Genomic DNA, 278,079 nt, shown 5'->3' with positions numbered 1-278,079 from the left:
CTTTAAAAAAAAAAAAAAAAAAAAAGAAAAGGTGTGAACAAGGGGCTAGGGAGCATTATCAGAAAATAGAGAAATTATCACATTCTTTAGGGAGAAGTCATTAGAAAAAACTTAAACTGCCCAAGAAATAACAATTTAAGTCCATTATTAGGACATGCAAAGATAAATATTAAAAGAACCAGCTCTACTTTTTAGTAGAAGTAGTTTCCTCTTGGGAAGGGAAAATAGGGAGGGACAAAGGAACTGCTGCAGCAATAAGGATTGTGTGACTCTTTAAATTTTTGCCTATGTAACTTTTATAAAAATTGTGGGATGGGGGGAGTGAAAGCAAATCAATTAGAGATGAATAAAGCTCTTGAAAAGTCAATGGATAGGATGACACATGTCCGTTTGCCAGAGACATTCCCAGTTTTCATCTATTAATAGTGCTTGTTTACTTACCAAATGTCTCAGTTTGGCTAACTTCATAATGGATGTGTCAGGCTGACACCTCTTATACCTTAACATTAACATTAGCATGACACATGGTGTCCTTCTCCTGTGATCCAATAGGGAATACATAGTACCACCTATGAAATATCCTTGCCAGAAAATAGAAACAGAAAAGAACTTGAATCTAATCAAGTCTCTCATCTGGGTTTCTCAAAATCCACATCTTGGAACACATAGTTCTTTGTCATGTGTGTAAGATGTTTAGCAACATCCCTGGCCTCTACCCACCACATGCTAATAGTATCACCCAGTTGTGACAACCAAAAAAGTCTCCACATATTGCCAAATGTCCTTGAGGTGAACGGGGGTGGGGGATCTCCCCCATGTCGAGAACCACTGCTCTACAGCTAAGTACCAATTCACAAGAAATGAGATGAAGAAATATGCTAAAGGATACCAGCAGGACACAATCTGCCAAATTCAGAATGTGGGAAACCCTAAAGGACAGATGACCCAGCTTTCTCAACACACATAAAGCATGGGGGATGTATGGGAAGAGGGACTATTTAACAGTTTAAAAACTTTTAAAAATCAACAAATGCAACGTGTGGACTTGTTTGGATCTTGATTTAAACTACAAAAAAAAAACCCCACGTTTTTGATACAACTGGAGAAAAGCACATGTTAAGTATTATGACACCAAGAAATATTGTTAATTTTGTGAGTGTGATAATAGTACTGCAGTTATATTATTTTTTAAAGCTTTGTTGGAGATACATATTGTTGTATTAATAGATAAAGTGGTATGAAGTCTGTCGTTGCAAAGGGGAAAGGTGGGGAATAGATCAAGCAAAGAATATCAGAACAGGGGTGCCTGGGTGGCTCAGTCAGTTAAGCATCTGTTTTTGGCTCAGGTCATGATCCTGGGATGAGCCCCCAGTCCAATCAGGCTCCCTGCTCAGCAGGGAGCCTGCTTTTCTCTCTCCCTCTGCCCCTCTCCACTCCCCCGCCCCACACTCTCTCTACTCTAATAAATAAAATCTTAAAAAAAAAAAAGAAGAAGAAGAAGGTCAGAACAAGGACAATTCTAGAAATCGAGTGGTGGGTACATGGGTATTCATGTATAGCAGTCCCCCCTTAACCAGCGGAAGATGTGTTAAGTCCCCCAGTGGAGGCCTAAAACTACAGATAGTACTCACCCTTAGTCATACATACCTATGATAAAACTTAATTTATAAAATAGACACAGTAAGAGATTAACAATAAAAACTAATAATGAAATAGAATAGTTATAACAATATACTGTAATAAAAGTTATGTGAATGTGGTCTCCTCTCAAAATATCTCACTATACTGCACTCACCCGAGTGCTTCTGACCATGTGAGAAGATGAAATTATCACATGATGGGGTGACAAGACCTCATGTGATGACGTGTGCCGTGGGAGACGGCAGATGACGTGGGTGACGACGTGCAAGACGTGAATGGCGCAGGCGCGTGGGTTAGTGCTAAGCTACTCCTATTGACCTAATGACTCATCAGGAAGACTATCTGCTTCCCGCTGTAGTTGACCGGAAGCACGTGGACTGGGAGTCCTGAGTTCCGGGTTGTATTCCCTGCTGCTCCGCTGACTAGTCTGGTCATTTTAAGCAGGGAGCTCATTTCTCTGGCCTGCAGATTAAAGTTTGTGAGCTAACCGATTTCCATGAACCCTTCCAGGTGAGGCTGTCAAGGATTCCACAACATGACTTGATGAGTGAGTTGAATAACAGGCCTGGAAGACTCAGCAGATTCAAAAGTCTGAATTCGTGGTGGAGACGCTGGTGGTGAGTTCTGGCCCAGGATTCCCAGATTCCCTCCAGGGCCCCTTGACTAGCTTGGAAGTAGCAAGATGAGTTGTGAGCTGCACTGGAACGTTCTGGATTTGAATGCGCCTGCTGAATGAGGCTTGCGTCAAACCCCTCTTTAAGCAGCTGTGGCTGCAGTTTGAGTAACTTGTCAGGGAAGTGTGAATTACAAGTCTGTATTACAAAAGGGTTTATTTTCAGCCTTTCCAAAAAACAGTGAGAAAGAGGGAAGCATGCATAATAAGGCAGCGGGCATCTGAGGCAGAAGCTGGCGTTTCTTTATCTTCTCCTTTCCCCTTCTAACTCCAGGTGTATTTCCTGCAAACCTGCACGAAGTCCTCTGTAGGTTTGGAAAGAAAGCAAACAGAAAGAGGGCAGGTGGAGAGGATGGGAGGAAACTGGTACCTACCACTGACTGGTGCTGGGGTTGCCCAGCTCAAGTAGCAAAAGAACAACTGAAGTCCTGTTCTCCCCGTGACCCCCACAAGGCCCTGCTGCAACGAAATGATTAGATTCACGTGGGACTGACTGCCCAATGCCGCAAAGGAAACTCTTATTAGAGAGAGCTCCCTGAAATGTCCTTGGAAATAGCATCCCAAAGATCTCTCTGCCCTTGCTTTGAAGAATGCAGAAAGCCTGCCCTGCCACCATCTGTAGAGCACCATTCATTGTGAAGGGAAGGGGGAATTCGCGCCAGTTCCCTCCACTGCACCCCATCCTGGGCCCCAATTAAAACCTCAGCTTATGGGGCTCCTGGGTGGCACAGCAGTTAATCGTCTGCCTTCGGCTCAGGGCGTGATCCCGGCGTTATGGGATCGAGCCCCGCATCAGGCTCCTCCGCTATGAGCCTGCTTCTTTCCTCTCCCACTCCCCCTGCTTGTGTTCCCTCTCTCGCTGGCTGTCTCTATCTCTGTCGAATAAATAAATAAAATCTTTAAAAAAAAAAAAACAACCACCTCAGCTTCTCTCCCTCAGCTATCACAAGGGCCTCCCAACAGTCTTCGGCCTCCAGGGTGGCCTTTCACAAATGCAAACCTGCCCAAACCACTGAGCCTCCTCTTTATTTCACAAGCCCCCATCGCTGTGGGGGGGAAATCCAGCGTGCAGGACCTCTCTTAGAAGCAATGAGTACTAATGATTTAAAAGCATCCTCAGAAATCTCAGGAGCTGCACGACCTCCCTGGATAAACCTAGAAGGAGCTTCTTTATAATATTCAGAGGCCGTGTGGAGGGGCAGAACATAGGAATCCCACCCAGACACTGGTGCCCTTTGCGTTAGGCCTCAATCTCCTGGCCTCTCCGACTCTGCCTCTCTCCAGGCTTCCTAGACCTCTTCTGTTACCCAGGGCCTGCACCTCCCCGCCCCCCCTCCCCCGCAGAGAATGCTGTGGGAAGGGCAGCCCCAGATAGTGGATCCCCCCGCCCGAGGCAGGGAGGAGATAGAGCAGCCCCAGGAGGGATGGGGGCGTATATTTCCAAAGTCTTGTCCACGCATGTCATCAGTAGAAACAGCTCAGCGCATAGTGCAGAGTCAGAGGCAAACAAGGCTCCTGAAAGGTAGACAGAGCCTCAGGTAGCCAGCAGAAGGGGAACCAGGTCAGTTCTGGAAACGAAGGATAAGTGCCTGAGGTAGCTTTACCAAAAAATAGGTTTAATTAACACAAGTAGCACAGGAATAAATTCTCCTGAGAAAATACTTAAACTGTTTCAGATTAAGCTACTGTATTAGTTTGGATGTATTTAATTGTAGCAGAATGCTTGGCTAACAGTGGTTCAAGCATTAAAGGCATTTTAATATCTCAGGTAACAAGCTTGGTGTAGAATCCTATCCGCCTTACAACAGCGAGACAATGTCAGGCTGCTGGACTGATGTCTCTACACTTGTCCTGGCCTTTCTCTCGTGGCCAGAAGATGATCGTCATAGCTCCAAGCGTCACATTTTCAAACAGTATCACCCAAGACAAACAGGAAGGGGAGAGGCAGAACTCTCCATCCACTACACTCTGTTATTAGAGCAAACAAATACTTCCTATAAGTCACCAGCAGCCTAAGTCACACACCTACCTGTAGGCAAATCATACGCAAAGAGGAGTGGCATAACTACACGCGGCTTAGATCATGATTCGATGCTGGGACCTTCCTTCCCCAGCAAATACTGCCCTTTGATACCCGAACAAGATTTGAATTCTTAGTATGGAAGAATTGGGAAGTAGGGGGGTGGGAAACAGCTGCTATGAGGCAACCAACAGTGTCTACCACTACTGAGGTCCTCTGTCTTCCCCAATTTGAACCTCCTCCCACCCCCCCCCAGTGCAAACCACTATCATTATTCCAGACTTTAGGAACATACACATAAACTTACGCACACCACACCATATTAGACAATGGACTTGGGGTATTTAATAGACTTACGGTAGTGTGTGTGTGTGTGTGTGTGTGTGTGTGACAAACATGCCATCCTACTTAGGCATCTTTCTACAATTTGCTTCAGCGTTCAACAGTATGTCTCAGTGATCCATCCATATTGATACTTATTGATCTATTTTTGCAGCTGCTGTATAGTGTTTCCTAGTGTGAACGTACCACAGTTAATTTACATACTTTCCCTAATTTAGATACTTCTTGGTTGTTTTTAGTGCAGCTTCAAAGCACTTCTGTGGGTAGATGCACTGAATATTCTCCATTTGCCCCCTCCAGATCCATCTTTCTCTGCTCTATGTTCAGTTTGCTGATCACTATAAATAGCAGGAGCTGGCTCTCTTGCTCTCTGGCGTCTGGTTGGGTGAAGCCTCTGCGAGTGGCAGGAAATAAGAGAATATAAGGGAGAGAAGTTGGAGTGTCATTCCCCCTCATTCACTTCCTGCCGAGCTGCAGGTTGGCAGAGGCTGTGTTTCTCTACCGAGGCCACAGCTCCTGTCCAGGGGATGCCCTACGGCTCAAGCTCTCGGGGTTCCAGTATCTGCTATTGTCCCTCTGCTGCTTCAGGCCCAAGGGTGGTAGCATTTCTCCCTGCTGTTGACAGTCCCTCTCCAGGTGCTGTTTCCGGGAATCTAACTGATTTAGCTAATTACATTCATTTAAAAGAGCTAGAACCGTGAAGACCCAAACTTCCATTCATGGCTCCATTTGTCCACTAATTTGCCTTACTTTTCCTCCCAGCATCGCCCCTTCCCAGCTTCTACTTTCATCTCCTCTTTATGTCTTGGTCTCTGTGTAAGCTCCCAGATGACCCCCACCCCGATCCACCTGGCCCCTGGTCTCTACTCTGCATGTTACCCTATGAGCACACTGTGTCCTCATACTTACTGATCTGTCCTCATGTGGGGAGCCCACAGTATCTTTAATAGGCTGCTGCTTAATGGGAGCCAGAAAACATTCTCCACTCTCACAAAGCAGGACCAGAAGTATGCATGTGGTCCCCAACCACAGGAATGTTCCCCCAGGGACAAGTACCCAAAGGCCCCCTCTCACCTGTCTGAACTCCCTTACACTTCACCTCATGCTTCCTCTTAAAAAAAAAAAAAAAGATTTATTTGTTTATATGAGAGAGAGAGTTGGGAGGAAGGGGCAGAGGGAGAGAATCTTCCAGCAGATTCCCCACTGAGTGTGGAGCCCAACACAGGGCTCCATCTCATGACCCATGAGATCATGACCTGAGCCGAAACCAAGAGTCAGATGCTTAACTAACTGAACCACCCAGGCGCCCCTTACCTCATGCTTCCTCTTAAACTCAACATGAAGTTCTCTACGTTAGGCCCTGAGATGAGTTTAGCAACCAGTGAACAAATTTCCAGAGCTCCTAGCAAAGTAGTTAAGAATATGTATTGTGAAGTCCAATAACTCAAGGCTCAAATTCTGACCACCCAACAGCTGAGAGACCTCATGCAAATTATTTAACTGTTCTTGCCTCCGTTTCCTCATTGTAAAGTTGAAATTGTAGTATTACATACCTCTTAGAGTTTTTTAAAGATACATTAGATATACCTAAATATATATCTCAAAGGTCTTAACATAAAGCCTAGTCCAGGGAGAGCCTTCCATACATGGTAATAGATATTATTCACTCAACACTATATAAGTTGCTGTGGAGGTAAAAGCCATGGCCCTACCCTCAGGGAGCCCACAATCTACCCTGCAAGATGAGAAGAACATTCTTGTAATAATGAACAACACAGGTGGCCCTATATTTTTGAGGAGCAAGTTATATGGTATAAGTTCCAGTGCAACAATATTGGGATGGTTCTTTCACATATCTGACCTGTCATGTTGCCTGACAGGTTCTTGAGAGTAAGCACCAGGCATTAATCCCCCTTGCAAGCCCAGGGCTTGGCACACAGTAGACATTCAAACAGTCTGTCTAAATACCCAAGGAATGCTTGGATCTCATGTTAGAACAAGCACCTCATTCTTTACAAAAGCACTTTGAAAGTGAAGCATCATTTCATTCCCATAACAACCCGTGAGATAATTACTATTGTTATCTGAATGTTCCAGAATAAGGAAACTGTGGCTCAAAAAGCTTAGCACTTTGGGGCACCTGGGTGGCACAGCAGTTAAGCGTCTGCCTTCGGCTCAGGGTGTGATCCCGGCATTATGGGATCGAGCCCCCACATCAGGCTCCTCTGCTATGAGCCTGCTTCTTCCTCTCCCACTCCCCCTGCTTGTGTTCCCTCTCTCGCTAGCTGTCTCTATCTCTGTCAAATAAATAAATAAAATCTTTAAAAAAAAAAAAAAAAAGCTTAGCACTTTAAGTCCCACAGTTGGTTTATAGTGGGGATGGTCTGAGACCCAAGGCCTTTGACCATAAATGTGGAGCCTACTCCTACAAGGGCCACAGAAACTCATAAGCCAAAAAAAGCCTATCTTCTGCCAAAAGTCTTATTCTGCCTCCAGTATGCTCTCTTTCTAAACGTTTCTGTGCTCTCTTGAGCTGATGCTGCTGGTTTCAGACTCTTCCTTTAGCTAAAGGGAATCCAATTCCTTAGGATTTATTTTCAGGGAGGCAGAGATTCTCCCATTCATCCAAGCCCCTATCAGACATATAAATGCATAATATAGTCATTAACCTCTGAAATACATGACACAGTCATAACCACATAGAGGCTGTTAAAAAGCTCATTATCTCCAGTGGGAGATACTCACCATGCTTACTACTCTTTCCTCACAGGGCCAGGACAGAATGTTGGCTCTCTAGTTAGGGGGAATGTTTTATTTTGCCCAGGAATCCTTCTAAAAGCAGTTGTATTATGGATAAATCCTAGCTTATTTGTATGCTTCTGAATGCATTGGAAGGCAATGTTTAAAAAAAAATTTTTTATCACAAAAAACACTGCACACCGTTTGGGGAAAAAATTAAGCAAAATGAAATGTGTAGGGGTGCCTGGGTGGCTCAATTGGTTAAGTGTCTCTTGATTCTAGCTCAGGTCATGATCAGGTCGTGAGATCAAGCCCCACATTGGGCTCTGCACTGAGCCTGGATCCTGCTTGAGATTCTCTCTCTCCCTCTCTCTTTGCCTCTTCACCCAGCTGCCCCCATCCCTGGCTCTTCACCCCACCCCTGATGCACATGCACACATACTCTCTCAAAAAAAAAAACAACAAAAAACTAAATGTGTAAAGTAAAAAGTGAAATTGCTCAAGAAAATGAGAAGACAAGCCACAGACTGGGAGAAAACTTTTGTGAAAGTCACACCTAATAAAGGACTGTTGTCCAAAATACACAAAGAATACTTACAACTCAACAATAAGAAAATGAACAACCTGATTTAGAATGGGCAAAACACCTGAACAGACACCTCACCAAAGAAGATATACAGATGGAAAATAGGCATATGTCATTAGGGAATTGCAAATTAAAACAGTAATGAGATATCACTACACACCTATTAGAATGGTCAGATCCAAAATGCTAACGGCACCAAATGCTGGCAGAGATCTGGAGCAATGGAAACTCTCATTTGTTGCTGGTAGGAATGCAAAATGCAAAGACTTTGGAAGACAGTCTGGCACCTTCCTACAAAACTATACTCTTACCATACAACCCAGCAATTGTGCTCCTTGGTATTTACCCAAATGAGTTGAAAACATGTCCACACAAAAACCTGCAGATGGATGTTTATAGCAGCTTTATTCAAAACTTGGAAGCAAACCAAGATATCCTTCCAATGTGAGTTCATTGACTGTAACGAATGGAGCACTCTGGTGGGGGATGTTGATGGTAGAGGAGACTGGAGTGGCATGGGGCTGGGGATATATGGGAAATCTCTGCACCTTCCCTGCAGTTTTGTTGTTAACCTAAAACTGCTCTAAAATTAAAGTCTACTTTTATCAAACTGAAAAGTTATTTTCCCTCAGCTTCCCATGCCCAGTCCCACTCCCTATACGTAATTGTTGTCAAATGTTTATTGTATTTTCTTCCAGTCTTTTTTCTCACACACACATAATGTATATGAATATTTAAGACCTTTTTTAAAGGTCAGCTCAGCTCTGTATATACAATAACAGTGTCTTGTTATAATAGTGGAAATACTTCAAAGTACCTAGTTGTTCAAAGTAAGGACTAGTTAAGTAAACTATAACATATTGTTAACTGAGCACTGCATAATGGAAACTACTTTGGACTGTAAGGTGTCTAAAAGAGGAGTGGTAGTGCTAACAGTAGTAGTGGTGGTGGTGGTAGTGGTAACAATAGCCGTAACAGTAGTCATAGCTGTAGTAGTAGCAGGAGTAGTAAGAATAAAGTAGTAGTAGTAGTAGTAGTAATAGTAGTAGTTAGACTAAGTAGTTGTGGAATAAATTAGTAGTAGTAGTAGTAGTAAGAATAAGTAGTGGTGGAGTAAATTAGTAGTAGTAGTAGTAGTATTAATAGTAGTAGTAAGAATAAGTAGTGGTGGAGTAAATTAGTAGTAGTAGTAGTAATAGTAGTAGTTAGACTAAGTAGTGGTGGAGTAAATTAGTAGTAGTAGTAGTTAGAATAAGTAGTGGTGGAGTAAATTAGCAGTAGTAGTAGTAGTAGTTAGAATAAGTAGTGGTGGAGTAAATTAGCAGTAGTAGTAGTAGTAGTTAGAATAAGTAGTGGTGGAGTAAATTAGTAGTAGTAGTAGTTAGAATAAGTAGTGGTGAAATAAATTAGCAGTAGCAGCAGCAGCAGCAGTAGTAACAGTGGTCATAGTCTTCGTAATAGTAGTCGTAGTAGAGTCAGACAGAACTGGATTTAAATTCTGTCTTGACAGTTAAACAATTACTGAGGACTTGCCAAACCTTAATTTTTCATCTGTACCACAAAAATACTAGTGCTTACCCAAAGGGTTACTAAACCAATTAAATGGAGAGACTGTATGTAAAGTCCTCAGCAAAATGTCTGGCACCTGACAGGTGCCCTATCAGCCACAGTCCCTTCTCAAGAGTAGGCCCTCTTCTTGGTGGTCAGGCCTGGCACAAAGTCAGCAGTAAAATAAATGCTGGCTGAGTTGAACTAGAATAGCACATTATAACTTTTTAAAATCCATATTTAGAGACATGGTGTGAGATCTGGGATTTCAAGCAAGACAAGGTTTAACAGAGGGAATGAGAGGCTGACACAACATTGAATGGTCTGTGGTAGCTGAAGTCAGGGAAGCCTATGCTCTCCTGCACAAAGTGGAAGGACCATCATAGGTGATCTCAGCTGATCTCAGTACCAAAGAGGTGATTCCCAAGGGGATGCCAGAAGCTGCGGCAAGACTGCCCATCTGCCTGTCATGGCTCTCTGTTGACTCATTGAGAGAGAGAAACCAAACCTGTGCAAAAAAAAAAAAAAAAGCAGAAAAGTGAGTTCTGATGGACGAGAAGGAAGGAGAAAGCTCATGGCTTAACCTATAGAATACTGTAGGAACATTTTTTAAAATGAAAAACAGGGGTGCCTGGGTGGCTCAGTCGGTTAAATGTCTGCCTTCAGCTTAGGTCATGATCCCGGGGTCCTGGGATAGAGCCCCGAGTGAGGCTCCCCGCTCACTGGGGAGTCTGCTTCTCCCTCTGCTCCCCTCCCCCGCTTATGCTTGCACTTGCTCTCTCTGAAATAAACAAAATCTTTAAATAAACAAACAAATGAGAAACAAGTTTAGTTGTATATTACAAATATGTGCCCATTTGTTGAGGAGAAAATCACCCACAATCTCACCAGCAAGAGAAAGCTCCTGTCAAAAACCTTGGTCTTACCTCCTTATGAATCTTTCTCTATGCTGCATACATATGTCATATGTATTTCATATGCATAAAATATATATGTATATATGTGTTTTCTATATATGGTATCTTCTTGTCATGTCAATAAACAGTCATCCATGACATCAGTTTTAATGGCTGAATAGAATTCCAGTGTCTGTCTAAACCATACTTTATGTAACCAATCATCCATTGTCAGACATTTGGGTCATTTCCAAAATCTTGCTATTATAAACAGAGCTGCCAGGAACTTCCTTAGAGCCATGCAGTGAACTTCTGATCCTCTTTCACAGAAGGATGAAAGAGAACAATGGGCTATTTGCGAAAGTTGACTTCAACTCCAAACCACCATCCCCTTTTCCCCACCCCTGGTGATACCCCAGCCCTCCGTCCAGCTGGAGGAATCCACGGTCAGGACCTTAGATTCCTGAGGATTTGCCCCACTCCCAGAAAGGGTATCTGAGCCTTTCTGAATGCATATAATTAGATGTGAGGGCCCTGAAATCAGGCCAGCCCTAGCCCAAACTGGGAAGCACATGAAAGAAGTCTTGGCTGACTTTCAACTCTCTCTTCACTGTTTCCTTTCCCTAGCACTGTCCAGTCCTCCCAAGAGGCAACTGCCCAGCACCCCAAACCCCTGGGTCCTACTCTCCCCATCTGATCAGCTAATCTCTACAGCTGTGACAGCATCCAGAATGGAAAGGGCCACACCTTCTGGTAATGTATACCCTCCAAGAAGCTCCCTTTAACATCTTGAGTCAAACAACATGCTTTGAACTAAACGCTGCAGGGAGGCCCAGGTAGGTAAGACATCATCCCTGCCCTCAGGTGGCTTATAGTCTATAGTCTACTTCAGTTTCCCAGGGCTGCTGTAACAAGTGACACAAACTGGGTGGCTTAAAACAACGGAAATGTATTGTCTCATAGTTCTGGAGGCTACCAGTCAGAAATCAAAGTGTCAGCAGGGCTGTGCTCCCTCTGATGGTTCCAGGGGAGATTCCTTTCTTGCCTCTTCCCCATGTCCTTGGTATTCCTTGGCTTGCACCTGCATCTCTGCGATCTCTGCCTCTGTCTACCTGTGGCCTTCTTCCCTGCATATCTGCATCTCTGTGTCCAAATTTCCTTCTTCTTACGGGACATCAGTCATACTGGATTTAGGGCCTACCCTAATTCTGTGTGACCTCATCTTGACTAATTACACCCTCAAAGACCCCAGTACCAAATATGGTCACATTCTGAGGTTCTGAGTGGACATGAATTTTGGGGGAACCCTACTCACCCCAGTTCATGTTCTGACAGAGACAATGATGAATATAAAAATTCAAAACTGCAGGCATCAAATTACTATGACAGCTTTTTTTCTTTTCAAGATTTTACTTATTTGAGAGAGTGAGTGAGAGAGAGCAGAGCAGAGGTAGGGGCAGAGGCAGAGGGAGAGGAAGGAGACTCCCTGCTGAGCAGGAAGCCCCATGTGGGGCTTGATCCCAGGACCCTGGGATCATGACCTGAGCTGAAGGCAGACACTTAACTGACTGAGCCACCCAGGCTCAGCCCCCACTCTTACAGCTTTAAATGGACCAAGAGGGCTACAATATGGGAATATGGGGTGGCCAGGGGTACCTCCCAGTCACCCTGTCTTGTACCTCCTAGTCTGGCTTTGCTGATGAGCCAGCCTTGCTGCGAGCCCCCAGGGGACCCTCTAAAACTGCCTGTGGACTAAGGGATACTTCTTGAATTCTCTCCAGCTCTGCTCTCAAGCTGTTTTTTTTTTCAGACCATAAATTCTGGAGACAGTTGTGGCAGGGAGAAGAAAAAATGTAATGAAGAACATACAAAGGCAAAACTATAACACCTTTTCCCCAAATTTGTGGTGCTTTTTGTGCATTTGCCTCCTTTTCCTCTGCTGTCTCTGGTTTAAAAAGTAGGAGAAGGCGCCTGAAGCAGCACTGGCCTCTCTGAATGCTGGAGCTTGCTCTGTCCTGTCTCTGCCGTGTACTAACACAGCAGGGCCGCACACTCAAAATGAGACGATTAGCCAAGACCCTGGGCAGCAGTCTCTGCATTTCCAAAGCCACCCATCACAACATCCCCTGTAGAGGCCATAGCGTTCTCTTCAGAGGCATTTGCCCTACAGCTAAATCCTCCCCTTGGACAACTTTAAGGGTGACTATGTTTCTCCACCAGCTCATATGGATGACAGGAATAACTCATAGCAAGCGTTATCATGGTCCATACTCCACCGACAGTCCCCACATCTTGTCCGGTGGGGACTCTGACCCTGTCTTCTGTGGGCACCTTTCACTCTTGGCCTGAGAGTTTTGTGTGGAAGTGCAGGAGAGGTCAGCCTTTGGGAGCAACCCTCAAGCAATGAGTAACAGGAGATGGTGAAAAATGCCCTGAATTTCTTGCCCTTGGGAGGAGGGGGAACAGCTCTGAGTTTTGCTTTCTGCTGTCTCCCAGAGGTCCTGGCAGGACTGAGCCCCAGTTGCCCATAGTGGTAACATGTTCCTTAAGGCATCGTGGATTATCTCTCTTCCACACTCCGCTCCCAGGGCTTCCTGGCATCTCTTCCCAAACAAACTACTTGCACTCAAATCCATGTTTCCAGGTTGGCTTCTGGGCACTCAAGACACACAGTTGCATTAGCGTGCATTTCTGTCGGTGCCACAGACAGGCACCAAATCTTATTCCTCTGAGCACTCTCCATTTGGTCCCTGCCAAATGTTTTATATACATTACCTCATTATTCCCATTTTACAAATTAGGAAAATAAAGCTCAGAGAGCTTAAGTCACTTGTCCAGGGTCATGCAGCCTAGAAGAAGGAGCTGGGTTTTGAACCAAGGTGCCCTCTCTATAGCCTATGCCATTAATGACTGTCATTAGCAATGGTATTCAATAAATGTTTGTGGAAGCAATAAAGATGCTAGCAAGCAAACCTGACAAGATTGGTACAAAGTGCTCATTATTTGGATGCCGGAGATAGGGCTCCAGACCACCTGATTTCTTGAACATATTTAAGATCCAGTAGAGATAGAGGCCATCAGAGTGTCCTTCCCCAAATCTTCACGAGTCTTTTTTCTATTCATTTATTGATTCAAAAAGAATTTATTGATTGCTACTGTATCCAAGACACTGGACTACGCCCTGTGCAGGGTGCAGAGAAATGTAAATTCAAGGAGCTTTTTTGTCCGACATCTTAGTGAGACTGCAATGAGAGCAGCTGCTCTCCGAGCTTCACTGTGCTGCAGGGACGACAAGAAACAAGATCCTGGAAAGTCGCCCAAGAAAGACAAAGACCCAGTGAACAAATCTGGGGGCAAGGCCAAAAAGAAGAAGTGGTCCAAAGGCAAAGTTCAGCCCAAGCTCAATGACCTGGTCTTGTTTGACAAAGTGACATATGACAAACTCTGTAAGGAAGTTCCCAACTAGAGACTGAAGATTTGGGGTTTCCTGGCCAGGGCAGCCCTTCAGGAGCTCCTCAGTAAAGGATTCATTGAAGCAGTTTCAAGGCATGAGCTCAAATCCCTTGAACCAGAAACACTAAGGATGGAGATGCCCCAGCTGCCGGGGAAGATGCACACACAGGTCCCACCAACTGTACGTTTTGAAAAACAAATTGCTATTAAATCAAAAATAAACACAGCAAATTCAAGGAGCTTACAGTCTGCTGGGGGTGAGGGAGACAAAGATAAGACAGAAGTAGCTGAAAAGATAAATGACAAGACTAGAGCTGCCATTAGGCAGAAGTTATGTATAGCTAAGTGAGTTGAACAAAAACGTGCTGGGTTTTCAAAGATGAGCTCTGGGAGCTGGAGCAGACAGACCACTGGGAGGAGGCAGGGCTTCAAGGACAGGTGCTGGATGGCTAGAAGCCGGGACAGGCAGGGAGAATGACATGGCAAAGACAGGTCAGCAAAGCCACAAAGCAAGAGGATTCCAGACAATTAGCTTCATCACTGTGCCCTGTCCCCTCCTCCAAATCAAAGCTAACTGGGGAAGAAAAGGTAATGTTTACCAGGAGCAAAACCAAGGTTTAAGAGACGAATGCTGAGGATTACAGATGCATGGCCATTCGCAACTGCTTTTCAAGCTAAGACATGCATAAAGGAATACAGATCACATGCTAAAGAGATCACCTTTCCTTCAGGTCTAAGGGCTGATTGAGTAAGTGTGACCGCCATGGCTCCTGCTCTGAAAACTTGGCACCAGAGGACACTGCATAACTGCCAGCTCTCTCTGTTGTGCTTGGATCACACTGCCTGGAGTCCAGGAGTCACACAGACTTTGGGGAGTGAAGATATTTCCCTGAAGGCTTGGTAACCAAGACCTCATTTACAGCTCCTGTTCTGGGAGAGGATTGCTTCTTTGCTCACCTTCAACTTCTCCCCAGTGAGGGAGTGGGCAGGCCAGATTGGCACACAGGAGAAATGGAAAGAGCCCAGCCAAGCACCCTGCACAATTTGGGAGAGATTAGGCATGGAAAGCCTGGAAGACTCTGGGCTACCATGGGCAGAACTGGCTCAAAAGGACCTCACCCTTGGTGGCTGTGCCCAGAGCTAAGAGCCCCCACTATCCTTCAACCACCACCAAATTAACATACTAAGTAAAGCAATGTCTGCTCTGCAAACATAGCTTCAAGACCTACTACCAAGCCCCAACCAGCAGCTGCCCTCAGCCTCTTCCAAACAGAAATTCTACAGCCACCACTCATGCCAGCTCACATGAGGCAACCAACTAGAGTTTCACAGCCACCGCTATAGGAAGAAAAAGGCTGGATCCAGGTCCTAGGAGTTTCCAGAGAGCTTTGCCCTTTACTCAGCAACAGTCTGAAACCCAACAAACACCAGCAGCTGTTGAAATGACACTGTGTAGCCAGTGGGCCCGTGTGGGGATCTTATCCACTGGCTTTCCCCACATTCTGCCGCAGACCAGGCCAGCGCATGGGTACTGATGCCCGTGGGGCTGCCCTTGCCCACTAGGGGGCTGAGAGCAGAAGCAGAAATGCGTCCCCATTTCCTCTTCCTCATCTCCCTATGTTCCTGAGATGCATTTCATAAAGCTTCTCAGAAGGTGGCCAGTTCAATAACACATCCTTTTATTGGCTCTTCCTCCTTCCCTGTTTCACTCTGAAATAAGACGACTCACAGAAGCATTCCTGTCAGGCTCTGCTTTCAGGAGAACACAGGCTCAAGCACTCAGAAACCTCAAAAGATAACACACTTGTTTTCTGAAAATGAGCCCAACAGAGCACAGCAATGAGGGTTTTCTCGATCTTTGCTTATGCTTATGTTGAATATGGAACCAGTCAAGCATGAACTCTGAGAAAGGTTCTTGATACGTCCAGCCCAAAGAAGGAGAAAACGATCCCTCTACCTACACGAGAGAGACATGGCAGGTGAAATCTTTTCACTGAGTCCTATTTCATTTTGTCAATTCACTAAAACCCATCCTGTGGGAGAGCCAGTGACTCACCATGTAAAAAACGGGAAGAACAGTTTCTTTGGAAGTGGGAGGTTTCACACACTGCTGTACATGCACACATCAGGACACAAAGTGAGGTGACGTGGCTTAGCTGATGTCTAAGTGCCCTCGACTTGATAGAGAGATTTTAACCAAATATAGCAAGGAGGCTTCCATTTGAGAACCTAGCTCCCTCTCCCAAAGCAGATGATGGGTAAGAATAAGGGAGGGGACTAGGGAGGTGGAGGAGAATGGAATTGGAGTTAAAATAAACCTGAGAGGAAAGAGCAGACTTCTAAGGAGGAGGGAAAGAAAAACCTCACTTGCACCTTCTCCTGTTCGCCTGCCGGTCTGACCATAATCGCTTTCACAGTGCCACACGAAACACCTAATAACGTACACATCGTCGGGGAAAAGGTGGACTTTTATTTGGGTGTGAGAACTAAGATTACAAGTAGTAAAAAAGAGTAGTGTCTAGTTTTTAGCACCTGTCATGAATCAAAAATCACGTTTTAAGCTTAAGACTTTAATTGTTATGATGATAACATCATTTTTCCTATATTAAAAAATGTGAAGACTAGAACAAAACCAATTACTTCTCAGTTTCTGAAAGGTTGTGAATCCAAAATACATATATACATTTTTTCTTCATGCGCTCACCCCCAAAAGGGGGGCTGTGAACACCTCTGAAGATCCAGCTCCTGAACACCTTGGAGCCTGGTTAAAAGCATGAGCTACCCAAGACCATTCCTAGGTATTTACCCAAGAGAAATGAAGACTTTAGTTCACACAAAAACCTGTACACAAATGTTTATGCACACTTACTCATAATGGCCCCAAACTGGGCCCCACCCAAATGCCCTTCAGTTAGCGGATGGAAACAAAGAGTGGTACATCCGTACAATGTAACAGGGCTGGTCCAGAAAAAGGAACAAACAACAGATGTACGCAGCAACAGCAGAAGAAATCGCACATGCATTTTGCTAAGTGAAAAGGCTCGAAAGGCTATATGATTCCATTTATAGGTCATTCTGGAAATGGCAAAACAGAAAACAGATCCCTGGATGCCCCGGGCTGCTGGTGAATGGAAGGAGAGGATTGGCTACAAAGAGGCACAAGGGAATTTTTGAGGATAATGGGGCTGCTGTGTCTTTTGACGTGGTGGTGGTCATACAGCTGTGTGCATTTGTCAGTGCTCATAGAATTGTACGCTACTAAAAAGAGTGAATTTTACTGTAAGTAAATTACACTTCAATTTTAAAAAATTAATTAATTAAGAGCTGTGGTGTCCCTGGCCTGGGAAAGAACTTCAGCTCTGCCACTTCTTTTTGTGTGACCTTGGACAAGTTACGTAAGCTTTCTGAGCCTTGGTTTCCTCCTCCGTACATGAGGATTTAATAGTGCCCACCTCACAGGTTTGTTGCAAGGATTCAACGAATAAGGCAGCGCCTGACCGGCAGTCAGCCGGAGATCACATTTTGACCCTCCAGCCAAGGGTCCCAGCATCAGGCCCCTCCCCACGTGGTCTTGATAGCTCTCTGCCCCACACCGCACCACCCTGGGCCTCCCTCCACCTGCCCTCTGTCCAGCCTGGATTCCTGGGGAGAAATTGATGCCACCCCTTGAGCACTCTGGGAAGCAATCTGGGCTAAGTTAGAGCTTGGTGTTACTGAAACCTGGCTTTGAGTCCCAACCAGTAAGCTGGCATGTCTGGGAGTTTTTAAATCTCCCTGCGGCCACCAACTGTGCCCCTCAGCCGAGCCAGTAAGTTCATAAATGCCACACCGGGTGAAAAATGTGTGCTCCCTCTCCCGTGCTCCTGTAGGGCTGTGGTGTATCCATTCTTTATTTCCTGGCACATAGTAGACAGCCAATAAACAAATAGGATGTACCATCCGAGGGCAACTAGCTTCTGGGCATTTTATTGGACTGTGCTAAACACTGTTTGATTACAGGTTCTAATTTCCTTAGGCATGCTCACGCGTGCGTATGTGTGCGTATACTTCTCCTAGCTAACACTTTCTCAGGCATACTAATGAAAACCTACTGGCCAACTGAAGCGTTTAAAGATCCCAAGCAGACTTTTCTATAGTTAGAAAGTTTTATGAAGTAACAAGTAAGTAACAAGATAAATCCCTTTCTAACACATTTTCATTGATTAGGAGGAAGTTCAAGGCGCGAACCATCCGTGCAGCCTGGGCTGGATTTAATTGCTCATCTGTTCATTAACAGAGGCAGTCATGCAACAAGTGTTTGCGGAGCCCCTCTCCTATGTTAGGGTCTATGCCGGGGGTGCTGGGGTTTGTCCTTCCCAGCGTCCGCGCCTGAGTCTGCACAGTGTCAGCATACAGACACCACACCTGTCGGGGCCTTAGTTTCCTCAGTGGTAATGCTTAAGGCCGTTTCAGATTCATTCCAGAACCAACAATCTGACTTGAGGTCGTATTGCAATTTCTGTTAGCAGAGACACATTTTACTGGAACTGATATGACGTAGCTGACCTGAAGAAGAGGAACAAGTTAAAGGAATGTCCCAGTGGTAGTGGCTAATTTACAAGTTTTTGTTTCTCTGACTGCTTTGAAGCTTCTTTTTTTTTTTTTTAAGATTTTATTTATTTATTTGACAGAGATAGAGACAGCCAGCGAGAGAGGGAACACAGGCAGGGGGAGTGGGAGAGGAAGTAGCAGGCTCACAGCAGAGGAGCCTGATGTGGGGCTAGATCCCACAACGCCTGGATCACGCCCTGAGCCGAAGGCAGATGCTTAACCGCTGTGCCACCCAGGCGCCCCTGCTTTGAAACTTCTTATGACAGAATGAAAGATGCACAGCCCCTCAGATGGGGTAGAGAAATGGAGAGTGAGCACACGAGGGTTTTCAACGGATATTTGTAATGTTTTATTCCTTAAAATTAAATAAAATTCAATAGGGCTAAATGTTAATTCGGGGTGTTAGGAGTTCATACCCCTGAATTACAATGTACTCTGCATTTTTTCATGTGTTTAAATATTTCTTTTTTTTTTTTAAGATTTTATTTATTTATTCGACAGAGATAGAGACAGCCATCGAGAGAGGGAACACAAGCAGGGGGAGTGGGAGAGGAAGAAGCAGGCCCATAGCGGAAGAGCCTGATGTGGGGCTCGATCCCATAACGCCGGGATCATGCCCTGAGCCGAAGGCAGACGCTTAACCGCTGTGCCACCCAGGCGCCCCTAAATATTTCTTGATCATTTTTTTTAAAGACACACTTCCTAAGTGACGAAAACTGTGGTGTGAGGCATTTTTTAAATCACAGAAAGGGTATTACTGTACTTACCCGAGTAATCAATCCTTCCTTGGAAATAACACCGGGCTGCCGACCCCCTCTCTGTGTCTCTCTGTCTCCCCTCTGGCGGCTCTCCGGGATGCCGCCTATCCGCTTGGATGAACAAACGGACTGACTACTGAAAGCGTGATAGCTAAAAGCCCCAGGACTTCAGTTCCTTTAAACCCTTCCTCCTGGCAGGTGAGTGGCGCCTCTGCACTCCTGCCCCTGCTGAGGCGCAGCTCTGAGCCTGCTTTGCTCTCAGACAGCGCAGGAAAAAACCAGGCACCCTGGCCAGGCTGGCAGCAAAAAGGACTCTCCATTTCAAAAGAATGGGGGAGGTGAGGGGTGGATCAGCCTCGCCTCAAAGGCTAAAAATAATCTGGTTTTGCAGACTTCTGAGTAGTCCTCAGAAAAGAGGAGGACAGGGTAGGTCGGATCTTTGCATGGGTCCTGCCGAACTTGTGCTGGTCAGGAAAGAGTTAAGCTGGGAGCCTCCGTCCCAGGTTCTGTCCCGAGTCAAATACCTAGAGCTTACCCTTCATCTCTTCCATAATAAAAATGTGATTAGTAGGAACTAGGTGGGGTTCTGTCCCTCTGTCCCTCTGTTAACAGGCAAGGCCCAGCAAGTGGAGATGCAAGGCAGCCTCCCTGAGCTTGTATTTTCGGCACACCTGAGCCTGGGCATTTGGCCGCTCTGGGCAGAGACCCATCTCTGGAAAGACTGTGGGGGCTGATTAAAAACCCCACCTCTTCCCCTAGATGGGTGCATAACAAAGAAGGTAATAGAAAGTGCCTTTAGCCTCCTTGAGAAAATCCCACTGATGTTCCAGGCTACTGACGGTCAGAAGACTGATTCCTGTCTGCCCTAGGTTTCCTTTCCTCCTGAACTGCAAATTCTCTCAGTAAGACAAGGACCCCTGACTGCACGGGTTGCTTCTCCTCCCCCACTCAGATCTGGGTGTTTGTAAACCTGTCTGAATTCTTTCTGCAGCAATGACTTCCTTCACAAAGGTTAGAGGCTCCAGGAAGCCCCACGCGCTGCCTGGCCTACAGCCTTGACAGAGATTCTTTGCTGGACCAAACTTCAGTCAGGCTCCTGAGCCTTCTCCTAGGCTCATCTGTCCACTTTCTTGTAAAACCCCGTTTTAGCAAAACCCCTGCTAAGTCAGTTTGACCAGAACCACACACACACACACACACACACACACACACACACACACACTCCTCAAAATCTGCTCACCTCCCTCAGGTTCCTCATCCTCCCCTGCCCCCAGGTGATGTCTGTCTCCCTGGCCTGCCTTCAGCAAGAATCTTGTGACCTGGGCTTAGCCAGAAGCCCCCTTACCCCTGATGCTTCCTCTCAGTAATATTCCATCCACTGACCTCACCCTCCTCCTTGGCTACAAATTCCCACTTGGCCATGCTGCATTCTGAGTCGAGCCCCATTCCCCCTACTGTGAAACCCCACTGCGGTGGGCTTGAATAAATTCTGCCTTACGGTTTTTAACAAGTGTCATTGAGTTTTTCTGCTTTTTCTTTAACAGCCTTCTCCTGGGTCCCTGGGCTGGGCATCCTTCTTGGGAGCAGTAAGCAAGGAGTGAGGTTCTGCTCCATTGGATCCGCGGAGTAAACAAGCCAGTTGCCGACGAGCTAGCTGCTCTTCAGTGAGAGGACTTGGGTGTGGAATGTGACCCCACTAATTCATCCTTCACCGTGGAAGTCTCGCTCAGCACGGCACACAGCTGTCACAGAGCCAATTTTTCTTTTCTTGGTGAATATGCACCACCGTCACATCCCCCCCTCCCCATTAGATTTAAAGGTATATTGAAGACCCTCTTATCTCAATCCAGGTGTTATTGCGAAGTATTTACCACCGGGCCCTCATACGCCGCAGAAACTTCAGCTTTTGCAGAGGGACAGATGGGAGTAAGGGCAGTCTCACACAGCTTCCAGACGAGGTAAGAAGGCCAAGAGGTGGACCTGAAAAATCGCTCAGGTTCTGCCCCCTAAAATCCTAAAATGCACTTCTTTGAATTACTTGTAAGAAGGAACATAAACAGCTAACATCTTTTAAGGCATTACTCTCTGCCGGGTCCTGTGCTCAGCCTTTAAGGAGATCATCTCGTTTCCTCCCTACATTTAAATACAGGGGCATGGCCTGAAGCTTTAACAGGGTCATGAAATGTTCCCCTGTCACACGGGTAAGAGGTGGAGCTGGGATTTGAACTCTGATCTGTCTCACTCCATGTGCAGAGCTCCTAAACCTGATTCTCTAGAAGGACCCTGTTGAGATACCCAGTGGTCTAGTGTGGCGAGCGCACGAGAATAGACATTGGAAGACACATTCCTGAGCCTCTTGGTCACCAGACTTTTCCAGCGATTGTGAGGAATAGTACAAACTCTCCGGGTGTCAGAGTTACAAAAAGGAAATAATGGTATGAGGTCGGCCTCCTTCGCAAAAGTGGTCGGACGGGTTTGACGGCTAATCTCTAGAGGGAGGCAGAAAGGAGATAAGCAAGCTCCCGGGAGGAAGTTACCAAGGTTCCTCAGGCTTGCCGCACTTCTTAGAAAGTATCCCTTCTCCCCGCTGAGCTCCCTTTCTAGCTGGTATCTGGAACCCAGACCCTGCCCCCAGCCCTCCTGGGTTTCAGTAGCTCCCAGGGAGTTCGGGAAAACAACAAACACAATTTGGGCCGCTTTTGGTGCCCAGGTCTCAAAGGCTTCATTTACATCTCATGTTTACGCAGGATGTTTCAGGGTCTGGCAACTTAGCCATTTGCGCTGAAACAGCCCCCAAAGCAGAAGAGAGGTAAATGTCTAAGGCAGATCCCGAAGAGGTTCCATAACAGGCATGAAACTTCTTTGAAGTTTATCTTCCGTCTCTCCCCTTATCTGCGGCTTGGGTTCCAGTTACTGCTGTCGGCTGTAGTCGGGAAGCAGATGGTCCTCCTTCTGACAGAGGCCAGCGCTGCACCGCATGCCCGCACCATCCCTCGCACTTCAGCTCACATGTAGGCAGTTTATCATCTGCCCTCATCACAAGAAGGGTGAGGACGGCACAGTAAGACACCGAGAGATAGACCACATTGACATAACTCTTATTAGAGTCTATTATTACAGTTGTCCTATTTTACCACTGTGAATCTCTTACTGTGCCTGATTTATAAATTAAACTTTATCGTAGCTATGTATGTATAGGAAAAATGGTGTATATGGGGCTCAAGACTGTCTGTGCTTTTCAAGCATCCACTGGGGGTCTTGAATAAGGATAGACTACTGTATTCTTTTTAAATATATGCAAAGTTTTCATTCTAGTCATATCCTGCTCATTTTTTTCTTTTTAAAATTTTTTATTTAAATTCAATTTAATTAACATATAGTGTATTATTAGTTTCAGAGGTAGAATTTAATGATTCCTCAGTCTTACATAACACCCAGTGCTCATTACATCCCGTGCCCTCCCTACTGTCCATCACCCGATTACCCTATCCTCCCACCAACCTCCCCTCCAGCCACCCTCAGTTTGTTTCCTAGAGTTCAGTGTCTCTATGGTTTGCCTCCCTCTCAACTTTCATCTTATTTTATTTTTCCTTCCCTTCCCCTATGTTCATCTGTTTTGCTTCTTAAATTCCACATATGAGTGAGATCAAGGGTATGTCTTTCTGTGACTTATTTCACTTAGCATAATACCCTCTAGTTTCGTCTACGTCACTGCACATGCATGCCCATTTATTTTAACAAAAAAATACTTTTGTTACTTAGTTGCACTACTTTCCTCCTAAAACCTCACATAATCAATTATAGTTACTTACTGAGCACAGCACTAGGATTACAGAACTTAACCTCACTAAGTACTCACAATCACCCTAATGAGCAGGTGCTGTGATCCCGCCCACTTTATAGACCGGTAACTATTCCTTCCTTCATTGCTGCCAGCACCATGGAGACATGTTTCACCTCGGGCTTCTCCCCACTTGGGTGTTCTAGATGACTGCCCTCCCTTAATTAAGGTCATATGAAAGAGTCTTTACCATTGTCATTCTTAAAAATATAAAACTATGTAGTAAATATGATGAACATAAATTCCTCAAACTACACACTTTTCTAAGGCTGAGGGCCCCCCCCACTTCTGAAAATGCCTAAAACAGATTTGTCTTGGGTGTTCCATTATTTCAGATAAAGACCAGTTCAATGTGGTGCTTAAGCTTCTTAGACTCAAAGCATGGGCTCAGGAGTTACAAATCCCCACTAAGTCATTTCCCCCTGATGTGATCTTGAGCTAATCATTGACTCTCTCAACTTCAGTTACCCATAAATTGGAGATAATACTAGGACCTACCCATAGGGTTGTTAGAAGGATTCAATGAGGAATACATATATAGAACCCGTCATAAAGTAAGCAATTGGTAAATGTCAAAAGCTTTTCTTGTTAAAGAGATTTGGGGTGGAGATTGCTTTAAGCAACACCTTTTATCCAACAATGCCTAAAACCACATTTCCAAGGTTGGGAAAATGTTTTCATTGATTGCAAATTCATCTTCAGATATCAGAGCAGGTATACTGACTTTGGGCTGTGAAAACGTGATCCCTGAGCAATGTCTTGGGTTCTGAGCAAGGGAGGGGGTGTGAGGTAAAGTCTACTGACTCTTGCAACGGAACTGAATTTCCTTAGGAGCCTGAAAGCCACTTGTGAGGGAAGAAAGAATCCATTAGGGGACCAGTTAGCTAACATGCACCCCATGTGCCCTGTCTGAGACCATGTCAGCACTGAGCCTTGCTGGCTGCAGATCTAATGAGATCACAGCCACCTTGCCCTGCGGGGAGGTAGCCCTAATCACCGTCAACTCCAGCTGAGCTGACAGTAGCTGCTCCAACACTGGGCTTCGCCTCCTCCAGCTCCCACTTTCTCATCTCTCTGCAGGATAAAGAGCTCATGAGAAGGGGGCCCTGCAGTCTTCATATCTATACATCCCTCCCTGGCACACAGTACATGTCCTGTAAGTCTCCCCAGAATGAATTCATGGGAGGCTGTAAAATCCTCTCCCCTCTTCTCTAGGGCATATCTGTGTAACCAGTGCCAGTCCTATGGCCTATATACATATATGTCAAAACACGTGCTTTCCAGCCCTTGCAACCTTCCCATGCCAGACTGGCAGGTATGGCTGATGTTCAGCTAAGTGTCACCTCAAAGAGTCAGGTCATTCAGGCAGATCTTTATATTCTTTTTTTTTTTTTTAAGATTTTATTTATTTATTTGACAGAGACAGCCAGCGAGAGAGGGAACACAAGCAGGGGGAGTGGGAGAGGAAGAAGCAGGCTCATAGCCGAGGAGCCGAGGAGCCGAGGAGCCGAGGAGCCTGATGTGGGGCTCGATCCTATAACGCCGGGATCACGCCCTGAGCCAAAGGCAGACGCTTAACCACTGTGCCACCCAGGCGCCCCAGATCTTTATATTCTTTATATTTTAACTGTGTAAGTACCTTGGTGTCCCTGGTATCATCTTTCCCAAACATTTCTTAAGCTGGACTACTTAGGCCAATGAAAAAGCTAATCTATTTTATGTTGATTCCATCAGCTTCGGTTTCTTGATCTAGTAACTAAATTGGGAGCAAAATGGGGAAGGGGGAACCTTTTATAGCCTTCCAAACCCCGCCTAAAGAGAGGACTTAGGAGCTGTGGCTCCTCTCCCTTGCTTGCCTTTCCGTGTGTGCTTATCTCCCCACCCCAATCCTATATATGAAGATGGCAGAGAAGGAACATACCTCGATAAACTTAATAAGAGTTTCTCTCCATGGACCTCATGGAGTCTGGATCCCCTACCCGTAAATAGATTAGTCTGATGCCCTGGCGAGGACCCTGGATTTGTAATCATTGGCCCTGTTTCTTGTTGGCTGTGACACTTTGGATAATCACTTAACCTCCTGAGGCCTCAATTTTTTATTTATAAAAGCAAGAGCAGCCTAGGATGTTTATAATGTTCTCTGTGACACTAAAGGCTAGATAGCACTATACAAACATGAGGAATAATTAGTGTCCCTGGAAAATGCCTTCCTTCCCCCACAACATGAGCTGGTGGAGGTTCTGAGAACAAGTGTCCCTCGGGAAAGAAAAACGAGTGCCAGCAGATCACATTCAGAACAAAAGAGAGGCTGCACAACCCCAGACATATTTTATTTAGGCAGAATATCTCCCAGAACCTTTGTGGAGACATGTGAATCTGAAAGTTGCCTTCCCATGGGAACGAATGGGAATTTTCCTGTAGATGTATCAATGGAAGCTTTGGCTTGAACTACTACTATATTAACTGATACATTACCTGGCCCTTTTAGAGGACAAATTATGTCAAGAATTGCCTAAAGAACTAATAGTACAACCTGTGCTCTATTGTCCGGGGCTATTTTGGGTCTTATAAACCATAAGCAATTAAAAAAAAAAATCAATGCTCTCAACAACTGAAAGTCAATCAAGTTACTTAAGATTTCCTCCAATATATAGCCACTGACCGACTGTCCAGGAGTCTGGCTACAGCACTTTGGGTCTTGTACAGACACCAAACTACTTAGCCAGCAGACAAAAATACAGGGAGTTCCAATCATCCAATCAAGAGACCATTAAAATATGGGTTGTAAATCTCTGGTTCTGCCACAGTTCACCAAAGACGTCTGGCAATCTTCCTGCCTTGCTAAAAGGTAACTCTGTGGAGCTGGGTCCTATTTTCTCCTCCTCTCTCTCTTAGTTGTATCCTAAGTTTAGGGTGCACAAGTATCCTCAGGGACCTTTGTTTTCTTACCTGAAAGGGACTCTCTTTGCCCCCAAAGGTATCTAGCATTTTACCAGTTTGGTGCTTCAACGTCAGCATTAACCCTGAGAATGTTTTATCTCCAGGCTCTCTCTGCCTTTGGCCATGATTAGGCTCCTGAAGGTGCCCTGTCGTCCAGCCAGCCCTTGCCCTCTGGAGCTGTGAATGTCAGAGGACAGAGGAGCAGTGGCTGCCCCTGGATCTGAACTCACTGAAGTTCCGTCCTGCTGCCAGGGCACTCCAGGGTCAAGTGGCGGGGCTCTGTTCTCCTCAGGAGATAACTGGCAGGATGCTCCAGTCCTGGCACCACTGGTGCTAAGGGGATTGAGAACGCAGTGCACATGACCCATTCCAGCACAACAATTGGAAAAGTCGCTGCAGACCCTCTGATCTCTAAACCAGGGTTTCCTCATCTGCAAAATGAGCTTATCTGGGAAGTAGAGTGCCCAGTACAGTGCCTGGCACACAGCAGGCCCTTACCGATGCTGCTGCTTTTTCCACCTGCATCTGAAATTCAACTGCTGAGGCCCATAAGAACCAACTGATTTTCTAACTCCAGAGGGGTATGATCTATCAACATCCAAACCTTGCTAGAGAGCTTTGATGAAGAATTCCTTTCAGCCTTTGTTAAGAAAAATTATCCAATACCCTTCTAACCTTGTACGAGAGCATTTCCAACAAGCCCACCTGAGAGATATCTGATGCCCTACTGTAGAGCTTCTCAACTTGTGGCGGCTGGACCAGCATCTGCTCTTGTTAGAAATGCAAATTCTTGGGGCCCAACCCAGACCTACTGATTCAGAAAGTCTGGAATTAAGTCTGGAATTGGGGCAGTGCAATCTGTTTTGCAAGCTGTCTGGGACTGACCCTCTGGTCTAAGGAAACATAACTTTATGCTCACAGAAGTGCCTGACTCAAAGTAAATGCTATAAAATGCTGGCTGTTATCATAAATTAACCTATGTAAACGTAAGAGTGGAATGATATAAGAGTTGGAGCAAAAGTCACAGTCAGAGAATTGGAGAACTCTGAGTGGAAGCCTCAGGGCACCAAGAACAGGGGCTGTCATCAAGCAGGCAGGCAAGCAAAAACCAGGAAGGCAGGGAGCAGCACCAACCATGTGTGGTTGACGAGCAGAGGAAAATAACAGGCAGGGTCTTGGAAGGACAGACCCGGCAGGGATGAGGTCTGAAGATCAAACCCAAGAAGGCTTCAAGAGGCCTGGGGACAACTTCGGCCTGTCAGTTAAGAAGACCTGGTCTCGGGGCGCCTGGGTGGCACAGCGGTTAAGCGTCTGCCTTTGGCTCAGGGCGTGATCCCAGCATTATGGGATCGAGCCCCACATCAGGCTCCTCTGCTATGAGCCTGCTTCTTCCTCTCCCACTCCCCCTGCTGTGTTCCCTCTCTCGCTGGCTGTCTCTCTCTCTGTCAAATGAATAAATAAAATCTTAAAAAAAAAAAAAAAGAAGAAGAAGAAGACCTGGTCTCCACTGGTCACCACTTAAGTCTTAAAGGTTCCAGACCCATGTGTCTATCCTGGTCTGTCTCTCCCATGTTATTGGCCGAGCCCCATTTCCCACAGCTCTCCAGGTGCCTCGTGACGGTGGCATAGTTATCTCCAGGGGTGTGGGCAGTCAGCCTAGAGCGGACGAGCCTGATCCTGGAGCCCATCCATCATCCTTCTCAGATTTACCTTCCTGGCTCCCACAGCTTCACAGGGTTAGGGTCACTTCCTTCTAGGTTCTGGAGCCAGAGACCTAAGAACTGAGTTTTCAGTCAGGGCCCTAAGTAAGAGATGACTGATTAAATGATTATCCCAGACGGTAAAAATACGAACATGAGGCTTGTTATTCATCTGCTAGTTTTTCATGTGGTAATATGCCAGGCACAAAAAATCTAGCCTGTTCACAAGTGGGTTGATCCATTTAAAAATTGCTGCCTAGGCAACAAAAGCTGAATTTGGGTCTCAACAATGAAATTAATTTCACAAATACTTGAATTCTATTTGAAACATAAGTTGGAAGAGAAATCACATTAATGCTATGAAAGTTTTCTGTTCATTATATTTCAAATAATTTCCAACAATACAGTAGTGTTACTTTTAATTGACTTTACTGTTTTGAACCACTGAAAAGCATTTTTAAATTTTTAATAATGTGTTTAAAGCACTGACTAGGGGCGCCTGGGTGGCTTAGTCAGTTAGGCGTCTGACTCTTGATTTCAGCTCAGGTTGTGATCTCAGGGTCTTGAGATCCAGCCTGTTGCGGGCTCCACACGCAGTGGGGAGTGTGTTCAAGATTCTCTCTCCCCCTCCCATTCTGCCCCTCCCCCTTAAAATAAATAAATAATCTTTTTAAAAAATTAAATTAAAAAAAAAAAACACTTATTAGACCAAGCTGGTAATGTGGAAATGTGTTCTAGTAGGTGAGAAAGGGAAGGAAAGAGACCAGAGGGGAGCAAGTTGAGAATTCAGGTACTACAGCTGGGTGCATCTGCTATGGCTGCCATACAGGGTGATTGAGGAATAGTTGGCAAAGCTGTGTGGGTTGGAGAATATCTGCACAAAGCATGCATGTTATCTATCTATCTATCGAGAGAGAGAGAAAGAGAGAGAGAGAGAGAGAACGAAATGATAGAGATACTATGGTAGAGGTAATCTAACCCCTCAATGCCTTAGTTTCCTTGCTGTAAAATAGGGAGAGTAAGAGGACAATTGAAAGGATTAAATTAATTAATCTGTGTAAGTCACTTTGAAGAAGCATACAGTAACCATTACATGTGTTCCTACTATTTTAAGTTTATTTAAATTTGGAGATCAACTTGAGAGGCTATTTCATTCATTTCTAGTCAACGGAGTGACAACATAATGAGAAAACAGAGAAGGGAAGGACATAGATTTGCAAGGTTATTTGGTCAATTTGTTGCCCTAGAAAAATACATTGATGTCTTAGGGGATCCTAGCACATCATTCCTTGGTGAGTCAGAAATTGGTCTTGGCGGACACCATTCACAAGCTTATGTTCTGGCATGCTGCCCACACCTTTGCCCCTTCATAGTCAACACCCCACAGAGCAGTGAATCAATGTCCTTATCCAGGCCAAACAAATCAGTTAGGAGCCATGTTAGGAATAATTTAAAAAACAAGAACAATCTGATAGAGGAGAGCTGCAAATAGAACTGTTAACCTTGACAGCCATCCAGAGTGAGTTCTGTGGCTGGAAGCCATCACTCCATCTGTATGAAAAGTCACTGAGAAAAGTTAACCATCTTCAGTTCCTTCAAGATGAATGCATATCAGCCCAAATGGCCCCAGATGTGTGCAGAAGCCCCAAGTCCCTGATGCCCCCTCTTGGCCAAGATGCCCCTTCTAAAAGTCATCTGAGGAAGTCACTTAACCGCTCAGTTTCCTTATCTTGGAAAAGAAGAGAACATTCAGTGCTTTAGTTCCTACATGTGTCCCTGGGGAGTCAATGGTAGCTGGGTAACTAAGAATCCTATCTAAAGTGTCCAGTGTTACAGAGACTAGCAAACTATGCCTGATTCATTCACTTTGGATTCATTGATATTTTGGGAATTTGAATAACTGGATAATGTGGAGGGTGGGCATTAGGTCTGGTCCTGCCTTTCATACCTCTGAGAATCTGGAGGTTTAAAAAAAAGAGAAAATCATGAGCATATCATTTCTGAAAGATGCTCTTCTCAAATATTACTACCATCTTCTCATTCATGGACCTATTTATTCATGGCATTTTCTTGCTCATATTCTGATATATTCCATTTAATCTACTCGTGCACAGTAAGTAGTGATGCTGCCACTGGAATCAGCCCTGCTGGGAAACTATTGTAAGTCAAATCTTTCAAATTGTGAAGTCTCCGGGTGTGTTAAGAGGCACCCACCAATGCCTCCTTTACCACTCCAGTCGGATGAGAGGTTAGCCAGAATGAGAGGATTAAAAGCAACCAAAATTAAAGCTAAAGAGGAAACAGAACAAGAATCGTCTTAGTGTCTGCTTTTTGGCTGTATTTACTTCCTGTTTGATCAAACAATGTTCAGGTTGACAGTGATTCTGACTTTGTCATGCATCAGAGTCACCTGGAGAGCTTGTTAAAATATGCATTGCCGGACCCACCCTCATAATTTTGAATTCAGTAGGACAAAGGAGGGGCCTGAAAATTGGCCTGTTTCCTGCAGATTCACGGAGGTGCTGATGCTGCTGGTCCAGGAATCACACTTAGAGAAACACTGTGTTGAAAGGTACATTCTTGCAGGTGAAAATCTTACGCTCTGTGTCTAGTTACGGTGAACAGCTGTCCTGATCTTCTTGGAATTGAAGGCTTTCCTCGGATGCAGGACTTTTCAGTGTTAAACTGGGATAGCCCTGAGCAAACCAGGGCAGTTGATCATCCTAAGAGTAGAAGAGATGGCAACATCCCTAATCTTTTTACAGTTTGGACTAATTCATCAGGCTACCTAGTTATGAATTTACTAAGTCCCAGAGGCTACATATTGGTACATTAAACACATTAAAACAAATTAAAAAGCACAGTTGCAGTTCTTGTCCTCAAGGAATTTCCAGTCTGAGTTAGTCCTTCAGTCATTTATTCATTTGTTGACTCAACTGCCTATCTATGCTAAGCATCGGGGGCGGGGGTGCATCAATGAATAAGACAGACGTGGACTGTGCCCTCGTGGAGCTGGCTGGCTAATTGGGAAGACCTTGAACCTGGGTGAACAAAAATGAAATGGAAATAATTCTAACCCCGAAGTGGAATATGAGACTCATTTGCATTAATGTCCAAAGACTTTTACAAAAGGAAACCGTATGTTACAATGATCATAATCACATTACCAGAATCTTCTGAAAAGTCCTGATTATGATCTCAGATTTCCTGGTTTTTGCATGTGGAGGGTAGGCCATGAAGCTACAGGCCAGGAGACTGAGGCTTAGCTCTCGTTTGGCTACTAACTTCTCTTTGACCTTGAAGGACTCATCAGTGTCTTTGTTCCTCATTTTCCTCACACTATCACTGTAAGGATCAACTGCGATATTACTATGGAAACACTTTCAATATCAGCAAACTGATTTATCCGGAAGACAATTTATACATAAAGAGACCACACAATTCTAATGCCACAAATTCCCTGCTGCAACTAAAGTGTTCAAATCAGAACAATTTCGTGACCTATAGTTCTTTTATGGAAACGTTTTGGAAATAAAAGCCTAGGTGAGTATGTTTCTCCTTTTAGAGGACAGAACTTCCATAATTTAGAAATTCCCAAGGACAGATGGAAAATTCTTTGAAGACCGGGGGTTTAAATTTGTGCCACTCCATTTGAATTCAAATTTCTAATACCAGAGATTCTAATGAATACCTAAGTAGCATTGGGGGAAAAAATACACATCTATTGTCGCCTCTATTTTTTCATCTTAAAAAAAAGAGTCCTCTTTATAAAGTTGAAAGATATTTAAAAAAAAATTTTTTTAAGTCTTCCCTTTTTTTACCCTGGGTATATGTATGTGCAGACATCCTAGGAACACAAGGTGTCTATCTCAGTCATGTCATCCCCCGCTTACCAACAATTTAGTCGTTCCCATAGCCCTTAGATTAAGGATCAAATAACGCGAGGCTAATAATTTTCAACCCTGCCTGCTTTACCTGAGGAACTTAAAAAACAAACAAACCTGTATATGGTCCCTCCTCCTCCAACTGAATCAGAATCTTTGTGAGTGGGGCCTAGGTACTAAATTTTGTAAAAGCCACATGGTCTGGTTGCCTCTGCAGTCTCATCAGCCTGTGCCCTCTCTTCCCTGGCTCTACTCAGCCTCACTGGCTATGGTCCAGGGCATTTGCACATGCTGTTGTTCCCCCTCTTAGCTTCAGCATTCCTCCCCTGACCTCCTGGACCTTATCAAATTGCTCCAATGTATAGTCTCCTAGCACCAGAGCCCGGCCTCCTTAGCATGTGTCACAGCTGCATTGTACATTAATTTGTAAGATCGTTGGATTAATGTCCGCCTCCCCCTGAGGGCTCTGAGTTCCTTGAGATCAGAGGCTGGTTGGTTTCCGTTACCGTTACCGTTGTGTCTTTCTCAGCTCCAGTGAAGGACCTGACAAACAAGAGGTACTCAATATTTATATTAAATGCAGGAAGCAAATGACAGGTTGGGACATGATCCAATATTTTGTGTCACAGGTTTTAAAAGATCAAAAAATATATGTTATAACAGATGTTGGCGAGGATGCAGAGAAAGGGGAACCCTCCTACACTGTTGGTAGGAATGCAAGCTGGTGCATCCACTCTGGAAAGCAGTATGGAAGTTCCTCAAAAAGCTAAAAATAGAGCTACCCTATAACCCAGCAATTGCACTACTAGATATTTATCCAAAGGATACAAACATACTGATTCGAAGGGGCACTTGCACCCCTTATAGCAGCAATGTCCACAACAGCCAAACTATGGAAAGAGCCCAGCTGCCCTTTGACCGATGAATGGATAAAGATGATGTGGTATATATACAATGGACTACTATTCGGCCATCAAAAAGAATGAAATCTTGCCATTTGCAACGATGTGAATGGAACTAGAGGGTATTATGCTAAGCAAAATAAATCAGTCAGAGAAGGACAATTATCATATGATTTCATTCATATGTAGAATTTAAGAAACAGAACAGATGAATGTAGGGGAAGGGAAGGAAAAATAAAACAAGATGAAATCAGAGAGGAAGACAAACCATAAGAAACTCTTAATCATAGGAAACAAACTAGACGGTCGCTGGAGGGTAGGGGGTTGGGCAGATGGAGAAATGGGTGATGGACATTAAAGAGAATGATGTAATGAGCACTGGGTATTATATGCAACTGATAAATCACTAAACTCTACCTCTGAAACTAATACTACATTATATTTTAATTGATTTTATTTTTTTATTTTTTATTTTTTTTAAGATTTTATTTATTTATTTGACAGAGAGAGAGATAGCCAGTGAGAGAGGGAACACAAGCAGGGGAAGTGGGANGCGGGGGTGGGGGTGGGAGGGAGAGGGAGAAGCAGATTCCCCTACTGAGCAGAGAGCCTGATGCAAGGCTCAGCCCCAATGTCCTGAGATCATGACCTAAGCTGAAGGCAGACGTTTAACCATCTGAGCCACCGAGGCGCCCCTAATTAATTGATTTTAAATAATATTTTTTAAAATTTTTTTAAAGTTTCTTAAACGTCCTGTGTAAATCTAAAGAAGCATTGTCACAAAACATTGAACCCCACTTAATCTTCGCTACAGCTCCCCCAGCCAAGCTTCAAAGACAAGCGTCATTTGGAAAATAAAATTACAGAACAATGTAACAAGCCATATCCTGTTGAGAGTTATTTTGGGAGGTGCCTACAAAAGGAGGGTTGTATGCTGCCTTTTCCACGCCTGGATGGGGGTGCACAGTCTGAGGCCTCCCCTCCAGAGAGGTATGTTCTGAAAGAACAGTTAGTCCACGTGGTAAGCGCACTGCAAAGCCTGGTTCTGCTCTCATCCCGCTTCCACGGAGGCCTGTCAGTCGGTCAGTCAGTTCATCCATAATATCTGTCCCTAAATCCAGAAATGCACATTGACCATGATTTGGGTTCACATATCTGTAGCTTGAAACATAAGAAAGCCTGAGTGTGCCACTGACATCCCTTTTTTAAGCCTCTGGGGGGGGGGGGAAGAAAGCCCAAACTGGTCATCTCCGGCAAAGAAGTTTCCAGATTAAGCTGAAATGCACAGGAGATAAATTTCATTTACAAAACAAAGAATGGTCTGTGTTGGGTGTGGTAGGGCTGTAGAGTCCAGATTACAGATACATATAAAGTGGTGCAGTCAGGATATTTGTATTTGAAAATTAAAAAAGGATATTTGTATTTGAAAGACTGGAGGCAAATAACGAAAGTAATGACAAATTTTGAAGTTATAAATTAACTCCAGTTCTCTTTTCTCTGTCCTCAACCAGTAAAATGTCCCTACTCAGGAGGTGGTCTGTGGCACAAAAGTGGGGATCACAGAGCACATTGCCATTTCCTCATCTTCCAGCCTGGCACAAAGGCCCCTGAGAAGTGGGGAGGTTCCGGGTACCCCAATTGTTATTATCACGGAGTGAAAAACCGGTGTGTTTCCTAGACCCAGAGCTACACAGAGCTATGATTGGCCCCAGCATCCTGCGGCTTCCTTCCAGAAAAGCCTCTCTGTCTTTCTAGCCAGCCACAAGAGTCCCAGGGTCTTATGCAGCCACTGGGAATACCCAGGGACCAAACTCAGGCTCCAACCTCTGGGAGCCCCATTTCAAACATTAAAGGGGCTAATTCTTACTCTGCAGGGATGTTTGGAGGGCTCTGAAAATGTGAAATCCCAATCGGTGCCCAATAAATGTTAATTTCGCGTGGGAAATGCTTCCTCTTCAATGTCAAAACTTCTGGTGTCTTGGGGTGCCTGGCTGGCTCAGTCAGTACAGCATGTGACCCTTGATATCAGGGTCATGAATTCAAGCCCCACGTTGGGGGTAGAGATTACTTAAAAAAAAAAAAATTCTGGTGTCTTGGTGACATTCTCTCAAGTGGACCAGAAATCATCTAAGAATCTAAATTACACAGTAGCATGAATGACTGAAAATGGATTCCCCTATCAGCTTCTAAGTGGGAATGGCTGCATTAAAAAACAAAAACAAAGGACAACGTTAAAGAAGTAAATTGGCTGTATGTTGTCTTATTAGTATAATGCGGTAAATACTGGCCAGGGCCCTGAGGCCAGATTTCACCTCTAATTACCAGTGAGAGACCTTAGGCAAGTCGGTGAACCCTTCTGCATCTAGTTTGTCTTATCCCTAAAAAGGGGTCGATTTAAATAGCACCATATCTCATAGGACGGTTGGTAGACTAAATAAATGAATACACGTGGCATACTTAGAACAGTGCCTGGCACACAATGAGTACTCTGTGAATACCAGTTATCGAGGCCGGCATTTCAAGCACAGCTGTAGACAAGGTGGCATTCCCAGGCGGTTGCTTTCTCTCAGGAGTCCAAGCCAAGTGCCCACTCACCAGGTGGCCTCCTGCTTACAGGGAGGAAGGACAGCTGCTTTGTTTGGAGTGATAGGAGCACCGCTCCAGATTGAATGAGATAGCCTTCTGCCTTTTAACAAGGGGAAAGTGTGTGCCAGGAGTAATGCATTTTCACTTGTGTTGTTGCTGCCAGAGAAAAGGAGAGGAGGGGGGATCCCATGACCTACGGGTGCCTTTCTCTTTCAGTCAAAGGGAATTTGAGAGGGACCTTGGAAACCACTTTCTGACCCTCATCACAACTTTGAGATCTAGCATTTGTATCCCACTTCATACAGAGCAGAGATCTTCTCTCTTCTTTCCTTCCTTTTGTTTGCTTTGAGCAGAGAAGCAATTCCACATAAAGGAGAGGTGGCTAAAAGGAAATGGGAGGCTGGGGTGCTCGTCCTAGCATTCTGTCCTCCTCCTCTGGGCTCAGTCTCCTCATCCGCAAAGTGCAGGAGATGGAGTAAATACTCTGAGATTCCTTCTAAGAACAAAAGAAAAAAAACCCTCTAAGACTGGAAAACTTGACAGAAAGGGAAATTAAGGCATTGCGGCCCAGAACAATGATACGGCTGGCAGAGCATTCAGTGACCTAGCCATCACAAACTTAGCAAGCCCCAGACACAACAGCCGACCCTCCTCCCACGCAAACCAGCTACAGCTACAGCCTTCCACGACCCCATCCGGTGCAGATTCGTCCTTCCAGTTGCTCTGTTTGAAAACCCTGGAGCCCCCACCCCCGATGTCTTTATTTCTCTCATACCTTTCATTCAATGCATCCGCAGAGCGTGCTGACCCTGCGTTCAAACTATTTCTGAATCCGAGTGCTGCCGGCCCCTCTGATCTCCTGTCTGTGAAATCGAGGAGCAAGGGGAGGCAGGAAGGCTCAGGCTGCCGCCTCTTGGTGCCCTGTTTGGCCCATCTAGAAAATGACCATAATTATCACCTTGTTTTCCTGTTGAGTTGCTGTCTTTTCCTTGTTGATTTTGTAGGAGTTCACGGTAAATTTTATTGATTTCTATGGTTTTTCTTTTTGCAGTTTTATTATATTTCCTCTTAATTGGCTTTTCAAAAATTTTAAGCAGTTTCCATGCTGGGCCCAAACTCACACCCTGAGACCGAGACTGGAACTGAGATCAAGAGTTGGACACTTAAGGGACTGAGCCACCCAGGCGCCCTGGCATTTTCTTTTTTTTAAAATGAAGTATAGTTGACACACAATGTTACATTAGTTTCAGGTGCACAACATAGTGATTTTGACAGTGATTTGACGTATGGTTACATTATGCTATAGTCACAAGAATAGCTACAATCACACAATGCTATTGCAATGCCATTGGCTATATTCCCTGTGCTGTATCTTTTATCTCCATGACTTACTCATTCCACTAGAAGCCTGTGCCTCCCACTCCTCTTCACCCATTTTTCCCATCCCCCCACATCCCTCCCCTCTGGAAGCCACCAGTTTATTCTCTCTGTTTATGGGTCTGTTACTGGTTTTTTCATTTGTTGGTTTGTTTTGTTTTTTAGATTTCACATTTAAGTGAAATCATATGGTCTTTGTCTGTCTTTGTCTGAATTATTTCACTTAGCATAATACCCTCTAGGTCCATTGATATATTTGCAAACGGCAAGATCTCATTCTTTTTTATGGTTGTGTAATTTTCCATTACACACACACACACACACACACACACACACTTCTTTATCCATTCATTTATCATGAACACATAGGTTGCTTCCATATCTTAACTATTGTAAATAATGCTGAAATGAACATAAGGGTACATGTTTCTTTTCAAATTAGTGTTTTTGTTTTCTTTGGGTAAATACCCAGTAGTAGAATTACTGAATCATATAGTAGTTCTATTTTTAATTTTTTGAGGAACCTCCATACTGTGTTCCACGGTGGCTGCACCAATTTACACTCCCACCAATAGTGCCTGAGGGTTCCTTTTCCTCCACATCCTTGCCAACACTTATTATTTCTTGTCTTTTTATTACTAGCCATTCTGACAGGCGTGAGGTCCTATCTCACTGTGGTTTTGATTTGCATTTCCCTGATGATGAGTGATGCTGAGCATCATTGTACATTTTAGATATCAATCCCTGATTTGTTTTAGACATTGCAAATTCTATCTTCTTCCATTCTGTCAGCTGTCTATTAATTTTGTCCATGGTACCCTTTTTGAACAGAAGTCCTCTATATTAAGGTAATAAAATTTATTGGGGATATTTCGTCTTAGGGCTTGTGTTGCTATGAGCCTGCTTCTTCCTCTCCCACTCCCCCTGCTTGTGTTCCCTCTCTCTCTGGCTGTCTCTATCTCTGTCGAATAAATAAATAAAATCTTTAAAAAAAAAAAAAGAAAGAAAGTCTTTCCAGGGGGCGCCTGGGTGGCACAGCGGTTAAGCGTCTGCCTTTGGCTCAGGGTGTGGTCCTGGCGTTATGGGATCGAGCCCCACATCAGGCTCCTCTGCTATGAGCCTGCTTCTTCCTCTCCCACTCCCCCTGCTTGTGTTCCCTCTCTCTCTGGCTGTCTCTATCTCTGTCGAATAAATAAATAAAATCTTTAAAAAAAAAAAAAGAAAGAAAGTCTTTCCAGGGGGCGCCTGGGTGGCACAGCGGTTAAGCGTCTGCCTTTGGCTCAGGGTGTGGTCCTGGCGTTATGGGATCGAGCCCCACATCAGGCTCCTCTGCTATGAGCCTGCTTCTTCCTCTCCCACTCCCCCTGCTTGTGTTCTGTCTCTCGCTGGCTGTCTCTATCTCTGTCAAATAAATAAATAAAATCTTTAAAAAAAAAAAAAAGTCTTTCCGGGGCACCTGCGTGGCTCAGTCGGTTGAATGGCTGACTCTTGATTTCGGCTCGGGTCATGATCCTGGGGTTGAGCCCTGCATCCGGCTCCCTGCTCTGCTGGAGAGTCTGCTTGCCCCTCTCCCTCTGCCTGCTGCTCTGCCTACTTGTGCTCTCTCTCTGTGTCAAATAAATAAAATCTCTAAAAAAAGAGAAAGAAAGACTTTCCTTGGGGCACTTGGGTGGCCTGGTCAGTTAAGCATCTGGCTCTTGATTTCAGCTCAGGTCACGATCTCAGGGTTGTGGGATCAAGACCCTCGTCAGACTCCATGCTCAGCGACGAGTCTGCTTGAGATTCTCTCTCTGTCCCCACCTCTCTCTCTCTCAAATAAATTAATCTTTAAAAGAAAAAGTCTTTCCTAAACTCTAGGTCATAGAATAGTCTTCTTACTTCCTATTAACCTAATTTTCTTCCATAAGGTGAGAACCCAATCTAGTAAATAATTCATTCTTTGTCTATTGATTTATGAATTACAGTATCTCATACATACATGGGATTGTCTCTGAACTCTCTGTTTCACTGGCCTATTTGCCTGTTTTTGCACCCAGACCAACACTGTTTTTATTAGTATAGGTTTAAAAAAATTTTTCCCAACAGCTTTATTGAAGAATAGGTGACCAAAAATATTCTATGTATTTAGGTGTACAACATGATGATTTGATATACATATGCATTGTGAAATGATTACCACAATCAAAGTAATTATTGCATTTATTACCTCATATAGTTCACTTTGTTCCCTTGTGATAAGAATGCTTGTGACCTCTCAGCAAATTTCAAGTATACATACAGTATTACTTATTAACTATAGTTATCATACTGTACATTAGATCCTCAGAATTTATCCATCTCATAATTGAATGTTTGTACATTTTGACCAATATCTCCATATTTCCCCTCATTTTCCTCCTATTCCCTAGCTCCTGGCACAACCGTTCTATTCTTACTATAGCTTTTTAGTAGGTTTAATATCTGGTAGGACAAAACCCCATATTTTATTTTTAAGCACCCTTAAATAATATACAGTATAAAATATGCTGATTTCAAATATGAAGTTTATTCAGCTGTTCATGGAACTTTATTTCTCCATTTAGAGTAGGTTTTTTTGTTTTTTTTTAAGTTCCTCAAAAGATCTCACTGGAATTTTGAATGGGATGGCATAGGATTCAAAGGTTAATTGGGGGAGTATTTGTATTTCTTTATTATTAAGGCAATCCATCCAACAGAGTGTGGATATGTATGTAGGTCATCTTCTATGTCCTGTATTAGAGTTTTTCTTTTCATTTTCAAAATTTTGATATAATCATAAATGTACAGAAAATGGGGATGGATAAAATAAGGAATTGTTTTCTTTCTGAGTCATTTGAGAGTAAGTTTCTGAACTGCTGCCCTTATCATGCCTTGATGATATGCCCTGCACTGTGTGCTGCTTACAAATAAGGACACCCTCCTACATAACCCTCACATACCATCAGAATCGGGAAATTTATACTGCTACATCTTCACCTTGTAATCCTGGGACTCCAGGTTTCATCAATTGTCCCAGTACCATTTTGTTTAGCAAAAGAATCCAGGGCAGAATCAAGCATTGCATTTGGTTGTCATGTCTCTTTGGTCTCCTTCTGTCTAGAATAGTTCTTCTGGCTTTCCATGATTTTCCTGGCCTCGGTTTACATCACCTTATTTTGTAGAATGTCCCTCAATGCGCTTTGATGTTTTCTTGGGATTAGATTCAGCGTATGTGTCAGGTCATGCACACTGCCACAGAGGTGATGCTCTGTTTTTCTCACTGCATCCTCTCAGGAGGTTCCTGGTGTCAACTTGTCCCATACTAATGATGTTCCCTTTGGTCAATGGTCTAAGGTGGGGCATGCTAGGCTTCTCTTCTGTGAAGTTACTGCTTTCCCTTTGGAATTAATCAGGATTTGGGGGGAGTATTTTGAAACCATATAAATATCTCATTTTTTCTCAAAGGTTCAAATTATTAACTTGTTTGTTTATATCTGTATTGAAAAGATTTTCTGTTTTACTCAAAGGGCTATAATCCATCATCATCATTATAATTTTGAGGTTGAATCTGTGCCCAGTTTCAGTGTGGCCAATGGGAGCTCCTTTAGTGAGAGTCCTTTTGATATATCCCCATCATTCTATGAGCACTTCCTTGATTTCTGGCACGATGGAATGTACCAGAATATATCTCTACATAGATACTTCCCTTATGCCACCCAATGTGGAATCTGAATCCCATGTTGGGTCACCACCTCTCCCTACACACACACACACACACACACACACTCACTTCGTACCAGATTTGACACCGGACACTTTGTTATTGGCTCCCGTCCTCCAACCACAGAAGTCCACCATGCTCTGCCCCTCCCTAATGGCTGAGGACCAAATGTGCAAGAAAGAGAAGAGCAAAAGGAAGAAGAAACTGGCTTAGAATTTTTGAAGTTCTATCAACAGAAATTTTGGGTATTCTTGCTGTATTAGTTTGCTAAGGTTGCCATAACAATGTACCACAGGATGGGTGGCTCAAACAACAGAAATTTATTTTCTTACAATTCTAGAAGTTAGAAGTCTAAGATCAAGGTGACCACAGGATTGGTTTTAATTCTGACATCTCTCTCCTAGGCTTATAGATGGCTGCCTTCTCCCTGTGTCTTCACATGGTCTTCCCCTTGTGCATGTGTATATCTTAATTTTGTCTTCTTATAAGGACACCAATCATATTGGATTAGGACCTACCCTAATGACCTCATTTTAACTTAATTGCCTTTTAAAGACCCTATCACCAAATATAGTCCATTCTGAGGTATTGGGGGTCTAGTGGCTTCAACCTATGAATTTGGGGGGATACCAGTCAGCCCATAAAACACGGTTAGCCAATTCCAAGATATTTTATGGGTTTTGATGATTTTATTAAATATTCTCTTCTATTTTAATTACATTTTAGATGATTATTGCTAGTATAGACAAATGTTTGATTTTAAAATGTTGACTAGCAACCCTTCTGGAACTTGGTTATTAAATCTAATTCTTTGGTGATTGTTCCCTTTACCATCAAACAATGATATATTTATCTCATTATCTGCCGTCCCCTTTCTCCAAGGGCTTTACTTCCCAGGGCTGCCATTTCCTGGAGGTGTCCTCTCACCTTCATTATTTAGATTCCCATAGATGACTCTGTATAGCACGTATCTCTACATACATAGTATGTATTCCTAGAGGAAGATACCAGGTCGAGAGTGGGATTTTTTTTTTTTTAAGATGGAACAGATTTAAATGGCTAAAGGGAAAAAAACCACTTGGTGAGAAAGAAATTGAAGATATATGAGAGGAAGGGGTGATTTGGTACACTGGAAATCTGGAATGGGATTTTAGTAGAGATAGGATTAGCTTTGGAGAAGAAAAGAGAGGGAAGTGAAGGTGGATGGAGATGTGGAAGAAATAGTAGATTGGAATGTAGAGACAAGTTGAAAAATCTCCTCTCTGATGGCTGTACCTTTAAAGACATCCGTTTTGAGACAGGGGTGTTAGGCAGCACCAGGAGGTTGGAGTTTGGATGGAAGATTGAAGGACAATTGTACAGGTTTGTTTTAATCACATTTTTTTTTCTTTATCCCACCATGATCTGCTATACATGTGTAACTTAGAGAGTAAACCGCTCCCTGTTCTTACCCCTATGAAAACTGAGAGCAAGAGCTCTTGGCCAAGAATTTAGTCTAATCCCTTCCAGAAATTTCAGGATGTAAAAGAACACCCATTAAGGGCTACATGGCTCCTTTCTTATTCCTAGTGGTTATACTGTCTCTGAGAATTCATGTTCGTCTTTCAGTATGTGTGCATATCTGGATCTAGCAGACCCAAAAATCACCACCTGGAATTATTGGGAGAATGACTATTCATCCTGGAGCTACACCAAAGGGAAAACCTCAAAGTCAACTCAGCTTAGTGAGACCGAGGCTGACACTTTTGAGTTACATAAGCAGTGGGTGTCTCTATTTTATCTGGTATTGAATTAAATATTAAATTGTATTGATTCACTTATTCATTCATTCACTCAAAAGATATCTAATGAGTACCTATTATGTTTTAGACACTGGGGACAAAAAGTGAAAAAGCAGGTGGAACTCCTTGCCCCATGGAGTTTCGAGTCCAGTACGTGAGATGCATTTGCTACAGGCTTATGTGGCTAGAGGAAATAGTTTTAGAATATCTTAACCTTGGTGCAGCCAGCTCACATGTGTTTAGCTACTACAACATGGGTTTTGAGCTATACATGTAACCCAATTAGTTCCCTTCTCTACTTCCCTTTTGAAAGGAGTAACTTGCCCTGAGTTCCTGCTATTTGACAAGCACTAACACTACATTATTTTTTAGTCATTACAAAATCTTTAGCGTGGTTAACAGTATTCCCATTATACACATGAGGAAACTAAGGTGAGAAAGCTGAAGTAATTTGTCCATAGTCACGCAGCTGGGAAAGACCTGGGATTTGAGTGAACAGATACAAAGCCCTGTCTTGATGAACCATACTGACTCCTCAAGTAAGCTTCTAGATTAAAAGAAAATATTCTTTAATGTCAGCTAACTTTCTGGTGCAATGAAAATGGTGGTTTCTGGGTATACTTCTATGACTTCGTCTTTTGCTACTAAATAAACTCATTTTTTTCTGATTCGTATTTCATGAGCATCTGTGGTTTAAACCAACTAGAAATTCTTCGATTGGCTGTAGATCTCAGAACATACAATCCTGGTTAGTTCTTCAAATTTCTTGCCCCAAATCTAATCCCAAACCCCACTCTAAAACAAAACAAAACACAGCAGAAAACAACTGTTTGCAGAATAACAATCTTAGAAGTCAACATAAATAATCAAAAGTTAAAGATGTTGGCTCTGCTGCCCAACTTTGGAACAATTTGAGCATTAAAAATAACGATAATAAAGGATTATAAGTGTGATATTGTGATTTATAGGAAACCAAATGCAAAAATGCAACATTTGATCCTTGATTGGATTGAGGGGGTGCTTTAAAATATATTTTTGGAACTGGAAAAATCTGGACCATATTTTAGATAATGCTATTTCACTAATGTTAAAGTTTGTGGGTGTGATAATGAGATTGCGTTACACAGGAAAATGTCCTTATTCTTAGGAAATGTGCAAGGAAGGATCTAGAGTGAAGCATCAAATTGTTTGTAACTTACTTTCAAAAGGTTCGTCATGTACGCATGTGTGTAGATAGATAGATATATTAGAAAATCTTGAAAGTGCAAGAGGAAAAAAAAGCTAGAGATAGAGAAAGCAAATGTTAATAATTGTTAATCTAGGTGAAGAATCCACAGATTTCATCACTTTTTCTTTCAACTTGATTGTACATTTGAATAAATTCAGGAAAAATAAATGAGGGAAGAAAAGCAAAAGATGTTGGAATAGATGATGTCTCCAATCCTTACCTTGCTGGCGTTTGGGAAACGCCAAGATCTGAAATAGCTCATCCTTAGAAGATGCAGTCCTGTCTGAAGCCTGGGTCAGGCCGACTGTTCTCACTGCAAACCCACATTGAGCATCTGGCCTTTATGTTTGGCACACTCAGGAGCTGACCAATGGGCCACTGGCTTTCCTGCTCCTTCCCCCAGTGTAGGACATTATGGTGATCACGTGAAGCTGGTTTTGATAGACCAGAGGATATGTGTGCATTGCTGAGAACAACTGAAGGGTGAGTCAGGAAAAGACTGGGAAGGAGATGAGGGGGCAGAGAGATGGGATGTTCGCAGCTGGGAAACAACTCAGGGAATGTGTGGGAAATGTGGAGGACGGGAGTTTGGGAGAGAGTGAAGGAGCAGGGGCTTATCTAAAAACGCTTTAATACAAAAACAACAGGGGAAGGCTTATTTGGTCTTGTTTATTTACCTGCCACAATCGCCCGCTGTGAAACAGGCAGGCGGCACCTGTCTCCTGCATTTCCTCATGCTGCAAGTGAACACAAACTTCCTTCATACTCTTTCATCGGAGCCCTCCTTTCCGCGCAAACAGCTGGTCTTCTTTAAGTTAATGTGCCCAAAGGAAGGAACGGCACCTTGTAGAGCTAGAATATGTGTGAAGTGAAATTGGAGGAGAGCAACGTTAGAAACAGGAAGACCAGTTTGGAAGATTTCGTCGTCGTCCCAGTGACCATGATGGTGGCCCAGACCAGGGGGTTACAGAAGAGACGGTGAGGTGGCAACCGATTCTGAATGCACCCAAAGACAGAAGCCAAGAGTGTTTTAACATTGCTGCCTGGCCTACAAACATCACTGGCCCTCCGATTTTCCTCAGCATTCCCTATCTCTGTGGGTTTTATTGTTTAATTGAAGGGCTTGGTTTCTTTGAGCCACTATGTAAGTTGGACTATTGACAAATGACAAATCCATCCCTGATCCTGGAAATGCTATTCAAAGGGCAAGCCCTCCCGATAAGATTGGTCAGCAATATTAAAGGAAGTTGGGTCCAGCTCTATGTTCCACCTTTTCTAGGAATTCTTACTTCACACAGTGTGATGTCTGTCTCCTATGAACTCAAGGGCAGTCTTATCTATTGTAATAATACCATACTGACACGGGTACAGTATTTTACAATTGTTTTATACTGTTTGGCGAGGTCTTGTGTGACCCCTAGACTAGATTATGCTCCCTGTTCTATGTTCTCACGGTATCTTGTTCTTCTCCTTTTGTAGATTCTTGTTTAATTATCTTTCTTGTTAGATGGAAAAACTTTCTGAGGAAAAGACGATGTCATACCCCTGGTTCCTAACACAGTGCCAGCTTCATTAAAGGTATTTGGTACATTCCTGCAACTGAATGAATCCGATGAAAAGTAACTCTTTAAATTTTAAAACAATTCTTACAAGATGAGTGTTATTGTCACTATTTTGTTGATAAGGGGAAGGAGCTGCTGAGATTATGGTCACAAAGCTAATTAGTGGGAGAACTAACTGGGAATGGTACCCAGACCTCAGCTCTTTCCACTGTGTTCTACCTGGAACCTAGAAGAAACATCCATTCATTTCAAGTGTCAACAGACACTTACTGATTATTTCCCCCATGTCAGGCTCTACTGTGGGGACATATGTTCGTGGGGGAGGGACATTCAAAAAAGAGTAAGATTTGTATTTAGATGCTGGAACCAAAAGCAGGGAAATTGACATGCAAATACATAATCGTGTTATAGTGTGGTAAGTGCCATAGGAGCTCCTAGAAGGAATGTCTTAACTGCCTGGGTGAAGGAGGGCTCAAATGGGTCCATTTGATATGAGTTTGATAAAAGGAAAAAAAAAAGTATTTTTCTAGGAATAGAGCAAGGAAGGTTGTTAAAGGATAAGACTGATGGCTGACACCTCCAAAGCTGGATAACTTTATATCCTGTTCTGTTGCTGACTCTCCCATCCCAGCCAAGCCCCAGCAGCTGGCTTCAGGAAAGAAAGGAATCAGTCCCAGGAACCCAGGCTTGCTTCACTCAAAATCAGTCAAAGCATTAGGAGGCCCACACTGCGGAGCCGAGGTGTATTGTAACAGCTCCTCTCCCTAGGCTACCATATACAGACTGAACTATCACCTGTATGAATACAGTTTGTTGGATCTGGGCAATGCAGCTCAGCTCTCCCTATCACACACAGTGGCCCCAACATGTCATTTCAATCAACATATAAGATCTATTTTTGCTATAAATGAAAGAACACTGGCAGTCATCTAACATGGAATAAAGTGAGAGCATTGGAGCAAGGGAAGACCACTAGTTTACTGGAGCCTGGAAGAAGTTGCCTCCTAACACCATAGCCAACTAGCCAGGACAGTCAACAGTCTTCTCACAGAGACGTGCAAAGAAGGGCAGCCAAGAGAGGAAGGTTATTGTCATACCATATTAGGAATTTGGGGAAGAAGAGATATTATCATAAGCAGTTAAAGTGACAGGAAATTTTTAAGTAGGAAGGTATGGTGATCATATTTCCATTTTAGAAAGATAATGGACAACAGTATGTATTTGAGGAACAGAGGACAGACACAGGGAGATTGTTTAGAGGGTTAATGAAAAAATACCAGTGAGAGATGATGAGGCATCTGTCTGGGTAATGAGAATGAAGAGGAGGAAATGGATTCAGAAACTATTTAGGAGATGGAGTCATCAAGACCTGGATGACTAATTGCATGTAGGGGGTGAGAAAATAGGAAGAGGAGAGGATGACTCCTGAGTTTCTGACTTGGGAAAGTGGTTGGATGGTGGTTGGAAGAAGAAAGAGAAAGAGAATATGTATGTGTATGTGTGCATGTGTGTCTGTCTGTCTGTCTGAAAAGAGAGTTCAGCCTTTGCAATTGCTGAAGTGACTGACCATAGGCACAAGTTGGATATGTAGTCTGCAATCAGCAATTCAGAAAATTCCAGGCTGGAGGTAGCAATTTGAGAGTCACCAGAGTTTAATGGTGAGTAGGAGTGAATGAGGTAATCCAAGGAGACTATAGGAGGGAGAAGAGGGCTGGGGACCCAAACTTAGGAACATTAACATTTAAAGTTAGTTGGAAACAGCTGTCCATGAAGAAGACTGAGGAGTCAAGCCACACAAACTCTAAACTCTAAACACCACTGGGAACCTTAGATGTTCTAGCTCAGTTGAAATTGCATTTGGCTGCATATAACAGAAATCTGACTACAGTGAATTAATCAACTTATCCAGAAGGCCATCCAGTCAGGTCTTAATGCAGTCAGCAAGATTCATGCTCCTTCTAGCTCCTTTCATCCTATGGTCATTAGATGGCTGTTCCATACCAGCCATTAAGCCCTCATTCTAAGCAGGAAGAAAGGCAAGGACAAGGAGCAAAAGGCATATGCCAAGCCTCCCCCTTTTTATCAGAAAAGCAGTAGTTTTCTGAGAAGCCCCATCTGTTAAACTAAAAACTGCAACTCATTGGCCAGGATGGGGGATATGAATATCTCACTGTGTGGGTACCTAGAGGAGATGGTGTTTTCTTTTTCTTTCTTTCTTTCTTTCTTTCTTTCTTTCTTTCTTTCTTTCTTTCTTTCTTTCTTCTTTCTTTCTTTCTCTCTCTCTCTCTCTTTCTTTCTTTCTTCTTTACGTTTTGTTTGGAAATAATCTCAAACTGACAGAAAACTTGCAAAAATAGTACAAAGAATTCCTGTTATAGTTTTCACCCCCAACTCCCAGATATTACCATTTACATTTACTTTATTGTTTTCTCTCTCTCCCATGCACATTTACTCCTACATATATCAGTGTATGTTTCCTGCAAGTAAGGATCTTCCCTTACATAACCATAATATAGTGATCAAAATCAGAATATTTATATTGATAAAATGCCATTATTTAATCTACAGCTTTTGCCAATTGTCTCACTAATGTCCTTTATTGTAAATAAATTCATTTTTTTCTTTTTTTTAGTCTAGGAACTAATTCAAGATCACACATTGCATTGCGTACTTTGCACACTGTTCTCATGATTTTTAAATCTGCTTTAATCTAGAAAGTTCTTCAAACTGTCTTTATGTCCCATGTCATTGACATTGTTGAAGAGCACAGGCCAATTACTTTGTAGGACATCATTTGTTTGGATTTATCTGATGTCTTCTCATGATTCAAGCGATGTCTTTTTAGCTAGAATAGTACAGAAGTAATATGATGTCCTTCTCAGGTCATCATATCACGGGGTACATAACTTGGTTTGTCCTATTACTAATGATAATTAGTAATTTTGATCACTTGGTTAAGGTGGTATGGTAGTATTGGTCGGATTTCCCTACTACAAAGTCACCATTTTACCCTTTGAAATTAAATTAATAAGAATCTGTGGGAGGTGCTGACAGACTATATAAATACCATGTTTCTCATCAAACTTTCAGTTTTAGCATCCATTGATGATATTGCCTGAAATAATATTATGGTGATTGCAAAACGGTGATGTTCTAATTCTGTCATTCATTCTATAATTTATTAGTTTGCTTTTACCATATAGAACTTTGTTTCCTCCTCCATTTGTTTGTTTGTTTGTTTCAGTATGGACTCACAATTCCTACTCTATTCAACGGGTTATAATTCACTGCTATCATTATTTTGATGCTCAAATGGGTACAGACTGGCCATTAGGAGCTCCTTTAAGCTGACTTCTGTGTCCTTTCGACTTATCTCCATCATTCTTTGAGCACTTTTCTTGAGATGATTAATTTTAATAGAGCACGTGACCTGCTTGATCAAATCGGGCTTCTGTTAGTAAGAAACATAAGGAGAAATGAAGATTGTGTGCACAACCAGTTGCTCTACCACACCTTGCTCTTCACCAGCCAAGAGCAGGTGGCTTGAATCCAGGCTTACAGCCTTGCTTTGTTCTAACAAAACAACATTGTGCCCACATTCCAAAAAGAGCCTCAAGGCCATGTAGTTCCATCCATGCCTTTCCTCACGGTAATCTTTTATCACCATCCAAAGAAAGTGAGTGCTCCTAGGGCCAAGTCCCCTGTGTTGCACAACTCATGGGAGTGCCATTCGTATAGTAGACTATGGATGATGTGCTAGAGGAGGGGCTGGCAAATTTTCTCTATAAAGAGCCAGATGGTCAATATTGTCAGCTGTGTGGGCCATTTGGTCTCTGTGGCCACTATTCAACTCTGCCACTGTAGTGTGAAAGCAGCCACAGATAAAACATAAATTAACTGGCATGGCCAGGATACAATAAAACTTTCTTTATGGATACTGACATTGAGCTTCACATTATTTTCATGTATCATGAAATAGTCTTACTTCCAATTTAAAAATATCATTTCAAAGTATAAAAACCATTCTTAGCTCATGGGCTTTTCAAAAATAGGCAGCTGGCTAGATATGACCATAGTTTCCCACTTACTGCCTTGCTCAGCCTGAGTTGTCATATATGGTGGCCCTGCCTCCAGCCAGGTCTCTTCTCCCTCCCCCTAATCTCCGGTCTGCCATCTTGCTCTGAGCTTTCTATCTTTTGCCCTCCTCTTTCTCAGGTCTTTTCTTTGTGCCTCAGAAACCCCAATCAATCGTAAACTTCCTTTCACCTTTAACCGCCTAGCTCCTTCCTTGCCTGATTTGCAAAGTAAATGTATTCCTTAAGGAACTTCCCTTGCTGAATTCTAGAAAGGATGCTACTTATTTTCTCATGCCCCATAACCATGGGCATGGGAAGTGGTGTTGACATCCTCCACATCCCTTATCCTATTTCTAAACCTTTACTCTTGCACCCTCTTGCAAAACCCCTTTCTCCTTTGAAGCTCTTATCATCAGGACTCTTTGAGCAATTAGCCAACACACATTAAGTGACATCCTCATAACCATTAGGAGATATGTACCATTCTTATCCCCATTTTGCAGAGAGGCACAGAGAGGTTGAAGTCACACAGCCAGTAAATGGCAGAGCCAGGATTCTAATGCAAGCAGTCTCTGCTTGTTACCAAGATGGTATATGGCCTTTTCTGTATGATTATGTACCATGTGGATAATTATTCTCCATCCTAGTTTCACTATCCATTATCAGTTAGGCACGTGGGCAGAAACATGCACCCTCAACTTGAGTCCTTTGGAGATGATTTAATGGATGAACCATTTATAAAGGTATAAGGTGGTCTTTCTCAACCGTTTTTCATTACCATCTACTCTAAGGAGGAAATTTAAATTAATTTACTAATTAATTTTATTAATTAAATTAATTTAAATTAATTAATAAGACATCCAGTTCACTCTGACCCAAACCCCTCTTCCAGCTGTAAGTGGAAGTCTTTCTAACTGCAAACAGTGGGTGCCTCTGGGACAGGGAACTGGATGGCTGGAGGCGGGCAGGAGGATGACCTTTCCAGCTTTTGAATGTTGTACAATATGCTTATATCATCTAATTTTAAAATAAAATGTAACTTTAAAAATTGACCTAAAATGCAAATATGGTCATTCCTTCCCATGCTCAAAACACTTCAGTAGCCCATCTGCCACCAAGTTAAAATCCAAATTTGTTCATATGTCACCCAAGGCCCCTAGCATGTTTCTTTAGCCTCATCTCCACCACTTCTCATCTCAAAGCCTGTGTCCAGACATGTGAATTACTGAGAAGTGAATGCATTCCCTAAGCAACAATCTTCCTTCGTGGCCAGTTTGCCTATAATGCCATTTTGTATCAGTTCCCTATTTTTGTACACCTGCAGTTTCTACATCCTAAAATGCGAAGCCTCTCCCTCCTCTCTTCTTCCTGGTGAATTCTTCATTCTTCAAGATTCAGTTAAAATAACTTCTCCAGATTCCTGTGAGATTCACAGCAGACCTTCTCTGTGCCATGACGGCACAGTGTAGTGATGAAGAGTACAGGCTGATATAAGACTGTGGATTTAAATCCTGGATTTGCTACCTAGCAGTTGGTGACTTTGGGCAAGTTATTTAACCTTCGTGCTTCCGTTTCCTTATTTGTAAAATGGAGATTAGAGGAGTTCCTATCTTACAAGGAGAGTATTCATTTACCAAATATTTACCATCTATTGTGTATCAAAACAGACAAAAATTCTTGCTCTGGCAGAATTTATATTGGCTCTGAGAGCAGGGATTGGCAAATGACAGCCCTTGTGACAAATTTAGCCATGTGTTTTGTAAATAAAGTTTTTTTTTAAAAAAGATTTTGTTTTATTTATTTGACAGAGACAGCCAGCGAGAGAGGGAACACAAGCAGGGGGAGTGGGAGAGGAAGAAGCAGGCTCACAGCAGAGGAGCCTGATGTGGGGCTCGATCCCATAATGCTGGGATCACGCCCTGAGCCAAAGGCAGACGCTTAATGACTGCTCCACCCAGGCGCCCCTGTAAATAAAGTTTTATTGGAGCATGGCCATGCCCATTTGTTTCTGGATTGTCTACAGCCACTTCCATGCTACAGTGGTTGAGTTGAGTGGCTGCAACATAGATCACAGAGCCTACAGAGCCTGCAGAGCCAAAGAGATTTACTTGAGGAAGATACTTACCTTTAAGGAAAAATTTGCTTGCCCCTGCTCTGGTAAGACTGAGCTCACACATGTAAAATGTTTAAAATTTTAAGACATTGCTTGATACTTGGTAAGCACTCAGTAGATGCCTGCTTTATGATTATGATGACATACCCTTAGGATAACACTTTATACTGGTACTCAGTAAAATTTTCTCTGAATAAATGAATAAGCAGAGGTAAAAAGGAACCAGAAGCTGGGGTTATGGAAGCCACTTGAGGAAGAGTTTTAAGAAGGTGGAAGTGGTCAGCTATGTTAGGTGACAAATCAATACTGAAGAAAGACTGTCATATTTGGCAATCAAATGAAGTGACCTAGCCAAGCAACAACTTGTGCGAAATGGTGAGGACAAAAGCTAGACTATGGTGGATTTAGGAGAGAATGGAAACGAGGAAGAAAGTAGATTATATATTATATTTATAATGTGATAGCTATGTGACAGCAAGTATTGAGATAAAAATGAACACATTTGGTCTGCCACTTGAATTTTTAAAAATCTGCTAACCCAAAATGTCAAGTTTATTGAAATATTGAGTTATCTGATGGATTTTCTGCTTATCTTTGGGCTGTTTAGTGTTGGGTAAAATGTCAATGGTTAGAATTCAAGTCCAGAACTAACAAACTTCAGGCTGAAATTTCAAGTCTAGATCCATTAAAAGATTTATGATGATGTTGATGATAAAGCAATGTTTGTTTCTTTTGTGATCTTAATCATTGGGTGATCTTAACTGGTTTGAAATGAAAATTTCCGTGCAAACAACAGTATAAATTTGCCTGCAAAACATTTATTACAACTGAAAAAAAAACCTATACAAGCATATTTTTTGTTCATTCCATAAGCTTTTGCATGCATTATACATTCTGATAGATATAGATATGGGTGTATAGAAAGAACTTGGTTCATTTGGTCATTGCTTTCCCCATCCCCTCCAGAAATTTAGGATTTAGTCGGTGAAGAAAGCTAGTTGAGCAAATAGGTTCAATATCTGTTATGGATGCTAAGGTAGAAGTTTGGATGGGTTACAGCACAGGCACAGAAGAATAAAATATTTTCTATGAAACTATTTTGCCATCTGTCACCTATTTGCCAACTTTTTTTATATCTATGAATGTGTACATTAAGACTAAAGACAATGTTATCAAATCATAGCTGCTTTCTAGAAAACATGTATGAGACATTTAGGACTCTGAACACATGCATATGATTACTGAGGATTTTTTAGGGGTTTACAAAAGAGTATGTTTAACATGATCTTATTTTTATAAAATATACACTGTATAGGGGCGCCTGGGTGGCTCAGTGGGTTAAGCATTCAACTCTTGATTTTGGATCAGGTCATGATCTCAGGGTTGTGAGATCAAGCCCAGCATCAGGCCCCGTGCTGGGTTTAGAGCCTGCTTAAGATTCTCTCTCTCCCTCTCCCTCTGCCCCCTCCCCTCACAGGTACATGAGCTCACTCACTCTCTCTTTCCCTCTCTCTTGAATAAATAAATAAAATAAAAAAATAAAAAATTATAAAATATACACTGTGTAATATTACATTAAAATATATACTACATAGAGAAAAAGTCTATAAAGATACACATTTAAAATATTAACAGGTTATATCTGGGTGATGGGATTACTAGGATATTATTTTCTTCACTATGCTTTTTTAGACTTGAAATGTTCGTACAATGAAGGGCTTACTTTTATAATCATGACTAACAGTGGAACAAAACCACTGAGCTTTAACCATCACATGTTATAAGCATACAACATTTGTACTTGCAAGCCTGCAGAGGCTAGAGGTTCTTATGTTTTTGTAAATTGTCCAATGTTTAGTTGTTACATGAATAGCAACAAAAATTTCTCAGTCTACAAATGTCAGCATATAACATCTCAAAGAGATGTGTCTAGAAGTCAACTCTATTGGTTAGTTCTCTTCTGCAAGATGGCAAACCAACCAAGTACCTGCCATTGAAATACTGGGATTTACTTAAAACAGGGCGAGTATACAGTGAGTGCATACTGCATGAATTACTTAGTTTGGCTTCAAGTAACAAGGCATTGGTGAAAAGTGGCTTAACCAATAAAGATTTACTGTGTCACATAACATGAAGTCCAGAAGTAGGTGGGTTCCAAATCTGGTTAACTTAGTAGCTCAGCAATCTCAGGATTCTGGGTCAGCTCTCCTTTGCCTTTGGTGGGTTTCTCCTTCTGGTTAGCACTGAATGTCACTGCCTCACACAAGAACTTCTGAAGGCGGGAATAGGTGGGCATTCCCCCCTCACCCCATCTCTCTTTTTTCCAGGGATTCAAATATTTCCCAGAATTAAATTTCCCAAGCAGAAATCTTCCTACATTTTACTGGCTACATTGTGACAATCCAGTGTAAGGAAAAATAGGGTAAAAAAAAAACTATATTTGAAAGAAAAAACCAGGGGCACCTGGGTGGCTCAGTTGTTAAGCGTCTGCCTTCAGCTCAGGGCGTGATCCTGGCTTTATGGGATCGAGCCCGACATCAGGCTCCTCCGCTGGGAGCCTGCTTCTTCCTCTCCCACTTCCCCTGCTTGTGTTCCCTCTCTCGCTGGCTGTCTCTCTCTGTCAAATAAATAAATAAATAAAATCTTAAAAAAAAAGAAAAACCAGAGCCACCCCTAAACTAAGAATGGAGAGAGGGATTTCCATTATTTCCCTAGACCAACAGTGTCCAGTAGAATTTAATGTGAGACACAATGTAAGATTATATATATACTATATAAATATATGTTAAAAAAATATATACATATATACATGAGTGTGTGTGTGTATATATATATATACGTTTTCATTCCTGTGAGTAGACTTTGGAAAGCTAAGAACAAGTCTTCATTTTCTCTTTCATGAATCTACAACATTGATAAGCAAAATTGCTTCCCATGAGCATAATTAGAAGTGCCAAGGGTACATCTGGTAGGATTCCAATAAAGGCGCCTTAGTTATGGAACTTGGACTTTGAGTTCCTGAGTTATGGTTTTAGATATGATCCTGACTATCTGTGTGGTCTTAATGAAGTCACTTGGCTTATCTGGACTTATCTATCCCAGCTTCCTCATCTTAAAACAGGTGGTTCTTTAAAATATCCTTTGAACTGTAGTACTACAGGGTTTTACACTGCTGTTCAACTGCCAACTTTCCCAGCCCCTTATCTGACACCAGCAAGTTGGGCCAGTGACACATGGAAAGTTATTCCGAAGGGTACTTTCTCTGATGCCACGGGGCAAAACATACTTTCAGAGGGAAAGAAAGAAGGCAAGCCATAGTGGCCTGTCATTCATTTACTCAGTAAGTATCACAGGACACCCACTATGTGCCATAGTGACTCTAGATTGAATAAGAGAGAATAAGTAGTCTCCGCTGTCAGTGAGTTTACCATCTAGTGGGAAGGTAATATAGCTAGTAGATACACAATTGCATAATGTGCAAAGAAGTCTAGGACAGGAAGATGAGGCCGTACGTTGGAATACTGAGCCCCACTGAGGGGAGGTGACGGATCCTCCGCGGGGGAAGGGATACCCAAGGGAGGCCAGGTGGGAAAGGACTTGGTTGGCCCTCCTGGTACTGTGGGAAATTGCCTGGCGTACAGGGAATCTCACCCTACAATGTATTCGCTTTTCTTCTTTTCTCTGACATAGCGTTTTTCTATTCCTTTCTTCAATGTATTTGCCCAGATGTGTGTATATCTGGGATCAGGTAAGAGGGTCACAGAGAAACTCTTGCAGCGAACTCCCAGATTCTATTTCCAATCTTTCCACCACCTCCACTGCCATCACCTCCAGCACTGCCACCACCACTTCTCCCTTCATCGTCCCTCTCACCACCTCCATCATCACCAGCAACAGCAGCTGCAGGACCACTTCTCAACACCTTCATCACCGTCACCATCATCATCACCTGCAGTACCATGAGCACACCTCTGCCACCATCAAAAAAGTATACAAGTAAGCCTTGCTTTAATAATCCCAAAGCTGTGTATGAAGTCTGATTTAATATAATAAACAAATTAGGGGATGGTTATTTGCTTTTCCAAATTACTCAATCTGTGGCAAACTTAGTTAAGTTTCCCTGGTAGTTTTTGGATGTGCTTTGGTTTACAAACATTTTAATTGCCCAGATCTCTTTAGGAATATACTTATATTAAGAGGCAAGGCATATCAGAGACAGGATTTTCATGCTGAGAAAGAAGGACAAGCATCGTAAGTTCATAAGTTCTCTTTGTTCATTAAATTATGGAGAAGAGTTTTATAGCATGCACAAATCTAAACATTAGCAACTTTAGTTACTTGGTCATAAATCAGTGGCTGGAAAGGTGGAAGTTAATTCTATCAAGAGTACTCCTATATATAAATAGTAACTTAGGGGCACTTGGGTGGCTTGGTCAGTTAAGTGTCTGTCTTCAGCTCAGGTCATGATCCCGGGGTCCTGGGATTGAACCCCATGTTGGGCTCCCTGTTCAGTGGGGAGTCTGCTTCTCCCTCTCCCTTTGCCCCTCCCCCTACTTGTGCTCTCTCTCGTTCAAATAAATAAAATCTTTTAAAAATTAAAAAAATAGTAACCTATATATAAATGATACTTACATAAAAATGTGATTCATATATTTATATACTTATACATGTATATTTTATATGTAGCATATATTTGTATGCACAAATATACAATATTAATAAATGTGATTAATATATATTATTATAAATATCCTAATATCCTTCCCTAATTGTGAAACTTGGGGTAGAGACCTAAGTAGGTTTAAAATTCTTACAAGTTCCTCTCATCCTTGTGTGCACATCCCTTACCATATGACTGTGCCACTCTTCTTATCAAGAAGGAGAGTCTAGGAGGCCCTAGTGGCTCAGTTGGTTAAGCATCCGACTCTTGGTTTCGGCTCAGGTCATGATTTTAGGGTCCTGAGATCAAGTCCCACATCAGCCTCTGTGCTGGGCCTGGAATCTGCTTAAGATTCTCTCCCTCTCCCTCTGCCCCTCCCTCTCTGCTTGCTTTCTCTCAAAAAAAAAAAAAAAAAAAAAGGAGTGTCTATTTCCCCACCCCTTGACTCTTGACTCTGGGTTAGCTGTGTGATTTCTTTGGCTAATGGGATATTAACAAATGTAACGCAAACAGAGGCTTGAAGAAGGCATGCACTTTGGGGTTTGCCCTCTCCTGCTGAATTGGGAACCCTGTTACCACTGCCATATGACCTAATCTGGGCTGGCCTGCTGGAGGATAACAGATCGTGGGGAGCAGAGATGAGCCAGTCCACCTCAGGCCCTAGTAGATCAACCAGCCCACCAATCACCAAGTATATTAGAGACCATTCTAGACCATCCAGCTCCAGCTGAGTGGGCCAAAGCCAAAAGAGCCACTGAGTCAACAGATCAGAGACTAGTGAGAAATAATAAAATGTTTATTGTTTTAAGCCACAAAATTTTGTGGTAGTTTGTTATACAACAAATCTAACTGATATAGGAACCATATATTACTGAGTTTTGTTTTTCTTCTTTTCTCTGTCTCTCTTTATCCATTCCAAAAAACTTGGTAATATGGTTTATTAGAGACAGAGTTGCCACAAACATACGATTTTTCATTTTCTTCCAATTCTAAAAGCTCTGATTTTTTTTAAAAAATTCTCTTTCATTATTAAACTTCCTTTCTCAGTTATGGTCTTCATAGAAGAAAGGGGGTGGAGAATAAAGGTAGGAAAAATGAGGCATGATGCTAAAAGTGAGGAAGCAGGAGATGTGAAAATTATGTGACAGTGGGATGGTGACATCAAAAAGAGAGGTCGCTACAATTCATACAGTGTTGATTAATTTCCTGGGTGAAGTTCATTCTATAAAATCAAAATCTCTATGAAACTCCCTGGCATTGACCCCAGATGTCCCTATGTTAAATTGCAAACACACATTCTAAAATTCCCCTTCTGTTCCATTCCTTAGTTCCTCGCAATCTTTTTCACTATCCAAAATATGACTTTCTATTTTGGTAGTTAGAATTTTTTTGGCTGTAAGTGACAGAAGCCCAATTTGATCTTAAAAGTCCAGATCATCCTCAAGCTCCAGGCAAGATTGAATCCAGTTGCTCAAATGATGTCCCCAGGGAACTGACTGTCTCTAGATTTTGCTCTCCTCTGTGCTGGCCTCACTGTACCCCTAAATCCTAGACCTATTTTGTAGGTCCCAAAGTTGAGTGGTGGCAACTGTCAGTGTGTCTCTCCATCTTGGGGGACCAAACACTCCTCCCCTTCCCCACCTGTTACCCTAATCACATTCAAGGCGCTAAGATTCATCTGATTTCCCAATACAGTCTTGGGGCAGGAGACTGGGAATTGGTATCTTTCCTCCCCAAGAGGCCCAAGGCTCCTCATGCAAACTGCTGTGCCCAGTGACAAGTTCTGCCTACCTGAGGTACGGCCATGATCCAGTCATAAAAGATTCTTTCATGTAGAGGTCAAAAACACAAATGCTTATAGGAGCCAGAAGCCTGACAGATAAGGCAGCGGCCACCCAAAACAATCAACACAAAGCAGGAATTTGGCGCTCACAGTTGCCACCTCTTTGGAGTTTTTTCAGGAGCCAAAAATCTTGATTTTTTTGGTGAAATATTCTGATTTTAAACTGTTAGCTTGATTTTTATTTATTTATTTTTTAAGCAGGCAAACAAAACTTGTCTGGGGCCTTATCTGGCCCGGGGGCTATCAGTTTGTGACTGTGGTTTTGTGCCCTAAATCCTAGAACAATGAATATCCACTCGCCCCACATTTGCATAACTATGGCGCCACCGCACAGAACTGGGACTGACAAAGATCAGCTGCGAACCAGCTACAAACGTTCCAAGACTTCAGCATAGTTTAGCATGACCTCTGTGGCCTCCGTGACCTGGCTCCTAGCCTTCTCTAGGGCTTGGCTTGTTACTCCCATACTCCCCCACACTGTTTCACACCTCAAGGCCTTTGTGTTCACTAGGCTATTTCAGAGGCCCCTACTCTCAGTTATCTGATCACCACTCTCACTCTCCTTCAAGATCCAGCTCAAACACCCCTTCCTCCAAAGCCTTCCTCTCCTGGAGCTCTGCGTTCTCTACCGCTTACTCCGTATTTTAGAGGGCTATCCCATTGCCCTAAAGTTTTCTTTACAGGCCTGTTGCCCCACCCGACCTAACCCCTAGAGGGCAGGACCCTGGGTTCATTCACCTCTGTATCCCCATTGCCTCACAGAGTACCCACACTTTGAGTGCAGATTGGAGGAATGGGCATACAATTTGAAAAATAATGAGCCTATTTATTGCCTTTCACACGCCAGAAACGTTGGCAAAGAACTGGTAATTTTTACTTTGAGAAAATCAGTTGAAACCTGTTTAAGAGAAGGGGGAAAACCCTCTGCATACTTTCATTTTTAAAATGACCACACACTTGGTGAAATATTTCTTGCAAGGAATAAGTTTTTATCCTTCCTCCGCTTTGGGCACAGCTGAGTCTTCTAAGAGTTCTAGAGCCAGAGAATGGCTAAACTGACTCGTTGCACTAACCTTTCTCCCGAACCTCAAAGGTCCCCAGGGCTCTTACAGTGGGGGCGTCAGAGGCCTCAGAGGGGAGAGGGAACCAGCTCTTCCGAATGAAACAGCACTTCTAAAGAGGCAGCGGCCTATGTAGGAGAGGGAGCAGCCAGCAGCCACAGTCGAAAGACCCTTTCAATAATCCGCTCTGAAATTGACTTGAGGCTGGTAGAGGTGCAAACTGAAACTCCAGAGGCTAACCCTAAGCGGTTACATTTTCTCGACCAGAAGGTTTCCCAACCCTGTCGCTCATTCCTGCTTTCTCCCCCACCCCAACGCGCGCGCACACACACACATTTTGGTGGACCGCTGCACTTGACATTGAGCCTGTCTCCTACCTGAAGTGGGGCACCTCAGAAAGCAGCGAGGTTGGCGTTTCATTCATAATATATGACCTCAAGGGAGGAGGGAGGCAGGGCCAAGAGCCTTCCATCTCCGCTACTTAAAATCCCAGCAGCGCAGCAGAAAGGGAAAATGAGCTGGGAGTGAGCTGCATCGGGGCATGAAGTATGGCACGATAACGGTACGAGCGAGCGCGTCAGCGGCGCGCCCTCCGGCTATTTATACCATGTAGATTATGCAATCTGGCTCCAGCCATTCATGCCCCGACTGGGACGCCCCGCGCCGGGGGAGGGGGGCGGGGGGGGCATCATTCCAGGGCTCCGGGTCAGTTTCTAAGTTTGCATCATCCCCTTTATTACGAGAGAGCTTGGGTTTCCATTCCTGCCGGCCGGTCTTGGGAGAGACAGCTGGGCTACTAACTCGGTTGGCACACACTGGCACACACGACCGCTTACTTAAACATAATAAAGGCACCGGGACGCCGAGGCGCTGCCGAGCGGCGCGCAGGGCTGGGCTCCGGGCAGACCGGAAGGAACTGATAACCGAGCGCTAATGATACCCGCTCCCTCCCCCGTCGGAAGTGTCCTCCGAGCGCCGGTCATTGAGAAATACCGAAGGGGCAGAATGGGGGTGAGGTGAGGACAGGCCTGGGCGCAGCTGCGCGCGCCTTGCGGGGTGGGGAGCGAGGGCGCCGCGGCAGTGAGGGATTTTGTCGGCCGGGCCGGGCCGGGCCTCACGAACCTTAGGGCACAGCTTAGTCCTCTCCAAATCACCCCCGCTTGGCGCGCGCCCCTGTGGAAGCTAGGGGGAGTGATTTATCAGATCCCACTCCCAACCGCACCCCGGGAAGATCTACACTCGCGGCCCCTACCGGACCCAAATGAGGTGAGAGGAAGCAGAGAAGGAGCGAAGGACACGAAAGAGCCGATTGCCGAGAAAGATAAAATGTCCGCTTCTCTCCGCGCCCGTGCGGGGCGGTAGGGAGCGGGGGCCGCGGCCGGCCTCCGAGTGAAACCAGACCTGCGGATCTACTGAGCATGCCCATTCCATGGCCGCCGAAGGTCGCTCCGGTTCCGCGCTCCGGGCTTTCCAGGCGGCCGGCGGAAGGACCCGGGTGGGGGTGCTTCCCCCGTCCGAGACTCCAGCTTGACGAGTAGGCGGGGGTCCTGCTGGGGGCTCCGCAGGGTGTGCGTGAAGTTGTGAGAAGATCGGCTCTACTTTTCAAGCTGTACGATCTCACTCTGAGTCGACACCCTTGAATCGATCGTTCAGAGCTGCCCGCCCCGTTTTACTGATTGTGGGGGAGAGACACGGATGTGGGTATTTAGCTCTTTCAGTAAGGTCATTAAATTAAAGCCTTAAATCCGTGATACCCGCTATTTTGCTAACAATTCAGTAGACTTTGATAACACCCTGATATTCAGATCAATAAACATATCCGAGTTATTCGCCCAATATCGCCATTTATTCTGTGGAGCTGCAGGAGTCGCAGTAATTGATGGGGAAGACCAAGTAGTGACCTGCTAAGAACATTTCCATTAAAAAGCCCCTTTAGGGTGATGAACGAGGCAGAAGAGAACTGGAAGGATTTCTTGAAAGGAACATGAAGGAACGTGCGTGAAGGAGGGTGGCATTTAGTAATACAATTGGCTAGAGAGGAGAAAGGGTTGCCATTCATCTATTTGCAGCGTGCTGCTTAACACAGTACGTTCTGTAGCCATTTATTCTTTCCAGCAGCCCTATGTTGTGGGTATTATCCTGACACTACAGGTGTTGTACCGAAGGCTCAGAGAACCTAAGGACCTGCTGGAATTTGACATCAGGACATCCAACGGCGGAGCTGGCGACTCCTGGACTTCAGAATGTTTTCCTTTGCTCCTCTGGCTGCCTGGTCTGCCATCTGGACCAGTCATTCACTGCTATTAGCAGGGAACTGGATGAATGAGTGGTGATGACACCGATTCACTTGCCTATCTGCAGAAACTAATAATCATCTCACCTGCCACCTTGCCATTTGGGCACTCTGAAACTGGAGGGTGGAGCCACAGAGATGCCCATTGGGTGGATAATTTTGACATGGACAAGTATCTGTTCCTAGAAGTTCAGGAATGACTGAGTGGGATCTCTTTCAGCACCTCCAGGAGAAAAGCAATGACCAAAGGTGAGAGCTGGATAGATGACTTAGTCTTATGGGGATTTAGAAAACAATGAGATGCCCCTTTGTTCATTGCTTTCTCATAGACTCTCAATGGCCTCAAAACCTGAGAAAGACAAGATTGTCCTTGTTATCCCTGTTTTATAAAGAAACTGAGCAATTGTTAAAAGTCTCACTCAAGGTCTCAAGGCCGCTAGGAAAAAAATAAACCCAGGTGTTCCTCCCTTGCCTAGTTCCCTTTTCAGCACTGCACACCAGCACTCAGCATCAAAGGTGGGTGAACCCCAATACATGTCCACAAAGATCATGGTTGAGATAGGCATGAAGCCTAGAGTAAATCACTAGTTTCTCGGTTCAAGGTGATACTATTACTATCTTTGGAACACTTGTGGCTCTCCAAATGCATACATATACCCTTTAGGTATACTACATTTGAGGCATATATTTAATCTCTTAATTTGTTCAATGGCTGCTATTTGGTTAAAATCTCAGCATGTACTCTTGGCACATTCAGTAGGGTGGAAAAGTGTACTGTGCTTGCAGAGCAGGAAGGCACAGGGACTGTACCTCTTGTTCTCTAGCAAGACCCCCTGAAGGAAATACTGAACAGCTATGTAATTTGTGGGAGCCACTGCAAAGGAAAAGTGTGGAGCCACTTGTTTCAACACTATAAAGAATCTCAAAACTGCAACAGCAGAATATCAAACCAAGTAAAGATCCCTGTGCAACTGCACAGGTTACATGCCAGGGAAGCCAGTCTTATCCATCACCCAGACAGTGCTGCTTTGGAGAGCACGGGCCCACTCAGCCCCGTTGTTCTGGGGCCAAGACAAGAAAAATCATTTAAAGACAAAGCGTAGGAGGAGGAGGGATCCAGAAGCTATCTCCTCATCCGTGCCAAAGCCCACTGGGCTGGTAACCTCTGGCCCAATAACTATGGCCTGGGACAAGGGCCATCCTACCAACATGCAAGAGGTTTACTAAATAATTTTTAAAATGTATTTGGGCTCACGTTTTAACCGTGAGAAGTCCATCATTTCTACTGAAATGCAAACGTTTCTGGGCTGTGTTGTTTTTTTTTATGTACAAATAATGATTCCTCAAAAATGCCCACTCCGCTACCAAGACAAAAAAAGATCACAAGATTCAGGAGAAATTGAAAAGCCTCTGCCATTCAGAACCTTGGCAATAACACCTGTGCAGTCGCCACCCTCCCGCTCCGCTGTGGAGGGTAGTTGGGTCCTCAGAGCCCAAGCACCTCTCTGGGCCTCCCCTCAACTCCGCGTCTCCGCCCCCGCCCCCCACCATTTTTAATCCAGGGGTTTGGACGGAGAGAGGGAACCAAACTGGAGCCAGATGTGTGCGAGTCCCCGGCTCCCGCCTCCTCCCTCCTCCCTCCTCTCGGGCTTCTTAAAACCCGGAGCGCTGGCGAAAAAGGATCCGGAGCCAGCCAGAAGCCTCGCAAACAACTCCACTCCGCGGCTCCTCCGGGAGTGGAAGCCGGGAGGGAGGGGGGGAAAGGAAGCCGGGCATGCTCCAGTAGGCGGGACAAAGTTTTTTTTTTTTTCTCTTTTTTTTTTTTTTCTTTCGGTCGCAAGTAGGAAGCTTTTTGCACTCCACCACCTCTGGCCGCTGGGAAGACGTCATCGCTTCCGCCCTACTTCCTCCTCCTGTTGGCGGCGGTGAGAATCCAATATGGAGTAAATCGGTGGAGTCGAGAGATGGGGCTCGGACGGGGCGCCCTGCACCGCCTCCCAGGCGCACCTCCCCCGGCCGCCGACCGCTCCCCGGAACCGTGATTGGCCCGGCCCCCGGGGGCGACCCCGGACCGAGCCCCCACCCGCGGCTGGCCCTGCTCTACTCCTCCTCTCAGCAGTCCCCGCCGCTCCACGGCGCGCTTGTTTTTCTCCTCCTCTCCCCCACCGCCGTCCCCTGCCCAAATCTCTCCCCCTCTGCTCGCTGCCGAGCCCCCGGAGCCCTTCCTGCCGAGCCCCGGGCTCTGCGGCGCTCACTCCTCCCGCAGCTTGTCTTTGCACCCCTTCCCGAAACCTCACCCCGCGCTCCTATCGCCCTGCTTCCCCTTCTGCCTTCTGCGGCGCCCCTTCATCTCTCGCCGCTCCCCCTCCCCAACCAAATCAGGCGATCTCCGGAGATGTGAAGAAGGGGGGTGAGCGGACAGGAAGATGAAGGGAGCAAAGCTGCCCGCCGCGGGACAGGCGTCTAGGTGAACAGGAAAATGACCGAAGAAACACACCCGGACGAGTAAGTTTGGCCGCGGGGTGGGACGAGGGTGCCCCGCGGGGGCAACGTGGGGGACGGGACTGAGGACGCAGGCGGAGACGCTGCTTGGGTGAACTTGGCGTGGGGTGAAGCTACTAGCCGGCCTGTGGGCTTTGGGATGCGAGATTTCCCCCCTTGTTGGTTGAAGTGAGGAGGGGGCAAAGACTGCTGAGGGCCGGCGGGGGCGCGACTTGAGTCGGCGGGCTGGTGGCCGCGGCGGGGGCCAAGGGCGCGCGGGTGACCTCGGGGCGGTCCCCGCTCCCTCTCCTGGGACTCACAAACACCCCCTCCCCCCCGAAATCTTCCGCGGCCGGAGCGATAGACCTGACACCCCCGCTCCGGCTTCCTGGGGTCGGTGGGTTTTCATGTAGTGACTTTGTGACTCCTGCCCCGCCGCTCGCCCCCCAATCCCTTAGGGAGCCAACTGGGGCCCAGGCTCCGCCATTTCGTTTTCTTGAATCGCTCTCATTTGCATACCACATTTTCATTCATAAAAAACAAGACGGAGCGAGGGGAGGACTGGGCGCGGGCTGCGCGGGGGTCTGCGTGAGCCCGGATCTCTAGGCAGGTCGCCGTGCGAGAGCCGCCGGAGGGGTCCCGCGGCGCTTGTGAGCGTGTGTGCACGCGCTTTTGGGCTCGGGATAGGCGCCCCGCGGGATCTGGGCCTCTCGGGGGCGGATCCGAGTCGTGTGCTGCGGGGGCGGGCGGGAGCGTGCGGGGCAATGTGCTGCGGGCCGTTGTGTGCATGTGAGTGTGTGCGTGTGTGTGTATGTGTGTGTGTGCGCGCGTGCACAGGCATGCGTGCCCGGCCCGCGGGCCCAAGGGGAACAATGCTCGGGGCGCTCCGCTGGAGGGGCTCCCGGGCTGACCCGCCGCCCTCCGCGGGATGCGTGCCGTTTTCCAGCCCCGGGCCAAGGTGAGGCTCCCTGCCGCCTCGCGGTCGCGGAATTGGGTTTGGCTTTCTCCCACCCCCGCCCGAGGCGTTTCCAATCCCGGGAGAAGCGGAGGCAGGGCTCCTGGGCCCGGCGCCTGAGGTCGTCGGCTTCGGGTCCGAGTGGTCACCGCACGGCGTCTGCCGCCGCTGCTCAGTGGCTGTGCCCGCCACCAGCCACTTTTTTTTTTTTTTTTTTTTGGTGAATAAGACGCTCTCCTTTATTGTCACATGATATCCCTCCCCTCCTCCCCTGCACATTCATAAATCCGGAGCCTGCCTCGGCTCCTTTCATTCAGAGCTGCCATTAGCTAAGGTAGCAGTGGCGCTGGCTTGGGCGCAAAGAGCCCGTCGGTAGCCGCGGGGACGCACCCTGGGGGAGGCCCAGAGAGTGTGTCTGCGGGGTGGTGGGGGCTGCAGGTATCTGCTCAAGAGGCCCGGGGTCTTTTGCCCCTGCGAGCATTGACAGCCAGTGCAGAGAGGGGAAGTGACTCAGGGCTGGGTGACGGGGAGGGCTTTTCTTGCAGCAGGTGACAGAATGCTACTCTTAAGAATCTACTTCACTTTTTTTTTTTTTTTAATGCCCCTTTATCCTTTGGCGTCTGCTGTTGCCAGGCTGGACGGGAGAGGGTGTTGAGAGGGTTGGTGTTTGGGAAAGGGAATTTCCTTCCTGTGGTCCCCGGGGATCTTTGACTGCAGTAACCCCTGGTCTGCCAGACACCCGCAGCTGGAGAGCATCTCGTCTGGTGTGCATGTCCCTGCGATCCCACCACCTGTGCTGGTCTTTTTAAACATTTTGCTTTGCCTTCATAGACTGAAACGGTAAAATGAAAAAAAAAAAAAGTTGCTCTTGTGGGGAAGAATTATGCTGCTGGGCCTTGCCCCCATTCGGACTTGACTGATAGACAAGTGTTTTTATAGATCCTTCTTTGTCCTTGCATACACAAATAGCAGTAATAGCAGGGAGGGATGGTTGCCTTGCTCTGGACTTAGGGATTCTTGTTGAAGATTGGTTCCACTTGCCCTGCCTTGGATTTCTTGGCTTCATCCCTTGGGAATACTGGCCTGTTCTCTTCCTTTCACCGAAGCATGTCAGCTTTGCATCCTACCCCATCTGATAGCGAAAGCAAAAGGATTTGGGGTGGGATCACCAGCAAGAAATGACTAGGTCTATGTCATGCTTTCAGAGCAGTTCAGCATGGAACAGGCCACCCCCACTGCTGTCAGAAGCCCCGTTGAGACAATAGGTATTTGAGGACAGGTTCTGGTTTCAGTTAGAGAATCAGAAAACTGTGGCGCCTTAACCCAGTGCAGAAATGGCCTTCCCGGGATTACTTTTAATGTAATGACCTTGGCATGAGACATGAAATGTAAGCCGGTAAGAACTCGGGCTGCATGGTCTGTAAACTGCCATTTGTGGACACTGTCCATTATATCGTTCAAGTTCTTATGTAATGACCTATCTGAAAAATTCCTTTTAAATGTTAGTGCCTGGAAGAAGGTTTCTCTCTAGGTTGTAGAGCTTGCTGTGATTGCCTTTTTGTTGTTGGGGGTTTTTTTTGCAACCGCTGTCTGGAAGCTCAGAGCTAAAAGTATTGCTTGATTACAGTAGTCATAGTTAGCCTAGGCCTTTGCTAGATTTATTTAGCCCTCCTCTAGTATGAATTTTGATCTTTTATTTTCTTTTCTAATGGCTTTATGTTCGAGGTCCTACAGATACCTTTTGGAAGTAGACAAGGTGTGTTACAAATAAAGTGATTTGGTGACCTCAAATTGGAGACCTATGGGAGAAATAGTTATGCCTTAGGTAAAATAGATTTTCTTTAGAGTCCATATATATTTAAGGTTTTTATTAAATGGTTCAGATATATAATAAATGTGTTTAGCATCAGAGTACAGTAAGAATCTTGTAACTGGCAAAATTGTGCCTAATTTAAAAAAAATAGTAAATGTTTTGTCTTCTCATGCTCTTTTCCATGTCTATTTAAAACTTCTCTAATAAATATATGATAGTTCAGGAAAGCTTGTCTGCTTTTTTTGCCAGCTGTCCTAAGAAAGCTTCCATACAGATAATACTCTGATACTTCTCCTCTGATCCCGCTCCAACTACAAATGCATGTTAAGATTTACAACTCTACAGGTTTTTTTAATAATTTAATAGTAAAAAGCATCAACAAGCTATTGAAAATGATCTTTTGTACAAAAGAGTGGAAAATTTTTTCTTTTTATTGTATGCATTTTGTCTGTATCTTTAAGCATTTGATTATGGTCATGAATGATTTGGAAATTTGTTGACAAAATGAAGAAACCCTTCTCAAGTGAGCTTAATGCAGGAGACATGGGCCTTCCATTTAGCTCTTCTGTTCCTCTCATAAACTCTTCTCTGCAACACATATCTTGCTGAGGATGGACTTGTAGCTTTGTCCTTAGTCATGTTTCTCCTAATGTTGAAATATCGTCCATTACAAAAAAACTTAAATATTTTTGCTGAACCATTTCAAAAACATTAGACATCAGAATGTCTTATATCTAAATACTTGAGCTTACTTCCCAAAAGATGAGGTTGCTCTTCCATGAAACCACAATACCATCATCACACTTTACAAAATTAAGAATCATTCCCTGTTTTCTTTAACATTCAGCCCAATTGACTGAAAAATGTCTTTTACAACTGTCATTTCAGCTAGGTGCCAATTAAAGATCCTGAGTTAAATGCATTTAACTTATACTTAAGACTCAAGGCTCAGCCATTTGCTCACTTTCTGATCTAAGGCAACTTACCTTTCACTTTGGTTTTTTCTGAGTGAATAAAATGGGAGTGAATGTTAACCAATTTCATGGAGTTGCTGTGAAAATTAAATGAGCTATCCTATGTAAAAGTTACTGTGAGCACCAAGCATAAATCAGGTGTCTGGTGTTGGCTCTTAGCAGGGCACTGGCATAGGTTCCTTATAGGCTCAGCTTCTTAATTTTCAAATAATCCTATGAAGAAGGAGTTACCCCCATTTATTTTACTGTTTTTTAAAGATTTTATTTATTTATTTATTTAGAGAGAGAGCGAGCGGGAGCACGCTGGCACAGGCAAGAGCAGTGGGGAGGGGCTGAGGGAGAGAATCTCAAGCAGGCTCCTCACAGAATGCAGAGCCCAGTGCCATGCGGGGCTGGATCCCACCGCCCTGAAGTCACGACCCTGAGATCATGACCTGAGTTGAAATCAAGAGTCAGAGGCTTAACTGACTGAGCCACCCAGGTGCCCCGGAGTTACCCCATTTAACTGATGAGGAAGCTTAAATAAAGTTGCTTGCCTAAGATAGCAAACATTTTTAAATAGTACTTTATTCATTTAGTCTTCTCAACAGTCCTCTGAGGTAGATAGGGTATTATTACCTCCGTTTATAGATGGGGAAACTGAGGCCCAGAGAAGATGAGTAACTTGTCCAAGGTCATATCATTAGTAAATGAAGGAGCTAGGATTTGACTCAGCGTGGCGCAGGAGGGACTGTTTTCAACCACTGTGAGGTACCCTCTTAAAAGAGGACAGGCAGGCCAGCCTTAGTCATTCTGACTTCCGAGCTCACACTGTTTCTGTCAGTCATGCTGTCCTTAATTCTAAATTGATGATAGTCTGTCATTGCCGTAATTTTTTCCACTTCCTTTATCTTCCCTGAAATTGCTATGAGGCACATACTGAATTAAAGTGAATTTAAATAAACTTGAGCTTGAGAATTCTATGATACACCTAAACATGATAGGAGTATGAATTCAGAGTTGGTTATTGGAGGTTAGCTGTACGTTTGTTGAAATAACGGTTTTTGGAAATGAGACCTGGTACAACAAATATTGATCCAGTTTCTTTGCATTAGCTGTAAAAAAGGGATGTTTCTACTCCACATGAATAGAATCCTTAAATGCATGGAGTTGGCTATGCATAATTGGAATCTTGGTCCATTCTGGAAAGCAAGACAAAACAAAACACTTGGAAAGACCTTAACAAAATTGTAAGCAAGGACTTTGTCATTGTATAAAGTTAAGCACCTCACTGCAAGGCCGTACATCTTTCTAGGCGGTGGGCTTGAACTTCTCTCCATCTGCTAGGTTTGTTTCCATGAGGATTTAGCAAGTGCTCCCTCCTTTCTAGCTATGGCTCATCCCATCTGCTTTCCACTTCCTTTAACCAAATAAAATATATAAAAGTGCATCAGTACAAATATCAAAACTACTCTGCCTCAACAGTCTGTTTACTCATGCTCTTTATTCTGGAATTTTCTCTCTTCCTTCCCTTCAACAAGTGAATTTCTGCTCATTCCCCCTCCCACCAGTTCTGCGGCCATTCCTTTTATGAGGTCCTAGTCTTTCCTCCCCTCTGCTCTTCACGTCAAAACTGAGAAGTGTTTATAGCATTTTTCCCCCATGCTGTATGGCATTTCTCATTGTTTAGAGTTGGGCTTATACCCAGCTAGATTCTTGACCAGAATATGAGCTTTTTGGATTTAGTATTACCTCTAATGCTTAATTTTCTAGTTGTTGGCCCAATACCATTGGGCACATTATGGATGCTTAATAAATGTTTGTTGAATTAAAAAGTGGATTTAATTATTTTAAAGCGCTCTGTCCCTACCAACGAACGCAATAATTACAGTCGTTGCATTTGGTTAACTTATAGTGTGTAAAAGCCCCCTCTGAGAAACTTCGCATTCACGTGAAGCCCTTGGCACATTTTGTGGAACTTGGGTGCAGAACTATCTGGTAGTGATGATCGGTGATTGACAACTCAAAACCATTTTGATTCCAGTCACTGTTGTGGGAGTTGGGAAGTGGAAGATCTTGAGTGCAATAAGCCAGGGCCTGTGTTTCTGCCTGTGCAGGAGAATCTCCGCGGAAATCATAATATTAACAATTTGCAGTAGCTGCGGGGTTCTGATGGAGTCTCAACACTCGAAGTTGGAGACAGCGTGCTGATGAACACCAGTATTGGCATAGTTCCTGTATTACCGGGCTGAACACAAATACACGATCTGATAGCAAAACCCTCAGAAACTGAACAAGATAATAATAGAGGCAGAGCAGGAAGTTTTGGTGTGTGGGTTTTTTGTTTTTGTTTTTGTTTTTGGCTTGCTTTCTCAAGCAAAGTGGGCTGGTTTCCTTTCTTTCTTTGTTTTGAGACCCAGTCATATTGATAAACTCTTGTAAATGCTCCTTTTTAATCGATATGTAAGGCTAGGACATTGGTGATTTTTTAAGGCATTTTCTAGGGCTTATCGTCACTGGAGTAGAAGGAATATTTTGCACTGACGCACACAGTGCCCTGTGGAACAAAAAGCATTTTTTGTGTGCTCGCCGTGGGTGGGCATGAAGCCTTGTTAACTGCGGCTTGATGTGTGTCTTATGTCAGGGGAAGGAAGGCAGGCCAGGATCTCAGTAAAATACTTGATAGTAACTGGCATAGGAGTTCACTAAATTAAGTAACAACTGTTTTATAACTAATTTCTCTGGTGAGCTTTGTTGGCATTATGTTCATGTGTGGCGTACTGCGCGCAAGATAGCAAATTGTGCGCGTTATTCATGCTACTCTCAAAGGGTAGTTTAATATTTATTTAAAAACAAAATACCTGCTTTTGCGCTCCCTCGGAGCTCAGAGGTGAAGAAGTGGATTTTGACTTCATCCTAGCATTTAGAGCTGGAGATTGAAGGGATTCGAACTAGGGCAGCTTCTGAAATGTATGGCTTTGGCTCCTCTGTGTACTGATATAATGATTTTTAGAATCTGGTTGTTTTCATCCTTAGATATATTCTCTGTGGTCCATTCGTAAGTGCTTAAACTTAATTACCAGGTTAAGTTTTTAATTGTCTTTCCTAGTTCATCTGGTAAGGACATCTTTGTCTCTCCGTTTTCATTACTTACTCCTGTTATTTTTCTCCTTGCATTGCTTTGGCTCTGGCTTCCAGTATTGATTTTTCAGATAATCACTACTTATTTTGTATTTGCATCCCACCCTGAGAATGCACAAAGAAGGTTAGCCCTATCTGCCCTTCTAGGTGTTAGGAATAATAGCTTGTTAAGCCTTATACTTGGAGTCTTGCAGAGTGCTGAGCCCATAGTAGGCTTTCTGCAAACGTTCATTGATTGGTTAAAGCAAATATTTGTTAATTGAAAAATAATTTTACCTTATATCAAAATATAAACTATTAGTCTTACTGTACCTACATCCAAAAAGACTTTGGGGTTGCCTTTTCAAAACGTCCAGGAGGGGCAGGCTGCTGTGATGGTAGCAGAGGAAATGTGGGTTTTGGGGTCATACCGTGCTTCTGTGCTCTACTCGCTAAGGGCCCCTGGCAGGTGTTTTAAGCCAGGAGCCCTGGGTTAATGTAAATGAAGCTTGCTCTGCTATCTAGTTCATAGGCTGTTAAAAAGTGGAAATGAAATTGTGAAGGTAAAGCATTGCAGCACAGTGCCTTATAAATTGGAAATTCAGTGGGACTTACCCACCTCCAGTGTCTCATATCATGTGGCAAGGTATGATTTATTTTCAGAATTGACAAGGTAGAGGATATCCATTCGTAATATTTTACCTTCACAGCAAGCTTTTGAGGCAAGGAACAATATTCTCACGTTATACCTGTGAGAGCTGAAGTGACTTGCTCAAGGGGGTTTCTAGGAGGAGAATTAGAGCCTAGAAGTCATGTTCTGCTTTTTATTTGGCTTTCTGGTGCTGTGCTGGTAGGACTGAGAGTAGCACTTTAGTTTTGGTGCTGTAGTATCAGTAATGCCCTGCTGACTGTTGGCCCTTTTACTCAGTAAGCCTAGTTGGCTGTCTTTTTGAGAGTTCATGTCTTATGGAAGCTGGCCTCCTCTCTTACCGTCAGTGTACTTACCTATAGTATTAGCATCCTTGGCTTTCTTGCCATTTCTGTCTGTGGTCCAGAAATCCTATCACCAATGTCATTCAGATTGTTTCTAAGAGTCAATAGGCTTGGTATGGGTTGGGTTGGTGGCGGAGGGCTGGCTGAAGTTTCACTTAGGAGTGAGTTGGCTTATGACTTGTTTTGTCTCTTGCATGCTGTGTTGGTGTTTATGTTTTATATTTTCAGCCAAGAAATAAAGTGAATGTTAGATCAGGAGTTTAACTTAATCATCAGCATCCCAGTAATTTTACTCATTTTTACAGATCTTTTAAAATTGCAAAGTGTGAATATAGTCTTAATACGGTAGTTAAATCTTTCTTCTTCACCTAATACGTTAAATTGAATCTGATTTTTCTCAGACTCAAAATTCCAGAGCAGGTCTGCTTTGCCAGGGTAGTATGTATTGGCTCAGTGTTACTTCTGGGCCTGAAGGCCTAATGGTTGCTTTTTCATTAATCTGTGTATAAACAGGTTTCAGATCCGGAGTCTGCTGTTTTTAAACTAGCTTTGAGGCCCTTTCCATCCATTCTTAGACGTCTTTTATACTAAGGAGACTTGGGGTACTAGATTACAGGTGTCCATTCAGAGCATAATAGACTTTGAATCTAAAGAACTTGACTTGAGAAGACACTTGGACCCTAGGGATGCTTGGGTGGCTCAGTCGTTTAAGCATCTGCCTTCGGCTCAGGTCATATTCTCAGGGCCCTGAGATCGAGCCCCACCTTGGGCTCCACGCTCAGTAGGAAATCTGCTTGTCCCTCTCCCTCAGCCTCTATTCCTACTCGTGATCTCTCTCTCTTTTCTCTCTCTCAAATAAATAAATAAAATCTTTAAAAAAAAAAAGCAGATATTTGGACTCTAATGCAAAGCCATGTATTAATTATTTTATCGGGTAAAATAAATAACCAGGGTGGTGAGGCTTGAGGAAAGGGAGCAACTAGCTGTTGAGTGCCAGTCACTTACTGCACCTAATGCACCAGACACCGGATCTGCCAGCAGTACCAGCACTGTGACTCAGAGAGAGTCTCTGGCCTTAGGGAGCTTGGGTTCTAGGGTGCTAGGCACTTGCATATGCCCTAGGGTTATGAGGACAGCATCATCCTGATGATTGACTCTCAGAGTTGTTTTTTCTTTCTTCTTGTTTCTGTAGGGTTCCTCTTAGGGCTGCAGGCATTGGGATTCCCAAATTCGGGGTCGGGGGGAGCTCTTCATCTGGAGCATTCTGCCCTTCCCAGAATCCCCTAACAAGCTCTTCAAGTTATTTTGGGTGTGTGTGTGTGTGTTGAATGTACACTCACTTGTGCACTCACACATGGATGGAATATGTCAGACAGGCAAGAAGATTCAGAGAGGTTAAGTATCTTGTCTGAGGTCACAGAGCAGAATTTGTTATTTTTAGTCCAGGTCCTTTAAACTTCAGATCCCATGTTTATAGAATATTAATGTGTCATAACTTTGTAGAGCTTTAGTTTTCTTATATAAGAAAATTGTGTTGTGCGTACAGCTTGATTTATATTACTGTTGAGCAAATGAAATTAGAACTCACTTTGAATCCTGAAAATACCTCAAAACTATGAGGTGACATTTCTTTCTGCATTCCTTTTCAGTAGGAAAGCAGTGCCCACAGAGGTGGCCTTTTCTATACTGATAGAAAGAGCAACTTTAGGGCGCCTGGGTGGCTCAGTCATTTGGGTGTCTGCCTTAGGCTTGACTGGAGATCCCGGGGTCCTGGGCTCCAGGCCCTCCCACCCCCTCCCAGTCTGGCTCCCTGCTCAGTGGGGAGTCTGCTTCTCCCTCCCCCTCCCCCTGCTCCTCTCTATCTCTCCTGCTCACTCTTTTTCTCTCAAATAAATAAATAAAATCTTTAAAAGAGAAAAAGAGCAACTTTACAGATACCTCTTGGGGAAAAAGAGCTAGCCACCATATCCTTGAAAGTCTGAATGAGCGGGATGGATAACATTGCACACTATTCTGGACCTGTGTTTTAGCCTAGCTATTTTGAGAGGAGGATCAGAACTTGAACTTGTATTGGGAGTCTTGCAAAGTGAGGATCCTGATTTAGTAAGGTCTCCGATTCTGCATTTTTAAAAAAAGATTTATTTATTTGAGGGGGAGAGAGAGAGAGACAACACAAGTGGGAGGGGCAGAGGGAGAGGGAGAAAGAATCTCAAGTGGACTCCACACAGAGCACAGAGTCCAACTCGGGGCTCAGTCCCAGGACCCTGAGATCATGACCTGAGCTGAAACCAAGAGTCGGACACTTAACCCACTGTACCACCCAGGTGCCCTTTAGATTCTGCATTTTTAATAAACTTTCAGGTGCTGCTGATCCATGGATGACTATTTATGAGTAGCAAGGACCTCTCTATGGTTGTGATGGTAGTAAGCTCATAGCTGTCAGGTTTTTGTCTTCAAAGTCAACTTCACATACTTGGCATTTGGAATCTGTTGAAGAAGCTCATCGGATGAGAACGTGGTGCTTATACATGGAGAGATATCAAGCAGCCGCTTCTCCATCCCTGGCAGGGTTTCCAGCATTGAGATACAGCTTGACTTTAGATGGGAATGTGCTGGAAGAATTTTTTCTTATGGCTTAAAGTTCTTGGTGAATGCCAGGAAGCCCAAGAAATCCATCATTTAAAAAGAAACACAAAGTCCCAGAACTTTGTCAAGTCTACAGTCAGCTGGCATTCTGCACCTTCCAGACAAATCAGTCTTGTATAGAAAGCCTGCCACCCTGGGAGGCAGGCGCACACAGCCCTAGAAGAAATCACAGGAAGTAATTAAACAGAGAAGGTCAGAGAAAGAGGAAGTGGTTGTGTTGTTTCTGATGCGAATAGCATTGTTGTTCCTGGGGATCCAGATGATGGTGTTTAAGTCCTCTGGAATGTGACTGCTTGGGGATTTGATTGTATTTAAATTGCAGCCCTTTCAGTTTATTCTTTTAGACAGCAATCTAGTTAGGAAATGAATTGCTTTTAGGTCTTATCAGGAATACCCACGTGCCTAAGCAGAAGTTTTAACCAGGGAGTTGCTTATAGCTTGGCAAATTGCACCTAAATGAAATGAATGTCAAGACTATTAGAGGTTAATTTTAGGTGTCTGGAGTTCTCCTTAATTCTCCTGATTAAACACTTTAACATAATAGTTTCCTTAATTGGAATAATGATGGCATATTAGCATGCATATTAAACCATTTACCCAAATTTGAATAGGGTTAAAATGCAAATTATCCATCACTTGTCAGTGCTTACTCTTTAGAGATGATTCCTGGTGAGAGATGGGGAGAAGACTGGAATATGAATCTGGATGGGGCTTTCCACTTGAAGCAGCAGCATTGCTAGGAAAACCAAGAATAGACCAGAGGACTGAAGTAAGTGAGAGACCCTTTGTTCCCCCAAAACAGTGGTACTAAAAATACCCCAACGTTTATGATAGTAAAACTGCAACATGGGGGCGGATGTGGTGGGAAATCTGAAATGAGCTGGTGACCCTCTGGTTGTGTCTTCACTAGCCCGTCATGTTTTTCTTTGACAGGAAGGTGATGAGAGACTAAAGACCCCCTCTTCCCTAGCATTTAGATACCCCATCTGAAGTCTCCCAACCGAGTGTCTGAGAACCCACAAACACTCCAAGTGTCTGTGAACCAAATACGTAATGTCACCCATTTGTATCTATTACCCTCTTTCAATGTACAGCTGCATTTATAGAATAATAAACCATGATCTCAATAAAATACTACACAATTCACAGTGGATGTTTGTTGTATATTTTTCTTAAATCACAGTTATTAAATAAAACTAATCTCTAGGGAGGGGATCTGGTATCCGAATTTTCTCCCTTTGAGTCTTTACACTTAGAAAATTGGGAATCCTTGTAGGCCTCATTCTGGATGTAAGGATGTAAGTGTGGTCATTCTGTAGGGGTACATACGCAGGAAGGTGCAGATTGGTTGGAAGGTCTGAGGAAAGTAGGGGCCGAGTTTAGTTGGAGGAGGAGGAGTTGAAAATGAGTCAGGACATCTCCCCTAGAGACTTGGCTTCATGTTGGGTCTTCTGTTTAAAGGAAGGAGTGCCGGGGGCATGAGTCTTCTGTGTCCTCAGTTCTTGCCCTTTTTAGCTCCCGCGGTCAGGGTTGTCCAGTACCTGTGCTGTGCAGCTCTTGAGTGGATACCAAGCAGCAGAGAAGATGGCTACCTGCTAACATGCGTACAGTGCCCTGGGAGTCCGGAAACTTAGAGTCGCATTTCCTTCTTTGCCACTAGCCTGCTATACGACCTAAGATGTCGCACTTCTCTGGACTCTGCTTTCTCAACTCTAAAATAAAGGGGTTGAATAACATAACAATATTGAAGGACTCTCCTAGTTCCCGATATTACAGGGAGTTAATGTTAAAAAAATTTATTCGTATTTATTTATAAGCATAATATTCTTTTTTTTTTAATTGAAGCATAGCTGACACACAATGTTTCGTTAGTTTCAGGTGTGCGACATAGTGATCAACAACTCTGTATCTATGCTCACCACGAGTGCAGCTACCATCTGCCACCATACAACACCAATACAATACCATTGTCTGTATTCCTTACGTTGTACCTTTCATCTCTGCGACTTACTCATTCTGTAACTGGAAGCCTGTACCTCCCATTCCTCTTCACCCTTTTGCCCATTCTCCCACCCCACCTCCTTCTGGCAACTACCATTTTGTTCTCTATGTTTATGGATCTATTTCTGATTTGTTTATTTTGTTTTTTAGATCCCGCATATGAGTGAAATCATTTGCTATTTGTCTTTCTCTGTCTGACTTATTTCTGTTAGCATAATATGCTCTGGGTCTGTCCATGCTATTGCAGATGGCAAAATCTTCCTTTTTATGGCTAATACTCCATGGGTGTGTGTGTGTGTGTACACACCACATATTCTTTATCTGTTCGTCTCTTGATGAACACTTGAGTTGCTTCTATATCTTGGCTATTGTAAATAATATTACAATGAATATAGGAGTGTATGTATCTTTTTGAATTAGAGTTTTGTTTTCTTTGAGTAAATACCCAGTAGTGAAATTACTAGATTGTGTGGTATTTCTGTTTTTAATTTTTATGAGGAAACTATACTGTTTTCTACATTAGTTGCACCAATTTACATTCCCCCAACAGTGCATGAGTGTTCCCTTTTTTCCACATCCTCGCTAATACTTGTTATTTCTTGGTTTTTTTTTTTTTTTATACTAACCATTCTGACAGATGTAAGGTGATATTGTTGTTTTAACTTGCCTGATGATTAGTGATGTTGAGCATCTTTTCATGTGTCTGTTGGCATAATATTCTTTTTTATTTATTTTTTATTTTTTAAAGACTTTATTTATTTATTTGACAGAGAGACAGCAAACAAGAGAGGGAACACAAGCAGGGGGAGTGGGTGAGGAAGAAGCGGGCTCCCCGCGGAGCAGGGAACCCGATGTGGGGCTCGATCCCAGGACCCTGGGATCACACCCTGAGCCCGAAGGTAGACACTTAACAACTGAGCCACCCAGGTGCCCCAGTATTCTTTTTTAAAACAGAGAAAAATACAAAGCAGAAATTAAAATACTTCTTGCTGCAGCAGTCAGGGAAGAGTTCACTTTCAGCAGGGTGGGTCTTGAATGTTAGAGGACTCAGATAAGGATAGTGGTGGTATTTTGTGGGGAGGCACAGGTCAAGCCATATAGGAAGGAGGGATCTCTTGTCCAGAGGTTTCTTCCACAGGTGGAAACTCCTCTAGGTTTATGCTGGGGGAGCTCAGAGAAAGCTGGTTGAGTTGGCTGAGGCTAACTTTGGGAGGCTGTTGAGCGCCAGGCTAGCAAAGTAGGTACTTGGACATTTGTTCTTCAGGTAGGACAGAGCTGTTTAAAGTTTTGAAGCAAAGATGGTGTGGTATGTTGTTAAATTTAAATTAGTTAGAGAGTGCGGGCTAGGCTGGAGTCAAGGAGGTTGCTAATAATTGCTTCCCTGCCATACCTGGGCAGGACTTTTCTCTCTAGCCTTAATTAAATGCAGTAGGCATTGCTGTAAAATGTTTTGTTCCAAGGGGGGTGTCGTTACGCTTATTGAAAGACGGTCAAGTGTGCTGTGAAATTCAGAACATTACTTTGTAGATCAAATTTACAGTTTGGGAATCACTCAAGTAAGTGTTCTTTTGTTTGTTTTTAGTATTGTTACTTCTGCAGAAACCCAGCACTGATCTGTTGAAATTGGCCTTGTGAAGCACAGGATACGTTGCCCTTCCTCAGTAGAGTAAAATGGTTGCAACTATATCATGAAATTATAGAACTGAAACGGCTCTTAGGAAAATACCATCTCAGCTCCCTTCTTGTACACATAAATTGCAGTCTGGAGAGGTCAAATGAGTATACTTGGGTCACCACGCTAGTCTGTGGTTTGGGATATGTCAGTGAGCAGATGTCATCTGGCTTTGGTTCCTTCCAGTCCTGTTTTGGGCATGATGTTAAACATTCATGATAGTTGCTATCCTCAAGTTGTGGAATCCCCAGGAGACAGGATAAAGATGGTGGAACAATCAGTTCGAGTTAACATGGTCCATGTAGACGGTGAACCATCAACATTGAACAGAGCGCTAGCCTTGGTCAGCTCTTGTGCAATAGGTTGCAGTAGATGGCCTTGCCACATGCTGTCTCTGTGTGGCTCACCTGCAGGTGGCAGGTAGGGGTCCTGAGGTCTGGCTTCCAGGTGTTGTGTTTCAGGGACAAAGGGGTTGGGAGTAGAGACAGAGGAGGGCCTCTTTCAGCTTGCCATTCTGGGAGAGAGGAGATGAGCCCTTAGATGAAAAATTGAAATACATGTGATGTTCCAAGTTTTCTGCACCTGGTCGCCAGCAAAAAAGTTTTGAAACATTACCTCTGCTTGTTCTTCCTCCCCAGCTCCAGTGCCTTCTGTTCTCCCCATGTGTTTGCTTTTGATGTTAACTGCCAAGGCTGTGTGGTCATAGACAGCAGGAAGTAATATTTGATATGCAGGTCTCGTGGGGTGGGGGTAGGTGGATGCCAGGATGGGAAGGGTGGCGGTTTTGGCACATTAGTGTGAGAACACTGCCCGCTTCTAAGCCAACAGGTGTTGCTAAGCTAAGGAGGGAAGGGAAGAGTTGACCACCTGGTCATAGAAGAGCATTTTATATGGTAGCTTTCTACTTCAAGTTTTCCTAAGCCCCATAGGTTGAACCCAGATAAAGTTGGGATTATCCTTTATACCAAACACAGGTAGTGTTGTAGCCAAGGGCTTGTAGAAACCTAGCCTTGAGGAAGAATGAAAATAATCTCCAAACCAAGACACTATCCCCAAGAGCCGAAGGTCCCACAGACAGGCTGGAAGGACACACCCTACTTCGCCACAGTGACGCTTGATCCATTTCCCATTCCTGCTTTGAAACTATAGTCTGAAGTCAGGACTCCCCCTGGGATAACAAGATTCCTCCTATCTGTGTAGGTTAGAAAACTTGTATTTTTAAAAACTTTCTTTCTCTTGGGCTTCTATCCACCCCTCCCTTTTGTTTTTCTTGTTAATCCGCATCAGCTGGGCCATTCTTCTCACTTATAAAGTAAAAGGGTCCCCTGTGAGCCTGAAGATCCCAGTGTGGAGTTTCAGGCTCCTAGTTCCAGTGCTTCTGGATCATCCAAATGATGTGGGTTGTTTGGATGTAAATGATGGGTCCCTCTTCCGCATTCCTCTTATTCCACAATGAGCAGCACAACAGTGACCAGGAGAATTAGACAGGTGTGGTCCACCCACCATCCCTGGCATGCAACCTGAAACAGACCCCCCTCCCCACAACTGTCCTGACAAGGATAATTTATCAGTATAACAAGAGGCCCTCAGGTGGAGCATATCTGCGGTTGGTTTGGGATGCTGTTTAGGGTGCAGTGCCCTTCCTACTTTACAGTCTTAACCTTTCTCATCTCTAGACAAATTGAATTAGAATTTCACCTCTACTCTGTGTGTCATTATTAAAGTAAATCGAGGAGGTTCTAATGTGCCTTAGACGAATCAGGATTTGTAAGAAGGGAAGAGGGGAATGCCCAACCAAACCTAGAGGCTCGTAACCAACTAAGATGGTATTTACTAGGGAAAATGTACTCTTTTTAAAGATCCTGGGTGACAGATGTTAACTAGATTTACTGTGGTGATCATTTCATTGTATATACAAATATTGAATCATGTCATACACCAGAAACTAACATAATGTTTTATGTCAATTATATCTAAAGAAAAAATGTAAAAGATCCTCTCCCACCTCCCCAGTTTGTTATTACTATTTATTTATCCTACTCTGCCAGTTTGGAGGCCACACACCTCCATATCTGTGAACGGGAATGGTCTGGGAAGTGTTCCTCCTTTTCCTGTGCTTCCCTCTTGGTTCCAACTCATTTAAGTTGGATAACAAATAATTACTAAGGGAGGAAGATACCAAATTGATGTTACACGTGAAGTGAGATCATAAGAGACAAAAAATAGATTCTAATTGTTGATCCAAGAGGTCTTTTATTTAATAAAAAAATTCTAAAGCATATGAAAAATCACCTACAGCTGCCCAAAATTATGATTTTTTTAAAATTATTTTTTAAAAAGGTGTTGCTAAAACTTTGAGAGCCCTTAACTTGGTGATGTAACAGTTGCTTGTAGGATACATATTTAGCTATTTTAATAGCTGAAGTAGTAAATACAGGTTTTTTGTTTTGTTTTCTTTAGTGCCAGTTATTTTGCAGGAAACAAGAATAGTTCTTGCGTTTGATTTTTGATAAGCCTTTGTTAATGTGAGACTGGTATTTGCTCAAATTTAAAGGAAAACAGAGTTATAGAATCATGCTTTTACCTAGAAATGCAAATACTTTGACTTAAAACAGATGTCTCTAACAAAAACTGATGCCAGGTTTTAAGATTGTAGCTTGTCAACCCAGAACTAGGAGAAAATGGGACACAGCAATGTAAATGTACTCAATGCCGCTGAGCCATACGCTTAAAAATGGTCAGAATGGTAAATTTTATGTTATGTGTATTTTGTCACAATTAAAAAAAAATCAAACCAAAAAAATGGGACTGAAGTCAACTTAGACTTAATAAGAACTCCAGAAAAACGGCAGCTTGTGCACCACTGTCTGGGCCTGTGCACCTCGGACTCCGAATCTCCTATTTAGAATCCTCCTTTGTAGATTTCCCGTTGCCTGTCGATCCCTTAGTCCCCTACCTCTCCTCTTCTGCTCCTCTTCTCAAAAACGCTCCCTTCACAGAAGTTTGAAGCAGATGGATTTGCGATTACTCCAGTGGCCCGCAGTCGTGTGGCTCCTCAGCTTCCTGCAGTGGACTGCGTACGTGCATTTCCTTCTGTACTAATGTGTCTTGACAAGAGCTTGGAACCTCTGAGAAAGGGCCAAAGGTCCAGACAGCTTTGCAGGAGCGCCACCACCACAGCTGGTCATGATTTTGGGTGGTGGGGCGATGAGCCCCTCCCAGCCAGGGACACCAGGGTTGAGGGACAGCTCATTCAGTAGTGACCAGCCAATACGGCCTTGGATAAGCGCTTCACATCCAGAGAGCCTTGGTGCTTCTCAGCTAGAACAAGAATGCTGATTCGGATGGTGCGACAGCCATGTGGGATAATAATGCAAAGAATTGTACTAACACATGTATAAAACCCAAACAAGCTAGTCCGCCCTTCCTCCTTTCCCCTATTTGCTAAACGGGCAGGTGAAGTTAAGAATCGCTTAATTCAAACATGTGAGAGTGAATGTGTGCGGTAGTGCACAGCTGTGAGAAAACAACCTGGTCCTTGAAAATGTCTGGCCCTTTTTTGGTGTTTTTAAGAGTCGATGTTTCTCTCTTTAAGCAGTTTTACTAGTAGCGTTTTGATGTAAATTAGATTGTTAGCATTTCTGAGGTGGGGTGCCTCCAGAACAGGAATATTGGCAACTTTTTATACAGATTTTGTGAATTTTTCAATAAACGACACAGTAATTCTTACCCACAAGTACTCACTCTTGATTGTTGAAAATTTATACTCATTCATAAACTGTTTATAGATTTGACACTTGCTGGCCTTGGGAATACTTAAGTCACCACATCACCACATTTGATACTTAATTTGGTAATCTCTGTGTCCACCAGAAAAAACAAATGTTATAATGAGCTGCTGTGATAAGCTCTTGGGGATAAGGTTATTCATGTTCGAGGGCACAGTTGTCCATATGAAAGCACCCCTCCCTTCCTCCCTCTCCCAGGATTGAAACACAGGATCCGAAGATCTTACCAGTTCAGGGAGCTGAGAAGTATGCCCTGTTCCACCATGCTGGATGGCCCTTCAGTTTCTACTTGGACACTTCCGTGATAAGGACCCCACGTGCACAGTGACTTGGGCATGCAGCTCTGATTGTCGGCAGATTCTTCTGTGGAACCACTGTCTACAGCAGCAACAACCGCTTCTCTTGTTCTGAGCGCCCTGCTGATACACGAAGGCAGTGCTTGCTCTCTTCTCCTGGCCAAGCATCATCCTGGTCTCCTTATCAGTGTTCAGGTTCAACCATCTCTCTCAAAATGGGGGCCCAGGACTGGAGGTACTTTTCCAGATGCAGCAGACTCTTAGATGTTGTGATAGTTGCCTCTCTTCGTGTAGTCTAGGGTGGCGGGGGGCCGTGGTCCCTATAAAGGCACCAGGCTGTTTACATCGAAAATGTGTGCGGCTCATGCTGAGCCTGCACCCTCGCTTCTTCTTTTAATGGATATGTTGGTCCCCTCAGCTGCTGTGGGCTGTAGAGGAGTAGACCTCTCTCCCTGTGACAGGGCAAAAAGGAGGCCCTCCTTGTGCCAGCCTGAGCACTTAGGTATCCGCTTGGCTTTTGGTGTGCTGGGCACAGATGGGGACGGGCATTCCCTCCTTTCCCAAAGAACTCTCCACTTCTAGGTGAAGTACTCTATTTTGTATTCCCTGGATTGTATTCTTTGGCACGGGTGCAGAAGGACAGGCAAGAAGGTGAATGCTCTGCTCATAGCATTGAAATCGGTGTTTCTCAAAGCTGGTCCTGGGCCACCTAGTCAGTCAATAGTCTGCAGGGCTTGTTAAGAATGCACAGGTCTGCAGCCCACCCAGACGTCCTGGATCAGCCTCTCTGAGGTATGGCCCAGGGAATCTGCATCTTTGAAAAGCTCCCCCAGGTGATTCCTCTGACTGCAAGCCAGGAGATCCACTTCCTAAACTGTAATTACATCCTTGATGTTCATTTTCGTAATTGTCCAACTGCTGAGTACTCAGGAATCTTAAAGGCCACCTTTGAGCCTCACTCCAGCCACCCAGTGCTTTTAATAGTTCCTGAGTATGTGTTTACACAATCTGCATTTTATGAAGTCCATAAAGACATATTTACCCAACAAGTCACCGGCACGCCAAAGGTCAGTTTTCCTCAACTTCTATGAAAGATTCTTAACTCAAAGTCAATTAACACCAAGATAGACGCCAATTAAGCCGAGGAAGTGAGCTGTTCATGCCAACATTCCATCCGTAACTTGTGTCCCCTGTTGTAGCTTTAGTTTTACAAGTCCTTTTATGCCAGTTACTTCATATAACCTGTACACGTGTGACCAGTTACAGCACACAGGTAAACGTGCCATTTGTCGTGTCATCGTGTGAGAGTGCTGTTTAAAAGCATGTAATTTAAGTAACTATGAAATGATGCCATGTTAGCACTTTTGCAGCTGACCGAATCGCCCTCCCCATCGCAAGTGCTCGGGAAGAAGGGCAGGGCCCCTCGGGCTCCTGTAGTGTTTTGCTTTCAGAGCCTGTGGTCGAATGAGTCTTGCCTGGGTCCAGAGCTGGGATTTCCTCAGAGAGTAATTCCTCAGAAGAATTGTGAGAAGGTTAGTTGAGATAATGTGGATCACGTGCTTTGCACAGTGGCTGGTACGTGGAAAGCAGTCCGTCCAGAAACGGGTATCTCCGGCAGCTGCTGCTGTTGATTGCAACAAATCGACAACCGGAGAGAGAACGAACCCCTCAAGTTAGCAGTTGCAGGAGGTCCAGAGCCTCCGTTGGCAGGTTTTTCCCAGTGAAGGCGCAGTGAAGCCTCAGGTCCTCCCGTGGCCGCTGGGACCCCATCCCGACGCCAGCAGGGCTCCCCGCACTGACAGCCGTTCCTCGGGGGAAAGGTAGGGAAGTGCGGCAGGCTCTTTCTGGTTTCACCGGAGACTCTGCGTGGTATCTTTCAACCTAATTTCTTACCCGTAAAAGCCTCTTCCTTAGGAGGAAAACGCTAGGTCCTCTTTTCATTTGATTTCGGAACGAGTTCTAGTTAGGTTAAGAACTGGGATGGGGGAGTACAAGCAGTGATGTGAAAAGTAACCTCTGCCTGAGAAGGGATACGAGATGCCCAAGAGCCCAGCATGGGCGGGGAGGAGGGACCGCCTGTGTAGGCTACTTGCAGGTTCTCTGGCATCAGCACATGAGTTAGGACCTTCCCCCCGCCCCCGCATTTAAAATTATTATTAGTTTTCATCAGGAAGCAAAATTCCCATTACTAGAAGTGAGGCTGTTTACTCTTTTTTTTAAATGATGACCAAGGTGCGAATTGCTCCGAGCTATGTTATAGGAAGGCAGTAGGGGCTTCTTGGTAAAAACCAGAGGGTTTAGACCAGTGCTGTCCAGTAGAAATACAACATGAGTCATGTAAGATGCTTTGGTGGCAGTTAAAAAAAAAACTAAAAAACAGGTGATTTTAATTTTAATTCAATTCATCTAAATTATTTCAACATGTAATCAGTATTAAAAATTATTACTGGCATATTCTGCATTCTTTTCTATCACATTTTTGAAATATAGCATTTTCCACTTGCAGCACATCTGTGGACGAGCTGTTTGCAGGGGTTCGTGGCCATGTGGGGCCAGTGCCTCCTGGGAGTTAGCGCACCTCTAGCCTAAAGCAGACCCAGGTGTGAACTCCACTCTTATTAGCCACGAGACCGGGGTAAAGTACCTGAACCTTTCAAAGCCTCACATGTAAAAAAGGGACCACAGTACCTACTTTTCTGGGCTGTTTTCAGTATTAATTCAAATGATGTATGTACATAAATCGATGGGTCCGTGAAGAGGTGCTCTGTGGGTAGCATCTATGAATTTTGAGATAACCAGTCTGTTGTGCAGGGTGTGGCTGAAAAGGGAAGGCTGATGATGAAAGGCAATACTAGGGCAGTATTTGTGGGCCGAAGAAGAATTTCAAAAAATCTGACCAGTTGCCGGGCCTCTGGCCTTGCGTCCTGTGCGCGAGCAGTGGCAGCGGTCTCTGGTTCTGGTCAGCGCAGTTGGCTTAGAGCTCTGTGTACAGGGAATTGCTGTGGCGTCATGAAAACAGTCCCCGCCTTCGAGGCGGGGGAGCTGGTTTCAGATTTTGACTGCCCCTTATATTGCATTTTTTGTATTTCCAAACTTGGGTGTTTTCATCTCTCCAATGGTACTGATGTATGAGGCTTGTGAGGGTTCAGTGAGACACAGCAGGTGACAGTCTGCTGCGGTGTCTGGCACCTCTGAGGCACCTAATACATGAATGTGACTGGCATCCAGCAAGCAGTTTCATCTTGTTGAGGGGGCCTGAGGGCTGAACAGAAGGGAAGGATCATGCCCCTCTGGTACGCAGCTCGAAAGATGGAACCAGCCAGAGAGGAGAGGAGCCCCTATGGCTGGTTTTGTGAGAGGCACTGATTAATCGTGTCTAAGCCAAGGAATGGGCGTGGGGGGATCTAGGACTCCTCATCCGTTTGGTTCATTGAATCCTGAGATCCTCCTAGGCTGTGCCAAGGATTTGTGACTATGCAGGCAGGGTTCCAGAGGGGACTCTGGCAAAGAAACAGGAAAGAGGGAGAAAGGGGGCATGGCCTTGGTGGGTGGCATACTGGGGACTTACCCTCAACACATGGGCTAGGTCATAAATATTTTGATAACATTTTTTTTTTCTGTCCCTTTTAGTCCTCCAGCTTCCTTGCCCGGCTTTCAGTAATTTTTTGTGTGTTCTGGAGAGGAAAGTGACTACTAGAGCATTGCACTTTCTTGAATTAGTAGTATTTTAAGACACTCCCAAGAGCGAGAGGGAGAAATATCCTCAAAATGGAATTCTGGGGTTACCTGTGCCCCTAAAGTGAAGCATGAGGGGGCACGGTGTCTTCAGAGGTACAAGGACAAGTGAGTCAGCCAGCCAGAGAGAATAAATACAAGTTCATCTTGTGATTTAAACAAACCAGACACCAAAATCTAGATTTGCAAAGCACATGAATGCGGGTGTGTGTGGCAGTCACCGTACACAGAGACTCAGCCTAAAATTGCTTTAAATAGGCAGCACCCCCGCCCCCAGCCTTGGGCTGAGAGACACTTTGCAGGCTATATATCCACCTTTTTGATTCACCAGCAGCTCTCTCGCATCTGTGGCCACATAGCAATAGATGAGAGCCCCCTCACACAGCGTCCTCACTTGGTGGCCCAAAGATTATCGTTTGATGGGTTTTCACTGCATACAGGGGTTTTCCTTGAATTCAGGTGTAGGTATTAATCATATTCTCTCCCCTATCACCACTGCTGCACACATACAGATGGGTAGCCACTTCAAGTTTCTATTCAGAAATTGTGATTTGTGAGTTTTCTCCTTGTTAGCACACATTAGCTGTGAGGTCCGAGACCTTCCGTGGTGAGACTTTTGAGCAGGAATAAAGGAGCTGAGTGCCCCATTTGAGAAAGAGACTTAACTTGCCACTGCCCCAAGTAGTGTCCGGTCACTTGGACTAGAAGCTGATGTGAGCTGCCCGGGCAGGTGGCTTCCTGGAGAGCCCTGCCTCACTTGTGGGCGTGAGCTCTCAGGAAAGGTGGATCTTATCTCTAAGGAAGTGGTGGCTCCCTTTATCAGACCATTCTGGCGGAACAGGTTTGATCCCGACAAAGGAGAATTTGATGTTAACTATTTCTGGCCTGTCTCTCACCTGCAGCAAGGGGGCTGATTTGCCTAGCCCAAAAAAGGTGAAATGACACACTCTGAAGTGTGTGTTGCTACCTGCCCCCAACTTTCCGTTCCCCCTTCCACAAGTCCTCCCCAGAGATTAAGAAGTCAGGACATTTCAGGTGTGGTTCACAGAGAGTATACTGCCCAGCTTCATTTCCACGACCATTTAGGCCCCTGTCACTGCCTCTCTAAAAGCTTCTTGTAGGCTTGGAGACAGACGGGTGTGCAGACAGAACATTGGGTCCCACCATCAAAACTAGGCTCTTGGATATAAGGGAAGCAGGAAGAGGGCACATGGCTGGTGACATTTCAATTTATTGTTCTTGACCACCCTGAAGAGAGAATAGTAAGAAGGGTGTACGAGGTTTGGAAAGTTTGTAGGTTTGGGTGGAGAGGACTAGGAAATCCTGTTTGATCACATTTTCTCTGGGGGTGCAAGTTCCGGGGTTTTCTGCCTCTGGGATGGTGTTTGTGACTCTGGCATTTTGCCCGGGGCTGAGGTGCTTGCTGTCCTGACTTCAGGACAGCATTAGCAGCTCCAGGGAATGTCCCATCAACTTTTCGGCAGGAAGCACTGTGTCACAGATGAGGATCTGAGGCTTGAGAGTTAAACCCAAGTCACGTGTCTGGTTGGCCTGGTGGTTTTCTCTTCCCACAGGGATCATGCAAATGAGTGCCTGGAAGAAAGAGTTGTGGGCCTGCTGTCCATTGCAGGGGTCAGCTGGGGAGATTTGGTAGGGAATTTGGAAGAGTTCCTGAAGGAAAGGGCAACAGTCACTCAGCAAAGAGGTCCTGGGTCTCCTCAAACAGAAATGCTCTTGGAGGGGGGGTGGGGAGGAGGGTGGATGAGCCTGAGGACTTGTGGAGGAGCTCAGATGTAGCTGCTTAAATTAGTTCAAAGTGAGAAATGTAATTACTATACTTGCTCCAACCAAATGTCTGAACATTGTTATAAAATGAGGTGTAATCACAGAAGAGAAGATTGCAGTGCGGCATCACTCCCACAAAATCGCCTTTTGTGTTCTCGGGAGCCCTGTGGTGCTGATTAATCTTTTGGGGATATGTTGAAGTCCCATTAAGTTTAGGTGTGTGTATTGGATGTAACTGGGGGAGGGGGGCTTTACGCCCTGCTCCTTTGGACAGTCATTCACAGTTTGCATTTGTGACAAGTTTGTGATGAAGGAAAAAAGAATCACCATTAAACATTTTAGTAGAGTATTTGAGGGCAGAATAAGATCTAAGCAAGAGGAAAAACTGAGGAAGATGTGTGGCACCTGGCCCTCGTTAACTGCTATTTGAATGATAAAAGGAAAGCTGGAATAGGTATTTTGGGTGACTCCCTGGACCAGTATTTTGTCCACCAAGCTGGAAGTACTGTAAGGAGGCAAACGGAGCCCCAATTCTGCCATTTGTTAGTCAGGTGACCTAAAGAAGCTGATAAACTCCAAGCCTTCTTAGTTTTCTCTTCTGGAGGATGGGCTGATGTATGTATGCACAGTGCATGAGATAACACCAGGCAAAGAGGGAAGCACAAAGGCTAAATATTAGCAAGCTGCCATTATTGTCATTCTTCTAATCATGTTTATAACATCTTGTTTCTGTCACATGTATAACCAAAGAAAGTGGGGAACGCCAGGTCTGTTAGGGAGCACATGACTGGAAGTAAGTGAGATTGGTCCAACAGAGGTTCCTGCAGAGGTTTCCTGGGCCAGTTGTTGGGGAGAGAGGGATTTGTTTGGCAGAAGGAGAGGGTGATGTCCAAGCTGGGAAGGTGGTGCGTGGGGTGACTGAGCTGTGTGCATATATGAGAAATGGGACACACAGTTTTGTAGACCCAAAATCCTGTACTCTTTGATACAGGTGGCTTCTCTGTGATGTTGTGTTCCCAAACTTGGGTCTGTTGACTCTTCAGCTCCCAGACACCCCAGGGTCCACTCTGTGCACAGTAGTTTTTATTTAGTTCTGGGGAGGTCAGGGCATTTGGTTGGTTCCTCGTGTGCCGTGCCCAGCATGATAGGAGCCCGGCAGCATCAGCCGAATGAACAAATAGGGGAACAGTATGAATGACTGTCTACAGTAAATTACACGTGCTCCTTGAGAAAACTCTCTGAGAAAATTGCCATTACTGAGGCCGTGTGGCCACCCAATAAAGAGAGGAGAAAGACTTTTATAAAATTTGGTTTGGTCATAGACAAGTTGTAGAGACTTGTTTTTATACCCATTCACCATGCAATTTATTAATATTCTTAATATATGTGATTAATTTTGCAAGTATATTTGATTACAGATTTTAACTTCATTTGACAGGGTTGCCTGCCTCCACACAGTCCTTAAAACAATTAAGGGGAGCACTAGTAGCATGAACATCCCTTTTTCAGAAACTGATCATGTGGTTTGCTTCTGAAGTCGCGTTGGTATCACCTGATGATCGCAGCGCCGAACCAGTGTGGGGACATCCAGGCCTTCTAGACCCGAGGCTTTGCTGTGTGTGCGTCACCCAGGGGTTTGCCGAAGCTTTGGGTTCCCAGTCAGCAGGTCTGGAGTGGAGGGGCTCAGGGTCTGTGTTTCTAGTAAGTTGTCCAGTGCCGTTCCTGCTGCTCTCTCAGGACCATGCTTTGAGTAGCAGGACTTCAATTTGTAGTATTTTGAGTTTTTTCTTTGTGTTCTAAAGATGTCTAGCATATCTTCTACACGTTGACTTTTCTAGACTTAATCTCTTCTGGAAATAGCTGTTTCCTTAGGAGGGCCGTTGTTTGGTTCGCCCATGGTTAATACAGGGCAGCCGAGTACAGCGGCTGCTAGAAGCTTGGATGTTGCAGGATTCCCTGTAAGCCTTTACTGAAGGCTGGTGCTTTATATTTGGCTTTGGAGAACGTATTTGGGCTTTTGGATGTAAATCAAATGTTACTTGTTTCAGTGTTGGCAAAAGGTATGAATTGTACTAATAAAGTTTGGGGGCAGAAGTGTAAAATGCCCCAAACATGGTAGATTCATTTCTGTTTCTCAGTTTTTGACCAAATGTGCTCATCATTGTCTAACCTTTTTTAGTTGATACCAAATCACACTTTCTGGAGTCTTGGAAAATAAAAACTTTAGTTACAATTCTTTGTGTAGCTGTACCATGCCTATTGATTTTAATAATTTCTGAATTTTTAGAGAATTTCTTCAGATGCAGCTACTTAGTGGGATTCCATTACTCTAATTCAGGAAATAATGTAGGTGTGAATTTCACTTCTAGTTTGTCTTAAGATGCTGTGATTGTATAGTGATCTATGATAGGAATTACTGTTCATTCACTACTAAGGTTTTCACCCTCTTCGGTGCTGGGGGCTCAAACGTGCCCCTTCTCCTTTTCTCTCTCTACAGGCTTGCCTGAGTGGTATCTAGTCCCATGGCTTTGCATACCGTCTGTGTGCAGATGACTCACAGATTGATTTCTTCAGTCTGGTCATTCCCAGAACTCCAGATGTGTCTAAGTATCACCACATGGATGTCTAGCATGCATCTAAACTTGAATGTCCAAAACAACTACTGATCCCTGAAGAGTGGGTAGCCCACTCACCCAACCTTCCCTGTCTTGACAAATGATACCACCCTTCCCTCAGTGGTCCAGGTACCAGATCTCATGGTATCTTTGATCCCACTTTCCTGTACTGCCTGTTCACATCTAATTCATCAACAGAGTGGTTGTTCCTTCATGACAAAATAAAATTGTCCTTTTTTCCTCTTTGCAGTTACCTCCCTTGGTCAGGCTACACCATCTCTCCCCTAAAGCATTTTTGGAGTCGTCTGGCACTCTACCTCCCTCTTGTCCCCTGTATAATAACGTTTCCTGCAGAGTAGTCAAATGATCTTTACAGAAACCACATTGTTTCATGTCTCTTGTTCCCTGGGAACTTGTGACCTGCTTTACTAATCCTCAGAATCTTGCATAGGCCTGGATTGGTCATTCTCCTCATCTGATACCATTCTCTTGGAAGCAGGGTCTTTTCCTGTCTTGGCCATTCCCTCTAACTAAAATGCTGTTCCTCCTGCCCTTCCCATCACTGGCTCCTTCCTCATAATTGTATCTGAGTTTAAATGTCAACTCCCCTGGGATGCCTTCCCTGCCTCTGGTCACCCAATTACATCATCAAGTTTTCAATCACTGTCTGTTGAGTTACATGTTCATGGTCTGTCTCCCTATCTGTGAGCAGGAATAGCCTTTGTCTTTTCTCTAGTGTACAATAATGCTTAGAAAGTGCCTCAGTCGAGGTGTCTGTGGCTCAGTCGTTAAGCGTCTGCCTTTGGCTCAGATCATGATCCCAGCATTCTAGGATGGAGCCCTGCGTTGGGCTCCCTGCTCAGCGGGAAGCCTGCTTCTCCCTCTCCCACTCTCTCCGCTTGTGTTCCCTCTCTCGCTGCCTCCCTCTCTGTCAAATAAATAAATAAAAATCTTAAAAAAAAAAAAAGTGCCTCAATATAGTAGAATCTTAAGTATTTGTTGACTTTATCTTGAATGCAAAGAACTTTAGAGTTCTACCAGCACTGGTGTTTATTTACTACTGTTGGGGCAAAATGTGAAATAGTAAAATAAACATAATCATTTCTAAAGATCTTTTTGCTTTGTTTTGTTGTAGTAAAAGAAATTTCCAGAGTATATCAGGAGGTAAGGTCTTGCAGCTACAGGTCTGCATAAGGCAACTGACCCTCCTAGTGATGTCTGAGTTCCTTGGAAACCAGTGTGCCTTTAGAATTACCTTGGGGAAAAATAAATTAACAGATGTTTGTGTGTTTTAATATTCTGAGTTGCAATTAATAATCTGTGGGTGAGGGGTGCCTGGGTGGCTCAGTTGGTTAGGCATCTGCCTTCAGCTCAGGTCATGATCCTGGGGTCCTGGGATCGAGCCCTGGGTTGGGCTCCCAGCTCTGTGGGGAGCCTGCGTCTCTCTCTCTCTCTCCCTCTGCCTGTCACTCCCCCTACTTGTGTGCTCTCTTTCTCTGTCAAATAAATAAAATCTTAAAAAAAAAAAAATCTGTGGGTGGTCTAAATGTTTGCATTTAGTTAATTAAAATATTTAATTGCCACTGTTTTTGGCAAATACTTCTTGAGCTCTTGCTACTTGTAAGTTTTTATATTTGATGCTAGAAGGGGAAAAAATGGTAGGAGACATGGTGACTGACCTTGTAATTCTGCTTGTAAACATTTAGTTGTTGACTTCTGGTTAAATGTAGTAAATTGAACAAGTGTATATATCTCTGCTTCCTCCCAAAGCTCTAATAAAATGACATAGGGAATAAAAACAGTATAAACCCAGAAACCTCCCAGAGAGATATCAGCCAAATTTTGCAAGATGGAATGCCACTGCGTGAATGCTGATTTAGCAGAGTGGAGAAGGCTGAAACCGAACTGCGTGCCTGGGTGGGTGGTGCAAAATTGGGGGTGGGATAGATGGAAGTTTTTCCTACAGAATCCTAAAGGCAGTGTTTCCAGATGCAGTCTGAACCAAAAACAGGGAGTAAAACATTGTGTCAGAGCAAGGGAGAACAAAAAAGAGAACACCATGAAATCGAGGGAATAGGGTCCAAGACAGAACAGAAACGAAGGAAAGAAGGCCCAGCAATGCCCCTACACATTTAGGCCCTAAGAGCAACCTATCTAGATGGTGGGGATGCAGGACAGCTGGTCCCGGAAGGGATGACACTAAGAGCAGAAATGCTTTTGATCCTATCAAGACAGTGTTCTCCAGCTCTGGACCAGTTTGCAGATGAAATAGTCCTTGATATATAGAAAACTAAGCAAAAGGCAGCCATTTTTCATGTAGGAATAAAAAGTTACAAAAAATATAACTATTGAATTTTATAAGGTCAGCTCTAAATATATAATTATACCAGTGTATCACCAAATACTGATTTAATTAAAATGTCCTATAACTATTCAAGAAGGCATGAGGAGGAGAATCGTGGAAGAACCAGGGTGACGGAAGAGTGCTAAGCCTGAGAAAGCCAGTAGGTAAGTGGTGTCATTGATGTCACAAGGGTTGTGCATCGGTGGCTTTGTTGGAAAAGTATTCACACCTGTACCCTCTACCATGTTGGGCATAGGCCTGTCGGGGCCTGTTCCTTAAGAGGAAGTAACATGTCTGTAGAAGTCTAGCTAAGACTCCTGCCTTCAAAAAGTTGGCAATCCAGTTAGAAAGGCCAGAGTCGGGGTGCCTGGGTGGCTAAGTTGGCTGAGCATGCGACTCTAGGTTTCTGCCCAGGTTGTGATTTCGGCGTTGTGAGGTCAGGCTCTGCCCAGTGCAGAATTTTGCTTGAGACTCTCTCTGCCCCTGCCCTACTTCCCCACCCCACCCCCAATCTGTGCTCACATGCTCTCTCTCAAATAATTAAATAAGTCTTTAAAAAAAAAAAAGGCCAGGCCAGAGTCTTTGAATGAAATACAATCACACGTTACCTTGTATTGGGAGCAAAGGGCCAAAAAAGGTGACAAAAACATAGGAATTTGATGGAGGGAAACGGAAGATTATCTTGGTTTAGGCAGTTCAGAGAAGCTTCACAGAAGAGAAAGGAATCGAGCTTTGCCTTGATGGATTGGTAGGATTTAGGTATGAAGGAAAAGAGGTAGATCCAAGCCCACTCTGGTTGCCAGTGAGAAAAGGTGACCTTGTCATTTGTCCAGTATGATGGTTGTGAGGGCTGGATTTATTGTTTGGCACTGTCATTGGCTGATTTCTGGCAGGACCGGGTCATCTTCAGGATTCTCATCAGTGTTGGGCTTCCGGCCAGGTCATAGAAGATCATATAAGCTGGTGATTGGGGGTGCCAAGATGTAATGTGCATCTGTTTCTCTATCAGAATTTTTCTACTTTGGTATTTCATTCAAAACAAAGAAAAGTCAAATCCTTTTCCTTTTTTCTTTTCTAATGGCCATGACTGAATTTTTCTTGCATGAACGGTTCTTGTGTTCTTATTTAAAAGAAGAATTTGGCATATGGCAGACCTCTTCAAGCTATCTTTAGTTGGTTGTGGGGTGTAAGTGATTAAGAATGCAGCTGTACTTGCTACCAACACATGCTTTTAAGGAGCGAACTGCTAAGCAGACAGGCCTGGTTAGAAGTTTAGAATAGCCTCTTGGGATCAAAGATCTAATTTTTCAAGTGCATGATATTCAGGATTCCCTCCCCTCATGACTGAAGCATTGAGGGCTGTTTGCGCCCAGAGGCAGCGTGACTTATTTGTTTAAAATGGCGGCCACTCTTGGCTCGGGAGAGGCAGCCATGCTTCACTTGGAGTAGACAGGAGGAGGCTGACTTCACTTTACTTTGTATAGTTTGGCTTCGGTGCTCCTTAGGAATAAAACATTCTTTACTTCTCTAGTATGTCCCAGGACAAATCCATCTCTGTCCTGTTGCTGGGTCCTTAGTCTTCAAAGCCTGGAACTCCCTCTTGCCTTTCCTCCAAAAATTTGTTCTTTCACTCGGCAAATATTTACCAACTTTCTGCCATATGCAGGACTGTGTGGAGAGCACAAAGATGAATCAGACATGGGGCCTGCCCATAAATGTTGCCAGTCAAATAGAGGACGTCTTGCAGTAGAGCGGCACATGGAAGCTTTTACCATGATATGCCCAGAATAGTGCCGTGTGCTATTTGGAAGGGGAAGGAGATTAGTTAGATGGGCGGGTTTCAAGTAAGCCCTCATGGAGAGGGTGACGTGTGATTTGAGCCTTGAAGAACAGACTTAGCTCTGCTGAGAGGAGGTGTTTTAGGCAGAGGTATATAACATGTGAGCTACAAAGCAGGAAGATGATGGAGAATTGGAAGAAAGAGTAATCGGTGCTTATTCAGCTCTCACGATACCCCAGGAGGCACTAGGCTGAGGTGTCATCCCGGTTATCCCATTTAATCGTCATGGCAGCTTTTTTCCTGCTACAAAAACAAAGGCCTGGAGCGTTTAAAAAACTTACCCAAGGAAACTCATAAGTAGGAAATGAGTGGGGATTTGAACCCAAGACAGTCTGATTCCAGATTTCAAACTGTCGTCTTCTAGGAGGGAGCAGGCATCAGCTTAAGCAAAAGATCTTTTGAGGGGAAAAGAAGTGGTTGGAAAGGTAAAGTTCAGAAAAAAGTGGCTTGGGGCAGATGGAAGAAAGAACCTTGAATGCTGAGCTAATTACTCTTTAAGCAGTGGGGAGCCATTGAAGGCATTTAATGGGGTGTGTCGTGGCCACAGCAGGGCTTCCAACTCTAAGGCAAAAAGATCTGAGTTCATCACTCTATGCCAGACACTATGCTGGGTGCCTGATACCCCTAGTGCCATTTAATGGTCCTGACAGCGCTATGATGCTGTGGGTGTCCCCTCCTACCCATAAGGAAACAGGGAAAGTGGAGAGTGGTTAAGTGACTTGCTAGCAGTGGAATAGAGCATGGTGTGTGAAGTAGACTTGAGGTCTGAGGCAGGGAGACTGGTCGGGCCACTACAGGAGCCCATGAGAGACAGAGGTGATGCAAGCAGGGGAGGGAGCTGTGGGGGTGATAGGAAGGGGGTGCAACTAAACGAAGTGAGAGTCAGCGTGGCAGGTTTCTACTTCAGGGGCACAGGTGCTGGAGAGAGCCCAAGGGCAGTGCGAGCAAAGGAGGGAGCACGTCACCTTCCTTTCCAACCCCGCAAAGGACGTGAAGGGTCAGGTTGGGACAGTCTGCGCACAAGTGGGGCAGAGACCTCTGAGGCCTGACTTAGCGATGCCTGAGGTCCACGGGGATTAAAGGTGAGAAGAGAAGAGTGTGGAGGATGGGGAGCTGGGGCTTCGAACTTGCAGTGCTGACACTTGGATCAGAGGCTGGAAAGAACCTGGGATGGAAGGACAGAAGTCAAGGCGGGGCACATGGATGGGCCGCCAAGGGGGATATCTCAGGAGGGGCTGGTAATAGAACTTGCTGACTGTGGCAAAGTCCTGGGCCTTGACATCTCTGTATTTTACACTTGCTGCTAGAGTCAACCCCAACGCAAAGCAGTCTCTCATCTTCTTGTTCAGAAAAGGAATAAAAATCCTATGATTGGTATAAACTTGCGTAAGAAAAAAACGTGGAAGTAGCATAATGTAAAAATGTAGTGCTTCAGAAATTATTTTTCAACTCCTATAAAGGGAAGAAACCCTGCTGGCTAGTACCTGACTGTTGTGTCCTTTGGATTCCACCTTCTCTGAATCTCCCTCAGAACGGGCTTGGTGTGCCAGAAAATTAAGATAATAAGCAAGATACCTCATGGCTCCTAGCCTTCCTAGTATCAGAAACAGACAGAAATGCACAGAGGTGTGGGACTGAGGTGCCCGCACGTAGGAAGGAGTTCTGTCCCCTTGAGTGTGTAGTACATGCCAGGAGAGGGGCAGAGGGGTGTGCTGCTCTCTTCCGGTGAGTCAGGTGAATGTTTGATTGCGTGTCTGTGAAACAGTGATAAGAAATCAGTCTTCAGATAGTGTGTGTTCTTCAGATTTGGCCTAGAGGCAGTTCTTGGTTTGGGGGCTTACTAAGGCTTCTTTGCAATAGAAGGTCCGATAAGCCCTTCTTCGTGTCCATTCATGACAGCCTCCAGGTTTCCATCAGACGAGGGGCCTGTGCAGGTGCCCACAACCACCCCGTATGTATGACCACTCTGTAAAAGTAGCACTCGCTGCCAGAAGCGTCTGTGTTTTAAAAGCAGGGATTTGTCTGTGGATTCATCTGTCCGAATGTGATGGTGTATAATTGCTTCGTTGTTGAACTGTGGTTGATCTGCTTCTAGGAGGAAATGAGAATTTAAATTGTTTGCTGGACTTTAAAATTTTTTTACATATGAGGAGACCTCTTTTCCATGGGTCCCTATGGCATAGGGAAAGCTTTGTTCCCAAGCAGCGGTCATTATTGATTGACATTCTACAATTTTCTTCCCTGAGTACTTTTCACACATGATAAGTAGTCGTAACAACAATTTTTTTCCTTGTGTGGTTTGAAACCCATTTTAGAGATGAAGAGCCTAGATTCAGAAGGTAAGGAGCTTGCTCAGGATTCCCGAGCTGGTAAATGCCAGAGCCGGGATTGGAACCCAGATTTCTCTGACTACACCCGGGCTTTCTGCTTTCCTTATCAGGAGTAGTCTGACAATTGGCAATGACAATTATTGAATGAATAAATGAATGAATTCTCCAAAAAAAATAGTCTATATGCCCTGTAGTATGAGAGAATATTTGAGATAGTTAGTTGGAGAAGTGGGCCACAGACCAGGAGACACCAAAAAAATTATCCTTCTGTCTGGTAAATCCCTTTATTATGTTTATGATTGCAAAGGGAAAGGAAAAAAAAACTGATTATTCAACCAACAGGGATAGGTAGAATTGCACTCTTTGGCTCTGGATTTGGGAAAGCAGGTAGGAGCCAGAGGAACAGGTTGGGGAGAGGTGCCACATTTCCCACATGTCCCCACAACAGTCCTGCGTCTTTTGTGCGTTTGGTGTAAGGTGGTGGAAGGCTTCGTTCAGCATTATTTTCGATATCGTGCTACCTTGTTTTTATCTCTGTAGCGATAACTTTGTGTAAGAAAAATAGCTAGTTCCAGGATCTTTTGCCTTTTGAAAAGGAGGTGAAGAGATGTGCTTTACACTCTTGGCAGGCCCCTCACTTTTCCTTATTTCCTGATATTTAGTGGCAGAAGTAGAATCTGTTGGCCATTGAGGTCTGGGGCCAGAAGTGCCTGAAGGACCCCAGTCCCATTCTGACTGCTTCCATCCTCCATCCTATCTGCTCAGCTCCCAGCAACTCACCAAAACACTTAGGAAGACTGGGTAGGGCCTGGGGTGGGAAAAGGATCGCGTGTCCCTGGCATGTTCTGGTTAATCCTGTTCATTGTCAAGTACAGCTTTTTAATGAGCTGATTCATTACTGAGAGTGGGTCTCATGCAAATCCCTGGTTTGTATCCTGCGGATTTAATTTCTTAACAATTTCCTCATTTCAACACAAGTCTATTGTACCATGGGTTTTATGATTTCCTTCAAATGTAGAGCCTCACCTCACATTTTATTTCAAAACTATGAGATAAATAGAAAAGAAAAAGCTTAAAAAAATAAACCAGACAAACACATTGGTGGATATTTAACTTCCCTCTAAAGGAAGGATTGCCCACACATAAATGTATTGGAAGGAATTACAGAAGAATCACTGATAAGTTTCCAAGCTTCTGTTTGTGTGATACCATAGATAAATTTAACAGACAAGTATGCACATGTGTGTGCGCGCACACACACACACACACGTTTGCTGCGGTTGTGATTTATGTAGTTAATACAAAACTGTGAAAAGTTTGGGAAGTGACCAAAAAAGACTCTAAGACAACCACTAGAAAAACAGACAACTTAATACTTTAAAAATGCCAAGCTAACTGGTTAAAAGAAAAAGGGAGTTAGCTAAACATGAAATAAAAAGTTAACCTCACACATTATTAAAGTAATGCAATGAAACGGTAACATTTTTCAATTGCTATTAACTATCAAATAGAAAAATTTTAAATGTTGATAGGGCTTTGGTGAGGGGACATTTTTCATATACTGCTATTGGGAGTAAAATTTATGGTACTTTTTTCTGGAAAGCAATTTGGTAATGTATATGTTTTTTTAAGTTCATCATCTTTACTCAGAATTTCTTCTAGAAATTTGAAGATCACAATCATATGAAAACACATTTATGGGCAGTGGTGTTTAAAGTTACAGGAGTTGAAACTGTTGATAAGAGAGCGTAGGGGAGTGGTTAAGCCACATAGATCATCCACATGACCAGATAGTGTGCAGCCTCAGTATGTCCAAGGAATTATTACTAATCAGCATTGGCTGAAAACAGCATACAGAACTCTATCTACATATCACCATCCAAATTTTGCCTAAAACATATGTGTCATGAAAGGACCAGAAGGAGCTACATCACACTCTTAGCACTGGTTGTGGTCATTTCTGAGCTGTGGCGTTACAGGCACTCTTGTGTTCTTTATTCTTTTATGTATATATTAAGGTGACCAGCTGTCCCACTTTGCCTGGCACTGCCCTGGTTTTAGCACCGAAAGTCCTACTGTGGAAGTTGGTCGCTCTATTGTACATGGATGCATATTGAGATGAGTTTGTGCCATTTGGCAGGAAGGGCCAAAGATAAAGTGACAAGTGACAAGCTGATGGGGCCTGCGTAGGAGTCAAGCAATAGATTTTCTGGTGATAAAATTCAGAAGGCTTATTTTAGAAAATCTAGGAAAAAGTAGATGTGCAAAAACTTAAACGGTGCTTACATGTGGCCAGTGTCGTTCTAAATGCTTTTGGTGGTTAACGTTCTTTAATCATTCCAGCCTGTAAAGTAAGTATCTTAACACATCCGCATTTACAGAGGCATAGAGAAATCGGGTAATTCACACAGGGTCCCACAGCTCTTGACAGAGTCTGGATCTGCCTCAGACAGTCTGGGCTATTACCCACCACCTACATCTCTACAGACCACACCCCCTACCCCCTGCTCCAGCCACTTCCATCACTGCCCCTCTTGACATTTGTGTTGTTCTGGCCCATATCAGGCCACTGAGTTGACCACACTCGACTTACTGCTGCTCTTCAATCCAGCCCCGGTCATGCCGGGACTGCCACTGACCTCAAACAGAGGAAACACCTTCCCTGTCCGGAGCTTGGGGTGGGGATTTCCATAGCAGAGTTGCTGGCCTCTGGTGATAGAGTTCTTTCAGTTTTGCCACATGATCCTGTGGCATAGGGCTGGGTCCAGGTGCAGCTTTAGTTATTTCTGGAAACACTTCTCCTTTTCCTTTACTTCGGTGAGTCTGGCTCTTCAGCTGTTCTCTTCTCTGATGGTGATTTCGGCTCCTCTGCCCAGACCATCAGACAGTTCTGTAGGTGCTTGAATCTTCCATGATGGTTCTGGACTCTGTGCACATTTCCAGATGAGTCTGAACATGGGGACAGGGTGAAGTATATTAGGATATCCATCCTCCCTTTTGCTCAGCTAAGACCCCAGTCACTGCATGTTGCTTTGTTAGCCATGGTGATCTCCGGGTGGTGGATCATAGGTCGTAGATTTTCTTTTTGCTTCTCTGTTTTAAACATTTCTTCGGCAAATTTGCTTCACCGTTCAGGTTTTTAAAATGTATTTCAGTTTTACGCCTGCAGAATTTCCAGGTCCTCCAATATGCGTGCATGGCAAAGAGCGTCCTAACCCTCATTCAAGTTAGAGCAACTCCATTTCTTTACCAAAAAGAAATACCTTCAGCTATTGTCTGAACTTGTACCTTGCTGAGAACTTCGCCAGAGTTTCTGCTTAATTGTTTGTTTTGTCACATTAATGGAACAATGAGAGGGTACTGGCATGCTTAACCCATGATGTGGAAGCACAAAATCACATTTCTTTTTAGGTGTGTGTGTGGGAGGGGCAGGGCAGGGAATGTTTTTTGCCTTTACATCTTAGAAATGTTATTTGACAAGTAATCAAGTTTTAGGTACTTCTTTATGGGGACTATGGTGTTTAGGCTAAAACAGAGTTTAAATTTGGAACTCATGCGTTGTGTTTTCAAAGAACCTGTGCGTTTCTTTCTACTCTTCTTTCCAAAAAGTTCAAAAGTATGAGTCACTCTCCTTCCCCTTAAGACATTTTTTTGGGAGAGAAGAGGGAACTAGTGTAGCAAAATTATCCTTTCTAAATTGTAAAAGTAGGGACGTCTGGGTGGCTCAGTCAGTTAAGCATCTGCCTTCGGGTTAGGTCGTGATCTCAGGGTCCTGGAATCGAGCCCCACGTAGGCTTCCTGCTCAGTGGGGAGTCTGCTTCGGCCTCTGCCCCTCGCATCTGCTCCTGCTTGCTCTCTCTCTCTCTCTCAAATAAATAAAATCTTAAAAAAATTATAAAAATAGAGTATCTTCAGAATTTTCAGTGTTCAAAGGAAAGACCATGCTTCCTAAGGCAAGATACTCCTTTAAAAAAGAGAGAGAGAGAGGGGCGCCTGGGTGGCACAGCGGTTAAGCGTCTGCCTTCGGCTCAGGGCGTGATCCCGGTGTTATGGGATTGAGCCCCCACATCAGGCTCCTCCGCTATGAGCCTTCTTCTTCCTCTCCCACTCCCCCTGCTTGTGTTCCCTCTCTCGCTGGCTGTCTCTATCTCTGTCAAATGAATAAATAAAATCTTAAAAAAAAAGAGAGAGAGAGAGAGACTCATATACCTTTGTATTGCCGGCTCTGAAAGGGTGATGAGGCATCTGCTGGGGTGAGAACGGGGGAGAATTACCAGGGGGATTCCTGACGCTGGGGTAGAGCCATAAAACAAAGGGCCTTTCATCCTCAAAGGGAAAAGGGATGGAGGCGTGAGAAGCTAGGGGGAAGGGGACAGGCTGGAACAGTCAAGTTTTCAGAGCCCCTGTGCCCACAGCTCCCTCCGCAGGGCCAGCATCTCCGAGGAGTTGTTAGAAATGCAGAATCAAGGAGGGCACATATTGCATGGAGCACTGGGTCTTACATGCAAATAATGAATCATGGAACACTACATCAAAAACTAAGGATATACTGTATGGTGACTAACATAGCATAATAAAAAATTATTATAAAAAAATGCAGAATCTCCCTTGCCCCCCATGAATCAGAATCCGCTCCCCCAGATGATTCACCAGCACTGCCTGTGGGTACTGGCTGAATTGGTGGCTTGTGTGGCTACCCAATAGAGCAGCTTACCTCTAAACCAAGGACAGTGGGGGGAAGGTGGGCTAGGAGCTAGACTGAGAGAGATCATTTAATTTATAATGTATTCTAATATATAATATTATACTGTAACATATAAACTTATGATACTGGACAACATGCTCAGGGTTTGGGTTTTGTTTGGGGTACCAGGAAAGGACCAAGAACACAATAGGAGTGTGTGTGTGTGTTTGGGGGATGAATTGTCTCCCTTTCCCCTGCTTTGGGGTTTTTTAGATCTTCAGGGTATTTGCTGAGTGCCTCACAGTCCAAGTATTTTTCTGTGATGTTAAAACCAGCTTCAACTTAAAAAAAAAAATTTTGCTCTTAACTGTATGTGGGCAATGTTCGCTGAGTGACGTGTGGCCGAGCAGACAGGACTCTACAGTGAAGGCTGTGAAGGATACTCTCATGCCCAGGACTTCTGAAACAAAGCGTTCTAAACAGACAGAATGACCGCTGATGGTCCAACCTGAAATGTCCTCCCTGAGACACCCTGAGCCTGTTACTTGGTTTCTCGTCTTCTTTTGACTGGGACCAATACTGGAAGGATGGAGATCATCTGTTTCTGATAAATCCGGGATTCCATTCAGACCTTACTAGGTTTGCAGCACCGTTCTGGGTCTTGGGTAATCAGAGGTGACCTGACATTTGTAAGGGGAAGCTGCACCCTAAGCAGTAAGAGAGAATGCAGTAAAAAAGAAAAGCGCAGACTGTCCGGACCCCTGCCAGCAGAGATGGGATGGAGAACAAGTGATCCAGCCCTACTCACGGACTCAGTAAACGGTGGCTGTTGCTATTGTTGTCGTTGGAACTGAATGGCCTGTGGGGGGAGGAATGTTCCTTGACTAAATTTGGGGGAGATCTTCTAATAGTAGAGAGCACAAAAAGTTAATGCCTGTGCTTTTTCTGATACGGTATCATCCCCCTCTTGGCCTCACTGTCTCCCATAAGCGTGATTAGTTGCCAATTGCTGGAAAAATCAACTTTGCCTGAATGTTTAGGAAGCTGTTTGGGATTTCCAATGTTTTTCTTCCTCTTCAAGAATAATAAAGGCTCGCATTTCAGGGGTGGTGGTAGTCATGGTTCATCTCTTCTGCTCCCTACCTCATTCTGCTGCTTTGCTCAGAAAGAACTTCTGGGCTCACCAGCCTTTTCCCTGAAGAGGTCATCATTTCAAGGGACATGAGATCTCATTTAAAGTTTCTAGGTAGGAAAATCCAAGGTTCTTGCCTTTCTGCTACTTCCCAGTGGCAGTTGTTAGGGAATGAGACATTGATCACCCTCTTCCTCTCAGCTCTGTCCACCCCTTTGTCAGGTGGAATAAGGCGAAAAGAAGGCAGTGCTGGCTCTCCTGTTTACCATCCTTCTTTCATGCCCCCCACAGTGCTGGCAGCGGCCAAGGAGGTGGTGAGATTTCTGCCACTGCGCCAGCTGGGCCACCTGTGAAGCCACTGCCAAAGTCAACATGTGCAGCCTTTGTGTCTGGCCAGCAGGTTTCATAATGGTGGTTAATGGGAGTTCCTGTTCAGATGCCCTCAAGCGCGTTGTGTAATTCTGTCTCTAGAGCGCCTGGGCATCTTCTCTTATGTAAAAGCAAGATCTTCAGGGAGCTTTAAAAATTTCTCCTAACTGATCACTTGGCAAGGTCCTAGGAGGCTCCGTGAGTGGCAATTAGAAGGAGAGAGAGCAGTAGTCCTCGTGGCCATTCAGTAGAAATTTATAGTAGTCCTCGTGTGTATACCAAGTTTTGTTCTGGAAAGGTGGGAAGGGAGGGCACACGAATGACTAAGCCGTGAACTCAGAGCCCTGGGACTGTTGGTCTAAGTCAGAGGTGCAGGAGAGACAGGTAAATAAATAACCATACTATAAATCAGGACCAGAGAGCTCAGGGGCGGGGGCGCGTGCATGGGTCACTTCGGATGGAGGCCAAGGAGGGGATTAAGGAGGGCACTTGCTGTGATGAGCACTGGCTGACTATGGAAGTGTTGAATCCCTACATTGTACACCTGAAATGAGCATTACACTATGTTAACTAACTGGAAGTTCAATAAAAACAAAAAGAGTTTGGAAGCCAATTTCCTTGTTTTGAAGTCGTCTTTGAGGGGAGGGATGAATTTCAGTGAGGGTGAAGAGAGGTGAGTAGGGTTCTTTTCAGGAGTGGTAGTGTCCTCTGCCTTCCGGGCTGGGTCACGAGGAGACCTGCAGAGGGGCCTGCCTGAGTTGTATAGCCTGAGGGCCTCACACTTCACCTTACACCAAGGGCCCCACCTTGCTTGGTTTAACGCTCTGCTGTTGCTGTCCTGAAATTCTTAATGTTTCTATTTTTGCTTTGGCAGTGGGCCCTGCGAATCATGTCGTCAGTCCTGCCTCTGGAGGTGGGGTTGGAAAGGTGGGTTGACCTAGACTCCCAAGAGCTCTGTCAAGCTCTAGGAGCAGTGGGAGCCATGCAAGGTATGGCAGCAGGGTTGTAGAGGAGAACCAGGGAGACTGGCAGTCCGCGGAGGGAGGCTGGCCACGTCGTGCTAGAACAGACGGGGCAGATACCAGCAGCTACAGTTCGCACATCTGGTGGAGACGGACCGCCTTCAGGCACTGGGGCCAAGAGTGGAGAGGGTTGTAGGAGATGGCTGAGGCGGCTCGCTGGGCTGGAGAGTCCACTGGCCAGCAGGAGTGCAGAGAAAGGGTTCCCTCGGCCAGTGGCAGCGAGGCAGATGCGTTGCGGAAGTGGGGTGAGGCCCTTTCCCAAAGACCCGGAAGTCTCTGGTGGGACAGCGTGTGGAAACATGCACCACAGCTGCTCAGCTGCAGCAGGTGACCTGCAGATCAAGGTTTGTGTCAGTATCAAGAGCTTCACTAGAACAAATATTCGTCCAAAAATAAACTTCCTGTTCTTCCTGTTTTTATAACTTGCCTATTTCCTCCAAGTTTGAGGCTGGTCTCCAGTTCCGTGGGTTATTAATCTTCAGAGGATCAAGACCTCTATAGAAGTATTTCCTGTACATGTTTATCTACCCAGCCCTAAATTATTTTCTCCAAATGATAAGAGAACTTTTCCATACTGGTGTGTCAGACTTTTCCTTTGAGAGATTTCAGTGAGGCACCACAGTGAGAAGGCCAAACCAGAAGGGTTTAACACAGCACATAGGAAAGCGGGGTGAGCGGCGGTGGGTGCCTGTGGGTGCCCTCCCTCGGCTCACCTCCAGATGACGGATGGCTCCTCTCTGGCCAGAGCCCTAGGAGATAGTGATTGCTGCAGAGGGCCTGATGGGAGGGAATTTTAAGAGCCCTACTGAATAACCACAGAGGAATAATAGCTCCAGAGATGCTTCTGCCCCTTTGAAGAATTTAAAATACCCGTCATTGGGCCATAATCTGTTCTTAAAACATCTTCCAGCTTTGCCCTTTGAAAGACAAGGGGATGAGAGTATATTTGGTGCTGATGGGTGTGCACGAAGAAGAAGAGAAAGGCCACGTAGAAGCGTAGGCCAAGTTCAGACCCAGTAGACAGACGGGCGTGGGTACGTAGGCGTGAGCGTTATCACTCACTGGCTCGGGAAGCCCACCTGCCTCTCTGGGAGAAGATCTTTGGTTTCCTACCGCTCTGTACTTACAGATCCCAGGCCAGCATGCTGGTGAGTATTTTTTTAAATGTAAGCCTTCTTGTGTGACTCTTGCAGAGAGGCTGTGGGGCCCGGGCTGCGTGGGTGGCGGCTTGTGCCGCAGCGGAACTTGGAGGAAAGCCAGCTGCCTTTTCCTGAGGCCTTCCGAGGTGGGGCAGGGATGTCCTATTTTGCACAGGGCACCGCCCCTCCCCCTTGGCGATCCAGGTGACTGGATTGAGAATTTCTGTGCCAGACCACGGCCCACTGCTCTCAGCCCACACTGTCCAACACTGTAACCCCTGGCCACCTGGGCTGTGGTACTCTGAATGAGGCTAGTGTGAACTGAGATGTGCCCTAAGTGTAAAATAACACATTGGATCTTGAAGACTTACTACAAGAAGAAGAATGTAATTTCTCATTAGTAAATCATTTTGATTACTTGTGGAAACGGAAATATTTTAGATACATCGCATTATGTCAACTATTCTAATTAGTTTTGTCCATTTATTACTTTTTAAATGTGACTACTAGAAAAATTGTAATTGCACAGTGGGCTCACATTACATTTTTTTTTTCAGATTTTATTTACTTATTTGACAGAGAGAAACAGCCAGCGAGAGAGGGAACACAAGCAGGGGGAGTGGGAGAGGAAGAAGCAGGCTCCTAGCAGAGAAGCCTGCTGTGGGGCTCGATCTCAGAACGCTGGGATCACGCCCTGAGCCGAAGGCAGACGCTTAATGACTGTGCCACCAGGCGCCCCTCACATTACATTTCTGTAGGACGGTGCTGCTAGTCTGTGTGGTGAGATCAGCTGCCAGTTGTGGCTTTGAAGGCAGTATATTCCCAGAGGCTGGGAGGGGAGGGGAGGCCCCTCTCCCTGGTGGCCTGGCTGAGGGGAGACCCAGCCCTAACCATAGACTGTCTAGGGCAGTGGGTGGGACAGCCTTCTTCTAAGCAAAGAGTTAATAACTTCATAGGCAGCAGCAGGAGTTTTTAAAAATCCTTTCAGATGCACCCCTCCTGGCTTCATTTTTTTTCTCATCCTGCTTTGCAGACAGCCTCCTTCCTGGAAGCTTCCTTTCCTTGCTGCTCCGCCACCCTCTCCAATTTAAAACTCCCCCTGTCAACATGGGACCTGCAGGGATGGTGTTGTCCATAGGATCTTACTGTTTTGTTTTATGCTCTTGTTTAGATTGTTACCTGTCCCCAGGTTGGGCTCCAGTAGCTGTCACCCCAGGAATGACCCAGTTAGGCCAGAGAAGCTGCTATTTCAGACCGATCCACCTTTGAAGTGGTGGATGTGAAGCTTAGGGAAGTCCTGCTCAGACAGGGGAAGCAGAACAGAACCACAGCTAACCTCCTAATGTCGGGGTGACATTTCAGGATAAGGGGGGGTGGAATCCCACTGGCATTTGAAAGCCCGAAATAATTCCCTGTTGCAGGGAGGAGTTTCACATTGACTTCAGAAGGCCAGGAACCTGTTGGATTGTACAGTTATCATTTACCAAAGGTTCTTCCATGATGAAATTTCTCTGCTTGGGCACCTGTGCCCAGGGAGGGGGGTTCTGTCCTCAGCCGTCACAGCAGCCCTGCACTAAGGGGCTCCATAGTCTTGACAAATTTTGTCCACACTTGAGACCAGCATTTCTTAAGTGCCTATTCTGTGCAGTGTCTTTATTACATGTACAGTAAATTGGCATCACAGATTCTAATAACTTACCCTAAAGTAGGAGCCATTGTTTCCCCTTTTGCAGCTGGAGAAACTGAATTTAGAAAGATGAGATAGGTTCCCTGAGATCTCATAGCTAGAAATCGATGGGGCAGGGAGTACAACTTGGGTTGTGGGACTCCAAGAGCTGAGGGCTTAACCAGAGGGCGTCACTCTGCGCTGCCCAGACCAGCCTGTGAATGCGTTGTTCCATTCTGCCCATGCATTTGTTTATCGACATGTGTGCTAGTGCAGGCTGGGACACGACACCAGGGAGGCTTTGATTCTGGGTGGTTACAAAAGCAGAGCTAAAAGTTGAGGAGTACTGTGAGTGCCTCAGAGCTTTGCTGTTTGGACACCCTCTCACATGGCTTTTAAAATGCTATGTGCCGGGGTGCCTGGGTGGTTAAGTTGGTTGGGTGTCTGCCTTCAGCTAGGGTCGTGGTCCCAGGATCCTGGGATCTAGCCCCATGTCTGACGCCCTGCTCAGCAGGGAGCCTGCTTCTCCCTCTGCCCCTCCCTCCACTCATGCTTGCTCTGTCTGTCTGTCTCTCTCTCTCAAATAAAGTCTTAAAAAAAATGCTGTGTGCTGCAGAACCTTCTCCCCACGTGGCCGTTGCCTCCAGTGGAGGTCCCGGGCTGCCTTGAAAGATGTTGCGTCAGTCTCTCCAAGGTACCTTGCAGTTTTATGTTAGTGCAGAAGGGCCACTCCATGGCTGGTTGGCCAATTTGGTGAGGTTTGGAAATAAGCAAAGGGGTTAAGAGCTGTATGCTCTGGAATCAGGCTGTTTTCTTCATCCTACCTCTCTATGGCTTCGTGGGTTGGGCTCTTTGCTCTCTGGGTGGCAGTCTCGTCAGTTGTAAAATGGGGATACTCGGTACCCGTCTCAGATAACTGCTGTGCAGATTAAAGAGGGCACACAAAGGCATAGTTACTTGGCACTTGAGGTAAATGTCAGTTAACATTTCACTATGATATGTTCATTAATGCCATTTAATGCTGCATGATGGGTTAGAATCCTATACAGAATGTACCAGAAAATATGATCATGTGGCCTGAGTTTTTTGCTGTTCTAAGGCAAACACATTAGAATTTATACCTTTGTATCTGAATATGTATCTTTGTACTTGAGTGTTGTATCTTTCAAAGCCATGACCTCATCTCAGGAAGCAACATGCATATCTTGATCTCCCAACTATTTGCTTGAAACATTTTCAGAAAGCTTTCCTTTTTGGAACTCTCAGATGAAAAAAAGATGGTTTATATTAAGAATTTAAATTGTGAAAGTAGGGGTACCTGGGTGGCTCAGTTAAGTGCCTTCAGCTCAGGTCATAATCTTAGGGTCCTGGGATGGAGCCCCACATCGGGCTCCCTGCTCAGCAGGAGACTGCCTCTCCCTCTGCTCCCCCCCCCCGACTCGTGCATGTGCGCTCTCACTCTCTCAAATAAATAAATAAAATCTCTTAAAAATAATTAAATTGTGAAAGGAGATTTTAAGTTCGAAAATGGCCTTAAGCTCATTAGAGCTAAGTTTGGTTAGTAAGTTGACAGTAAGCTTAGATGATAGATCTGCTGTAAGTTAAAAAATGGTGTTTTAACTAAAAAGTAAGGGTTGGGTTTGTTTTGTTTCACATTTTAGTGGTTGGCTCATTTATCTGGAAGGCAGCCCCAGAAGAAGGGTTCCAGGCAGCTCTTGACTTGGGACAGCATGTTTGGAACACTGGTAGAGGCTGCAGAGCAAAAGCCTTAGAGGCAGGGCTTTGGGAGTGAGTAAATGCCTTTGGGGCTTGTGTAGCTGCTAGTGGGGCCGGGAGCAGGAGGCTCCCTGCATCCAAGGAGTAAGAGACCAAAACCTGGCTTTGAATGTTGACTCGCCTTCCACATCTGTTTACCCTTTGTGGTACACAGAATTCAAATCTGAACGTGTCAGCATGTGTCAAGGGAAGGCCCTCAGGTTGGTGTCCTCCACCAGGACTTTAAAGCTGGGCGTGGGAGAAGCCTTCCTCTTTCTTCTGTATTGCCATGGATGGCTGAGTGGCCAGAAAGCACCACTGAGCTGGCACTCGCTGAGGGTGGAGGAAAATGCATGTCCCCATGGAAAATGATGGAAGAAAGTTCAAGAGTTTTGTATCTTGAGGCTCATGATCACTAGTAGGTTCATCCAGAAGGGCTGGGCCTCCAGGCAACCTTTGGATTATTTCCTACAGGTGGAAATGAGAGGTGCCATGTCCAGTATATACTAAAGTTTATCTTGGCTGTGGAAAGAGCACAGGGCTTTAGAATTTGACTGGTTGAACTCCAGTGCTGCTCTCTATTGCTGGGTTGCTTCTGGTGTCATAACTAGAATTGCCCAGGCTTCATTTCCCTCGTCTGGAAAATTGGAACCCAATTCCCCTTCAGGGGTGTTGTGAGAAGGGGTCATTAGAGTTGCATAGAGGAAGAGCCTCTGCAGATGCGGACCTTCCACCCTCCCAGGGCCTGGAGAACAACACCGGAGTTAACCCCATTGCCATGCAGAAGCCCACAGTCGTGTATCAGAATTATGTCACCTGCTGCAGGAAGATGTCCCCTGTCCTTGGTGAGGTGAGACTTGTACTCCTCAAAGGAGAATTGGCAGTTCCTCTCTGCTTTGAATAAGGCCAGCTGTTTCACACTCAGCAGCTGTAACAGATTAAGCTGCTTAAGACCCTTCCACCTCTTAAAACGAAAGCTGCTCTGTAGCTAACAGAGGCTAGCCTCAGCCAGATGCACACTGGCACTTAATGCTCAGGTAAGTAAAAGGAAACACCCGGTGGAATGCTAGACATGAACTTGATATTGATTACAGGTCATTTCTTCTTTGGATTTAAAGGAGACCCACCTTCAGGTTTTAATCTGTTTGCCAAGTCCCTAGTTTTTACTATAGTCCTAGTGTCGTCCCTTTTTTTGTTTTGTTTTAAGATTTTATTTATTTATTTGACAGAGCGAGAGAGGGAACACAAGCAGGGGGAGTGGGAGAGGAAGAAGCAGGCTCCCAGCGGAGCAGGGAGCCCGATGCGGGGCTCCATCCCAAGACCCTGGGATCAGGCCCTGAGCTGAAGGCAGACGCTTAACGACTGAGCCACCCAGGTGTCCCTCCTAGTGTCATCCTTGATTGCATTGATCATTCAGGGAAGCCTGGCCCAGATCCCTGATTTGGGGGCCCTGGTGAGACCGAGAACTAGGCCAGCAGGGTCACAGGCAGGCTCCCGCAGAGAGTGTGGTGGCCACTGACCTCTCACACTTAACCCCTGACTTTCCTTGAACCATCCTGTTAGGTTCCTGGAGCTCTGTTTCTCAATTTTTGCTGCCCATTAGAATTACCTGGGGAACTGCTGAAAATATGGAAATACAGGCTGTGCCCCCAAACAATTAAATTAGGTACCAGTATTTAAAAGCGGGGGGGGGGTGTCGGGACAAAACTCCCAAGTGGTTCCAGTGTGCAGCCAAGTTTGAAAGCAGTGCTTTAGGTGATGCGATGAAAAGTCTTAAGTACCATTCCCTCCTGAGGTGACTTGTTTTGGCGAGGTCATTAACTCTGTCTTCTACAAATTGTGTGGGGCCAGGGTGTCACCTCTAGGGGGTTGAACTGCCTGTTGCAGTCAGCAGGGAGGGAGGTCTCTGTGGCGTATAGCTATTGTAACAACCTGTTGTCTTAGGAAACGTTTTACACAAAGGTAAAGAGAATAATGTAGGGGATCCCATCCATACACTCATCACCCAGCAGCCATTCCTGTTTCCTTTGCCTCACCGCACACACTTTTTGGGGAGGTGGGGGGGGTTGGCTGGAGTATTTTCAAGCAAATTCCAGACATCATTTCATCCATAAATACTTCAGTGTGCATTTCTAAGAGATAACGGTATTGTGGTTATTTTTTTGAAGTCCTTATCACACCAAAGAAAATGAATAGTAATTCTTTAATCTCATGTAATAGCAAGTCCGTGTTCAGTTTTCTCCCTGTTTATCACAAAAATGTACTATACATTTGGTTTGTTCCAATAAGGGTCCAAACAAGTGTAATTCATTTTTAATAGTTTGACTTGCACGTGGGGTAATTAAACCGTCATTGTGCGCATACAGGTGGTGATGCATCCGCAGGTCTGGTAAAAGGTGTAAACGGCATTCGGCTCATCTGATGTTTACGGGGTGGTCTCTCTTTGCTCTTTACCTTCTTTAGCCCTTCTGGTGAGACCTTGACCTGTCAGGGAGGAAGTGCTCAGCCCTAGTCATGACCACTTCTGTGCTGTTCTGCTTCTGCCCGAAGGCATGGTCCCTTTGGTGAACTTAGAATAGAACCTCAGGCTGTTTGTAGAAAGAGAGTATGAGTCAACCCTGGAGAGTTTTGAATTTCCTGCTCCTTTGCTGAAGACAGTGACTGGCAAGGGCTGGAACTGTCCCTTGGGCTCCTCTCTGGGCTCTGCTGAAGGGGTCCTGCCGTGCTGGTTCTCTCAGATTCACCTGAGACTTGTGCTCTGATGCAGCGATCAGCCAACAGCTCAGCCCTGCTTTTTTAGGGTGCAGAAGGTTCTGTGAGGCTTCCCCTCCAGCTGGACTTCTGGGTTCAGGTTCAGATGATGACCAGGGGAGAAGAGGGTTACTTTCTGCCCTCTGAGGGCAGAAAGAAAGCTACCTCACCAGTCACTGTGTTGGCACAGTGTCTTCTCTTCTAAGGGCCAGAATGGTTAGAATTTCTTCAAGGGGCAGATGACTGGGTGGCCTCTGGGATGAATGGGTGGCAAGTTTTGGGGAGAGCGAGCAGGAGAAAGAAGGATGGAGAATGGGCAACCTAAATAATTGAACTCTGGCTCCTTCCACAAATACCTGTTTGTGTGCCCACTCCATATGCATCATATCAAATCAGAATCTCATATTTCTGTAACTGTATTTTTTGCTTTAGAAGGGCTTTGTCTTGATTTCAGGTGGATTTGCAGTTGCAAGGTTTTTATTCCTCCTTTCTCTGTACCATGGTCAGGTTAGTTACAGAGCAGTAAACAGGTGTCTTAATACATAAAGGCAGCTCTGATCTCTAAAGTTGTTCACCACAGGATTGTTTTCAAAAGCATAAGGTTCAGGAAAACCTAAATGTCCTTTAATAAGGGACTGGTTAAATCACAGTATATCTTTATGGTGGAATTTTTTTTTAAAGATTTTTAAAAGATTTTTTAATTTATTTATTCGACAGAGATAGAGACAGCCAGCGAGAGAGGGAACACAAGCAGGGGGAGTGGGAGAGGAAGAAGCAGGCTCATAGTGGAGGAGCCTGATGTGGGGCTCGATCCCATAACGCCGGGATCACGCCCTGAGCCGAAGGCATACACTTAACTGCTGTGCCACCCAGGCGCCCCTATGGTGGAATATTGTGCAGATGTAAAAAGGGAATGAATTAGTTCTGTGTTCGCATATGGAATGATCCCCAGGAGATAAAAAGCAAGGTCCAGAACATGTGAATAATATATTTGTATAAATCCTGGAAGGATGCACAGAAAACTTTTAAAAGATGGTTATTATTGGTTTGTTGGGTAGGAAAGGAGAAGGACCAGGGCAGGTGGGATGCGGTGGAAGTATACCTTTTTTTTTTTTTTTAAGATTTTATTTATTTATTTGAGAGAGAGAAAGAATGAGAACAAGTTGGGGGGAGGGAGGATGGGGAGGAGCAGAGAGAGAGAGAGAGAGAGAGAGAGAGAGAGGGAGAAGCAGCTTCTCCACCCCTGCTGAGCATGGAACCCGACACAGCTTTCCATTCCAGGACCCAGGATCATGACCTGAGCTGAAGGCAGGTGCTTAACTGACTGAGCCACTCAGGTGCCCCAAGGGAGTATACCTTTTTATAGTTTGATTTATGAATCATGAATGTGTTACCTATGCAGAACAATTAAATTTATATCCTGCAGATAACTTGATGGCTTATCATGCCCCAGCTAATCTTACACAAGCTTCTGACCACTCCTTACCTGTACTTAAACGCCTCAAGAATCTGGTGTGTTCTCAGATGGATCAGTGAGCCTATGACCAGCCCATGGAATGTGTGCCATATCTTTCCCATGATGCCCTGCTCAACAGCAGATTATAAATATTTGCTTCTTTTCTGAAGCCCATGGGCTTTCCTCTTCCTCACCCTGAAATATGAACTGAGCTGACATCTGAAATTTAACCAGAGAGAATAGGGAAGGTAGGCTGCTGTGTCCTCTAGCACGACTGGTTTGCCCTGTTAGGAGGAGTGAGGAGGAGGAGGTGGTGGTGGTGTTGTAGGAGAAGCTGTAGGCTGGGGTAGGGGGACTGGGATGGCTTCCCTTCCCATATCTTGTCTGTCTGCGCAGTCTTTTGTTTCTCCCTTGGCATCGCATGTGCCTTATTGTCTGTGTGTTTCTATTTATTTCCAGCTTCTACTGAGTGGTGGCAAAATCCCTTTGAGCTGAGCTGGTCCCACTGTGGTAGCTAGGAATATTCTAAGGTTAAGACTTGCTCTTCACATTTGGCACATTCTTAGTATTAGGGACATTTCCTCTAGGGCTCACAGGAAACAAACAAATGGAATGCATAGAACAGTTTTCTCCCTCTTGAGTGGAGAAAGAGGGGCAGAGAGAATCTTTGGGGGAGACTTGAAGCAAAGAACATGGTTGGAGTGAACTTTGTTTAAAAGTGTTCTGAAAGATGAAATTCAAGGACACTCAGGACCTATTCTTGGCTCTGCCACAAATGTACCTTCTGGGTTTTATTCCAGTTTGTGCATCTGGGGCTTACTCTTTGGTTTTGCGTCTATAAACTAGGTGGAACCTACATCCATTGTCCATTCTCATCACTATTTTGTTTTGGCATCTGGTCACTAATTTTAGTAAAACTTGAAGACCTTCTCTTCCTTGAATGAATACCACAGTGAGTGCTGTTCTAGGAGTGATTACTGATCAGGTTGGGGTTTGATCAGGGATTTGGTATCTCACATACAGGTCTTTTCCTCTTTCTAGTAGAGCTGTACACATGATGAAAATCGCATGTGGTCATGATTACCCTTGGCAGCTCTGTAGGAGGCCAAGCCTACAGCCTTTCCCGTCTTCCTCCAGTCTCGGGAAGGATCGCTGTATTTGTGATGGAGCACCAAATGAGGTAGTTGGCTAGCATTCAGTCTGTGTTGAAAGATGAGTGGGTGCTGCATCTTTAAATACCAGGGTCCTGTCAAGGGTAGCGACAGACCACACATGGACAATCGTTCCCCAAATCTTGACCAACCCTAGGGTGCAAGTGTTCATTGAGAAGAGCCTCTTCTGTCTTTAAATGTATGTAGACTCTGGCTTCTGTTCTCTTGTTCAGTTGGAAGGTTAACTGTGCATATATGAGCTTCCCCTAGAAGGCATTCACCTTTGCCACCACAGAGGGCCAGGTTCTTCTCTTGATGAGGTACTTTGGATTCTCCCCTTTCCTCTCAGCAAGTTTTATTATGACTACTCTTAGGGGTTCCTGAGAGGGGAAGATCCTTTGAACGGTGGTGCCAAAGTCAGTGATCTGTATGCCTATCTGATCACTTTGCACTCTGTTGACCAGTGAGCCCTAACTCAGATTCATTGGCCCATTTTAAAAATTTCTGTTAGAATTAAATCCCTCTGCCTGCCACTCCCCCTGCTTGTGCTTGCTCTCTCTCCCTCTCTAACAAATAAAATCCTTTTAAAAAAAAATGCTTATGGCAAAGTCTGAATCAGTTTTCAGAGTAATCAGTAGCTTTGTCTGCCCTTCCGGTGATTTATTTAGTCTGGCACCTGAGAATTGTAGTGCAGATAAATATTCTGGACACTGGCATCTACTTCTCTTGTCCTGGAATCATTTCTGATTTCCTTTCAGAAACCGAAAGTTAACAGTGTGACAAAATTGAGGGATGATTTTGGTTTTTGCTTGGGAGGTAACGTAGACTCAGAGTCAAAAGTCCCAAGCCCAGTTCTTGCGCCTACAGCTGAATTTGAACAAAACCTTGGAAGCTGACCTTAGTTTTCTCATATGTCAGGTGTGATTGGTCTAGAGCTAGTTCTAGTTCTAGAACTCTCTAAGGTTTGCTGAGGCTGCTCTTCTAGTTCTTTAGTTAATATCTAAGGTCCATAAGATGTGAAACCCATAAATTATTTGCCCCCCCCAGGTGCTGAATCAAAGAACTAAAAAAATCATATTAAGCCTATACACAATATCTTTTGTTTTTATCAGAAATGAATAAATAGAAAAATAGAATTATTTTTGTAATGGGGTTCAGACAGTGACAAAGAATGCATCAAATTGGTAAACATGTCTCACATCACTGTCGGTGCCTCTAATGCTCTTTCTACCACCTGGATGTCATTTCAGGCGAATGTTTTCCTTTGCATTTTCTAAGTATTCTACAGTGAACTTACTGCATTTAGTAATGAAGAAGAATAGACATTACAGAAGTTTGCTACTACTTTTCTGTCATTTCCTCCCATTTATATCTCCACCCCCTATTTAAGCCAATAGAGGTTCATCTGTGTTTGTTGAATGAAATGAAAGAAACTCTGGTCTACCAAGGGTTTACCATTTGTTAGACACTGAGTTACAAAAATGAAAAAACCCATCTTTTCTTAAGGGTCTCAAGTCCCATAGAAAAGGGGACATGCAAGTCACAACAAAAATGCTGTAATTATGGCACTGATTGCCATGAAGACAGAGAAGAGAATGTACTAGACTCCATTTGCTACCTCCGGTCTCTGTCTGGGATAAAAGTCATGTGAAATTGTAAGGCCCAGTGCTTGCATACGATACAGCCACAGCCAGTGTTGACATTAGCTGCTATTGTTGACCAATGTTGTTTGTAAGGAAAAGACAGTTCTAGCTTTGGGGTGAGATCCACATCCTTTGAAACTGGTGTGTTAGTTTAGGCTGGCCTCTTAGATCCAGGGTCAGAACATAGCTTTGCCCCCCAGTCTGTTGGTCTTGATCCACCAGCATTGCCAGCTTCTTTCCACTCCTTTCTCTTCTCTGTCCACTTGTATTAGTAGGCAGTTTTTTCACGTAGCTCTCAACAATCCATGCCTTGTAGAGTTCTTGGAGATTCAGGGGCGCCTGGGTGGCTCAGTCAGTAAAGCGTCCGCCTTCAGCTCAGGTCACGATCCCAGGGCCCTGGGAGCGAGCCCAGCATCGAGCTCCTTGCTTGGCAGGGAGTCTGCTTCTCCCTCTGCCTTTGCTGCTCCCCCTGCTTGTGTGCGCATGTTCTCCTCTCTGTCAAAATAAATAAGATCTTAAAAAAAAAAAAATTCTGGAGGTTCAAAGACTGGACTAATTTAAGCCCTACATTTTCCAGACAAAGGAATTGAGGCACCAAGAAAAGTGACTCTGCCCAGAGGCATGTAACTGGTGGTAAAACCAGGCCCAAGCTACTGCCTCCCAACAGAATGAACTTGCAGGATTTCTAACTCCAGCAGTGTGTGCTATTTACATAGGTGAATAATTGAAGAGCATTGTTGAGAGTTCTTAGAAGAGATTTCCATTTCCACAACTGAATATCTGTATAGCCATCTGACAGAAGTGGCTTCGGCAAGAAAGGTTTGTTGAGCTAGGAAGCTACCATTATCTTGGATAAGTTTTTTTTGTGACCAACATTATGGTAAGTGGTAGATTTAAGACTTCCTAGAATTACACAGCCTTTGAGCAGCTTCAGGTCTAATTCTGTCCTGAAGTTAGGAAAACAAAAGAGGGGGCTGGCTAGGCCGATGGCAGATTTGGGTCCGGCATGCTCAGTCCATGATCCTCACGGTGCGAGTGTGTCTTGAAGAATGAGCTATCCAACCTTAAGCAGATTTCAAACACAGACCTCACTGTTCAGCATGGCACATGTTAAATACACTCACTGGTCACCCATTGTCACCCATTGGGCATTCCCTATATTCCCTTTCCAGGTCTTGAGGCCCCTTCATCCCTTGAACTTAAAATTCCACACCCAGATGTAGGTTTGGTTTCTCTCTGCAGCCCATGTCTCTGAGGTCAGGCCTTCTTGCCTTGTTTGCTCTCCAGGCTCGAAGGGTTAATGTGGTCTTCTAATGGATACCTGGCCTCCAGCGTGGCCATATCCACAGAACCCTGGATGCTCTTACCTTTTCCTTGCTGATCAAGCCCTTGGCTCCTTTCCTGATTTCCCAGAGTGACTTTCTCATGTTTCTGATATAGTTTGGATTCCTTCTTCCACTTTTATCAGTCCTGCCATGTTTGTGTAACATCTTATGCTGGAGAAATTCAGACTCTCTAGACTAAATTGACCTAGTAGTTCAGCCCCTTGTTTTTACTCCACACAGGTCAGGCACAAAATTTGTGGGTGTGTTGATATAACCATATGGAATGCCCCATACCAAATGGGCACTGGGTGAATGTCAGTTCCCTTAACCTTTCCTTAAAGCAATCTTTGCAGATCCACGAGCCTAGCCCTAAAAGGTCCTCATATCATAGTATCTCTTATCTTTAAAAAAAAAAAAAAAACTGGGGTGCCTGGGTAGCTCAGTTGGTCAAGCACCCATCTCTTGGTTTCGGCTCAGGTAATGATCTCAGTGTTGTCAGCGGTGGGCTCTGTGCTTATCGGGGACTCTGCTTAAGATTCTCTCTTTCTCCCTTGGCTCCCCCCCGCCGCCCCTACTCTTGCACACGTGTGTGCGTGCACTCTTTTCTCTTTCAAAAAAAAAAAATCAGCTAAGTGTAATAGCTCACGTACATGTAATCAGTGCAGGTCTTCTGGCTCTGACCAAGCTCAACATCCCCAAAGTAACCATGAGCTTTGGAAAGAGCCTTGTTTACCCCTGTGCCAGCCAGTTACACTTTAAGGAACACGGCTGAAAACTGGTTTGGTCTCAAGTGAGACTTGTCATTATGTGTACGTCTCCGAAATCCTGCTCCCAGTAGGTGACAGTAGAAGTCATCTACCTCCTTCCGTTTCTTGAACAGCCCCAGCCCTTAGCATCCACGTTGGTATTTAACGTATGTAGTTTTCTTTTGGATCGACTTTGTAAAAATGTTCATATTTGCCAGTAAGGCAGCAAGTGGCCACCAGAAAGGCTGTGTATCTAAGTACACCTCAGATTTAATCTCTATCCAAACAGCTTGCTAAAACTTTTTTTTATATGTATATAAGAGAGCTAACTGAAGGCAGTTAGAATGGTTTCTTTTGTTCAGATTTCCTCTCCCAGAGACCAGTCCCAGGACTCCCTTCACCTGCATTATCCATTAATGCAATGGGTTCATTTTCCCCAAATAAACAAGTTTTCCTGCCAAAGAAAACAGGCAGCGTGATTGGGTGCAGGGACATGCCTCGGGACCTGCATCTAAGGCATATTCTTCATTTTTCTGGGTTGCCCTCAGTCCTTTACTGGACTCTTGTTGGCAATGATGATGTTATGGCAGCCCTCGTTTCTGAAGGTCCCTCAAGTTGTGTTAATCCCACCCGTGGCTGTCCGACCCTCTTGAAAGCATCCTTCGTTTCTGTTGCTCAGTTTCTTGAATGCATCTTCCAGATCATCTTTCACCTCTTGCTTCAAGCTCTGGGGACACATGTGGTTTTGACATAATGTACAGATGTGACTTGGGGGAGGGGAGGCATGGCTGTGGGCTCACACACATCAGCTGGGCTCTGAAACAGGGTGGTCTTCCTCTTTGAGTGGGCCAGTCAGGAAGGAGTGGAGGTGGAAAGGTCCACAGGCAGCCTCAGGCCCTCTAGATAGCCCTGCTGGCCCTGAGACGGAGCACTGTGGTATGTATGTGTTTTGCATTGTAAGGAAAGCATGAGCCCCAGCTCTCGTGGACCAGATCACCATAAATAACGCCTGTGTATCTGGTTTCTAAATTGAGACATTAAACAGAATAAAGGACCAATGACCAAAACTTCTATAGGGGAAAGACCCAGTTCTTTATCCGCTAAATTGTTGATGACCAGGGGTTGGCAAACTTTTTCTTTAAAGGTCTAGTTAGTAAATATTTTCGGCTTTGGGAACCATGGGGTTTCTGTCACAACTGCTCAGCTCTGCCTTTGTGGCTGTAAAGCAGCCCCGGACGATACATAAACAGACCTGTGTTTAGTGGCGGGCCCTAATTTGCCCACCCCTGCCAGTCTAAATTTATAAAACTTAGAAATATCCTCATCATTGTTTGCATAAATTAATGAGTGCTCTGTATGTGGCCAGGCCCTGTGCTAAGTACTAGTTGTGAGTGATCACATTTATCCCATTCAGAACAATTCTGTGAGGTTATCAATATTATACCCATTTTACCGATAAAGGAGCAGAAGCTTAGAGAATAAGGGCCAGGCTGGATTTTGAACCAAGACAGCTTGACTCCAATTTCCTGATCTTTTACCACTACACAATACAGCCTGTAGATTACATCTTAATATCCACATTTACCTTTGGACCTTGACGTTAGCCAGTATTTGGACTTCAGCCTCTCCCCATCCCACCTAAAAAGCCCAAAATATGCAGACAGATTATTGCTGAAAACTCTTGTACAAATTAATACATGGCAAAAATTTAAAATGAGTGCATTAGCAAGTTATAATAAATTGAAAGCCATGCTGTGCTATGCTTCCCAGTTAGTTTCGCTTCTTAGATACCCAAGGATCATGGGAGCTGAGTATATAAATGCCTGGGGCTCTCAGGCCAGAGGCATCCAGGCTGGTTTCCAGGTTCCAAGACGTAGTGCTCTGAAAATGTGGAGGTAGAGCTGGAGCAAGCTACTGCTCATTGGGGTGGCCTCACCCAGGGCCATTCGCCTCTTAACACCAGCACTGACATGAGCTCTTAACCCACTATACACATGGATGCAGGCTCCTCAGTTTCCCCTGATGGTGTGCCAGTCTAGTGTGGTCCAGGGAGACTGGATAGTGCATACAAGTTGTTTGCTGACCAGTGTTGGTCATTGGCATGCAAGTCTACCAAATAGAAATGTTCGTTAAAGATGGCAGATACCAACTTTGGATGCCTTTTGTTGTTAAAATAGATAAGGTGTGTTCTGAAGAAAGCTAAAAAGAGTAAAATGATCAGGGGGAAAAAATCCATATCCTGTCACCTACAGCAGTGTTTCCGGAAGTGCTGCTTCTGCTTGTAGGGATGGTAATGGGGGAGGAGGTTCCTGTGGTCAAATAAACTTATGAAATGCAAGACTAAACAAACAGTATTCTCAAGGATATAGTTTGTAGGTTTCCCAAAATGTTTGTTTGGTTGTTTTGTTTTGTTTTTGGATTCTCTTATAAAATTGTTTACAAGGAACACCCTTAATCTTAACCCAGAGGCCTTTCCTAATGTTGACATTTTGGTAAATTTCCTTTATGGGCCAAGATTTTTTTTTTTTTTTTTTTTAAGCGAGTGAGGTGGAAGCAGCAGCAACTATGGTGGTCACTAAATCTGAAACAAATCTTTTTTTAAAAAACAAAGGTTATGTATTTTCTTTCTTTTGTGAGTTTAACTTTATTTGAAGTATTTCATTGTCATAGATAAGTTGTAAGAATAGCATGAAGGACTCTTTTTTAATTTGTTACCTCTACTAGATGGGCAAAGTTTTTTTGTTTAAGATTTTATTTATTTGTTTATTTATTTATTTGAGAGAGAGAAAGAATGCGTGCGTGCCTGTGTATGCATGTGTGTGGTTGGGGAGGGGCAGAGGGAGAGAATCTTGAGCAGACTGTGCTAAGCATGGAACCCAACGTGGGGCTTGATCTCACAACCCTGAGATCATGACCTGAGTCGAAACCAGGAGATAGATGCTTAACTGACTGAGCCACCCAGGTGCCTCTGAGGGACTCTTCTATATCCAGTTCCCCATTTGTTAACATTTTACCATAATTGCCGTATTCTCATTCTGTGTGTGTGTGTGTGTGTGTGTGTGTGTGTGTGTGTGTATACACATTACTGCCATTACTTTTATATATTTTTAAAGATTTTATTTATTTGACAGAGAGAAAGCACAAGTGGGGGGAGCGGCAAGCAGAGGGGAGAGAGAGAAGCAGGCTTCCTGCTGAGCAGGGAGCCCCATGTGGGGCTCGATCCCAGGATCTTGGGATCACGACCTGAGCCCAAGGTAGACGCTTAACCGACTGAGCCACCAGGCACTCCTAGTTTTGTATTTTTGATTAAATTTGAGTTATGCGTTCTTTAATGAACTCTAAACTTATTTCTTGAAGATACTTGCAGAAATTCAAGTTAGGCTAGAAGTTTATGAATTCCCCCCATTTCTACCTGTTGCATTCAGGCAAATCATGCTCTGCAAGTGTGTGAAAGGTTTTCATTAAGTTGCAAGGGGACATTTTGATAAGCCTATAGTTTGCAGTCATTAAGAGGAAAGCATTTGTCAGAACCCAGGAAGACTTCAGCTCAGGCCCACACACAGTCCTAACCAGTTTGAATTTGTGAGGTTGTCACTTGATGTTCTGTGGGGACCATCACAACCATTTGCTGCATGTTTTCAGTCCACTTGGGCAGTACCCTTTGAGGTTTGGCCTTGACTGAGGTGGGAGCTGAGGTGGGAGTCTTGACTTGACACACCCTCCTATCGTTTAGTTTCAGAAAGAAAGGGAGCAGTCCAGAGGTCCTAGGTTTTCATAGGACATCTGTATTTTAAGTGTCCTGTGGTGACTTGTCACACTTTCAGAACATATCAATGAGGATAAATTTTTTCAACAACATCTAGTTTCAGTAGTGGTTTTGTTTAACATACATTGGAGCTTCCGTATCTGGGTTTTTTCCAGGCATGAAATCAAAGCTGTCTTCCTCCCTCAGATGGTTTAAGTAACCCAATTTGAGCATAAAGTGAGTTGAGCAAACACTGCTACCTTACAAAGAGATGTGTTGGTGTAAGGGGACTATGGATGTGACTTACATAACCTCTTATGGAGTGTTTCCAAAACCATATAAGGAAGCTGGAAATAGTAACCTCTCCCTTGTAATGTCAACATTGAGCTCACGAATGAGGCTGGGGCTTGTGTCCTCAAAGGAAACATGAGGAACAACCACCAGATAGTCTTGGGAGGAGAGAGCACCAGGCATTTGTTCATTGGGTGGATGCAGCCCTCGACAGTGGCCTTTGGACACGTGTGTCATACCTTCAGGCTGGAAACTCCCACACCCATGGTGACCAGGTTGCACTGTGTGAATGGTGCCCATTCACATGTACGATAGGTTCTTATCTAACTAGAAAAGTGCCTCGTTTGGGTACAAATTAGACTTGTAGGGACTGGAAAAAAATTTCTTTAATTTTTAAATTTTGTCATGAAAATCTTTGGATACGCAAGAGAGAATAATATAGCCAGTCCCCATATTACTTACCACACAGATACAGAAATGATCAAGATACCACATTTCCTTACCCTCCCCTTTGGTAAACTATTCATAACAAATCCCAGATATCACATCATTTCATCCCTAACGTACTTTCTCTAAGAAGTAGACATTTTTCAAATAGAGTGCCACCCTCCCACTTGACAGAATTAACCAAAATTTTGAGGTGTAGTTTTTACAAAGCTCCTGCAGCTAGGTTATCTTACAACCTAAGAATCAACAGGGTCCGTGCCTATACTAATTCACTGATATCTTAAAAGAGTGGCGGCGGGGGGCGGGGGTGGGTGGTCCTTGCTCTCAGCTCTGAATCAGATTGTTTGGATTGGAGATGGGGGCGGGTAAGCAATTTGCACTTGTGTTCTACCACTGTAATCTCAGGTATTGAGCTGTGCCATTTGCTTCCTGGGCATTTCATAGTATCATCAATGATTGATAATCATAACTTACAGGAATTTTTTTAAACAATATTTTAATTGGAAAAAGCATCTGTCAGCTGTCAGGCTTCCAGCTTCCACTTTTGAGAAGCAGGATGTTGAATGTGAGTAATGACACAACAGGCCTATAAAATGCGGACTAACCCTCAGATGACTCATCCAGTACGATGCAGTATATTTGTCAAGGAGACTGAATCATATATGGGGGAAACCACTTTTCAAGCAGCCAGCTGGTTCTCAGGTCCGCAAGAGACAATCCATTTTTATCGGAAGCTTTATAGTAGCAATAATGCTAATCTCCAGCACTTGGGCTCTACAATGTAGAGGAAATGGCATCACCGGGCAGGTATGTGCTTACTGTTTACATGAACTTTATTTTCTCCTTGTTCTCTTCTGCCTAACCTTTCTGATAATTTAATATTTTTTAAGGGAGAAAAAAATTATTCTAATTGGAAGGAACTGAAGTGTGTGCGTGCGTGTGTGTGTGTGTGTGTGTGTGTGGGCGCGTGCGCTCACATGCAAGGACAGATAGGTTACCACTGGTCTTTGGACGGACAGAGCTCTTGTCCACTCATCTCCCTTTCTGAAGACAAATTTCTCCTTAGATATTAAGGTAAACTCATCCCTTTTATTAAGCCCTGAGTTTAAAAGACACTGCCTAGGAAACCACTTTTGCAGAGATGGTATATCTTTTGATTGGGTAGCTTAAAACTTGAATAAATAGAAAAAGAAGGAAAGAAAGAGCAGAGGTGGGCTAAAAGATATGGTCTAATAATAACTATTGTATTTATTATGTTGGATTTATTTTCAATATTGTGATTTTTTCTTATCCCCCAAGATACACAACTTAATGCAAGAAAGCTTTAGTCCCCTACTGAGTGAATATGTCTAGTTTTTGCAAATCATAATTTGCTCATACTGAAATCATGCGTTAACTTTTCTAGGTGGGAGAAAGAGTAGTGGGGGTTTGGTAACAACATTTAATTATAGCTTTCACATGATCTGAAGGATTGTTCTGCATAATTGGGAAGCTGTGTCGCCTGTCTGACCTTCTCTCTTTCTTCACTCACTAAATTTAAACAATGCTGGACTCGTTGAAGGCACAGATCTTGTTTATTTGAGTATATTAAACATTCCTCTGTGTGTTGACAGTCCATTCGGTGTCTCCTCATATTTTTAAAAAATACTTTTTGTGTCCTACTTGTTAGGGACAGATGCTATAGTTAGTTTATAGGAGTACTATTTATGATTTTCTAGTCTGTCTGTCCAGAATGGCTGGGTCGGGACCTATAACACAACTGCCCACAAATTTGCCTAAGACTGAGCATTATTGGAGCAGCTCCATCTTTGGTGGTATATCGTGTTATCACTCAGAGAGCATTAAGCAGATCTAGGCTTACCGAGCTGGAAATTTGGGCAGTCTTTGTTTCTCTTCCCCTTTCTTGTAAAGCCCATAATCATGACTTGTTTTCCTTGAGGAACGTGTATTCTAAACTGTCCATAGATGTATCAAATTGACCTATTTAAATACATTCAGAAATTCCGAGAATACGGAAAGCCAGCATGAGGAGAGTTTGTTTCTGTTCTGTCGATGAAGAGGTACACTTTTTTTAGAATGGCCAGTTTGTTTTTGAAGACAGGACCATCTCCAAATTTCATTAATTTTGCATTCTATAAATGAAAGCCACCTGTTGTGCTGTAACATGCTAATTATGGTAGAGGACAATAATGAAGAAGAACAGTATTTGAAATATGTGGGGGTTTTGCTAAGAATTTTCCTGCCCCCATCTGTAGTGCTTATTTTTATATGTGTATGTGTACACATGCTTGTATAGTGCATATTTAATAATAGCATTTGGTGGTATTAAAAAATACTTCAGATTCAAAGTAAGGCTTTTATTCCTTCTCATTAACTTTTTTTAAGTTGTAGAAGAAAAGCTACTTTAAAAATGTTAGCTTGAACTAAAGCCGGAATTTGTGATCTTCTAGTAGACGGAGTTCTCTCGTTGCTTTGATGGACGCCATAGATTCAAATTTCACTTTGTCAGAAGTTATCAGAAAAATAATGTGACTTAAAGATGTGAATTAAAGGGGCGCCTGGGTGGCACAGCGGTTAAGCGTCTGCCTTCGGCTCAGGGCGTGATCCCGGCAATTATGGGATCGAGCCCCACATCAGGCTCCTCCGCTATGAGCCTGCTTCTTCCTCTCCCACTCCCCCTGCTTGTGTTCCCTCTCTCGCTGGCTGTCTCTATCTCTTTCGAATAAATAAAGTCTTAAAAAAAAAAAAAGATGTGAATTAAAGGCAGAATAGCTCGTTTGCTCTGATTTCACTGAAATCTTAGGTTCTGTTTTATCATATTTTTCCCCTTAGAGGCCTACAGAAAGTGGTTAAAGGCCCGTGTATAAAAACATTTCGTCTGAAGTTCTTGACGTATTGGCATTCTCACTGAAAATGTCTTGCTTTCCCTGTGATTTGTGTGGTTGAGACTCGGGTCCTGTCCAGATCATTTTAGGGCAGCATAGATTTTCGTTCAGCTTTGGTTTCATTACCCACTCAGCATCTTGATGACTGTAATTTGGCAGTGACAATCACCCCTGGCATTGTGGCCACTGCTCTCAGAGGCCCCTGTGCTGTTAAGCACCGTGAGCTGTTGGTCCAGAGTGACCACATGGTTTTTAGATTCTTTCTTTACCTTTTGAGGGAAAAGGAATACAGAGCCACGGCCAGTACCAAGGGTCTCGTATCATTCAACTTGGAAGCAATGAATAGGTATTGAGTGAGATGCTGCCTGTGTTCAGAGCTATGTGCTGGGTGGTGTTAAATTTTAAAAAATGCTTCTTATCTGGGCCCAGCCCTGTCCTTGCTTTCATTCCCTCTTCAGTGAGGATTCATCTTATTGGCAGTAGATTCCTCCTGGGTTTTCTTTTATTCATAGATTTGCTGGAGTCTATCATCTTGAGCGGCTAATTGTGTAGAAGCACCTTTTAGCTATTCCCTCCTGGTTCTTCAGAATCGAACACTTCTTAGATGGCTATCGAGAAAGAACTGGCCTACGAAAAAAATTCATTTGATAGTTTTAGAGGCCGTGTTTTTGGAGCCAAGTAGAGTGACAGCCTCAGACAAAGGATTTATTTCTTTATTTATTTTTGCTTTCTTCCTTGAGGAGAATGGCAGTCAGGGAGAGCATTTGAATCCTCAAAGCTTAGGGCATCTGGAATATTTTATTGGAACAGATTAGTAAACATCAAGGACATTTTTTTCCATATCTTTGAGAGTTGAAGACCCCTCCCCTCTTTAGCATCTATTAAAATTATACCTAAGGACTCAAAGCTATAATTAATTCAGTAACCATTTAATAAAAACATTGTTATTTAAAATCACCATAGATGGGGGCACTTGGCTGGCTCAGTCAGAAGAGCTTGGGACTCGTGATCTCAGTGACATGAGTTTGAGCCCCATGTTGGGTGTAGAGATTACTAAAAATACATAAATAAATAAAATCACTATAGATACTCACCATTTTAAAAACACTTGTTTGTGTTTAGAGAGACCTGTTCTTTGAGTTTATAATCTTTTCTTGCTGTACAGCTGGGTGATCTCTGGATGAGTGGTGATAGCTGCAGCCCCCAAGGGGAGAGCTGGACCTGTCCATTGCCTCTTGTCCACTGCCCACTGTTCTGCCGTTACACTGTCCTCCCCATGTCTGAGGTTGTAGGGAGGACATCCTGCCTGCATAGTGGGTGGGATTAATAGCACTTGTAGGTAGGTCTTATATCATTATCTGGAAATAACAGTTTTCTTGTTGTAGCTCAAAAAAGCCAGAGACAAGCACAGAATGGCCTTCTTAGGACATAAACCCCACTATTAAGGACACATAAATGGGATGAATGACCACTGTCTTATTCAAACCAGCATGAACTTTTCTTAATCCTGAGCATTCTTCCAGGTATAAATTTGTTGACGGCTTGTTTGCATTGACATCTGTGCCCAGATTGTCTTTAGGGTATATGTGGGACAATTATGAAAGCCATGCGCGTTCCCAGTTGGATTCTTTTTTTTTTTTTTTAAAGATTTTATTTATTTATTCGACAGAGATAGAGACAGCCAGCGAGAGAGGGAACACAAGCAGGGGGAGTGGGAGAGGAAGAGGCAGGCTCATAGTAGAGGAGCCTGATGTGGGGCTCGATCCCATAACACCGGGATCACGCCCTGAGCCGAAGGCAGACGCTTAACCGCTGTGCCACCCAGGCGCCCCCCCAGTTGGATTCTTAATGGCCAACATTTCTTTGTAATTAATGATCACCATAGACAAAGCGAATGCTTGGGAACCAGGCTGGCACTTCAGCCCTTCCTGAAAGAGCTTTTGGCTTACGTGACAGCTCTACCTTCCTTGCCTCACACTCTGAGAGCAGCACTGGAAGTTAGCTACACTGTCTTCATAGAGCTCCGTGTGCAAGGAACTGCAGCAAGATACTACCTCTTTCCAGATTTCAACCCGAGAGATGACTTTTAGTTTTCAGTGTTAATTCATGGCATCGTAAAGATTTTTCGCATTGGAGATGTCCAAGCTGGGTTTGGCCTTTCTTCGTGGCCTTTTTCTTTTAAACACATGTTCCTTGTACCCATCCAGTGAAAGAGATGGGTTGCCTGCCCTTGCTCTAGCCCCATGAGGCCTGCTATTTGACTGGGCCTCTTGAATTCCATGAAATGGAGCGCAGACAGCATGTGTCATCAAGGCTGCTTGGGAAGGGTGAAGAGCAAAATTAGTGCCTGTGGGTGGGCATGTGTTCTCATCACATCGCCAAAGAACTGCAATGTGCAAAATCTGGCAGGAACTTGTTCCAAAGAAAAATAAAACGGCCCCTTTTTTCCTGCTTTGAGAAATACTAAAAAACATCGCTAACCCTCATGTTGAAGAAATGGAACTGTTAGAAAATCTTTGTGATAGTGTGCGTGTGTTTTAATAAAAATCTTAGAAATAGAGGTTGGTAAAAAGGGACTAATCATATGAAATATTTTTAGGGATTCTGTCACTTATATTGTCAACATCATAAGCCTTCTATTTGCATATAATTGGTTAAGGTGAGGAGAATCTGTTAGAGCTAACAATTAGGGGAAAGACTATTATATTTAACTTTCTTCTGTCCTTTCATGTGATTTTGTAAGAAAAGCCATTTTTTTTATCTCAGTAAAACCAATTACAAAGGAGATGTTTGTGTTTTTCATATATGTGATTTGCCTTGTATCCCAAAGAACAAAGCATGGGCCACATTTACATTTATATTTGAGGCATGAGATCTTCCTTTTATAGTTACTTTCTGAAGGTCTTGCAAATGTGTTCATTGTTTCTCATAGCGTAGAAGAATATTTCATAGCTTAAAGCGTGCTCATGATGTACAGTTTGCACAATGGACATACGCTGACTTGATATTTGGGGGCGAGTTTTGTGGGTTGTTGATTTTGTTTTGTTTTTAAAGATTTTATTTTTCAGTTGTCTCTACACCCAACAGGGGGCTCAAACTTAACAACCCCGCCATCAAGAGTCACATGCTGTACTGACTGAGCCAGCCGGGTGCCCCTGTTTTGTTTTGTTTTTTTAAGTGGCAATGTTTACTTCTTAAAGATGACAGAAACTTCCTTAGCCAAAGCCCCATATTCCTGCATTTGGGGTCCTCCCCCTTGAGTATATTTATTTCAAGTGTCCTCTTTTTGTTTCTCAAATTTGTTGTCTTTTTTTTTAAATCATAGCCAAGTAAATTAATTAAATAGACCATCTTAGCCATTTTTGAGTGTATAGTACATTTGTGTTCATTAAATGCACATTGTTGTACAACCAATCTCCAGAATTTTTTCATCTTGCAAAACTGAAACTATAGCCATTAAATACTCCCCATTTCTCCCTGGTCTAGGATCACCATTCTGCTTCCTGTTTCTATGAATTTGACTAATTTAGAAAGTGGAATCACACAGTATTTGTAATTTTGTGACTGGCTTATTTCACTTAGTATAATGTCCTCATGGTTCAACCATGTTGTAGCAAATGGCAGGATTTCTCTCTCTCTCTCTTTTTGCTTTTAAACTTGAAATATATTGTATGTAGATATACTACATTTTCTTTATCCACTCATCCCTTGATAGACATTTAGGTTGCTTTCACTTCTTGGCTGTTGTGAGTAATGCTTCAGTGAACATAGATGTGAAATTAATTGCCTTTTGAGATAGGAATTGACTTTCAAGAAATGTTAGAGTTAATCCTCTAAATGCAAACACATAAGAAAAAGTGTCCTTGTGTCATATCACCTTATGTTTATCCAGGCTTTTCATTCTGCACAAGAGTTTCCATATGCCAAGTTACTCACTGTAGGAAATTGCTGGGTAGGTGGCAATTTTTGGATAGCGTACCCACAGTGCCTTCAGGGATCGTGACTCCTAGAGGTGAGCTTAGTCCTGGGAGGTGGCTGAAGCACACTGGTGAATGGGGAGTTCCTCTTGAATGACATTAAGACAGGGGGCCCTTTTCTTTTCCTTCCAATATTAAATGGCAGCCAACAGTGACAGCATGACTTCAGGGTAGTGTAATTACATCTGCTTGGCTCTCCAGGCTGCCACCGTGTCAGTAAAGCTTTCTGGGTGGTTGGCCGTGGTCAGTCGGTTGCCCTGCCTCAGGCAGTGGTCATTGGCCACCACTGGATGCATGACCTACCGCCTGGTTGGGCTCCCTGGAGCAAGCATGTTGGTAATGGTCAGGAAAGCCTCCAAAGGTCTCAATTATCTGTGAAGGTTGTAAGTCTTGAAATAAAACAGCTTCCAGTGCTTCCACAAGCTGGTAGACTTGGTCGTGTGGGGATAGCTCTAGAGTTCCCTGGAAGTTCTTTTTGAAATGAAACTAGAATACCATCCCATGAAAGAAATAATATTTTAAGCATGTTGTGTTAAACTGCGAGCAGGCGTGGTGGCTGGTTGGCCTACACATCCTTCTTATTGCTCTGTTCTCTGACGGCAGGAGAGTAACTTCCTAGAAGCACATGAACTGAGTGGATGGCTGTTTTGTAATAACTCGGAAGGAAATTGCCCTTGTAGGTCAGATCCTGTCTCTGTTGTGGTGAAGAACTAGTCAAGAATCTGCTGCCGGGCGATTATCCTGTGAGCCCGAAGCTTGTTTTGTCTTTCTTGATTGTTCACCCACAGTCCTGCCACCGTAGAAGGAAACAACCGTTTCCTCAGTAACACTTAATTTGGGATTCCTAACCTGTAGCGCTGATACTGATACCGTTGTTACATTTGCATTTAAACCAGTCATTGTGAGTTTGGTTAATTTAAGCAAGCTTTCCTTTTGGTTTGTCTGCTTGCTGTTTAAGTGAAAAGATTTCTCAACCTTACTAGCAGGTGATCATCAGGTTGGCCCTTTTTAGGCTGGTCAAAGTCCAGGGGTCCCAGATGAAGCCTAAGTCAGAAGGTTAGGGATTCCTCCTTGCTTACACCACCTCCTCACCCCACGTCAGATAGGAACACTCTGAGCCAGAGCTGAACGGAACTGGCTGTTGCCACTGAAGGTGGGCAACAAGGCTTCTGTGAAGGAGACCCTCACTGAGCAGTCAAACCCATTTGGGAATGTAACTGTGAGTCATGTATTTTAGGGCTTGATTAGGCTTTCATGGACTGGCTTGGGAATCCTGATGCTTACCATTTAATTTTTTTTTTTTTCCTGTGGGGAAAAATACATTCCAGTTTCAAAAAACTGATTTACAGGGGCGCCTGGGGGGCGCAGTCGTTAAGCGTCTGCCTTCGGCTCAGGGCGTGATCCCGGCGTTACGGAATCGAGTCCCACATCGGGCTCCTCCGCCGGGAGCCTGCTTCTTCCTCTCCCACTCCCCCTGCTTGTGTTCCCTCTCTCGCTGGCTGTCTCTTTGTCACATAAATAAATAAAATCTTTAAAAAAAAAAAAAACCCCAAAAAACTGATTTACAAGAAAACTTTTAGACCAGAACTCATTCGTGACATTGAAGGAGACTGAACCAAACATGAACCTTGAGGTGCTCCGAGTCGCTGTAGTCAAAGGACTATAGTATATGTCTCCCCCCATTTTTAAGTTAGGCAGTTGCTTCATTTCCCTTTCCTAACATTTTTTTCCTTTGTCTTTGAAGGTAATGAGGATTTGGTACTGAGCGTCGGTCTCAAGTCAGTTCATTAAAGCATACAGGATGAACTGTTTGGGAGAAAGGGAGCAGCACACCCCTCTTCTCTTCTTTGCCTGCATTTGGTCTATAAATATGTCTTGGGGATTTTCTTCCACGTGGCTAAAGAGAATCTCACATATGTGGATGGGTAAACCCAGCTAGACAGCTACATTGTGCCTGTTTTAGTCAAACTTCTTAAGAAACTTATTAAAACTCAATTTTCATCATTTTCCTGTTTTTTAGAAATACTTCGATAGACTTGTTTTGCTCCTGAGAACCTTAAAATTGCATAATGATACTTGTACCAAGAGAACATATCTGTTAGTTTGTTGTGGTTTCAAGGTCTTTGTAGTTTCGAGGGTTTTATTTTCTCCCCCAAGTCAAAATATGTTTTCGTTTGCGTTTTACCACTGCAAATTTTCTGATCTGCTTTTGTAGAGTATTTGGGTGGCTTAAGTTTGCTAAGCCCTCTGGCACAGCTGAAGGACTTTAAGTCCCTCCCCACTTTTTTCCCCCCACAAAGTTAAAAGAGGGGGCCAAAGTTGAAAAGGGACCTCAGAGGTTAGTGGTCCCTACCTCTCGTTTTACATATGAAGAAACAGACTCACTTTCAGATCATAGAGTCTGGGTGCCTCACCCAAGAGGTTGGAAGAGATGTGCGTGCAGCAGAGGTCATGTCTGCTGGCTCAGGAAACTAGCTAGCTGTACTGACTGATCTGAAAATGAAGATGGCCTCTACTGCTGGAAGGGTTGAGTAGGATTTCCCAGCCCCTCCCCCCAGCTCTGCCATTTTGTTCACATGGCTGTGTTATTAGTGATACCTTATTTCTCCTTATGAGTCCTTTGACAATCAGTTACCTATACATTAAACTTGAAGAGACCAATGAGAATAACTTATATCCTCTAGATCACCTAGGTCTGATATGGGAAACCTTTGCCACAACATAGGAACCTTTTTTAAAAAAAAATTGTGGGGGTGGTGTCGCCTGTTTACCGATCTTAGTCCTTAATCTGCCCCCAATGCCAGTGATCTTGAACAATTCCCTTCTCCTGTCTGGATTACAGTTTTTCTAAGCGAGGGGTCTAGAGTAGATGGTTTCTACGTTTTTTTTTTTTTCTAGCTTAAAAGATGTGTATCTAACTTGTTTGTATGGCTCTTCACAAGTCCTGATTGAAGACCTGAACTCCATTTGCAGGCCCCACCTGTATCCCAGCCTTTACCTGGGAAAGGAAGGGGTCCAGAATTCTTCAGTGAGAACAGATGCTTCGCATGTGCTTTGTTTGTTTCTTTGTGTGTTAAGCTTTTCATCTCTGTTGAAGGAGGTGGGGGAAGCCTAGAAAACGGGAACAAATGAGCTGGTAATTCCTGCCATCTGAAGGGGCATCTATGTCCAGGAGATCTGTCGGGAACAGAAGCAGGGAGGCTCTTAAAATCTGGTCAGCCTATTGCTGGCTCAACATGCTGACTTAATTTCTTCCTTGTGGGCTACATTATCACCTTCTTTGTGTGAAAGTAGGTTTTATTAAGGACGGGCTCGTAAAGGATTTTGTAGGTTTAGAATTTGGTATTAATATAGTTTGGTGAAGTAATTTCCTGACCTTTTCACCATAGTTTGCTTTAAGGTGGGCAGTGGGGGAGTGGCAGGTAAAAAAATGGGAAATGTGACCTGGACTGCGTGACCAGTAAGCTGACAATGGTACCATTATCAGGATCTTCTAGATTTAGTGTTGATCTCCATTTCGAGTAGTATAGCACTGTAAATTTTCTCTTGCGTCTTCTTTATGGAAGTCTTCATTTGTTGAGAAAAATTGAAAGAAGCATACAGTCAACACTCATGAGCTCCTGTCTGCAACTAACATTTTACTGTTACCGCTCTATGGCCCCGGTATCTGTGTGGCCATCCCTCTCTCCATCCGAGACACCATGTTATTTTTTGTGTATTTCAGAGTAGGTGTAGATATTAGTATGTTTCTCCCTAAAACCATCTTAGCATGTGGGATCATTGGGTACCTTCTTCCTTTGTTTTCTCCAATTCAGTGAGAAAGAAAGCAAAGATATTCTGAGAAAGTCAGACTTGGAAGTTCAAGGGCTGCAATTTAAAGACCTGAATTGGAGATTATTAACTTTAAACAGCTCCCTTTGCCATTTGTGTTTTGAAGTACCAGTTTTTCTATTACATGTATACTTTAATGTGGTGAGAGTTAATTTTCTTTAGTAAACTAACATTTCCATTAGTTGGTCTTTGGGGGTTTAAATGTGGATCGTAAATACCATTTTTGGAAGGGTGTGTAAAACAGAGGGAAAGTCAAAGAAAATTATTGCTTTTGGAGTAAAAAGTGGGAGAAGAAGAAAGGGTTCTTCAGGGGTGGGTTATTTTGTTTGTTTTAAGTTGGTAATCCTTTGATCTTGATTAATTATGAACTCCACTGAACACTGGGCTCAGCAAAGCAGCTGACAATAAAAGCAGAATCATAAACCTAGATTCAGACTTCGGCCTCTCTCCTCCCAGTCATCCCTAACCCCCACTTCACATTGTGTGATCACCCTGAAACTCAGCCCTTCGGGACAGAGCCATTCCAGTCTGCGAGAAGTAGATTCATTCTGTTTCGGTTTGAATAAATTTTAAGTGGTTTACCCATGTCCAAGTTGTCCTGCTCTGGTGATTTTTGACAAAAGCTCAGAAATCTTCAGTAGATGCCTTGAATGTTAATAAACTGTTGTGATAAAAATCTTACCCTCATTTGCTAAAATGATTTGTCTATACCTAAAATTCCCATGTTAACGTTGAGAGAATCTGTGCAGAATGTGGGGATAGAATTAACATTAAGATAAAAACGCACAAATACATGTATACGTTTGTCTTGTTTCTTTGGTAACTAGCTACTGCAGATACGATTCCTTTCGCAGGCATACAGGTTAAAGGGACGAGGAGCGGAGGCAGACTGGCAATGTGTCCAGTTGGGTTTGGAAGCCTTGTTTGGTATAGATATGCCTTGAAAGCAAGAGTCTAAATGTGAATTTATCCCCCTTGTGCTAATATAATCCTCACTTGTGATAGGGCAGAGAATCACTCGATGCTGGGTTTCACAATAGAAATCTTTTCCAAAAATTTTTTATAACTTTGTTGAATGCAGCAGAATTGTAATTTTTTTTTTAATTTAAAAATTGTATTACATTTACTTTTTTGTTGTTGGAGTTTAATTTTCTGGAAACCAGTGTTTTAAAACTCAGGTAATTTAAACTGAATTCCACAGCCCGCTATTAAGGTAATTAATTACCCACTGTATAGCTACTTGACAGATAAGGATACAGAGGTCCCAAGTGGTTGACCAGGAATCCCACCTAGGATTTAAAGGTTCATGCCCAGGGATCTCCAGTTCCCTAATTTCCCCCAGGGTGGAAATAGGATTTCTGCTATTAGTAGGGATTAGAGCAAGTAGTTTTCAAATTTCAAGAAAAATGATTACTTTCTTCACCAGTTGTGCATCCCCCCACAGTAAACTACCAAGCGTGTCCTGTCCCATTGCTTCAGGCTTGACCTCAGCGGGGCCTTTTTTCTAGCTGTGTGCATTACTCAGCTCAAGAGGGACTTGCTCAGGAAAGTTATATTGACATAAGGAGAGTTGCCAAAGAGCCATTTAATACAACTTCCAAAATTGCCTTTTCGGTTGCTGAAGTTAAGATTTAATTCAAACACTTCATTGTCCAGGTTTAAAACAGCCCAGTGTTACGATTTTATTTTTTTTATTTTTTTAAATGATTTTTTATTTATTTACTTGACAGAGATAGAGACAGCCAGCGAGAGAGGGAACACAAGCAGGGGGAGTGGGAGAGGAAGAAGCAGGTTCATAGCGGAGGAGCCTGATGTGGGGCTCGATCCCATAACGCTGGGATCACGCCCTGAGCCGAAGGCAGACGCTTAACCGCTGTGCCACCCAGGCGCCCCGCAGTGTTACGATTTTAGGTTGTATATTAGCAGAACAGCCCTCATGCCTTATCTTTATCATGCCCCTGTCGTAAGTGACTCCTCGTCATGGATATTAGATATTTAGTATTCTTGTGGCTGCTGAATATAACTGCTGAATTTAAATGTTGGTAGGAAAAGTTTTGTTGTTGCTTTAAAAAAAAAAAAAAAACTACAGCTCCATCTCCAAGACATTTGCTATATTACATAAATAAAATAAAAAGATTTTTACAGAAGAAAAAAACCCTGAGAGCAGTAGAAGTAGAATCCAGCTGAATCACTCTTTTCCTGTGGAGGATTCATGCGTGTTCAAACTACAGGCATTAAAAGTTAGAGGTGAAATGAAAAATTTCATTTTGAGCACAGTACGGTGGAGTGAGTTTAGTACAACTTTGTAAACCCTGCTGAGAAGGAAACTCGAAAAGGTAATTGCTAGCGTGCCCACGCACTGCCATGGGCGTCACCACCTTCTGTTCACGGACCACGAAGGTTTGCCCCTAGAATCGGGGCTTACGCTGAGGTGGGGGCCCAGAGGCTCTGACCCACCTTGGCCGGCTGTTGATTTTGCTGACCCGGAGGAACTGTCTGCAGTGCTCCCAGGCTGCAGGGATGTCAAAGGACCCCCGAGTGCCTCTGGTATTTCCTCAACTATTTCCTCAAAGGCCTTGTTAAGCCACTGTAAAGCTCATGAGTCTAATGTCCAGTCCTGATCTTTGTTCTTTTTTGTCTTTGCTTCATTTCCTTTTCTTGGCCATTATGGGTCACAGGACGCAGCAGCAAAGAAAGAGGGAGCAGAATGGTGAATGGCACACTGCCCGGTACCCTCCACTTGGGCCAGCCCTGCAGAACGTCCCGTGCCCGAGGACATCTACAGGGCAGGTGCCTTGGCCCCACGCGAGAGAGAATGTGCCAGAATGTTTGTTGCACGTGCTGCTCTGGCTCTTAGGGCCGGAAAGTGTAAAGTAGCACTTGAGATTAGAAAACGTGTCTGTTTCCAGAGCATGGTAACTTAAAGGAAGATATTATAGACGCACGTAGCAAGCTAAGTCGGCACTCTGTGTTGAATAAGGTATGGGCCTGTCTTTTGAATCAGAATCGCTAGCTTATAAACTACGAGTTTGTGGTAGTTTTTCTAAAGGAGTATTTTTGTATGAAGATTTCAATAGGAAAATAAAAACACTAGTGGCTGTATCTGATTAACTTGTGAGGATTGGTTTTAAAATTACAAAATATAATAATCCTTCCTATTTCACACACCCAGTCTTGCTGGCAGTGTCCTTCACAATAATGGAGAAAGCAACCCTTTCTATTATGTGCAGTAGAAAATGGTGTGTGGGTGAGTGGGTCTATTTATATGCCTCAGGGTAGCTAGGTAGCATAAACAACAAAGATGCTGGGTTTGTGCGTGGCATTTGAGGGTGAGAATGGACATGCTCCGTACGTCCCCCTCTGGGTGAGGGGAGGACTTGGACATGGAAGGCTCTGGTGACCCTCCACTACAGCAGAACGCACTGGCTTGTGATGCAAAGTGAAAGTGGGGATTCCTAAGACATTTTCTCATACCCTCTGTCATGGATTCTGAGCCCAGCACACAGTAAAGGAAGAGAACCTATTCACACCCTCTCTGGGGCTCCCACAGGACCCCGGGCTTTGAGCCTGTATTGGTTCCTTGTCGAAGTCATTGTAAGACAAGCACCCACTACGACCATCACCTTTTTGGGTACCACCTGTATGTATTGGGGTTCCATTCCTGGAAACTCATTACATACCATTTTTAGAGTACCTAAATTGACCATGAAGCTAGAACCGAGAACAGCTCTGTTGTAACCCTCTCAGGGAATTACTGTGCAAAGGCGAGATGAGCTGTGGCCTTTCAGAAAAGCAGGAGCACAATGAGAGTTCCTCTCTCGGTGCATCTGGTCAGGAGCAGACTGCTTCGACACCATGAGTTCAAAGTCATGGTGCTGGTACTGTTCAGGTACGTGGGTTCTTTTACTAACAGATACTGGGTAGGGCAGCCCCCCGGAGGACTCTCCATCCAGTGTACTGCGTGGCCGATTTCACGGATGGTCAGTAACCGTAGGGAAGGCTTTTTCTTAAGTGATCGTAGCCCACTGTTCAGCTTCCCCAGCTCCAGCGTCCTGCAAACCAGTTCTCTTTATGAAGCAAACGTTTAAGGTTCAGAAAATTCCTTCTGTGCTTCGTAGTGTCTGCTCATCAGCATTTGAGAGGAAAGCTGGTGCCTTTGCCAGAATTGGCTGCTGCCAGATCAGGCTTCTTTAGTGGGCCCTCCTTGCCACTGTTTTTCTATAATGGCCTAACGGTACATACTACCCATTTCGGTAGACATTAAGTGGGCAGAGCGAGCGGCCTACCTTTAGTGGCTGGCACAGAGCTGAAAATCGTGTTACCACCATGCATAGAATGTCTACATCATGTATGACTCCCTTGCCTCTAATTTTGGAGTATAGAAATTTTTAAGAGCAGAGCCGTCCACTTTTAAAGAAATTAAATAGTTGATACTTAATGAAATAACCACTCATGAAACCACCACCTGCTTAAATAGAATATGACCAGTATCTGCCTTCTGTACAGATACTTTATGCACATATATAATCAATGAAATCAAAGAGACTTTATAAGTCTGTAGGCACAAGGATGACTGGGGGTGGGGTGTGGGATATGATAACAGTAAAGAGTGTGCCCGGCTCTCCCGGAGGACTCTTGTTATATTTGGGCCCAGGTGGCCACTGTGCCGGGTGGGGTGGAAGAGGGAGCCTGAGAGGCTGGGATCTTGGCTAATCCCTCTCAAGGTCTAGTGAAGTACAGAAGGGTGGAAAAAGAGCGGAAAGGAAGCAAGCAGTGATATTTAGCAGAATGGAGAGATAAAGGAGCCCTGTAATCAGATGAGGGCGGGGCCCTGAGGACTGGGCCGGGAAGTTTGTGTGGGGGATGTAAAAGTTCCAGTCTCCATCCCCGGAGCCCAGGGGGAAGGGCAAGAGCACAGGGCCAGTTCACAGATAGCAGATGGAATTATTTTCCTCTACAGGTGTGCCTGAAAGGTAGGCTCAAACCAGGTTTTTATAAATCTGACTTGTGTTGGTAATTGCTGGAGGTCTGTTTGGGATTTTCTTCTGTTGTCAAGGGCCTGACAGCCTCCCTGCTATGCTACTCTCCTCTCTGCCAGCCGAAAAGAGGACGGCCTTCTGGAAACCCAATCCTTAGTGGCCAGAGGAGCTGGTCTTTAAAGGACCTGTTTTGTAATCAGAGTCAGACTTTCAGCAAAAATAATTATGATGCCTACAACTTACCAAACTTCTCTGTATCAAGCACTTGACCTCTAGCACGGCTTTTAACCCTCAGGACATCCCAGCAGGGTAGATTCTGTCTGGTTTTGGCAGATGAGGAAATCTGAAGGTCCACAAGAGGATTCTTCAGCTACTGAGGTCAGAGCGCTGCTGAGCCTGTCTGGCTCTGAGTGACACTTACCGAGCGGGCTGCCTCCTCACCATTTTCTACAGTTTCTTTGTTTATTTCCTTTACTTCTGTAACGTGGTCCAGACAGGGCCTGCTTTGAATCTGGAAGAGAACTTAGAACTTAAAAGCCAAAGATCCAAACCCTGCTGTGCCCCTTGGAATCACTACCCCCAAGTAAAAATCTAGTTTTGAAATTGTTCCTACTCTCCTCCCCATCCTACCATAGGATGTCAGCTCCCTCTTTTGCACATTGAGTGACCACAGAACAAGTCTCATTTTTATAGATAAGCCCACATGTTCGGAATGCAAAGCTTTTTCCTTAAAGAAACCACATTTAAATGGCAGATCTCCAGTTGAATTCATAAAAGCCACTTTTTTACTCCTAATGCACTGAAAGAATGTGGTATTATTGGGGGGGTGGTAGTCAAATCCCATATGTAATGACATTGAGGCTTTGGAGGCAGTTTAGCTCCAGTTCAGACATCAGGGCTCCATTTAGTTGGTGTTCGGACCTACATGTGGGGCTTTACCGGGTCTTGATGAGTTAAACCGGTTTAGAAGTTGCTGCTTGCAGAAGCATTTTAAGTTTTGTTATTTTTGACAATAATAACATTTTTTAAAATTTCTTCTAAAGCATACCAGCACCATTTTCCTTGTGCAAATTAAAAAACTATTCTGCCCTTGCCCTTCCTGTCCCATCCTCCCCCAAACAAACCCGACATCTGGCTTAAACGTGTTGTTTAATTCTTTCCAGAAAGAGACAGAGGGAAGGTGGGAAGGGAGTTTTCCTCCCGTATACCTTTTTGGTAGTAGAGTTCACTGTCGTTTCTGCTCTGGGTGGAGTGACGGGCCGGGCCGAGTAACATAAATACACCACAGATAGGAAGCAGTTGGCCTGCGGCCATGCAGCTGGATTATCCAGACATCCTTCACAGCTTTTAGTGCAACACTTTATCCCCCTGCCTTGTTTTAAATAGCCAGATGCCTCAGTGAATGCTGGCTTGATGGGGTTGTTGCCAGAGGAGATGTGGGGAGTTCTGCTCCCCCGCCCCCAGCACACACACCCCATCACGGAGGAGTCCGTGCTCTTGGGAAGGGGCATAGGAGGAATTAGGGCAAGAAGGCGGATGTGGCAGACTGCAAGCAGAGACCAAAATTAGCAGCCCCTGTAGTCTAGAAGCCAAGGGGTGGGGTATTTTTAAAAATCTTCAATAAATGAATACTTTTTGGAAGTGAGTTTATGGCATCATCATAAGTCTTGCAAACCTCCCTTTTTCGTGTTTACTTAATCCCCTCAATGGAAGGGAGAACAGCAGACAGCTGTAACACAAGAAAAGGAAAAAGCATGTTCTAACAAGAGGTGTGTAGAGTTTCAGTTACTCACCTTGGCCATTTCCTATGGGATGAACCCATTGTATACTCAAAGAAGATCTGAGAAAGCTGTGCTTCATGCTGGAGAGTTACAAATCCTGGGGAACGAATGGGACATGGAGGAGAAACGTATCTTCTCAACCTGTTTGTGTGTAACTAATCTAAACAAATGTTATCAAATGTTCCTAATCTCCGTGATCTAAAGGAATATGGGTTTGAATCATGAGATGACTGGATTAATGATAGAAACCATGGGATTATTAGATTTAGTTTTCTTATTTAATGAAATCTTTATCCTATCCTAAGCTATTGTGGCTCATAAGCAAATGAGTGTTGAACGCTTTATTTTTTTCTCAGAGATTTTGTTAGCTACAAATAACTTTTTAAAAACCTGTTTATAAATATCATGTATTTAATCCATTAATGCCACGGTCTACCACATATAAAACACTGCTGTAGGTTCTAGGGATGTAGCAGTGAACAAAAAGGGCAAAGGCCCTGCTTCTATGGAGTTTACATTCTAGTTGGGAAAAGTGGGCAAAAAATAGGGCAGGTGTTGTTTTAGTAGCATGTCGAAAGATAAAGAAGGGTGAGAAGATTTAAGAAGATTGGAGGGTGCTACTTTATATAAAGTGGACAGAAAATCTTCTCTGATGAAATAACCTTGGGCAGAGACCTGAGAAATAAGGAAATGAACTGAGTTAGTGTGGGGGGAGAGAAGGGGGAATGGCAAGTGCAAAGGCCCTGAGGTCATAGTGTGCTTAATGTGGAGGACAGGGGTAATGGGACTGAAGTAGAATAAGCAGGGAGGAGAGTGCTAAGTGCTTAAGTTTCATTTTTACTAAATGTAGGAAGCTTATTAGATGGCTTGTTTGAGTAGAGTATCATAATCTGACTCACCTTTGTATTTTCTTAGAAACTTGGGCGGGTGTGGAAGTAAGAAGGCCCATTAGGAGACGGTTGCAGTAGTCTGAGAGGTGATGGCAGTGTCGATGGAGGGTGGTAGAAAGTGGATTCTGGTTATATTTTGAAGGGAGAACCAGTAGGATAAAAAGGTATTGAGAATTAAGAGTTCAGTCTGAGACATGTTGATTGAGATGCCTACCAGACGCCTGAGGAGAGAAATCACATAGGCAGTTGATTTTACTGATCTGAAGCTCAGGGAAGAGGTCTGGGTAGACATGTGAATTTGGGCACTATCAGCACCTCGAAGAATGGTAAGTGGAGTTGTTGGCCCTGGCTTGGTTATGGGTGGTTTTCGCCACGGTAAAGGAGGAGAGGCCGAGTGTCCTGGTACAGAGTAGTAGGCATGCTAGTGGGCACAGGTGCAAGACCCCTTCTGGCTTTGCCTCTCTTCCCAGGGAAATGAAGCAAGCTCATCCGTCATCTGAGAGAGACAGGGTGGGTGGCCCATGAAATAATCTTCTTGGGGATGGATCGGGGAAATGTAGCAGCATGCTGGGGGCTGCCTACAAGCCCATTTGAGGTTAGTGACTTTAAAACTAGACCTGTGAACAAAGTCCTGTTCAACAGCCTGGGTGGGGCATGGAGTTAAGGAGGTGGTAGAATTTCACCAGGGTTGGGGTTTCACTGGGCATCACGGTGAAGAAAGAGAGGGCAAAGTGTTATGTTTTTGTACAAAAGCGTATCGTGATAGACTGTGGAGCTTAAGTTGAGTAGTGAATCAAGTGAGAACGTGAAGGATGGGGGGCGGGGGTCAGAGCGATAAATAGATCGTTGGTCCCATTGGGGTGAAGACTTGTAGGAATGTGGAGGGAGTGAGCTGCAAAGTTGGGAAGTGGCAGCTGGAGTGCAGGCTGCTTAGAATTGAGGTGAAGGAGGTGGTACAGATATTAGTAATGGCAAGGTCACGGGTGTGACCTAGGTGGGGTACCTAAGGTTGGGTGTAAGACAAGGGCATTGGGGAAGAGTTCCAGAAACTGAGAGGCCAGGGAATTGTACGGATCCTCTGTGTGAATAAGGGAATTACCAAGAATTACAGCGGGGATCATCATGGAGAGATGGAGGGACAGTGGGCCCATTTGCCTGTGTCTTCCAGGAATGAGGGAAGGGATGGAGCCCAGAGGTCTGTAGAAGATTGAAGAGGAGGGTGATGGTGGCATGGTCAGGCTTGGGAGCTTCAGAGAAACTGGAGCGCGTGCCAGTAGCCTTCAGCAGAGGTGACTACCTTGTCCCACATCGAGGCTCAGCAAGAAGGGTTGCAGGAGAGCGAGAGTGGCCCTGTGTCAGTGGGCCCCAGAAGCCCCGCCCCAGGGCACATTTCCATTCAGGTTCAGAAAGCGAAAACAGCAGTCAAAATCACAGAGACAGAAAGTAGAAGGGTGATCGCAGGGGCTGGGCAGAGGGGAGAACCGCGGGAGGGCGGGTGTTAGTGTTTAATGGGTATGGAGTTTCAGTCTGGGAATATGAAAAAGGTCCCAGACATGGATGGTGGTGAGAGTTGTAGAGCAGTGTCCGCGTACTTAGTGCCACAGAATTGTATGGTTAAAATGGTATGTGTTATCGCATATGTATTTTACCAGTTTTCAAAATGAGAGGAATGATCTGAGGAAGGGATGAGGAAGTAAGAGGGAGCAGGGGGGCACCATGGAGGGGAGTAGAAGTTGAGCCACAGGGAGTCATGGAAAATCTGGGTGAATGCGTTGAGCAGGTGTGTAGGGGAGAGGGACTGTCTAAATGGTCTCTGGTGGACTGGAGATGGCAGGGGCCGGGCTCTGGCTGGAGTGAGGGAACGGGGCGGGGGCTCCTCTCTGACTCCCAAGGAAAGAGGGGGTTCTATGTTACTCTGCATCTTTGTTTCTCTAGAATCTGGCACAGCGCCTGGCATGTAGAAGATGGGAATATATGTTTGAATGAGTAAAAAATGAATTCTTTCCAAAGAAAGAAAACAGCAAATGAGAATTCAAATGGCCTTGCTGAAAAACCCAAATACGTTTCCCCAAAAGTGATAAAGAATGAAAAGAGCTAGAGTTGGTCTCTGGAGAAGAAAGAGGATTTTTGGCAAATGTGCAAAAGAACTTATTGCGAAATTGAAGTTTAGACTGGAAAAAATAAAATCATAAACAGAAGGCTACACATGTGTAAAGGGTATTGGAACTGAAATCTTTTCCCACCGACATACACGATTCCATGGTGAATTTGCGATTTGGAAGGGAATTATCCTGTTCTTGTGCTAAATCAGAAGATTATTAGCTTTATAAAATGTTAAGCCTAGGTCATTCATTGTGAACTAAGTTTTAAGGGTTGAAACTGTAATATCCTCTTAAGTTCATAGGTTTGTCTTTCCTAACTTAGAGATAACAAATTACAGCATTTAGCTCATTCATTTTTTTTTATTAATACTTACACCCGGGAACTAGAGAATGTCATGCCTGCATACATCTTCAAAGACACAAATATTTTTAAATTACTGGGCATCATTTAAAAAAATGTACTTTTGCAGTGTATTTAGTTTAAGTGTTTTGTTTTTTTCTCCCTCAAATTTGAGAAGTGCCACCTTTTAAGGTTGCTGCCAGGCATAGATTTTCTTTTGATGAGTCCAGAAAAGTGCCAACTAGTGGTCATCTTGCATTATGAAACATGTCCTGCAGCTACCAGACCATTGTCATGCCCCGTTCTTTTTGTTGTTGTCGTTTTAGTGACAGCTATATTGTGCGTGTCAAGGCTGTGGTTATGACCAGAGATGACTCCAGCGGGGGATGGTTCCCACAGGAAGGAGGCGGGATCAGTCGCGTGGGGGTCTGTAAGGTCATGCACCCCGAAGGCAATGGACGAAGCGGCTTTCTCATCCATGGTGAACGACAGAAAGACAAACTGGTAATGGCAGACATGTAACGCATGGGTTAAATCAGCAATGACCGATTTCTTTAGATTTCTTTATTGTTTAATCGTAGCCCTCTTCTCATAGGTTTGGTTATTGTTGTTGTTGTTGTTGTTTTTCCCTCCCCTTATTTCTCTGACTTCAAACTGTTATGAAAGCTTCAGATAAAGTTAGAACTCTGGAGCTGACGCCAAATGCAAAACGTAACCCTGGCTTCCCAGCGAAGGCACTTTTACCACACACCGTATACCACAGGTGCTTAGAAGTTGTGTACTCGGCTGTCTTGTTGGCGTCTTTGATTAACCAAGCTGTCTTTCTGTCACTGTAACAAGATATTCAAAACAAAAGCATGTTCTTTGTTACGAATCACACGGTAGTAAGCTGTGAAGTCGGGGTTTTTTAAAAAATGTAGGGTTTGCTCATGGGGCATGCCATCAGGGTTTGGAGGGTAAAAGGTCAAATGCAAAGGCACAATGTCACCTGACGTTGGTTTCTTGTAAATACTGTTTATCTAAAAGATACTGTAGTTTTTGTTTCAGACACTAATGAATAAAACGTGTTTGGAAAAAGTAGTGGTTATCACACGTCTGTAATAATCCTACATGCTTATTAAATACGGGCTTTGGAGAGTGATCATTATTCTTTTACGAGTGGAGCTCTGGTAGTTTGTAACGTATACGTTCATGAATGAACTTGGATGTCTAGTTCTGAGTTAGGAAGGAATCTGTGAGATGAAGAAAAATTGAATGTTCCAACCTGTTTTTAATTGATGGCCTTGAACCTGGAAGAACATCGCTCCTCTCTGTCTTAGTTGGTTATGGAGTAGATACGCAAAAGCCAACTGTTGCTTCAAAATGTGCAGGATCGTATTGGATCTCAACAGAAAAATAGAAAGACACCACAGGAATTATCAGTGTTAAATTTGAGACCCTTAACAGTGAGTGTGTCTGTTGAGTTTTATGAGTTAAATGTACAAATTTAATCTTCTTTTGCAGCCACTTCTTACTGTTTAAAAAAGTTACCAAACAGATAAGACAGAACAATTTGTAGATGTTATATATAGCTTAACAGAAATGCTATTTTCACACTTGATCCATTTCCAAAAATGCAATGAATGAAAGTTTGAAGGGAGAACATAACTCATTTTAAGAAGGGTGTCCATTCAGGAAATTCCCTACATATTAGTCAAATAATCAAAACATTCTTATTTACAAGATAATCACAATAAAGGCAGTGTAACCACACTACCAATAAAAAGTAAAATAACTACCATTTAATGTCTACCTGTGCTAAATACAATGCTAGCCCTTTAGTTAGTCACATCACTGTGTCCTTTCAGTAGTCTGTATAATTATAACTGAAAAAATGAAGATTCAGAAAGACTCCTCAGTGACCCATCTTGAGGGCCTGGAACCAGTGTTTGATACCCTGTCACTCTGACCCTAAAACTGAGCCAAAGTCACATGTGTACAAGTGCCCTTAGCCCTTTGGTGTAGTTTTTTCCCCCATGTGCATATTTTTATGTTTACATAGCTCTGACCAGAGTTTGTCAACAATTTTGTATCTCATTTGCTTTGCCTTAACATTCTTGTAAGAAATTTTCCACATTGCTGGTATCAGGTTGATGTAACATTATTGATGATCTCCTTAGGGTTATTGTAAGTGTTAAGGTTCTTTCCCTTCCCCATCCCCCCCCACCTCGTATGACCTACCTGCATTTCCACATTTACTATTTTCTTAGAATAATTTAGGGGTCAAATTTTTATGACTTCGGATACTTGTATAAAGAACTGCTACCAGCGTGTATGAGAATTTCCTTTAACACATGGGGGGAATCCTAGATTTTTAAGTCTCTACCAGTTTGACAGAGTAACAGTGGTTATCATGTTATTGACTACTAATGGTATCAATGTTTTTCTGTTTGTTAAACAGCTGTAACTGTAAATTATCTGTCAGTGTCCTTTGCTTGTTTATCTATTGGGGGCCTTATTTTTCTCCTTGCTATGCATGCCCTCTTATATAAGAAAGATATTAATCTTCATCTGCATATTTACTGCAAATACCCTTATGATTTGTTGCTTGCCTTTTTATTTTAGTTAGTGTTCTTTTTCTAGCAAAAATTGATAGAATATTTTGTCACTTCTTCCCTTTTTTTATTATTATTTTTGTGTTAGCAAATTATCTTGCCTGAGCAGTTAAATCTTTTTAGATCTCTTTTTTCTTAGCATTTTCATGGTTTGTCGTAGACCGTGTCAACCTAACATCGCCTTTAGATGGTCTCATCCAGCCCCTTCATTTTAGAAATATATTTATAAACTTGTATCTTACCACTGACTTGTGCATAATAATTGTAAACTTTTACCATTTTGGTCAGGGCCCTTTATAAAGTCAATAACCTCAGTTAAATTCCTGCAACATTCTGAAAGAGGAAGATACTTTTATCTCCACTTTGCAGTGGGGAAACTCAATGCTCCAAGAAGTGATCCATTTCCTCGGTCTAGGCACGTGGTCATTAGCAGAGCCAGCATTGGAAACCATTTCATTGTGAGGCCAAAACCTGGTCCCCTCACACTAACTTCTGCAAGGTAATAGGGCAGTCCTGGTTGTGGACCAGCTTCTGTTATTTGTTGCTATTGCATAAGGATTGCGTCCTCGTCCCCTCGTCGTCTTCCTGCCCCCAAACCCCCATCGTGTTTCTCAGTCACTCTGTTTCTCTTCCTGTCCCCTCTATATTCTGTGACTCTACACTTCTAGACTTTTATATGCCCTCGAACTGAAATCACACACCCATATGCCCAGCTGTGCTTCTCCGTCTCTCCACCCCTCACCCTCTGAGAAATTCTGGACTCTTCTACTCAGTGGTACTTAACCCTCATCCCCCCTGCCCTGTCCCACAGTACACACACACACACACACACACACACACACACACACACACACCCTTTGGAGATATGGTGACTCCTCCTTTGGCCTCCAAGCTTCCATAATGCAGCACCCCTGCCCCACTGTGGGGTATGAACCCACGTGGGAGCCTACAGATGGGGTAGGTTGTTGAAGGACCCCCTCTCTAAATGGTGCACTGGTGAGGAGAGGGTGGAGATCATTTTTGGATGGATATATCAGAGTTGCTAGTATTCCAGCTAGGACCAGACATGCTTTTTCTGATAGAAACAGTGTTACCGCTCGTTTTTCCGATGTAGTACAGCTCTAGAATTTAGCACATTGGTTCTTGTGATTATTTGAATTAGATGTTGAAGCCTGTGAACAGAGCTACCATTGTTTCTGTGGGGAAAGTCTGTCCCAGACATCCATTCAGAAATTATTTGGATAGTTTCTTTTAAGTTGGGGACAATTAAGTTTTCCTGAGAAATTATATGTAAATGTAAAATGTCTGAGTTGAATCATTTTATTTATTTATTTTTTTTTTTTAAGATTTTATTTATTTATTTAACAGAGAGAGAGAGGCAGCCAGCGAGAGAGGGAACACAAGCAGGGGGAGGGGGAGAGGAAGAAGCAGGCTCATAGCGGAAGAGCCCGACGTGGGGCTCGATCCCAGAACTCCAGGATCACGCCCTGAGCCTAAGGCAGACGCTTAATGACTGAGCCACTCAGGCGCCCCCTGAGTTGAATCATTTTAGATAAACTAGGGAAGTTGACTCCTTAAATCCCATGAGAAACCACCCTACGAAGATGAATCCCATACTCTAAAAGGTTGGTCATTCCATTCATTGTACACGTGCAGGTCTGTGAGCACACGTGCACGCTTGGTGGGAGTTCCAGCTACTAAAGCTCTCTGGCAGTTTGGCAGGATTTTCATTTTAAGTACATACTTTTTAACCTGGCAGTTTCATATTTAAACCCCATCCTAATAGTGATAGACTTCCACACAGAGATTTAAGGAAAGCAATGGTTCTCAAACATTTTTGGTCTCAGGATCCCTTTACACTCTAAAAACGTGTTGAGGACCCCAAAAGGCTTTTGTTTTATGAGTTACAGCTACTTATTTTTACCGTATTAGAAATTAAAACTGAAATTTTAAAATTTATGACAAGTCGCTATATAACTATTTTCCAGAATAAAAAGTCATTGGAGAAAAGAGTAGCATTGCTTTATATTTTTGTGAATCTCTTTAATATCTGGCTTAATAGAAAATAGCTGGATTCTAATATCTACTCCTCCTCTCAAGCTGTTGCTGTTTGTTGTTTTGGTTGAAGTGTATGAGGAAAATCCAGCTTCACACAGATAAGTAGTTCCAAAGGGGAGAAAGGTATTAATAGCCCTTTCAGGTAATTGTAGATGTACTTGGGTGCCACCCCGAAACTCAGCTTGCAGTAGTTTCTGAAACGTGCGATCCGAATCCACATGAATGAACTTTTCATACTCTGTTACATTAAAATCTGCTGTTTTATCTTTCACTTTAAGTGGACCTTTTACTCAATCCTGATTTTTTAACATCATGTCATTTGAAAAGTAATGGTTTACCAAGGTCAGCAGGTCTTCCAAATGTTGATACATTTAATTCTGCAGTATCAAAAAAAAAATCACGTTTCTTAACATCACTACTAACACCATTAAAAAAGTTGTTAAGTATTGGGATGCTGTCCAAAATTCTGATTTCACTGGAAAGTTCAGATTTTATTATTGGCAACCAATACCTGCAGTTGTTTTTCCTTGAAGTGACAGGCTCGCTGTGTTCATTTTCAAGTAAGTATCTGCCAAATCCCAGGTCTGAATAACCATAGTTCATCTGTCGGTTGTTCTTTCAAGTAAACCTGGTGATCCGTGGGAAAGGCAGTTCGTTCAAGTCACAACTGAACAGTGGCACAAGTCCTTTTCCCTGAGACCGTCATCGTTCTTCCATACGCAGTAGAAGTGACCAGGCTGTCAGAGATGCGCCTCCCTCTCCATCTCTGCATTTGTGCCAAGCCCACCTTCCTTCCCATACTTCAGCCAGAGCAACGTATCACAGCAGGGGGAAGGCAGAAGCAGACACGAGAGTCCGTGATGTGCGCTTGTCGTTTCACCACACGGGGTAAAAGCTGTGCGTTCAGGGGTCAAGACTTAATACTTGTTGACTGCTTCGTCAAGGACAGTCCGACATAAAACTGGCCTTTTCCACTTGGCCCATGTGGCCGTGGTGCGTCTGGCGGTCGGCGCAGTTTGGTGCCGGCTCGCTGCCTCCATGCGTGGCACAGCACACGGCCCCACGGGTTTACTCACTGTGCCTTTTGCAGCCTCGCCATAAATGCCAACACCATGAGAAGGCAAAAACTGTCTTACTTTGTGAAAACAGTTTTGCCATCGTGGACCCCCTGAAGCGAGGACGGGGTGGAGAGGGAGGGCTCCTAAAAGCCCGCAGGACAAAATTTGAGATCGTGTACAAAGATGTTCATTGCAGCACTGTCGCCAAAAGCGACTGATGAGAAATAACCTGAATGCCCAGTAGTGCAGAGAACAGCTGAGTAATGCTAACATATCTGTACTGAGCCATGAAACGGAACTTCTTACTTTCTTGTGTCTATGTCTAAGACGTGTTCTCAAGCAAAATAAAAGGCAAGTTGTGGAGCCAGTTACAGGTGTGGCCACGTTTAAAAACACTCACCCACAAGCTTAGGTGCATATAGAAAGAAGCCGCAGGAAGGGACCTGGCTCTGTGTCCCCCGTCCTGACAGTGGCTGACTCTGGAAGTGGAGAAGCACTGAGGGTGGGGAAGGAGAGATGAGCCAGAACAGAGCCTTTGTGTATTTGTGTAGCTTCCTTAAATCTTTGGCAATAGGTATTTCTGGTGTAGATCCTTTTAAAGCTTCTAACGAGAATATTTAATCACCTTTTTTCTCCCCATGCATCCTATTTTAAAAGATCATCTTTTTAAAGCCTGTCTCAAGTTTTAAGTTAATGCCAAACTTCAGTAGAGGGTTTATACCTGTTTGATTTTTGTCATTAAACTTAGCTCTGTAATGATGTTGTTTTGTTTACTAGGACATGAAAAGATGGTACCCGATCCCCTTCTCCTTGCTTATTTTAGGTGGCTGAACTTTTCTAAGAATTTTATAACTTCTCCAAGAAAATTTACCATTGAGAGAATCTTAAACTTGGAAAAACATCAACCAAAGACTAATTTTTTTCACCCTAAAAACATGGAGACGGGTGCCTGGCTTGTTCAGTCGCTAGATCACGAGACTCTTGATCTCAGGGTCATAAGTTCGAGCCCCACGTTGAGGTAGAGTTTACTTTTAAAAAAAAAAATGGAGGAACTGGAAGTCTTTGTTTTTACGAAAAAGTTTATTTTGAGACTTTGAATTGAGACTATTAAATTCTAAAATAGATAACATTTGTTGGTTAAAGCCTTGGTTATTTGGATTTCCCCAATTTGGAATGGGGCTGGGCTGACATTTAATCATTGTACTATTCTTAGAGAAAAATGGCCATAATAAGCAATTTAATCATAAATAGAACTATATGAGGGGACCGTTGTCGTCTTTCAGTACAATGGAATAAAGTGAACTGTTGGGGACCTCCATTTGATGTACCAATGTGACTATTACACTCATCTATTTATTAAGTCAGAGCATTTATTAGGCAGTACTTAAATTCTGTTTGCTTAGATTTATTCTTGAAACTTGTACGCATTTAAAGTTATTTTCTAATTTGAATTTATACTAATTTAGGCAAGGCTTTACTCTTTCCCTTCGCTTAGTCTAAAATTAATAAGATCTTATCTTGTTAAATGTGGAGCTTTGCCAGAACCAGATCGAAGTTACCAAAACTTAGCAAAATCATCTTGGTAACCTAATAAAGCTGTGGGAATAAATACTGTCGCTATTTTGGAGGTTTTTTATGAATAAAGAATGACGTTTACATTCACGTGATAGCAGGTGCTTCTTTGTGTAATCTTAAATCCTGGTATCTTTATCAGCAGCAGCACTGTGCTAGACGTGCAGTTATTTTGTAATACATCTCGATCTTCTACAGCCTGGTTCGGGGCACAAGGCTAACGCACTTGAAACTGTTAGAAAATACTGTGAAATCAAGTACCAAATTGTGAAGGTCACAGGAAGAACTGGAGTAAATAAAAGAGTAAAATGTGATGGTGGGAATATCCTGGGCCGTGAATGTGATCCTGTTAAGTTTCTCAGTCAGTGTTTTCCAAGCATGTTGGTGTCTGTGTTATTTCCATTTTAAAGGTAATAAGATCAACGGTCTGAAACAATCAACTCCCAAGTCACAGTGTAGTAAAAGGCATTTCTGGAACTAGATCACCAGAAACTTGGAGATAGTTCACATAATCCAGATAAAAGTTTAATAGATCAGGGTGGGAGCAACTGTAATGAGTTTGATCTAGAAGGTGTTGAAGTAAACATGGAGTGGACCTGGTGGTCAATAATACAGGAGATAGGGAAAGCAGAAGAGACAGAGACAACCACAGAGATTTTGACCTGGAGAGCATGAGCAGGGAAGGGTCAGCATTGCTAGATACGGGAAGTTGGCAGAAATTTCAAAACAGGTTAATTTTTTCAGCATGTTGCATGTGAGGTCACAGGTAAACACCCATTAGGACAGAGGAGGAAAGATTGAGAGCCATTAAAACAAAGGCCCTGACACAGAAGCATTAAACCTGAAACGGAGCAAAGCCCTAAGACCTGGGCCCTCGGCATAGTACCCACCCCCACCCAGCAGGAGCGGGAGGAAGGAAAATGACTGAGAACCAGGATGGTTAAGAAGTACAGTGAGGATCACCAAAGGCGAACGGGGCAGGGTCAACAAAGAACAGATGGTCCATGAGGCAAGCAAAACTTCTTTTAAGACAGCGAGACTTGCAGATACGAGAAGGCAGGAATGAAGGGTTTTCATTAGTTGCCAGCAATGATGGATGGTTCCTAGTTCAGTTTTTCGTAACCAGACACCATCACGACTCCTTCACAAGTAACCAGCCTGTGTGTTTCAATCCTTCAGGTGGTATTGGAATGCTATGTAAGAAAGGACTTGGTCTACACCAAAGCCAACCCAACCTTTCATCATTGGAAGGTCGACAATAGGAAGTTTGGACTTACTTTCCAAAGCCCTGCTGATGCTCGAGCCTTTGACAGGGGAGTGAGGAAAGCAATCGAGGACCTTATAGAAGGTATCGCATCTTGTCCTTGCATTCTTAGGGGGTCAGTGGGAATACTCTGAGGTCTTTTTTATTGCAGTTGTCTGCCATCCTGTATTTGTGGTTTATTAGGGAGAGGCCTAGGGGCTAGGTCAGTAGATTCCAGAACTTCAAGAACATCCATAGAGAACAATTACCAAGTGACTGCAGGGGAAAAGGAAATCAGTTTCAGAGTAAGGGGTGATCCCAGTTGATTTTTAGACTCTGCTCTGAAAAGAGAAGTTCTGGACTTCCACGTCAGTGACGTTTTGACAGATTTCACCTTCCTCTGACTATTGAAATGGCTTTTGTCTGATCCGTGTTGGCTCAGAAATGGAGACTGGATTCTAATGGGCCCAGAAAGTGCCAGGCCTTCCCAGTGCCTTCCTGTAATGAGAACCCAGGGTGTTTGCACGGAAAAGGAAGGGGACCTGTGACTCCTGGAGCCCTGGTTCGGGTTAGGCCTTAAGTCTGTGGGTGAGTGGGTAGTAGACATCGTGTTGCATTTGTGGCCTAGAAGGCAGTCAGTTCTCATGGGCTTTTCTAGAGTCCACACATGCAAACACACAAGTTCTTTACTTCACGTTCAGTTATCCATTCAGAGAGTTAAAGGTGCCATGGCCCGGGCCCTGTGAGGAAAGAAAGAATCAAGCAAGGCATGTGAAAGCCAAATTTAGAATTTGGGGAGATTAATTACATAAGAATGTGTGCTGCATTTGTTTGAGAATTAAAGCGTCCTGAAGTCATTTTCTTCTTTGTGGATTTGGAGGGAGAGCAAAAAGCAAATCTTACAAAGAAGACTCGCTCATCAGTAGTAAGACAGTTCTAGCTTAGACAATGAGTCTATTCACTCCCAACCGTGTGATGGCCAAAAAAAGTAGTAAACACTGGTGTTCACATTATGGGTCTGACATAAGGTGGCAAATGTTTAAAATGTTATTAAACATAGCTTTTAAATGTTACAGAGAAAACAGCTCCTGTGTTATTGATAGACGTGTGCAGTACGTCCACTTACTCACTGAAGCTACACACACATTTGACTCTCTTACTTGTAACTTTTTTCTCTGTATGTGCTCTACCTAGCTGTTTTCTGTCAAATTTTTCTCAAACGTCAATTGACTGGAAAAATTGAACTAGTAGAGGAAACTCCTGGAAGATCAGTAGTAATTGTGCAGAGGACTTCTTTTTTCTCCTCCTATCGCTCGTTAGAAATTGAAATAGTTCTCATTCCTTTCTGAGCAATTCTTTTAATTTCAGTTTTATGGACTAGCAAAATATTTTCTAAACGCACATATTTAAAGACCTAACCAAGAAAAGGCGAGAGAGAAGAAATTTCCCTGTTGGTATACCTATCACGTATACAGATTTAAATATGTTTTTCCTTTTGGCCATTAACAATGTCCGTTAAGTTGGCCCACACAGTATTGGGTACTGTTAGGGGAAAAGGAAGAAGTTATATGGATCTGCATACCAGAAGGAAGAAAGAGATGAACACGTAAATAAATCGAACCCTAAATGCCCGGATCATTCCCTGATGGAATAAGCTGGGTTTTGGGGCATGAGCCCAAATCTTGGCCTGCAGAGACAGAAAACTCACTGGTGCCCCAACATTGCAAGAGAAAACCTCTTTGGGTGGGTGTTAGCCTAGAGGGCAGCTCCCCCAGTCTGGGTTTTTGAGTCCAGTGTCTGCATTTCAGAACAAGAGGTAACTGTACAAGCTATTTAGACAAACCCTCTTGTTGGGAGATGAAAAGACTAGAAAGTAAGTCCAGTTTACACGGAGGTTGTGGCAGGTCTCCCCTGGGGGACCGCTGCGGGAGGCTGGTTGTGGTGCCTGTGTTTCCGAGTCGTGGGCAGGCCCCCCGGCCCCTCTGAGGTGCCTCTGTGGGTGCTTGTTTTCTAGCGGCCAGGGAAGAAGTTTGAGGGATTAATTGAGTACAATAGTAGGCAGATTTAATTTAGGGAACATCTAGCTAGAGTCAATTAGAGGAGTAAATTAAAAACATTTAATTCCCAGGTTACATATTTCTGATGACTCACATTCAAAAGGAATGGAATGTGGTTTTATTAAAATTTGTTTTTTACATGATTGGCTTTGACTTATCATCTTTGGAAATGTGTTTTATTACTTTTTTTTTAATCTTTTTAGGCTCAACCACATCATCTTCCACCATCCATAATGAAGCCGAGCTTGGCGATGATGACGTTTTTACAGTAAGTTCCCTTTGCCCTTTGCTTTCCGGGTTAGTTGGTGACTGATCGGAGAGAGGTTCTGTTTAAGGCTGTGAGAGGGACCGCACAGTTTGGCATTGGCTGTCACTGTTGGGATGTCAGAGGGAGAGCACTCCCCGATCTCTCCAAGGTTCTCATACGGTCTTCCCTCAGATCCAAGGTGACCAGCTATCTGGCTTGCCTGGGACTGTCCTAGTTTTAACACCGAGAGTCCCCCATAGTCTGCAAGACACCTCAAGCCGAGACAGACCGGGACACCTGGTCAGCCTACTTGGAGTCTTCTGTTAAGCCCTCCCTGGCATCTGGGGGGAAAGCCAGAATAGCCTTTCTGATGAGTAAACATCTGACAAGAAAGGGCTTGGATAGTTTGACACAGCTTGAGTTAATGGGATATAGCTGGAGACCAAACGATTTCTCAGCTTGCTTCTTCATCGAAGTCCTGTGCTTCTAGAAGTTAGTTAACAAATAGTCCATTGCAATCCTGCCTTTTGCTTGGTGTGGCGAGGAAGCCGTAAGGCAGCATTTTCCAACTCTTGGCCTTGACCCACAGTAAGAAATGCTTTTACATTGTAACCTATCTCTCTCACACACACACACACACACACACACACACACACACACACACACACAGAGTAAGAAATGCTTTTACATTGTAACCTATCACACACACACCCGGAGACACACACACACACACACACACACACACACACACACACACACACATCCGGAGACACCTGAAACCAGATCATACTTCATGTTCTGCAGTATGATTTTTTTCTCTCTTCCGTTTCATTTTCTTCCACTTTTTATTACGAGACTTTTAAAGCACCACGGGAAAATTGAGAGGACACACAGTGAAAACCTAGATTCAGCAGTTGAAACATTTTCCCCCGTTTGCTTTATCTGTGCATGTGTGTATGCACGCACACATGTGGTTTTGGTTTTGGTTTTGGTTTTTGCCAGTCCAGTTGAAAGTAAGTCACCTCAGTGCTGTAATTCTTTTAATACTTCAGCATGCATCTCCTAGAAATGAGGCATTCTCTTACAAAGCACACCATTATTACTATACCTAGGAAAATTAATAGGAATTTTGTAATAATCATCTAATAGTTCCGCATTAGTTCCTGGCTTATCCCGAGAGTATCTTTCATAAGCTATTTTTATTTCATACATTTAAATATTGGCTGCAGCCCTTTCAACGTGTTTCCCAGCGCACTCATCATGGAACCAGTGATTTGAAAAACATGACTTTGGGAATACAGAGGTGTGTAAACCATGCTTCGAGCCCTCGTGGAGATAACAGGATGATTTGGATTGACCCATGGGAGGGTGCCGACTGTGTAAAGTATTCTAGTGCAGGGTACTCTGCGGGGGGGGGGGAGAGCGGGGAGATCTAGGGGTCAGAGAAGACCTCAGGTGAGGCTGACCTGTTCCTCAGTGGCCTTTGAACCCAGCTCAGGGAGGGGCTTCAAAGCTGGGCAGCATGGGGCGAAGGCAGAAGCAGGGATGTGCGTGGCAAGTCGCCTGAGGGCTGCGGATCCCAACCTGACGTGAACAGAGCGTGCGTAGGGGTGTCAGGAAATGAATTCAGTTGTCTTTTCATTGAGCGGCTGGTGTGATGTGGCTCTGAACAGGCTTCCTATAGTGCTCCGAGCAGATCCTCTCAACAGTTGGCATGTTGCTTACATCTGTTCCTTTGTCACGTTTTTCGAGAGACAAACAACAGCAGGCGGGTTAAAAGGTGGCTTCCTGTGCTCCAGAGCAAAACTGTCATTCGCAGCTGCTTCCCAGCTACCTGCCAGAAGTGATTTATAGAATCGTCAGAGGGAAAGGGGTGATGGAAGCCAGCATCCCTCCTGGTTTTGTCCTTTAATCCACAGGGGCTAGACTTGCTGCTCTAGGGTAGTGCCGAAAGCCCAAAAGGAAGTGTGGAAACAGCAGGGCTGTCTCACCAGAGAAGGAGCTCCACTTAACTGCATTCCAGGCAGGCCCTGATATCTGTTTGCCTTCATTCTATTTGTTTACAAACAAGGGGCTAGTAATAGTAGCACCTCCCTTCCCCAGGGCAGGCCTCGTCCTTAGGCCTTTGACTATTAGAAGTCATCCCATGTAAGGCTGTAAGGTAAGGTCGGGGAGGGTCATCAGGGGCTTACTCACTAGGTACATGAGGTGTCTGAAAGCCGGAGCCCAGGAAGGGAGCGGCTGCCTTGACTCCTCTATAGTCTACAGCTTCCCAAAGCTCGTTGTATTCCAAAACTTTCATTGATAGGACAGATATTTAGAACTTGGAACTCATTTAGTATAGAGTATAAATGGCAAGACGACCTTTTAACCAACTTACGGATGGAACAGAATTATGAGGGTTTTCTGGGAGAAGAGCATGTGTATGGGTCTTTTTTTTTTTAATTTAATTTTATTTTAAAGACTTTATGTATTTATTTGACACACTGAGAGAGAGCGAGCACACAAGCAGGGGGAGTGGGAGAGGGCAGGGGGAGCAGGAGAGGGAGAAGCAGGCTTCCCCTGAGCAGGGAGCTCAACCCCAGGACCCTGGGATCATGACCTGAGCTGAGGGCAGACATCTAAATGACTGAGCCACCCAGCTGCCCCAGTGATGCATTTTAAAAAGTATTATGGGGGGGGTGTTGATTACATTTCCACTGTTAATTCTCACAAAATGAATTTACTAAAGCTTATCGCATTTGGCACGTGTATGGTTCTAACTTGAGGAACCAGGAGTATATCTTTGCCACTAGAGCCAGGGGTTTCCCTCTGCTTCAGGGGATTCCGTGGGGCTAGAAGGAACATAGAACACTGTGGACTGTGTGCTGATGCATGTTCTATGTTGGGAAATAAAGTGGAGGAAGAGACACCCCGACTCACCAAGCACGGGCTGCCCCTGCTCACACTTGGCCAGCTCTCCTGCTTATCCCCCAAACCAGCTTGTCCTCCTTACTCCTCAGGATTGTGGAATCATGCTGTAATTCCTCGGAGGAAAATTAGTGTCCTGCTTAGCACGTGCACGAGTGCACACACACACACACCCTGCCCACGCATCTCTGGCCACTTGCCAGTGCCATTGCCCCGTCAGTGTTCCTGTGCCTCTCCATTCCCTTCCACGGCCGCCAGTCTGCTGTGTGTCCACATCCTTCCTGCCAGAGCCACCAGCAGAGACTCCCAATGATCAACTGTCCTGATTTTCTGAGTTTGGGCTGTTGATTCATTCATGTGTCCTAATATTGCTCCCTCCCATCGGTCGCAGTTGTTTCGTCTCCTTTAAAATTCTAGAGCACTCTGTTGATGATTTCTGTCTTGCCATTTGAAAGCCTGCCCTTTTTCTGTTTTTAAATTTTTTATTTGCTGAATGAATGAATCTTTATCTAATTAGAAGCAGGACACTCACCACTATAGTCTCAATGACCCTATAAAGCTTTGCTCTAAAGGTGCTCAGTAAACAGGTGGTCTGAACCCCAGATATAGTGTGTAACAATCATAGGTTTGCATATTTTATTCATTTGTTGTATTGTTATCCTGGGGGGGGGGGCGCCACGCAGATTTGGGTGATTTTGAGGGATGCTTGGTAGCTTCGTGTCCTGTTTTTCTAGCTGTGTTTTCTGCTGAGTCTACAAACAGGAGCTGAGTTCCTACCATTGTCACTCACTGGAAGCTTTTGACTGCTCCTGTGGCTTCTTGCCCTTCCATTAATTCTCCCCCTTGCAGCACAGTCTCGTCGTGGCCCCTCTGCTCATGGGGACCTCAGTTACCCTGGCGTTAAATATGTAGGTATGAGGGGCACCTGGGTGGCACAGTGGTTAAGCGTCTGCCTTCGGCTCAGGGCGTGATCCCAACGTTATGGGATCGAGCCCCACATCAGGCTCCTCTGCTATGAGCCTGCTTCTTCCTCTCCCACTCCCCCTGCTTGTGTTCTCTCTCGCTGGCTGTCTCTATCTCTGTCAAATAAATAAATAAAATCTTAATAAATAAATAAATAAATAAATAAATATGTAGGTATGAGGCTGAGCCATTTGGTAAAATTTGGAAGGTGAGTAATGCAAAAAAAATAAATAAAGCCAACGACAACAATAAAGGTTAGCGTTCTAACAGTTTTTTCGGCATTGCTAAGAGTTGGCACACTCTTGTTGGTTCCTCTGTCTGACAGCTTTTAGTTTCTTTCATTTCAGGGCTGGGGAGACTTGAAAGGGACAGAATGGAAAGACCCTCAAGTCTGTTCCCTCAGTTGTGCTTCTGTCTTACAGAGACCTGTGCTTTGGCATATCTTGTGGAGGAGGCCCATTGTCAGCCTGAGATAGGAACAGTTTAGCTCCGTGGAGAAACTGATCTGGTTTGCTCCCCAACTTAGGGTTCAGAGCCTGCAAGAAAAGGGAGTTGGGGGGAGAAGAAGAGAAGTAGAAAAAACGGACCGTATAGAACTAGAATGGCTCTGGGTTTTATGGCCATTTAATGAAGAATTTTCCCAAATCCTGTTCCGTAGGATTGGGTCCATTAAAGCCCAGTGGTTTAATAACTGCCGCCAAAGTCTAAAATCATTTTTTAATTGTTATTAGCATCTTCATAGATAGACCAGAATAATTTTAATGCGGCCTCGGGAGAACGCGGCTGCAGTGTGTATGTACACACTTCTAGAGCGGGCTAATCCAGAATCTGCGGTCAAGTGTTGTCACTGCTTCAGCTGGCATTGTGCTGAGTGGTTGGATTTGGGCTCTAAAGCTTGGGGATTAGGGGAAATATTTGCTTTATAGACAGATCCTTGGGGGTGTATAAAATAGCTAAGTCTTCATCTTCCATAATAAGAAGTCCTGAAATAATATCTAAATCTGCCAATCGGGAACAGGAGTAGCATACAACCACATAGTATTGGAAACGATGGAGAAAAGCACAAGAACTGGAAGTGTATTTTTCTCTGGTGCAGGAGCAGATGGGGAGGGGCAAAACCGCCCGCTGTTGGAGATATGAAATGGTATACATGCGTTGAGTTTCTTAAAAGAAGGCGTGCCGGGGTTTTCTCAGAAGAGGGGCCAGGGGGTCAAGGGAGAAGGCTGAATCAAGAAACACCTGAGTTCCAGCGATCCTGGTCCTCTCCATCGGGCGTTTAAAGACATAAAGAGACACAACAGACGTTGAGCTCTGCGGTTGGAGGTGCTCTTCTTCCCGCTGTTTTCTCCGCCTGGTGCTAGGAAGCAGTATGTGCACCGTGCAGATAATTAGCTGGAAATGTTTGGCTTGCAGGGAGGCGAGGCTAGCTGTAGACATGCCAACTCCTTAGAATTACAGGTCTTAGAATTGGAAGGGATTTTGAGTTCCTATCACATGAGCCAGCTTGCTTCCTCTGGCAAATGAAGTAGGATTCGCCTGGCTTTATAGCCTCGGTTGTGGAAGCAGGTCAGGGTCCCCTGGGGGACTCGCCGGAGATCGCAGGGCTAGCTCATGGTGCAGGAGCCGTGAACACCCTCCCCTGCCTTTCCAGCTCACCATGGCTATTTTTCTCCTCTTCTGTTGAATGATGATATTTTTGATATTTCAGCTGTTCTATTTTTTTTTTAAAGATTTTATTTATTTATTCGACAGAGAGAGACAGCCAGCAAGAGAGGGAATACAAGCAGGGTGAGTGGGAGAGGAAGAAGCAGGCTCCTAGCGGAGAAGCCTGATGTGGGACTCGATCCCATAATGCCGGGATCACGCCCTGGGCAGATGCTTAACGACTGCGCCACCCAGGCGCCCTTCAGCTGTTCTATTTTTTAGACAACAGCCAAATACAGGCATTATATTTTAGGGTTCTCTGGGACCCAAATTGGAAAGGGGAGAGAAAAGAGGATAAATATATGAGCCGTGCCCTGTGTGGCCCATTCATGTGACAGATTTGGGGTCTTCTGAGTGCATGTTGCAGCCCAGTGGTCCCCAGAATAGCAACTCAAAGTCTGACCATAGGATAGCCTCCCCTATGTAAGGTTTTGTTTTTTCCCTGCCTTCTAGGTTTTTACTACCACCACCTAAGTATTGTTTCTGCTTTCGGGCAGCTCTTCTCAGTAGCAATTCCTAATTAAGCCCTAGAGCCTGAAGGCATCCATCCTGTTAATGAGATCACAGCTCCCCTGTGCACCCAGAATGGTATTAACCTGTGTACCATCCTTTGCCGAATTGAGAAGAATGATCCGCATCATTTTGCGTGGGTCTAAATTCTCACCTAGAAGCCAGCTGAAGAAGGCTGGTATTTGGATTACGTTTGGCATTTCGTCATACTTTAGGCAGGCAGCCCTCCTTGACAGAGGAAAAATGTCATGTCTTTTACAACACCGTCCGCTTCCAGCCATGTTTTGCCTAGACTGGAAAACTTGGTCCTTCCTCGTGCCCGATGCTTGAACCCTTGACATCCTGTTTACTACAAGCTGCATTTTATTACTTTCTGGCTGTTCAGAGCAGTTGTCCCTAATGACATCCCAGGCGCCTCCGTCCACCCCAGGTGTTTTGTAAACCGTGGCTACAGCAAGTGTTTGAAGTACTGAGAAGCAGTGTGTTTTGTCCTAGATGGGCTTTTGAGTATTTGCATGTTGTGCTTGTTTTCATTCTTGATTGAAGGAGGAAAACCATGAATTCGTTGCATTTTGTAATTACCAAGGTTTCGTTTGATGGGAAGGAGTGTAGCACATTGCCCTTCTCTTGAAGTTCTTTCCACTTATTCCATCCCAATAGACGTTAAAACTGAAGACAATCTAATTAATTCTGCAATAAAGAGGGTTCGTTTACTGATTTTCTAAGAAGTGGTGGGTGACCCCGAGTATGCAGAGTTTGGAAGCCAGGGAGAGGCCTGCATTCCAGACTTGGTTTTGCTAGTAGTGAACTGTGATCGCTGATCATCTGGACTCAGAACCTTGTGAAGGTGAATGTATTTCCTCTGGGCCTCTGTTTGCCCGCCCAGGGGAGAGGGAGGGAAGGCGCCGTGCTGTGGGGCTGCCCCTGTCACCCAGCCCTGCGCTTTCACATACGTGACCGCACGTGGGCCTCACAGCCACCCTGTGAGCCACTTATCGGCACTTCCCTGTTTGCAGATAAAATCACCGAGGCTCCTTACCCTGAATGCAAACTTCACATCTGCCTGCCGCCTTTCAGAGAGTCTTGAGAAAAGGAAGTATTTATTCAGTAAGTTTCAGTAAATGTTACTTATTAGATATGCCAGATTCCCTTCATTGCAAAGAAGCTTCCTAAATGACGGCCTCTTCAACGAGTGCCTGGGCTCAAAACTACTTCAGTGGAGGTCTGAGGTTCCCCCGGGTCCCTGCTGGAAAGCCCCCGTCCCTTTTAGATAATCAGTGGCTCAAAAATGTTTTCTCTTGTCTCTGCCTTCTCAGTCAAAGGGTTGGGCAGAGTGGGATGGGGAGAGGCTACGGAAAAGAGAAAATAGGTTCAAAATATAAGCTACTTCTGCAAACTTTAGCCAGTGAAGCTAATCTATGGTGGCTGATGAAGAAAAGCAAAAAATGTGGTGGGAGGGGCAGCCGCATGCTTTGTGGCCGACACCAGGAAGCGGTGTCCCCTAACTGCTGCTGGCTGACACCCAGCACTGCACAGGGTGGCTGGAAGGTCTCGGAAGATGGGTTGGAGCTGCTTTATCTTCTAAATGACAATAATTACCAAGCTCACATTGCATAGTAAGGGGAGGATCTTTTTATTCAATGCAATACCTACAATGGCTAAATTAAAGCAATTAATATGTCTAAGACTCAAACAAAAGCTTTGAAATGCTCTCAGTTTCAGGAAGCCCAAAGGCATTTAGCTAGCCCTCCCACTTGTGTGTGTCTTCATTTACATGCGTCTCATCTCATCTTTTTGAGGTGTGGCTGGCGGGATTATTCTTTCCATTTTACTCCTTCAGGCGGAGCACATATTCAGGGTTACCTGAAACCCCGCCTTCCTGCTTCCACCCCTTCCGCCCTTCCAGGGAAGCCAAGCTGTGGGTGTATGAGAGTCCTTTCCTTTCACAGCAAAATTTCACCTAACTTCAGAATTTAGAAACCTAACACTTTTTTTTTTTTCAATGAGTGGGCATTTTGTTTTTGTTGTTTTCTTCACAATGAAAGAATGCCCACTTTATCCTCTGGGTCCCAGAGAGCAGAATGTCCTAGAGTCTAAGGACAAAGTCATCTCTTTCCCCTGCTCCTGCAGCTGCCTCTTAGACCCACACTGCATGCTGTCTGGGGCCATGCAAGAGCCCGTGCCCGGCTGATTTCTTGCCTTTTTGAAAGCGGACACCTGGAACGTCTGTAGACCCTTAGGACGGGGGAGGCGGTGCTACCTGTTCCCAAAGACCTGTCGACAGCATAGATGACTACTTCCTGCTTGCTGAAGGAAAAAGGGTTGGCCGTGGGTCTGTGGGTCTAGCAGGTTCCCAGGGGAAGGCGTGCTCCTGAAGAGGTAGAAACAACAGCTTGTCAAGCTACCCGAGCCAGGAGCTTTCCGAGGCACTCAGCTATCCAGTTTACCATCTTCCGAGAAGCAGGAGTTTTGTGTCATCAGTCTCGTTGCCCAGCCCAAGGTTGAGAGGAATGGTATACATTTATATTTAGTGTATGTACATACTTAAAACGAGAAGCCCTTGAAATGGAAAGAAGGTCGAATATTGCGTCGGTTGCATCAGCTGTTGAGATCTATTTTGGTGGTGGATTGCAGTAAAAATAACCAAATTGTGGTCATACTACTAGGTAGCCTCCTTTAAAAATGTAAAGTAGCAGCCGCATCTGCAGACAAGGCAGGAATTCTCCTTAATCCATCTGAAGGAATCCTGTGGCCCTCGAATCAGTGAGGCAACAGTCTTGGTCAAACCCCTTGGACCTCTCATGTTCTTTACACGTTCCCGCTCATAGCTCCAGCAGACCATGGAGTCACGGGATGCTTCCCCCTTGTTTTACACACGAGGAAACTGAGGCCCTGGGAAGTTAAACAGCTTGTCCAAGACACCTGGCCTAACCTGGCCTGGAGTCAGTTCTCTTTATACAGTGCAATTGGTGCTTAACAGGGCTGTGTGATTTCTAGGTGCGACAGTCTGGCTCCTTAAACATTTCTTACCTTCGTTTTTCTAGGCCTTATTTAAAACATGTGGGCCTCTTAACCTCCTGATGTGGTTGCTCCTTGCGCTTGGCTCCCTACACCGTTTGTTTTCTTCTATCACCTCGTGTGTTCCTTGGGACACAGGGATGATGAAATGACTATCCTTTTTTTTGCCTTCCTGAAGGTGGGGTTTGTCTCATTTGTCTCCGTCCCTAAGACGGAGAAGGAAATTGCCAGTTGCTAACCTCCTCACAGTCGCAGATACAGAGTAGGACACTCCAGGTGTCTCTTAAGTAGTTCCAAGAGTCCTTGAGAGAACAGGCTGGGCACGTCTTTCCTCTCCCTTAAGCAGTGTGCCACCATCTTTGTCATCCTTTTGAAAAAAACCAAAGATTTAGCAGGAAAACCCAGGGGGAGCCAAAGAGATGCACATGCCTTGAAAACACTTGTTTCGCTTTGAAATGCAGAGTATGACCCACCCTGAATGCCCCCAAAAGCCCTTGGGCAACAGCCAGGATTCCTCCCTGGATGGGTAATTTAAGCAAAGGGCCTCCTCAGCTGCTCTGGCTTCTTGGTGCTTTCCCTCCTCCCTTCCTTGAGCTTCCTTTGGTCAGAGGTTGGCCTTCCAAATGAAGGCTCTTTGCGGACCCAGGACATGCGCACAGATGTGTGTGCTTCAAGAACTAAGCGGGAAACCCAAGGAAAGGGAAGAGTAGCCAAGGTGCCAAGAGTAAGAAATGCTGTCTTATAAAACGTGCCCATGCAGTAGGAGGGAGCCAGCCACAGGTTTAGCGGGAGACATGCGTCTTCTACTCTCCTTTCCCCATTCATTCCGGTTTCCACCCAAACCAGGCAGCCTCAGCTCGGGATCTTTTGCTCTTTGGATTGTGATTTATTGTCAGATATCGTAACATTAAAGTCAGTTATTCAAAAGAAAAGTCTGTATCAACTTTTAAAGCTCTGGTGTGTTTCTCTCATCCGTTGTTAAATTCTGGGGAATGACAAGAAATCTCTGAACTCTCAAAATAAGTACTATTTATGTCTGCAGAGTCTGGCCCTTGGAAGCTTGCTCTTTTTGAAGAATTTTATTAGATATTCACTGGTAAACTTGAACCTCTTTGTCTCTTCCTCTGAGCCTTGGTCTGGGTTGTCCACCCATCTAGGATGGAAGCCACGTGGCCTTGCCCCTGCTGCATCACTGTGTGTGTCTTCAGCTCACATCCCACAAAGCACCCAGCCCAGACCCGGAAACCTTCCAGGGAAGGAATGAGTGCCACGATCCAAGTGGATTCGATCAGGTCACTCGTGTCTCTATTTTCTTGATTTTCAGGTTGGCAGTGCCCACTCATTCATCGTAGTACCCTCTAACCCTTGCTCCCACCCTCCCCTCGTCCCTTTTCTCACCCTTCTGTTCTGTTGAGGTTTCTCCTTACCAAAGGAGAGGTTTCTCCTTGTGTCAGCATTCTGCCCTATTAGAGGGCTTCGGCACCAGACCACACAAAGCTTATTACCTTTGAACAAAGTCACACAACTTTTAATTGGAGGATGATTCCCATCCAGTCTTCCTGAGCTGAGACCTTGTTATTTAGCATTAGAACACTCCGTCACATTTCTGTTTTCGGTGCCTCCTGTTCGGCTGCAAACTTCTTCGTCGGACATCTTTTGAATAATGGGCATGGACATTGAGTCAGAGTCCAACCCAGAGCCAGAGGCAAGATCTTTCGGCGACATCTGCAGGTGGCAGTGGTTCTGCTCGCCGAGTCACGTTACACAGGAGCTCCCGCAGGTCAGCAGCAGTGCCGGCCCTTGCTGTCCACAGGGGGCGGCGCCGAAGGCTCGCTGTCCCTGGATGTGGGGCGACCTGCTGCTGCAGTCTCTGCTTCTGTTCTGCTTGAGCTCAAACCCACAACAGGGACAGCCCCCGGGGAGCACAGGGAGTTTAAAACATGGACAGAGTCTTTTTGAGTTGAAGGGGACACTGTCAGATTGGTCAGTTGGTAGGTGTCATTGGCTTGTGTATGCAAATAACAGACGGTCGGGCATCTTGCTTGTAAGAGAGTGTGTGCATAGCTTAGGTGGGCTGCTTTTCTCCAGCGTTGTGGAACCATAAGCAGAGTTACGGGAGAGTCAGTTCCCCAGTACATGTGGATGGGGTGCCTGGCTGGCTCAGTCTCTGGAGCATAAGACTCTGATCTCAGGATCATGAGTTTGAGCCCCGCGCTGGGCATAGAGATTACTTGATTAAAAGAAAAAAAAAGCACATGTGGATAAAAGAAGGTTCCCCCCGTTGTTTCTTGGAGGTCCCCTGAGAGTACACAGCTTTTGTTTGTAGGTCACACTCCCTGCTTGGCAGCTCTGATGGGGACTGAGCCTCGGCTGTAGCAGAGCCTCTCACGTGCTCTCCTTGCTGGAGTCCAGGCGTGGGCTTCAGCTTTGCCTGCCGGAGGCAGTGAACTGTGGACGCGCTTCAGGGCTTTCTGGCCTTGCTCCCTGTACAAATTCGTCATTAGATGAGGACATATGGAAAGGCTCTTCTCCATCTCACATTCTCTGATAGTGTCCCGGAAGCTCTGCCCTTGACGGCGCAGTGGGAAGCGGCTGCTCGGGGCTAGGGAGGTCGGATGGGTGCATCAGAGGTGGCATTGCTGGTGGCTGCTGAACACTGGGAAAACACGGGTGTGCCTCATTGCTCAGAATGACTTTCTACACATCGTTAACCTGGACATAGGTCACAGACACCAGGGTGGCGGAGGGTGAACAGATGACTAACACGGAGGCGACCATGATGCGGAGTGCATATTACAATGTTCAGTACGCAGGTAGCTTCTAACCCGAGAGAGGACGATCACATGGGGTGCTGCTTAAGAATTTAGCCCTTGAGATTTGAATCATGCTGAAGGGCCCCCACCTCCTCATTCAGGAAATATTTATTGAGATCTTTGGAAACCTTTGTATCGTGACACATCATCCCCTTATCTCCTGGGTTTGCCTAAAGCAGGGTGCACCTTTTTACTCGCAGAGGTTGTACTCATGTTGATCTCAGCAAACCCCCTCTCAGAGCGGCCTCAGGAAGGGTTCGTGGGAGCTGGAAGGGCAGCGCCGTGTGTGGGCGTCCCACGGCCCATGTGATCAGGGCTGCATTTCAGTCCGGCTCTGCAGTGGCTGCCTGCCCTGGTCGGCAGGACCCCGCATGGCTCCGAGTCTGTCGTCCTGTGTGTGACACGCTGTAGCCGGGGCCTGGACTTGTACAGCCCGCGACGGGGCAGAGCGCTTGGCTTTATCCTTCTGTCGGATCTACAGTCCCCCGTGTGTTAAAAGAGGGAGGCAGTCAGGGGCACAGCAGTTAAGCGTCTGCCTTCGGCTCAGGGCGTGATCCCGGCGTTCTGGGATCGAGCCCCACATCAGGTTCCTCCCGCTATGAGCCTGCTTCTCCCTCTCCCACTCCCCCTGCTTGTGTTCCCTCTCTCACTGGCTGTCTCTATCTGTCAAATAAATAAATAAAATCTTAAAAAAAAAAAAAAAAAAGAGGGAGGCAGTCAGTACCCCTGAAGACGCGAGGAGAGAGTGGGGAAAGACAGGACCAAGTTTGGGAGAAAGTTAGAATTCTTGTGTGTCAGTTTGGTTTCTTTCGGTTACTGGGATTTGGGGAGTAAATAGCAATTCTTCCCTGAGTTCTGAAGTACTGAGGGGGAGAAAAAAAGGTAGGAGACCCATTACGAGTGGTGATGTACGTCCTGGCCCCCGTCTGTGGGAAGCGGGCGGCTCAGGTGGGGACCCCACGATCCGACCGAGCTGCCCCGCCCAAGCACAGGGGCGCTGATCTCCTCAGCCTCCCACGGTGGGCCAGGCCCTTGGCCTCCAGGTGGACTGCACTGTCCCCAGAGTGGATGCCAGCATGTGCTCTTTGCCAGTTGGGTGGCTCCCAAGAGGCTGGGGAGGGAAGTAGCAGACCGCGTGCCCAGCTCCACTGCACTGCTGTGGAGACGAGTAAGCGCCGGACAGGCAGGGACAGGCAGGGACGCGCTGCGGGCGGGACTGCCATCGAGGGGGCAGAAGGGAGGGCAGAGTGCGCCCCAGTGGGGAATCCCACGCGTTCTGGCGGAAGTCACCAAGGGCATTTGCTCACACCGTGGGGACGGCCTAAGGTAGACCAAGATTTAGGCTTGACGAGATCCAGAAGCTCGAATGGCATGGGGGGGCGGGGGGGCTGCCTTCTCCTGGTTTTGCTGCACTTCCTCCTCAGAAGGGTCTGTCCCTGTGCCCTCACCAGGGTTCCCTTCGATCTTAACTTCATAGATAAAGACAGCATTTTTTCTGACCTCTTTAAAAAATCTCCGTATTAAGTCAGAGAGGACCGTGAGTCCACATCTGAATTAGTCACTCTGGATTGAGGGATCAGACACAGCGTCAGCTCTAAATCAGCTGGACAAAACAGGATTAGAGGGAAAAAATCTGAAGGGTTGGGTCTCCAAAGAGGTGCTGCACACATCCACCAAGTTTTAAAAATTAACGGTAGTTAAGTTGCATATGGGTATCTTTTGTCTTAAATACTGGTCTCGTTTTTATGGGCATGTAATAGTTTTTAAGTTGGGGGTGAGGGTATAAAAACAATTTTCATAAGTTTGTCTGTTTTAACCTTGCCCCCCAAAATACAGGATGCTAACAAAAAACATGTAAAAAGACAAATAAGCAAATGAGGCAAGGGGAATAGGAAGGAGCTTGACAAGCAAGAGTCAAGGAGTAATTCCTTGATATTTTCCAGAAATAGGACACCTAGATACAAGAAAAACCTTGTCATTGATTTGGGAGATAAAAGGATCTGGGCTCTAAGGAGCCAGGGGAGGAGGGGGTTCTGAGGATTCCTGGCTTTCAAGGTGGTGTCCACAGTCCATCCCTGTGTCTGATCACCTTCCAGAGACACTGTCAGAGCCTCCAATCTGAACCCATCGCCTCTCCTGGGAGAATAGCTCTGCACTCACCACCGACAGACGGGGGCCTTCATTCTCTGTGCAGTCCTCTCCCTCCCTCCCCCCCCCCAGCATATAGTGACCCCCAAGGCTTGCCTTCAACCCAAAGATTACAAAATTTCCTCCGGGAAAGCCAATGCCCACGATACCCTTGAGGTATCCTTATTTCTGAGACTTTCCCAGGCTGAGATTAGCTCCACACAGAAATATGTGGGTTTGATTTTTGCCTGTTTGCATCTCCGCTGCTCACCAGAGTCCCATGCAACCAGGGCTACAGATGATGTGTCCATTCTTGATTAAACTGGGATGTACTCACAGAAGGCCTGATGTCGCGAGCCCTTTCCCCAAAGCCTGGTGACTGCTCCCACATTTGAAAAAACAAACCCAACTTTCCAGGTTTGGGTGCCTGGCTTTCTCTGCCCTTTGAGCCAGCCACATCATGTTTAGACAATCTGGCCCTTTAGGGGTCCTTCTGCCTCCCACAGCCAAGATAAACTCCAGATTTCGGGAAGTTCAGTAAGATACCACAAGTGGGGGTAGACAGCGTGTTCGGTTTGGGTATGTGGGTTTGGTTTTTGTTTTTGTTTTAATTAACTCTTGGTTACTCCCTCTATACAGACAGCTACAGACAGTTCTTCTAATTCCTCCCAGAAGAGGGAACAACCTACTCGGACAATCTCCTCTCCCACATCCTGTGAGCACCGGAGGATTTATACCCTGGGCCACCTCCACGACTCATACCCCACGGACCACTATCACCTCGAACAGGTGAGCAGCCGCCTGGTTCCTCCGAGAGCACGGGGTGGGCGGCTTCTGATTCTGGAGCAGCCCCCGTCCCCTTCCACATGGCCTGAAGCTCAAGCCGAGGCCTCCTCTCTTCTCCGTATTGACGGAGAGGTGGCTCATCCTTAGTTTTCTGCGTGCCAGACCCTGTCTAAACCTTTCCTGTGCTTAGTCTTGTCAAATCCTCACAGATTACCCCACGAGGCAGGTCCTCGGCGTCCCCAGTTTATAGAGGAGAAGGCTGAGGGCTCTCGATGGAGCAAGTTACAGATGCAGGCGTGTGCTTACCCCGTGCTACATACGCTGCCTCCTGAGTTCCTCTGTGCAGAGGGCTTCCTGGCTTGGTGTGAAAGCCCAGAGCCAGGATCAGGACTAAAGAATGCTGTCCGCTTGGCTCGGGCACCCTGGCATCACAGGCTGCAGGCCCAGGCTTGCTTGGGGAGATGGAGCTGGAGTCTGGAATTCAGTAATTCAACAAATATTTACCGAGTGGCTGTTTTGTGGAGCAGGTTCCCAAACTGTGGGACGTGGACTGGTGCCCATGGAGGGTGCTGTGGCCACTGATGTGCTTTGAAAAGGAAAAAAACAAACAGGGCAGTGAGGGTTTGTTGTTGTTGTTTTCAACATAAAGCTAGATTTATAGAACTCTAAAAAATCTTGTGCTTCCTAATATTTTGGCATTAAAATGTTCTTTTTAAAAATCACTGTATGGTAGGTATAGATGGGAATTGACCTTTTGACTCTCCTTACTTTGCAAAATAATTAGCAAAGCCTATTCTGCTCCCAGGATTTGTTTTGATTTATCGAAGATTGTGGTTTTCCAAAGTCTGTTAAACTGTCAGGAATCTAATAGGAATTAGGCAATGTGTGTGAGATGTGGCCCCTGCGCTCAAGGAGCTCCCAGTCTGTGAGAGTGATGGATATATTTAATGACCAGTTGATAAATTCTAGGACAGTATTAGAATGGCAATAATGGCGACAGGTGTCAGCCACACCTGCGTGACAGGTTCTGTGTGCACCATGTGTCTTTCTCTTCATTGTCCTGACAGCCATGTGCTGTTTGATAAATTCCAGAGTCTGAATTTTACTCCAGTGGGTTCACTCAGAGCCATGTTCCTTACCCCTTAAAAAGCCTTCATCCCCAGAGGACCTCAGAGGTGGAAAATCTTTCTGCCACACGGAGAGTGCCTGGGCCAGGCAGGTGTACCTGTGTCTATTTTAAGTCCGGATTCGGCGCCGGCCACCCTGGACAGGGCCTCGCTGCAAGCCATAGCAGGACTGGCTGCTGGCTGCGGAGGTGACTCTCTTGCCTCTAGGAGAAAGCGAGGTGGGGTGAGTTTGGAAGGTGGGTGGTGGGGCTCTGGGTCTGGCCTGCCTGAGCTCCCATTCCAGCCTGCCCCTCACCATCTGTGAGATCCTGGCAGGATTCAGACTCCAGGCAGTCAGGCTCCGGATCTGCACTTCTCCCCTTTCTATATCTTCCCAACCAGATGACAGGATACCCCTGTATCCTAGCTCCTCGTATCCATTTTGCTTTCTTGAACATGACCCACGGTGCAGATTGCATTTTCTATTGCAGCCCAGTATGCAGCTCTCACATACACACAGATAACCCACCTAGGCCACCTGTACAACGGGCCGCGCGCTCCCGTACTTTTCTGTTTCACCGGGGAAAAAAGCAGATCTTGGAAAAGAGAATGTGTTGTACAGAAATGGGTGAAAGTAGTCTAAGCCATCAGAAATCAGGACGCGGTCACCACCCCCTCGGGGGAGGAGGTGAATGAAGGGAGGTGGGCAGGGGCCTCTCAAGTTCTGCTGCTCCCTCTGGGTGGGTTGTGTTCAGCTTCCAAAAATTCAGAGTCTGTGAGGTAGAACCTTCACGAAGGGATTTCCAACCCAGGGGCGGGTTAAAATCACAGCTTGGACCAAGTAGGTGGCCAGTCATTCCAGGATGGGCCCGTTCTTTGTTTTTTGTTTTTCAAGAAATGCCTCAGTCAAGGCCAAAGGTACACAGTGGAGGAGTTTGTTTTTGCCGCTGCTATAAAATGCTGTGTCCTTTCTCCCGGGGCAGCCAATGCCGAGGCCCTACCGCCAGGTGAGCTTCCCCGACGACGACGAGGAGATCGTGCGCATCAACCCGAGGGAGAAGATCTGGCTGACGGGCTACGAGGACTACCGGCACGCGCCCGTGCGGGGCAAGTCCCCGGACACGTCGGACGACGCTGACTCGTACGTGCGCTTCGCCAAGGGCGACGTCCCCAAGCACGACTACAATTACCCATACGTGGACTCCTCGGACTTTGGCCTCGGCGAGGACCCCAAAGGGCGCGGGGGCGGCGTGATCAAGACCCAGCCGTCCCGGGGCAAGTCCCGGCGGCGGAAGGAGGACGGCGAGCGCTCCCGGTGCGAGTACTGCAGGGACATGTTCAACCACGAGGAGAACCGGAGGGGCCACTGTCAGGACGCGCCCGACTCCGTGAGAACTTGCATCCGCCGCGTGAGCTGTATGTGGTGTGCGGACAGCATGCTCTATCACTGTATGTCGGACCCCGAGGGGGACTACACAGACCCGTGCTCGTGCGATACTAGCGACGAGAAGTTTTGCCTCCGGTGGATGGCTCTTATTGCCTTGTCCTTCCTGGCCCCCTGTATGTGCTGTTACCTGCCCCTTCGGGCCTGCTACCACTGCGGGGTGATGTGCAGGTGCTGCGGGGGGAAGCACAAAGCGGCCGTGTGACTCCGTTGCCCTCCTTTGCCTCCTCCACCTCCCCCCACAGCCACAAGGGAACTTGTTGTCTCTGACATACTCTCACCTTCCTCCCTGCTCCCTGGTACCTTGAGGCGCTATTCCAGCCTGGGGAGCCCGCCTGGTGGACTCTGCACTTCCCCCCGCCCCCAGCCACCCACTCTGCATCAGCCACACACCCAGACACACACGCACGCACACAGTGTTCGAAGGAAAGGAACCTCCGCGCAGACACCGTGTATTATTAACAATCTGTAATCAATCTAACTGTCTTATACATGCGTTGATTTCATGTCTTTCCTACCCACCTCTTCTTCAGTGCTTTTAAAGGCGCCTGTAGTCGAAACTGCTGGTTTGGGGTGGGGTTTGTCGTTGGCTTTTTCGAGACCCTCTTTCTCTTGGCTCAGCTTGCGGGTTCCTGCGGATAGGTAATGTCAGAAAGATAGATAAAACCCCACCAGAAGTATTTGAACCTGCAGTCAGATTATGTCTAGGAGGTGAGCTAGTTAACAAACTTCTACCACAAAACAAGATCGCTTTTAACTTTTGTAAAACCAAATTTCCCAAGTAAGCTGCAGTTTCTTTCTGGAGCCCATCATCATTTTCTGTTCCCTCCCCCCAAAATCTGTCAATTATTTACTGATGCAAAACATTCACCCATAAAATGACTGAGAATTGAGCCTTAACTTCAGATTAACTTGTGTGAATCAGGAAAATTCCTTAAACCGCATTGCATCCTCATGGACCAGGGCTAGAAAAGGGGGATTTCAGGTCTCTCTGATCCTCCCCGGTAACCCCTAAAATAGAACTTTTTAAAATTGTGTCACCACCACTTCTAAAAATTTAGCAATATTAGTAGAAAACACTAAGACATTGTGCTCATTGTTTTGCAAATGAAATAGTCTAGTCACACACACACACACACACACACACACACACACACACACACACACACACGTGTTCTCCAAAGAGTTCCAGTTGAGAAACACTGAGGTTGTGGTAAATAAAATTAGAGGAGCTTCCTTCCACACCCCCACTGGCTATTTTCTGTGGTGGTGGTGGGGGTAACATTTTAAATATCCTAAATCTGAAGAGTGGTGGGTTTCATTTTGTTTGTGGGTTTCTGTTTTTGTTTTCATTCTGGACTGAATTTCACATCACCAAATTCTTCGTTCATACTTGAGGGAAGAAAACAAGGCCATATATAAAAACCCTTCCAATGCCGAAGTGTCTTTCTCCTGCATCTCCAATCCCAGACTTGCCAGTTCGGGTGCACAGATGGTTAGGTCAGCAGTCTGGGTCTACCTGTCGCCTTGCCATGTAGGAGGCTTCAAATTAGCTGGAAAAGAGTATTTTTCTAATATATTGCAAGGAGTAGCCAAATCTTGTTGCAGAAAGAAAAAAGTGAAGAGTGGTACCTAGCATAGTACAATCAGAACATCATGGAGACCGTGGGGTACAGGCTTGTCAAGGCTGGCTGTTCTTCCCGCCATAATCTTCTTGTGGTAATTGCCAGCTGAGGGCATGGCCTGCTCTCTATATCTCCACTTTCCCCATCCCTTCTCTATTGCACACAGGACAGCAGTCTTCAAGGAAAGGGACTTTTTTCCAGTCTGCCAATCATATTGGGAAAGTGCTAGCCATGCTTACCTTCATGGGACGTTTTTCAGCTCTTCCGAGCGCCCATCACACTTCTTTAGTCAGATCATCGGTGTAAATACTCCGTGTGCTTATGAGTTAGTTGGTAGATGTTTTCGTTTGTTGGAGTGACTGGTTTGGGCCTTCCGGCCTGGAAAAGGAGCAGAGCGCTGTCAGTCTGGTGATGGAAGAAAAGAGAACTGCTTCCCAGCCTGGAGAACATGTAGAAAACCTCCAGCCAGCCTCCAGACCCTGTTGAGAGACCAGCCCCCTCTCCCACCCAGCCCCCCATCCTGAGGCGTTTCCTCAGGGCCTTTCTCAAGGTCTCTCCGCTCTACAAAGCACAACACTAATGTAGGTTTGTTAGACCTCAGTTCAAGTGCCCCTATTTATTTCACTAGGAACACACACGTATCCTGCCGCGTTTTGTTTGTAGTCCCCATTCAGTTATTTACCCCTTGTCCTTTTCCACCCCATTGAAGAGTTGTGCTTGTGAATCTTACTCCGCCTATACGTTTTGGTCTGTGAAGGCAGCAAGCGGTTAAGGGCACAAGAATAGCCATGGGGACATTGATGTAAATACGTCTCTAATTGCCACACTGCAGCTGAACAGTGTGTCAGCTTTGCCATACTGACGTCAATCATTTGAGAGAAATTATTCAGATTTTATTTTTGTATCTGTGGTAACAAAACATTAACCAAAAGATTTATTTGGAAGCTTCCTCTGACCACCCCCCCAAGCTATTTGCTCACATTAACAAATTAAAGTGCCTGAAGCATAATTCATTCTTTACCTGTATACTAAAAACCCTGTTGTATTGATTTTTTTATAAGCCTTTTTACCTATGTGTAAAAAATATATATACAAGTGTATGATGTACATTTTAGTTCTTAACTTTTTTTTATGTTTTCTAATATGTATGACCAATGTAGCCATTGCTTTAAAATGTACCATGTAAATATAAACACATCCTATCAGATCGTTGACTTTGGGTATTTGTCTCGACACACGCGAGAGTTCTCGCAGAGGATGGGAAGGGGCTTCCTTTGGAGGAGGACGCATGGACACTGGTCTGTTTTTGTGAGGCCCTTCCCGGCTGTGGTTATGTCATATTCCCGAGGGGAGACTGCAGCTCCTTGGGCTTGGATGCCTCAAGCGAAAGGAATGCCGTATGTCACAGCCCCGGGAACACCCCCTCGTCCCAGGCCTGGCTTCCCCCGTGCGTGCTCCTCAGAGGGAACAGCTGTACTTCTCCGAGTTGTTTTCCACCAATTCCTGCTGAACCTCGGGTGGGTGGGTTTGTGTGGAGTTTGGGAGACAGTTTCTCACAGGAAACAACTGTTAGCACTGCAAGACCCTTGGTCTCCTCAGAATGGTTATGTTTCAGTGACATTTTGCCCACTTTCCCTTCCACGTGGGCTTTTTGGATGCTCAAAAGTTACAGTGGCAATCCCTGGGAGGAAGTAAAGTGTGGGGTCTTTTAAGGGTCACAGAGGAAAGTTTCAGCTCCTCTCTAGAGAACCGAGCAGGGGCCTTAAAAGACATGTAGAGGGGCCCTCCATCTTTTAACTCTTCCAAGCCACTGGCAAAGGTAAAAAACAATAGAAGATGCTGGAAGTTGGAAAGCAAGAGGAGAGAAACAAGCCATAAAGGTTAGTAACTAAGAGATGATCGGAGAACACAAAAACTGTTCAGAGTAGGAGGGAGATAAAGATTAGAGTGGGGTCAAGAGCCAACATGGAAGAAGTAAAGACATCCAATGGAAAACATGTTTTCAAGAAATTTGATGAGCACTGGTCCTTTCCCGGCCTCGCTCTTATACCTCTGTTCACCTCCCTTTTGGAGCTTGAAAAGGTCACCAGTCAAGAGCCTTGCTCAGTCCTCCCTGCGTTCTTGGGCCCATCAGGCTGCCTCAGGATTAGCTGGTCACCTGGTGCCCCGTGTGCTCTGCCAGGAGCTGGGTGCGCTGCACACGTCATCTCCTTTAAACCTCTGCCGAGAAGAGGGATCATTTCCACTCAGGTGAGAGAAAGCAGGCATGGAGTGCATTCGTTCATTCGTGTGGTTGGACATCTCCGCCATTATTAGCCATTAACCCTTGGGCTAGTGACTTCACCTCTCGGAGCTTTGGTTTTTTCAGGTAGAGCAAGCAGACTACCACCTGTCCTCGGCACATTGGGAAGGTCAAAAGCTATGCTGTGGTTACGGTGCAGTACACAGGAGGCGCTTCGAAATGCTAGTCCTCTCTTCAGTTCCTCCTGTATTCTGGAAACATCAGGAACTGGAGAGGACAACCTCTTGAAGCACAAGAGGCCAAAGTCATTTCGGCTATTTTGTGAGTATTTAGACCTACCGCTTATACGTTGAGATTTCTTTTTCTTAACCTCTCTGCAGTTCTAAGTTCAGTTTGGATTCCTTGCTGGCCCAAGTGCTAGCTGCAGAAGTGTCCGAGGCTGACTGGATTCCTCCGGGACCGATGCATGCAACTTGCCAGCAAGTCCGGGGCCTCTGTCTGAGCAGCTCTTCTCAGAGGGCTGGATCTGGCTCAGCCTGTTTGACCAGGATTGGAGCACATGGTCTTGCGGACCGCTGCTGTCTTAAACCTTCCAGCCCTCTTTGGTGGCCTTGACCCCTGCATGTCAGTGCCCTCCTCTCCTGGGCCTCTGCTCCTCCCTGCTGCTCCCCACCTCACATCCCCAACAGTGGGCACCTGCCCCCCCCCGGCCCTGGAAAAGCAGGACACCTTCCCAGATGAAAAATGTTGGAAGAATTCTGTTTTATGAGGACTCCTAGGGTGGTTTGTTATTCTAATGTAGCTTTCGAGCAGGCAACCCCTCCACAGGAATGAGGGGCTAGGGCTTGTAAAACTGTGCCAGCTGCTTGCGGGCATTCTTCCTGCAGGCCTCGGACTTTCTGATGCGTGGGGCGAGATGGTTAGAAATACCGCACTTTGTCTAGGCCTGAACCAGATGTATGGAATGAAGGGAGATGGCCCTGGTGACATCTTGCATGACCAGACCCTAGTTGTCACCTAGGAGATTAGGGCCCACCGGTCTTCTCAGCAAGTAGTCGCCTCAGGGCAAGCTGGCCACCTGAAGGGCAGTGTTGGTGGGGGTGGGGCCAGGACAGAGCGAGTAGCAGGAAGTACGCTCCCTATTTACTGAAGAGGAATAAAACCAGTTATGTAATAGTCATGCCTGGTCCTCTTCTCCCATCTTCTGTCTCTTCTCTCATTTTCCAAAATTAAAAATTGGGGGGTGCTCTGATTATAGAAGTAGTATACATAGTCATTATAAAAATGTCATATACTACAAAAATATGAAAATGGGAGTCTGCTTGTGTTAGATTGCTAGGGCTGCCATAACGAAGTCCAGACTGGGTAGCTTAAACAACAGAAATGCATTGTCTCAGTTACGGAGGATAGAAGTCCAAATGCAAGATGTGAGGGAAAGATCTGTTCCAGGCTTTTTACATGGGCTTATAAATGGCCATCTTCTTCCTACGTCTGTTCATATCATCTTCCCTCTGTATATGTCTGTGTCCAAATAACCCCTTTTTATAAGGATGTCAGTCACACTGGATTAAAAGCCCACCCTAAAGACCTAATTTTTAAATTTGATTACCTTTGTAAAGACTCAGTTCTCCAAATAAGATCAAATTCTGAGGTATTACGGGTTAGAACTCCATTGTTAATGTGGGGGAGACCGTGCAACCCATAACACTCTCCTGTCCCACCAAAAGTAAGCACTGTTATGTTTTTCTGGACTTTTCTATGCATTTGTACATAGATGTGTGTGAGAATATATTGTTTTTACTTAAAAATATGTCCTCAGCTGCTCTTTTAATTGGAAAACTTAGTCCATTTATGTATTATTCATAGATATGTGCTCATTGCCATTTTGTTGTTTTCTGGCGGTTTTGTAGTTCCTCTGTACCTCTCTTTCTTTGTGCTTTCCTGCTTTCTTCCTTTCTCGCTTTCTTCCTTTGTGATTTGATGATTTTCTGCAGTGGTACACTTACATTCCTTTCTCTTTTTTTTATCTACTGTAGGTGTTTGCTTTGTGGTTACTATGAAGCTCACAGAGGACAACTTAAAAGAACAGTCAATTTTGAGTTGATAACGGCTTGAGTTTGAATGCATCCTAACGCTCTACATTTTTACTCCCTGCACTACACTTTGTTTTTAATATATTTTACATCTTTTTATCTTGTGTATCCTTTAATTATTATAGTTCCTTTTACTACTTTTGCTTTTATCCTTTGTGCTAGCTTTATAAGTGATTAATCCACCACCTTTACAACATTACAGTATTCTAAATTTTACTGTATATTTACCTTTGCCAGTGAGATTTATACTTTCATATGTTTTCCTGTTACTTACTAGTATGCTTTCCTTTCAGCCTAAAGATATCTCTTAGGGACACCTGGCTGGCCCAGTTGGAAGAACACGTGATTCTTGATCTTGGGGTCGTGGATTCAAGCCCCACATTGGGTGTAGAGATTACTAAAGAAATAAACTTAAAAAAGACTTCCTTTTAACATTTCTGGTAAGGCCTGTTGAGTGGTGATGAACTCCTTTAGTTTTTGCTTCTCTAGAAACTTATTTCTCCTTCGATTCTGAATAACAACCTTGCTGGGAAGAGAATTCTTAGTTGGAAGTTTTTTTCTCCCAGCACTTTGAATATATCATGCCAATCTCTTCTGGCCGGCAAATTTCTGCTGAAAAATCTGATTTTTTTTTTTATCAAGTTTCCCTTGTATATATCGAGTTGTTTTTCTCTTGCTGCTTTAAATATTCCTTGTCTTTAAAAAGATGGAAAAATATTCCATGCTCATGGATTGGAAGAATTAACATAATTAAAATGTCCATGCTACCCAGAGCAATCTACACTTTCAATGCCATCCTGATCAAAATACCGAGGACATTTTTCAAAGAACTGGAACAAATAATCCTTAAATTTGTATGGAAACAGAAAAGGCCCTGAATCTCCAAGGAACTGTTGAAAAGGAAAAACATAGCTGGGGGCATCACAATGCCAGATTTCGAGCTGTACTACNGATTTCGAGCTGTACTACAAAGCTGTGATCACAAAGACAGCATGGTACTGGCACAAAAACAGACACATAAACAAATGGAACAGAATAGAGAACCCAGAAATGGACCCTCGGCTCTTTGGGCAACTAATATTTGATCAAGCAGGAAAAAACATCCGGTCGAAAAAAGACAGTCTCTTCAATAAATGGTGCTGGGAAAATTGGACAGCTACATGCAAAAGAATGAAACTTGACCACTCTCTCACACCATACACAAAAATAAACTCCAAATGGATGAAAGACCTCAATGTGAGACAGGAATCCATCAAAATTCTAGAGGAGAACATAGGCAACAACTTCTATGACATCGGCCAGAGCAACCTTTTTCACGACACATCTCCAAAGGCAAGAGAAATAAAAGATAAAATGAACTTATGGGACTTTATCAGGATAAAGAGCTTCTGCACAGCCAAGGAAACAGTCAAAAAAACTAAGAGACAGCCCACGGAATGGGAGAATATATTTGCAAAGGACACCACAGATAAAGGACTGGTATCCAAGATCTACAAAGAACTTCTCAAACTCAATACACGAGAAACAAATAAACAAATCATAAAATGGGCAGAAGATATGAACAGACACTTTTCCAATGAAGACATACAAATGGCTAACAGACACATGAAAAAATGTTCAAAATCATTAGCCATCAGGGAAATTCAAATCAAAACCACACTGAGATACCACCTTACGCCAGTTAGAATGGCAAAGATAGACAAGGCAAGAAACAACAATTGTTGGAGAGGATGTGGAGAAAGGGGATCCCTCCTACATTGTTGGTGGGAATGCAAGTTGGTACAGCCACTCTGGAAAACAGTGTGGAGGTCCCTTAAAAAGTTAAAAATTGAGCTACCCTATGACCCAGCCATTGCACTACTGGGTATTTACCCCAAAGATACAGACGTAGTGAAGAGAAGGGCCATATGCACCCCAATGTTCATAGCAGCATTGTCCACAATAGCTAAATCGTGGAAGGAACCGAGATGCCCTTCAACAGATGACTGGATAAAGAAGCTGTGGTCCATATATACAATGGAATATTACTCAGCTATCAGAAAGAACGATTTCTCAACATTTGCTGCAACATGGACGGCACTGGAGGAGATAATGCTAAGTGAAATAAGTCAAGCAGAGAAAGACAACTATCATATGATTTCTCTCATCTATGGAACATAAGAACTGGGAAGATCGGTAGGGGAAGAAAGGGATAAAGAAAGGGGGGGTAATCAGAAGGGGGAATGAAGCATGAGAGACTATGGACTATGAGAAACAAACTGGGGGCCTCAGAGGGGAGGGGGTGGGGGAAGGGGATAGACCGGTGATGGGTAGTAAGGAGGGCAGATATTGCATGGTGCACTGGGTGTTATACGCAACTAATGAATCATCGAGCTTTACACTGGAATCCAGGGATGTACTGTATGGTGACTAACATAATATAATAAAAAATCATTAAAAAAATAAGTAAAGATTCCTTGTCTTTAACTTTTAGCATTGTAATTATAATATGTCTCTACAGACCCCACTATATGCTGCCTGTAAGAGAATCACTTCAGATGTAAGGACACAAAGATGGAAAGTGGAAGGGTGGAAAAAGATATTCTATGCTAAGGAAACCAAAGGAGGGCTGTATACCTATACTTATGTCAGCCAAAACAGAATTTAAATAGACTACAATAAGAGATGGAGAAAGGCATTACATAATGATGAAAGGGTCAGTTCGACAAGAGGATATAACATTTGTAAATATTTATGCATCCAACATAGAAGCACTTAAATATATAAAGGAAATATTAACACACCTTAAGAAAGAAATAAGCAGCAACAGAATAATAGCATGGGGCTTTAATAGCCCACTTTCATCAATGGATAGTTCATCCAGGCAGAAAATCAGTATGGAGACAGTGGCCTTCAATGACATGTTATGCCAGATGGACCTAATGGATATATACAGAACATTCCATCCAAAGCAACAGAATACATGTTATTCTCAAGCACACAGAACATTCTCTAGGATAATCATGTTAGACCACAAAACAGGGCTTAATAAATTTAAGAAGAGTGAAATCCTATCACAATCATATTTTCTATTCACAATGGTATGAAACTGGAAATCAATTACAAGGAGAAGACTGGAAAATTCACAAAGATGTGGAGATTTAAAAACATGCTATGGAACAAACAGAGTCAAAGAAAAAAAAGGGAAATTAAAAAATACCTTGGGAGAAATGAAAACGGAAACACAACATGCCAAAATCTATAAAATGCTGCAAAAGCTATTATAAGAGGGAAGTTCACAGTGATAAATGCATACATTAATAAATAAGATTGTTCTCAAATTAAAAACCCTACTTTATATGTCAGGATACTAGAAAAAGAATAAACTCAGCCCAAAGTTAGCAGGGGAAGGAAATAGCAAATATCAGAGGAGAAATGAATGAAAAGGAGACTAAAAAGACAGTAGAGAAGACCAATGAAACTTAAGCTCTGATTCTTTGAAGAAATAAACAAGATTGGTAAATCCTTAAACTCACCAAGAAAAAAGAGAGGACCCCAATGAATAGAAGCAAATGAAAGAGGGGGTGCCTGGGGCTCAGTGGGTTAAGCATCCGACTCTTGATTTCAGCTCAGGTCTTGATCTCAGCTACCAAGCTACTAGCTACCAAGAATGAATATACAAGCTACCAAGACTGAATCAAGAGGTAGAAAACTTGAACAGATTGATTACCAGCAAAGAGACTGAATTAGTAACCACAAACCTCCCAACAACCAAAAGTCGAGGACCAGAGAGGGCCTCACTGGTGAATTCTACCAAAATTTAAAGAAGAATTAATACCAATCCTTGTCAAACTCTTCCAAAGAACAGAAGAGGAGGGAACACTTACAAACTCATTTTATGAGGCCAGCATCACCCTGATACGAAAACCTGACAAGGACACCACAAGAAAAGAACATTACAGGACAATATCCCTGGTGAACACAGATGCAAAAATTTTCAACAAAATATAACAAACTAAACTCAGCAAAACATTAGATCATAAACCATTGTAAGTGGAATTTATTCCAGATATGCAAGGATGGTTCAATATCCATAAATCAATCGTCGGGACATACCACAGTAGCAACATGAAGGATAAAAATCATATGATCATCTCAATAGATGCAGAAAGAGCAATGGACAAAATTCAACATCCATTTATGATAAAAATGCTCAACAAGATAGGTATAGAGGGAATGTACCTCAACAAAATACGGGTCATAATGACAAATCTGCTAACATCATACTTGGTGGTGAAAAGCTGAAAGTATGGTATTGGCATAAAAATACACACAGATCAATGTAGCAGAATAAGGACCCTGGAAATAAACCCACTTCTATATGTCCAATTAATTTACAACAAAGGAGCCAGGAGTATAAATGGTGCTGGGAAAAATGGACAGCCACATGCAAAAGAATAAACCGCATTGCTATCTTATACCATACACAAAAATTAACTCAAAATGGATTAAGACTTGAATGTAAGACCTGAAACAATAAAACTGGAAAACTAGACAGCAAGTTCCGGACCTGCATTTTGGTGGTGACTGTTTGGATTTGACACTAAAAGTCAAGGCAACACATGCAAAAATAAACAAGCGGCACTACATCAAACTAAAAAGACTCTGCACGGGGAAGGAGACCATCACAAAATGAAAGGCAACCTACTGAATGGGAGAAAATATTTACAAATCATATCTGATAAGGGGTCCTTCTAGTTTCTTCTTTAGCCAGTTCCATTGAGGCATATCTATTTTTTCTTTAAGAGAGGGAGAAAGAGATAGGGGCAGGGGAAGGACGTAGAGACAATCTTAAGCAGGTTCCATGCCCAACGTGGAGCCTGACTCGGGGCTCAGTCCCATGACCCCAAGATCATGACCTGAGCCGAAATCTAGAGTCAGACACTAAACTGAGCCACCCAGGCGCCCTGAGGCCATATCTTCTTGCATCTTCCCAAAGACATAGGGCAGCGGTTGTCTAAGATTAGAATCTGTTTCTTACAGAACAGTAATGTTCAGAGAGAGGTGCTGCCCCAAGTCTTGAGGGCGGTTCTTCTCTCCTTCAGGTTCTCCTCTCTTTTCATTGCCTTGTTGGTATTCACATGGAGAGCGCTCTCCCGGGCTCAGCCTTGGCCATCAAAGTAAATGCAGCATGCTCAGCCTCCCACTTGGGTGCTGGCAGCTTCCTCTGTGGCTCTGAGTCTGCTTAGCTGAGGTGTTCGTGCCTGTTCAGCATTCTCTGGGATATTTCTGAACCAGCCAACGTGGTTTCTTCTGCTCTGATCTTGGACTTTCTGATGAGGCTGGGGAATCCAGGGTAGCTTGCAGACCTTTGAGCAGCCACTCCCCGCCCCCTTCTCTTCTCTCCCCACTGAGGACACTTCCTCTAGCAAGTCAACATCTGAAGATGATGATGCATGCCTTAGCCATTCTTCTTTCACTGTGTTGTGCTGGAAATGACAGTCATTGTTGCTTTGGAGAAAGGCAGAAGAGGAAGAGGAAACGAGGCTGTGTCTGACCTGGAAGATACTCCCTGCCTGCCCAGGTGGAAAATCATCACTGACAAAACTCTTTCTTTCCCTTTCGGGGGCTGCCTGTCCTATTCTCGTTCAGAGGGGCCAACACAAATGGCATGAAATCCAAGAATGTTCTTCTGAACGCATCCCAGTGGACAATGTGGTTAGTGAAAATTCTGCCTGGATCTTGGCTCATGGCCCCAGTGTGGTCAGAGGGCTGTTGCCAGTTTTCATGTTTGTGTGGGCTTTCTGGGAGCCGTGGGCGATGCTGCAAGGGGTATCAGGTGTGTCTGGTCTGCTTCTGTGCTCACCTGGGAGCCTTTGGAATGAATATCTGTGGCTTGATGCAAAAACCATCCCACGTTTTTTGTTTTTTTGTCAAGCCTGGGTAATAACTACCTCTGTCTCATGCTTGCCATGCTCCATTAGTAACTATGGTTGCCTTTTGAGTGTCTTCCAAAGAAGCCTTCCCCTGCAAGGAAGAGAAAACCGATCATGTCTGCCCAGCCCTGAAAGCTGACATTGTAGGCCATCACAAAACCACCCTGTGCGGTGTGCAGCGAAGGAGAAAGGGCAAGAAAAAAAAGAAACACGGGACCCCAGGCTGCGGTCCCGTTCTGAGTCTACCTTCTGGGGCCAGGAAGTTGTGGAAGGGCTCCTGCGTGCTGCTTTTGAATGAACGTCTTTGCTTCCTTGCTGGCTCGATGTGACAAGCAGAAGCCACTTTGAAGATGCCTTGCCCCAACGGAGCCCAGTTATTTACATAGTGGCCTTTCATTCTGTGAACAGAGCGTGTGCCTCTGCAAATATTTTCGGCCTCCCCTCATGCCTGTGGGCCCCTAAGTGCCATTCCCCAGCTTTTAAGTTTGTTTTGCATACAGCAAGCCGCCCAAGAGGGAGGCCTGACTCACAGCACAGGGGGCCCAGCCGTCTGCCGCCCCCACCTCCTACCGCTGCAGACCTAGAGGGGAAGGAAGCGGTGGGTTTACAGCTGGTGTTTGGGGTTTAGAAAAAAAGAGAGAAAAGAATTTTTTAAAAAATACCTCGCACATGTAAAATGACACTAAAAGTAAGTACATATGCAGTATTTGGGGACAAGAGAAATTCGTGCTTTGTATGATTCATCCTCTTGGTGACAGTGAAGCAGGTTTGCACGCAGCCTCTGGTATTTGGGGAGCTTGTTCCAAACGCTCTGATAAGGGCAGGAAGGCCCAGGTTCCTTACCCCTTCCTCAGAAGGAGGGTCGTGTCTGGGTTCTGTTAAGGCAGCATGGTGTTCGCTTCCCTCTCCTCTCCTATGACTTGGCACAGAGATTCTCATTTTCCCATCAAAAACTGGGTCAGTGGCCTCCCGGGTGCAGGGGACCAGGGCGTGGAGAGAGGAGAAAGCTTTACTTCCCCGAGTCTGACTTGAGCCTCGAAATATGCAGTGACAGATCGAGATGGGAGGGTCCTGCCCAGCGCTGCCTCCGCGCAGGTGCGTGGGCTCCCTGGAGGCGGGGCGAGCCGGCAGCCAGGAACACGCAGTCTTTCTAGGATTAGGCTTTTACAAGTTACCAAAACATGGAGTGCTGCTTCTAGGCTGACACATACCTTGGCAGGGGCAATGGGGCTTCTGCCCAGAGCTGGGAGTCCCCGGGGTCAGGCTGACCTCTAGGCTGCAGTTGGGCCTGGAGGAGATGCCGCATGGTAGGCGTGGCTGCCGCTCAGGGCAGATGCGTTCCCGGGCAGCAGCGGAGCCACAAGGAGCAGGCTGACCCAGGGACCAAGTGCGCCGTTCGGAAAGACTGCTCGCCGGCCTGCCCCAGGCTCCCCACACCCTGTCCACGCGTTCACGGTGGGGTGGGAGGGGCTCCTCACTCCCTCCGGCGGGTATATTGCAAGCTCCTCCCTGAGATTCGACAGCTTCGGCCTAACAGTGGAGCTCTGTACCTCTCAAACAGAAAGCTTCATTTTTCCAAAGCTGCATTAGACTCAAGTTTGGCGACACAGAGCACCGAGTCCAAAAATTATAACAATTAATTCTATTAACTTCTGTTTCTTGCTTTGGGAGGGAGATTCGAGAGTATTTGCCTTACAATAAATTTACTAAGGTGACGCTCTACATTGGTAGTGTGAAGTTTTCTGCACATGTGTTTGATTTTTCTTAATCATCTGATTGTCAAATAAAAGTTCTCTGCAGATAAATTAGCAATTGAGTGATGCCTAGAAGCTAATATCGGTCCCCAGATCGATAATTATTAACAATAGCCCCACAAGCCTGTGGTCACTTGCCCTGCTTCATGCAGCCCACGTTCCCCAACCCCAGAGCCCCAGGGTTTGGCAGAGACACGTACTTCCCAGGATCATCCGTGTGACCCCCCATCACCACTCACACGCCCCTTGCAGTTAGGTGTGGGCACGGGCCTCGTTCTGGCCAGTGGGCTAGGAGGGGAAGCGACCGAGAGAGGCCTTCAAGAGCCAGCGTGTGAGCCTCCTGCGTTCCAGTCTCCCCTCCCAGCACTGCACCCCACCCCAGGGCAGTCACCCACTGTGGTGGTAAGCCACAAGATGAAAGCACACGGGGCCCTGAGTCACTCCAGGGAGAACGGCTGACACGGGGAGTGGCCTGGCTCAGGGAGTAAATGAGTAAGGACAAGATAAATCTTGGTATTAAGCCAGTATAATTTGGGGTTTGTTTGTTACCACCAAAGACGTCCTGACTGATACTAAGATAACAGCAGTTTATATACAAAACATCCACCTCATGAGACAAAAAGCCAGCTTCACTCTAGTACAGGGAAGGCAAAAAGGTGACAAAAGGGCAGCCTGCACCCACTGCCCCAGGCCCAGAAGTGGCTTCAGGGGCTCCTCAAGCCTTCGTTCGAGCTAGTGAAGAGGCAATGCTCTATTAACGAGAATGTGTTGAGCCAAGAGGGAGCAATGGAGGGAGTAGCGCAGAGGAGACGGAAGAGTGCGCGCCAGCCCCTCCTGCCATATTTACTGTGTGACCTTGAGCGAGCTGCTCCGTCTGTCTGGATTTCAGCCTGTGCCTCAGGCGAGCCAGGTAAGATGGGGCTCCACCTGCCTGGAGTGGCAGGCTTAACCCATGAGCCCTACACATTTCTTGGCTGCCCCAAGTGGGGTGTGATGAGATGGGGGCTGGAGAGAGAAACCTGTGCTCTCCATAGTCTGTCATTTTTGTTCAGGAAAGTCCCTGGGGCCCTGGGCGCTGCTGAAGTCTGTCGCTATCAAATCTAAGGTTGTATGCATGGGACGTCCCAAAGCCTAGAGCCTGGATGGCTCCCTGGTGGCCATCCCTAACACCCTGGAGATGAAGAAGTGACCTGGTGAGTGACCCCAACTGTCCCTGCAGGTCATCTCGATCTTGTGACCAAAAGCACAACATTGCTCACACACATTTGTGGAGCCATTTGCCTGGGGATGCTTATTGCAACATTGTTACTGATGGCAAAAAAACAAGAAAGGCCAAAAACCCCAGAAAACTCTGGAAAGTCCTAAATGTCCCTAAGGAGTGTACTGGGTAAGTTCCTATATATCTATACTGTGAACTAACGCAGCCATTCAGAAGCCAGGCAGCCTTCTATGTGTGGACGCTTAAGCCTCCAAGACATATTAAATGAAGGAAACAAGGGGCAGGTAGAGTGGAGAGCACACGACCATCAGTATACACATATGTAGACACACAAACGTACACATCCCGGTGTGTGTTCTATACAGCTGGAGGGCGGTACAAGAAGCCAGTAATGCGGACTGCATCCGGGCTGGGTCTGGTGGGACAGAGTTCACTCACTGTTAACTCTTCAGTACTGCCTTTCACCCTACATGGATGTATTCCATTTTAAGTTTTTTATCAAAGAAGAAAAAAAACACTGGTGTTAGAACCCCAATCCTAGATTTCAAGCCAAGCTTTGCTACATCACAACTGTGTGATCTCGAGCAAGCCTCAGTTTCTTTGTCTGTAAAATGGGAATAGTACAAGGGCCTCCCTCATTGGACTGTTATGATAATGCATAAGTTTTTAGCAAAGGGCCTGGCACCCATTAAGCATGCTTGGCACCCCATCATGGCACCCATTAAACTCTTTTTGAGAAAGCCCAAAGCTCACTGTCCACATGACCGCAGAGCCCAAATATCTGACACGACCATGAAAAGCATTCCTTGAAGAGCTAGTGTCGGTATTGGTTTTAATATTTTATCACCTGGCAGCCTCTTCCTGTGCCCTTGCCCAGGCTGCTATTAACAGTCCCCAAAGCCTTCTCAAAAAGTGTGCTTCTCCACACGGTTTCCCAAAACTCCCACTCAACAGACAGGGTTGATATATAGCTGGGTGACCATCCTTTTCTCCTTGAGCTTTTATGGAGGATGTGAAGGCTGTTTTTACTTACTGAGGGAGAAAAGACTCTCGAAGCCATTATGCGTCTGACACCAATTCGATTACCCGATCCGTGCCCTCTGCAGCTAAGCGCTTCCTAAACTTCATTAGCGCCCAGGACGGCAGCCAGCTGTCCAAGCCTTTCCTGAGCCTGCCCGTACAAGGAGAGGGCAAACCTCCGCTGTGGCGCCTCCCGGCGGCGCCCCTGCTTCCTGCGGGCTGGGCTGAAGCCGCAGGTGGGGGTGTGGGGCCTGGCACTAACCTACCCCAGCCTGACTCCCATCGCCCAGAGTTTCAAGTGATCTTTAAAACAAAACCTGGAGGGGCGCCTGGCTGGCTCAGTCACTAGAACATGTGACTCTTGATCTCAGGGTTGTGAGTTCGAGCCCTATGTTGGGTGTTGAGTTACTTCAAAAACAAAACAAAACAAAAAAACCTAAGGAAATCTGAATAAATTATTTAAAAAAAAATGAAACAAAACTTGGAGCTTCGGGTTGGGTGAATGCATCCATGTGCGGGAAGGGGTCCGCACCCCAGCTCCACTGGGACAGAATCTCCTGAGCTCGGATCCTGCTGGACCATCCTCTGTATCCCTTTACCTGGTTATTCATTTGTGCCCTTTATAATATTCCTTGTAATAAACCGGTAAATGAATAGAAAAGGAGGATGAAAGAAAAAAGGAGGGGCAAAGAGTGAAGACAGACGCAAGCTGAGGGAGAGCTGAAAGAGAAACTGCTTCAATCCCTAGTTACTCAAAGTCAGGAGTGCAAAAACAGACAAATGACATTCTAGTCAACCAGTTATTGCTTTTAGAAAAGACTGGCTGTGATAGAGGGTACATATTCTCTGAAGTATAAAACAGAGAGACGAGGAGACTAAGAGAGGTCAAGGAGAGGATGTTAAGACGTTAAGGACAAAAGGTTAAAGACAAAATCAGTTTTCATTTTTTTTTAATTTATTTTTTTTAGTGTTTTTTTTTTAAGTTAACTCTACCTCCAAAATGGGACTCAAATTTATGACCCCATGATAGAGAGTCATGTGCTCCACCAACGAGCCACCAGTCACCCCCAAAACTACCCCAAAATCTCAGCTAAATGATCCTTAAAAATCCTTCTGCCTCCAAGAAAAGAAATGAAAAAAAATATACACGTTTCTGTTCTAGTCATCATAAATTCAGCATCTTCCGCAATAAACAGAAGTAGCCTGTTGCAGTTTTCCTATTGCACAAAACTGAAAACAAATGAACACTTTTTGTATTAATCATATTATACCCACACACAACTATAAAGATTTTTTTTAAATTTACATGCCAGAGAGAGAGTGCATGCTCACAAGCCGGGGGGCAACGGGCAGAGGGAGAAACAGACTCCCTGGTGAGCAAGGAGCTTAATGCGGGGCTCGATCCCAAGATGCCGGCATCATGACCTGAGCTGGAGGCAGACGCTCAACTGACTGAGCCACCCAGGCGTCACACACACACACACACACACACACACACACACACACACACACCTATAGAACATGGGTTGTGTAGTCTCCTCTGGCTCACTCCTTCTAAGGCAAACAACTCTAGGGTCTGTCCCACTGTACCAACCCAGCTCAGCCTCACCCACCGTAAATACTGGTTCACTTGTCTGTCTAACCAAAAGTTACAGAGGCTTGAGTGAAGGTTACTGTGCCTTATGCATCCACGCAGAGACCATCAGTGACCTGAGCACTGAGAGTAGCAAGTAGACCATAAGAAGATTGAATTCTTAAAAGCTGTGACCCTGGAACAAAGGAAGGATCTTGGAAGCCCTGGCTGGTACAAAGAGATGGAATTTCTCGCCTTTGAGAAAACCACTGGCATTATCCCTGACAGAATGGAGACCAGAGGCCCTTCTCCTCTGAGGCACCTGTGAATTACTGGACGCATATGGAACCGTAAAGGAAAGGGAAGACATCCACCTCTTCAAATATGACTGAGATGGAACTCTGTGCCACCAAGGCAAATGGGAGCTTGAAATTCTATATAACTGGGGGGGACAAAGTAATTATGATTTTTTTTTTTTTTTTTTTTTTTTTTTTTGGTATCACAAGTTGGGAACTAAGAGTCCATCAACTCTATGGGGCACCTGGCTGACTCAGCAGAGCATACAATTCTTGATCTTGGGGTTGTAAGTTTAAGCCCCATGTTGGGTGTAGAGATTACCTAAAAATAAAATATAAAAAAGGGAGTCTTGTCAACTACATTTGTATCCCTGGTACCTAGCACTGAACTTGGCAGACAGTAGATACTTAGTAAGTGTATAATGAATGAATGATCAATCTGGAGGCCTCATAAGATCTTCCTTTAGTCATCAAATAAAAACTCAATTTTGGTAAGTTCTATTATTTTCAAAGACAGATAGTGGGCTCTTACCATTTAGAAAATTGTTCATGCCCATTAGAAAGCAGAAGTTCTCCCTTAGACTGCGTGTCACTCCCCTCTCAATTCCTCTAGTAGCTTTCTAGCTTACCCTAAATAAAATCCAAACTTCTTCCTGTGACCTTCACACAGTCCTACAAGAACTGGTCCACACTATCTCTGTGACCTCATCTTCTACCACTCTCCCCCTCTTTTACTCCCTTAAGCCAGAGTGGCCTCCTTTTGTTCCTCAAACATGTTCCTGTCTCAGGACCTTTACACTTGCTGTTCTCTCCACCCAAAATGCTCTGCCCTGAGATCTCTTCAGGTCTCTGTTCAAATGTCACCTCTTTAGAAAAACCTTCCCAAATTACCTTATCTAAAATTGCATTCCCTCTTATTTACAATAGCCAAATTATGGAGGCAACCCAAGTGTCCATTGATAGATGAATGGATAAGGAAGATATGGTGTAAGTATATACAACGGAATATTACTCGGCCCTAAAAAAGAACGGGATCTTGCTAGTTGCAATAACATGGATGGATCTAGAGGGTATAATGCTAAATGAACTAAGTCAGAGAAAGAAAAATACCATACAATTTCCCTCACATGTAGAATTTAAGAAACAAAACAAATGAACAAAGGAAAAAAAGAGGTAAACCAAAAAACAGACTCTTAACTCTAGAGAACAAACTGATGGTTGCCAGAGGGGAAGTGGGTGGCGGAGGGGTGAAATAGGTGAAACAGATTAAGAGCACACTTACAATGCGCACTGAGTTATATATGGAACTGTTGAATCACTATATTGTGCTCCTGAAACTAATACAACACCATATGTTAACTCTACTGGAATTAAGAAAAAGAAAAAACAAAAAACAGAATACCACCAGGTTGGACACACATAGAGTTAAGTAGTACTCAAATGAAATTCATTAGCCCATGTTTCTATTAATCAATGAAGAACCCTGTTAAGGCAAAATTACAAAAATAATAATGAATAAAATAGCGTCTCCTCTCTGTCTGCCCATCCCACACTCTATGCTTACACTACTTAAATTTTTCTCATAGTCCTTAAGCGACATATAGGACAGTTACTTGTTCGTAGTCTGTTGCCCCATTAGAGCAATAAGAAAAGATCTTATTCTTCCCTCAATCCCCAATGCCTTAAACAGTAACGGGCACATAGTAGGAACTCAAGAAATATTTGTTGAATAAATGGGAGAATTTAACCAACAAATTTCACTGCCTGGGTCACCATACCCGCTAGGTATTCTCTGGAAGATGTGATCGGCATGAATTTCAGAGACAGAACTGTTGGAGCTGGCGGAATCCTTCCTTGAGAGCAGGAACTTCCGCCCCCAGCGCCCTGCGAGGGCTGGGTGTGGCCACCTGACACCTGCAAGGCCTGGGGCTTTCCACCGCCCTAAGGAAGCAGCCCTGAGGAGGCAGACCCCCAGCCCGGGGCTCTGGTGTCTTCTCCATCACTGGGCCCAGGGCAAGAGGGAAATTCCACAGACAGTAAGCTATTCTGAGAAAATACATTTGGGAAACCCTGGGTTAAGATCTCCTTTCTTACCCGGGCCACGAGTAAGCTTCTGCACATGGCGATTCTTGGAGGTGGGGTGACTGTCGATCACATTTCTCAAACTTTTTTTCAACCCTTTTTCCAGAGAACACTTCTGTGGGATATGTGTTCCCAGGGGTAAGTCTTGGAAAGCACTGGCTTCATGCTTTCTTGCTGGCTGAAGTGCCTTCTGAACAGGTGTGTGGGAAGCTGCCGGAAAGCCGGTTGCTTTGGTTACCTAAAGAACCCAGAGAAGGGCCCTTCGTTTCCACAAAGCCTAGCTCATCTGCTCCTGGCAGCTCCTACAGTAGGCCGAAGCACAGCCCTCTCTACATTGCCCCTCCTCCGCAGTCCCTGCACCCGAACCCACGAACCCACGGCCTTCAGCATCTCAAAGTACTACCCCTGTGGATTCACTTGGATCCTCTCTTCCCTCCAGGGCTCACCTTCACCCACCTAGCTCCTGACGCCCTGCAGGGAGTGCTTCCTCCCTCCTGGTGCCCCAGGCTACCTGCAGGGACAGGAACATCCCAGAAGTGTCCCCTCCTCCCGGCCCTGGGGCAGCCCCCAGCAGGGAGCCATTTAAATAGCCAGTGGGTGTTATAAAGGAGACAGGGTTTCAGAACAGCTATAAAACAATGGCACGTGCTCTGGACATGTTTGTGTACATCTGCAGAGAGAAAGAGAAAGTCAGGGAGTAATGGTGGTTATCTCTGGGCAGTGGGATTGGGGCTGGTTTTCTCCTTTCTTGTTTAGCTGTATTTTTTTTTTAAGTAAGCTCCACACCGAGCGTGGAGCCCAGTGCCGGGGCTTGAACTCACGACCCTGAGATCAAGACCTGAGCTGAGATCAAGAGTCCCACACCTAACCGAGGGAGCTCCCCTGCGGGCGCCCCTGCTTTAGCTGTATTTTTTAATTTTCTTTTTCTGCATGCTTTTAAAAAGAAAAAAAGAAGAGCTCAAGTAGGTGTCACAGCACCTGCAGCTGTCATTCAGTTCCTCACTAGCTGTGTGACCTCAGAGCACTTGACCTCTCAGGTTCCTCATCTCAAAGTCGCCCCACCTTGTTCCTTCTCCGGGAACCACTTCTGTTCCATGATTAGATTGCAAGCAGCTAGAGAGCAGGCGCGGGCTCCTGCGGCAGCCCCTCCTTCGCAGCGTCCTGGCTGCCCGTGCGGGGCCTTGCCCACTGCAGCATTAGCTTTTCCAACTGCAGGTGCCGGATGAATTCTCAGCGACTGAGCCTGCAGCCAAACACATTTCTCCTTGTCACCGCTCCAATTCCGCGCGGCTGGGATGGAGCCCAAGGCGCGGGAGCCGCAGTAAATCTGCTCTTTGGGCCCCACCCATTTCTCCACCAAGCAGATGTGGTAGTGGGGAGCCAAGGAGGGGCGGGGGAGGCAGTGAGGGGGGATTGCGCCTCCCCACCCCTCGCGCTGCGCTGTCTGCAGGAGTGAGCGCAACGCCCCCAGGAGCTGCGTCCTGGAGAAGGGCTGGCTGACTTCGCAAAGCCTCCCCACCCAAAAGTTGTGCCAGTCAGCTTTAGGCAGTGATTTCTCCAGAAGGAAGGGATGAGGCCCTGACCAGGTGCAAAGGCAGCAGGTAAGAGCGATGCCTGGGCTCCTCCTGTCTTAGCCCCTTTGCCCCTGCCACCCCGAGCCTGAACAAATCACTTTGCTGCTCTGAGCTTCACTTTACTTGTCCACTAAAAAGGACAACAGCACCTATATTTTGGATTATCATGACAATCAATTGAGATGATGCATGTATGCTCTGGCATGTAGCAAGCACTCATACTGACCTAGGGGAACCTTAAGATGGCTTGAAGGTCTAATTAGCCCCTAAGTGGCTCCAAGTATAGGGCTGGCTTAATGCTGGCGCCCCTTCCCCAACGCTAACCACTCTGTCCTGGGTGTAACGCATTTAAAGCACACTCCAGGTTTGATGTGGCTGGGGTCCATCTTTCCCTCATACCGTGCAGCCTTGAGTGGATTTATTTTATTTTTTTTAAAGATTTTATTTATTTATTCGACAGAGATAGAGACAGCCAGCGAGAGAGGGAACACAAGCAGGGGGAGTGGGAGAGGAAGAAGCAGGCTCATAGCAGAAGAGCCCGATGTGGGGCTTGATCCCAGAACGCCGGGATCACGCCCTGAGCCCAAGGCAGATGCTTAACCGCTGTGCCACCCAGGCTCCCCCCTTAAGTGGATTTATTAAGCAAAAGCAGCTCATGGGGCATCTTTTGTTTGCCAGGCAATTGCTAGGTGCTTCATATCCCCTGTACAGAAAGGACCTCTGTTGGGGCAAAGAATAAGGTTATGGCCAAAGCCACGCTGCTTGACAAATGGTGGAACTGGAGTTCAAATGCCAAGTTACTGCACCGGAAGAGCCTAAGAAACTCCTCCCAAGTCTGCTCCCCCCGTTTTGTTTCGCAGACTCTGGAATTTTCCATTTCATGTGTTTGATGCCATTTGTAGTGAAGGCTTCCTAAGGCATCTTGGGAAGGAATGTGCTAAATGGTACTATACACAAACTCGCTTCTCCCACATATTAGCCACACTAAGTGCCACGCCTTTACATAATTCTGAGACATTCTTCTCAAGATATTTGTGGCACAGGGAGGAAGCCCGTGGCCTTCTTGCAGCTGTGCTCCTCTAGGTTGGGAGCTGTGACCGAGACTCACTCAGCGCTGGATGCTGACGGAGAGGGAAGGGTTTCCACCCAATCTTGTGGAGGACTTAGACCCTCTCAAGGGTTCTAAAAACTCAGCATCAAAATGGGAGGGGAAAAGACTGTGGATTCACCAGGTGCTGAACAAATGTTTTCAGAAACAAGACTGGTGACAGACGTTCAAGAAATACAGCTGGAAGGATACAACTCAGCAGTTGGGGAGCACTGGAGTTTCACATTTGACCTTTGGCTTCCACATGAGATTGAAGGACAGAAAACTTTTTTAAAGTCATTTTCTACTTGGCGCGCCTGGGTGGCTCAGTCAGCGAAATGTCTGCCTTCGGCTCGGGTCATGGTCCCAGGGCCCTGGGATCGAGCCCCGCATCTCTCGCTCTCTTAATTAAGTAAATAAAAGAATCTAAAAAAAAAAAAGTCATTTTCTACATATGTATGTGGTTCAAGGTCTTTGGTAGAAGTGGGGAATCCGAAGTCTACCCAGACTATGTCCTCTTCTTTTGATTTATGCCAGCGGTTTCGAGCTTCTTTGTAAGACAAATATTTTATAAACTGCTCTCAATACCCCAAATAAAATTGGAGGATTCCACGAGCTATCTACACACAAATTAACATATTAATGTAATACCCTAACTCTAACGCAGGGTTTTTAACCTGTTGGCACAGTCCCATACCCTGCAGGGCGGCTTGTAGGCCTCCCAGGCCTCTGCCCGCTTGTGCCAGCAGCACCTTACCCAGACAACAACCCAGAATGTCTCCAGATGTTGCCACATGTCCGCTGGGCAAAAATCGTCCCCCACTGAGAACTACTCTTTTAACAGAAAGGATCAATAGAAATACAATAATTTACAATAAAATAACATGTATTTCAAAACAGAAAGGCTCAAGCGTGCCTGCTCCGGAGGGCACAGCCCAGCAGCCGGCTGCCGTACCCACTGGTAAGGAAGATGCTTGGGATTTAGGAGAAGACGATCAGAGCTGCTTACACAAGAACAGAAAAATGAAAGGCAGAGATATGGGTGGACGTTAGAACAAAAGCTAACGTTGCACTAGTAGCAGAACATTTACCTGTGTCTGAGAACAAAGCCAACATAAAGAAAACAGGGCTAGTACACGAAGGCAAGCTACAGACTCCAAGTCCTAAATGAGTGGGACTTACTAACAAGGACAGCATCAGCATGGTTCCCTACTTTATGAGTGGGGTGAGCGCTCTCGTGACAGAGAGTCAGCTACTTCAAAAGAACCTGGGGCTGTGTCCTGTGAGGATGGAGGGAGCGCCGAGGACCTCCAGAGAAGGAATCAGAATAATGTTCTTGAAAAAGAACGGCAACTAGAAAATAAATCCTAGAGTGTAATTCTTACAACCTAGGTTTCATATTATGGTGCTATTTAAAATATAGAATATGTATTCTATTATATGCAATATTATAACAATACTTTAAAATTTTTTAAAAACAATGAAATTCAATGAGATCCCTGTATTTCATGAATCTGTTATTTAACTCTGGCTCAAATCTGTTCAAAGAAATCTCCAATCCCTGTTACGGATTTTCAGTTAGTTTCATTGCGCAGTAACTGGCCAACAGCATTGAAACCTTGATTTTCAGGAGAATTTGTAGTTAGAAATGCTTAATGCATAGAGCTGGCTCACACCTGCACAGCGTGAGTAAATTACACAGTAATTTCCAGACAAGATCTTTCTTCCTTTTAAGCTTGCTTCTCTCTATGGAATGGTCTTCTAAATTACTGGGCTCTTCAAGTAACTTCTTAGAACTTATTTTCAGAATTATTATGTTCTAAGTATCGCTTACATTTACATCTATAATGAGTTTCGTCTGGTAGAACATTCAAAAACCATGTGGGACAGGAGATAATTTTTCGTTGTATGGGACTATTCCAAACATGGCAGGACACCTAGCTTCCATCCCCTCCCCAAATGCCAATGGGAGTGTCAACAAAAAGTATACCCACTGATTTCCAACACACCCCCTCTGGGGTTCCACAGCTCCTGTTGTTTACCCCAAGTTTCCATGACCACGTCCCAGATGTGGGTCCCTGCCACCCAAGCAAACTGGTATATTCCTGCCACCAGCTGGTGTTTGGGGCACAAAATAGAGGTACTTCCCGTATCTACATTACTATTATCTCTACCAGCTCTAACACTTCCATGCAATGTTCATTAATCTTAACGAAACCCTCAGCAAATGGAATTAACAAGGTAACAACTGTTGAGAGTTCCCTGTGTGTCAGACCCAGGGTCTTAGGGTTATTGTTTCATTCAGACTTCACGATAACCCTATGAGGTAGATACTATTATTAGCCACATTTTACATGGGCGAGATTGGGTAACTGGGCCAAAGTGACCAACTAGTGAGTGGCAGGATCAGAATTTGAACTCTAGGGGCGCCTGGGTAGCTCAGTCGTTAAGCTTTAAGCGTCTGCCTTCGGCTCAGGCTCAGGGGTGATCCTGGCATGCTGGGATCGAGTCCCACATCGGGCTCCTCCACTGGGAGCCTGCTTCTTCCTCTCCCACTCCCCTGCTATGTTCCCTCTCTCGCTGGCTGTCTCTCTGTCACATAAATAAATAAAATCTTTAAAAAAAAAAAAAAGAATTTGAACTCTAGCTCTTACTCTCTTTGCTGTACTATTTCCCTAGAACTGGCTTCTCTGTATTCAATTTAAGTAAAAGACGTAAATGGCAGAAAGCATGCTTTTATAAAAAGTCGTATATATTTATACCCAAAGTTTTTCCAGACTTGGTATACAGTCAGCACAGCCCCCCACACCCCCTGTTTTATAATCTTGGGCATTTGGAGTTGGCGTAGAGGAAGGGCTGTTTGGAATCTTGCCTTTGAGCCGTGAAAGATACCCCATCATGAAAGAAATATTGAGCTAAATTTCCCATAGCCAGAATGGCAAATACTTTTCATCTCAAGTGTCAGCTGATTGGTCATGGCTGCCTAGGGTTGAGAAGGATTTTTAAGGCAAGTTGGAGAGGTTATCATCAATTATTAATATCTGTCCAGGCCAGGGAGAGGGCGTGTGTTGGCTTCCATGTTATGAAGATATTATCCTTACTTCCCTGGGTAGGAAATTGTACACTTCAGAAAAGTGTTCAGAAGTAGAAATAAAACTGAAAAGGAAGTTTTGGTGGAATTCTAAATCACCAGAAAACCCCAGTTCCTCAGAATGCCTTTTCATGTAGTCATAGAAACACTGAAGTAGGAAGGACCTTCACGGTTATTTGGACTTGTCCATCAGTAGATGAATGGATAAAGAAGAGGTGGTGTACATATACAATGGAATATTCCTCAGTCATAAAAAAGGAATGAAATCTTGCTATTTGCAACAACGTGGATGGAGCTAGAGTGTTTTATGCTAAGTGAAATAAATCAGAGAAAGACAAATACCATATGATTTCACTTAGATGTGGAATTTAAGAAACAAAACAAATGAACAAGGGGGGGGAAGACAAACCAAGAAAGAGACTTGTAACTATAGAGAACAAACTGATGGTTCCAGAGGGGAGTGGGTGGGCGGACGGGTGAGATAGATGATGCGGAATTAGAGTTCACTTCTCATACTGAGTAGCGTCTAAAAGTGTTGAACCACTATATTGTACACCTGAAACTAAAACTAATGTAACACTGTGTCAACTACACTGGACTTCTTAAAATTAAGACATTTAAAAAGAGATGATTTGGATTTATTCCCTTTAGAAATGTTTATTGAAAATAGGAATAGAAACAAGAAGGAATTTCTGGTGGTGAATTCTAAGTTCACCAGAAAACTCAGTTCCTCAGAGTAGTCCATTCATGGACTTGTAGAAACTTAAGGCGAGGAAAGACATTTAAAGACATTTAAGATTATTTAGGCCTGTGGTTCTCAGATTTGGCTTACAGTAGAATCACCTGGGGAACTTTTGAAAAATTCTGGTCTGGGTTCTGATTTAATTGGTCTGGGGATAGGCTCAGGAATTGACATTTTGTTAAAATTCCCCTCCTGGTTCTAAGGCTCGGCCTGGACTGAGAACTACAGATCTGGTCAAAACCCCTCATTTCACAGATGAGGAAATGGAGAAGCCTGGTGGTTTTCCTGGGGACACACAGCTGGGGCAGAGCAGACTCTGCTCCGAGGCCTCAGCCTCTGGCCCGGGCGGGGGGTGGAATCCCTGGGTCCTGGATGCTGCAGGGCCCACGTCGGTCTCAAAATCGGTGTCCTGTCGGCCAGTTTCCTTATTACAGCTGGTGCTCAAGCAGAGCGGGACCACAGCCCTTCAGACAGCCATGGTGCTGCTGCCCCCAAGCCCTGCTCCTGGCACTCCCAAGAACAACTCCAAGCTTCTCCCACAGGCGCTCTACCGCATACCTGGGTTTTTGTTTTTGTTTTTTTAAGATTTTATCTACTTATTTGAAAGAAAGAGAGAGAACAAGTGGGGAGGGGGAAGGGCAGAGGCAGAGGGAGAAGCAGGCTCCCCTCCAAGGAGGGAGGCCAACACGGGACTCAATCCCAGGATCCTGAGATCATGACCTGAGCCAAAGGCAGAGGCTTAACCGACTGAGCCCCCCAGGCGCCCCCACATAGCTGGCTTTTCATGCTCTTATTATAGGTGTTACATTGTATTACCTGCTCGCCCTTGTGTCCCTTCACGGCACTAAAAACAATAGTAAAAAAGCAACAAACCACTGTCCCCAAGATAACNAGAGAACCCAGAAATGGACCCTCGGCTCTTTGGGCAACTAATCTTTGATAAAGCAGGAAAAAACATCCGGTGGAAAAAAGACAGTCTCTTCAATAAATGGTGCTGGGAAAATTGGACAGCTACATGCAAAAGAATGAAACTTGACCACTCTCTCACACCATACACAAAAATAAACTCCAAATGGATGAAAGACCTCAATGTGAGACAGGAATCCATCAAAATTCTAGAGGAGAACATAGGCAACAACTTCTATGACATCGGCCAGAGCAACCTTTTTCACGACACATCTCCAAAGGCAAGAGAAATAAAAGATAAAATGAACTTATGGGACTTTATCAGGATAAAGAGCTTCTGCACAGCCAAGGAAACAGTCAAAAAAACTAAGAGACAGCCCACGGAATGGGAGAATATATTTGCAAAGGACACCACAGATAAAGGACTGGTATCCAAGATCTACAAAGAACTTCTCAAACTCAATACACGAGAAACAAATAAACAAATCATAAAATGGGCAGAAGATATGAACAGACACTTTTCCAATGAAGACATACAAATGGCTAACAGACACATGAAAAAATGTTCAAAATCATTAGCCATCAGGGAAATTCAAATCAAAACCACACTGAGATACCACCTTACGCCAGTTAGAATGGCAAAGATAGACAAGGCAAGAAACAACAATTGTTGGAGAGGATGTGGAGAAAGGGGATCCCTCCTACATTGTTGGTGGGAATGCAAGTTGGTACAGCCACTCTGGAAAACAGTGTGGAGGTCCCTTAAAAAGTTAAAAATTGAACTACCCTATGACCCAGCCATTGCACTACTGGGTGTTTACCCCAAAGATACAGACGTAGTAAAGAGAAGGGCCATATGCACCCCAATGTTCATAGCTGCATTGTCCACAATAGCCAAATCATGGAAGGAGCCGAGATGCCCTTCAACAGATGACTGGATTAAGAAGCTGTGGTCCATATATACAATGGAATATTACTCAGCTATCAGAAAGAACGAATTCTCAACATTTGCTGCAACATGGACGGCACTGGAGGAGATAATGCTAAGTGAAATAAGTCAAGCAGAGAAAGACAATTATCATATGATTTCTCTCATCTATGGAACATAAGAACTAGGAAGATCGGTAGGGGAAGAAAGGGATAAAGAAAGGGGGGGTAATCAGAAGGGGGAATGAAGCATGAGAGACTATGGACTATGAGAAACAAACTGGGGGCCTCAGAGGGGAGGGGGTGGGGGAATGGGATAGACCGGTGATGGGTAGTAAGGAGGGCATGTATTGCATGGTGCACTGGGTGTTATACGCAACTAATGAATCATCGAACTTTACATCAGAAACCAGGGATGTACTGTATGGTGACTAACATAATATAATAAAAAAACATTAAAAAAAAAAGGTAGAGGAAGAGAATGAGAAGAAGGTTAAATTTGTGGAATGCCTCCCATGTGCCGAGTACTTTACATATTTATTTATCCTCTCAACACCAGGAAGGGAAATGTTATTATCCCATTTTACAGATGAGGAATGGAGGATCTGAGAGGTTAGGTCACTTGCCCAAGGTCACACAGCTCATGAATGGGAGTCAGGATTCAAGCCAGTTCCCCCTACTGCCCTCTGTAACCTCCTCATTACCGCGGCATGTCTTTGTCCCTTCGAAGGTTATACGGCCCCACAGATGGTGTATTAGTTGCCTGGAGAAAATGGTAAGGATGCAGTGGAGAAACCTGACCACGCAGTGACCGGCTGATCCAAATGAACATTAGCAGATGGACGTCAGCTAACATCACTTATGTTGTCTTCTGACCAGGGCTACGTCACCTGAACCTACTAGCAAGGAACCAAAGTGAGGAACATTCTATAAAATAACTAGCCTCTCTCTGTTCTTCAAACATGGCCATGTCCTAACAGGCAGAGAATGGCTGAGGAACGGTTCCATAATAAAGAGAACAAAAGGGACACGACATCTTAAGGTTGTCTGTTGTGTTGGATTTGATTCTGCTCCAGACTGGGGGAAATGCTCTGAGGCCCTACTGGGCCAAGGGACAAACTTGGAATGTAGGGTGTACAACAGAAAAAATTATTTTAACGGTTTTACGTTTCTTGAATCTGGTAAGTGCTGTGGCTGCGTAAGAGAATATCCTGTTCATCAGAAATACGCACAGGTACGGGAGGTAAGGGGGCGCGGTGTCTCAGCTCCTCTCAGATGGCTCAGAGAAAATAAACATTGCCGTGGTATTCCCTCCAGCAGCCAGCAGAGCGCTGAGCCCCAGGCGGATAGGGAATGAAAAATCTTTGTTTTTATGTGATTAAATAATCCCGCAGTTTCCTGACATCAAGGAAAATGCTTTTCAAAGCAGCTTTCTTGGTTTCTAACACTTCTGCTCAATTTCAGAGAAGGCACAGACGAATTCTGATCCCTCGCCCACACTCCCCACTGTACCCTCAGCTCCTGGGAGGGGAAAGCCCAGCTTGAATCGGTCTTACTGGGGTATCCTTTGTATACACCTCCACGTTTTCTGCAAATTTATGGAGGTTGGGCCTACTCTTCACCATATTCACGGGGCGAAGTGAATGAACTCAGGAGAACACGGCGAGTACAGCCTCGGCTCTTCAGTCCTGCCGCCCCGGGGACAATGTGCCGTCAGAGTCCCACTCTACCAGATGGGGAGGACGGAGTCGGGCCTCTTACTTGAAAAAGAAAGCGGTCTTTAATCTGGCAAATATTGAGGCTGTGTGGTGTATGGAGCACTTATCCCAGACATTTGAGAGATGAAACACATTATGGGCTCCTGAGCTAAATGTTTGCAAACTCCGTCCGGGGTCCTGCGAGGCACCAGGTTCATTAAGACAGACTTGACCCTGGCCAGTCGTGAGGATACGCCTGTAGGAAGTAGTCAGGGTCTCAGCTGCACACGACGCAACCTGCCCTGGACGGTAGAAGCGGAAAAGAAGACTGACGACGAAGAGATCCTTGGGAGCTCGCAGAAGCCCTAGGAAGACCAGAGTCCGGTTTAAGACCGTGCAGGAAGAAGCGAGACCCTCAGCGGGGCCTCCGCCACCTCCCCTCCCGGCAGAGCCTCTGTCGCCCACATAGGACAATGTGTACTGGATTCCAGGTACCCTGCCTGCCGGCGTCCCAAAGCCCCAGGCCCGCGCTGCCCCCTGGCCAGAGAGGATCCCTCTGGAGATCTGCTCTCCAAGGGGGCATGAGCACCGATCGGCAGATCTCCGCTGCAAGCAAGGCTGGCACAGCGACAGCAACTTCTGCCTTGAGACGGCTGCACTGACAATGTAGAAAAGTCCCTAAATGTGGGAAGAGAGTTCAAAAGATGCTTGGCGGCCTCAAGCATCACGGCCAGTGTCCACCAGGAGGGCATGAGCGCGGAGCAGTGAACCCAGGGGTCACTCCCAGTTGCCAGGTTTGTCTGCTGTGCTTGGGTTTTCAGTATCTTCATCCTCCTCTCTGCCGCTGCTCGCCAGTCTAAGGCTTATTCAAATATGAAAAAAAAATAGGCAAAGCCTCAAATCTTAGTTCTAAAGTGAACCTTTGAGTAAGAGACTTGAATAATAACTATTTCGGGCACCTTGAAACCTGTTGCTTTCAGAGGAGGAAAAGGACCGCAGCTCCTGTGTTGAAGCTACTGGCCGGGTCCAGCATCCCCCGGGGTGGGCTCTGCAGGGTATGAATGCGAGGGGGCCGGAGAAAATAGGAGGCGAGGACGAAGAGAGAGACTTTGCACCTGATAAAGCCCACTCTGACCTTCCCGCAGGACTTCCCCAAGGCTTTCATATGCTGCAAGGGAGATTTCTTTCCCTCACTCATTGGGACTTGGGTTACACAGAATACCCTTGGGGAAATGCTCCATTACCCCACGTTGCCTTATTTTTTTTAAAAAGATTTTATTTATTTATTTGTTTGTTTGTTTGTTTGTTTGACAGAGAGAGAGAGAGCCAGCAAGAGAGGGAACACAGGCAGGGGGAGCAGGAGAGGAAGAAGCAGGCTCCCAGCGGAGGAGCCTGATGTGGGGCTCGATCCCAGGACTCCGGGATCATGCCNACAGAGAGAGAGAGAGCCAGCAAGAGAGGGAACACAGGCAGGGGGAGCGGGAGAGGAAGAAGCAGGCTCCCAGCGGAGGAGCCTGATGTGGGGCTCGATCCCAGGACTCCGGGATCATGCCCCGAAGGCAGATGCTTAACGACTGAGCCACCCAGCCGCCAACCCCCCACGTTGCCTTAGAACCCCACAGAACATTTCTTTAGATTCAAAACTCTTGGAGATTTCCTTGCAAATACAAGTGATCTTAAATGTCACTGGTTTCAGACTGCTTTTGAGGGCTACTTTATAAAGGGAAGGTCGGGGGGGGGGAGGTGCACCTGGGCGGCTCAGTTGGTTAAGTGTCTGCCTTCGGCTCAGGTCATGATCCCGGGGTCCTGCGTCAGGTTCCCTGCTCTGCGGGGAATCTGCTTCTCCTTCTCCCTCTGCCCCTCCCCCTGCCTGTGCTCTCATGCTTCCTCTCTCAAATAAATAAATAAAATCTTTTAAAAAGTGGGGGGAGGTGAGGGGTAAGGGAGCAGCACACTCCATAATTGAATCTCTTTCAAATTCTCTTGACTGTCTCCACCACCATTGGATTTAGGAAACACAGCTTGTGATCTTTAAACAAGGGGACCCCTGACCTTACACTCAAGCTGATGGTTAAATAACTATAATTCACACAGAGCATAATAATGTTATCCAGTGCGGAAAAAAGGTATTTCCTGCAAAATGAATGTAATTTCAAATGTGCTTATTTTGCACCAGCTGAAACTAACATTGTCATGAGCTGATTTTTGTTTTGTTATTTTTTGTTTCGTTTTCTGGTTCACTGTCAAGTTCAACTTCAAGTTAATTTAACACATATACATGTGCAGAATTTGCAAAAACCCTGGCTCCCACGCAGGCTGGCCCTCTAGCCCCTCTAGCCCCTCCAGAACAGCTGCACACGCTGACGACTGCCCACTGCATTCGGCTTAGAAACCCCGGGTGCACCTTACACGGAGATAAAGTAGCAGCCTCTCAAAATGCCCACTGCTTCTAATTTTTAAAGTATTTGGTGCTACCCAAAGAGTCATTAAGATGTCGAGAAACCCCAGCTATGAGGTGTGACACACAGTATCAGTCCCAAGGAATCTAGTCTTTGAGATCATAGGAGCACTGAATTGTGAAGGTTGCCAGGTGCCAGCCCCGTTACCCTAAAATGGTATCTGATGGCGATTCCTTCACTTGGAATGGGGTTTGATTAACATTCAAGAGACCATTTCACACTTGTTACAGCATAGTCACTTCTTTTAAAGCAGTTTTTTAAAAAGTGATGAGTTATTTTCAACAAGTCCATAAAACCTATTTAATCCTATTATGAAAACCTAAGGCAAACGAACAGTGTGAATGGCCTTATGGTGAAACTTGCCAGAGACAGTTAAAAAGGATTTATAGGCCTTGATAGTTCTAACCACCCAGAAACATAAGAGGAATCTGTTTCCAGGGCCTCTTCAGACCCAGTCAGGCACTCCGTACTCGGTATTCCGGTTTGTATGAAAGCATTTAATCCAGGTCCTAACCCTCACCCATCCCCTGAGTATGTGAATTACAGATTCCTGCACATCTGAAGTACTTTCTTGCGGCTTTTTTTGGTTTTGCTTTGTTTTGTTTATCCTACACAACTTCCTTCCTTCCTTCCTGCCCTTTGCTCCCCAGGGCTTTGAGAGAGAGGCTAACCACTAATCCTGTCCTCCTGCAGCAGCGACAGGAGACCCGGATCCAGGCCCCTCCCTCCGCTCCTAGCCAAAGGAGGGCAGAAGCAAACAATGGCCATTTCCAACAACACTTCCCAGTACGGAGATCAGATCCGGGGAACATCCTTGAATTCAGACATTGAACTCCGCCGCCGGTGCTAAGTGCCCCCCCCCCCCCCCCCCCCCCCGCGCNCATGGGAGCAGCGCTAACGCCCCTGGCCTGGTGCGTTCTAGCCTCTCCAGCCAGCCTTCCAGTGGGCTGTCCCCCTTGACAATGGGCCCTCCGAAGAGCTTGCTCATGCTCTCGCCACTCCGAGCATTCCACACAGGCAAGTTCTTAGCTGACTTAGTGATTCAAAGGGTTCCTCTCCCCAAGTGTTCTTTTCAAGGGCCATTTGGATTCCAAGGGCCACTGCTAACCTTAATAACTGACATTCTTTCCATTTCTCGCCTTCCTGTCGTGAGTAGAGATTCTGAGAACTCTCCTGACAAATTTGTCAAGTTCTGATCTAAATTCAGAGCCTTGGACCAGAATGAACACACGCGAGGAAAATTTAAGCCTATTGGAAAAAACAAATTTAAGAAACCCCAAACTTGATAAATCCTCAAAGGGTGACAAGCTCCTCTGGACTTTAGGGCCTGCACCCAGCTGACCGTTCCCTGGTTCACTCCCAAAGCTACCACTGGATATTCTTCCTGGGAATGGTTTGCTAGAAACAGAAGAGCAAGCTCTCATGGGGCACTTCATATCAAAGCGCTTTTCTAATGGCACTTGGGACGTCAACCACTCCAGGCTGAGGGCACTCTACTCATCTGCCAGAGTTAAATTAAGGCACACAGAAGACAAGTGCTTTTCCCAAGGCCTCTGAGTGAGGGCCGGGGGTGGGGAGAGTCAAGACGGGGTCCTCAGCTGATCAAGGCTTCGACGGAGAGGCAGACAGACAGGGATGTCCGTCACGCAGAACCGTGGTCGGGTGCTGAAGCGAAGGTGTAGACCCAGAGACGCGGGAGTTGGACTCTGCCTCCACCACTTCCCAGCTCCACGTCCTCCATCTGCTTATTTTTCTTTTGCGGTCTGTTTTCTCACCTATGAAGTGCAGATAACAACTCCTAGCTGAACGACACGACAATGCTTGCCAAGTGCTTAAGGCAGAGCCCCGTACTCAGTGGTGCCCACCACGTGGTGCCCATCACGGCCTTCTGCTGTGTCATAAGGGGACAGGTTCTAGGGGGCTCCCGTAATTACTGGAGGGCCTGATGACCCCTGGTGGCTCAGCTCACAGAAAGCCAAGGAAATGTAAAAGTTTGATAAACACTGGTTCAAGATGCATTCTTGTTCTCTGAAAGGCAGTAAACCAAGGCAGGAAAAACTCCTTTTCCAAAAGGGGTTTGAAACAAAGGCCCTTTCAAATGGATGAGACCGGCAACAATTTTGAGAGTAATAAAGGAAGCCAATTTTCTCCAGGCACACAACAGGAAAGAGGGAGAGGAAGAGACAGAAAGAGGGAGAAACCAGGAGTCCAAGAGCCGCTGGTAGCTACGTTCTAGGCAGAAAGCACCAGGTTTCACTCTCTCAGAAAACAAGCGGAACCTTTGGGAAAATAAACCCAGATTTCTATCATTTAGGCTGCAGCTTACTTCTGTACAAAATACCCTGGTTTCTGACTTAGGTTTTTCCAAGTGCAAAGGAGCTCCTCTTAGCGTGTCACCTCAATTCCTGGAAGTGGGGGCAGGTTCTAGGCTGCAACAGGCCCCCCGTGTTGAGAGCCACTGGCCTGAGCGAGGCCAGAAACACTCGAAGCGGAGGGCCCATGGTGGGGTGGGGGGCGGAAACACCTCGGAGACTCGGAATTCTCCTGGTCTAAATGAAAATAGTTTACAGCGGTACTGTCACAAATCCAAGATATCTGGGGCCAATGGTTTCCTCATTTCTCCTCCGTAAATCAGCGTGGAGATTCTTGGCAAGCTCCGCTCCTTGTGGGGTGGGCAGCTGTGAGTCCGGCGAGGGCTCATCTCCTCCGCTGCCTCCTCTTCTCCTAATCTTGTCCTGCCTTTTGCAGAGGCCCTCCTTCCCCCACCTGCCCCACAGCTAACTATTTTAGCAGACAAGCTTGGAGCCTGAAGAAAACAGGACCTCTTCTTTAAAGTAGTAACTGTACTGAAATTTAGCGGGAAAAGTCCCTCCTTCGGTCCCAGCTGATGGTATTCGAGCGACCATTTGGTTTCGTTTACTCAAAAGTTTTCCAGTCTTAGCGATTCGATGGCGGGGCTGGGGGCGCCATAAATCCAAACCTCTTTAGACTCTTAAACATGGGAATTTCATTCTATAAATCCTTCCCCCCACATATTTGTTCAAAGGACCCACAACTGCAACAAGACAAACTTTCATTTAGAATGCTCCAGGAAGTCTTTTTTGTTAATTTGAAGGCACCTGAGAGAGGATTTTTTTGGCTAACACCACACATCTTAGCTTTTTTTGAATGGTAGGAACAGAAAAAGGTTTTAAGGTATAAAAGAGTGCTACATATATGAAATGGAAAAGAGAGATAATTTTCAGCCCACTCTCTTCTGAGATTGGTAGAACTAACCAAAACCAAACCTGACATTGTCACACCACTTTTAAAAGAAAAGTAGCTTAAAGTGAGAAGATAGTGTTCCTAACATCACTTCCATCTGTGTGAGAAAAGGCCAATGGTAAACACGGATATCCCCCAAATTCACATTAGGAAACAGCATTGAGATTTTCAGTTTTTATGTGGTAAGAAATGTATTTATAGCCGTCATTAAAATGACTATTGATTATTACGAACACTTAAACACTTCCACTTTGGGACAACTTGCAGGTCAACATTTGGAACAAAGGAGGCTTAGAGACCCCGGATAGGCACTTTCAGCGAACTGCGCCCTCAGAGGTGGTGCGTGAAAAGGCTGGAGGATATCTGTTGTTGCTCTGGAGCGAAACGGAAAAGTTAAGAGAACGTTCACGGGGAAAACGGCAGGAATGAGATACAGGCGAACACACGGCGAGAACGCGCACCCAGCACTACACCTTCTCCAACTAGAACACTCTAAAGCTTACTCACATGGGCTGTAGAAGACGGAGGGTCAGAAGGGAAAAGTAACTATCCACTCACCCAGAGGCTCCATCCAGCTCCCTCGTAGAGGGGTGCCCGAGGACGGCCTGCGGCTCCTTGCTGGCCGCGCGTGCGCTCACCTGAGGCCGGCTACCCAACTTTCACCCACGCAAGGCACGCCCCCTCCCGCCGCCGCCGCCTCGCTCACATCGCCCGCTAAGATTATCCTTGCCTGGAAAAGCAAATGCAGGGGTAAGTTTCCGTGTTCCTCTGGCAGCTGTCAACTACAATAATAAAATGCCGCAAACTTCCAAATTTTGGAGCTGGGTTTATGCTTTCAAAAAGTCCAAACTTAACCCTATATACGCGGGCTCCAAGCTGAATCCAAAAGTTTGCCCGTAGGTCAGCTGCATGGAACTTGAAACAGATTTCCTCTCCAGAAGTAAAGCTACATCTGGTAGGTGGGTTGCTTGGCCAGACGACAAATCATTTTAATCCGTCAGATGGCTTAATTGTAGCACTAGCTGTACTAGCTGGAGTTCAGGGAGCTGGGAAGCACGCAAGGCAGAGTGAGGAGAGAACATCGCTAAAAACAATTCTGAAGTAAGCGGTTTGCTCTGGTTGTCTCACGACTTCCAGCACCCAGCTCCCATGCGTACGGCCCCTAACAAGTAATACATTAATAACTCCACATTGCCTTGGAGTCTGTTTTCTCCATGGAAGGCTACGGGCCACACTTACAGACCTTCCCTTGCCTTAAATCACAAAGAGCTGGTTATCTTCACTAGGGGTCGGTTTGAGCCCCTGGACTTCCTTTTTTATTCACACAAACGTGTAAATGGCTAATGGTGCTTTAACCTTCCCAGAAGACTTTGCGTTTTTGAGTAAAGCCTCTTACCACCCACCGGGATTGGGGACTGAGGATTTGTCCGGGAGGGGGTGGAAGCCAGTACACCCGCCACCCAGCACAGCTCAGAGGTGGTTTCCAGGACCTCTTCCCATCACACTTAGCAACCTACTTGCTAAAAGCTCCGCGAGGCGTCAAGAGAACGGGGCAAGGGCAGGCCGGTGTGTGCCCCGGGGGGAGCGGCTCATTCCTTGGGGCTGCCTGTCCTGCTAAGATCCTACAGCAGGGGAGTGAGAGCTTTGAGGGGACGCAGGACCACCGGCACAGCTGGAAAACAGGCTGACCCTCAGCCCCAAACTCAGTGGGTCCAGAGGGAGGGCAGGAACCTGCATTTTAAACACTCCATGGGACTCTGATTTCCTATCGAGAGAGACACGGAGGAGGCAAGGAACTGGACTGTTTTTGAAATTTAGGTAATCTTACTCCACCTACATAATTTCCTATAGGATGCTTGATATATTAAATTCCACCTAAAGTTCTAAATAAAAACAAAACAAACAAGTCAAATGGCCTTTTTAACTGATCATCAAGGTCTTTTGAATTGTACCTAGTCATCGTACTTTTAGTTTCCAAACCTACATTCCTTTCAACAGTTCTTAAAATTTAATGCCAGAAGCTTTAGATCTAAGAAAGAAAACACATATGTGGAGATAGACTGAAGGTTTCAAATCAAGGGGTCAGATGTATGTTATCAACTTATTTTTGACATTTGAGCCTCACTTAAGGCCCAAATTTCTTACTCTTCAAATATCAAGTTGGCATGAGATATGAAAATGTTTAAGAGCAGTTAATAGCAGTATTCCTCGCTCAGGAAATCCTTAGATTTGGTTAGCCAAGGTAAGACAGACATTTGATGGTACGCCTGGAGCAAAAACGCCAGCCCCTGCACACGTCAAGGCTGACCACAAAGCCCAGCTCAGTACTGCCGCAGGTCTTAACTTGTTTCCTCAACGAATTGCTTAAAATGTCAACCTTTATTTGATATTAATAACTTTGCATTCAAATATCTACTTTTTTAGTGCATAGAACGCTTAATTCCTGAGAGCTGGGGCCCTCTTTTCCAAACCCATATTCAAGGAAGAGCAAAGCAGCTTGGTAGAGTCTCCTTTTTACCAACCTTTAAGAAAAAGCATTCAGCAGGCAAAAGCTCAACATGATGCTAATGGCCAAAGGCAGTGCTCTAGGGAGTCTACCTTGGGCTTCAAAACCGTACTTTATTATTCTTGTGACTGCTTTCTGTACTTCTCAAACCCAAACCTTTCAACTGGTGCACGCAAGCGTAGTTAAAATACTAAGTCTTGGGGCGCCTGGGCGGCTCTGTTGTTAAGCGTCTGCCTTTGGCTCAGGGCGTGATCCCAGGGTCCTGGGATGGAGCCCTGCATCGGGCTCCCTGCTCTGCTGGGAGCCTGCTTCTCCCTCCCACTCCCCCTGCTTGTGTTCCCTCTCTTGCTGTGTCTGTCAAATAAATAAATAAAATCTTTAAAAAAAATAAATACTAGGGGCGCCTGGGTAGCGCAGTCGTTAAGCGTCTGCCTTTGGCTCAGGGCGTGATCCCGGAGTCCCACATTGGGCTCCTCCGCTGGGAGCCTGCTCCTTCCTCTCCCACTCCCCTGCTGTGTTCCCTCTCTCTCTGGCTATCTCTCTATCAAATAAATAAATAAAATCTTTTAAAAAAAATAAATACTAAGTCTTCTCTTTCAAGGAATATTTGCAAAGTCCTTCCCAGTCTTCTTCCTCTTCCAGGCAGGGACAAATTGAGGGTAGAGAGGAGGGAGGACAGGAACTGTTCTGCCAAAGAAAGGAATCACTTCGATTCCCCCCGCCCAGTTAGGTTACCTTACATCTGCACACAACACAAAATGAGGTACTTAGAACAGGTACAAAGCATTGTTTTTGTCACCACCATAGTGCAGATGATTTAAACAAAAGTATCTATAGTGTAACAGCTTCTTTCTCCCTAACTTCAGATGTTCAGCAATGCAGAGCAAGATGCTTTAGGAGGCTTTTAAAGTGTTAAGTTTAATGCAAAAAATTGGTGTGAATTTATACAACAGCTGCCTTATTGACAACCCCAACACAAGCGTTTCTATTCTACAGCTAAGGCTACTTGCAACAGAGCGGTTAACGTCAGTAAGTTGGCCTTTACAAAGTATTCAAGCTTTTAACAGGTCAAGGAATTTGAGCGGGCGGAAAAAAGGGACCCTACAGATAGATATCCCAGGTACTGTGGATACTGATAGATTAGATCAAGATTAGATTATGTGTTAAATACTGAGCAAAAATCAATCCTTAAGCTTCTGGTTCACTTTCGTTGGGTACCCCTTTGGATGGTTCTAAAATTAGCACAGTTCCACACTCAACTGTCAGTGGTCAAAGTTTATGGGTGAAGAAAACCAATGGAGACCACTGAAACATTCTTTCCATCAACAAGGAGGAGTGCCCAGTATCTTCCACCTCTGTAACACATGGAGATGGTTGTCACATTATTCTGGCAACTAAGAAGAGGTTGGAGAAGATATGGAAGGCAAACCTCAGGACATCCTTGGGGGAACGTGGCTATGAGCAATGAGATTCAAGCATACAAACCCATGAAGAAGGATACATGAGAATCCTACCGTCTACTCCTTAGCCCCTATCCTCAAAGGCAAGTACAAAAGCAAGGAAAGGTCATTTTAGTACAGAGGCACCTTACATATACGTCTGTCTAGCATTCCTAATCCGGCAAAGCCACCTTAAGTCTTCCAGAAAACAAACTGTCCACTTTAGGGGAAAAAACCCTCTAATAAGGCTGTAGCTGTAATTTACCCTGGTTTCTAGTTTTTGTTTTCCTTACATATTTAAAATCATACTAAAAAAAAAAAAAAGAGGTTTTTTGCTCAAATAATAGAACAACACTGAAATGAACCTCGCAGAACACCACTGAAATGAACCTTGCCTAACAACTAGCAGTGAAGTTGTCAATCCATCTTGCATCAGCAAAAATGAAAATATGAACAAAAGTAAGAAAATGAAACTGGAGAGAAAAATAAAGGTAAAACCAAGACAAAATTCAAATTTACTTTCAAAAATCTGATTTTATTTTCTGAATCAAAAAGAAGTGTATTCACTTTAAATGTAGAATGTTTACCTTTCCACTGATCTCTCAAAACACTTTCCAGATATTGTTAACAGTGCTTAGAACTGTGTAAAAAGTCAACATCCAATACCACGTTTTAAAGAAAAAAAGTTTAGATGTAGGACTTATTTCTAAGAAACCTTCTCAAAGGTCAAGGCATTGGTAATTCTAATTTAAAAAGAATTTCAATCATTATTGGAAATTTAAGTGACAATGGTTTTCAAGAGCTAAAAATCAGATCTCTTTTAAAACAGAAAACTAAACAGAAAACTAAAATTTTAATTTCTGAGGGACTCCTAACCGGCAACTCCAATTAAACATATTTCCACTACCCCCCAAATTACTTAATGTATTATTTTACTTGGAATAGGAAAATTAGAAAATGGAATTTTAAAATTATGCTATATATATATATTATATGTGTAATATATATATATAAATAGACCATTTTAACTGTCGTGTTTGCTAGCAGAATGAAATTAAAACCAAATTCTATAGTCAAGGGACAAATGATAAATGCTCTTTCATTGTTCTAAGAGTCCATCCTATTCCTTGTTGTTTTCTGCCCCAAATAGATTAAAATCATGACCAAAGGCCAAGAGTTAATCCATTTACCTGAAATGAACAGCTGGTAGGCACTGGTCCTACACGTGTGTCCTTTAACTAGTCCAGGACTCAAAGGCTAGGGGGATTTATAAGAACATGATTTTGGAACACTTTAAATTCCAAAATGACTGACATCCATGTCCCTCAAATCTCGCACGTGTTACTCACAGGCTGTTCGTGTGCACGGAAGCATGTCCAGCATGCAGGCAAACTTCTTTTACTTGTTTCAAATTGAGGTAAAACAGACAAAAAATACTTAACATTAACAGAAGCTGCATAATCATATAAATTGATTTTTAAGTTTGCTCACAAAAAAGAGACTCTTCCTAAAGCCAGTAATTTCTCCAATTTCAGTTACCTAAAAGTTAAGCTTCTTTGTTCAAAGCCATTATTAGTAAAGAATATTTTGAAATGAAGGGAAACATTTTTTCCCAGAATCTGCATTTTGTACTTAGCGTGATACAATTTATTACTTTATTTTTCAAATTTAGAAAGAATTCAAGTCTGAGTACTATTTGATATTTTTTCAGACACACAGCAATACCGACGGGAATCATAAATATGATTTTCTGACAGACGGGAAAGTCTGCTAACATTTACAAAATATCAACAACTCTTCTTTCAAGCATAAAATGACTGAGGCTTACTAGTTATGATTACTTTTTCAGTACAAATACAAATTTAAATCTTGATTTTTTTTTTGCCAACATTTTAAGTAGCCAAATTTTATTCCACTTCAGGTTTCAAATTAATAAAAAAGAAACTAATGAAAATTACCCAACTGGCAACAAGTCCCATATTTCAATGTTATTTTTAACCCAACAATATAACCTACTGCCAGTAATTATTCATCTGTATCTACCTATTTTTATTAAAGAAGCCCTGGTCAGTTATATAAAAGAGAAACTGCAAGAACGGTACTTGGCACTGGATTACCTTAATGCTTCTGGTATAAAAAGAAGCACTCTTAAGCACTTTTTTCATCTGTAATCTGAATTTCCAAAAGCATTTTAAAATTAATAATTTTCCACTGATAGATTCTAGGGAGTCTACTCCCAGCTAACATGGTTGATTTAAAAACAAAACAAAACAAATAAATCCCTAAGCCACATGGTAATGGAATATTACACTTGCTTTTTATATCATGGAACAGTTCCAGGCAGACTGAAAGTAGAAGAAAACCTGCCAAATCAAAGTACTGTAAATAAATTTCATCTTACATACCTCAGAGCAGAAGAACTCAAAAATCAAAAAGTTAAAATCAAAAGACCACTCCCTGCCCCCACGCAAAAACCCACCCAAAACACTTTAATTCTGAGCCTAACGTTCCCCTAAAATGTTAATTCCAGAAGCTTTAAGGTACTTCAACTGTGCAGTAACTGTTGAAAGCACCACACCACAGAGGAAATGCTGTCAAGGGGTCAGCAGCTGCCCGCCCGTCCCTTACCACCCCCACCCCAATAATATGTAAAAGCTCCAGTAAAGGTTTTTCATATGCTAATAAAGGCGTACCCCGAGTGTGCCAAGGACTAAAACTAGCAGCGTTGGAGCAGTAAAGTGAAACTAGGAAGCCGACAGGAATAATCTAAATGCCTACTTAGAAGAAACAAAGCAGCAGACAGGACCCTTTGCCCTCTCATCGTGTTTGTAGGGAAGTGGTTGAATTAAACAGATTTACCCACATTAACAAAAATTTAACAGAGCTTCCCCGAGACACCAGAATAAAACCTGACCTTTCCAGTCAAAGGGCACAGAGAGGACTCTTCCACGTCCTGGAGTTGAATGAGTTCAGGGATTGGCAATAAAGGAGAAAAGAAAGCATTAGGGGTGTGATGCGGACAAGCTCTGGAGTTAGTTTATCGAACAGTCACGCCAAGTTTCTCCAGCACACGAACACCCTTCTCTTGGTATTCTTGTCGGGTCATCCAGAAGTTGTCTTTGTCTTTCATGATGTCTGCGAGAACGGCGCCACCCAGGAACACCATATGCTTTCTGCGCGGTGGGTCTTCGATGCGGATCTTAAATTTCTAAAGGAGAAAGACAAGATCGTAAACTGTCACAAGCGCATCACCAGGCTTTCTGCTTTATGAAAATGACTTCTTCATATATTCTCCTGTTGAATTCTCGCAACTCCTGTGATGTAAGTAGGACATCATGATTTGGTATCTGAAGTAGAGACATTTTTTTAATTTGCCAAAGCTCACAGAGAGATCACGCATCCATCCCCGTGTGCTTAGAACCGTCCTGATTTACACCTGTTGCTCCATCACTATGAACACCCCTTCTCACTCTCAAAATTGTCTTGATCTGAACAATAAATTCCACGACCAGCCTACTGAGAGCCCAAGTACCAGAGTCCTGATTGTGGCAGGTTTTCCCATGACTGGGGATGACCACATGAGCAAATCACTTAGCCAGATGTCAAGTCAAGAGTTTGGGTAAGAGGACTTCTATGGTTTCTTCAGGGTCTAACGCCTCTATGATTGCAGTCCCATGTAAGAGTAAGACTGAAATTCTTTTCTTATAATATGGTCAAATAAACCATGGGTATGCTGGAAAAAATGAACACAGTAACCAAAATTAAAGACAAGTGGGATAAGTTTATACTCTGTAGCCACTATTGTCTAATAAAAGACACACGCCTCAATCTGTGTCATTAGTCCACACCTGAAAGAAAAACCTTAAAATGTCATAGTTCAATTTACTGTGTCGCAAATCATGCAAGAAGACTCAAAGTAACTATGTCATTTTAGATTGTCTTCACGTCATATAACTGAACAGGATCAGATATAAACACCAGTTTACTTACATAAAAAAAAAATGGGCCTGGCTTTGTTCCAATAAAACTTTATTTACCAAGACAGCCGATAAGATACAGGCCCAGAGTCTGGCTGCCCTGGCTCTAAGGGAAACCTGGCCAGCCCCTGAAGACACCGCTGCCCCTGCAGCTCTCAGCTGGCTGCTGCTCCTCTCACGCCACCTGGTTTGCTAACTACCAACTCTTGCTCTCCAGTGCTGCTTCTCCCTCCCGCCTCCCTACAACTCCCAAATTGAAACTCATTCTATCAGACCCTTCCATCCACTGCTCCTCTTTGCCAAGTCACCTACAGGAACCCCAGATTATTCCTTCCCATCCCGGCTCTTACTTTGCACGTGTGTGATCTCCCCAACACTTCCTGGCGTCATCCGTGGTGACGTCGTCCTTCTCTCCCTCTCACACTCATGTGGCACAACACCAACTTGGGGAACCAACTCTCTACTTGGCAGCTGCCCTCAAGCAACTGAAGACGACAGGTCTTGGTTTAACTGCATCACTTTCTTCCCTTGAATCCCTCAGTGTAGCTCGGCAAGCCCATGGCACATGTCTTCTTTCTTCTACTCTTCAAAACCACCTTTTCATACCTCTTCCATCTCATAAACCTTCACCATCTCCTCACTCCCTCCGAGCCTGCTACCTCATCCTTCTACAACCTTCTTTCTTCCTCCCTCCCCCAACAATCCTATTCACCACACCAGACTTAGGGATCTCTTAAACACAAGTCAGATCCTATCACTTCTCTGCTCAAAACCCTCCCAAGGCTTTCGATTTCACTAGGAGTAAAGCTAAACCCTTCGCTGTGGCAAGACCTGCATCCAACCACCTTCTTGACCTCACCACCCAGGCCTCCCCTTTACTCACTCTGTTCCAGCCACACCTGCACACTCCCAACAACCCAGGGTTTTGTTTTGTTTTTTAAGGATTTTATTTATTTATTTGACAAAGAGAGAGAGAGGGAGAGAGCGCACAGGAGCAGGGGCAGAGGGAGAGGGAGAAGCAGACTCCCCACTGAGTGGGGAGCCCAACGAGGGGCTCAATCCCAGGACCCCAGGACCATGACCTGAGCCGAAGGCAGAAGGGCAGAAGCTTAACTGACTGAGCCACCCAGGTGCCCCAACCCAGGGCTTTTGTACTTGCCTTTCCTGCCTGGAAGATTCTTCCCACAGATGACTACGTGGCCCACCCGCTCACTCTGCTCAGGTGTCTACTGAGAAGTGATCCCCTCAGAGCCCTTCCGTGACCACACTACATGAAGGAGCAGGCCATGTCCCCAGTCACTGCCACTTCTAGCCCCTCACCTTCACTCTTCTTCATAGCACTTAACTACTGACGCATTCATAGAATAAAAGTGGGGACTTGGTTTTTATTTACTACTATTTTGTTTGTTCTAGCACCTAGACAAGGGCTTGGCACCCAGAAGCAGGTCAAGAAATATTTGCTGAATAAGGAAATATTCACCCGAGACTAATTTTAAATTATATGTATAACTCAAAAAAATCAAATAAGCAAAGTACTTAGACAACATGGCTCCTTTTGAGTCTTTTAATTTATTTAATGTATGTGAGTCCATACTCAATTTTCACGATTTATTCACAGATGAAAGATGTGACGTTAGTATCTCTGATATATATAGTCCTCTGTAATCTCATTATCTACAACAGCCAATCAAGTTGTTGGGACAAAGCTCAGAGAGTAACTCAAATTAAATGACTCCTGGCTGACTGCATAGTATATATAGTGTACTTCGCACACTCCAGCGTTGGTAAAAAAAAAAAAAAAAATCAATGCTGAATAACCATCAACTATTATATACTAGTTTATAAATTACTTTCTATTCTACACATAGACAACCACCAATTAAAGTCTGTTTCAAGAGCTAGGATAACTGATGGGGATGCAAAACATTTGATACATTATGTTTTACAATTTGATTACGGAAATAAGACATACGCAAGAAACAGCCAGAAAAATAACCTAGAATCAGAAATATGAGACAGTCCAAGAGTAGCAATGAAGGCTGGTTACATATCCAAAATGTAAGTTAAAAAGAACCCAAAAACCTCAAAGAGGCATTTCTTGTTCCATAGCACAGCAGTCCCCCCTTATCTGTGGTTTTGCTTTCTATGGTTTCAGTTCCCATGGTCTGGAAGCAGACGATCCCCCTCCTGACAATCCCTACATCACATAGCCTGCATAACTCACGTCACTTCATCTCATCACGTAGGCATTCTAGCCTCACATCATCACGAGGGTACAGTACAATAAGATATTTTAAGAGAGACCACATTTGTATAACTTTTACTACAGTACATTGTTATAACTGTCCTATTTTATTGTTGCTGTTAATCTCTTACTGTGCCTAGTTTATAAATTAAACTTTATCATACGTGCTGTTGTATAGGAAAAAACATAGTACACATAGGATTCAGTATTATCTGCGGTTTTAAGCATCCACTGGAGGCCTGCAAATGTATGCCCCACAGAAAAGGGTGGTGGGGAGGGAATACTGAATGGCAGGTCCTTCCCGTGCCCTTAGAAGCACCTCTACTCCAGGCTGTCTGTGACAGAAGAACTAGAACATTTGGCCCTGGACCTCAGTGCCTCCAGCCACTGAATACAGAGGTGACCAGGCAGCACAACCTTTCTGAAACAGAGCCATTTACTTCTTCATACCTGGAACCACTGACTTCTCCCTAGCTCTTCAAGGCTGCATGTGACTTCATTAATAATTTGTTTAAGAAGACTTCTTGCTCCCTCTGGTGGTTGTCAAGATTCACAACCTCCTTTGCAGGGTTTTAAAAGCATGTTAAGAGTTAGATTATTGATCGATACTTACAGAAAGTTTTTCCACATCTCCCTTTAAAACTCGTTCTAAGTAAAGCTGTTTAAGTTCTCGTTCCAGTCGTGATGGCAGCCCAGGGTACATAGTAGACCCTCCAGAAAGCACGATGTGCTTATAGAATTCAGATCTAGAAGGACACAAAAGGTATTCATTTGGGGTTTCAGATGAGAAAGACAGACTTTCAGAGTTCCTTTTATATCTGTCAACCTCAAGGGATTGCTGCGAGAATTAAATAAAATTCAACATGGAAATTGTAGGGCTGAATGTTGTTATTAATGCTGTTATTAGATAACAAACCCTCTCTACGTGTAAAATACTTATTATAATTTTAATGAGAATACTTCTAAAGCACATGACACACTTTCTTGCAAATATAATTGAGCCTTTTTAAAAAAATATTTTATTTTTTTATTGAGAGAGAGAGAGAGAGAGAGAGCGGGGGGCGGGGGCGAGGGCAGAAGGAGAGAGACAAGCAGACTCTACACTGAGCTCGAAGCCCGACATGGGGCTCAGTCTCATGACCCTGAGATCACGACTTGAGCTGAAATCAGGAGTCAGATGCACAACTGACTGAGCCACCAAGGAGCCCCTGTAATTGAGCATTTTAATAATGACATTTACATTACAAACTCCCACCATTTGGACTGTATCATTACAGTGCTTCCCTGGAGTTTACTGTAATTAACCATTTTCTACTATGATTTCAGTTCTTGCCTTTCAATTTTTACATTTGCCTTTTGTAGTTTTCCCTTTTGTTCCTTTGCCTTGGGACTAGCTGCTGTTATTTTAGGTGAGATTGATGCGTTTCCACGTTATAGCAGTCCTTTCTTTGTTCCTTAAATATGCTACCGGTTATGATACCAGATAATCAAATCTAAAATAACCGCATATGTAGTGAAAGTAATATAACTACGCGAGGGGTCTGAGGAACTCTCCTAGTAAAGCCCAGGAGCTGAGTCACATCTATTTTGGCCTTGTTCAAACTGGCTTCCAATGGCTCTGGCTATTATAATCCCAGCTTATAAAAGAGCGGAGTTTTTATATCTACCTGCAGAAGTATGCACCTGAGTGTAGCATATGCAGGTGAGACATGGCTACACGTGGTATGTGCCCACTAGCATTTACATGTACACTTTCAACATGGAGAACACACAAAAGTTGAGCTGTGCTACTTCCCAACGCTAGCTCTGTCGTAAGGGTACTGAACTGGACTCCAATGCTTCAGGAATGCCAAAACTTGAATCACCACCAACAGGCATACACTTTTAAATGCAATTTTACTATTAATGATCATTAAATCAAGGGACGAAAGCATCTACCTAATCCCTACTCTGAGAATTTACTCCCTACTATGAGAAGTTTAGACTTTTGATCATCTTACGTTAAGTTTATAGCTTATTATAAGCCAACTGCTATTTTTATTACTTTCCATTATTATCCTGCTCCTCAGCCGTCCCACAAAAATTAGTTTGGTGGTTATTTAATTCAGGGTTAAACAGACAAGCAAGCAAACACTTGCTTTTAACAAAATGCTTCTGAGTGAATTCCTCAATGACCTGGGTGTACAGGAGGGCTTTTCAACTATGACTCAAAATCCAGATGCAATAAAAGGTTATAAACTTATTAACTACATAAATACAAATTTTTGTATAGCCAAAGAACACCATAAGCAAGAGACAAATAGAAAATCAGGAGCAGTATCTGCAACAGATTATCACAGAGCTATAATACAAAAAGAACTTTTAAAAAACTGAGGGGGAAAATCACAAAAATTTACAGAACAAGCAAAAGCCATGAGCAAATAATTCACTAGAAAAAAATAAAACAGCCCTAAATATAGAAAAATATGTTCACTTTTTTTTTTTGAAGATTTTATTTATTTATTTGACAGAGAGAAAGACAGCCAGCGAGAGAGGGAACACAAGCAGGGGGGATGGGAGAGGAAGAAGCAGGCTCCCCACGGAGGAGCCCGATGTGGGGCTCGATCCCAGAACGCCAGGATCACGCCCTGAGCTGAAGGCAGACGCTTAACGACTGAGCTACCCAGGCGCCACTCTTAAGTAAAATACAAATTAAAACTACATTGAGATTATCGTTTCACTCACCAGACTGGCATAAAAGTTAAAAATGGCCAAACTGTGACCAAGCTGTGGGAACACAGGTGCCCTCAACTATTACTGGTGGGAAGGAGAAGGTCCCACCCTCCACAGAGGGGAACTGAGCAGTAACAAAACTACATGCATTTATTTATCCTTTGACCCAACAATTCCCTCTAGAAATTTTTTTCAAAATATACATGCCCAACAGTACAAAAATATGGTGTGCACAAGGTTAATTGCAGCATTATTTGTCTGAAAAAATATTGGCATCTGCCTAAATAACCAAGATTCACTGAATAAACCACGATATGTATACCCTGGAAAAAAGGAGGACAATCCCTAGGAAATGGCACAGGATTGTTTGGGATATATTAAGTGAAAGAAGTAAAGTGCAAAAAGCATTCATACTGGGGCGCCTGGGTGGCACAGCGGTTAAGCGTCTGCCTTCGGCTCAGGGCGTAATCCCGGCGTTATGGGATCGAGCCCCACGTCAGGCTCCTCTGCTGTGAGCCTGCTTCTTCCTCTCCCACTCCCCCTGCTTGTGTTCCCTCTCTCGCTGGCTGTCTCTATCTCTGTCAAATAAATAAATAAAATCTTTAAAAAAAAAAAAAAAGGATTCATACTGAGCTACCTTTTGTGTAAGAACAAGTAAGAAACACAGAGGATAAACCTGAAACTAATGAGATCATTTACCTACAAAAGGGAGGAGGACTCGGGTGGAGAACAAGGGGCTGGGAGACTAATGCTCCAAAGTATGCTTTGTATATAGTTTTGACTAAATGGTAATGTTTTACCTACCAAATTAAAGATAAGCCAGGACTATCCTGTGCCACAAAACAGAATGTGCTCAAAGAGATAACAGCATGTCAAAGGACACAGAGGTGTGTTTGAAGGGGCTCTCACTGGCCAAATCAGGAACAATCTGAGCATCAAAATAAGTAAAGACAGTAATAAATTATAATCACTAGACAAAATCAAGAGTCCACACTGAAAACAAACAAAAACAAGGAAAAGCACTTCCTTATGCTGGAATGCCAATTAATAAATATAGAAGGAGTGACAGAATTAGAAAATCACCTTTTTGTAGCCACAGTAAAAATGGATTTAGGCAAGAATTATCAATAGATACTAAAAGGGGTGAGGGAATTTAATGAGGAACAGGAGAGCAACACAGTCTCAAAATACTTTCCCACATATTGCTTATAAACTAAGAAAGGAAAAATACAAAAACTAAACAGGAAATTTCATTAAGAGCTTAATCCTAACATCACCAACAAGGAACAAACAGATCTCATCTCTGGACGGGACACCCTCAGAGGGATAATCACTTAAGTAGTATTCTAGCCCCAAATGCATAACCTGAATCTAATCATGAGAAAACATTCAAACTCAAGTTGAGAAAAATTCCCTAAAATAACTGGCTTGTACTCGAAAAAGATGTTGCTGTCACCAAAGACTAAAGAATTGTAACAGATAAAAGCTGACTGAGACATGACGACTGCATACACTGTGTCATCCTGGACTTGATCATTTCCTGGGGAAAAGAAAAACTGTATAAAGGACATGACTGGGACAGCAGATGAAACTGAAAAATGGATGGCAGGTAACAGAAGACCAGTAATCCATCTCCTGTGCTCAATAACAGCACTGCGGCTATAAAAGAACACCGCTGTTCTCAGGAAATACAAAGCGAATATTAAGGAGTAAAGAGGACTTCTGCGTTCAACATACCCTCCAATGGCTCAAGAAAAAAAAGAGAGGGAGAATAACAGAATAAGCATGCAGAACGTTAAACTGAGTCGAATGTGAAACAGGTTAAAGAATATACATGAGTACTCTGTATTTTATTCATGAAAATTCTCCTTACGTTTTGAATTATTAAAGAAGCTGAAGGTGGTTTCTGAGACACAACGATATATATTCAACAGCCAGTGCCACCCTCAACAAATTCTTTTGACTTATCTGTTCACACATGAGTGTGGTTAATAGACAACTTGGTCGTTTTAACTATCCATATGCCACCTATTGATAAATAACTTCGAAACCATCATTTATGATGTACCTGGTATCAATGTCAGCTGCCTGGATTGTGTTAAAAAGCAATTCAGCAACACCTACTCCCTCAACATTGATCAAGTGAGGCTGAAATAAAGCTTCTGGTGCTTCAAATCTCTCTCCCCCAACTTTGATAATGCGGCCATCTGGGAGCTAGAAACCAAGAATAACCAGGTATTAGTCAGCAAAACATTAAAAAATTTCCCAGTGTTCTCTAGAACACTAGTACTTTAAACACATCTGTTCAATAACCAAAATCATTATCAGCAACACGCTTCTCCTAAAATAAATTTTTGAAAAAGAAAAAAAGGTAAAAAAAAAACACATTTAGACAGTTGTTATTATCATGCAGTTTTGCTTTTAAATGCAGAATATGCCATCATGCCCCGCTCCAACACATCAGGAATTTCTCGGAAAGTCAGCAATGCGTGAGTGCGTGTTACGTTCCACTGCTGCGCGCAGCTAAGCATTAACGAACCAGCGCATCTGGATTCCTGCTGCTGTCAAGGCTGCTCCTCTACTAACACAGCTGTGATCTATTCGCGGGTATTTTTACCATGCGGCACAGACACCTTCAGTTAAAATGTTTAGATAACTTCTTTTACCAAGTAATTACACTGGGAAACTTTACTATTTTGCCATCAAAATACTTCATATCATGTGTAAAACTTCTGTCAAATAATTTAATCTGAAAAATGTTTTATGATCAAAAAGTTTAAGAAAACTTGATCTAGACTACTTTTTTTAAGACTACTTATTAAGCAGTTCTACTGTATCCTACTTACTAGACCCTATTAAAGCTTTTTTTTTTTTTTAAAGATTTTAAGTAATCTCTACACCCAAAATGGGGCTCAAACTCACAACCCCAAGAGCAAGAATCACATACTCTACCGACTAAGCCAGCCAGGCTCCCCTCTAGACCCTATTAAATTTTAAATAATGGATAAATACAATTTTAACTTAAGCAAATAAGATTTAAGAGAGAGAGAACACGTGCGCACATGCACGCACGGGTAGGGGAGCAGGCAGAGGGAGAGGGAGAGAAACTTGACCAGGCTCCACGCCCAGCACACAACCCAACACAGGGCTTGAGGCACAGCTCAATCTCACAGCCAAGAGACCTGAGCTGAAGTCAAGAGAGGGTCACTTAACCTACTGAGCCACTCAGGCGCCCCTGAAGCAGATTAAGATTTAAACAACAGGTCAGATATCATTACAACATGACCATGGTACAGAAAACTCTTAAGTCACATCATGTTTATATTTAATTAAATGAGAAAAGTAAAATCCCTATTTATTTATTTAATCTTTATTTTTTTGAAGTAGGCTCTATGCTTAACGTGGGGTTTGAACTCCTGACCCTGAGATTAAGAGTCAGATGCTCCACTGACTAAGCCAGCTAGGCACCCCCAAAAAAACTCTTTTTTTTTTTTTTAAAGATTTTATTTATTTGAGAGAGAGAGAGTGTGTGAGTGCACAAGCAGGGGGAGGGGCAGAGGGAGAGGGAGAAGTAGACTCCCCAGTGAGCCCAATGTGGAGTTTGATCCCATGACCCTGAGATCATGAGCTGAGCTGAAGGCAGACACTTAACCGACTGAGCCACCCAGGTGCCCCTCCCTCTCCTAAAACTACCTCACAACTCATTGGATTGACCTAAATTATAAGCATGACTATGTATGCTGGCATTTGACCCATTTCCATAGGAGATATCAGAATTAGTTTTACATTAACATTTCTAACAGTATATTTGTAACAATATGATTACTGTAATTGCATTTGGATTCTAAAAATGACTTTCCAGTATCACAAAGTACCACAAAGCAAGTTTTTTTTTAAAAAACGTTTTCTCCATGTTTACAGATCCATGCAAAAGCAATCACATCTTTCAAAACCTCCACAACTGTCTTTTAATAAATTGTATCAAATTAAAAAAAAACAAAACACCCAAAAAACAAAAAAACCCCAAGGATGCTGATTCAAACATTTACCCTTAAAAAAATAAAAACCCATCAGGTGAGTTTAGAAACCACATGAAATCACCCAAGATATCTGGAAAAACTTTACACAGTACAGTTATTGGCAAAACCTCTGTAGCTCATACTTAGCCTCTCTGATGGTGTGGTTTTCTTTCCACACTCTGGCTGCTGGTCAGCATGGGGCCACCCGGCCTAGAAGCTACCCACCTCTAGACCCTACCTGTTAAGACTGTAGGATTCTCTTTTTTTTTGCTCCAAATCTTATCCTATCCCTTGTCAGCCCTTATCCCTCTTCATTTACTCATCAGTTTCATCAGCCTGCTGTTTTTTATTTGTTGTGCAGCTGACGCTGTAACAATGTGGGTTTGAACTGCACGGGTCCACTGACACATGGATTTTTTTTGCCAAATACAGTAGAGTACTATAAATGTATTTTCTCTTTCTTATGATTTTCTTAGTAACATTTTTTCTTCCTACCCTACTTTATTGTAAGAACATGGTATACAATACATATAACATACAAAATATGTTAGTTAACTGTTTATGTTATTGGCAAGGCAATAAAGGTAGGCTATTAGTAGTTAAGTTTTGAGGGAGTCAAAAGTTATACACTGCATAGGGGGTTGCCCCAAGGGTCAACTATATATATTTTTGTAAGCCACCTCAAATTCTTTGAGAAAGGAGAGGAGAAATTAAATAAAACATTTCTTACGTTTCTTAGTTCCCTCATCTTTTGTCTCATGCCATTTTCTTACAAATAAGTCAAGTGGATGAAAAATTATAAATCTAGAAGGAACTGTCAAAAAAGCTTCAGAAAAGAATCCCCTGGGCAAATCTGGAGACTATTAAGTTGCTTGTCAATTATTTGGATCAGTATTGCTTAAAAATAAAACAATATAATCTATAAAAATTAAGTTATTTTTTAAATGACTATTTCATACATATTTGTGATATGTAGAGCCTACATGAATCAAATGGTTTAAGAATACTTGCTTTCATTGCCTATTACTTGATTTCATTTTAGTAATGACTAGATCAAAAATGAGATATGGGGGGCGCCTGGGTGGCACAGCGGTTAAGCGTCTGCCTTCGGCTCAGGGCGTGATCCCAGCGTTCTGGGATCGAGCCCCACATCAGGCTCCTCCGCTGTGAGCCTGCCTCTTCCTCTCCCACTCCCCCTGCTTGTGTTCCCTCTCTCGCTGGCTGTCTCTATCTCTGTCAAATAAATAAATAAAATCTTAAAAAAAAAAAAAAAAAAAAAAAAAAAAAAAAAAAAAAAAAAAAAAGAGAGATATGGAAGTACTTTACATCCAGATGAATACAACAGACTTAAGATAAAAATACGTTAAAAATTCAAGTAAAATCAACTCTCCTGGTGTAACCTATAACTGGGTTCTCAGTCTTACTAGTTACACTTTCAAGTTAACGTTTGTTTTGAACGTCTCATTAAGGACATGCAAAGTCAGGAAAAGACTGCCACCTATTGAATTATTGGAGGAATACCACAGGAGGAGCACTTGCCGAAGTGTGCTCCGTAGAACATGAGTCTCATGAAATGCTGGACTCCTGTAGTCTAATGAGGTTGAGAAACAGGCAGTTTACCATACTCTCACAGGCATATACATATTAGCACATCAAAGGCTCTAAGAAGTTCTGAAAGTAAAGTGAAACTGACTCCCAAACTTACTGGATGATGTAAACTCCACTTTAATTTTTGTGAAATTACTTAATAACATCTCAGGGAAATAACATTCTGTAAAACACATGTTGAAAATGCTATTTCAGATATCAGAATCTCAAAATAACATCTCTTATCTAATTATATCCTAAGGTAGAAAAGCAATTTATGATTCTTGCCTTATTTCAAATTAAGTGGTGTCCTAAAATAACTAAATCAAAGAATCTTATTGTAGAAAGACTAATATTAAAGGTCACACATATACAAACTCTAACAACTCAAAAAAATACTGATTCTAAGAAAAACTACTGAAGCACACACCAATATTCATGGCACTCCACTTGAAAACCATGTTATATTAAATGCTGGAAATACTTACTGTGTAAGATTCGACTAATACTGTGGTTTCTAAGGCCAGCTTCTGCTCTTGCTCAATATTATACCCCACGTAGCACAATTTTTCTTTAATCATGCGAACTGTTTCAAAGTCAGCAGAATGGTTGAAGGCATATCCTCGCAAAAGCAGCAGCTGGTACAAAAAACAGCAGTAAATTCACAATTAATCTGAATGAGTTCAACTCTGGCAAACTATCATTGCTCACTAAATAGCTCACGTCGATAACAAATGCAATGGACAGTGGATCCTTAGGTCTTACTGGGTATTTCAGATATGGAATTGTACTTTGCATAATTATGGATTTATATTTCAGTTTCACAGAGAGTGAACGAATTAAGAGTTTATGAATAATAAATGGGCAAAACAAGCTTAAAAAACCAAGCTAGTTTTAAAAAATTACTGTTTGCTAATGTTTAGGCAGTTTTGATAAATAATCAAAATAAATATTTTGATAAATAATATTTTAGTACTGGACTCTTAAAATCTGCCATTTGCTCAGTCAATGGCATAGTCATGAAATATCCCCAGGTCTTGCAAAGTTTTATCCCTAACTTCTTCTTTTTTTTTTTTTTTTTTAAAGATTTTATTTATTTATTTGACAGAGAGAGAGACAGCCAGTGAGAGAGGGAACACAGGCAGGGGAAGTGGGAGAGGAAGAAGCAGGCTCCCAGCAGACGAGCCTGATGTGGGGCTCGATCCCAGGACTCCAGGATCATGCCCTGAGCCGAAGGCAGACGCTTAACGACTGAGCCACTCAGGCACCCCTTATCCCTAACTTCTAGTATTATGTCCGACACATAGTAGATGGGAAAGAGCATCTGTCAATCAAATAAATGATGAGAATTCAAGTTAACAGAAAAAAATTCAAATGAAGAGAATTCAAGTTAACAGAAAAAAAAAAACCCCATAATATGGATCATGAACAAACTGGACTTTTCATATAACAACTTTAAAAATTAATCCCCTAATCTTTGTGAGAAAACCCTCAGACATTCCTCAGAGAGAATTTTGGCCTGGAATGAGAGTATTATAGTTCTCATTAGCTTGATCTCATTATTACTCTAAATGAGACGAAAGGAAGCCGATGTCAAGATAAAGACTTATACAACCCATTTTACTGCACAGACATCACCCTAGAAGAGTTTCTCAACAGTAGCACCAATGATATGGTGGGCCTTAACAATTCTTTGTCGTGGGGGCTGCCCCGTTCATTGTAGGATGTTTAGTAGCATTCCTGCACAGCGGCAACAACCAGAACATGTCTCCAGACATTGCAGAATGTCCCGGGGGGGGAGGGGGGCAGCATCACCCCTGGCTGAGAGCCACTGACCTGGAGAGAATAGATTAACTACACATTTTTTTTTCAACATTAAAAAAATACACATGCCTCTAAATAACAGCCTCATATACTTTCTCCAGCAACATTTTAAAGAAAATTATAACTAATGATAATCAGAAGTAAACTTTAATATATAGTAAACACTTAAAACTGGATATATTCCATTAAAACTACTAAATATTGAAGTCTGGTACAACTGGGTCCTGCTTGGTTTTTTAAAAGATTTATTTGAGAGACAGAGAGAGAGAGGGCACGCATGCATGAGCTGAGGGGGGTAGGGGGTGGGGAGTGGGGGCAGAGGAAGAAGCAGACTTCCTGCTGAGGGGGGAGCCTAACGGAGGGCTTGATCCCAGAACCCTGAGATCTTGACCTGAGCCCAAGGCAGATGCTTAATTGACTGAGCCACCCAGGCGCCCCGCAAAGAAAGGTTTTTATGGCAGAAAAGGCTGCCTCTATATTCAAGAAGTTTTAAAGTCTCTTCTATCTCACTGCCAAGTGCTCAGGGAATAGCAAACATAATTCTATAATGACGTTTTCTATTCTCATTACTCTAGAGAGAGCATGTGCATAAATCTTACATGAATTTTTACATGAGTAATGGGGTAAATGGGCCATTGCCCTAGTGGTACAGAAGATCTGCTATGATCCTGAGAGGATATATTCAAATACGTTAAGTTAGTAAACATAAACTACAAAAGCTAATTTCTATGATACCTTCTTTTGCTTACCTTGATAAGATATCTGGTAATATCCCTTCCGGCAATATCCAGTCTCCTGGTAAGGTGAGGGAGAGAAAAGCCTTCATACACTGGACAAATGTGAGTTACACCATCTCCAGAGTCCACCACTACTCCAGTCAATAAACCTGTGTGAGAACCATGAGGTTTTAAATAAAAGGCCAAATTAGAAAAATCAGAGCCAGCAAATTTCAAAACTTAGTACAGAAGCCAAACTAGAAACTTCACCAACCAGAACAGACTAGAAGCCAGTATTTCTTTATTATTTGTTACTTTGCAGTTTACTTCTAACATCTAGACACTAAAGTGAGTGTTCTCACACGTCTCTTGTGAGACTTTTAGTCTAACTGTGTGCTATCCCAGGATTTGAGAAGAAACAGATTCAAAAGAAACAGATTCTAAGACCTAGGACTAAAAAACACAACATGTTCTTAAGGCTTAGTACAATTCTTTATTTTTCTTTCCAATTTAATCTTGATCCCTGAATTCCCTTGAAGTGAATTTTTCTTTCTTTTTTTTTTTAAAGATTTTATTTATTCAACAGAGATAGAGACAGCCAGCAGGGGGAGTGGGAGAGAAAGAAGCAGGCTCATAGTGGAGGAGCCCAATGTGGGGCTCGATCCCAGAACTCCAGGATCACACCCTGAGCTGAAGGCAGAGCTTAACCGCTGTGCCACCCAGGCGCCCCTGAAGTGAATTTTTCTAAAGCATGAATGGTAACTTTTAGGAAAACCACTGTGAGAGATAAATACTATACTAGTTGACAGTGAACCTGTTGAAATAATGTACTTATTATTTTTGTCATACAATATATTCAAAACTGTGTTTTGGAAAAATTCCTATTGATACTAGATAGATGGAAATTTGAGAATAATTAATCTTGACTGGCAAAGGATCACTTCAATTATTCACCAGAAACCAGAAAGACAATGTCAGTTAAATGTTATAATAAAAGAACAGCAAAGAAGCTGGCTTCTTTCCCATAGATACTATTTAAAGTACAAATGACTGCAAAAGTTGCCTTCTGCACTAAGGTTAATTCCGGTAAAACAAAAAACTTTTTCTGACTCGAATTTTTTTTTTTCTTTTTTTTTCTTTGTTTTTTCCATTTTTTTTTTTTTTGTGTGACTCGAATTTTTTAATAGTTAATAATCTAATAATGTTTTAACCAAAAAAATTTTTTAACCTTATAGAATATGCAATGTCTGAACTTTCTTAACCGTTAATCATTTTCACATCCCTGAATAGGCTCTCTCCCTTTTTTTTTTTAAAGATTTTATTTTTATTTATTCGACAGAGATAGAGACAGCCAGCGAGAGAGGGAACACAAGCAGGGGGAGTGGGAGAGGAAGAAGCAGGCTCATAGCAGAGGAGCCTGAAGTGGGGCTCGATCCCATAACGCCGGGATCACGCCCTGAGCCGAAGGCAGAAGCTTAACCACTATGCCACCCAGGCGCCCCGGCTCTCTCCCTTTTTTTTTTTTTTTTCTTTTTTAAGATCTTATTTATTTATTCGACAGAGAGAGAGACAGCCAGCGAGAGAGGGAACACAAGCAGGGGGAGAGGGAGAGAAAGAAGCAGGCTCATAGCAGAGGAGCCTGACGTGGAGCTCGATCCCATAACACCAGGATTACGCCCTGAGCCGAAGGCAGACGCTCAACCGCTGTGCCACCCAGGCGCCCCTCTCTCCCTTTCTTAATACAAACTTGAATGCACTATTAATATTTAATCATAATGATTTATCTTTGATACATTTATTCAATCTACTTCCTTTTGAAGCTGATGTCTTTCCTTGATTGATGGTGTATATAAATCTTCATAAAAAGCTTTATAAAAATCATCTACTGCCTTTTAATGCTGCATTCCTCTCAACAAGAAACACTTCATTGCAAAAAAAAAGAGGAATCCACATCATTCATTCAAAAACACTCCCAGTAATATCAATGAAAGCAGGGATTTACATTTTATTTTCCAAACAGACCTTCCCATCCAACTGTAGCTTATTTTCTCCCACTCCCACCAGGGTACAGACTAGCCTTTCCCTGTACACATTTGACTCATTTCCAGCACCGCACCATTTTGTCGCTGGAGTATCCATTCTTTTCACTTCGATTCCTATGGATTCTTTAAGGTTCAATAGAGTTCATATCTTTTCATTTACACCTTTCCTGACAACTCTAATCTCCAGATTCCCTAATTCCAGTTATTCCCTTCAATCCTGTTTGTAGCACGCAGTCACAAACATAGCTTCCCAACTCACCGTGTCACTTCTCTTATTCACAACCCTTCCACGGCTCCGAATGCTTCCTCCTACCTTTGCTTAACTGGTAGCACTAACCACCTTGTTTAGAAGGAGAATGTTACTGTGGCTCAGAGTTCTTTTGATCATTACTGGACTATCATTTCTCAAAATCAAGGATTCAACAGTTAACAAATGACTAAATATCAGGAATTAAAAGAGGGTATCTTCCACTGGACGGAAATAAATGTATGAATACTGCTAGAAAAATCCATTGTCAGTTTTATTCAAATATGATTTAATCAAAAATTCACTTCAACAGAAATGCCTATCCTCACCACCTAAATGAAACTATTATCACTAGTTTCAAAACTTAGATTCAAAATTTTAGTATCTATTTTTTCCAAAGTATTTTCTAAAACAATTTCTAAAATTTATTTTTCTAAAAATGAAATAAAATTATATCGGTGCAGGCAAACACTCCTTGTACAGTAACGAGTGATTTTAAATTCCTTCTTCAAAGGAAAATTGTTCACAGCTAAAATGCAATCACCTTAAGGTGGAGAAGACCACGTCCAGCTCACTCACCGCCACATCCTCTGCACTAAACAGTGCAAGGTACATTCTACCTGGTGAATGAACAAAGCTTCTTTGGAAATTTCATTCCCCCAAGTATTTTCTAAGTATCTATATGTAGTACTGAAGACAGTTTAATGAGCCAATGTGTATTCTTACAAGGTGATTTTTACTAATCTGTGTTTAGAATTGGATGGGTCACACAGTATTAAAGTGAGTTTTCTAAGTACTATGTCATACTCATAGCTAACTACTAAGGCTGAAGACTTAGCTCAAGTGTCACCTCCTTCAGAAACCTTCTCTGCCATGCCGAGTCAAAATTATCAGTTTCTATATCTTTTTCCCCATTAGACTCTAAGTTCCTTGAGGGCCCCTTCATATTTCAAGTGCCTAACAGGCTGTGTGGCACATATCTGACAGCCCCATAAATTCTCTTAATAAGAACATCAGAATATAAAGAACTCTCCCCACCCCACGTGGCCAATTTTTATTCTCAACAGAAAGGGAGGCCATTATTAATGGCAACACAAGAAAACATAAGTTAGGAAGGCACTTCCAAATGTCTACCTTCTCCCCTCCTATGTATACAACAAGCATGATTTTATACTAACTTTTTTGGATCTCTATGTTTTTGTTTTTTTTTTAACTGCCAATTCTTTTTTTTTTCCCCAAGATTTTATTTGAGAGAGAGTGAGCGAGAGCGAGAGAGAGAGAGAGAGAGAGAGCACAAGCAGGGGGAGCGGTAGGCAGAGGGGGAGCGGTAGGCAGAGGGAGAAGCAGACTCCCTGCTGAGCAGGGAGCCAGATGTAGGACTCAATCCCAGGACCTTGGGATCATGACCAAGGACAGATGCTTAACCGACTGAGCCACCTAGGCACCCCAAATCTGACAATTCTAAGGACAAATTTCATGTTCATTCTTCACTGCATAAGAAACTTTTACTTTAAAATAGTCTAAAAGAGGAAACCTCCTACTTTTTAAAAAATTGAGTTCTCTTCTACCTTAAGTCCTTCATTGCTTAATGAAGGAAAAAAAAACATATGTGATATTTTATTTGACAAATTTTAGAAATTATGAAGATATCTGAATATTTGAAGATATTTAAATAAATATTGAATATTTGAAGATATTTAAATAAATACAGAAATACTGTGCTTTTCTGGGATTTACAACTTATTGAAAAATCAAATTCCTCTGACATAAAATGCACTTAATGGCTGCTGAATTGATTATTCTAAAAGTTAAGTTTCACCTACCTTGAGCATACAAAGTCAGAACTGCCTGGATAGCAACATACACGCCAGAGAACTGGTAAGTTTCAAACATTACCTGAAAATGCAAAAGGAAAGAAAGAAATGCTGGTATTTAGAATTACATAGTAAATATTTTTATGCTTTCCTGATGGTCACAGAGTAGATTAGTTGCCAAAATAGAATCAAAAGGGACCTAAAAGGGTCCTCCATTCTCCTCAGCTGTCACAGAGCTCTAATGCGGGGAACAGATTTTTGGATACATACTGAATCCTCGAGTATTTCCTAAGTGCTACAAAGCAAAGATTTTTGAGTGTTTTAGTTAATGGCTAATTACAGTGGAAGAAAGATCTCTGCATTTGAACAAGCCTTTCNGGGAGGGGAGGGGAGGGAAGGGAAGGGAAGGGAAGGGAAGGGAAGGGAAGGGAAGGGAAAAGAAAGTAGTAAAACAGCAGGGCAGGAAGACAAAAATATATGCAGTAATTCCTGAATGCTGGCAGATATAGAAACTGCCTAGCTGTTAAGCCCACCCTTCCAGCTTGAGCCCTTGCTTCGGTGCCACTCTCAGCTGAGCTACACTAAAGGGAGGAATCTCCTTGTGCCCTCTCAAGTCACAGCCATGCTCATTCTCTGTAGTCCAGGTGGGCTGGCAACATCCTGTAGGACTTTTTCTGTCATCTACAGTGAGCATTCCTTGACTGGCAGGGCTGACTACCACTCTGTAAATCTAGATACCTAGAAATTTTACAACTGACCACAATGAGAATTACATAGAATTTAAATGTTATTACTCTGAAACACATATTCATCAATTAAGCAACTAGATACTCTAACCAGATATTCTAATCTAGCCAGTACTCATCAATTACGCAAGGAGATATTCTAACCAGTATTCTATTCCATCATCCTTTATTCCCCCCCCACAGGGGAGAAAACGGAAGAGTGAAGCTGTATTTGCTTTTGTCATCTTTAAAGTCCATTAGAATTTGTTTTTTTTTTTTTTTTTAAAGATTTTATTTATTTACTTGACAGAGATAGAGACAGCCAGCGAGAGAGGGAACACAAGCAGGGGGAGTGGGAGAGGAAGAAGCAGGCTCATAGCAGAGGAGCCTGATGTGGGGCTCGATCCCACAACGCCGGGACCACGCCCTGAGCTGAAGGCAGACGCCCAACCGCTGTGCCACCCAGGCGCCCCTAGAATTTGTTTTTATTTGTAAGATAATTAGAAAGTACTTGTAGTACTAAATCAACTTTCTGGATTATCAGTCACAGCCAAATTTGCACCCAGAAGTAAAAAAGAGCATTAAAAGAAGGTGAGACTTTGCAGCACAGTAAAACCAGCTCTTATCATTCTAGCAGATTAAAAAAAAAAAAAATGTCCTAGTGAAATAGCTAGCTAGTGGAAAAGGCATCCAGGTATAACGTCATCTCCCTGACTTTTCACCTGAGGGGAAACTTGGTTTTCATTCTGACATTGTGTTGCTTTCCTAAAGAGGTTTCCATGTGTAGGAAGAACCTTTTGGTTTAATGCAAAAGTACCTCTTACTCTGATTTTACAATGCACTGTTAAAAATAAATACCAATTACAAATGACTACTTATCTATCACAAAGTATTAGTAGTTATAAATCATTTAGAAAGAATAAATTGCAACTAAAATATGAACTAATATAATAACGGCCATCTTTCACAGTTCTAGGGGTGGTCAGGAGGGAGGAAAATGATATAAGCCATAAGGAATGACATGGATTTTGTAACTAAAACCAGGATCTTAAATTTTTAAAACACTTAATATAAAACTTAAGTTTTAATCCAGAATTTAAAAATATTGTCTAGCAACAATCTCTTCTAAAATCCTTCCAAAATTTCCATCAACACCTAAATATGGTCATAGAGTAAAACAGAATATTACATTAAGTAATACCTGCAAAAGCTACTAAGAAACAATTATTATAAGTTTTTACCTCAAATATAACAAAAGACAAAGACATACAGTTCCTATCTCATATAGAACAAAATATAATGAAAGACAACCTTGAAAAGTTACTTATCTAAACTATGAAGAATGCAGACTTCTTGCTCTCCGTACCTGCTTCCCCTAGAGCCCTTCAATCTCCTCCTGGCAACTCCCACCTCCCTCATCTTTAGCCTTCTCACCACTGTCTGCTCCCACTTCCTTGGTGAACCGATTATCTATATCCTGATGACTCCCAAGTTTCTATCTCCAGCCTTAGACTTTTCTCCTGAACTTGATCTCTTTACAGGTTTCCCGGCTATCCGAAAGTACAGCATTCCTATAAAACCCTAGGTAAAGCTGAAACGTAAATCAGAGAAGCAATTACCATTAGTTTATATGGAAAACTGAGTGTTCCCAATCCCCAAAAATAACCTCTCTTAGGCTTTTCTGATACCTTAGGACACATCTTGCTAAGGGATGCACAAAGTAAAACGAGATAAAGCCCAGATGCTCACAGACACACAGTTCAAAGCTACGGCCCCTTAATGCTGAGTGTAGTTCCAGGGTACGAGTCTGGCGGGTCCACTCTCGCTGCTCTGGGTGCGCACTGCCTCTAACAGCTTTCTACAAAACAAATGCTGAATGCAATTTTCGCTTTTCCCCCTCTTTCATTTAAGCGGAAATCCTCTTCGGACTTCTTTCAGTTAGTGAAAACAGGTACTAATGTAGGTCTTTGGTAAAAGTCAAGTGGCATAACATGAACTTTTGAAAAGTGGGAGATACCTCTATCACTCTGACATTTTTGACTGGATGTCTAATGAGGGCCTACCATGTCCAAAACTGAACTCCTGATCCATTCCCCTCAAATCCTGCTCTACTTATCTCAGTCTATTCCCATCTCAGTTGATGATAATGTCACCCTTCAGGTACCCAAGCCCAAACCTTTGGAGTCATCCCTGACTCTCCCCTCTATTACCCATATTTAATGCATCAGAAAATGCTTTGGCCCTACCTTCAAAATAGATTCACGGTCTCGCCACTTCTCTTTATTTCTGCTGCTATTACCCCTAATCCTAACCATCATTATCTTCTGTCTAGGTAACCGAAAGTCTTCAAACTGGTCTCTCTTCCACCCTTGCCTCCTCATGGTCTACTCACAACATAGCAGCCACAGAAACTGAAACTGGAGCACGTCCCTTTTGCGTGCCAGCCCTTCATTTCACTCAGAGTAGAATAACTCTCTTTAAGGGCCTGCAAGGCCCTAGATGATCTATCTGGCCCTGTTATTTCTCTGACCTCATCCCTTGCTGCTCTCCCCCATACTGGCTTCCTTGCTGACTCTGTAGCACACCAGGCTTGTTCCCATTTTAAGACCTTCACACTGGCTAGCTACTTCCTTTGTCTGGAATGCTTTTCCCCCACATAGCCTGGCCGATTCCCTTATTCTTTGTTTAAACATCACCTTCTCTGGGAAGCCTACACTCACACCCTGTGAAAAATGTAACCTCCCCACCCCCCTTAACCTGCTCTTTCCCCCTTCTTTAGCATCTATTATCTTCTAACAAACCGTTCAATTAACTCACTTTTTGGGTGGTGGGGGTGGGGTAGGGTGGAGGGGTGGGTGTCACCTGCCAGAACATAAGTTCCCTGGCAGCAGGACTTGATTTTGTTTACTGATATTTCCTACTTAAAAATAATGACTAGTTAGGTGCTCAATAAACAGGATCTGGGGGGAAACAATGATTTTCATTCCCTTTATCCTTAACAACGATGAAAGAAAGAACATTTGCTATACTGTCACATCACAGAAACACATTCATACACATCGCATTTAAAAACTTACCTCTACAATCTTCTCTCTGTTTTTGGTTGGGTTCATGGGAGGTTCTGTGAGTAAGATTTTACAGTTTCTGGTATCTATGTTAAGTTTCTCTGGTCCAAATGTATAATCCCACAGGTGTTTCATGTCATCCCAATTTCGTACTATGCCATTTTCCATTGGATAGTTAACTTCTAACATTGAGCGTAATTCACTTGCCTCATCACCGACCATAAGATCCTAGAAAATTATAAAATCAAGGCTTTAGAACAAATTTTTGCATAAAATATCTTCAGAAAATTACATTCCCATATTTTGGAAAACTTGGGAATAATTTAATTTTAATTTTTCTGGCACTATCAGATAAAGTTCCTCATTCCACAAGTTTAAAAAATCTTTTCTTTCAAGAACAATGCCTTGGAAAGTTTAATCATGGATAATAAATTTTTACGTACAACGTGGTTTAAGTCAATAAATGGACCTTACCTTTAATACATATGTTTCCAAAAGAAGAGCATTAGCACAAATAAACCCCACATTTTCATATTTTGGAGGGTTTTGTATGAGGTTTCATCTGTTTCTTTTGCTCAAATGTTCAAAAAATAAGGCCTGTGATATGTGAAATAGCACATCAGGGAAAAAAAACTTGTAGAAAAATGCTCAATGCATGCAGCACAGTTCTTTGTACTAAATATCGAAATGGTAAGTGTAAATGATACGTTTTAATGTACTACAAAGCATAATGAAAGAAGTTAAAAATTAAATGATTCTTTATTATATTGTAATAATGCAGATATGCACCACATAACTTGCAAATTTCACAAATTTCTACCTGTACATGCCTCAGAATTGAAATTAAGTTGATCAATGGAAATTTGTAGAGATACCAAAAATTAAGACACAGGGAAACAATTTTTAAAAATCAGCTCATGAGCAACATTTCCAACCTTAAAGTGTAATACTGAAAAACTATGCTAGCGCACGAGAAGCAGAGTACTCACAAGTCTTGTCTCCAAGGAGAGCATACTTAAAATGACCCACATTTGAAAAGTCAAATTTTGTATGTATAATAAGGCTAATGATGTCACAGAATTTAAACTACTTTTAAAAATCAGCTAGTCAAGTTATTAAATAATCCTGATTTCTACATATAAATTCAACTTAAAAAAGCTATCAGAAATAGCTGTTTGCTACAATACCATAAGTTTAAAACATGAGGAAATGAAAAGAAACTTTAAAATTAACATAAAATGTCTCAAAATAAGGCTTAAATATCCATGAGTTTAGAACTTTTAAAAATAACAATTTAAAAAAAGATCAGAGGTAAACCAGGGTGAGGGCTAAAAAAAAGATTTCTGGAAAATCCACTGAAAGCAACAACAAAAAGGAAAAACAAAGTTAAAGCAGATGCTAGAAATGTTCACTAAAACTTCTCTGTTGCAACTAATTTCTTATAAAGTTAATATACCATAACTTAAACACTCAAATTTCTTAAATATTAACTGTTTAAAATCACCTGATAGGAAAATGGAAAATTAAAAATCTGCATCTGTGAATTCTAGTCAATGACATGCATATGTTGAGTTACTTTAGGAGAAGTACATTGATACTTTGAAATACATCAAAAAAGAGATAGACTAATGGAGGGATGAATAAATAAATATGAGATATGTCCGTAGAGTAAATATTAATGTCAGAATCTACATGATGGGTATATAGGTTTCACTGTAAAATTCGTTCAACTTTGCTATACGTTCTAAACATTTAAAAAATGTTGGGGGAATCTACACCTACAAGAACATACATTACTTTTAACCATTATCAAATATAATACACAATCTTGTTACTTACTTTCCTCTAGAATGTATCATTCTATGTGTTGTACAAAGTTAATAAATTAATTAGATGGCTTACATAATCAATATACATTCACATCTATAGTTCATCAAATTTAGTCTGATCTGATTTCATCAGAATATTTACTTTTATTTCCATGCAAGAACAGGGATTTACATGTCTGACCCAATATCAATTAAAAATAAAAGCCTCATCTATCCTACTTCTAGAGCATACACACTGTAAAGGATTAACTGAAATAAACATCTGGCATTGAATATTTTACAATCCCTCTGAACAAAGAGGAGGGACAGTTAAAATGGAAAAAAGGTATTAACCTATGAAATTAGTACAAATATTCTCAAGTAGCTCAAGCACCTAATTCAAAAATTTATCTGTATCTAAAATTTTAATTAAAAAAATCATAAAACATATAATCTCCCCTAGAACATTTCAACTTCCAAAAACTACAAATGCCAAGAGCTTTATGTAACTCATCCTCATACCTCAGAACCTTAATTCTGACCACCCACCTCATCCCTGGACTTCAAGCCTAAACTACCACCTGTTACCTGAAAGAATGAGAAATCACAGTAACTGTCTGAGATGTTGTTTCAAAGGCATTATCTTTTATGAAAAGCAGGAAGTGTAGATTATATTTGTCAAGAATTACTCTGAATAATGTCACCTCGAATTGGAAAACAGAGTGAACACACTTTAAAACCATAATTAAATCCCTAAGAGGGAAATTCCATAAAAAAAAGTTTGTTAATAAAGCCTACACTGTTCTCTACAAGTATACACTTAATCTCCTTAAGATTTTAAGACTAATGCATGATCTTTTATTTAGTATAAATATAGGAATTTCCACATTTAAATGTTTTCATTTACCCAAAAGAAAACTCCACAAAGATACAGTTACTAGTTAAAATATAAATCACTAGAAATGCCTGATCTTTGTCAAAACTGCTTACAAGTAATATCAAAAACACACAAACCTGAAAATACCTACTATTGAAGCACTTAAGGACTATCACGGAAAAATATAAGGAAGAGTGAATTGTTTGGATGTGCCCAGCTTCTAGTTCAAAAGAAAAAGGGGCCACACAATGGTATTTATTTAGGGGGAAGATCTGTTGTTTATGGAAAAGTCTTGTAAGACTTTCACATTTTTCTTATTTATCCTCAGATAATGTAAAAATCTACTCATCAATAAAAATGGTATAGGAAACAAGTCAATCTCTTTTCTTCCCTTTTTACTATCTACAGGCATTGGCATATTAAAGTTTTACTCAGTTTATTACACATTTGCTACCCAACTGGATGCAAATACATACAGACTATGATAGGCAATGTTCAATTTAACATTGATCAATAAAATAGATTTATCCAAATATAACAACTTCACCCCAATTCTCTGGATCACACATATTCTAAATAAAGCTACTTGGTTTCTAATATTACGCACACCACATTCCATTTTAATTATAACATTCATCTACAAGAAACACAAGGAAAACAATTCAAAACTATGTTAGTAATTAGTTCTGCTTTGGTCCATTGTATGCAATCAGGAAAGTACAGGAATTAATTAGTTGCTACCAAATTGAAGCAATGAAAAAGGTTAAAAATCAAAGTACTTAAAATTAAAATATGGAATTGCCCCCCTCCCCAATACTACAGGGACACAAAACAACAACTACTGTCCCATCAAGCAAAAGTGGAAAACAAACAGAGAGCATGTGTGTAACCTCACTTACCATCTTTTTGTTATTCTACTTCAACAGGTCAAGAAAGGTGAAGAGAGAGAAGGTAGAAGTAAGAGTCAGAAAAGGCCTAAATAAAATCCTCACTGAAATTTTTAAACATACAAGCAATAGAGACAAATTAGGTAGAGGTCAGATGCAGTACTATATCTTACGGAGTTAATAATTAGGGCCAAATTAACATGGACAGTTATTACTCCTGAATGAAAATTAACTCATTAAACAATTCAAATATCCAGTTCTTAAGTCTATCACCACATTTCAGCTAACAAAACACAAAAGTATAGGTCAATCCACTGGGCACAGGAATTCCAAAAAGTCAAGTTTCTTTAATTCATTACTGAATTTAAGAATTTTAATTAAGGAAAATAAATAACAGAAAAGGTCTAGCTGAGTTGGTAGAGGGTGAGTTTAGAGTGTTTTTTTTTCTAAGCTCTAGTAGTCAAGTTAAATTTGACACAGACTTCTTTTACTATTTTCTACTGGAAGAACAAATTAACTTGAGAGACTTAAAAGACTGAGCAGATTGAACAGAACTGAGCCAACAGAACACAGAATGACAAACCATACAAGAAATGCTACTGGGGAATTCCTTAGCAAAAATGTCTTAGAATATAGACTAGTTTCATTTCTATCACTTGGCCTTAAAAAAGCAAGAGAGTGGGAACGAAAAAGATATGTAATCATTTGTGCCATGTTAGAGAATAAAATGGTTACACGTGATGTATCTGTACACCTCAAAAATGTTACTATTCATAAAGTATATTTAAAAAGACATTCTTTAAAAGCCTGATACTGAATAAAAAGTGTGACTTCCAACTTCACTAAAAAAGTTTGTCCTTATCACTAGTACTGGCTAAATTTTAAGTTGTTCATTTAAGATTAAATTCAAACAGAATGAAAGGCATTCACAAAAAGAGACTAAGGTATCGCCTAAATTTCCCAAAAGACCTTGAAAAAAAACATTATCATACTGAATGTCCCATTTGATTGTAAAATAACAAAACAGAGGCCAGAATCATTCACTACTTTAAGTCTTTAAAAATTCAACCCAGAACCTCAGTTTCAAGTTGACATTTGTACTCACTGTGTAACTCAATTCTCTAGTACCAAGAGCAGAGAGCTACCAAGTAGCAAATGTCTCCTAATTATTACTACCTTCCTAGATATCTCAATATCCCAAATGTCCCAAGAAGTACACTTAACTTGTATTTCGAATGACTCATAATCTAACCAAAGTTCTGCCAAAGACTGTCCAGACAGGACCAACAATGCTAGCTTGTTCCCAAATTATTCAGTAAAAGGGCCCCTAAATTCAACTGCATTTTTCATAATCTGATCCCTAGGCCACCTGCAGAATTTAAGTCAACTGGTGACCACTGTTCTTTTGACTGTTCTATTTTTTTCTTTTAAAATAGTGTAATTCACACTTGATTTCCCATCCCTTTAATACAGAGAAAAATCTATCATCCTTAATGTCCAGTCTCTCATGTTAAGTACAACATTCCTCTTTTCTCCTTACAGTAAGATAAATAATGCAGGGCCAACTCAAGATTTGCATAGCTTCTTCCTGTACATTATGGAAATCAGTTAATATATTGGTGAAAAAAGGAACCAATAAAATTTATATCCTGTTTTCCTGACTAGTTATATTAAAAAGTAGGAGGATCAGGCCATGAGAAGGAAGCAAAAGTCTTAGGTACCAAATAGACACTAATGTATAAAGAAAAATATATGGAACTGAAAGACATAAAAATATCAGGCTGATTTCTTTTAAACATTATATGTAATATGGGCTTTAAGTCTCTAATACAATAGTCACATCATTATAAAAATCTTATTAAGAGTTTTACTCCATTCAGAGAGTAATGGCATTTGTTTTTGAGTCTTTCTTCAAGTGCTGATATAAATTAAAAATATAAGAAATTCCGCCTCTTCGCTTTTCATGGTATCATACCTTAAAACTACTTAACTCTAAGAACACCCAAGTTTTTATCCTCATTTATCAATAAATAAAATATTACCTTGATTTCAATGTTTCCCACTTTGGTGGTTGATCTGATAATAGGTCTTCCAACCAAAGCTGGGAAGATGTGTTCTGGAAAGTTAGAGCCTGCATATCCACACTTCACAAACTGGAAAAGAACAGTAAAAGTGGGTTAGTGTCAAGGTATTTACCATGTCCATTTAAAAACAGCATCTGGAAAATACTACTTTGCATTTATACAATATTTTAAACTTTGGTGCCTTCGAATTATCCAAAGTAGTCACCCAATCTATCCTATTCTCCTTTTATTTCCTTTATGGCATTGACTACTTCTGAGTTCACGTTTATTTACCGGTTAACTGCTTATTTAGTGTGCAAGTCTCCCCACTACAGGGAAGTCTCAGGAAAGCAGGGAGCTTAACCGGAGCAGTTCATGGTAGAGCCCAACGCCTCAAAGAGATCTCAGCACACAATGGTCACACAAGGGAGAAACGGACAGATTCACTCAACAAATGCTAAGAATTTTTAAAAAGAGAAATGTTAGAAACTGAACAGAACTAATACTTCAATTCTAAAGCAGGCTTTCGTTTATCTCTAGCAATTCACTTAAGCAACATTTACCAAAATGGGGAAAAAAATGGCATCTGGACTCGCATCATGTTAGAAAAAACCATTTGGGGCACTTTTGACTGTTTACACTTTTATATTTAGATAAATGTATTTAGTAATACTAGGTAACCAGAATTTTATGTTCAGATAGTGTAGTTCTCCAGTGAGGGCCTAACACTGACTCTGATAATACTCTGTAAGAAACTGATACACTAAGAGATTTAACAACTACAGTAAAACTGAAAATAGAACCAAGGGTTTTTAATTCTTGTACCAATAATACAGTCTGTTCAGTCTTATTTTTAAGAGCAGACATTGCAACAAAAACGCAATTAAAAACTTCAGGGTAGGAGGAGGAAGCTATAGACCAGGAAATGTAATCATAGTCTCAACCCTCTTCCTTAACAAGTCTTCATTCATGTAAGTTATATGATGTAAGGATTTTTGTGTCTACTGATGAATCCCAAGTGCCTAGAACAGTGTCTGGCACATAGCAAGTGCATACTATATAACTCATCAATAAAAATTAAAAGTTTTGCTGTTGATTTGGGAGTATGATACTATGATTATTTTAATACAGACAGTATGTTTCATACTGAGAAAAAGTACATTGTTTCATGGCTCCAGGCACCATACAATCTCTGAAAAGAATTAAGGAGAAAAACAGTATCTGAGTGTGACACATGACAGTAATAACAAAAAGGTTGACAGAAACTATTAACCTACCCCTTGACAGAAAGGTACTGTGTACAAGGAACTGTTTTATTTGATGGTGGTAAAACTTAGCAACAATCCTAAACTTACTGACTTCTGACTAATACCACAAAATATAGAATTTTCATATTTCAAAGATCTCTATATCGACCTTGCTGAAAATATTGATGAACCACATTTAATTATAAATAGCCTAGAACATTCTGCCATCCAGAATTTCAAGTGAATTTCAAGTCTTTTATAAATAGAATTTTTTAAATATGTTAAAGTCATGACTTATGCAGATTAAAGCTATGAAAAATCTGTCTGAAATACCACCTGAATTCCTATCCTCTCAATTCACATTTACATTCTAGAATCTACATAAAACATACTATTCACATACATTTTCTTCCAAACCCACAAAACCTAGTCCTGGCCAGTTAACCTCTGAGCCACCAAGGCTAGGGTATTTTTCAGTTATAGCTACCCGTTTCTAAAACTATGATACAATTCTTACTGGATTATCTTTCAAGGCAATAGTAGGATATGATAGCACAAGGAATAATTTTTTTTTTTAAGACTGTATTTATTTATTTGACAGAGAGAGAGTACAAGCAGGGGTTGCTGCAGGCAGAGGGTGAGGGAGAAGCAGGGAGCCCGATGTGGGGCTGGGTTCCAGGACCCTGGGATCATGACCTGAGCCGAAGTCAGATGCTTAACCAACTGAGCCACCCGCACGCCCCAACAATACCCAAATTTCTATATGAATAAAATTTGTCATGATCATCAGCCTAATATCAGCATTAGTCATAATTTACCTTATATTCCAAATATAGAAAGTAAATATTATCCAGGTATTAAATTCTTATGTTTACCTCAAAGTAATGAACAGATAAGGACACTGGGTGGGTCAAAAGTGTCTATTGCAGGCTGAAAATGCTCACTTATATATTTTTAGATGTTTTTAAAGAAAATTACAGAATGAATGACTGAAAAAAGAATCAACAAGTTTGTAAGGGCCATCTTCAGCATATTAAATGTAAACAAATGAGTTAAGAGAGAAATCATATTAAAAATTGAAGGTAGGGGCACCTGGGTGGTGCAGTCGTTAAGCGTCTGCCTTCGGCTCAGGGCGTGATCCCAGCGTTCTGGGATCGAGCCCCACATCAGGCTCCTCCTCTAGGAGCCTGCTTCTTCATCTCCCACTCCCCCTGCTTGTGTTCCCTCTCTCGCTGGCTGTCTCTGTCAAATAAAATCTTAAAAAAAAAAAAAAATGAAGGTAGGAGGACCAGGCTGGCATGGGAAATAAATCAAATCCTGGTGCAGAGAGAAGACTGTGAAGGTTGACATGCTTCCCCTCTCATTCCAAGCTACACACACTCAGAAACACACAACATGGCAAATACATAAATAATCACATTTGTCAATGTTAACTGATTATAAATGTTCAGATGGGAGGTTTATATCTTAAAATTCTTGTTTGAGCGTATTTTAAGGGATGAAATATTTGCCAAGTGACTAAGGTAAAAAGACCTCCCTGAAATAAATATGAGACCCCCTGAAACTATAAAAACAATTGTAAACCCACTTATTCCTGTGCTTTACAAAATAAGGAAAGTTGGCATTTAATCCAAATTAAACATATCAATCACTTATTAATGAAATTACTTGTTCAGCTTAAGCAGTAGCTTACTGGAAGCAGGTGCTGCCTTAGTAACCCAGCACTAGCACTCCTACAAGGATACTCAGTCAAATGACAAAAGCTGTACTATTTCACATTATTTCAAATGTGAAAGTATTAATAGCTATAATAACAAGAATTTAATTAAAATAACTTATCTTTAATAACATAAAATGAAGACACAATTTGGCATTTCCTTTTTTGCAAAAAGTCAGTACTTTTTAAAAAAATCTAATTCATGTGATAAAATGCAAAGAAAATATTCTTTTCTAACTACTCATTTGGTATCATTTTAATCCTTGCAATACCTCCCCAGTCTAATCATTTTAAGACTTAGACTTAGTTCTCTCATTGTGTGCAAGAAGGCTATGTTTAAGAAATAGATTTTACCATATATAGTTTCCTCTTCATAACACTGTGGTTTGAACTGGCTCCCTTACTTGCCACTGAGTCATCAAATGGTAAGAACATGAACAGTACAATGTTCTTTCAAGCAAAAATGAAGAAAAAAATCCAATGACATTTGCTCTAAAGTACCTTTCTTCTCTCAAAAAATGAACTGGGATTTATAAAGCCCCATTTGAGCTTATATAATGGTAATTTTCCTTTATTAATTTAATCTGATGGTACTGATATATTCATTAATTTAATTGCCCAGTGATTATTCTCATCTTAAACCACAAAAATATTTATTCTATTTCAAAGCATTTTGCAGAGTGAAACCAAATTTGTTTTTGGTTTGTTTCTACTTCAAGCACTCCTAAATTCAACAAATAAACTAGCACAAATCTGATAAAGCACACCATAAGCAACAAATGTGAGAATTATAAATGAAAGCCTAATTACCCTAGTATAAGCTACTTTGTATCATCAGACCCTAAAAATTGCACCAGTCACACAGTAAGCACAGGAGTCTTCCCTGCCGGTGAACTATCTTAATGCTGATGAAATCACCCAAGTTTGGTAATAATACACACCATGGGCCCAGGCCCAACTCTTGAAAGACACCTAAATCTAAGCAGTTGTCCAGATTTTCATCTGTCTGGCCATTTTCAGTGGCTCTATTTAGATGGAAGCTTTAGTTTAGGTTTGAATGGTTATAAAGATGAAATGCATAAATTATTGGAATCAGGTAAGTTTTCCTCCTCTAGGCCACCCTAATGAGAGAGACCCTGTTCTAGTTGGGAGCTAGTGAGGAAGAGAGGCAGGACCAACATCTGGCATGTGATCCTAAGACTCACCCACTCTTAGAGCATTCCAATCGGGGCCTGCCAGCCGGGTTAAAAAAAAAAAAATCATCAATTTCTCAAACAGCCTATAAATCTAAAACCTAAAATGTGTAAGAGGCCAGCTGCTTTAGGGTAACAACTATTTACAGAAATTTTTAGAAATTAAATTTGCAAACACCTTCTGGAATATTTAGTTGTAGATAACTCAGTATAGCTTCAGGTACCTAAACAAAATCAAAAGGACCATGAAGTATAAACAGGAAGAAATAGAGAATTTCTGTATTTAGAATCCTCTAAATTTTCAGAAATACCACAGCATTCCTAGCACATATTACATCAGAATTGTTTCTTCATTTGAAGCCAATCCTGTCTATAGAAAATCCGGATAAAATTTTAAAGTAACTAGAAATGTAACACCAAATACATACATTTTGTTCAAATTAACTACATTTTTACTTTAGCGATCTCTTAAGGTATAAGATTCTTAAATTATGGATTAACCACAAGCCTAATCAATAATATAGTGTCAGCCTTCTAGCTCAGGTAAACTAATGAAATAGTAACAAAAATGAACTCATGGCTAACATTCCTATCTAACTAAATATTGAAAAACTCATACACTACAAATACAGAGCTGGTACCCTTTGAGAGGAGGAATCTATTGAAATATAACTGGCTCTGATTTCTAAAGAGAGTATCAGACATTTTTTTAAAAAATATTATAAATTCTATTTTTAAAGCTTTAAATTTATTTAGAGGTCAATTTGAGACTACAGGGAGAATCAGGCTACTATTTTTTTTTTAAGCACCCTTAACTGAGTTTTAGCTGTAAAAGTAATAAACTGTTTATAGTTAATTTGGTTTAAAGATAGTCTCACATGTTTTGTTAAAACACAAAACACAACACTTCCCAATAATTCAGAAGAGTCATGAAGTCTTTCCCATCTTCCCTCACTCTTATCCCTCAGGCTCATAGGTAACCACTATGAACATACCTCTCCCCATAAAACTTTTGTGTACAAGTTCGTGGACACATAAACATATTTAATAAAAATAAAGAACACTCACATAAATGGGATCATTCTAAAACTTTAACTTAACAATAAATCTTAGACATGTTTCCACAGTGGTGGATCTTTTTTTTAAGTATATCATTTTGTATAGATGTCTCATTATTTGGTAACTCTTCTTACTCTTGTGTTTTTAACTTAGTTCATATAAAACTAGTATAATTATTGCTTGTAAAAGTCTGTAGCACAGTAAGGACAGTATTATGCAGTATGTATCAGCTCCTTTTTTCCCCTCAACAATCCAGTTTCCAAAATGTTTTAAAGTTCAAGTAAAATCTTTTTTTTTTCTTCAGGTGTACCACATAGTGATTTGACAACTATATGTTATGCTATGCTCACCACGGGTGTAGCTACCATATAATGTTATTCAGTATAACTGACTATATTTCCTATGCTGTACCTGTCATCCGTGTGTTTTATTCACTGCATAACTGGAAGCCTATTTTAATTCACATGTCACATTTATGGAAAAAGAAAAGTCACAAAATATTGCAATTCCAAAATGGTTAGAAATCATTGTAATGTAGGGGGAAATGATCACTATAGAACTCATCCCAAATAAGTAACATTTCTGTCTTCTAATGTGCTACTTCAAATAAGTTTTTTTTTAAATGGGGGGGGGTTGAAAGCAACAACTTTCAAATGATTTCTAAATCAGTGTTTTAGCCAGATTTTTACAATCATTTGCCTTTTTGAATCTTAAAGACTAACATGATCTGTGTTTTGTATCTAAGGGAAAAAATAGGGGAGGGGGATACCAAGATTGGTTAACTTCCCCAAGGTCCACAATTAACACTTGGGCCTTAAACGGTCCTAGATCTCCCAAGATCAATAGAATATACTGTCTCTGCGGGGCTGCACCGAGGCCAAATTCCCAGCATGCAGAACAAAAAGTAAATGATGCCTTGCTCAACTGCCCCACCCCCCGCAAAACTGCGAAAGGGCTGCGGCTCGTTGCATGACAGCACTTCCCTTTTTTTTCTTTAAACCCGTTTCCTGCCTCCCGTTCGGTATCTTCAATTATACAGGAAGAGGAAGGCCTCTGGGTCTTTCTCCTTTCTACAGAACCAGTGACCCTGGGGAATGGAGCCCTTATTGAACAAACCTACCCAGGCTTTTACCCCTCCAGCCTTTTAGCCAAATTATACCCATTGGGGCGCGGAGCCGGCCACCGCCGGGCAGCAGACTGGATCCCCCTCCAGCGTCGGCCCTGCCCGCCGCCCTCACCCGGAGCTGCGGAAGTGGCAGGCTTGGGGAGACCAGGAACGGCTCGATCCGCTCACTCCCCACGCCCGCGAAAGCCGGAAGCGCTGCCCCGCGCCCCTAGGTCCCGGCGGCCCGAGGGCCCTGGGGTACAACCCCGAGCGCCGAGGGCCCGCGCGCCACTAGCACATCCCCGCCCGGGCCTGTGGCCACGGCTTTCCCGCCGGGCGCTTACCCCGGTGCCGTTGTCGCACACCACCACCTTCCTGCCCTGGCTGTCCATCGTCTGCCCGGAAGAGAGCCGCCGCCACCGCCGAACAACCTACAGCCCCTGCTGCCCGGCCCTTTCCTCTTCCTCCTCCTTTTTCGCGGCCCCTCCTTCGGCCCAACTTTCTTCCCCCAACCGGAAGTCACCGCCCGGCCCCACCCGCCGTTTAAGATACTGCCTGCGCGGAAGGGGTGGGGATGGGAGGGAGGAGGCTGAGACCGACAGTAGTGAGATCCAATAAGAGACGGAGAAGTGTCGAGGCCCCGCCTACAACTCCGGTTTCTGCTTCAACTCCAGCTCAGCCGTCGCAGTCACCGCCCACCCGGTTTCTTACCCACTGTTTCTAGTTCCTGGAGCTTCGCGGGCCTTAATGGCTGCAGATACGTTGCGGCCCAAAGCGTTGCAGGAGTTGAGGGGCACGCTTACTCGTCTGCAAAAGGGGCAGGCAGGTGAAGGACACTGGGTCTTTGCGAGATGGCGGTGGAATGTGGCGAGAAGAGCCAGCCTTGAGGGCAGAAGGCAGGAGAAACAAACCTGGACACCCCTGCTGACTTCACCGTTGAATATGGCTTGGTGTGTCATTGCTTCTAGACCTCTTCAGGGAACAGAGCAGGGATGGATACACACATATGCAGTCATGCGTTTATACTGATACCTCCATTTACAGCCCAACCCTTTTTTGCCCAATTCGCCCTTAGTCAAGTGAGTGGGAGTGGGCACCTACCCTGCCCCCTCGCTCACCACTTCCCTTCCAAAAGCACCATGTTGCTTCACACCTCTTCACTGTATGTACCTGTTTGAACCCCGAGTCTCGGCTTTAAAATCAGATAACCCCAGTTTCAAATACGGCCCTGCCACTCAAGAGTTCTGTGATTTGGGTTTATCCTTGTCTATGCATATGAAAACTTACCTCTACTTCCACGGGTGGTTGTGAGGATAAAATTCTGTGCATAGAGTAAGTATCTATTCAGTGGTAGCTATTGATTATTATTTACATGCTTTTAAATATATAGTTCTTTCTACCTATAATGCCTCTCCTTTTATTTTTTAATCGATCAGGACACTTCTGCTCATGTTCTAAGACCCAGTTGTCACATCTATGAAGACTTTGCTGATTAACCCTCAAGATGCTTATTCTCTTTTTTCTCGAATTAGTTTACCATGGATATATGAATACTACTACTGTGCTTATTACATTCAACAAATATTGGATGAGTGGTATTAAAATTTATGTTGAAAAAATGCTAGCATCTTTGAGAGGTGAGAACTGGAATTGTGCTTTCACATGGCTGTACATGTGCAGTGACTAGGATAAAACTTGGATCATGAACCCCTCAGTCTAGTATTATAATACTAGGCTGCCTCTCAGTTTTCACTTTGTTCTTTTGTTAGACCAGTGGTTTTCAAACCTTTATAAAGGCATAGGTGGGTTTATTAAAATTTAAACTTTTTAAAAAAGATAATTTATTTTAGAGAGATTGCAGGAGCATGGGGAGGGGGGAGTGGGAGGGGAGAGAGAGAGAATCCTCAAGAGCGTGCAGCCTGATGCAGGCAGGACTCAATCCCAGGACCCTAAGATCATGACCAGAGTCGAAATCAAGAGTCCACCACCACTTAACTGACTGAGCCACCCAGGTGTACCACTCAAATTTAATCTTACATGGAACCTCAACATATAAAATAGATTAAAGCTGCCATAGTAGTTGAAAGTTTGAGAAATTAGGATGTTTAGGAGGCCTCAGGGAAATAGGTCTTCTCTGCACCTGCTTCAGTAGTTGCTAAGGTACCTCAGCCTGCTGAACAGTGCATTAGTTCACAAATTACACATCCTCCTTTTGTGGCCAGGCACTGTACTATTTTCCTTGAAGTACATTTATTTGGTCTCAGCAAATTAAACTCAAGCATTGCTGTGTCCTTTTATTTTTCCTCTCTATGAAATTGTTTCATACTTTTTTTTTACTATTTAAGAAATTACATTTTTCATTTTTTTCCAATTATAAAAACAGTACATGGAGATGACAGAAAATATCAACAAACATCTATTCACTGTACTAACAAAAATGCAGCAAATCCTTGATTATGCAAATTCAGATGCAGTACTATTGGTGACTGGCTCCTGCCTTCTATATCAGGCAAAACCTGGTCATTTCACTGTCCTCAAAATAATCTGATCACACATTTTAGGTGACTATTTGGGGGGAGGAGGGTTGGGAGACTTCATTTCTGTCCTTCTGTCATGGTTTTCTGTATATTATTCCACGTAAAAATCTTGCTAGGTAGATATCCCCATTTTACACATAAGAAATGAGGGCTTTAAAAAAATGAAGTGTAGTAAGGTCATAGGACATGAGGTCTACATAACAGAAATCAATATATTGTTATATGTCATTGGTGAACAATCTGAAAATGAAAGAACATCAGAAAAATCCAAATAAATTTAATGCAAGACCTATACACTGAAATCTACAAACATTGCTGAGAGAAATCAAAGAGGATCTAGATAAGTAAACATACCATGTTCATGGATTGAACACTCATTGTTAAATGACAGTTCTCTTCAAATTGATCTATAAATTCAAATGTAATCTCTATCAAAACCCCAGCAGGTTTTTTTCTTTTCAGAAATTGACAAGTTTGAACCTGAAAGTTATATGGAAGTGCAGAAGAGCCAGAATAGCCAAAACAATTTTGAAAAAGAAAAACAAAATTGGCAGACTTCCACTGATTTCAAAACTTATTATAAAGTTATAGTAATGAAGACAGTGTGATATTGTCACAAGGATGGACATATAGATCAATATAGACAGCCCAGAAATAAACTTACATTTATGGCCAATTGATTTTCAACAAATCTGCTAAAACAATTCAATGGGGAAAGGGTAATCTTTTTTTAAACAAATAGTACTTGGACAATTGGATATTCTTATATGTGGAGAAAAAAAAGACTTTGATCCTTACCTCATGCTAAACAAAAAATTAATTCAAATGGATCATAGATTTAAATTTAGAAGAGCTGGGGAGCCTGGCTAGCTCAGTTGGAGGAGCATGGGACTCTTGATCTTGGGGTTGTGAGTCTGAACCCAAATTGGGTGCAGAGATTACTTTAAAAAATCTTTTAAAAACTAAAAAATAAAGATAAATTTATAAGAGCTAAAACCATAAATTCTAGGAAAAAAGACAAGAAAAATCTTTTGGTGTTAAGAATGATTCATGAAAGAAAAAAATGATAAATTGGACTCAACAGAAATTTAAAGCTTTTAACTCATGTATTAAGAAAACCAAAGACAAGCTGCAGACTAAAAGATTTTTGCAAATTACGTATCCAACAAAGAACTTGTATCCAGAATAAATTAAGAACACATAACAATAAGAAGACAAATTACCTAATATTAAAGTGGGTGAAAGATTTGAATGGACATTTTACTCAAGAAGTTTTATGAATGGCTAATAAGCACATGGAAAGATACTCAACATCATTAGTCATTAGGGAAATACAAATTAAAATCTTAATGAGAGTGGTGGCCTGTAGGCAGCAAGGCCATGGGTGGACTGGGGCTTGTGCCCCTCTGTCAGGCTGGCAATGCAGGGCCCCACTGGGCACTCCTGCACAGTTTCAGCATCTTCTTGCAGGGGCTGCTCCATGCAGTGGCCTTCAGCATGTTGATGCTCAAACCAAAGAACCAAAGCATGAAAGACATCCTTAGAGGATATGGTTTTTAGGCACTTCCAAACAAGTCATAGGAATGTTATTCATCCACTTTGCAAATGTGTACCTAACAGATCTCCTCGAATAGGACCCTCGTTTACTTCAGCTTCCTCCTGGGACACAACTGTTGGCAAGTTGCTCATCTATGTGGGCGTGCAAGCCATGAGCCTCTTGGTCAAATAGAAGCAGTAGAAGTCCCTGCATTTGGACGAATGTGGAGCCCCTCTGCAGTGTGGAGCCCAGGTCCAGCAGTGTGCTTTTACATCTTGATCATGATTTTTGAGAAGTCTGTCACCTTCATCGCCCTCCTCATACTTCAGTGGAAAAAGGTGGCCCTTTGAGTCCCATTGAAAACCCAGATCTGAAACTGGCCATCGTCATGCTGATTGCCCTTTTCTTTGTCAATGCTTTAATGTTTTGGATAGTGGACTACACACCTCAATTCTTCAGCATGCTCACTTGAAGAAAAAATGCAATCTTTTACAAAACCATGCTATCATTATACCTAGGAAAAATTAGTAATAATTCCATATCATCTAACATTCCGTCCATATTTGTATTTCCCCAGTTGTCCCTACCGTGTTTATAGCTGTTTTTCTTCCTAAACCAAGATCCAACCAGGGTTCAGATATTGTGTTTGTTGTTATGTCTCTCTCTTTAAAAAAAAAAATTATTTAGGGGCGCCTGGGTGGCACAGCGGTTAAGCGTCTGCCTTCGGCTCGGGGCATGATCCCGGCGTTGTGGGATCGAGCCCCACATCAGGCTCCTCTGCTATGAGCCTGCTTCTCCCTCTCCCGCTCCCCCTGCTTGTGTTCCCTCTCTCTCTGGATGTCTCTATCTCTGTCAAATAAATAAATAAAATCTTTAAAAAATTATTTATTTAGTTGAGAAAGAAAGAGAGAGAGCACAAGTGGGAGGGGCAGAAGGAGAGGGAGAGAGAATCTCAAGCGGACTCCACGCTGAGCACAGAGCCCCAGGTGGGCTCCCATGAGATCATGATCTAAGCAGAAACTGAGTTGATGCTCAACTGACTGAGTCACCCCGGCACCCCTTGTTAATCTCTTTTATCTCTTAATCTAGAATAGTCATCCCACTTTTTTTTTTCATGGCATTAACTTTTTGAAGAGTTCAGATCATTTGGCTATAGAAATGTTCCATGTTCTGGATTTGTATAATTGCTTTCTTGTGTTTGGTTAAAATTTTAAGTAACATTTATACATAATGTTGTTATGGCATTTGATGATACTATAGACAGGCTGTGTTACATGGATATTCATTGCTTTTGATAATACAAAATTAACATTGAATTGATATCAGAACCAAGCAAAAATCTTGCAATACTGTAAAAAATGCTATTGTCTTGGTTTAGATCTAGCCTAGAAAGAGTACAATTGTTGTACATACGTATGCATGCACACAAAAGTAGGAATTTGTGGTTTGTGATTCCATAACTCTGTTGGGGAAGGGAATAAATGTTATGAAAGTTCTTAAACTAAATGCTTTACTATCCAAGTTCCTGACTTTATTTATTTATTAATTTTAAGTAGGTTCCTGTCCAATGTGGGGCTTGAACTCATGACCCTGAGATCAAGAGTTACATGTTCTACAGACTGAAACAGTCAAGTGCCCTTTTCCTGAATTCATTTAGCCTCTTACTTGTTTTTGGATTCTCTGTATAACATAAGTACATCTCAGGGTTAGAGGAAAATAATTCTGAAGAATTTATGTGTTTCATGATTTAATAGGTTTAAGTGTTTTTTTTTAAAAAAAGGATTTTATTTATTTATTTTAGAGGGAGCATGAGGGGGGAGGGGGCAAAGGGAGAGGCAGAGAGAAAATCTCAAGCAGACTCTGTCTTAAGTGTGGAGCCCGACAAGGGGCTTGAACTCACAACCCTGAGATACAACCTGAGCTAAAATCAAAAGTTGGATGCTCAACTCACTGAGCCACCCAGGAACCCTTAAGTTATTTTGTAATAATTGATCTGATTACTAGTTTGGGCTTTTATTGTGGAAAATTTCAAACTCATATAAAAGTATAGTAAAATGAACCCTACAAGCCCATCAGCTAACTTCTACAGCGATCGGCTTTCTGCTGTTCTTGTTACATCAATTTCCCTCCATGCATAGTTTTGTTGCTCTTGCTTGCTGGAGTATTTGAAAGCAAATCTCAGGGATCATACATTACCTCCTTTACATACGTTGGTATGTGTTTCTAACAGACAATGACTTTAAACATAATCACAATAACATTCTTATAGCCAACAAAATTAACAAATTCTTACTCTCCTAATAATCCATATTTAGTTTTTCCCAGTTATCTCCAAAATGTCCTCTTCCTCCTCTTTCATTTGGTTTTTTTCAATCAAGATCTAAATAAGGCCCGAACATTGCATTCAGTTGATATGTCTCTTAAGCCTATTTTAGTCTATGACACTTCCCTCTCTCTTTTCTTACACCATATTTTGGATGAAGAAACTGGATCATTTGTCCTCTGGAGTTTCCCAATTCTGTATTTGCCTGATTGTATCCATGAAATGTTGTTTGTCTTGTTCCTCTAGCCTCCATATTTTCTAGAAATTGGTGGTTAGATCTAGAAGTTTGATTAGATGTAGTTTCAACTATTTTGGTAAAAGTATTTCATAGGCAGTGAGATGTACTTTCTATTGCATCACGTTTGAAGAAACACAGTTAGTGAAGATTATTCAGAGGATTTTGGTTGTATCAAATGATGTATTACAGAGTTCCCCATGAGTTTGCCACTTGATAATTTAAGCAGTCATCAATGATCGTTGCCTGATTGAACCAGAAAATAATCAAGTAATTTGCCTGACCCATAATTTCTCATTTCCAAAGCTAATAGGTTTTGACCTAATTAGCCACTGCAGTTGCTTTCCAATAGAATTATAGTTTTAAAACTAGGTTAATTAAATGATTTTTTAAAATAAAAAAAACAAATCTCATAGGCAATCAGTGTGTATAAGCTATAGTTTTAGTTGGCATTTTCATTGTGATATTCCTCATTTGAAAGGTTCATATTTCCCCCCTCATCTCACCATTTACAAAAATTAACTTGAAATAGATCAAAGACGTAAATTTAAGGTGTAAAACTATGAAACTCTTTTACAGACATAGGGGGTAGAGATGCCTGGGTGACGCAGTCCATTAAGTGTCTGCCTCTTGGTTTCAGCTCAGGTCGTGATCCCATGGTCATGAGATCAAGCCCCATGTTGGCTCTGTGGGGAGTCTGCTTGAGATCTCTCCCTCTGCCCCTCCCGCTCCTGCTGTCTCGCTCTCTCTCTCTCAAATAAATAAATAAATCTTTTTAAAAAAACCATAGGGGATAAATCTTTATAAACTTGAATTAGGCAATGATTTCTTGGATGTGATACAAAAGCACAAGCAATAAAAGAAGAAATAGATAAATTGGACTCAATCAAAATTAAAAACATTTGTGCTACAAAAGATATCATCAAATGAGTGAAAAGACAACTCACAAAACAGGAGAAAATACCTGCAAATTGTATACCTGATAAGGGACTTGTATCTAGCATATATAAAGAAATTTTAAAATTCAATAATAAAAAAGAACTAAACCAATTTGAAAATAGGAAAAGGATTTGAATAGACATTTATTCAAAGAAGATATACAAAATGGCCAATAAGCTCATGAACAGAAACTTAGCATGATTACCATCAAAGAAACCATCAGGTAAATGCAAATCAAAACCACAATGAGGTTTCACTTCACACTCACTAGGATGGTTGTAACCAAAACGACAGATAATAATAAGTGTTGACACGGATGTGGAGAAATTAGAACACTTATCTATTGCTGGTGGGAATGTAAAATGGTGCTGGTGGGAATGTAAAATGGTACTACTGCTTTACAAAGCAGTCTGGAAGTTCCTCAAAAGGATAAACACAGTTAACATATGACCTAGCAATTCTACTCCTAGATAAACACCAGAGAAATGAAAACATATGTGCATACAAAAACTTGTACATAAATGTTCATAGCGACATTCATAATAGCCAAAAAGTGGATACAACCCAAATGTCCATCAACCAATGAATGGATAAACAAAATGTAGTATATTCAATTACACATAATGGAATATTATTCAGCTGCAAAGAGGAGTGTAGTACTGTACTGCTACATGATATTACATGGATGAACCTTGAAAACATTATGCTAAGTGAAGGAAGCCAATTCCATCTATAATTTATGATTCCATTTATATGAAATATCCAGGATGGGCAAATTTATAGAAACAGAAGGTAAATTATGGTTTTTATGACTAGGTTGGTGGGTTGTGGGGGAGGAACAGAGAAATGAGGAATGACTGCTAATGGGTATATGTTTCTTTTTGGGATAATGAAATGTTCTAAAGTTGTTTGTGGTGATGGTTGCACAACTCTATTGTAGTATTTATTTTTTCTAGTTTTATTGAGATGTAATTGACATATAGTGTTGTATATATTTTAAATAAGTGAATTGTATGGTATGTGTATTATATCTCAATAAAGACTTTTTTTTTAACCTTTCAGGATAAAAGCTAAAGCAGTTCTCTTTACAGGTGAAGAGAACTGCAAGTACAAAGACTCCCTGAGACCAAAAAAAGGCATGAACAAATGAACAAAAGAAAGAGAGAAAGAAACGAGGTTGCTAGGTTGATCGACAGATATTTGTAAGCTGGAGAGCAGAGGGAGGAATGGCAGTCATTAAACAAACATTAGAAAGCTTAAATTTAATGCCTGAGGTAAGGATGGGGAAAAAGCAAGCTTCTTCGTGAGGCAGAAATCTGAAAAGGAATTGACTAAAAACGGTTTAAAACTTAGTTGGACTCCTAAATACCCTCCTTCAGCCCTTCAGCCAGACGACACCTCACCCTGCCGCCCGTGCCATCCCTTCTGTTGTGGAATGGAGTGACTTTTCTCTAGAGTGGGTTAAACACAAAGGGACTCTGTTCTCAGGGACAGGCACAGTTGGGGACTACAAGGAGATTAATGGGAAATCTACATCCAAACAATGAGACACCCAGCCTCCTTCCTACTGAACTGCTAATAAACTGGTTATCAGTTTTCCTATAGATACTGACAGCTGGGGATTCCCCTAGAAAAATAGTCAAAGTTCTGCTAGGTCATACTACAGTAAAACCCACTAGTCAACAGGACTCAGTGCCCAACACACATCTTCCATTCAGTTTTTCAGTCTTTCTCTCTTAAATATCATTGGACAGCCTAAGATGGTCAAACACTTGAGGAGAATCTCTAACACCTAAGACAAAAACCAAAACAGTGACAATGTAGGAAGCAGAAGAGAACTTTTAAAAGTCATTATAATTAGGGGTGCTTGGGTGGCACAGCGGTTAAGCATCTGCCTTTGGCTCAGGGCGTGATCCTGGCGTTATGGGATGGAGCCCCACATCAGGCTCCTCCGCTATGAGCCTGCTTCTTCCTCTCCCACTCCCCCTGCTTGTGTTCCCTCTCTCACTGGCTGTCTCTGTCTCTGTCAAATAGATAAATAAAATCTTTAAAAAAATCATTATAATTAATATCTTTGTGTCCTCAGAGGGATAAGAAAATTTTAATATGATAGGAGAAAAAATTCAACAGAAATGTTGGAACATAAAGGTTAAGATGCTTTCCAGAAAGTAGAGTGAAAAGACAATAAAATGGCAAAAAAATTAAATTAGAGGATCAGGCCAGGACATTTAAAAAATATTTTATTTATTTATTTGAGAGAGAAAGAGAGATTGTGCATGATTTGGGGGGGGGGCAGAAGGACAGGGAGAAGCAGACTCCTCTCTGAACATGGAGTCGAATGTGGGGCTTGATTCCAGGACCAAGAGATCATGACCTGAGCCAGAGTCAGACACTTAACCAACTGAGCCACCCAGGTGCCCCAGCCCAGGACATTTAATATCACAATAATAGAATTTACAGAAAGAAAGAACAGAAAATAGGAGGAAAGAAAGAATTTGAGATATAATACAAGATCATTTCCAAGAACTGAGAAACAATTTTCTAGACAATGCTCCATTTCTCAGAAAGTTTTTGAAGGATGTATTCCTGGAAAATGAGGCAGTTATTCAAGAAATATGAAATCATGAGAAGTAGAAGACCAGGAATTCACCAAGACAGAAGAGAAATAAGAATTCTACGACTGACAGTAGAACAAAAATCCCAAGGAATCTGCTGTGAATCACTTTAGGGTCTGAATCAGGACAGAGCACTTCAGGAGGGAAACCAATCTCTCCCTCACTCCCCACATACACATACACATACGCACTGGATTATCTGATATATTTTAAGACTTTGAGGGGTCCCTGGGTGACTCAGTTGGTTAAGCAGCTGCCTTCGGCTCAGGTCATGATCCTGGGGACCTAGAATCGAGTCCAGCTTCAGGCTCCCTGCTCAGCAGGGAGTCTTCTTCTCCCTCCCCCTCTCCCTTTACCCCTCCCTACCCCATTTGTGCTCTTGCTCTCTCTCTCAAATAAAAAAATAAAAATAAAAGACTTTGCAAGCTGTGTATAGGTACTTCTAGTGGAGGGTTTGGTGATAAACTAGTGATTACTTCTTAAACAGAGGAAAAATAAGACAACGATTAAATCCAGGGAAAAATTTTAAATTGTAATACAAAAGAAATGTTATTATATATACTATATGGCTCAGTATGAGTATAAATACCAAATAATGGTCTAATCAAATATTATGATATTTGGATGCTAGGAGGATGAGGGGAAGGGAAGTGTATGTGTGTTGGGGAGGAGTTGTAATAGAGTTAAATGATCTTTCATAGTAGATGGTTAAGAGATGGTGTTTAAACTGAAAAAGATTGGGCACCTGGGCGGCGCAGTCAGTTAAGGGCCTGTCTTTGGCCCAGGTCATGATCCCAGGGTCCTAAGATCAAGTCCCACATTGGGATCCCTGCTCCATGGGAAGTCTGCGTTTCCCTCTGCCCCTCCCCCATTCATTCTCTCAATCTCTCTTGCTCTCTCTCAAATAAATAAAATCTTAAAAAATTAGACTGGAAAATATGAAGAAATAGCTGCAGAAGCATGTTCATAAATAAAGAATTACGTATCAGAAGAAACAACTAAGAGTTGAAGGTAGTGGCCTTGGGGAAGCAGGAATTGAGAATAGAGAGGGTAAGCCTGACACTGGATGTTCAACCTTACAAGCTTTGTAAAACCACTTGACCTTTTTTTTGAGCTTCATTTATTTATTTGAGAGAGAGCACATGCATGTGAGCCAGGGAAGGGGCAGAGAAAGAGGGAGAGAGAATCTCAAGCAGATTCCCCTCTGAGCGTGGAGCCCATCAAGGGGCTTGATCTATCCACCCTGAGATCGTGACCTGAGCTGAAATCAAAAGTCAGCCACTCAACCAACTGAGCCACCTAGGCACCCCTGGACTTTTTTCCTAAAATTTTCCAGGCTATTTCCTCAAGTTACTTACAACGTACACATTCCTGAAAACACACCATTGTAGCAATACTGTTTATTTCCAAATTTCTCTGCATTCAACTTAAGAGGTGTTTCTTCTCAAGAAACTGAAATTGTCTGCCAAATGGGCTTGATCAAATAGGAGAATTTGGTTCATAAAATGGATTCATTGCAAACTTTATGTATAAATCATAGACATCAGTAAAGAAGTTCTTTATTCCATCTTCTTGCCTTATGTCACGAAGCATAATAAATATCACATGACCTGTGGCAACAAATGCCGAAAGAAACCACTCCTTGAATTTGCCCGCGGTTTTCAAGTCCGTGTTGGCGGACAGCCACATGTCGTCATCCATGAGGTTGAGAGCAGCATGAGCTATGAACTGGTTCAGATGATGACAGTCATCGTCGGATTCTGCTTCTCCAGCTAGCGAAAACTCCATTTCAAAAACTGGATTATCATGGTGGCCAACACTTGTAAAGCAGAAGCTCTCAGACATTGTCGTCAGCAGATAGCCCTTGCAGGGAATGGCCAGTTACTCCCCACCGCAGACCTGCGCTGGGCAGCCTCTGCTGGAACTCCCCGAAAACCATGTGACTTTTCAACCTGTGTGTGTGTGTGTGTGTGTGTGTGTGTGTGTAGGTAGAATAGCCAGTACTAAATAAACAATGGCTGATTTTTTGCTTTTTGGCTTTATTTTCATCAAGGCTTCATTACCCTGTGCAACATAAATTGCAAGATCATTGTGCATCTTGCTTAAATTACATTTTAACCCTTGATTTGGGAGCTTCCTTAGGCTTCTACACACAGTGTGGACAACACCCTAGCATAATCTCATTAGCAGCACTTTCATAAACTTTTACAATGTAATTATATATGTTGCTACCTCAACTCAGCTACTTACTGTTGATTCTTATAGGCTTCTGTTTCCAAGTTCAATTTTCTGTCCTCGAGGTTTGCTGACTGACAGGTACACAAGGGACTCTTTTTTGCATAAATTTTATTACAAGTTGTATGAAAGTCTGTACTATAATAAAAAGTATATTGCATAAATAACATATAAAAAACTAAACATATATCCAATATAATATGCATGATAAAACTTGTGTCTATGGGGCATATTACAAAATGATATTTAAGGTTAGTGAAGATTATTAGAGGTTTTTTAGTGAAAGGTAGTGTGGATACCCTGCATTCTTGAAAGAAACAATGCAGAGTCTATTAATCCAGATAGTTTAACAAAAGAACCCAGATTTTAAAATACACACACAATGTTATATATTTTCTATGCCCTTACTTAGGTCTAAAAATATATGTTAAAAGGATAAACGGATATCCTCTTGGGAGAGTACAAAACTTGAAAGAGATCAAAAAGGACTTACCTTAATTAAAATATTCCAGTTTTTTTTTTAAACAGAGGGGATGTTTTCATGTATTTCCCATGTAATTAAAAATTAATGTCTAAAAAATGGATATAATTTAAAATGAATTTTATTAAGGTGTAATACACATACAAAAAAGTGCACAAATGACATTTTTACACTCAAGACATTTTCACTAAGTGAACACAGCTACATTACCACACCGCGGTCAAGAAGCATAATATTACAAGCCCCCCAGAAGACGTGCCCACACCTCCCCTCAATCACTGTCCCACCTCTCCATCCCAAAGCAAAACATTACCCAGCTTCTAACAACGAAGATTACTGTTGCCCATTTTTTACTTTATACAAATGGAATCATTATGATATATATTCTTTTGTCTCATTTGTTTGCTCAACATAATGTTGTAAGATTCATTCATTCTTGTTGTTTCCTGAAGCTGTCACTGCCCTCAGAATTTGACTATTAACAGATGACTTTTTAATAAGGGTTCAGTGCTCCTAAACAGTTTTTTAAAAATAACTAAGTAAGTTTGAGTTTCACTTTTCACATGATTAAGGGGGGAAAACTATGCCCGACAACAGTATCCAACATCAGCATGTAAGCTCCTGACCTCCAAGTGATCTGTCATCACCAAAAGAAAAGTAAATGACGAGAATAGCAGAAGTTTTAATTTAAGAATCATTTGAATCATCTAGATAAAATGCATAAAATTTGATTAAATTCAGAATTTATGTATATTTAACCTAAGCAAGATATTCAGTTATTTTAAAATGGTGATTAAAATCTGATGAAATAGCTTGCTACTGAAAAGAAACACAAAGCTTGCGGGGGCAGTGATAAATTTAAATCTCTAATGAAAGATTAAAAAGGGATCAGTTCCATGGCCAAATCCCCCAACAGCAGCGTGAGGAACAGCATGGAGCTTTTGTCACAAGCTGTTTCAGGCCTTGAAGCTTAACAAACAAGTCTAAAATAAAAATATGTGAGTTTATAGACGTGAAAATAGAACCTAGTAAGACTAAGCCTGGGCTCTGCCTCTTCCATTGGCCTGGAGGCTTAAGATCCCTTTCTTCTTCTTTTTGGAATTACTTCTGACCTGTGTTATGGTCTTCATGAGTCTAGCTGAGATCTTCACCTACAACTCCCAGATGAAGCCATAAACCCTCTTCCAACTCTGACTGCCCTGCTGCCCTGGCTTTCAGATAAGGTGTGGACAGGAAGAGGACTGAGCAAGGAGTTAACTGTCTTTCTGCTACTGCTAAAGCAGCATAGCAATTGAGTCCAGTGGTTTCCAACCTTTCCAGAAGGAGATCCCACTGAATGCACTTTGCTGCTTAATTCTGGCTGTTGCTCTGAACTGTTGCCAGGAAGAGAACATACCCTCTGTGCTCAGCATGCACGGTCACTGTCTGCCATGTGTCCCAGTAACTGTTGTGGCACACCCTGGAATCATCAGTATCGCTGTTTGGAAACAACAGTATCACTGTTCTCTTGCAGAATATTGAAAATAGCCCTCAGATACCCGTGACTACCTTCAGATCTGTTACCGCCCCCGTTATTGTAAAGATGAGTGGCCTGAGGTGCACAGTTAAGTGATGGAATAATGAATATAATTATAGCATGGGATACAGATGCTAGTGGGAAGCGTACTGAACCATGAATTAGAAGGCATGGGTTCTAACCTTCACTTTAAAAGATTTAGCTTTGTGATCCTGGCCAGACTTTCTAAACTTTTCTCACTTTATACATTTCTGTTTGTTTTTTTACCCCAAATACATTAATCTTCCAATTTATAAAAAGTAGTATCATTTTACAACACACAGTTATAACATTGAAATTCATGTTCCCTTATATTTTTTCATGGCTGATAGTCTAAGTAGGGTGAGCATTATATGTTCCTTGTATACTTGTTCCTTCCTTATTCTCCTTCCCTTGCCTTTTTCTCCTCGATTAGCAGAGTAAGAACCTCCATGCTCACCCCTATGACCTGTATCAACATTTCTAGAAGTGTGATCACTTCTTCATATTTGTTCAGGTAAATGTACATAATTGACACATCACACTTGAATTGGATTCCCTGTAAATTACAAATGCAGTGCACTGCTGCCTGAAAGAACACAGCCATCAGTGACACACTGGTCATCTCCGGGGGCAAAGAAACCTAAACACGCTGAGGTAGACTAACTCGTATTGGAGACCTAGCACAGACCTAGCACATAATTCTGGTAACATGGCACTTCACTTAATGCCTAGTGCAGAGAACCTGAGTTGCCTTTTGAATATCTGGATGAGATTTTATCTTGGAATGTGAAGTTGCCGGAGAAACTGACCTGTTCAAACCTGTTTCGGCGTTCTTAAGGATGAACGATTGCTCTTTACTCTGGTTAAGATTATAGACTTTCCATTGTGGATTTGGTCTGACAATCACAATCACGTAGAAAAAGTCTTTGTTAAGCATTACAGATAGTTTTGTAAAATTTGAAGACCTCAGGGAAAAGAGTTTACTAGGGATTTGCTAGTATTAACTCTGTACAACTTATGGATGCAATCTCTTACTCATTTAGGAAGCATGGAATGAGATCACGAAGCATGTTATAGCATAACACCATTCCTGAAAATGAACACTAGTCCACTTACGGGAGGTTAAGAGGAGTCGAGGGTCTAAATAAATTAAACTCTAAAGAGAACAATAAAGTCTCCATCTTAGTAGGAACAGCAGCTGTTTACTGAGCAACTCGTTTCTGCCACACGCTATCTAAGCCCTCTTAATATATTATCTAACTTAACTAAATTCTCACAACAATCTTATGAGGTGAGTACTGTACCACTATTTTACAGGTAAGAGAAGTGAGACTGAGAGAGGTTAACATCAGTTACTAAAGCCTCACACTTGGTAGGGACATCAGACTTCAGAGCCAAGTCTGTCTGATTTGAAGTCTTAGTTCTTTCCATGATAAAATACTGCTGCTGTTTTTCATTCTGTGCTTTTGTTTTGTTTTGTTTTAGCTAATGGTTAATCATATAAATACTACATGAATTTGTTCTTCTTTTAAAATATGGTGCATTACAGATACATTGAAGTCCCTCTTTACGCTCATCCTTAATCCCAGTTCCCTCTCACCTTCCTCAGAAGTGACACTGCTTTAAGTTTTGGAAGATCCTAGGAGATCATTCTTAGAATATCCATTAGATACACAAGAAAAGATATTCAACATCATTAGCCATAATGGAAAAGCAAATTAAAATCACAATTAGGTACCACTACACACCTATTAGACTATTAAGTGACTAAAATTAAAAAAAAAAGTGGTAACATCAATTGCTGGTAAAAAGACAGAAACTGGATCTTTGAGACACTGCAGATCAGAATATAAATGAAACACTCAGTCTAGAAAATATGTCTGTCAATTCTTTATGAAACTAAACATCACTTACCCACGACCCAGCAATTGTATGCTTAAACTTTTACCCCAGAGAAATGAAAACAAACTTTCACAAAGAAACCTATACGGGAATGTTCATAGCAGTCTTACTTGCAATGGCCAAAAACTGGAAACAACCCAAATGTCCTTTAATGAGCAAATGGTTAAGCAATGTATGGTTCATCCTTACCATGGAATTCTGCATAGCAATAAAAAGAAACAAACTGTCAGAGAGCCCAAGATGTTGAAGAAATAGAAGACCTTAGTTTCTTCTGGTCCCAGGAATTCAGCTAGATAGCTCTCAAGTCCTTCTGAACACCTGCAAACTCAACTGGAGATCTAAGAAAAGAATTGCTGCAACTCTACATATAGAAAAATGACCACTTTTTCTGAGATAGTAGGTGCAGAGAAGTGAATCCAAGTCAATATATGGGAAGATAAACCATGGAGGGAAGGGAGCCTCCGTAAGCCGGCCACCGGAAAGTGATACAGCAGTGGAATGCAAAATTGGAACTTTTATTTTTTTATATTTTAAGATTTTACTTATTTATTCATGAGAGACACAGAGAGAGGGAGGCAGAGGTAGTGAGAGAAGCAGACTCCCTGAGGAGCAGGGGACTCAATCCCAGGACTCTGGGATCAGGACCTGAGCCAAAGGTGGATGCTTAACCAACTGAGCCACCCAGGCACCCCAAAATTGGAACTTTCAGAAGTCTGCTCTGGATGAAGAACGTCCCTGCCAGAAAGGTGCTCAGGTGGCTAAGGGGGGTGGAATCCTAGGTGGGACCGTGTGGTATCAGGATCCCCGGGATCACAGAAAGAGCAAGAGTGTCTGAATGCAGCAGAGTCCCCAGGCATCAGAGCAGGGAAGCCAGTTGCAATCAGCAAGCCCAGGACAGGGCTCTCAGCTCCGTGTTGCCATAAAACCATGAACCCCAACAGTCGGGCAACTGCTCTCTGAGTAGGGGCCCAGCAAGCAGCAGAACTGCCTCGACACCCCTTTCCCTCCCCCAGGAGGAGGAGTTTGCAGGGTTTGGAGACTCCAAACGGGGTCGCATGCCTGAGATAGAAAGGCTCGGTCACAGGCTGGGCAAGGACGGAGTGCGGCCTCCGGAGACCAGGGAGACAGAGTGATGCACTGCTTTTCCGTGAGGGTGCACTGAGGAGTCAGGGGCCCGAGCATTCTGATCTGGAGCTGGAGATTAGGCACCATTTTCATTCTCATCCTCTAAAGTGGCTCAGAAAGCCTTTAGGGAACAAAAGCCACAGAGAGCAACTCTGAGCCAATTACCTAGCCTGGCCCCTGGCAAGGGCGGTTGCAATTCCACCTGGGGGAAAGACACCTGACAATCAGCGCAACAGGCTCCTGCCCCAGAAGATCAGCAACTACATCAGGCTACCCATCATACCCACACTCTGTAAAACTCCCATGCTAGGGGAAAACAGTATATAGAATTCATGTTTTTTCCTCTCATGATTCTTTAGTTTTTCAATTTTAATTTTTTTCTCTTTCCTTTTTCAACCAATTTCTTCTTTTATCAACTCTTTCTTAAAATCTTTTTAACTGTCATTTTTACACTTACATTCTATCCTTTTGTTGTTTTTAATTTTATTTTTGTATATATATAAGTTTTTTTCTCTTTACAATTTTGGGATGCAGTATCTTCTAAAAAACAGACCAAAATACACCCAGAATCTAGTGTATTGCTGTATTCTCTTCACCTATCTAATCATATTCTCTCTCTTTTCTTCTTCTTTTTTTGTTAAAGTCCTTTTTAATTTTCATCTTCACAGTTACGTTCTATCCTTTCAATGCATTTAATTTAATTTTTGTATATATATGTTTTTCTTTCTTTACAATTTTGGGATCTCGTTTTCTAACAAACAGACCAAAATACACACAGGATCTCTGTTCTGTTCACCTGTCTGATTATATTCTTTTTTTTTGTTTTGTTTTGGTTTTGGTTTTGGTTTTGGGATTCTTCTGATTTGTTTAGTATATATTTCTCAGGGGTTGTTGTTGCCATTTTAGTATTTTGTTCTCTTGTTCATCTATTCTTCTCTGGACAAAATGACAAGATGGGAAAAACTCACGTCAAAAAAGAGAACAAGAGGCAGTACTGACTGCCAGGGACCTAATCAGTATGGATATAAGTAAGATGTCAGAACTAGAGTTCAGATACTGGGCTTGACAAAAGCATGGAAGACACTAGATAACCCCTTTCTGGAGAAATAAAAGAACTAAAATCTAATGGAGTCAAAATTAAAATGACTATTAATGAGATGCAATAAAAATGGAGGGTCTAACTGCTAGGATAAATGAAGCAGGAGAGAGAATTAGTGATATAGAAGACAAAATGATGGAGAATAAAGAATCTGAGAAAAAGAGAGATAAACAACTACTGGATTATGAGGGGAGAATTAGAAAGATAAATGATAACGTAAAGTGAAATAATATTTGAATAATTGGGATCACAGAAGAAGTGGAAAGAGAGAGAGGGGCAGAAGGTATATTAGAGCAAATTATAGCAGAGAACTTCCCAAATCTGGGGAAGGAAACAGACATCTAGTCCAGGAGGCACAGAGAACCCTCCTCAAAATCAATAAAAATAGGTCAACACCTCGACATATAATAGTAAAACTTGAATCTCAGAGACAAAAGAGAAAATCCTGAAAACAGCTCAGGACAAGAGGTCATTAACTACAAGGGTAGAAATATTAGACTAGCAGAAGATCTATCCACAGAGACTTGGCAGGCCAGAAAGGACTGGCATGATAGATTCAGGGTGCCAAATGAGAAAAATACGTAGACAAGAATACTTTATCCAGCAAGGATGTCATTCAAAATAGGAGGAGAGGTAAAATGCTTCCAGGACAAACAAAAACTAAAAGAATTTGTGATCACTAGATCAGCCCTGTAAGAAATATTAAAGGGGATCTTTTAAGCGAAGAGAGAGCCCAAAAGTAACATAAACCAGAAAGGAACAGAGGCAATACACAGAAACTGACTTTACGGGTATTACAATGGCAATAAATTTATATCTTTCAATAGTTATTCTGAATGTAAATGGGCTAAATGCCCCAATCAAAAGACACAGGGTATCAGATTGGATAAAAAAGCAAGACTCATTGATATGCTTTTGTAAGAGACTCATTTCAGACCCAAAGACACCTCCAGATTGAAAGTGAGGGGGTGGAAAACCATTTATCATGCTAATGAACATCAAAAGAAAGCTGGGGTAGCAATCCCTATATCAGACAAATTAGATTTTAAACTAAAGACTATAATAAAAGATGAGGAAGGACACTATATCAAAATTAAAGGGTCTATCCAACAAGAAGATCTAACAATTGTAAATATTTATGCCTCTAACATGGGAGCAGTCAATTATATAAACTGATTAATAAGAAAATTAAAGAAACACATTGATAATAATACAGTAACAGTAGGGGACTTTAACGCCCTATTCACTGTAATGGACAGATCACCTCCGCAGAAGATCAACAAGGAAACAAGGGCTTTGAATGACACACTGGACCAAATGGACTTCACAGACATATTCAGAGCATTCCAACCTAAAGCAACAGAATACACATTCTTCTGAGTGCACATGGAAATTCTCCAGGATAGATCACATATTGGGTCACAAATAGATCACATACTGGATCCCATACCAAAAGATTGAGATCATTCCCTGCATATTTTCAGATCATAATGCTTTGAAACTTGAATTCAACCACAAGAGGAAATTTGGAAAGAACTCAAATACATGGAGGCTAAAGAATGAATGGGTCAACCAGGAAATTAAAGAAGAATGAAAAAATTCATGGAAACAAATGAAAATGAAAACACAACTGTTCAGGGGTGCCTGGGTGGCTCAGTCGGTTAAGCATCTGCCCTTGGCTCAGGTTGTGATCTCATGGTCCTGGGATCAAGCCCCACATCAGGCTCCCTGCTCAGCAGAGAGTTTCCTTCTCCCTCTCTCTCTGACCCTCCTCCCCACTTGTGCACACACACTCTCTCTCAAATAAATTAAAAAAAAAAAAGAAAACATAACTGTTCAAAACCATTCCAAAGGCAGTCTTAAGAGGGAAGTACATAGCAATACAAGCCTTTCTCAAGAAACAAGAAAGGTCTCAAATACACAACCTAACCTTATACCTCAAGGAGCTGGAGAAAGAACAGCAAATAAAGCCTAAACCTAGCAGGAGAAGAGGATTCATAATGAATAGAGCAGAAATCAATGAAATAGAAACCAAAAGAACAGTAAAATAGATGAATGAAACTAGAAGCTCGTTCTTTGAAAGAATTAATAAGATAGATAAATCCCTCTCCAGACTTGTCAAAAAGAAAAGAGAAAGGACCCAAATAAATAAAACCATGAATGAAAGAGGAGTGATCGCAACAAACACCAAAGGAATACAAACAATTATCAGAGCATATTATGAGCAACTATATGGCAATAAATTAGGCAATATGGAAGAAATGGATGCATTTCTGGAAATATATAAACTTCCAAAACTGAAACAGGAAGAAATAGAAAACCTGAACACACCCATAACCAGCAAGGAAATTGAAGCAGTAATCAAATATCTCCTGCCAAACAAGAGTCCAGGGCTGGATGGCTTCCCAGGGGAATTCTACCCAACATTTAAAGAAGAATTGATATCTATTCTTCTGAAGCTGTTTCAAAAAAAAAAGAAATGGAAAGAAAACTTCCAAACTAGTTCTAGGAGGCCAGCATCACCTTGATCTCAAAACCAGACAAAGACCCCACTGAAAAAGAGAATTACAGACCAATATCCCTGATGAACATGGATGCAAAAATTCTCACCAAGATACTAGCCAGTAGGATCCAACAGTACATTAAAAGGATTATTCACCATAAGCAAGTGGGATTTATTCACAGGCTGCAAAGGTAGTTCAATATCTGCAAATCAATCAATGTGATACACTACATTAATAAAAGAAAGGAGAAGAACCATATGATCCTCTCAATAGATGCAGAAAAAGCATTTGACAAAGTACAGCATCCTTTCTTGATAAAAACTCTCTGCCTTGTAGGAATAGAGGGAACATACCTCAATATCATAAAAGCCATATACAAAAAGCCCACAGTGAATATTATTCTTAATGGGGAAAAACTGAGAGTTTTCCCCCTAAGGTCAGGAACACAGCAGGGATTTCCCCTTTCACCACTGTTACTCAACATAGTACTAGAAGTCCTAGCCTCAGTAATCAGACAACAAAAAGAAATGAAAGGCATCCAAATTGGGGCAAAGAAGTCAAATTCTCTCTCTTCGTTGATGACATGATACTCTATGTGGAAAATCCAAAAGACTCCACCCCAGAATTGCTAGAACTCATACAGGAATTCAAGAAAGTGGCAGGATATAAAATCAATGCACAGAATCTATATTTCTCTACAATAACAATGAGACAGAGGAAAGAGAAATTAAAGAGTTGATCCCATTTACAATTGTACCCAAAACCGTAAGATACCTAAGTACCCAAACCTAACAAAAGAGGTAAAGAATCTCTACTGAGAAAACTATAGAACACTCATGAAAGAAATTGAGGAAGACACAAAGAGACAGGAAAACATTCCATGCTCATGGATTGGGAGAACAAATATTGTTAAAATGTCTATGCTGCCTAGAGCAATCCATACACCTAATGCAATTCCTATCCAAATACCATCAACATTTTTCACAGACCGGAATAAATGACCCTAAAATTTGTATGGAAATGGAAAAGACCCCAAATAGCCAGAGGAATGTTGAAAAAGAAAACCAAATCTGGTAGCATCACAATCCTGGACTTCAAGCTCTATTACAAATCTGTAATCAAGAGAGTATGGCACTGGCACAAAAAAAGAATAACAGATCAATGAAACAGAATAGAGAACCCAAAAATGGACCCTCAACTCTATGGTCAACTAATCTTTGACAAAGCAGGAAAAAATATCCAATGGAAAAAAGACAGTCTCTTCAACAAATGGTGTTGGGAAAATTGGACAGCCACATGCAGAAGAATGAAACAACCATTTCCTTACACCATACACAAAAACAGACTCAAAAAAGATGAAAGACCTAAATGTGAGACAGGAGTCCACCAAAATCCTTGAGGAGAACACAGGCAGCAACCTCTCTGACCTCAGTCACAGCAACTTCTTGCTAGACACGTCTCCAAAGGCAAGGGAAACAAAGGCAAAAATGAACTACAGGGACTTCATCAAGATAAAAAGCTTTTGTACAGTGAAGGAAATAGTCAACAAAACCAAAAGACAACCGACGGAATGGGAGAAGATAGTTGCAAATGTCTTATCAGATAAAGGGCTAGTATCCAAAACCTGTAAAGAACTTATCAAACTCAACATCCAAAGAACAAATAATCCAATCAAGAAATGGGCAGAAGATATGAACAGACGTTTCTCCAAAGAAGACGTCCAAATGGCCAAAAGACACATGAAAAAATGCTCAACATCACTGGGCATCGGGGAAATACAAATCAAAACCACAATGAGATACCACCACACACTAGTCAGAATCTCAAAAATTCACCACTCAGGAAATGACAGATGTTGGTGAGGATGTGGAGAAAGGGGAACCCTCTAACGCTGTTGATGGGAATGCAAGCTGGTGCAGCCACTCTGGAAAATAGTATGGAGGTTCCTCAAAAAGTTGAAAATAGAGCTACCCTACAGCCCAGCAATTGCACTACTAGGATTTACCCCAAAGATACAAATGTAGTGATCCGAAGGAAAAACTGCACCCCAATGTTTATAGCAGCAATGTCCATAATGGCCAAACTATGGAAAGAGCCCAGATGTCCATCAACAGATGAATGGATAAAGATGATGTGGAATATGTACACAACGGAATATTACTTAGCCATCAAAAAATGAAATCTTGCCATGTGCAATGATGTGGATGGAACTAGAGGGTATTATGCTAAGTGAACAAATCAATCAGAGAAAGACAATTATGATCTCATATGTGGAATTTAAGAAACAAAACAGAGGATCATAGGGGAAGAGAGGAAAAGATAAAGATGAAATCAGAGAGAGAGACAAACCATAAGACCTTTAATCATAGGAAACAAACTGAGGGTTGCTGATGGGGAGATAGGGTAACTGGGTGAGGGACATTAAGGAGGATACATGATGTAATGAGCACTGGGTATTATATAAGACTGATGAATCACTGACCTCTACCACTGAAATGAATAAAACATTATATATTAATTAATTGAATTTTTAAAAAGGAAAGAAATTATTGATATACAAAACAAGAACTTGAATTGATCTCAAGGGAATTACGCTGCATGGAAAAAAATCTTAAAAGGGCTACATACTATTTAATGCCATTTATTCTAGAAATGACAAAATTATAGAGATGGAGAACAGATGAGTGGTTGCCAGGTGTTTGGGGTGGGGTCTGGGGAGCATATTGGGTATGACTTTAAAGGGGTAGCATGAGAGATCTTTGGGTGATGGTGCAAGTCTCTAACTCGATTGTGGTGGTGGTTACATGAATTTTCATATGTGATAAAATTGCACAGAAGTGTACACACACACACACGAGTGCATATGTGGTGATATCTGAACGAAGTTGTGGATTGTATCAATGTCAATTTCCTGTTTTGATACAATGTGTTATGGGCAGAAACTGGAGCACAAGTACATGGGACCTTTCTATATTATTTTTTTACAACTCCCTGTTGAATTGATAATTATTTAAAATTTTAAAAAGTCAAGTTCAAGACATACTCATTGCATACACATATGTTCCTGTATAAAATTTCTAGTATTGACTTTTGCATATATGTGGTTTTTTCCATAAATACTATCATCCTGCAGTGTCATTCTGCAAACTTGATTTCTCACTCGATATTCTAGGGTTTTTTTAAAGATTTTATTTATTTATTTACTTATTTATTTAGAGTACGCACACGAGAGAGAGAGTGGGGGGAAGGGCAAAGGCAGAGGGTGAACAAATCTCAAGGCAACTCCCTGCTAGAGCAAGACACATGGCTCCATCCCATGATCCTGAGATCATGACCTGAGCCAAAATCAAGAGTCAGATGCTTAATTGACTGATCCACCCAGGCTCCCCTCAACGTTCTGTTTTGGGGTCCATCCAAAATTAATACATAGAGACTTAGGTCCTACAACTACTGGATAGGATTCTAATATATGAATATGTCATATTTTATTTATCCCTCCCCAATTTATGAACATTTAGATTTTTTTTCAATTTTTGCCTATTACAAAGCTTGGTGTAATGAATATTCTTGTATGTGACCTGTTGTGCACATGGACAGGAGTTTTCCTAGTGTAGTATTTCCTGTACTTAGAGGTAATCACTAACTGTCAATATTTATTGAGGACTGACTATAATATTGTTATGATTGACGAGGGAATGGAGAAGTTAACTCACCAAAATCCTGCAGTCAGTAAGTGCGGAGCCAGAATTCAAACCCATCCTGTCCAATTCCAAAACCCATATTCTTGGGGCGCCTGTCATTAAGCGGCTGCCTTTGGCTCAGGGCGTGATCCTGGAGTTCTGGGATCGAGCCCCACGTCGGGCTCTTCTGCTGGGAGCCTGCTTCTTCCTCTCCCACTCCCCCTTGCTTGTTTTCCCTCTCTCACTGGCTGTCTCTCTCTCTGTCAAATAAAAAAATAAAATCTTAAAAAAAAAAAAAATGATGGAGCTGGTTCTGACTTGCCTCTTCTCTACCAGGACCAAGCTGTCTAAAGAGTGGCTTTGTATTCAGATACCCAGTTCTTTTTTTTTTTTTTTTTTAAAGATTTTATTTATTTGAGAGAGAGAGCGCCACGCACATGCCCGCCTATGCATGAGCGGGAGGAGGAGCAGAGGGAGAGGGACAAGCAGACTTTTAAAAATATTCTTTTTTAAAAAAGATTTTATTTATTCATTTGACAGAAAGAGAGGGTGAGCACAAACAGGCAGAGCAGCAGGCAGAGGGAGAAGCAGGCTCACTGCTGAGAGGAGAGCCCAACGTGGGGTTCCATCCCAGGCCTCAGAGATCACAACCGGAGCGGAAGGCAGACACCTAACTGACTGAGCCACCCAGGCGCCCCCAAAACCCATATTCTTTTTTTTTTTTTTTTAAAGATTTTATTTATTTATTCGACAGAGATAGAGATAGCCAGCGAGAGAGGGAACACAAGCAGGGGGAGAGGGAGAGGAAGAAGCAGGCTCCCAGCGGAGGAGCCTGATGCGGGGTTCAATCCCAGGACCCCGGGATCACGCCCTGAGCCGAAGGTAGACGCTTAACGACTGAGCCACCCAGGCGCCCCCAAAACCCATATTCTTAACCACCGCGGTGTGCTGTTGCCTCCAGCAGCGCTCAGTGAAAATCTTCTGGGTGCCTTCTCTGAATGTTGATCCAGGTGTCCTCAATCTGTACTCTGCAGTTTAATCTTTCAACCTAAAATGGTGTCTTTTTATTTTTAAATCATCTTGATTTGAGACCATAATATTTCAGCATGTTGAGATAAATATTTACTTCAAACACAACGGTTTTTAGAGCATTGCCTGTAAAGTATTCCTGCCAAAAATGTTGAACTTGAATCTCATCAGGCTTCTAGTGTCACCTTCCATTTGGAGGAAATAAAAAGAATAGAGGAATAGTTCAGTAATACCACAGGGAAGCAACTCATATATTCATAATGTAGAATATTCCATAAGGCAATTAACATAGTTTTTGTGACAAATCAATGCCATGAAAAAATATATTATATATATATATATTTGTGGGGGTGGGGTGGGAAAAGTTCTCTAAATTAAAAGGAACTTAGGAGGGGCGTCTGGGTGGCACAGCGGTTAAGCATCTGCCTTCCGCTCAGGGTGTGATCCTGGCATTCCGGGATCGAGTCCCACATCGGGCTCCTCCACTGGGAGCCTGCTTCTTCCTCTCCCACTCCCCCTGCTTGTGTTCCCTCTCTCGCTGGCTGTCTCTATCTCTGTCAAATAAATAAATAAAATCTTTAAAAAAATGTATAAAAGGAACTTAGGAGACTTGGTAACCAATTATAATAGAGATCTTATTTGTACTTTCATTTAAATAAACCACTTTAAAAAAAGACATTTTTGAGATGCGTAGGGATTTTCTGTTACTAGATGATATAAAAGGATACCAACAGATCATTGTTAATTTTGATACAGGCTTTAAAGGCATTGTGGTTATGTAAGAAGATGTCCACTTTGTTTTTCTTATTTTTATTCTTTTTAAATATTTTATTTATCTGACACAGAGAGAGAGAGAGAGAGAGCACAAGCAGGGGGAGCAGCAGAGGCAGAGGGAGAAACAGGCTCCTTGCCGAGCAGGGAGACTGATGTGGGGCTCCATCCCAGTACCCCGAGATCATGACCTGAGCTGAAGGCAGACGCTCAACTGACCGAGCCACCCAGGAGCCCAGATGTCCACTTTAAAGAAGAGATTCTTACCAAAGTATCTGCAGGTGAAATGATACAATGTTTGGAATTTGCTGTAAAATACTCTGGGGGAAAAAAAGAAGGATAGATACAGCAAATGGGCAAAATCTTGACCATTCCTGAATCTGGAAGATAAATATATAGGAGTTCATTGCACTCTTCTATCTACTTTTTACTATTTTACCAAATTGTATAATACATTTTAAAGTGTTTTTAGCTATAAAGTAAAAGAAAACATGGCAGGGTGAAGATAAAGGTTAGAAAAGGAAAAGAAAAAATAGAGCTCATAATCCACTACCCAGAGACAACCACCATTGAAACTAGGTGCATTTTCTTCTAGTACTTTTCTATGCATCTTTTGATTAGATTTTCATAATGAAGGTAAAAATCTTGACATAGGGACACCTGGGTAGCTCAGTTGGTTAAGCGACTGCCTTCAGCTCAGGTCATGGTCCTGGAGTTCCAGGATCAAGTCCCACATCAGGCTCCCTGCTCAGTGGGGAGTTTGCTTCTCCCTCTGACCCTTCCCCCTTCATGCTCTCTCTCTCTCTTTCTCTCAAATAAATAAATAAAATCTTTAAAAAAATAAATAAAGTGTTTTTAATTATAAAGTAAAAGAAAACATGGCAGGGTGAAGATAAAGGTTAAAAAAGGAAAAGAAAAAATAGAGCTCATAATCCACTACCCAGAGACAACCACCATTAAAACTTAGGTGCATTTTCTTCTAGTACCTTTCTATGCATCTTTTGATTAGATTTTCATAATGAAGGTAAAAATTTTGATATAGGGAAGCCTGAGTGGCTCAGTTGGTTAGGCACCCAACTCTTGATCTCAGCTCAGAGCTTGATCTCAGGGTCATGAGTTCAAGCCCTGCATTGGGCTCTACACTGGGCATGGAGCGTACTTAAAGAATCTTGATATAATTTTGTGTCCCACTTTCCTCCTTTACATATATAAGCATTTTTAATATTGTCATGAATTCTCTTAAGCATCATATTTAATGATGGCATAATAGTTCATTGAATAGTTATATCCAGGCTGCTTTTGATACCTCTCCTCTGCACTTACATATCATTCTATTAAAATTTCTTTTTTTTTTTTTAAGATTTTATTTATTTATTTGACAGAGACAGCCAGCGAGAGAGGGAACAAGCAGGGGGAGTGGGAGAGGAAGAAGCAGGCTCCTAGCAGAGGAGCCTGATGTGGGGCTCGATCCCAGAACGCTAGGATCACGCCCTGAGCCAAAGGCAGACGCCTAACGACTGTGCCAACCAGGTGCCCCATTCTATTAAAATTTCTAATAAAATATTTATTCTGTATCACATTTTTTGTGTGGGGGAAGGTGCAGTCTCTTCCTATATACTAAATCTAACACAGTGCTTGATACATAGAAAATACTTAACAAAAGTTTATATGAATTAAATGAAAAAATGGGAACTTTTTTTCGATTGTTCAATTAGCTCTGTATAATAGCCCATGTTACTTTATTTTGACAATCAAAATGTCATGAAAGTCCATGTTGGATTCATTATTTGAATAACATCTTCCTGCATATCTCTGGTCTTTCAGTCTATCAACCCAATCAAAAATTAAAAGGACTTTGGGTAATAAAACTTCCTTTGTTCTTATTGCTCACCACCTGATCCTTAGACGAACTGATGAAGCATTCACATAGTAATCTACAAAAATTATACTGGGTGGCAACACCAAAATTTGTCTGGCGGCAAATTAGTTTTCCATGAATCTTTCATAAGAATGCTGTAAAATTTCAACTGATGTAAAAAATTCCTATTTTCCATAACTGAGTATATACATGATCGTGGTGATGTCTGCCGTGACCTGGAGCAAAGCAGGTGATGTGATATAGCACAAAGCAGCGTACAGTTTGCTTTGAGGTAATTGCCTTATAATGTGACAAAAAGCAGGCACCAAAGAAAGATTGTTTGTATCCTAGAACATGAATAAATCAGCTTTGGAAGAATAAGATAGTCAAGGAAATATCAAAAAACAATTCAGTGAATCAATTATTAGCATGCTATTTATTTGTGTGTAAGAGAGATAACTGGCAGATTGATTCTATCTAATGAAAACAAGAATGAGACTTATATAACAAGGAAAATGGGAAAGAGGTGGGGAAAAATAAACACTGTTTGGGAACAATGAACTTTGTTTTCCTTCTGGGAAAGAGGTGGGGAAAAATAAACACTGTTTGGGAACAATGAACTTTGTTTTCCTTTTCTTAGGTAAGTGCTGCATAGAAGTGGTTAGCAACGATTTGGTGTATTTATGGATTCCCAGAAAGATTTGCTGTGGAACATGCATGATGAGCTATGTTTGTGTGATGTTTGCCTCTGTCCTTTGTTAGCATCTTTTGTTCATCTTAAGTAGGCCAGGTATGCACATCAAAATTTCTCCAGTGCTTGCAAGTAGAAAAGTAAACAGTTCTATTCAAATTAAATCGTAGACTATCCAACTTACAATGGTTCAACTTAGGATTTTTGACTTTACTGTGGTACAAAAGTGATATGCATTCAGCAGAAACTGTACTTCGATTTTTGAGTTTTGATCTTTTCCCAAGCTAGCGATGCATGGTACGTTACTCTTCAGTGACGCTGGGCAGCAACAGCGAGCTGCAGCTCCTAGACAGCCATGCAATCGGAGAGTAAACAACCGACCCACTTAGAGCCACTCTATACCCACACAACCATTCTGCTTTTCACTTTCAGTACAGTATTCAATAAGTTACATGAGATATTCAATACTTTATTATAAAACAGGCTTTGGGTTAGATGATTTTTGCCCGGCTGTAGGCTCATGTCAATGTCCTCAGCATGTTTAAGATAGGCTAGGCTAAACTATGATGTTCAGTCTGTTAGGTGTATTCCATCTATTTTCACCTTATGATGGGTTTATTGGGATGTCCAGGAAGATCTGTAGTTGACTTGTAACTGAAACGTGTAGGGGGAGACTTTAGGCATAGTGTGATCAGGGACTCAAATAATGACATTGAGACTCAATTTCTCTTTCTCTATCTCTTGGTTACCTATTGTATTGGCTTTATCTTAGGCAGGCTTTTACCATGAAGGGGTAAGATGATGTCAGCAGTTCTGCATCCTATATCATTCTGGGTTCAAAGTTAGTTGATAAGAAGTCTTTCCCCATGACTCATTATGATTAGGTGAATTTGGTCAAATGCCCTCTCCTGAACCAATCTTTGTAATCAGGAATTCCAATACTTGGCTGGTCCTGGTCACATGCTGAACCCTCAATGGAGGGAAGGTTCCTACTTGCTGCACGTGGACTAAGAACAGGAAGAATCCCTAAGAAGAAACCGATTGTGGTTACCAAAGAAGGGGAAATGGTTGTGTGCTGGACAACCAAAATGCCATAAGAGGCCACCATAGTACAACATTTATTTGTATCAGTTAGGATTTTTTCAGATACAAGTAACAACAACGCAAAATCTAATTCTAATTGCCTTTAACAAAATAAGAAAGAGATTCATTGACTCCTGTTCAAAAATGTATCCAAGATTTGTTTTAATCAGGTAAGGTAAGACATAAGACATAGAAATGATTGTCATGTAGAAAGAAGTTTATACTCACAGACCCCTAGAAACAGGAGGCATACCGTGCCACACAGGGTCAGGTGGGGAAGGATTAGGATTGGTCAGGAGAAAGAGAGGTGTGAATAGGGAGATCATGGCCCAGAGTCTTCATTGGGGTTTTTGTGAGAAGAAATGGGTAAAACAGGGTAGGTACAATGAGTTAGTTTAAGACTGGATAGTTTGGGGGAGCCTGGGTGGCTCAGTCGTTAAGTGTCTGCCTTTGGCTCAGGGCACGATCCTGGCTGTTCTGGGATTGAGCCCCACATCGGTCTCCTCCGCCGGAAGCCTGCTTCTTCCTCTCCCACTCCCCCTGCTTGTGTTCCCTCTCTCGCTGGCTGTCTCTCTCTCTATCAAATAAATAAATAAAATCTTAAAAAAAAAAAGACTGGATAGTTTGATTGATTTCAGTAGGCTCTGGGTTATCGGGATGATCTCCAGTTTTCTGGTACCTGGCCTTGGGGGTGAATTAACTAGTCCCAGGAGCGGCAGTCTCTCCGGATCAAAGCCTCAAATGCCAGAGTGTCAAAAATACAGAAAATCAGAAAGTATGTCAACACAGCTCCTATAACTGAAAAGTCCAGGGAAATTAATTCTCTGGCATAGCTGGATATGACACATATGATATTACCTAAGCATCATGCTCAGGCTCCACGTGGTGGTTCCCAGCAGTCCCAGACTCCACTATTCCCTTTTCCACCCACACTCCATGATGCCTAAATGACTGCAGCAGCTT

At 43.2% G+C, this 278,079-nt stretch overlaps 3 protein-coding genes, 2 long non-coding RNA genes and 3 pseudogenes across 6 annotated transcripts; 4 read left to right on the top strand and 4 right to left on the bottom strand.

The window, feature by feature from the left end:
- Positions 1–13,692: 13,692 nt before the first annotated feature.
- On the top strand, positions 13,693–20,876 carry LOC105236992 (annotated as a pseudogene).
- Positions 20,877–35,384: 14,508 nt separating this feature from the next.
- On the bottom strand, positions 35,385–59,065 carry LOC117801791. The gene is made up of 3 exons (XR_004624501.1): positions 58,896–59,065; positions 43,881–44,055; positions 35,385–35,595 (listed from the first exon to the last, which is right to left on the bottom strand). It is a non-coding gene; the product is annotated as an uncharacterized LOC117801791 (long non-coding RNA).
- Positions 59,066–62,672: 3,607 nt separating this feature from the next.
- On the top strand, positions 62,673–171,635 carry SPRED2 (sprouty related EVH1 domain containing 2). 2 transcript variants are annotated; one of them, XM_019798054.2, is made up of 7 exons: positions 62,673–63,316; positions 81,432–81,764; positions 142,612–142,789; positions 150,747–150,915; positions 153,071–153,135; positions 167,799–167,948; positions 170,035–171,635. In XM_019798054.2, exons 2-7 carry the CDS (start codon positions 81,745–81,747, stop codon positions 170,698–170,700), a joined length of 1,248 nt encoding a protein of 415 aa, XP_019653613.1. In that variant the 5' UTR covers positions 62,673–63,316; positions 81,432–81,744; the 3' UTR covers positions 170,701–171,635. The 2 variants fall into 2 exon arrangements, with proteins under 2 accessions (XP_019653613.1, XP_002917785.1); XM_002917739.4 differs by lacking the exon at positions 81,432–81,764 and having other exon boundaries at positions 62,674–63,316.
- LOC117801985 lies at positions 154,834–169,214 on the bottom strand. The gene is made up of 3 exons (XR_004624943.1): positions 169,085–169,214; positions 168,450–168,531; positions 154,834–154,948 (listed from the first exon to the last, which is right to left on the bottom strand). It is a non-coding gene; the product is annotated as an uncharacterized LOC117801985 (long non-coding RNA).
- Positions 171,636–210,520: 38,885 nt separating the features above from the next.
- ACTR2 (actin related protein 2) lies at positions 210,521–247,462 on the bottom strand. Its single transcript, XM_002917734.4, has 9 exons — positions 247,280–247,462; positions 240,594–240,704; positions 234,992–235,207; positions 231,199–231,271; positions 227,120–227,256; positions 225,035–225,184; positions 221,009–221,154; positions 216,842–216,974; positions 210,521–213,214 (listed from the first exon to the last, which is right to left on the bottom strand). Exons 1-9 carry the CDS (start codon positions 247,325–247,327, stop codon positions 213,044–213,046), a joined length of 1,185 nt encoding a protein of 394 aa, XP_002917780.1. The 5' UTR covers positions 247,328–247,462; the 3' UTR covers positions 210,521–213,043.
- A 3,390-nt stretch (positions 247,463–250,852) lies between these two features.
- Positions 250,853–251,481, top strand: LOC100466476 (annotated as a pseudogene).
- A 7,119-nt stretch (positions 251,482–258,600) lies between these two features.
- LOC100466235 (trafficking protein particle complex subunit 2-like) lies at positions 258,601–258,966 on the bottom strand. The gene has a single exon (XM_011223066.2). It carries the CDS (start codon positions 258,964–258,966, stop codon positions 258,601–258,603), a length of 366 nt encoding a protein of 121 aa, XP_011221368.1.
- A 17,361-nt stretch (positions 258,967–276,327) lies between these two features.
- Positions 276,328–278,079, top strand: part of LOC100465986 — a 19,772-nt pseudogene continuing 18,020 nt past the window's right edge.

The sequence above is a fragment of the Ailuropoda melanoleuca genome, chromosome 4 (genome assembly GCF_002007445.2).
Source record: "Ailuropoda melanoleuca isolate Jingjing chromosome 4, ASM200744v2, whole genome shotgun sequence".
In the NCBI taxonomy this organism is placed as follows: Eukaryota; Metazoa; Chordata; class Mammalia; order Carnivora; family Ursidae; genus Ailuropoda; species Ailuropoda melanoleuca.
This window is presented reverse-complemented; position numbering and strand designations above follow the sequence as displayed.

Excerpts from the sequence above, each read along its gene's own strand:
- SPRED2 (XM_002917739.4), top strand. The coding sequence starts at position 63,291 with ATGACCGAAGAAACACACCCGGACGA. Across the intron at positions 142,790-150,746 it reads AACGACAGAAAGACAAACTG|GTGGTATTGGAATGCTATGT; the intron begins GTAATGGCAGAC and ends TCAATCCTTCAG. Across the intron at positions 150,916-153,070 it reads AATCGAGGACCTTATAGAAG|GCTCAACCACATCATCTTCC; the intron begins GTATCGCATCTT and ends TAATCTTTTTAG.
- ACTR2 (XM_002917734.4), bottom strand. The coding sequence starts at position 247,327 with ATGGACAGCCAGGGCAGGAAGGTGGTGGTGTGCGACAACGGCACCGGG. Across the intron at positions 240,705-247,279 it reads TGTGCGACAACGGCACCGGG|TTTGTGAAGTGTGGATATGC; the intron begins GTAAGCGCCCGG and ends GTTCTTTTCCAG. Across the intron at positions 227,257-231,198 it reads TCTGACTTTGTATGCTCAAG|GTTTATTGACTGGAGTAGTG; the intron begins GTAGGTGAAACT and ends GTTCTCACACAG.
- LOC100466235 (XM_011223066.2), bottom strand. The coding sequence starts at position 258,966 with ATGTCTGAGAGCTTCTGCTTTACAAGTGTTGGCCACCATGATAATCCA.